Source organism: Diceros bicornis, chromosome 26 (genome assembly GCF_020826845.1).
Source record: "Diceros bicornis minor isolate mBicDic1 chromosome 26, mDicBic1.mat.cur, whole genome shotgun sequence".
NCBI classification, from domain to species: Eukaryota; Metazoa; Chordata; class Mammalia; order Perissodactyla; family Rhinocerotidae; genus Diceros; species Diceros bicornis.
The window spans coordinates 44,550,752-44,838,402 of NC_080765.1; the positions used below are offsets into that span (position 1 = coordinate 44,550,752).

A 287,651-nucleotide genomic window follows, 5' to 3' on the forward strand; every position below is an offset into this window, starting at 1 on the left:
TTTCGGGGAGCCATTTTTAGGCCTAATAGTCAGCTAACAGGGTTAATAGCAATGATTGATTTCAAATGTTAAACAAATCTGGCATTCTTGGGGTAAACCCCCTACTTGATTGTGATGTATTAAATTTGTTTTTTGTGTCCTTGTTCATTGGGAATATTGAGCTGCAGGTTTTTTGTAACCTTTCTCTGATTTTGGTGTAGAGGAATGTAGGCCTCATAAAATGAAATGGTTGTGTTCCCTCCTCTTCTGTTTTCTGGAAAACCTTGCATAGAATTAGTTTTACTTTTTTCTTTAAATGTTTGGTCAAATCATGGATGTGGAGTGTTCTTTGTTGGAAGATTTTTAAGTACAAATGTATTATCTTTAATAGACATAGAAATTCAATCTATTTCTTCTTGAGTGAGCTTTGGTAATTTGTGTCAAGGAATTCATCCATTTCATTGAAGTTTTTGGATTTGTTGGCATAAAATTGTTCATAATATTCTTTTATTATCCCTCCCACCAGGGTATGCATGGTTTCTATTCTTTCTTTCCTGATACTGGAAATTTTAATCTTTTTTTCTAGAAGTTTATCAATTTTGTCGATATTTTCAAAGAACCAGCTTTTGGTGTCATTGATTTTCTCTGTTGTTTTTCTGTTTGTTTTTCATTGATTTCCACTCATATTTATTTTATTTCCTTCTTTCTGTTTATTTTGGTATTAATTTTTTCTTTCATTTCTAGTTTCTAAACATGTAAACTTACATCATTGATTTGAGACCTTTTTTCTTTTTTTTTTTAATATAAGCCTTTAATGCTAAAAATTTCCTCCTAAGCACCACTTTAGGTACATCCCACACATTCTGATATGTTGTAGTTTTATTTTTATTCAGAGCAAAGTATTTTCCAATGTCCTTGTTGTTTCTTCTTTGAACAATAGGTAGTTTAGAATTGTGTTATTTAATTTCCAAACACTTGGTTATTCTCCAGATATCTTTCTGTTATTTATTTTTAGTTTCCATTATGGTCAGGAAACATACTTTATATGATTTAAATCCTCTGATATTTATTCAGACTTGTTTTATGACCCAGAATATGGCCTATCTTGGTGAACGTTTCATGGGTGTTTTAAAACAATGTGTATTGTACAGTTGTTGGGTACAGTGTTCTATAAATGCCAGTTTAGTCAAATTGGTTGACCCTGTTATTTACGTCTATATCCTCAATGAGTGTCTGTCTACTTGTTCTGTCAATTATTGAGACAGGAATGTTGAAATCTCCAACTCTGTGGATTTTTCTATTTATTCCTTCAGTTCTATTAATTTTTGCTTTATATGTTTTGAAGCTCTGCTATTAGGTACATATACTTTTTGTTTTATTATGTACTTTTAATTGATTGACCTCTTTGTCAGTATAAAATATTCCTCTGTATCTCTGGTAATATTCCTCGTTCCGAAAACAACTTTGTCTGATATTAATAGTCACACTAGCTTCCTTTTCATTAGTGTTGCATGATCTTTTTCTTTTCTTTTTAACTATCTGTGTCTTTATAACTAAAGTATAATTAGAAATAAGAAAGAAATTAGAAATTAAAATTTCTTATAGATAGCATATAGATATATTGTGCTTTTTCATCCAATATGACAATTTCTTCCTTTTAATTGGGGTGTTCATGCCATTTATATTGATATAGTTATTAATATGGAACAGGAACTAATGAAATAGAAAACAAAGAACCAATAAAGTGGATGAACAAAAATAAAAGTTGGATTTATAAAAAGAAAAAGAAACTAGACAAAACTCTAGTAAGAATGATAGACCAACAAAAAATAGAGAAAACACAAATAATATAGCTGCAGATATAGCGGGTGTTTTTAAAATAAGAGATTTCTGTGAACAATTTCTTACCAATACTTTTTTTTCCAAAGGTATTGTGACATTGATATGAAGCTTCACTTGATTATCCCCACATTTTCTCCTGGCCCCTTTCATATTCCCTCTTGTTTGAAGAGTTGCTTATGTAATCGTGTGCCAGCTACACCGGCCCCTTTTTTTCAGGAAGATTAGCCCTGAGCTAACACCCGTTGCCAATCTTCCTTTTTCTTTTTTCTCCCCAAGGCCCAGTACATAGTCGGATATCCTAGCTGTAGGTCCTGCTAGTTCTTCCATGTGCAACGCCTCCTCAGCATGGCCTGATGAGCGACGAGTAGGTTTGCGCCCGGGATCTGAACTGGCGAACCAAGGGCCATGAAGCAGAACATGCAAACCTAGCCGCTACGCCCCTGGGCCAGCCCCTGACCAATATTTTTAAACACAGAAAAAAATAGGCAATTTTGAAAAATGATTTAATATGTGCATTAACTCATAACCATAAAAATGTTTGATTCAGTAGTTAAAATTCTATCCATATAAGAGAAAAAAATCAAATACAACAGCAACACACACACACACAAAGTTTGTCTTATAGGTAAGTTCTACTGAACATCAAGGAATGATTATATCCTATTCCATACAAACGATTCCAGAAAATAAAATTTTAAAAAAATGAAGGAAAACAATTCACCTAGTTCTATAAGACAAGGACAATTTGAATAGAGGAAATTACAAGCCAATCTCCCTTATGAAACTAGATGCAAAAGTCCTAAATAAATATTAACAAACCAAATCCAGCAATATATTCAAAATGATAACAACAGGAAAACAAACAAACTCACAATCAAATTATGAACCTGTAAGATTTATCCCAGGAATAGAATGAAAGTTTAACATTAGAAAATCTACTAATGTATTTCACAACATTAACAGATTAAAGGAGAAAATATATAGATTCATCTTAAATTCAGAAAAGTTATCTGATAAAATTGAACACTCTTTCTGATAACTCTCAGTAAACAAAGACGAGAAGGGTAACCTCCTTAACCTGAAAAAATGTGTCTACCAAGACCTAGATTGATATGTTGAGATCTGATTCCCAACATTCTCTCCCCAAACTGCTTTACCTTCAGCCCTCTCCATCTCGGTTAACAGCAACTCCAATCCTCCAGTTGCTCAGAATAAAATTTGGAGTCATCTTTTACCCCTCTCTTTTTCACTCAACCCACGCCAATTCATCTGGAAATCTGGTTGGTCCTACCTTCAAAATACGTCTAGAATCCAACCATTTTCTTTTCACCATCTTTTCACCATTACTTTTCACCATCTCCACTGTTAGCACTAGTCCAAGCCACTACCACCTAGCTTAAGGTGTTATCCTCCTTCCTGGAAGTCTTGCTTCTGACTCTGCCCCCCATATCTACTCTCAATGCAGCATACAAAGGGATCCTTTTCTTTTTTAACAGCTTTTTTGAGATATAATTCACTTATTATACAATTCACCCATTTAAAGTGTGAGATGTGCATCTATTACCACATCAATTTTAGAAAATTTTCATTACCCGAAAAGAAGTCCTGCACCACTAAGTCAATAACCACCAATTCCCTCATCCCCTGCAACCTTAGGCAACTACTGATCTGCTTTCTGTCTCTGTAGATTTCCCTATTCTGGACATTTAATATAAATAGACTCATACAATATGTGGTCCTGTGTGACTGGCTTCTTTCACTTAGCGTGTTGTTTTCAAGGTTGATCCATGTTGTAGCATGCATCAGTACTTCATTCCTTTTATTGCTGAAAAATATTACATTGTATGAATATACCACATGTTGTTTATCCATTCATCAGTTGGTGGACATTTAGGTTGTTTCACTTTTTGGCTATTACAAATAACGATGCTATGAACATTCATACACAAGTTTTTGTGTGGATGTAGGCTTTCATTTCTCTTGGGATATATCTGGGAGTGGAATTGGTGGGTCAAATGATAACTCTATGTTTATCATTTTGAAAAAGTGCCAGACTGTTCCAAAGGGGCTGTATCATTTTACATTTCCACCAGCAGTGTATGAGGGTTCCAATCTCTCCACATCCTTGCCGACACTTGTATGTTCTGTGTTTTTGGTTATACCCATGCTAGTGGGTGTGGAGTGGTACCTCACTGTGGTTTGAGTTGTGTTTCCCTGCTGGCTAATGATGCTGAGCATCTTTTTATGTGCTTATGGGCCATTTGTATATGCTCATTGAAGAACTGTCTATTGAAATCCTCCACCCATTTTTAAATTGGGTCATTTATCTTTTAATATGGAGTTGTAATAGTTCTTTATGTATTCCAGAAACAAGTCATTTATCCAATATACTATTTGCAACTAAAAGGATTCTTTTAAGACTTAATTCATATCACATCATTCCTCTGTTTTGGAATCTTCCAATGGCTCCCATCTCACTCAGAGTAAAAGACAAAGTCCTTGTAATGCCCTACACCATTATGTCTCCAACCTCACCTTCTACCACTCTCTCTCTGACTCACTCCTTCCCAACTGTCTGTCTCCTTGCTTTTCTAGAACGTGTCTTGTCTGTTGCTGTCTTTGACCTTTATTTCTCTGCTCGCTCTGCCTGGGGGTCCGCTCCTCCAGGAGTCCTCATAGCTCACCTCCTCCTGGTCTCTGCTCAGATACCACTTTCTCAATGAGGTCTTACTGTGACAAGCTGATTTAAAGCTTACCCTGGCCTCCACATCCCCAATCTTGTTTTCACCCTGCTGTATATCTTTTCTCAGCGGCCACTTATCCTCTTCTAACACACTGGAGAATTTATTTGTGGTGTTTATTATGTGTTAGCTGTCTCCCTCCTCTAGCATCTCTCTATGAGGGTGGGGACTTTTTTACTGTTTTGTTCATTGATGTATTGCAAGTTCCTAGAACAGTGCCTGGCTCATAGACGGCTCACAATAAATATTTTTTAAATAAATGAATGAGCGGTTGTAAGAATGGGGGAGCCGTGGATAGTTTTGAGCAGAGGAATGTCATGGTCTGATTTATATTTTCAAAAAAATCATTGTGAACACTGTGTTGATATAGTAGGATAGGGTAGAAACAGAAGACCAGTTAGGAGGGTGTTGCAATGATCTGGACGAGAGATAGTGGTGATTTGAACCAGAGAAGTAGCAGCAAAGTGAGGGAGAGGGGTTGGGTTTTGGATATATTTCTGAAGTAGAGCCCAGAGGATTTTTTTTTTTTAATGAATTGGATGTGGGGTGAGAAAAATAGAAGAATCAAGAATGAATCCAAGTTTTTTGGCATAAGTAACTGGAAAAACTGGGTTGCAATCAACCAGGAAGAAGGAGACATTGGGTGGAACAGGTAGTGTGGAAGGACCCTCAGGCCGTCAGTTCGGGGAGATGTTAATTTTGAGATCTCGATTTGACCTCTATCTGGAGTTCAGGAGAGAGGTCCGGGATAGAAATATCAATTTGAAAATCATGGGCATTGAGGTGGTATTTAAAGCCATGAGACCAGATGAAACTACCAAGAGAATGAGTGACGACAGAGAGGAAGACAAAGGAAAAGACTGAGCCCTATGGCATTCCGACATCCAGAACTCAGAGGAGGGGGAACCGGGAAAGGAGACTGAGGAGGAGCGACTAGTAAACCTAGGAAGAAAACTGAGAGTGTGGTATCCTGGGGGCTAAGGAAAGAAAGTAGATCAGGCAAGAGGGAGTCATTAGCTGTGTTTGTGCTGCTCATAGGCCAAGAGATGAGAATTGAGGATTAACTATTGCATTTGGCAACTTTGAGGTCACTGATGTCCTTGGCAAGTGCAGTTTTCAGTGGAATGGTGGAGGTGCAAACCTATCTGGAATGGATTTAAGAAAAAATGGAGAGCTTCTGCTTCCTGCCATGATGAAGTAAATGTTTACTGGACTAGCCCTGCAAACACAACTGACAGTGAAAGTGGAGAAATATAGGAGGCTACTGTTTCAGGCATTGGACATCAGGCGGTGCCAGACCATGATCCCCAAGAGAAGGCAAATTCATGTGTGAGCCCCACAACTGCCCAGCTCTCTGCCTCAGGGCCATTTCTCAAGCCAGTCAAAGAGCGGGACTCTGAAAGAGCATAGTGGCCACACTAAGAGGAGGAGGTGGAAATTAGGGGTCAGCAAACCTAAAGTAGCTGAAATCTGTGGGGTGAGACATTGGAGAGGAGGAAGCTCTGGAGAGAGGGGCCCCATAAGCATTGCGGGGGACCCCCATTAGTCCATGCCTGAGGGCTGGGCTGTACATGTGCAGGGTGACACTACTCCAGGCCTTCCAGAGGGTGGCTGCTCCAAACAAGATGGTTAGGCAGAAGTGGAGGAAGAGCAGTGCTGGCAGTGCTGGAGTTCCGGCCCTGCTAGGGGAGAACGACCTCATTAACATCTCATCAAGACTCCTGGCATCCAGGGGCCGGCCTGGTGGCGTAGCGGTTAAGTGCTCACGCTCCGCTGCGGCGGCCCAGGGTTCAGATCCTGGGCGCACACCAACGCACCGCTTGTAAAGCCATGCTGTGGTCGCATCCCATATAAAGTGGAGGAAGATGGGCATGAATGTTAGGTCAGGGCCAGTCTTCCTCAGCAAAAAGAGGAGGAGGATTGGCGACAGATGTTAGTTCAGGGCTAATCTTCCTCACAAAAAAAGAAAAAAAAGGACTCCTGGCATCCAGCTGAGACATGGGCTTTAGGAGTAAAGACCAGGCCCTAGAGCAGGTGCCAGCCAACTTTCTCTGAAATGGGTCGGATAGTAAACATTTTTTTTTTTTTTGCTTTTTTTCCTAGCTTTATTGAGATATAATTGACATATAACATTGTGTAAGTTTAAAGTGTACAATGTGATGATTTGATAAATGTATATATAGCAAAATGTTTACCAAATAAGGTTAGTTAACACATCCTTCACCTCACATAATTACCACTTTGTTGTTATGGTGAGAACATTAAAGCTGTACTCTCATAGCAACTTTTAAGTATACAACACAATATTGTTAACTACAGTCACCATGCTGTAAGTTAGGTCCCCAGAACTTATTCGTCTTATAACTGGAAGTTTGTACCCTTCAATCAACATCTCCCCATTTCCCCCACAGCTCAGCACCTGGCAACCACCATTCTACCCTCTGTTTCTATGAGTTTGATGTTTTTATTTTTTATTTATTTTTTAATTTTTTGTTTATTGCAGTAACATTGGTTTATAACATTGTAAAAATTTCAGGTGTACATCATTGTACTTCTATTTCTGCATAGATTCCATCATGTTCACCACCAAAATACTAATTACAACCCATCACCACACACATGTACCGAATTATCCCTTTCACCCTCCTCCCTCCCCCCTTCCCCTCTGCTAACCACCAATCCAATCTCTGTCCCTATGTGTTTGTTTATTGTTGTTATTATCTACTACTTAATGAAGGAAATCATACGGTATTTGACCTTCTCCCTCTGACTTATTTCACTTTGCATTATACCCTCAATGTCCATCCATGTTGTCACAAATGGCTGGATTTCATCGTTTCTTATGGCTGAGTAGTATTCCATTGCGTATATATACCACAGCTTCTTTATCCATTCGTCCCTTGATGGGCACTTAGGTTGCTTCCAAGTCTTGGCTATTGTGAATAATGCTGCAATGAACACAGGGGTGCATGTACCTTTGCAAATTGGTGTTTTCAAGTTCTTTGGATAAATACCCAACAGTGGAATAGCTGGATCATATGGCAGTTCTATCCTTGATTTTTTGAGGAATCTCCATACTGTTTTCCATAGTGGCTGGACCAGTTTGCACTCCCACCAGCAATGTATGAGAGTTCCCTTCTCTCCACATCCTCTCCAACACATGTTGTTTCCTGTCTTGTTAATTATAGCCATTCTGACGGGCGTGAGGTGATATCTCATTGTAGTTTTGATTTGCATTTCCCTGATAGTTAGTGATTTTGAACATCTTTTCATGTGTCTGTTGGCCATCTGTATATCTTCTTTGGAGAAATGTCTGTTCAGGTCTTTCACCCATTTTTTAATTGGGTTGTTAGTTTTTTTGTTGTTGAGATGCATGAGTTCTTTATATATTTTGGAGATTAAGCCCTTATCAGATGTATGGTTTGCAAATATCTTCTCCCAATTGTTAGGTTGTCTTTTCGTTTTGTTGATCGTTTCCTTTGCTGTGCAGAAGCTTTTTAGTTTGATGTAGTCCCATTTGTTTATTTTTTCTATTGTTTCTCTTGCCCGGTCAGATGTGGTGTTTGAAAAGATGTTGCTAAGACCGATGTCGAAGAGCGTACTGCCTATGTTTTCTTCTAGAATTTTCATAGTTTCAGGTCTTACATTCAAGTCTTTAATCCATTTGGAGTTAATTTTTGTGTATGGTGTAAGGTAAGGGTCTACTTTCATTTTTTTGCATGTGGCTATCCAGTTTTCCCAACACCATTTGTTGAAGAAACTTTCTTTTCCCCATTGTATGTTCTTGGCTCTTTTGTCAAAGATTAGCTGTCCATAGACGTGTGGGTTTATTTCTGGGCTTTCGATTCTATTCCATTGATCTGTGTGTCTGTTTTTGTGCCAGTACCATGCTGTTTTGGTTACTATAGCTTTGTAGTATATTTTGAAATCAGGGAGTGTGATACCTCCAGCTTTGTTCTTTTTTCTCAGGATTCCTTTAGCTATTCGGGGTCTTTTGTTGTTCCACATAAATTTTAGGATTCTTTGTTCTATTTCTGTGAAAAATGTTGTTGGAACTTTGATAGGGATTGCATTGAATCTATAGATTGCTTTAGGAAGCATGGACATCTTAACTGTGTTAATTCTTCCAATCCAAGAGCACGGAATATCGGATATTAAACATTTTAAGCTTTGTGTCTCTCTGATCTCTGCCACAACTCAACTCTGCTGTTGTAGTGTGAAAGCAGCCATAGACACACACAATGAGCAGATATGGTTGTGTTCCAATAAAATCTAATTTACAAAAAACAGATGATGGGAGGATTTGGCCCACAGGTTGTAGTTTGCCAAACCCTGCTCTAGAATAAAATGTATTCTAGACTCACTCTAATGAAGTCTAACATCAAACCACAAAAAGATCCACAACAGAGGTGGAGTTTGAAGGTTGAATCTTGCCAAGTCAGACGGGCTGGAGAAAATCCTGGGTTTTTACAGATTTATACTAACGAGTGTGAAAACAAGCCTATAGAAGTTCAAGGTGATCAGCCAGAAGTAGAACTGTCTGCTAGAATAAAAATCGATACTTTTCAGAGGAACATAACAGAATCCATCATCTCTACAATGTGTTAATCATAAAATCTATCATTCATGCAAAAATCGCTATGGGGCCAGCCTGGTGGCATAGTGGTTAAGTTCTCCCACTCTGCTTCGGCAGCCCGGGGTTCGCAGGTTGAGATCCCAGATGAAGACCTACATACCGCTCATCAAGCCGTGCTGTGGTGGCGTCCCACATATAAAATAGAGGAAGATTGGCACAGATGTTAGCTCAGAGCCAATCTTTCTCACAAGAAAAAAAAAATCACTAGACATACAGAGAAACAGGAAAATGTGATCCAAAGTCAAGAAAAAAAGCAGTCAATAGAAACTGAACAAAAGATGGCCCAGATGTTGGACTCAGCAGATAAATATTTTAAAGTGGCTATTATACATATATTATTAAAGCAAAATATGTTCAATGAATTGAAAGAAAATATAATCTTAAAGAGTGAGTCAACAGAGAATTTCAGCAGAGAAATTGAAAATATAAAAGAGAACTAAATGCAAATTCTAGAACTGAAAAGTAAAATAACTCAAGTAAAAAAAAAAAAATCACTAGGTGGCCTTACCAGTAGACTGGAGATGGCAGAAGAATCAGTGAACTTGAAGACAGTAGAAATTATTCACTCTGAAGAAGAGAGAGAAGATTGAAGAAAAATGAACAAAGCTTCAGGGACAATATCAGGTAACTGGACATCTGTATAATTGGAATCCCAGAAAGAGAACAGAGTCATATTGAGGCAGAAAAAAATTAAGAAAATAATGGCAGAAAATTTCCCATGTTGATGAAAAATACCAGTTTACAGGGATAAACTTACATTTATCTCAAGCAGGAATAAATGAAAGGAGAACCACATCATAGCACATCATAGTCACACTGCTGAACACCACAGATAAAGAAAAAAATCTTGAAAGCATCCGGGAAACAAGACACATTACGTATTTAGAAACAGACTCTGAATGCCTGCTGACTGACTGAGTAACAATAACGAAGGCCAGAGAGCCATGCAAGACTCTGCACAGACATCTTTAAAAAGCTGATAGAAAAACACTCATCAGCCCCAAATTTTATATCCATGACAATGTCCTTCAAAAATTGAGGGTGAAATAAATTCATTTTCAGATAATCAAAAGCTGAGAGAATTTGTTGCCAATAGACCTGCAATGTTAAGAAATGTTAAAGGATATCCTTCAGGCTGAGGGAAAATGATTCTCAATGGGAACCCAGGAAGAAATGAAGAGCATTGGGAACAGGATATAAGTGGGTAAACATAAACCATCTTGTTTCTTCTTTTGATTTACTTAAAAACAATTGACTATTTAGATAATAAAAATAATGACATTGTTGGATGAGGTCTATCGATGCATGCTGAAGTAAAAGACATGGCAATTACATAGGAAAGAGGATGGGCAAATGGAATTTTTAAAAAAAGAAAATTGGAGGAAAGAAATAGGAGACTACATGACAGACACCTCTTAAGAGGAATAAATGTAGCATTTTGCAGCAAAATGGAGCTGCGACATGGGGTAGTAACCGACAGGAGAAATGGGATCAAGAGAAAGATTTTTTCTTTCTTTTATAAGATGGGAGAAGTAAGAGTATGTATATATGCTGAAGAGAATGATCTAGTAGAGAGGAGAAAATTGATGACATAGGTCAGAGAGTTCTTGGAGATATGTGCTTGAGCAGGCAAGGAGGAAGGGGGATCTCCGAGTCGGGAGGTGTAGAGATTGGTTTTAGGCACCAGCACTAGCAAGACTGCAATCAGATACTCAGCCCCCGTGCAAATTCATGGGTGGATGTGTTTCAGGGAGTGTGTAGAAGTTTTCTGGGGATGGGTTCAATTTCTCAGCAAAGTAGGAAGAAGTCTTCAGAAGAGTGAGGATGGGGGAGGAGGTGTTGGAGTTTTGAGGAGGGAAAGTGGGAGAGCCGACTACTGTGGAATTACGGTATGATCGCCCAGCGGCAATAAGTATCCCTTCGAGGTTTGTGATCATTAATTAAAGTGAAACCAGTCAGTGTGGTCACATGCTTTTTTCCCAGCCACGGTCAGCTCTCGGGTGCAAAGAAAAATAGGTAGAGAATTGGATTTAATCCTGGTTTTGTCAAACAAGTACAATAATGCAAGCGGGGAAAAGAGAGCCGTGTGTGCAGTGCAGTGTTTGTGACAGTGGACCATGGAATTTAAGCTGGGTAAGAAGAGACAAGAGGAGCCTCAGGGAGTGAAGAACAATGAAAAGGGACAGTATTCACGGACTGAAGGTCCCCAGAGTGTGTTAGCATTGTTGAAGTCAGGATGCTACAGAGATGAGCTAAACCAAAAATAGGAGGAGGTACAAGAAGGGAGTCAACAGCTCCACGTAGGCTCCCACACTCGTCTGTTTCCTCTGTAATCTCACCTCCCTCTACCCCAGCCCGCCCCAGCCCGCCCCAGCCTTCCAGCCTGGCTCCTTTCTCGTCTTCAAACAGCCCAGGGCTTCCCTGCAGCAGGGCTGTAAGCTGACTGTGCCCTGGGTCTGGAGACCACTTCCCGGATATTTGCACACTCACTCCTTTCCTCCTTCAAGTCTTTGCTCCAACATCATTTTCTCAGCGAGGCCTGACTCCATCACCTCATCTAAAATCGCACCTGTCTCCACGCTGACACTCTGGATCCTCCATAACCTACTCTATTTCTTTTCTGTATAGGACTTATCACCTTCTCACATATACTGTAGATTTACCCATTAATTATGTTCATCCTTTCCCTCTGCCTGCTAGAATGGAAGGTCTGCGAGGGCAGGGACCTTCATTTTATTTACTATTGTATAGTACAGTACAGTGCCTGGCATATATGAGGTGCTCAATGAACATTTGTGCAATAAACCCACAAAATCCATCATTCTTACTCAAGTCAGTGACAAGACATAGCTGCATCCATTACTATCTGTAGTCAACATTATTCTGGAGGTTCTAGCCAGCAGTGTATAACAAGACAAAGAAATGGAAGTTATGAGTGTTGGACAGGAGAAACAAAATTTTGTTGTTTTCTTTTTTAACATATGATCTGATGGCCTACATAGAAAATCCAAGAGATTCTAGAAAAAAATTATTAGCAAATTTGCTGGATCAGCCAAAGACGTGCAGGGCCTTATGGAAAAAGTTATAAAACTTTATTGCAAGACAGAAAATTTAAATAAGCGAACAGCTATATCATGTTTGTGGATGGAAAGACTCAATATTTCAATATTTTAGAAGCTTTTTATTATGGAAAATTTCAAAATACATGAAAGTGTGCAGAATCATATCATGAATCCTCATGTGCCCATCACTCAAGTTCCATAACTATCAATCCCTGGCCAATCTTATTTCATCTCTTTCCCCACCTACTCTTCCCAAGCATCATGTTATCCCATCTATAAATATTTCAGTCTATGCCTCTAAAGTATAAAGACTGTTAAAAAATATATAATCACAATATCATTGTCACAACCAATAAAATTAACAGTAATTTCTTAGTATCATTCCATACCAGTCAGTGTTTCAATTTCCAATTGTCTCATGATTTTAATTTGTTAGAATCAGGGTCCGTACAACATCCACATGCAATTGGTTGTTATGCTGTTTAAGTCTCTTATTCTGTAGATTCTCCCTTCATCTGCTTTGTGTTTTTTCTTTGAAATTTATTTGTTAAAGAAAACCAAGTTGTGTTTCTTACCAAACTTCCCAGAGTTAGGATTTTGCAGATTACATCCTATAGTGTTGTGTGACATATTCTTCTGTCCTCGGTTTTGCCTGCTAATTGGTAGGAAGACTTACTATATTTAAAATGGCAATTCTTCTCAAATTAATCTACAAATCCAATGCAATTTGAATAATTTCTTTTTTTTTTTCATGGTCCTTGACAAACTGACCCTAAAATTCATATGGAAGAGTAAAGGACCAAAACAGTGAAGATAACTTTGAAAAAGAAGAAGAGGTGGTGGTACTCTCCTTACCAGATATCAGGAGTTACTCTAAATTTAAAATATTTGAAACATTGTGCTATTGGTGCAGGGGAACACAAATAGACCTATTGAATAGAATAAAGAGGAGCTTGGAATAAGACAAGAGTTGACATTACAAATCAAAGAGAAAAGGATGCAGTATTCTATAAATAAAACTGGTTATCTGTAAAGAAATAGAAGTAGATCATTACCTCAAACCACACACAAACTGAAACGTGAAAAAGCAAAACTATAAACACTTTAGAAGAAAATCATAGGAGACTCTCTTGATGACTTAAGGATAGGGAAAGATATCATACTATGAAGGGCAAGACTAGTTAATTTGAAGAGACAAAAATGTAAAACTTCTGTATGACAAAAGACACTAAAAGTGCAAAGATAAGCCACAGACAGAAAAAAAGATCTTCAATCTATTTTATTTTTGGAGAGTTAGCATTTAAAATGTAAAAAGAACCCCCTACTAATGAATAAGAGAAAGATGAACAACCCAATAGCAAATGAGCAAAGGATATATAAGGCAATTCATATTTGCAATATTATATGCAATAGCATATAAAACCCCAAGCAACTAATAAGTATATAAAAATACTCAGCCTCATTCATCATTAGGGAAATGATAATGAGACACCATTTCATCCCCAAAGACTGGAAAAACTTATTAAGTCTGATAAATAGCCAGTGTTGGCAAAGATGCGGGTATGTGGATCACAATGCCTTGCCACTGGGCATGTAAATTGATGAAATCATTTTGGAAAGCAAATTGGAGATTTCTACTACAATTGAGGACAGGTATACCGTGTGTGCCAGACGCCTTCCATATGCCCCTCCAGTTGATCCTCTTCACCCTTCCCCACCTAGCCCTATGCCTCAGCCTTGACAGGCTGCCATGCACTTGGGCTTAGGTTCACCAGTGGGCAGCCTGACAGGAGATCAGAGAGAAGGAGAGAGTGGTTGGGGTATTTGGACACTGCAAGCCAGCTGAATCGGCTAAGATTACTCCTCTGAAGACGGCCATCTCTACGCAGTTTCTTTCTTTCCCAGTTCTAGCAAGCGTTCCCTTTTCACATCCCTTTGGGCCTCGTGCTGGTAACAGCTCAGCTGCCACTAGTCCCTGGTCGCTGTCCTAACCCTTATGGTTTCCTTGCAAACTGGGCTGACTTTATAAGTCCGGGCAGAGTTTCGCTCTGCTGTACGCAGTGCTGCTAGGAGTTGGAATCGCAGCACTAAAAACAACAACAAAAACAGTCAAGTATTGGCATATGGTTCAACTTAATAAAAATCCACATCTTTCATGGTAATGATATACATCGATTTCAGGAAAGTGGTGACTTTGGGGGAGGGAGGCAGGAAAAGAGGAGTGGCTTCAGCTCTATCTCTGACATGTTATTTCTTAAATAAATAAGTAAAATAAAGATCTGAAGCTGACGTGGCAAAACGTTGACATTGCCTGCTTTAATGATGTAGACATGAGCGTCCACGTGTTATTTTCTGTAACTTGTTTGAAATTTTTCATGAACAAAAATAAAAACTGTGAATGGGAGAAGAGGAAGCAAGTTGGGCCAGTATAGACAAGTGGGTCAAGCAACTTGGCTGGGAATGGAGGAGATGGGCAGTGTTGGGATTAACTGTGGCGACTGTGTGTTTATTGAGAGGAGTCCCTGGGGGCAGGAGGTAAGAGATTAAAGGTTCAGGAGAGGGGAGGGCCGGCTCCGTGGCTTGGCGGTTGAGTGCGCGCGCTCTGATGCTGGTGGCCCGGGTTCGGATCCTGGGCACGCCCCAAGGCACCACTTCTCCGACCAACCTGAGGCCGAGTCCCACGTACAGTGACTAGAGGGATGTGAACCTATGACATACAACTATCTACTGGGGCTTTGGGGGGAAAAAAATGAATAAATAAAATCTTTAAAAAAAAAAAAAAAAGGTTCAGGAGAGGGGAGATAGGAGTTCCACAGAAGAGAGGTGGGGGCGGTCCTGGGATGGGGAGCACGTGAGGAGGAGCTGGTGGTGAGAAGGTTGTGACCTCTGTCTGGGGCCCACTAAGTATGAAGCATCCCCTGGGGTCCAGGCAGGAGGCAGCTGGATGTGCAACTAGAGCTTGTGGGAAAAGTCTCTCCCTCCTCGATTTCCTTTCTTTCCAGTTCAGCCTGTGAATCTCTGTCTCTGTTTTCTGGGTGCCAGTTCATCCTTCAGCGCCCAGTTGGGAAAATCCCAATCACACCAGATACAACCCCCCAGGACCCTTACTCTTGGTGCCACCAAGCAGATCCTTTGTCTTTCCTCCAGCTGGACCCCTGACTTGTTTCCTTCTGCTGCGAGCGCCTGCCTCCCTCTGTCATTCCTTGTCTCTCTTCCTGCTTTCCTAATCCACATGTTAAAAACCAGCTTTATTGAGATATAATTCACATACCATACAATTCACTTATTCAAAGTGTAGATTTCCAAGGTTTTTAGTATGTTCAGAGTTGTGCAACCATCATCACCATCAATTTAGAACATCTCATCACCCCAAATAGAAACCCTATATCCTTTGGCTACCATCCACTATCTCCACCCCCGTCACCCCTCCCGCCCCGGCAACCACTCATCTGGTTTCTGTCTCTGTGGATTTGCCTCTTCTGGACATTTTCTAGAAATGGAATCACACAATATGTGGTCTTGGATGGCTGTTTTCCTTCAGTGAGCATCACATTTTTAAGGTTCATCCATGTCATAGCATGTACTTCATTCCTTGTATGGCTGAATAATATTCCATTGTGTGGATATAACACGTCTATCCATTCATCAGCTGATGGATTCAAATGGACTTCTCTCAGGAAATCTTTCCTGATTTATCTCCACCTCTTGCTCCTCTGCTGGTCCCTCCTCGCCTCATTCTCTCGGCCCCCGAGCATTCTGTAAATGGGGATTCATTGATCTGAGACTAGAGACTAGAAAGAGCAGGCAGCCTTAGGTTTGCAACCCAGGTGAGCCTCTTAGTGACTGAGCGACTTGCCCTCCTCTGGGCCTCATTTCCTCATCTATAAAATGAGGACAATATTTCCTTCCAGGATTGTGGGAAATGCAGATCCAAGTGTGGCAGAGTGTCCTGGCACACAGAAGGCACTCAACAGTGCCAGGTCCCTTTCATCTGTTTTGACCCTGATCCTCAGCTAAGAGTGTGCGGGCAGGAATCATCCTTCCTTTCTTGCTATTCCCCCATCAATGTCTGAGCACAGCGTTCTTGGATGAGAGTCACACCAAGGGGAGAAGAAACAGGAAAGAAAAAGCAGATATCAGGAAATACCAGCAGAACTGATCAAAATGATACAAATGAGACAGAAAAGGGACAGCAGAGCAGGTATGTTTTAGGGTTGAGCAGGAAGAACATGAGGTTTCGAGTTTGTAGACCTGTGTTTCAGGCCTGGCCCTGACATGTCCAGGTCATTTACCTCTGAGTCATTGGGACTGGGTCTCCTCAGTTTCTCCCTTTGTAAAAGTGGACATGACATGTGCCATAGCTGCCCACTGATGGGGGATGGTGTGAGCTCATGTGCACATGGCTGTGTAAACCATTTACCGAGGGACCCCGAGGGCCAGGTGGTGACCCAAGGCAGGCTTCGGTGACCTGACACATCGTCCTCTCTGTGGGAGTGGCATGGAGCTGCCTTAGGCTGGAACTCACCCTTCTCAGTGACCTGGAGGCCTCTAGGACTTAGGGAGACCTGACATTGTTCATTCACTCATTGATTCATCAAATTTTACAAACCTACTTCTTTTTTTGTTGTGAGGAGGACTAGCCCTGAGCTAACATCCGATGCCAATCTTCCCCTTTTTTCTTGAGGAAGATTGGCCCTGAGCTAACATCTGTGCCCATCTTCCTCTACTTTATATGGGACGCCGCCACAGCATGGCCCGACAAGTGGTGCGTTGGTGCGCGCCCGGGATCCGAACCTGTGAACCCCAGGCAGCGGAAGTGGAGCGTGCGCTCCCAACCACTTGCGCTCCCAACTGCTTGCGCCAACAGGCTGGCCCCAAACCTACTTCTTGAGGGGCACTGTACTATGTCTAAGATATGGCCCTTGCCCTCAAGGGGCCCACAGACTGGTGGTGACAGGGACACACACGGCACATTCAGATACAAGGTGCTGCCAGCCCTGTGTTACTCTATGACTTGATACATTTCCCGCCTTCCTGTGCAAACTGGCTTCTTGAATACTTCTGTTTATGATTTCCAGGGCTTGCCATTTGGCCTCCTTGAATATACAGGGATTTCTTTCTTTATTCTTTGCCCTCAGGAGATTCTCAAGGGATATTTGATGGATAAATAAAAACATGAATGGATTGAAAAAAAAGTGACAAAGTGTGAGGTGTGCCCTCACAGAGGTCTGTCCAGAATGCTGTGGGAGTCCTGAAGTGGGCTAGGAGGGCTTCCTGCAGTAGGTGACATTTGAACTGGGTCCTGGAGGATGAGTCAGAGTTTTCCAGGCATATGTATTCTCAGTACAGGGAACAGCATTTGCAAAAGCATAAAAAGGCCTGAATGATAAGAACTTCCCAGTGGCTGAGTGGTTGTGGAGGAGTGATGGTGGAGTGAGGGATGGAAAGTGGAAGAGACAGATGCTGGGAAGGAGGGGTGGGCAGTACAAGATTTTGAACAATATAGATAAATACAAAAAAGTAGAAAGATCACTCAGTCTTGACACTTGAAGACAATCACTCTTTTGGTATATAAACAGACTATACATATGGTTTTTTTTTTTAAACAGACTATATATATATAGTCTTTTTTTCCCCATGTGTAGGAGCTATTTGTTTTAAACAGAGTTCTTTCTCTCTTTTTCCAGGAAGTTAACTCTGGTGCTGCATGGGGAGAAACGTGGAGCGCAAGGGACACTGAAGTTGGAAGCTGCCACCGTAGCCACCCGGGCGATGCCGGACGACTCGGGTGTAGTGGGATGGGGAGGAAGGGCCGTTTCCCAGGTAGAGGACGTGGGGAGCCTGGGTGCGAGGTGATGGAGGGAGGGAGGAGTCCGCACTCCCGTACAGGTTTCTTGCTTAGGAACCGGGTTGCTGGTGATACCTTTCAGATAAGGACTTAGGGATGAAGCTCCGGCACGCTTTGAGGAGCAGATAACAAGCTGAGATGTGAACATCTTAGAGTTTTGTGGAACCGTCTTGCGGGGAGTGGCCATGCGAGCCGATCTCCCCGGGACCCACACCTGTCTGGGGCACCTGCGGGGGGCGGAGCAGGAGCGCGCGCAGGCCAGCGAGGCCCTCCGCGCTGACGTAAGGGGCCCTCTAGGCCCGGCGCAGGTGACCGCGCCCCAGCCCGGGGGGCAGCGCTCGCCCCTTCCCCTTGCAGGAGAGGGTGTCGGGCCTGGGGGCCCCATCGCATGGGGCTGGTGAACAGGGGCTCAGGAGTCCTGCGTCCCCTACACTTCACTTGAGGGGGAGTATTCGAATCCCGGCCCTGCCACTTCCTGCCTCAGTTTCCCCATCTCCACACGCTCGCAGGCGGACCCGAGGGCGGTCTGTGACCTGCAGAGGACACGACACGTCGCTGGCCTCCGGCGAGGGGAAGTGGCCAGGCCGGGCCCGGGTCGCCTCCGACGTCGCTAGCAGGGACATGAGGAGCTGGGACCGGGCAGAGTCGCCCCCGAGGGACGGGGGGGCCCAGCCGGCACCGACTCCGCGCCTGGAGCCCGGCCCCCGGCCAGGCCGCCGCCCATGGCCCTCGCCGGGCCCCGCAGCCCAGTCGCCGTCAGAACAAAAGTGACGGCCGGGTTGGGCGCTCAGGGTCTCGCAGGCCGGGCTACCGCCCGGCCGCCCCACGCACAGCGGTCGCGCCTTCGGCCCTTTCCGCCCGAGCGCGCTCGGCTCTTTCCGCCGCGGCCGGCGCAGGTGGAGGGGGCGGGGCGGGGGCCGTGCGTGGTGACGCCGCGGGGGGGTGACGCACCGGCGTGCCCCGCCCCCTCCCCCTCCCCGTTCAGGCTCTGGAAAGAGAAGAAAAAAAACTTTCTTTTTTTTTTAATTGAGGAATCAACAGCCGCCATCTTGTCGCGGACCCGACCGGGGCTTCGAGCGCGATCTACTCGGCCCCGCCGGTCCCGGGCCCCACAACCGCCCGCGCACCCCGCTCCGCCCGGCCGGCCCGCTCCGCCCGGCCCTCGGCGCCCGCTCCGGCGGCCCCGCTCGCCTCTCGGCTCGGCCTCCCGGAGCCGCGGCGGCGGCGGCGGCGGCGGCGGCGGCAGCGGCGGCGGCGGAACGGGGGGTGGGGGGGCCGCGGCGGCGGCGCCCCCGCTTCGCGCATTGTTTTTCCTCGCGGCGGCGGCGGCGGCGGCGGCGGCGGGCCGCGGGCGGGGAGCGGAGCCCGGAGCCCCCGGGTCGTCGGGCCGCGAGCGAATTAATTAAGTGGGGCGCGGGGGGGGAGCGAGGCGGCGGCGCGGCGGCGGCACCATGTTCCCGGGAACTGCCTGAGCCGCCCGGCCGGGCGCCGTCGCTGCCAGCCGGGCCCGGGGCGGCGGCCGGGCCGCCAGGGCGCCCCCGCCGCGGAGTGTCGCGCTCGGGAGGCGGGCAGGGGATGAGGGGGCCGCGGCCGGCGGCGGCGGCGGCGGCGGCGGCCGGGGGCGGGCGGTGAGCGCTGCGGGGCGCTGTTGCTGTGGCTGAGATTTGGCCGCCGCCTCCCCCACCCGGCCCTGCGCCCTCCCTCTCCCTCGGCGCTCGCTGGCTCGCGGCTCGCGGCTCCAGGCTCGCGCTCGCTGCTCTCCCCTCGCAGCCGGCCGGGGCCGGCGCCGACCCCCGCCCCGGAGCCTCGCCGGCCCCGCCGCCCGCGCTCGGGGCTGTTTTCGCGAGCAGGTGAAAATGGCCGAGAACTTGCTGGACGGACCGCCCAACCCCAAACGAGCCAAACTCAGCTCGCCCGGCTTCTCGGCGAATGACAGCACAGGTGAGGAGGAGGCCGGGCGGGGGGCAGGGGCCCCGGGGGTCGCTGTCGGCCCCCCGGGAGGGGAGTGCCTGCGGAGACCCGAACTCGGCGGCGGGCGTGCGGAACCCCCGAAGCGGAGGCCGGCGCAGCCCCTTCCCGGGACCCCCGCCTGAGAGGGGGAAGTTTGCGGGGAGACTGTCGTGGGGCCCGAGTGGGGCGGCACATGCCCGGTGCACTCGGATTTCTTGGAGAGCCTCGCGGGGAGACCGAGTGGTACTTGCAGGGAGAAAAGTAAAGTGGAGCGTGGCGATTCCATCCGCCTCCTTCTGCCGCCGTGTGTCGACACACGCGTGGCCGGGCGTCTGGAGGGATGACAGCGGAGGGTACGTTTGATGGTTAGAGACAGAAAGTGCAGCCGAAAGGGGACCCGAAGGGTTTTCTGAATTGGTAACACATCCACTACGCGGCGGCCAGAAGACACTCAGAGCAGCAGCCCGCCTGTGAGTTACGACTTAGAAGTTTCTTGGAATGTTCTCCTTGGAAAAATGCTTAGTAGCTAATTGAAAGGCTCTTGTTGTTTGGTCACCTAAGTCATGCCATTTTTCACCACCCCAAACTTTGTTAGCAAGATGTCATAAGAGTGGCTGTAGTGTGTGTAATTTCACGTGTATAACTTGAAAAGAAAGTTAAATAGATTCGTTTGGGTTGCAGTCGCCGTTTGAGCTCCTGTTGCTTTTACAGTGTAGGTGTACAAAAAATTATGTTAAGGAATGTAGTGATTACGAGTTTTCAAAAAAAAATTTAGCAGGATAGTGAATGTCATCCTTTTCTTCATTAAACAGTTTCCCTGAAAACTTTCTTAGGTAATCATATCAGTTGCCTAAGAGAAATATTTTAGTTTTCTATTCATTTAGTAATTCTGGCTTCTTCTGGGCTGGTTCATGGTAGCATTATGAACAAGTTGTATTTCCTCTTTTAGAGCTCTCCTTTGCAGTAAAAACTTGTGCGCTGCTGCGAACAATTCGGTCTCCAGCGCAGCTTGCATTTCTTCAGTACAGTCTTGTAGTAGCAGCATCTGAAAATTTAATGAATGGGCCCAAATTGAATTATATTCCTGCAGCAGTGCCTTCAGATTTGTAGTAGACACAGCTGTTCAGCTCGTGCAAATATTTGTATGACTGACCACTAGCGTACTCCTATGAGTAGTCTAAAAATGTTTCTACTGTTGAAACAAAACTTGAATTTTTTGACTTAAGTTTTAATACAGTTCCTTGAATATTAATGTAGAAGTGAGAGAAACTTTTTTTTTTACAAATCGATCATAAAGAGATTCTTGTCTAGTTAAAATAAAGTTTGTTAAACGGGGGAGGAGTAAATAAAGCTCATGATATATGAAAGTCACTAATACTCTTTTTTTGAAAACTAATGGAGTTGAGTTTGTTAATTTGGTAAAATCAACTTATCTGAAGTGAGAAATATGGAAACAACCATGATGTAAATGTCCTCTTACTGCAGAACAGATCTCCATTGCTTCGTTAATCTTGCCATGTTTGAGTGAAAAGTCTTTAATCAAATGAAACATAGATCATACCAGGCAAGTTCAGCTTTGAAACCTGTCCTCTGAACTGGTCACTTTTGAATGGCTTTGCAGTTTGCTCTTGTTGAGTGAGGTTACTGTAGCTTTTGAAAGAGGGACAAATTAGTAACACAGACTTAACGCAAAGGCTTGTCCAGCTGTATATCCAACTGTTTCCAAGATGGAGCCCAAAGGATGGCCTTTGGGTAGTTCTGTTATTGGATGGTCAGATATTTACTTAATGTGCTGCTAATCGCAACCAAGTTTATCAGAAAGGATTTTCCACCCTTGACCATTTTTTTCCCTTCCTTTACGATTTTAACCCTCGTAAGGCATGGGGGCTCTTTTACTTTTCCAAATGTGGAACAGAAAAGTCAGTTTTTAATAGTTCTGATTTAAATAATCCAAAGAATAAAATTCACGATCATATTTATGTCCCGTACTTGATTACATGTTCATCAACAACATGAGAGGGTTATTGTGAAAGGGTCTGTTAGTGTCTGTTAGGTCTGTTAGCAAAGAAAGGATCATGGTCGAGCACATTAAATAAGGTACAGCCTTGTCTCACGTAACTACTAGTCTAAGACAGAGATCTTAAGCGTGTATATTAAGCAAATAAAGAACTAAAGGATTAAATTTCATACAGTCAAAGGAGTGAAGGCATTTGGTTGTATGGGAAGGTAAGGAAAGACCTGGGAATAAAGTTCTTAAGAGACTCAGCTTTGTTTTACTGAGGGAATGTGTGTTTGAGGCTTCGAGGAGAAAATTGGGCCAGGTGGCACAAGGTGTGTTCCCTGCTCATGTGATAAAATTTGAGGGAGGGGAGCTCCGTGCATGGGAAGAGCTGAGGGGTGAGGAGGAGGAGGCCTTGCTGGCCTGATAAACAAGAGTGACTTGGACTGCCACTATGCGGTACACATCTGTGGGGACTGGCCTGTGGAGCCATGGGTGTCATTTAGATGAGGCTAGGGAGGCTGGTAGTGGGCGGAGAGGAGAACCTGACGTTGGGGAGCTTACCAGCCAGGGTGCTGCCTACAGGGCACTTGCAGTCTAGCTGGCTGGGGGAGTGTGGATGTGCATAAAATACTCCAGTGAGACAAGGTGGCATCTCCAAGTGATAAATGCCATTGCCACCTATGACAGATGGGAGAGGTCACTGAAGGCTGGGAAGGTCAGGGAAGGCTTGTGAGGAGAGCATGCAGAGGACATGTGGAAGTAGGGAATGCACCCCACAGGAAGGAAGAGAGAGGAAGAAGGAAAAAGAGTACTTTATACCCCACCCAAACCTCAGCTTTGGAGTGGCACAGAATTTGGTGGGATCAGCTGTTGTTGAAGTAGCATTTTCTTGTTTTACATTGAAGGCTTAAGCGCTTTCTCACAAATGTAGTCTTCCTTTACTTGGCACCCTTTATAAGAAGTAGGTCTTTGGTTACCAGTATGTAGTTAGTTGTGTGTTTTGGAAACTTCTTTAATATGTCCAAATTAAAACGACATATTAGTGTCTTTCAACAGCAGGGATTCATGACTTAACAGTGTGGAAGAAATAAATATCCAGGCAAGCAGTTGACCAAATTTTTTTGTCAGCTTTATTGAGGCCAATTTTACATACAACAAATGGACTATTTATGAAAAAGTTTTTTAAGACTGCCTTCGGAAAATTGAACATAGGTATATTTCATCCTGTGTTGTATAAGTGTGCCTAAGCAGTTGTGATTACATTTTGTAACGTGAGTCTCGAAGTGCAGTAGAAAACCACATTTAAAGAAAGCTTAGGGTAAGTACAGTTACCAAATACCTTTTACAACAAAATGGTGATGTTTTCTGTATGTGCAGTGCTTTGCATATCAGAGGGCTTTTCTCCCGTCACTTCAGTTTGGTCCTCACTGCAGTCTGTGAGGTAGGAAGGGAAGGTACTATCCTGCCATTTCCTAGGTGAGAAACCACACTGGACAGAGGCGATCTGCCCGAAGTGATATGAAGGGTCAAAACCAGAACCAAACCTAGATCATTAAAGTAAATAGTTCTCTATATTCATTTTACAAAGCAACATCTGTCAACGTGGGATTTGTTTGAATCACAGACCCAAGAGACTGCAAAACTTGGCAAGTTCCAATAGCATACTTCCAGCAAGTGAGTGAAATCCCTATGGGGAAAGTTTGTAACCATCTGTGAGGGGAGCAGGCAGTGGCTCCCCGCTTCCCTCTGGTTCTGGTGCAGCAGGGTGTTAGCCAAGGCCTAAACTGTGTGGTCTCACCTTCCTGTTTATTGCAGTGGATAATTGAGAACCGGTCATTTCATCTTTTCACCAAGTTCTGGCTAAATAGGAAATGTAAGTTTTTATGGAGACTTCTGGGGCTCTTCCTGACTTGGCTTTTACTTGTTGGAAAAGTAGGGACTTTTTGAATAACTGCGAGAGGGGCAGGAACACTGTGGCTCCTTTGGAAGTTCCTCAGGAATGGTGGCGGGTAAGTATGAATCCCACCAAGGGTGCTTTCAAAGTAGATCAAAAGATTGAGCATCACTCCTGTTTAACATTTGAATTTGATTCTGTAATTCTCAAACATAATTAAAAATGACTTATAAAGGGACTGAGGCTTAATCCTACAGTTGGAAGTTGATGCTTAGATTCTTAGCCTGTGTTTTTACAACTTCTAACTTATGCCGTTGTAGTTGTGTGACAAAGTATGTGATTACTTGGGGCTCCGTAAGTGCCGACTTTGTATTTTTAGTGTATTTGAAGACAAAATAGTTAAAAATGATTTTGCCAAAGTATGCCTTCCCTTGTTAAGATGAAATGTACCTTATTGTGAGTTGTGCAAAATTAGGAAAGCTTGGGGCCAGCTGGGTGGCACAGGCGGTTAAGTGCATGTGCTCTGCTGCAGCGGCCCGGGGTTCGCTGGTTTGGATCCAGGGCGCGCACCTTCGCACCGCTTGGCAAGCCATGCTGTGGCGGCATCCCATATAAAGTGGAGGAAGATGGGCACAGATGTTAGCCCAGGGCCAGTCTTCCTCAGCAAAAAAAGAGGAGGATTGGCAGATGTTAGCACAGGGCTAAACTCACACACGCAAAAAAAAAAATTAGGAAAGCTTGCTTTAAGCCAGTTTAGGTCTTGGAGTAACATTAGTCAGGACACCACCTGTTTATCTTATTCAAACCAGCACTTCGAGTATAATCCAAGAAACTAGAGGGCATGGGAAGAGGTGTTTCTCAAAAAAGGTTTTGCACTCAAATGAGGTTGGGAATAGCCAAGGAACTTTACTACAGGCCTTCCTAGAGCCTTAGTGTGCTGGTGGGCTGTGAGTCTTGGAGAGAGGGCTATAGTTTGCACCATTCCCAAACCTTTTTTATGTAATACATGAGTTGGCAAACTTTTTCTGTAAAGGGCCAGAGGACATACTTTCAGCGTCGTGGGCCGTATTGTCTCTGTCGCAGCTACTCAGTGCTGCTGTTTTAGGGTGAAAGTGGCCCTGGACAATGCGCACAGAATGGACGCGGCTGTGTGCCAGTAAAACTAGTAAAACTTTTGTTACAAAAACCAGCAGCCAGGGGATTTGGCCCTGGTCTGTGGGGTGGGACCCTTACGTAATGTGGGACTAATGCTCTGAGGATCCATTTGGGAACCCCAGGCTGCCGTGGTTGCTTCGGTCTGGGCCATCTCTGAAGGCTTTAAGGAAAAGAGCAGTCAAACAGCAGTAGCACAGGTTTTCTGAGCACCTACTGTGTGCTGGCCTCGCTGCTGACCCAGAAGCATGGGGAACAGGTGATAAGCCCTTGAGCCCAAGTGAGAGAGCAGAGTCTGGGAACACTTCAGAGCTCATAGAAGCCTCTCTTTCTGTCTTTTTTGTTCCTCTGTAACAGCTTTATGTACTTCTTAATTTAAAATCATGTAAGTTGGGGGGAAAAAAACCCAGTTAACTTAATTAAGGTGATTATTTTATTCTTTTGCTTGTTATTTTGCTTTTCATTGGCCCCAGTGGCCCACAAGCATTTCCTTCTTACATTGTCATCGTATGCCCTCCATGTCCACACCTTCCTGTGAAACTTGAAGGTGTGTGTCTCCATGAGAGCTTGTAAGAGCTTTTCACAGCATGTTCCCATGGCTGGGAGCAGCGCCCAGCACAGACTCAGCCATCCAGAGATGGCTGAGGGAATGGGTGAAAGAATGCAGTATATATCCTTCATAGTTCTCATTGCTTTTCTCCTAAGATTGTGCTTTTAAGCTAATTGCCACAAATCTTAGAGTCTGTTCTTCCTAATCCCGAGTTCCCTTAAGATACAGCTATGCACCTTTGTCTTCTCACCTGTGGACCAGCCTGGCTGGCCTTAGGAATGCTCGGGCCAGGGTGTGTTTGGGGCCGTCACAGGCTGCTTGGGCAACCCTTGGTGGTGGCAGCACAAGCTGTGGTGTTGATGGACAGCTTGGGGAGTGAGAGCACCAGCTTTGGAGCCAGGCAGAGTGGATGCAATTTCCCTTCCCCTCTTGCTAGCATCGTGACCCTGGTCAAGTTACATTGGCTCTCTGAGCGTCGGTTTCCTCATGTGTAAAATAGAGACAATAAGCATTCCCATCTCAGAGGCTGGTTATGAGGGTAGAATGAGATGATGTGTGAAAAGTGCTTGATCTGGAGTAAATGCTCAGTGCATGGCAGCGGGCACTGCCCTTACCAGGGAAAAGTGGCTGTGCCCTATAGTCCAGACTCTCTGGGCAGGCGGATCTGTTGTAGTCTAGCCCACTCAGTGAGTATACAGCTAAGAATTCTATAATCAATACTATTGACTTTTGCCTCCATACTCAATTGTATTTTTTTCTTAACAGAAACATGATGGCCATGAAATTTTAAAATTGAAGACACTTAAGTGTTGTCATGTGTTCTGAAAATTCTTGCTAATTTTGAAGCATATTTTGTGGACTGCTTAAGCAGCAAATAAATATGTGATTCTGTTTCTCTATTGTGTGTATTACGATTCAATCGGAGGTACTCATTAGGCAATAGCAGGGTACACAGGATTCTGATCGATGCCTTCGAGTAGCTTAGAACTGCGTTGACAAGACTTAGAGGCAAAACTTGAGAAAAGAATGCAAAATGCAATCAAGTGCCAAAATGCACGAGTCAGAAAGGGCAATCGGAAGAGGGCTTCATTTATTCACCTGCTGTTTACTGAATGCCCTTGTGTGCAGAAGCCCAGGGCTGGGTGTCCGAGTGGGGGATTGCACCTGAGAGCCTTAGGGATGGATGAGGGGGCCTTGGCTAAGGGAAGCACACACCAGGATTATCCTGGTGGGCCCTTGGTGCCTCCTGGGCCTCTCCTGCTGAGCCAGAGTGAGGAGCCAGGCAACTGGGGAAGCCTGCTGGTTTTCCGGGCCTTCTGTATTGTTGGTAAGAATACTCGGCCGCTCAAGCAGTTTTGTCTGCATTGGTGTGATCATGGCCCGGGGCTCTCATATGAGTCCTCTGGTTGTCCCAGACAGTCTCTGATAAGCTCTCCAACCCCTGGCCATGCCCAGTGGTTTCAACGCATGTGCCTGCTGTTCCCTCAGCTCACTCTGAGCCCTTTTCCGATCCGTGTATCCCTCCTCAGAATACTGTCCCATGCCTGAGGGGCTCCTCGGGTCTGGCGTGGTTGTCCACAGCTCCTGCAAGGGGAAGGGATGCCACACTCGCCCAATTCAGTCCTAAGCTTACCTTTCAGGAAAATTCTCACATTGCAGCAGATCATTGATTCAGAAATGTAAGGCCTTGTGCCAGTGCCTGTTGGGTGGCTTCTGCACATTCGACTTTACATGGGGGCTGTGATGCACTGACAGGAGTGTTGGCGTAGAGCCATGTGCAGGGTCCTGCGGGAGCAGAGCAGAGGTTGCCAGCTCGAGCTTTGACTTGAAGAGACGGGAATCACTCAGGTTTAGAGGAGAGCTCTTTAGACACAGGAAAGGCATAGAAGTAAACAAAAGTGGCTCTTTTTTCCCCCCAGATTCTTAGATAATATAGAGAATGGCTATTGCCGTGTTTGAAAAACTGCCTTTAGGGTGTTTTCTGGTTCTCAATTTGGGAAGCAAGTCTATTTTTGAGCTCTATGTCTAAAAGTCGAATTCCTTTCTTTTAAAACCTTACCCATAGAAAGATGTGGATATCATCCAGTGTGACATTTTCCCCCGTGTTTCATTTCCATTAATCAAGAGAATGTTTAGTTGAACCATCACTACGAATAGTAAAATCTGATGGTGAAAAAAATTTCACTTGATTAAATCTGACTTTCCTATTTCTAGGTGTCCCGTCTGCTCCTGTTTGAAAACATCTTGATTTGCCAGTCTTTCTAATATACCTGTGCCTTACTGTATACTGTAGGTGTTTCTTAATAGTTGCAGCTGTTTAATGGGGTTGTACCATTCTGTAAAGCAAATTCCTTTTATAATTCAAAAGCTTCCTTTTGCACTGCCCCCCCGGAATGTTTTGGATTTTTCTTATCAAAACTGTACCACCTATACATGTTTGAACTTTGTAGTTAGAATAACCAATGAAATAGCAAGAAAAATAAGCTCCTGTTTTTTACGATAGCCTGTAGAGAGAAGCTTGTGCAATATTTAAATAAAGCAGATTTTGTTATTTGACTACAAACTGAATGATGACACTTGGGAACTATAGAAATCTATCAAATAATTAGAGTTTGCTTTGACAATTATGGCTATAAGAGCTTGACCCAATTCCTTTGGATTAAAATATTTTGAGTATTTATCACCTGATTAAAAGTAGAACCTTCTAACCATGACTCAGAGTTGAAGGAAATGTCAGAGCTTTTTATACCGGGAGGCGGGCAGAGTAGTAGTAAGGAAGGAGCCCTGGCCTCCACTCAGACAGGACGCTGAATCTTGGCGCCTAGCTCATCAGCTCTGTGACTTGGGCCAGTGACTTTACTTTTGAGCTGGGTCTTATCTCTTAAGGTTTTTTTTCCCCCTAGAATTTTCCATTTCTTCTCACTTGATTAGCTTTGTATATTGGGCTACTGTGGTTCCTGGCATGTAGCAGGTTGCGGCAGCTATTATTGTTTAATTGTGTGGGGAAATATTAGATGTCACTTACCTCTCGGGCTAGTGAGGATTGGGATGATGTAGGTTAGGGGTCTGACCCAGAACCAGATCCATGGAAGTTTCTTGCTGAATAAATGGGAAGATGCCGCCCCTGCCTGTTTCCTTCCAGCAACAGAGCTAGTATAGTCTCGGTACCAGCTTGCAAAAGAGTGAGTTAGAAGCTTAATCTATTATAAAACAGGTAATAGTTTGACACACTTTACTCAGTCTGTGAAGGTAACTGTTCTTTATTGGAAAATTGAACTCTGAGTGGAACATTTTTCTAGTATTGTTTCAGAACAAGGACATGATTTAGTTTGGGACTTAGAGAAAAAGGAAAAGTGAGTATGGAGAAATTATAAAAATAGTCTTTCTTTTTTAGAAAAAAGAGTTAGGGGAGAAAATGGCCTTGGGATCACTATCCAGTTTAGTCAGGGTGATTAATTGAAAGAATTGTCAATAAAATTTAATTTCCTCTTGGGTTCAGCTACCACTGATCTTGAAAGGAATGGATTCAGCCCCTCACTGTATTTTGGGGATTTTCTCTTCCTACAGATTCTATAATAGGAAGTTATTTTAATGAAGTTTACTGTTTTTCTATTCTCCTAGATATTTTATGTGTGGTGATTTATGGTTCTGCTAGTGAAAATTGTCCCGTGTCAAAGAATTTTTTCCCCCAATTTGTGGGTATCTTTACATTACATCTTATTTACATTTTATTTAGTAAATAACTTTTATTGAAACTAACAAAAAGGCATAAAGTATTGATAGATCTTCTGTGTCGTTTTGGTTGTGCCTCTACTACTATTGGGATTGGTTTTTGTTTGAAGAGCACAACCTGCTGAGAATTGGACTTCTCTTAAAAAAATCTCTGAGGGAATCATTCCAATTATCGAGAGATAATTGATTGTTTTAGCTCACACCGGTGACTTTCTCAGTCTTTGAAAGTTTAAGGAAAAGCTGATCCTTCCCACCAGTATGAGTGGATTTGGACATTTCCTTTGTTTGAAATGCCAGTGTTCTCATGATAATCTCTAAGTTAGCCCTGTCCAGTAGAACTTCCTGTGGTGATGAACGTGTTCTGTGTCTGCACTGTGCAGTGCTGGAACCACTAGCTGCTGTGGCTGTTGAGCACTCGCACTGTTACTAATGTGACTCAGGAACTAAATTTTAAATTTTATTTAATTTTAATTAATGTAAATGTTAATAGCCACGACGTGACTGTTGGCTACTACTGTATTGTCCAGCACAGCCCTAAGTACACTTACTTATCCCATTGTCGAGAGTTTTAAGATATTTATGACCTAAAGGCCAAAGTTCCTTTAAAGGGACCATCTTTTAAAGATGGAAGACTTTCAAAAATAGTCGTTGCTGGGCTGGCCCCGTGGCTTAGCGGTTAAGTGCTCGCGCTCCGCTGCTGGCGGCCTGGGTTTGGATCCCGGGCGCGCACCGGGATCTGGCCATGCTGAGGCCGCGTCCCACATACAGCAACTAGAAGGATGTGCAGCTATGACATACAACTATCTACTGGGACTTTGGGGGAAAATAAATAAATAAAATTATTTAAAAAAAATTCAAAAATAGTCATTGCTTTAGATTCAGGATTATTCATTCATTTAGAAAAATTTGTTACACCGTGGGGTCGGCCCTGGAGATCTAGTCGGGACACAACAGGTCTAGTGTCTGCCTTCATGGGAGACAACCGTAGTCAGGTGTGACTGAGGAAGTCGAAGGGGAAGTGCCGCGCATGATTGGGGCACAGGACAGAGTCTGTTCTGAAGGGTGTTGAAAGGCCTCCTTGGGGAAGTGATGTTAGCACTTCCACCTGAGGATGAATAGGAGATGGGGGGCCGTGGTAGTGTTCCAGGCGTGGAGACAGCATAAATAGCAGGTGTGAAGATCTGGAGGTATAGACTCCTGAGCCTGTAATAGATTTTGCAAAAGCCAGTTTTGTTTTTGGTTTATGTTTAGTGCACTATCTTTTAGAGGTCGTGTGGTCTTGCTTCTGAGAGGTGGAGACTGCTGGTGTGGGCCTCCTCTGGGGAGTCAGGTGGGCCTGGGCTCCAGTCTCAGCTCTGCCACTTCGTTCTTCTTTTATTCAACAAATATTTAAATGCTCATATAGTTCAAATTAATTATATGTACTTATTACGTGTGAGACACTGCTAGGTTATGGTGATAACAGTGGTGGCTCCATCCTCTTGCAACTCAGAGTGTAGTGGTGTGGGCAGGAATCCCTCAGTCCCACCAATGCCAGTGTATTGGCAGACGGAGATGAGTGTTGTGACCGGCAGGACCCAGATGCTTCTGGCTGGGTGGTCAGGGAAACTTCATAGAGGAAGGACCTGGAGCTCAATGCAGGATGAACTATGTTGGGGGTGGGGGGTCCAGCTGGGCATCTGAAGGCAAGGTAAGATCGTGGAGAGCCTCCAGTATCAGACTGAGGAGTCCAGATCATCCTTTTAGGGCTTAAGAAACAGTGCAAAATTTTAGAAAACCACTGCTGTCAGGGTAATTAGAGGAAGCGGCTGTGATTTGTTCTCCAGCCGTCTAGATCACCTTTTTCGAAGGTGTATTTTTCCATCCCAGTTCATATATGCAAGGGAGTTGACAACTGCCTTCTTTGTCCCCAATCTGATTTGTGGGAGGAAAAAGGCCCCGTGAAAAGCAGCTTAAAAATCAGAACTAGTGTTCTTATTTAAGATGTTAGGAAATTTTTGTACGAACAGAAGGATTTTCTTTAAAAAGTTTTTTTTTTCCATTATTTTGAATGGGTAACATATTCATAGGGTTCAAAATTCCAAAAAGCACAACAGAATGTTTAATGGAAAGCCTCCCTCTCCTGTCTGTTTCCGGAGTCACCCAGTTCCCCTCCCCACAGACAGCCAGTGTCAGCCCTTCCTTGTGTGTCATTCTAGAGATGTGCTGTGCGCATATACACGTATGCTTGCTCTTCTTACTCTTTCTCCCCGAGGTGGCGTGTTCTACGTGTTGTTCCATTATAAGTTCATTTCGGACTGATAAATATCTCAGAGCTGTAGGAAATATTAGTATTTGAAGAACAGGCGTCGTTCTAAAAATCTTTTTTTTAATGGTAAAATGTTTCAATGCTATGCTTAAATAACACAAATGATTTTAGTGTTTTCACTGTACTATATAAATAGGAAGAATTGAAGTCTTAAATTAATTTCATGTCATCTTGAAGAATACTAGAGGTTTTGTTACTGTGTCATGTTGTACTTTGTGCAACCAGTTCACACCAAAGTTCTGTTTATAGTTTCCCAGTTTCTGGAAGAGATTCTTAAAACCTATGGTTTTTATTACCTACCTTATTAGTATCTGTAGCTTAATGACATACTTCTTCACCAAGAAGATAAAGTGAAAATCTGTGTCTTGCTTGGTAGGACTTCTAAGAATATTCACATTAACTCCAGACCTTTTCATTAATCTAGTTAATTAATCTAGAGGTTGCAAAACACTAAGGTGACCAGAAGTCCTTCAGAAGAGGAGTAGCTGAGTCCTCTGCCATTGCAGATTAGGGGGAGGGAGAGTGATGGGTACTCAGAGGTAAGATAAGTTTGAGAATCATTAAATAAAAAGTCAAGGTGGAGAACAAAAATGATAATTAGATGCTTTTTAGGGGTAAAAAGATATATATTAATGTGTGCATCGGAGATTTCCAGAAGGAAATCTCTAGAAATTGTTGTTCTTGTGAGTGGGGGAGTAGGGATGGTTTGGGGGACTCTTTACTTTTCACTTTATTTTCTTCTGAATGCTTTAAAAAACGTAAACATATTATTTTTATAACAAAAATCTAGTTAAAAAGTCAATCAAATCCAAAGCCAAACATCTTTAGTATTTGTGGTTAGAAGAATCTGTTAAATGGTGAGAAGTGGAATTTTGGTTAATCCCTGTTGCAAAACCTTTAGACTTCTAGCGAGAATGATTTGAACAAAGCGTAAATTAACTAAGAGGTGCCATCCAAAGATATGAAAATGTGATTGTGTGTTAGTGTGATGTCCAGTCATCACTTCCTTTGTCACAAGCTCTATTTTAATAGAATCCTTTTATTAGAGGTTTCTTCATTGATGTGCGTACAAGACTTGACAGCCAACTAATGTTTCTTTGAGTATTTTGAAATAATGTCAGCTTTCCTGAGGTGTGCAACACTTATCTTACTACTACTTTGGGTACAAAATGTTATATGTAGATTGTCACATTCCTTTAGGAAAAAAAAATAGTACTTTTGAAAAAGTCCTTCTTTAAAGTGCCTTTTCTTTTCCTGCCTTTTAAGCTCACTTGAGCACTAAAAATATTTTAAACTAATATTGAACCCATTTCAGATTTCATCCTCAAACTGTAAACACTCCAACTGGAACCAGGAGTGCTTGGAAGCATTCCAGGTGTCGTCACCTGGGCCAAAGCTAATCTCCTGGGCCTGGACATCCCATGGGGCTGCTTTTAAAAAATCAATTTCTTTAATTACTTAAAAGGGTAGTTCACTCTTTTGGGTGGTTCAGAAATCAGAGAAGGACACAAAGCTGTAGAGTGAGAGCCTTCCTCTACCGCGTCCCCCAGGTAACTGCTATGAGTAGATTGTGTTCTCCACGGTTTCTCTCTTGAAGCAGACACTGTCTGTTCTTAGCTCCTTTGCCCTCTTCCTGCCTTTTTCTTACTCGAGGTAGTGTACTAGACACGTTGTTGCATACCTGTGCATAGCGCATGGAGAGCTTCCTCATTGTCTCTTTCTGTAGTTGCTGGTATTCCATATATGAGATGTGCCATAATTGATTTAATCTGCTCCCCACTGATAGACGTTGAGGTTATTTCCAATCTTGTCCTCTCACAAACAGTGCTTTAATGACTAGCCTTGCACAGTTATGTATATATCTATAGAACAGATTCCTAAAATGGAATTAATGGTTAAAAGGAATATGCATTTGTAATTTTGATCATATCATCAAATTGTCCTCTAAGAGTTTGTATGTTGGTGGATTCTTAAAGCATTAAAAGTGGCACACTTATATCCAGCATAGACAGCACTAGATATTTTGTGTGTGTTAGTTATTAATATAGTCTAGTTGATGAATACTCAGGTTATTCTTCAGCTTGTGATTCTCCATCATTTTGTGCCTCTCAGTCGCTTGTAATTTATATATAATTTTATGGTATGCTTTTTTTCCTGTAAGACTTTATTTTTTAGGGCAGTTTCAGGTTCACAGCAAAATTAAAAGGAAGGTACAGAGATTTCCCATATACCTGCCCTACCCCTGCACATACACAACCTCCCCCATTATCAACATTCCCCGCTAGAGTAGTATATCTATTACAACTGATGAACCTACACGGACACGTCATAATCACTCCGAGCCCATAGTTTACCTTAGGGTCCACTCTTGGTGTTGTACGTTCTTTATGTTTGGACAAATGTATACTGACATGTGTCCATCATTATAATATCATACAGAGTATTTTCACTGCCCTAAAAATCCTCTGGGCTCCATCTGTTCATCCCCCACCCCCCACCCCCCCCAACTCCTGGCAATCTTTTTACTGTCTCCATAGTTTTGCCTTTTCCAGAATGTCATACAGTTGGAATCATATAGTACATAATTTTTTCAGATTGGCTTCTTTCACTTAGTAATATGTATTTAAGGTTCCTCCATGTCTTTTCATGGCCTAATTACTCGTTTCTTTTAGCACTGAATAATATTCCATTGTCTGGATGTTAGTGTACTTTTTGTACTTAGTGCATTCATTTCCTGTTCTGGACTCTCCTATAGCCCACACACTTCTATATGCTGTATACTGACCCCTCTAAGTCCAAAGTATGGTCTTTCCTCCTTTCTCCTGACTTAACGTTGCTGCCTGCCAGCCACAGCTCTCAGCATTTGGGCCAGAGGACCTGATCTCTCAGTGTCCTGCTTGCTGGAATTTACACTGTGGCCAGGTAGTCTGAGGTGGCCTAGCACCTGGGGTTAGGGGTTGCTTCTGCAGAGGTTGGATCCCAGCTCAGCCCTCAAATTCCTTCTCCTCCAGGACTTTTAATTGAGTTGCAGGGTGCATAGATAGCTGATTACAGCACCTTACCCGGGTCCTGGTGCCCCTCTCAGCCGTGGTGGTAGAGAACAGTGAACCCTTTTCTGTTCCCTCTGCTCCAAACCATCTGATTACCGTTTAGGGGCTGCTGGTGATTTATGGTTGGTCTGCTGGTGGCTTGCTGCTGTGATAGCACCTTCTGTTCCACCTTTGTCCCATGAAGGCTTTTCTGTACCCTTCAGGGCTGAGGGAGGCAGCACACAAACCACATTTAAGAAACTTAAAATTGTCCTATCTGGGAATGGCCCTTCCCCGGAACTCCTAAATGCATCAAATGAAGATAGGCGGCTGGCTGCCGTTCTAGGACTCTGATGGTTTAGGGTCCAGTGTGACAAAGCACCTTGAATCAGGACTGTCCTGGGTTCTTTAAGTGGGAGGTAAATATTAGCAAACATTCAATGAAGTAAGATTTCTTGATTCCTGATGCAGAGTAACCATGAAGTGCATTTGGTAATGAAAAAATGCTCAAGTTTTAATAGTAAATTATCACATAAAGTAGATTTTACCTTTCCTAGATAGACTTTTTCTTGAAAAATTATTTAAAGTGTATTTTTATAAATCAGATATTTCCCCTCTGGTTTACATGATAGTTTCTAAGACTATAGTTTTATTTCAATTAGTTTCGTCTGATATACTAGCTGAATTTCTTTCCCCTCACTTCAGACAGTATAGTTCATGGAGTTTAAACATTTAAATGTACTTATTATGTAGGTTTCCATCTAAAAGAGCCTCCCTGGATGAATCCTTTTGTAACATGAATATTTGTCCCATAAATGAGCTATAAATTTGGATTTAATAAATTGAGTTGTCTTACAACCCTCAACACAACACTTATACTGGAGGGTAGAATTTGGGTTTTATTATTTTTCTGTCGTATGCTCTGCTTTGTATGATGAACGATTATTTAAATGGGCATTAACAGTGATCTTCCCCAGGAAGTCCATTCCTTGTTTAGAGCATTCTAGTGGGGTCCTTCCCACTGAATCAAATTTACATACCTACAGAGAGAATCCTGCCATCTTGGAGTTCTTTTTCTTGAAACTCACCACAGCTCAGAGTTTGCCTCTTATGTGAAGCCTTTCCTGCTTCTGTTCACTCTCTTATTCCACTTGGCTGTAAAATCCGATATATATGTGTTATCAATTTCAGTTTGTGGCTTGATGTCCATGGCCTGTCTTCCTCAATTAGATTATAATCCTGGGTGGGGGTGGGGGTGGGGGTGAAGCAGACATTTATTCCAGTTTCCAGCCCAATCAGCCCTGTGCAGAGCAGAAGCCTGAGAGTGGGGACTTGCTCCCCACTGTAGGAAGGCCAGGAGGAGCGGATTGCCCAGCCAAGCCCTCTGGCTCACCAGCTGATAGTGGTTCCAAAGAAGGGCAGGACTTTTTGCTCAGTGTAAGATCACTGTTTGGAATAAACTAAAACCTCATTATTCTGTACTAATTAGGGGGTGGTATGTCTGCATAAAAGAAGCCTGAATCACAGATTTTAGAAGGAATTTGCTTTAATTATTTCCTAATAGTCATTGTAAAAAAAAATAAAGGTTAGATGTCTTTTGGGAACTTGTTTAAATGCCTAGATAAAAATTACTTGTGATGGCATAAATGCTAATAAAACAGCGTGCTTTTTTTCTTTCCCTTTTCAAAAAATTTTTTATTTTAATTCTCTGTTGTTTGAGAGTTGTTCCATTATTTATTTGCACAATCCCCCAAAATTTTCAAAGCAAAATAAGCTTTAATTCTGCTAGAATTGTCATAGATTATTAGGGCTTTACCATAGAGAAATGACGGTAGTTGAGCGTGAACCCTGTACCAGGCATGGGGTGCCAGGTCCTTGACGTGCATGTGTCACTCAGTCCTCGTAGCAACCTTGCAAGATGGGGTTTTGACAGTGGTAATAACGCCTAATATTTATTGAGCCCTTCCTGCATGCCAGGCTAAGTGCTATATACACCTTGTATGGTTAAATTCTTTCATCAGTGATCCTAGAGGCGGGTGCCATTTTCATTTCCATTTTAGAGCTGAGGAAGCACACATAGGGAGGTAGTGATAGTAAGGGACAGAGCTGGACCTGAATCAAGGCCTTGCTGGGTACTTTTCTCATTACACCAGACTGTGCTTCCTGTGTTGTCAGTGTCTAATTGGTAATATATCAATAAATGCACTGAGCCAGCCATGATGGCCTAGTGGTTGAAGTTCGGTGCTCTCACCACTTCAACACCTCGGGTTCGTTTCCCAGTTGCAGAACCACACCACCCATCTGTCAGTTGCCATGCTGTGGTGGTGGCTCACATAGAAGAACTAGAAGGACTTACAACTAGGATATACAACCATGCACTGGGGCTTTGGGGAGGGAAAAAATAAAATAATAAATAAATACACCAAGGAGGGCTAAAATGGTTTCCAAGTCATCTAAGAATAATAACCCTGTGAAAGTGTGCCATTCTGTGGGTTCCTCATCTTTAGATGGGAGCTTTTTCAGGACGTATTGCCCTTGTTGGATCAATTTTTTGTATCCAGTTTGACTTAGGAATTAAAAATTCTTCTTGTAAATTTTTCCAGGGTGGATGAAAGATTTAAGAGAAACATTTTAGTCGTCAGAGTTATAATACAAGTAATGCTAAAAAAAAATCTAAAGAAATTATGAGAAAAATTTAAAGAAAGCAGCCTTTTTGACAGGGAACAAGGGCTGTGGAGAGAAATAAGGAGTGGGTAGGGAAGAGAAGATGTCTGTGGGAGGGAAGTATCATGCTTGGAGGTAGAAAACATGAACACAAAGCATCATCTAAACTCGTATGTAATTTATTTCTCATGCTGTCATTTCTCACTCTATGTTATGCTGTGTAATCTTCACATCAACCATAGCATAGAGGATCATTGAGACTGAGGTGTAGCCAGAGAGTGAAGTAGACCTGACTGGGCCCCTAGAAGATAGAGAGGCAGCGGACCAGGTTTAAAGAGAAGGATGAGTAGGACAATGTAACATTTCAAGAGAGTCCATTATTGAATTTTGTTCTCTTTGTTTCTATTTTAAGAAAGTAGTAATAAATGTTGAGATTACTACTTTATATCTTTGGCTGGACAAGTAACTTGTTAACATTGATATTGTGTGTCCTCTGTAACTCAGCATGCAGATGTTTGCTGAGGGCTTGTGTGTGCTGAGCATTTGATGCTAGGCTCTGGCTAGCTGGATCCCTGCGCTCAGGGTGCCTCAGCCTCATGAGTTGTAACAGGAAGTTGATGTATGATTGAAAGGTTCATTCATTATGTCTCTTGGGTATAGAAGAGTTCATATTGCTGGCCAATAGAAGGTGTGATAAACTGGTTTGTACATGTTTAACAGAAAAATCAGCTCTGCCTGTACAGAGAATTTGGGGTTCCAAATGCTGTTCAAAGGAAAAAATTAGGTATTATGACAGAAAGAGGACACTTTAGAAAACCTGAGGAAAGCTGTGTTTTGTGGATGATTTGTTTAGCTGATGCATTTAAAACTTTTTTCAAACAAAACTTTTTTTTTTTTTTTTTTTTTGGTGAGGAAGATTAGCCCTGAGCTAACATCCGTTGCCAGTCCTCCTCTTTTTGCTGAGAAAGATTGGCCCTGAGCTAACATCTGTGCCAGTCTTCCTCTACTTTACATGTGGGATGCCTGCCACAGTATGGCTTGATACGGTGCATGGGCCCATGCCCAGGATCTGAAACTGCCAACCCCAGGCCACCAAAGCGGAGAGTGCAAACTTAACCACTACACCACCAGGCTGGCCCATCAAACAAAACTATTTTTAAATGTTATTGGCTAGACAGATGGATTCAGCCACTTACTTGGTATTTGATTCTGTAAAATGAAAAGCTTTTTTCAGAGTACCTGATACTTCATTGCTTGTTTAAGGTGAAATACTGATTTCTGATAATGATGAGTAAGAATGGATCTTAGAAGGTGTGTGGGATGCCACTTGTCTTTTAGTGTGTAGAAGTGATTGTCCCTGGAACGAAGTTTCTGTGTGCAGTTAGAAGTGAAACTTCCCTTGTTACTGTGCTTGGTGAAGACCTTCTGTCCCCCGAGGCAGGCTGAGTTTGGTTGTGACTTTCTCCTTCCTAAGCCACTGTGTGGGTGCCCCAGCCTTGTATGAGTGTGATTGAGACTGGGAAGCTTGTAGCCTCTCTTCTCTCAGATTGGCTGAATGAAAGGGGTGAACTCTGGGTTGGTGACCAGCAAGCCCCAAAGGCGAGAAAATTTCTGTCCCTGGCCGTGGAAGAGTGACAGGCTGTGTTTGCTATTTGCTGTGTGATGGGGAAGTTTCCTGCTAAGGTGAAGCCCTGGAAAGCACGGTGCCCATGAATCTCATTTGCTCTCTCTCGGGTCCCCTGGTGACTTGGTGGAGAGAAGGGGACTTACCTGGGGTTGGAAGTGGGAGTGCTCAGTCTTGAATCTTAGGAACTTCGGTGATTCAGGTTGCTATTGCTCAACGTGTGTGTGGGGACACTTTGGTGTGTAGAAAGCATAGCTGTATTATACTGCAATATCCTGGCTTTCCTTCTTCACTCTCCTTTGTCAATTTTTTGAACTAGGGAAAAGTGGTGATAGTAATGATGAGAAGAAGGGTAATGGTGTGGGTATGGATGTGCCTTCCACAAACCCTGCACTACCTGTATTGTCTTTTAAAAAAGCCACACGTTGTATATTTGGTTGTGTACATGTTCATATGTGTTTGGATGGGTAGGTGAGGATGTAAGTAGAGTTGGTCAACCCTTTCTGCACCCAAACAGCTGTGAGATGTGTTTGGACTGAAACAGGATAAGAAAAAGTGGTCAAGGTGGACAAAATGTGGCAGATCAATAAAAAACCAAAACCAAAAAATGAGCACAAGACATAATGCTCTGCTCCAACTGTAAAAGTCGTGGATGCATTTGGACTAGAACTAGAATAAACCGTAAAAGAAAACTGGTAAATTTGAGAATGGGAGGAGGGTGGGTGAGTTTTTTAAAGGTAAGAAATTTTAGAGTGAAGTTTGTGTGCAAGATGGAATAAAATAACCAATATCAGTGGCACAGAGTGCTCCTGTCCAGCTTTCACCGTGGAACCCTGGGATGTTGTTGTCCCTGTTTCACAGACGAGGGAATTGAGATACAGAGATGAAGCAGTTTGCCCAACCCAGGATTTGAACTCAGGTGTTCCACGTTCTCGTGTTCTTTTTTAATTTCCATTTCTAATTCCTATACAGAACCAGGGCCCCTGAGGCTGACCCTGCTGTATTTTACTGTTCTTTTGGGTTTGCCTGGCCTGGCTGCCTTCTCCTAGAAAAAGTGCAGAGGGACGCTCAGAAGAGCCAGTTGGGAGCTTCGCAGGTGGTTCCAAACTTTAAATGTAGGCTCTTTGGAGCTCAGTTTCCCTCTGGTTTACAGTGCTTGGAACCGGCTCTTCATCCTCACCCTCTCCCCACAAATGGGAAGGAAACCTGATCTCTGTCAAAATGGCTCCCACTTTCTGGTTTAAAGGAAGTTTCATTTTCGTGTTCATAGATGAAGGAGTACTGCATTAAAAAGAACACACATTGATTTTTGTAAAGAGTACTGAGTAAAAATGTGTGTGCATGTGGACAAAACCTGGAAGGCAACAAACAAAATGTTAGTTATGTTGGAGGGTTGTTTCGTTTTTACTTTATTTTGTGTGATCTTTGTCTCTGGAGACCTTAGTGAATCTCCAGATTCAGGACAACACAATAGCATAAAAGCTATGGAATGGAACCCACAAAACCACATTGAGACGCAGAAGCTGGGTAATGGCCAGCAGCAAGCCCTGGTCACTGGTTCTCTCTCAGACTGTCTGCTGTATCCAGGAGTCAACTCCTGTTGTCTCTTCGTAATTGTGTGTCCCATAACCATGAGGAAGCAACCAGAAATTGAGGGACATTCTACAAAACAACTGGCCTGTTCTCTTCAAAAATGCCAGAGCAGGGCCAGCCCGGTGGCATAGTGGTTAAGTTTGTGTGCTCCACTTCAGCAGCCCGGGGATAGCAGTGTAGGATCCCGGGCATGGACCTGCACACCGCTTGTCAAGCCATGCTGTGGCGGCATCCCATATACAAAGTAGAGGAAGATTGGCGCAGATGTTAGCTCAGGGCCAATCTTCCTCACCAAAAAAAAAAAGTCAGCATTATGAAAGACAGAGTCTGAGGAACCTTTCTAGATGGAAGGAGAAGACAAAGACGTGGCAACTAAGTGCGCTCAGGTCCTGAATTGGGTCTTAGACCAGGAGAATAAATGTGATAAAGGGCATTATTGGGACAACTGGCCAAATTAGAGTAAGGGCAATCAATATATATTAATTATATTATATGTATACAGTATATCTTTATACATTGTGTAAGTATTGTATCAATGTTAAATTTCCTGAATTTGATAAAGGTACTTTGCTTACAGAAAAGAGTGTTCTTAGGAGACGCGTAGTGAAGTACTTGGGAGGAAAGGCTCATGTTTGCAGCTCACTCGCAGGGCTTCTGCAGAAACTGTGTGTGTACGTGTGTGCACTTGCAAGTAATATTTAATTCCTCACAGCCAGGTAGGAAGAAATAGGTGTGTGTTAGAGGTGGTGTTTACTAGGTGTGTATGTACCGAGAACTTTGGAGGCTGAAAAGAGGGACTGGTGAGTTCTGCAGGAGACTTAGAAGACTAAAGAGTCTTCATAGTCACATGTTTAATCCGAGTGAGGGCCGAGGGTGGGGTTTTCTAGATTGAGAGAGAGAGAGCATCCAGAAGGAAGATGGCTGACTCACCTGACAGCTCACTGTGTTGTGACTGGAAGGTAGGGTGCGTCAGGAGGGCGGGTAGAGTGGACTGAGAAGTGGGGAGGGCCACTTCCTGATGGCCTCGTGTGCCATGTGAAGGAGTTTGAACTTCATCCATAGACATAAGGGAGATATCAAGATGCCTTCAGCTACAAGTTACATTAAACTCCAGCTAGAAGGGCTTAAATGATAGGAAATGTGTTTTCTCATGTTGCAAGAAGTCTGAAGGTAGGGATGTTCCACACTTGGATAATTCAACTCAGAGATGGCTTCACCAAGCCAGGTGTTTGTAGTGTTGGCTGCAGCCATCCTTAGTGTGTAAGTGAAGTCTCCTCTCCTGGTTGAAGACCGTTCCATGATGAAGTCTGGTGAAGAATAGGGAGATCTCTTTCTGAGCGTCCCTTACAATTAGGAAGGAAAACCTTTTCCAGAACTGTCTTGGCTGATTTGCCTTCAATGTCCTTAGCTGGGGTTGTGTCACCACAAAGGGAAGGTGATTGTGGAGGTGGGCTTCTCTGGTCAGTCTTACCCTTGTGGCCAGGAAGATGTTGCCCTTCCGTAGAGGAACCTCCAAGCACCCACCCTAGGGAGTTGTTGGGTAAGCAGTCATTAGGGTCTGCACCATGGAGAACAGTTTTCAATTTTCTAAAAGTGGATAGTGGGAGGAGGAGTGGCTGTGTTAAATTAAAAAAAAAAAGCCACGTGCTGTCATCACCTCACTTTACCAGTTCAACTCTTTCTTTTTGGAGTGTTACTTTCCAGCCACTGCCCACATGCGCTTACTTTAGTTCTAGTCTTACTCTATGTGCCATTTTGCATACAGTTTCCATTTACATGTTTTTATATAACATACAGACATTTTCCTACATTTCTGTAGTCTTCATAAGTGTTTTAATAGATGAATAATGTTTTATAATGTTATATAGCAATTTATTAAACCTTCTATCATTGGATAATAGTAATAATAATAGCTAATACTGAGCACTTCCCCCCACAGGCACTGTTTACGTGCTTTACATTCATTAATCCATTTAGTCCTCACAATAGCCCTGTGAGATTTAGTGGCCATTATTACCCCCAGTTTCCAGATGAGGAAACTGAGACACAGACAGTCTAAGTAACTTACCCAAGGTCACACAGCTAGTAAGTGGGGAGCTAGACGCAGAGCTGGGGTTCTCATGCAGGCAGTCTGGGGCTTGAGTCTGTAACCACTAGGCTACACTGCCTCTGGGTGTTGTTTGCACTTGTTCTGCTGTTACAGATAATACTACGATGAATGTATTTTTACATATCTTGTCCTTGGCACATGCACGTAAAGCCAGGTTGTTATGGGTTGAATAATGCGTTGTTGGTGAGAGGCTAGAGATGACATATATAGACCACATGTTAGAGAAATGTTATTTTGAGAGGAACCAGAAAAAAGGAGTTGCCTTAATTTTCATGTTTGATCACCAGGAAAGATGATCTCTTTTGTTTACTGTTTTATCTTCCTTTGTGATACATATCTGCTTATGTCTTTTGTGCATTTATACTTGGGAGTCAGTATGCTTCTCATCTTTCTGTATGATTGACATTAACCCCTTTCGTATGATATAGGTATTTTTTAAGCTTCTATTTTCTTTTACTTTTAACTGTTTTTAGTTTCTATATGTCTTTGTAATTATTTTCTGCAGCTTCAACACTTGGAGAAATCTCATTTTCTGTTCAGGCTAGTTTTTTTGATAATTTATCTTTTAAATATGTAATCACTTAAGGTTAGGCTTTACCTTCATTTCCCCAAATTTGCTGTTCATCTAACCTGATGCCCAATTGCTTTTTTTTTTTTTTACACACATTTCTTAAAAGCATTTTAACATTACAATTCATCAAATTTTTTAACTTCTCATTGTTTTCCTTTAATTTATACATCTGCCTTTATCCATACACCACACTATTTAATTATTGTTTTAGAATGTGTGATAAAATCAAGAAGGGCTAGCCCTCCTCTTGTCTCTGTTTAACTCTTCCTTCTTCAGAATTTGAAAAATATTCTTCCTTGTTTTATTTTCCAAAATGAACTTTCAAGTCATTTCTTTCTTTCTTTCTTTTTTTTGTTTTTGAGGAAGATTGGCCCTGAGCTAACATCTGTTGCCAATTTTCCTCTTTTTCTTTTTTCCCCCCAAAGCCCCAGTACGTAGTTGTATATCCTGGTTGTAGGTCCTTCTGGTTCTTCTATGTGGGACGCCGCCTCAGCATGGCTTGATGAGCAGTGAGTATGTCCGCCCCCAGGATTTGAACTGCCAAACCCCGGACTGCCAAAGTGGAGCGTGCGAACTTAACTGCTACGCCACCAGGCTGGCCCCGTCAAGTCATTTTGACATTATTCTTAAGACATGCTAGTGTCCATGTTAGATCCCCTTTACGTTAAGATCATAGTAATGTGACAGTTGGAGAGCTAGTCTGACTGCTTAGTTTCTCATTTCCATTTCTGTTTAATTTCTAGATTTTGGATCATTGTTTGACTTGGAAAATGATCTTCCCGATGAGCTGATCCCCAATGGAGGAGAATTAAGCCTTTTAAACAGTGGGAACCTTGTTCCAGATGCTGCTTCCAAACATAAACAACTGTCGGAGCTTCTGCGTGGAGGCAGTGGCTCTAGTATCAACCCAGGAATAGGAAATGTGAGCGCCAGCAGCCCCGTGCAGCAGGGCCTCGGTGGCCAGGCTCAAGGGCAGCCGAACAGTGGGAATATGGCCAGCCTAGGTGCCATGGGCAAGAGCCCTCTGAACCAGGGAGATTCTTCCGCCCCCAGCCTGCCCAAACAGGCAGCCAGCACCTCTGGGCCCACTCCCCCTGCTTCCCAAGCACTGAATCCGCAAGCACAAAAGCAAGTGGGGCTGGTGACCAGCAGCCCTGCCACATCGCAGACGGGACCTGGGATCTGCATGAATGCTAACTTTAACCAGGCCCACCCAGGCCTCCTCAGTAGTAACTCTGGCCATAGTTTAATGAACCAGGCCCAGCAAGGGCAGGCGCAAGTCATGAATGGATCTCTTGGGGCTGCTGGCAGAGGAAGGGGAGCTGGAATGCCGTACCCTGCTCCGGCTATGCAGGGTGCCACGAGCAGCGTGCTAGCCGAGACGTTAACGCAGGTTTCACCCCAAATGGCCAGTCATGCGGGACTGAACACGGCGCAGGCGGGAGGCATGACCAAGGTAAGTGAGCTTCAGTACTTTGAATGCTTCCTGCTAACCCGGGGCACTCAGGCTTTCCTCCTGCCTCTCTCGCTTGGAATAGACAGATTTGGTATCTGGAGCCCTTCTTTGTGGGTAAAGATCTGTGTCCCATGTCTTTAAAGTGGGAATTCTTAAGCCCACAGTAGAATAGCCTGCAGGTCAGACAGTTGAAAACATAGGGAATATGTTTGGGCTTATTGCCAGTTTTCAACCTCTGAGGAAAATGTGTGGAAATAGGACCACCTGGTTGAAAGAGGCACCTGCTGCTGGGAATCAGCTTTTTGTTGCATCAGTGAATCTGGTAAAGGCTGCTTGACTTCCACTTTACCTCACTGAGCAGGTTCTTACTCTATATTCCCTTTCCTCTTTACAACCACCTGGTGAAATGTCTGTTGTCACGGTCTCCATTTTACCAATGAAGAAACGTGTTCAAAGCTGGTCAGCTACCTGCCATGGATAGCAGGGAAGAGGTGGCATGGCAGAGCTAGGGGGCAGCATGAGCCCTCAGGTCCCAGAGGAAACTCCAGAGCAGTGGTTCTCAAAGTAAGGTCCCTGGGCCAGCAGCATCAGCATCACCCAAGAGCGTGTTAGAAGTGCAGAGCTACTGAATCAGAAACTGGGAGTGGGGCCCAGCATGGTGGGCTTTAAGAAGCCTCCAGGTCCTTGTGAGGTGTGCTCAAGGTTGAGAGCCCTGCTCTATGGAAAGGCCTGGGCTGGGGTTTGCAACCGCCAGCCGTGCATCTGGTATGTAGAGTAGGAACTGAACTTGGAGAGCAGGGAAGGCAAATGCCAAGATGGATCGGAGACAACTGGAAAAGATGAAAACTGACAAGGGAAGAAGAGTGCAGGCTGATTCCCACTGAAGTAACGAACACCACAGAGGCTCTGAGAAAGGGCTTCTAAACTGCAGCCACCAGGGCATCTATTTCAGGTAGTATTTGGTATAGCAAATTCCAGAACGGTAAAACAGTTTGGGCTCTTCTCTGGATTTGGTTAGTCCCAGGTAAGAGAAAGGGAGAAGTAAGAGGAGAACACAGTTTTCCCCCAGGATTGATTGTGAGCTTTAGGTGGCGGATACGGAGCCCAGTGACTGTCTTAGGTGAGGAGAGGATTTTTTTTAAACTTAAGAAAGAAAAGGGAAGTAACTTCCAAAATTAAAATTGCATTTATCTCTTGAAACAGTAGCGAAGGGCAATGTGAACTTAAATTTGAGTTGTCCCTGGCCTTTGAAGAGGGGTCTGTGTATGCATGTGCCTTTTAGAGTTGGGTGGAGAAGGGGTTTCTAATGGGTTAGGGTTCCTGCATAGATTGATGTTTGTTCCTTCCTAATTCACTCATCACTCCACTCCATGCTACCCAGTCACAAAAAAAAAAAACACCTTTTTAGTTTGGAGAATTTAATCATATACAAATACTTTTAAATCATATACATATATTTTCGTAGACATAATAGCATAATGCAAGGCTTCTCAAACTTTTTGATCTTGGGACTCCTAGATAATCTTAAAAATTATTAAAGGCCCTAAGGAGATTTCTTTAAAATGTGGATTTTATCTATCAATATTTGCCACATTAGATATGAAAACAGAGACTTTTAAAACACAGCACACATTCCATTTGCTGTTAAGCACAATAACATCACATGTCACAGAGCCTCTGGAAAACTCCTCTGTGTTCTTATGAGAGAATAGGAGTGAAAAGGGCAAAGAATGTCTTAGTATTTTATGAAAATAGTTTTGGGCCCTTGACCATACTTGGAGAGCCATTGATAATATGTATCCCTAGAAGTTAGACTTGGTATACCAAAACACAGTGCTGTTCTACATGTAAATAGATGGACAGTTCTTCATGTCATCAGATGTCCACTAAATATTCAAATGTTCAGTCGTCTTATGTGTCATAATTTGTTTTTACAGATTATTTTTCAAAATCTGAATAACCCAAATTTTAATTAATTGATATGGCTCTTAAGAATCTGTTAATCTCTAGGCCCCTTACAATTTATGTGTTGAAGAATCTGGTGGTTTTGTGTGTTGTTTTTTTGTTGTGGGGAGTTTCCCACAGTCTTTGCTTTGCTGATTCCATCTCGATCACTCCATGTTCCTCCATCTGCCCAGGTTTTTCATTTCTTTGTACAGAGCAATCTTTCTTTCAAACAACACTTTGTGAGTGTTCACTGTGTGGAAAGTGAGCTGCATTAGTGTTGTGGGGCAGTCACCACTGTTCCCTGTAGGTATCCCGCAGAGGCCTACAGCGAAGGAGGGGTGGGGACTGGGGGGTTGTCATGGCCTTAGTGGGACAAAAGAACAAATAATAGTGGTGGGCAAATAGTAAGAGCAAGAGACGTTCATTTTAAGCCATTCTTCTCTCTGACGATAGGGAGCCAAATAAGACTTTAAAATGCATACGGGAAAAGAAACTTTTTAAAGGTAATTTTGTTTTAAAAATTGTCATTACACAGGAAATGCATATTTCCTAAAAAATAAAAAATTTTTTAATAATAAAAAAAGAGCAGCCCCTCACACCTTACAGATAACCACTTCTGTATAGATATATTTGTTAACACACACATCCTTTTTAAATACCAAATGGAACCAAACTACATAAGCACCTTGCTGTTTTACCTAACAGTATACTCTAGATGCCTTGCCATATCAGTGCACACGGAGTTTTATTTGTCTCCTCTGATGACAAACGTTGGGATTGTTTCCGACTTCTGATGAGTACAAACAGTGCTGCAGTGAGTATGTCCTTGTGTAGGCATATCCACAGGCATCATGGAATAGATTCTGAAAAGCGAGATTACTGGGTCCGAGACCCAGTTAAAACTTTTCTTTTTAGAAAGTAATCATGCACATGGTTTAAAAACAAACAACCAAAAAAAAAAAAATAGCACTAAGGGTAAGAACTGAAAAGTCAGTCTCCCTTAATTCTTGACTTTTGGTTCTCCCAAATTCTCTCACCAAAGGGAACTACTATTTCTTATCTATTCTGCCAGGGATGGTCTGTGCATATAAAGGCATAGAGAGAGGTGTGTGTGTGTATGTGTGTGTGTAGATGTCTCCCCTAAACATAAAGAGGAGTATAATGTAACCTCTCTCTCTCTGGATGTGTGTATGCATGTATGGGGCACCTCCTTCCTGCCACTTTAACAATGAAGGTTGGAAGTGGTTCCTTGTTGGATAGAGCCCTCAGTCCTTCTTACTAGGTATGGGACAGCAGTAGTCCCTGATGTGGGTTTATCTTCATTTATAAGACTGGTGTCCTATTGGCTGGACACTTAGGTTGTTTGCAGCATTTTGCTTTATAACAGTTTTGATTTGTATATTCATCTTTGTGCAGCTCAGTGACTGTATCTGCTGGATAAATACTTGAAAGTGAAATTCCTGGATTGAAAGATATTGACATTTTTAATAAGCATAGATATTGCCAAATCCTCTCCAACAACATTGTGCAGATTATACCCTCACCAACACTGAAAATCATTCTTTTACTGATTTGTTGTTCTGTTAGGCAGATTGTCTCGTAAGCAAAATGTCTTTTCGTAAGTTCATGGGCATTTGTACTGTCCGTTTTTCTGATGTGTTGTTTCCCATTTTTTCATGTTGGTTTGTATTTTTAATATTCTTTGTATTAAAGGTTTATGTCTTTTAATAAATGTAAATTTTTCCCTCTTTTTTTATTTGCTGAAGTCTGTTTTACTAGGAATATGGCCACATAGGTCTACAATATGATAGTTTTGTGTTTTTACCAAATGGATGTTTTTAGCTTTTTTAGAAACAAATTTATCCATTTTTTTCCTTTATGGCATGGGTTTTATGTCATGTTTAGAAATGCTTTCTCTATTCCAAAATTATGAAATACTCTCCTTTATTTTTTCCCCTTATACTTTGGATCTTTAACTCAGAATTTATTTTGGCTTGAGTGAGTTATAGAGATCTAGCTGTATATTTTTTTCCAAATTATAGTCATCTCAGTACCATTTATTTAGATACTGCTAACCCAGCTTTTTTTCCCACTAATGGGAAAGACCATTTTTGGTATGTTTTGTTCAGTTTTCACATATATAGGGTTTGGGTCTAATTCTGGCCTCTTTCTTTTCGTTGGTCTTTGCTTATCCTATGTCAGCAACTTATTATCCTAGCTGTATAATGAATTTTAATATATGATGGAGCTGGTTGCCTTTTCAAGAATCCGGTATTTTCTTTGCCATTGTTATAAGATACTCTTCCAGACATGTGGTTCTCAGCCCTGTCTACACATCAGAATTATCTGGGGAGTTTTAGAAAAATATGATGCCTGAATCCCACTACAAACCAATTAAGTTAGAATCTCTGGGGTATGCATGAGCATTAATATTGTTTATAGTTCCTCACATGATTTGCATGGCAGTCAGGGTTGAGAACCACTGTTTAAGATAAACTTTAGGACTATTTTTCAAATTCTTAAAAACAAATGAAAATCTTGGGATTTGATTGGGGTTGTAGTAAACTTTATAAATCATTTAAGGAGGAATTTGACATTTTAGCAGTTTTGTGGCTTCCTGAGTCATCTCATGTTATACATACAAGTTATGCCTTTTTATGGAGTCTTAAGTTGTTCAGGAGCATAGTATAGTTTTCTCTATATAGGTAATACACTTTTCTTATTGTTTATTTTTGAATATGTTAATGGGTTTATTGTTGCTAATGGGGATAAGTTCTATTTCATTACCTAACTATTGTTTTAATATAGGAAAGATGTTGACATACATATGTCACTTTGGTAATTTGGCCACTTTATGGAATTCTCTTATTTCTTCTAATACTTTTTCAGGTGGTTCTCTTGGGTTTTCCTAGTAGACAGTCATCTTATGCATTATTGATACTTTTGTCTTCTCCTTGCCAGTACAGTGGTCCCTTGTTATTTATGGGGGATTGGTTCCAGGACCCTCCGAGGATACCAAAATCTGCAGATGCTCGAGTTTCTTACATAAAGTGGTGTAGTATTTGCATATAACCTACGCACATCCTCCCATATACAGTCAGCCCTCCATATTTGCGGGTTTTGTGTCTGTGGATACAGAGGGCTGACTGTATTCATTGTACTGTGCCATTTTATGTAAAGGACTTGAGTATCTGCAGATCTTGGTATCCACAGAGTTCCTGGAACCAATTCCCCATGGATATCGAGGGACAACTATACTTTAAATCATCTCTAGATTACTTATAATACTTAATGCAATGTAAATGCTGTGTAAATAGTTGTTTTACTGTATTGTTTAGGGAATAATGACAAGAAAGAAAAGTCTGTACATGTTTAGTATGGACGCAACCATCATAGGCCTTTCAGTCTGTGGTTGGTTGAACCCGCAGGTGGGGAACCCACAGATACGCAGGGCCAATAGTGTTTCTACCAATGTTTGTGCTCTTGGGCATCCCTGTCTTGTGTCTGACTTAAGTAGAGATGTGTCCAGTGTTTTATTATTAAGTAAGTGAGCTTTGATTTGCAGTCATTTTAAATTGGAACATAGTCTGTTCCTCATTGATTAGATGTTGGATTTTGTGAAATTCATTTTCCACGTCTATGGCGATTACCCTGTGATTTTTTTTCTCTTTTGTTACATTTAGGTGACATACTATCTTAGTACATTTCCTGATATCAAATTGAACCATCTCTGTAATTATGAAATTAAAAGTTAATGTATTGGGCCGGCCCCGTGGCTTAGCGGTTAAGTGCGCGCGCTCCACTACTGGCGCCCGGGTTCAGATCCCGGGTGCACAGGGACGCACCGCTTCTCCGGCCATGCTGAGGCCACGTCCCACATACAGCAACTAGAAGGATGTGCGACTATGACATACAACTATCTACTGGGGCTTTGGGGGAAAAAAGGAGGAGGATTGGCAATAGATGTTACCTCAGAGCTGGTCTTCCTCAGCAAAAAGAGGAGGATTAGCATGGATGTTAGCTCAGGGCTGATCTTCCTCACAAAAAAAAAAAAAAGTTAATGTATTGCTGAATTTCATTTGCTACTGTTTCATTTAGAATTTTTGCTTCTCACTAATCGATAGTGAGATTGATCCGTAGTTCTTGTTTGTGTTTTGTCAGGTTTTGATAGCAGTGTTATGTTGACTTGGTCAAAAAGAGTTTGGAAGCCTTTCACATTTGTTCTCTGGAATGGCTTACCATTTGAATGATCTGTTCCTTGAAGAATTCAGAGACTTCACCTGTGTGGGCCTGAACCTTTTTCTCCTTGGGGGTAACTTAAGATCTTTGGCAACACTTTTGCTATTTTCTGTAGATACTGGCCGTTTTAGACTTTTCATCTCTTGGTCAATATATTTTTCTTTTAGAAAAGTCTAAATTTACTTTGATTTTGAGAAAAACTCAAAATATTTAACTCTTTTACTCCTCATTAAAAGATATAAAGTGGGTGCTATGTGGGTACTATGTTCTATTCCCATGTTACAGATTAAGAAATGGAGGCACACATACATATGTGCCCCTTTACCCCTTTCACCCTCCCTCCACCCCCTTCCCCTCTGGTAACCACCAGTCTGTTCTCCTTATCTGTGTGTGTGTTTGTTTCTTCTGCGTATGAGTGAAATATGTGTGTGGTGATGGGTGGAAACTAGACTTTTGGTGGTGAACACGATGCAGTCTATATAGAAGCTAAAATATAATAATGTACACGTGAAACTGACACAATGTTATAAACCAACGTGACCTCAATATAATAAAACAAAATAAAAAGAAGAAATGGAGGCACCCAGAATGGAGGAAACGAAGGAAAGTTGAATAACTTTCCACAATCACAGAGCCAGTAGGTGGCAGCAGGATTGGATCCCACGTGGTGTGGCTAAGGGTCTCTTAATTGCTAGCCTGTGCAGCCTGTTCTTGGGTCAGTTTTACAATTTATTTATTTACTTATTTTTTATTTTTTTTTTGGTGAGGAAGATTGGCCCTGAACTAACATCTGTTGCCAGCCTTCCTCTGTTTTGTATGTGGGACGCTGCCAAAGCATGGCTTGATGAGCAGTGCATAGGTCCACACCTGGGATCCGAACCTGCGAACCCCAGGCCCCCAAAGCGGAGTGCATGCCACCAGGCCGGCGCCTATAATTTATATTTTAGTAGAAATTCTTTTCATCCAGTTAAGATTCATTAACTTAGAGTTGTGCAGAAATTCTTATCATTTTAGATTTTCTCAGTGTTTGTGATTATTTCCCCCTTCTCATTACTAATTTTGTGTGACTCTTAAAGAGAGAATTTAAAATAGAGAACATAAACCATTTCAACAACATGGCAGTAATATTAACAAGGCATGATATGATTAAAAAAAAACAAAATGAAACAATTTCTTCATTTCAGTAGTAGCAAAACTTGATATGTTATCTTTTTTTGGTAGCATATTCTAGTTTTATACTGGAAATAGCCCAAACACTTGTCTTTTAGAAGGCAAGCAAAAAGATAAATTTAAGTGGGCTTTAGAATCCATACAAACACTCAAGTTATTTTCCTGGTTACAGATGTTGATAGATGTTACTCTGCACAGAGAAGGTGGCAGAGGGAAACCAGAAACTGGTAAAAGGAAGAAGGTGGTGTGATGTATCTGTCCAAGGAATCCAGAATCTTTCTAATTCTAAGGTTGATAAAAATGCGCTTTTGTGGCCTTAGAAATCCTTTAGTCCTTTCTTATGAAAGTCACAAATCTGAAAAGGGACCAAAATAGTTGGTAAGGTAAGCCTTCTTCACAGGGAGTGAGACTAGGGCTTATTTTTTGATAAGGTTTTTGAAATCTTTTTTAGAAAGTGGTCAGAAAACATAGAGTTTTGCTTTTGCCTAGAGCTCTCCCTAAGAGGTAAACGTTTTGATTTAGATCCAGACCCTCTGGACCCAGTCACCCAACATTGTGGTCAGAGAGGATAAAGCAGTGGCTCTGAGACTGGAGTGTCCAGCAGAATCACTGCAGGCTTGTTAACTCAGAATCCTGGGCCCCTCCCCAGAGTTCCTGATTCAGCAGATTTGAGGTGGGGCCTGAGAATTTTCCTTTCTTGCCAGCTGCCAGATAACCCTAGTTGTGCTGGTCAGGGACCACGCTCTGAGCACCTGTGTGCTCAAGGAATTGATTAGCAGAGTATAGTCAGTAAAGAATTAGTAGAACCAGGATGGCTATTAAAGTAATGAATGACTCATCCCCCTTCTCTATTTTGGAACAATAATTGGAAATTTCTACTATTTAATACCAAGAGAAATAATACTGTACATTTGTGTGATGCTTTTCTCTTTTTCATGTAATATCATCTGATCTTTAAAATAATGCAAAGAAAATAAGGGAATTTTATATTAAGTAAATCCTATTTTGGCCTTTTATAAAAGATCTATGAGAACTTCTGTACAAACCTTATGGTAATCACAAAAAAAAGTTCAAAGCAGAGACATGAAACATAAAAAAACCTAAAAAACTGAGAAAATATCACTGAAACTGACCAAACTGAAATGGCAGACAGAAACACAAGGGAAGAAAAATAATAGAAATATAGAGAAATCAGAAAACAAAAGATAAAATGGCAATATTAAGCCCTCATATATCAAATCATTGTAAATGCAATGAATATAAATGGTCACTTTATAGAATGAAAAGACTGAAAGCTTTGAATTAATACAGTGTGCTGTGGGATGTATATAGCTGCTGTAGGGACAGGTCTTGGGTAGAAATATTAAGCATTCTTGTTACCCACTTAGTAGTCTTATCGTGACTTTAATGGAAGATGATCATAGTTGTCCTGTGATTCAGAATGTGCTAACTTCCCTGATCGTTATCCATGAATTTATTTCTTTTAAAATCTTTTTAATTAGATGAGATTGTGTATGTATATGAAGTGTCTTGACCACAGTAAGTTCTTGATATGTTTATTGTTGTTAGCAGCAGCAGCAACCTGACTGCCTTCCCCAGGTGCAGTCCAGCTTGGTGCTTAGAAGCAGAGCATGGGCTCTGGAGTAGCTGCCTCAGTTCAAGTCCAGGCTCCGCTAATTATTAGCCGTGAGAAAATTACAAAGCCGTTCTGGGTCTTAGATTTTTTGGCTTTTAGATAAGGGTAATAGTAGTACCTGCCTTTGAGAATTGTGTAGATTAAAATGGGATAATAATAATCTCTCTCATGGAATTGTACTCATTAAATGAGATTGTGCATGTATAATTCTTAGCACAGTGCCTGGGTTCGCTGAAAAACTTTCAGAGAAAGTGGGTTAGTTAGCTGGCTGGGTGCTTTCTTACATAAAGGATTTGAGATAACCACAAAACATTTCAAGTGGTAATGAGACTGCTTTTCCAATGTTTTCAAAGAATATTTTCCAGTAATAAAAATAGTTGACGTTTATTATACAAGATTTGAAAGTCTAGAGAAGAAAACATTGGCCATAATCCTATCATCCAGTTCATAATTACTGTTAATTTTTTTATGTTTTCCCTACCAGTCTTTTATGTGTAATTATGTGTCTCTTTTTAAAGTCACAGTTGGAGTCATATTTCTTTTTTCCAGTTAACTTTGTAACTGATTATTTTCTGTAACACAGACTGAATGAATGTTTTGTATAATAGCAACATTGAATACTTGGATAGGTCTCCTGGTGGCTACTTTGAAGAGTAATACTTATAAGAAAAACCAGTCAACCTTGTTACTTTCCAACTAAAGATCAACCATTAGGATCTGGAGTTAAAGACCTGCATGTATTAATTTTTAAAATACTTTATTGTTTTACTTTTGGAGGTGTAATTTATGTAGAGTGAAATGCACAGATCTTAAGGGTTATAGTTTAATGTGTTTGTCAAAACTCATGTAACCCACACCGCTATCAAGATACAGGGCATTTCCATTACCCCAGAAAATTCCTTTGTATTCCTCACTTTTCCTGCCCCTCCACCCCGACGTTCACTAGTGATTTCTTTCACCATGGATGAGTTTTGCCTGTTCTCAGACTTCCTATAAATGGAATCATACAGTATGTACTTTTTTTTTGCAGTGCTACTTTTGCTCATGGTGTGTTTTTGACATTCATCCATGTTGTTGCCTGAATCAGTAGTTCTTTTTGTTGCTAAATAGTATTCTGTTGTATGAATGTACCATGATTTGCTCATCCAGTCTCCTATTCATGGACATTATGGTGGTTTCCAGTTTGGAGCTATTGAGAATAAAGCTCTGTGATCGTTTTTGTACAGGTCTTTGTGTAGACATATAAATTTTCCTTTCTCTTGGATAAATAACTAGGAATGGAATTGACTGCATAAGTAGAGGTCTGTTTCTGGCATCTCCAGTCTAGTCCAGGCAGGAGTCAGCAGACTGAAGCCCATGGGCCAGAGCTGTTTTTACACAGCCCACAACTTAGGAGTGGTTTTTATATTTTTAAAGGATTGAGGGGTGGAAACCATAGGTTGCCGGCTAAGACTAAAATATTTACTAACTGGCCCTTTACAGAAAAAGTCTGCCACACCTTTGTAGTCTATTCTGTTGGTCTATCTGGCCATTTCTTTAGCTTTATAGTAAGTATTAAAATCAAGTTATTTAGTTGCTCATTTTCATTTCTGTTTAATTTCTAGATTTTGTATCGTTGTTTGACTTGTTTGTTGCTAATATGGAGAAATATAATTGATTTTTCTGTATTAACATTATGTCCTGTAATAACCTTGCTAAACTCACTTATTCTGTTAGTTATTTGATAGATGCCTTAGAATTGTCTAGGTCATGTTGTCTTTCAATAAAGACAGTTTTACTTCCTTCTAATCTATATGCCTTTTATTTTGCTGAGTTTTCTGCTCTGTCTGAGACCTACGGTACAATGTTTGGTAAAAGTGAGAGCGTGCATCCCTTGTCTTGTTCCTGATGTGTAGAGGAAAGCATTCAGTCGTTTATTATTAAGTATGGTGTTAGTTTTAGGCTTTTTAACATATCCTTCATCAGGTTGAGGAAGGCTCCTACTGTTTCTAGGGGCTTTTTTGCTGGGTCTTTTGATCATAAATGATTGCTGAATTTCATCAAATACTTTTTCTGCATCTATTGAGATGATCATAGGTCTTTTCTTTATTCTGTTAATGTGGTGAAGTACATCTTTCTGCATGTTGAACCAACGTTACATTCCTGGGTTAAGTGCTGCATTATCTTTTCATAGATTACTGGATCTGGGTTATTAAAGTATTGTTCATGATTTGCACATCTGTATTCATGAGGGATAGGGGTCTGTATTTTCTTTCCTTCATGTCCTTATTTGGTTTTGATATAAAGAATATACTGGCTTCATAAAATTACTTGAGAATTGCTCCCTCTTTCCTTCTTTTCTGAAAGAGTTTGTGTAAGATTACTAATATTTATTCCTTAAATGTTTGATAAAATTCACCAGTGAAACTATCTGGGTCTAGAGTTTTCCTTAGGGGAAGGTTTTTAATTATGATTCAGTCAGTTTAATAGGTACAGGCTATTCAAATTTTTCATTTCTTCTTGTGTTAATTTTGGTAATTTGTGTCTTTCAAGGAATTTATCCATTTCTTCTAAGTTCTTGGATTTATGTGGCATAAAGATGTTCATAATAGTCCCCTCATTTCCTTTTAATGCCTGCAGGATCTTTAATAATGTCCAGTGCCCCCCTTTTCAATCTGATATTTACAATTTGTGTTTCTCTCTTTTGTTTTTCTCTGATCAACTTGGGTAGGAGTTTGTCAAGTTTACTGATATTTTCAAACAACCAACTTTTGATTTGTTGATTTTCTCTTTGTTTTCTATAGAATTGATTCTCTTTGTTATTTTCTTTCTTCTGCTTACTTTGAGTTTTCTTTTCTTTTTTTTTTTTGTGAGGAAGATCAGCCCTGAGCTAACATCCATGCTAATCCTCCTCTTTTTGCTGAGGAAGACCGGCTCTGAGCTAACATTTGTTGCCAATCCTCCTCCTTTTTTTCCCCAAAGCCCCAGTAGATAGTTGTATGTCATAGTTGCACATCCTTCTAGTTGCTGTATGTGGGACGTGGCCTCAGCATGGCCGGACAAGCGGTGTGTCAGTGCGTGCCCGGGGTCCGAACCCCAGGCCGCCAGTAGCGGAGCACGTGCACTTAACCACTAAGCCACGGGGCCGGCCCCTACTTTGGGTTTTCTTTACTCTTTCTGGCTTCTTGGTGTAGGCACTTAGATCATTGATTTTAGACTTTTCCAATGTTAACATATGAGCAATAAATTCTAGCCTAAATATTGCTCTACACTGCAACCCATAAATTTTGACATGTTTTGTTTTTGTTATCATTTAGTTCAAAATATTTTTATATTTTACTTGTAATTTCTTCTTTGACTCATGTTTTTATGTGGAAGTGTGTTGCTTAATTTTCAGATATTTTGGAATTTTGCAGATATTATTTTGTTATTGATTTCTAATTCCATTGTGGTCAGAAAACTTGCTCTATATGATTTTGTCCTTTGAAATTTATTGAAATTTGTTTTATGGCCCAACATATTGTCTGTCTTGATGAATGTTTTACCTATGCTTGAAAAAAAAATGTTTATCCTACAGCTGTAGGTTGTAAATGTCAATTAGAGTTAAGTTGGTTGATTGTGTTCGAGTCAGTTATATCCTTACTGATTTTTTTGTCTCTTCTATCAGAGAGGAGTATTAAAATATCCAACCATAATTATAGATTTGTCTGTTTTTCCTTTAGTTAGAATAAAATCTGACTACTTATTTTATGTATTTTGAAGCTCTTTCATTAAGTGAATATACATTTTGGATTATTTTGTCTTCGTGATGAATTGAGCCTTTTGTCATCCTAAAATGTTCCTCTTTATTTCTGTTATTTTTGGCTTGAAATCTACTTTGTCTCATTTACATAGCTGCTCCTAGTTTCTTGTGATTAATATTTGCAAAGTATATCTTTTTTACCCTTTTGAAGTGTGTCTCTTATAAAGAGCATATAGTTGGAACTTGTTTTTAATTCATTCTGACAATCTCAGTCTTTTAATGGAGTGTTCAGTTTATTTATATTCAGTGTTGATTTAGTTGGATTGAGGTCTCCCATCTTGCTGTTTGTTTTATGTTTGTCCCGTCTTTGTTTTGTTCTTTCCCTGCCCTTCTCTTAAAGTCTGATTCCAATATCTCTGTCATCTTTGTGTTGGTTTCATTTGTGATCTTTTGTTTGTTTAAATATATAATTTTGGTTACGAGTCATATTTTCCTGCGTCTTGGCATGTTCAGTAATTTTTTACTATGTAGTGGACATTGTGAGTATGTTGCTGAACATGAGTTTAGTTGTCTTCCTTTAGAGAGTGTTGGGTTTTGTTCTGGCAAACATTTGACTCACAGATCAGTTTGATCCTTTCAAGGCTTGTTTTTAAACTTTCTCAAGGCAGTTCTTGAGGAGCCCTGCTCCTTAGACATGGTCTTTTTGGGGTCTTAGTTCAATTCCTAGCATGTTCAGCAAGATCTTGAACCTCTGGCTGGTCAGAACTTCTGTGTCTCCAGCACTGGGCTTCTCTGGAATCTGTTCAGTGCACAATTCCTTAGTAGTAGCTGACCACAGGCTCTCTTAAGCCTCTCCTCAAACTCTTCCCTGGGCCTACTCTCTGTTGCCTGTGGATCTCTGTATTTTGTTGTTTGTTGCCTGTGGTTTCTTAGTTGGGAAACTTGCCTGATCTGAATGAACAAATAGAATTTCTGGAGGGGGTCTGAAGCTGTGAGCCTGACCCTCAGGCCAGCCCCCACTGTGGCAAGCTCAGCAGCTTGAGAGATGGGCTAAAGGGACAGGCTTCCCCAGGTGTGGCAGGAGACAGCAGCGGATTACGAGGAAGTTTGGAAACATCATCGCATCTAAGCTTTAAAGTTACCCTGTAATTACTTAATAGGTGAAAAGTTTGAAGCACAGAAATCAGATATTTTACGTAGGATCACAGTTGGGAGATGGTGGCCTGGTATTCAAACCCAGGGTCTTTCTGAAGCCTCTGCTCTTTGTATTCCTCTCCGGTGCTTTTCCACTAGTACAGACATTTTTAGGAATCGTTCTCAAACCCAGCCATTAACCTATCTCTCAGACTTGAGCAAAGATTAGGGTAGTGATTCCTAAACTTTAATGATTTACGGATCACCTGGGGATCTTGTTAAGATGCAAATTCTGATTTGGGAAGTCTTGGGGGTGGGGCGCTGTGCCTTGTTTTTCTAATCAGCTCTGGGAGGGGCTGGTGCTCTGGCTGTGCTCTCCAGGCACTGTGATCTGCCCTCTGTCTTCATGATGTGAGCTTACGTTAGGGTATATCATGGGTGCCCATTGGTGATTGGATGCGTCACACTTCAAAAGTTATGTCTGTTATTTCCTTCCTTGTTCAGTATAGAAAGGTGGGAAGTGCTAAACCTAACATTCTTTATGTAAATGGGTTCAAAGCATGACTTCAAGGATCGACTTCTCCAAAATGTTTCTGCAATAATTTGGAAAGAGTTAGTTTACTGTAGACAGTAATTTGCTGTCCATCTGTCACCAAGTTAAAACATTTAGGGTTTTTATGTTGATTACCCTGTAATACTTCTGGCATTTTTCAGAATTATATAATGACTATAACATAAAATTTCAATATGGTCCTGTTATGAACAAGGATAACAGTTACTGTATTTACTCTTCCTGAGTTATAGTAAGAGAAGAGCAAGCAAATGTCACTCCTCCTAGGGAGTGACGTTTCTCAGGTGCCCATTGTGTTGCTGGGCTCTGTGTTGGGTGCTTTGCAACATGGTCTTGCTTTATCTCATGTTTAATAATCCTGTGAGGTAGGTGCCATATCTGTTTTACACATGAAATAAAATATTCTGAGCCACTGTCCTGCCTCCCAGGAAATTATTCAAGATGACACATGTTAGAAAGTGGCAGACTTTGACTTACAATCCAATCCGCCTGTGTCTGACTCCGAAGTCTCTATTTTTTCTACTACCATTTTGTCTGTAATATAGCAGAATTCAAAATGTGGTGGGCAAGTGCGTAGGGCCTAATTTTCCTGTGTGTGGATCAGGTTTTCCCCCCATCTACAAAATGTATAGGAGAGATAACTTGGAGAGTGAGTCTAATTTCCCAGGAGTATGTTTTGTCGTACAAAAGGATTTACTGCTTACACCTTCCTAGAAACACACCCATGTATACTGTGAGCCCTGCCTGTGGTCTGATTGATTGGGCTGTGGCGCTCAATCTGAAATATTAATTCAGCTAAGCAGGTTTTGCAAGACCCATAAAGAAGTTGACTTTTCTGACTAGTGAAAAATGTGTGTTTACTTCATGTGGAGGAGGCCAACGTAATTATAATTTCTTTAAACATGATTTTAGAAAATGATCTTGCCTCTTAAATATTTTTGTTACGTTACTATAGCAAAAAAAAAAGGTTTTATTTGTGACTTTCTGGGTGTTTTATTTTCAAAATCCACAAAAGAACAAAGAATAATATAATCAACACCCATGTTTCCATTAGTCAGAGTTAACACATGTTGATATTTACTAGATTTTTTAAATAGTTTTTTCCACTTTTAAAGCATACTTTTGTTTTTTAGAACAATTTTAGATTTACAGAAAAATTGGAACAGAGGATTCCTATATCTCTCCCCTTACCTCCCCCCAATTACACAGTTTCCCCTAATATTAACATCTTATATTAGTATGGTACATTTGTCACAATTAATGAACCAATATTGATACATTATTATTAACTGAAATCCATACAAATTTCCTTAATTTTTCTCTAATGTCTTCCTTCTGTTTTAGGATTCCATCCAGGATACCACATTACATTTAATTGTCCTGTCTCCTTAGGCTCCTCTTGGCTGTGACATTTTCTCAGACTTGCCTAGTATTTGATGACCTTGACAGTTTTGAGGAGGACTAGTCAGGTATATTTAGGATGCCCCTTTATTGGAATTTTTCTGATGTTTTTCTCGTGACAAGACTGGGGTTATGTGCTTACGAGGTTATGGAAGGAAGATCATAAAGTGCCATTTTTATCACATTGTGTCAAGGGTGCATACTACCGGCATGACTTACTGCCGCGGTTGATGTTGCCCTTGATCACCTGGCTGAGGTAGTGTCAGTTGGCTGTCTCTGCTGTAGCGTGCCTCCTTCTTCCCCCTCTGTCCTGTCCTCTGTGGAAGGAAATCACTTTGCGCAGCCCACACTCGGGGGTGAGGGTTGTGCTCTACTCCTTTACTGTGGAGTGTGTACTTAATTTATTTGGAATGCTTCTGCATGGAAGATTTATCTTCATATTTTTTTAATAAATAAACTTTAACAGACTAAAAATATAAATGTCTTATACATGATATACATATTCATCTCACTGTTTAAAAAAACTTGGTTTTATTAAAATTAATACATATAGATTTGATTCATTTATTTTTAACTTCTATTCCTATGACTTTTTAAATTCTTCATTGTATTTTTTCATTTACAGTTTTTCTCTATTGTTTGTGCAAACTTTTTTTTTTTTTTTTTTTTTTGTGAGGAGATCAGCCCTGTGCTAACATCTGCCAATCCTCCTCTTTTTGCTGAGGAAGACTGGCCCTGAGCTAACATCCATGCCCATCTTCCTCCACTTTATATGGGATGCTGCCACAGCATGGCCTGTCAAGCAGTGTGTCAGTGCACGCCCGGGATCCGAACTGGCGCACCCTGGGCCGCCGCAGCAGAGCGCACGCACTTAACCGCTTGCGCCACCGGGCCGGCCCCTGTTTGTGCAAATTTTTGAAAGTACACTTGACACTCTAAAAACTTAGAAGAGGTTCAAATAGTGGGTGTGACTGAATCTCAGAAACAAGAGGTTTTGTCTTAGTAATTTTTTAAATAAAGATGTACTCGCAAATACAGTTTCCCCGAAGCATCTTTGATCGTCTTTGATTTGCTTGGTAAAATGCATTGTGTGCACAAAAATTCCTTTTTTTTTTTTTGGTTGCCTGCTGAGGAGTTAGCACCTTTCCTGAATGTTCTAATGAGGCAAGTGACCAGAGTGCTCTAAACAGTACCTGAGCAGAGCTGTGAATTGAATGTTGATGATATTTCCTATTCAGGAGTTACAAATAATTATCAGTGGATTGTAATTCCAAGGCTATAGTTCTCTGTGTGTGTGTGTGTGTATACACACACACACACACACACACATCTGTGCATATTATTATGTATTTTAGGATAAGAATGTGGCACTTGAGTTTGTGGCTTTTGAAAAATGGCGCATGATCTGAAGTTATGTGTTTGTGTTGGTTGCTTTGTTATGTACCAAGTGGAAACTTCATGCCCTCAGTAATGAACTGTATTATTCATTTCGTGTTCTTCTGCCAAGTGTATGAAGAATGAACTGGAAAACAAGCCAGCTTAAATCCTTTTTAAAACAAGGCAAGAGATAGATAATACTGGGAAATGCCAACTTCAAACATAGTCTTGGAATTATTGACTTTCTCAATTGTTACAGTTAGGATGCATGCCTGTTTTCAGTATTGTAGAAAATCTCTTCGCTTTAGAGAATCCTGTCTGATGTTACAGATTTTCTGTGCTCTATTTTTGGAAAGAAATCTTAAAGCCACCTCAAGATTGCACAGTACTTTGTGGTTTTCAGAGCATTTTGCTATGTGCTATTTCATTGAAGTCAGACACAGACCAGTCAGAGCAGCCCTGTGTGCATGGCGTCCAGGGTGTCTGATCTCAGCAGGGAGCAACCGTTCTGATAGGGGTCTGGGGGAAGCCCTGGGGCATAGAGATAAGGGACAGGCCAAGGGGAGGTTACCGAGCAGAGCGTGTTTTCTCCCCTGAAAACCTGGCACGTTTGCCTTAGAGGTTTACTGTGGAGCGGGAGGTGCTGGCCTGCTTGGCAGTTGTACTCTCAAAGTTGTTGGAGTGTGGCTGCGCCTAGGTGTGCTCCTGCTGCATGTGGATTCATTGGAGGAAAGATGTGCAGAGGTGGGAGCGGCTGCAAGACAGGAGGCTGTGACTCTCCGATCCAGTCTGTCGGGATCTGATTGGAGAGCTCGTAGCAGCTTTTGTTCCTGTCTGTTGATGTTGCGAATGATGCTCTTCTGACACAGTACTTACCTTTTATGAGTTATCATCAGCATTAATAACCAGCTTACTCCTGCTCTTTTCAGTCTTGATGTTCATTTTAATTAATACCTTAGATCTGTCAGTTAACTTCCAGCCACATAGCTGATCATCTTGTCCTATTGTTGTGGATATTTGAGTAGATATAGACTTTGAAACTGCAAGAATAATTTCTCTAGGCCTAGTGGATACCCACACCCCTTCCTGAGGGGTCTTACCGTCTTCTCATTCATGGTGATGATGCAGAACTGCAGCCGCTGCAACTGAATATTACTGTTACTATTTAGCCTCCTTCTCAAGGCCCAGCTCAAGTTTGAGCCTCTTGAGCCATTTGTCTGCCCCCTGAACTAGGACCCCTCTCCATCTTCAGACTCTGTTTAGCAGTCGGTGTTCATGCCACCTGCTGAAAGAGCATATCTGGTTTCCTTGTAGCTTGTGTCTCTTACCTTGGGCTTTGGAGGAGGACATGGCCCTGCATGCTGTGCGCCTCCACCACCCCAGAGTATCTCCCTCCTGGAAGATGCTTAATAGATATCACTCACATGGTTGATAAGCATGTGTATTGCCATAGGCTTTTCAACTTCCACTATCCCCAAGATTAGAGCATCATTGCTAAGAGCTGAGAGAGAGCTAGAAGGCAGGTGGGTGTTAGTGAGAGTTGGGCAGAAATGATAGCTACCGGATCCTCTCCTTGCCAAGAAAGGTCTACTCCTTAAATAGATACTTTCCAATTATAAACACACCCCCCTGTCTAAACCTGGGAGCTAAACATATTCTGGTAAATCTCTCAGGATCCAGTCTCTTGCCTCTTGCTCTCCAAAGCTCGGGTAGCAGATAGATTTGGATGAAGTGGTATCCCTCGCTGCTTGAACTATGAATCAGAGCACAGACAGGATAATTGTGCCTTTGTTATACCAGGAGTCAGCCATAGAATTTCCAAGTTAATAAACATAAGTTATTAGTGCGATATACAGCTTTTTATATCCGGATTGGCTGTTGACTACGTTTGCCTCTGTTTTCCCTCCTTCCAGCCTTCTTTGCAAATAGTGGTCATAGATGTCTGAGTGACTGAGCCTCGTTCAGGCTTTCTTCTGGTCATATGTATAATACATTAGAGCAAAGTGTGACAACTTATAGCCATGTTATAACCAGGGTGAGTTTGATTTAAATTACCACCCAGGAGTAGTCTCTGACGGTCATAATCAGCTTGATCTACCTAGTTTTATTCAATGTCTGATGACAGCTTAAATTAATATTTTAAGTACAGCTGTGCAGCCAAACAGTGGGTCATCTTGTCATCATGGGCAGTCAGAATGAGTAGAGAATGGCTTTAAAATACAAATCTTCCTACTTACAATAAAATAATGCTTTGTTTAGAGAATTTGAATAATTTAGAAAATATAAAAAAGGAAAATAAAAATCACCTGTAAACCCTCTACAGTTATCACTATTAAATATGCTTGGTGTTCTCGTGTGTGTGTGTGTGTGTGTGTCTGTGTGTGCATGCACTTGCACAGGTGTTATGGGGATTATACATTTTGTATCCTTTTTTTAAAACTTAATGTGCAAGGAACATTTTTCCCTTGTCCGTAATGAGTGCGTTTTTATAGTAAAGTAACTGTTTTAATACCACCACACTACTGCCGTACGTCAATTTTGTACTTCCTTTTCCAAGTGCTTTCACGTACGTTATCTTTAGGAATGAAGTGTAGAGTCTGCAGAGTGTTAGGGTAGCTCTGGGTCTCCTCAAAGTCTTGTCCCTGCTCTGTCTCCTCACCATCACCAGTGGGGATGACTAAGAACATTTTACTCTATCAAGTATATTTTTGTTAGGACTTCACACAACTCAGTTTTTAGTTAGAAGTAGAGCCACATATGTTTGAAACTGATATGTCTTTGAGTGTGTTTTACGGTTTGAGATTTATGGCATTTAATAAGCTGGGCAGGACTTTATCCCTTCCGGTTCTCTTCTTATGGCCGAGGCCCAGGAGATTGGCTAGGAGGAGGCCCCAGAAGCCCCATTGTGTCCTCACGCCTCCCTCCTGGGGCTGGCGAGGTGCTGGTCCTCCTGCCCCTCCTGGCAGTGAAGCTGACAGCCTGTCTGTTTCAAAAACTTGTTCAGTTTTCCTGCGCCAGCATAGAGGAGGAACACAGTTCTCTAAACTGTCAGCTTTCTTTCTCCTTTGAATTTTACCAGAAATAATCATAGGCCCTCTTCCCTAAAGCCTTTTTTGCAAGTTCAGTCCCATCTTTACCTCTTTCCCCTGAATTCCTACATTACCTGCATGGACATTACTTTGTTCCTCTGTTGCCTCCTCTGTCTGCTCTGTTTCGTCTTTTTTCAAGTGGATTGCAGATCGTGGAGGAGGCTACTTAGCCTAACAAGAGAGCTCTCCCTGCAGAGGGTTGGGGTTAAGGTTTAGTTCGAGGGTTGGGGTTAAGGTTTAGTTCGTCAAGTGACTTATGAAAAGCTGGGATCTCTATTCCGTTGGGCCATAGCTGAGCTGCAGTGTAAATTAAAATTCATTTTTATAAAGATTCACTCTTTATGAAATGAAATGCCTTTTTCTTGTCTTTTTCCCTTTCTCTCCTATTCTTTCATTATCTTTTCCTCTTTCCTCCTCTTTCTCCATGGCCACTGTGGGCTTGGCTTGCAAGGAGCACTCAATCCTAAAGCAGCTGCTTTTCTACCTAAAAAGATATTAGGACTTGGAAGCGTTAGGGGAAGTAATTGATTTAAGTTTCATTGCCCTCACCTTGGATTATTTTGCCTTGGCTTAGCTGCACTTTCTATAGCATTCCCTGGGAAATGGTGTGGAGGATGCAGAGCTGCGGAAAGCCTGGGCCCTGTGCGTTGTAGGTGGCAGGGTGTGCCCTATGAAATCCCCATCTCCTGAACAGGCCGCTGGCCACCCCATAGGGTCTCCACAAGGAGCATTGCTTTGGTGAGGTCCTCCTGGTCCAGGGGCCAGCACTTTGCTGTGTCTCTCACTGTGAGTAGCTGGGCCTTCCAGGAGTACAGACCTCATGTGAGTCAAGCACTGATTGTTTAAAACCAAGAGTCATCAGATTTAGGGTTACAAGGAACTTTAAAGATCACTTAGTGGTCATCTAAATACTTCATGTTTTACAGCTGAGGAGATCTAAGACTTAGAGGGGGCAAGAGATTTGTCCCAATCATGCAGCTCATTAGTGGCAGAACCGGGATTACAGTTTCCCTACTGACCTTGGCCTGGTGCTTTTGCTTGTGAGTTAATGCAGACTGCATCCTGGAGAGCAGAATGTGTGTCTGACTGTCGTGACCTGCTGAGGTGTACCAAGAGTGTTAGCTTACCATTTTTGTTGCTGGAAGTTTCTAGAGCAATTGGGTGAATATAAATAAGGCCCCAGGCCTGAGGCCTCGGTGTTGTGATCTGCTGTCTTGTCACCTTCCCTTTAGGAGTTTCCACCATTCTTTCTAAGTCACATTCTGATCATGTGTCATCCAAGTGAAATACCATGAGAGTTGCTAAGTACTTTTTACCCATCTTCCAGTTGCGATTTATCAGTCTCAGGGAAGTGTTCACACTTGGGGGCTGTGTATTTCCCTGAATGCTTTCAAAGTTGGCGGGATTGTAAGGATTGAGTCTAGTGGGGTGGGCTACTCACATGCCCAGAGTCTCCAGCCCAGTTCTCTTACTCCAGGTGACACTGACAGCCAGGCGATGTCTTTGACGGCCAGGCGATGTCTTTGGCATTGCGATCTGTTGTGTGTTTCTTCTTACTCTTTATTTGCCAAGATGAGGTGCTGGAAGGATTCCAAGAGCAAGCGGGTGATAGCAGACAACTGAATACAACCATGTCTTTTCATGAGAACTGCTTTTCTTGGCTTTCTCCCAACAATGGTAGGTTGCCAAGAGAAAATGCTTTTGGCTTTACAAATGATATGGCCATACTCTGGGTTAGTTCTGGTTCTTTATGTCATTGAGAAGAATAAATGTTCTGGCTCTTAAATTATTTAGCAAACTTTTGCTCATGGTGTACTTAAATTGTGTTGTTTTTACACACTTGATATGAATTGTGGCTTTACATGTATAGCAGTATGTGAAGAAAGATGCTGAAAACTTCAGGTTAATAAACATGTTGGGTTAGGTCGAAGTCATGTCAAATGGAGCATTCGTTCCTGTGTCGTGGCTGGCTTGCAAGTGGAAATTGGGTCAATTTCTTTTTTTGTGGGTATGTTCTTTCTTGTTCAATTTTTCTGTTTTTATTTATCTTTCAACCCAGGAAGGTTAGGCAAGGGTATTTTGATAATGTATTGTTACTACTTCAATTTATTTTAAGTTTGAAATGAACATTCTGAGTATTTTTTTTAAAACTGGAAAACAGTCTAGAGTGAAAACTGGGAATGTTTGTGATTTACTAGGACAATTTGAACATAATTGTCTATTAAAAGTCTTTCTTTCTTTTTTTCTTTCTTTTGTGTGTGTGTGTATGTGAGGAAGATCAGCCCTGAGCTAACATCCATGCCAATCCTCCTCTTTTTGCTGAGGAAGACTGGCCGTGAGCTAACATCTGTGCCCATCTTCCTCCACTTTATATGGGATGCCGCCACAGCATGGCTTGACAAGCGGTGTGTCGGTGCACGCCTGGGATCCGAACCCGAGCCACCAGCAGTGGGGCGTGCTCACTTAACCACTACGCCACGGGGCTGGCCCCTAAAAGTATTTCTAAGACTAGTAAATGTGCAAGATTGTTTCTGTCACAAATTTATTTCGTATTTCTCTGAAAACGTCTCATAATCAAATGCTGGTAATTCCAGCTCACCTCTCCCTCTGGCCGTGCTTGAACCACTCCCCACCATCACACAATCTCTGAAAAATGCTCATTTATTTTGTTATTACTGTAAACATACTTATGAAAGGAATTACATCTCATGTAAAATGATTCCTCTCGAAACCAAATAACAGTAACTCACTGGCCAATGCTTGTAGTGCTTACTGTATGTCAGTTACTCTCTTAGTGCTTCTTGTATGTGGATTTGATTAATCCTCACACCACCCTAAGAGGAAGTGCTATTATCTCCATTTTACAGGTGATAAAACCAAGGCACAGAGAGGTTTAAACTGCCCAGGGTCACACAGCTAGCAAAGTGTCAGGGCCACCCTCAGACCAGGTAAATGTCGGCAGAGTTTACATACTTAACCATGGCTTACTGCCTCTTTGAATGAAATCATGTCTGTGGCCGTGTTCCAATGAACATGGCACCAGCAGTATCAAGCACCATGCGTGTGCAAATCCGGGTCTGCCTGGAGGAGACCCGGTTCTACTTCAGCAAGGAGGTGACAAGCTTCATGGCGAGGTGCAAGACCTCTAGACTGGGGATGGGGAGAGCCTCATGAGTTCAGCAGCTGATTTGCTGGGTTCCTAAGCTTTCCGGGCCACCATGAGGTGTAAGTTTTAACCAGATACTCTTTGAGGCCCTTCCACCTGGAAATTTTAACCTGTCCAGTTGTGCTTACTAAGCTTACTGCTGAAGGCTGCATTTTGTTACTTTTCTGTATGTTTTCTGACCAGCATCAGTACCCCAACCCCCACCCCCTGGCAGTACTTCCTCTGATTGCTGTGCTGTGTAGTGTGGTTTTAAGTTTATGTTAAGGTGTGAGGAAAACTGCTGAAGAATTCAGCTTTTGAAAAAACAATGTGTTTAGTGGTCTCATTGAAACCACATCAAACTCAGCGTTTGTTGCCACTTAAAGCATTTCTGAAGGCCTGGCCGACTCTTAAGTAAAATCATGAAGTGGAAGCGCGTTTCTGACTGTCCTCCTCCGGTCCTCTACATCCTCCCTCTTCCCTCCTGTTCCAGGTATTCTCAGCTGGTCGCACAGTGTGTCCCCATCAGGCTTTTAGCTCATAAATGGTTGTGATCTGATCCTTCTTGTGAGCGTCTGTTTCAAGAGGACATTTGACGATGAAAATCAGGGAGAGTTCATTTGTGAGGGTGGTTGTTTACATGAGTGGTGGCCATCTTTGGGCAAGAGACTGTCTGCTGGAAAAGGCCTGTGTGTGGCAGGGGTGTATGAGATCTGGGGAGAGCTTGCCCTTCGCTGAGAGTTGTGAGGGGCAGGCGGGAGGGAGTTTTCTTCCTCAAGGACCGGCTTCCTTAATCTTTAGGGAATCTTAGGACCCCCTTTGAGAGTGTAGTAATGGACCTTTTCTCTCAAAAATGCACATCACACAAAATTTGTACGGGCCTGACTGCTCAAACTCTCCCCTCCCCCATGGACTGCCCAGGCGGTCCTTGGCTCACTGCCTCATCCCAGGGGAGTGTGGGCTGCTGATAATGGGAGAGCAGCTACAACCTGTGGTTGCCCTAACTGCGGAGAAAGCATTTCTCCATCTCTCTTTCCTACAAAGGAACAAGAAAATGGATACTTGGCTTGCTTCTAATGTAGAAACCTATTCTGGGGAGAAATTTCCATTATCAGTGTTATTTCTCCTTAAACCCACTGGTTAGCTCTTTGGTTTTCAATTTACTACTTTATTTGATTAGATGAGTTAGGTGAGTAGTAGAGAGTTAGGTGAGTAGTAGAGATATTCTCCGGGTTAGTGTAGTGGAGAGAATCTTCCTGTTCTTTGGGAGCCCAGAGCTTGTTTTCTTATTAATATATTGATAGTTGTCATATCGTGACACAAGTAAAAAGTGAAAGTATTTGTCCCACATGCTGAGGTCAGCAGAGAAGGCTGTTTGCAGCCAGATGTGACCACTGAGGCTGATGGATCAGTGTTTCAGTGCACCAGTGGGAAGCTCTGGGTTGGGGCATGGCTGGGGCCTTGCACCAAAGCCAAGGGTTTGCTGGCCCAGCATGTAGCACAGAGGACCTCTTTTACGGCCACGCTGGACTCCTGTTTATGCTGTGATGGGACACAAAACTGTCATCATCCTATAAAACCAACTCTGAGGGCATATTCTCATTGTGGTCAACTTTTCAGCATGGGCAAATGGACTGCCTGTCCATTGCAGTTAGTAGCTGAGATCCTCATGGTGGATATTTAGAAGATAGAAAGGAGACTGGTACTTCCGCATCTTCCAGTGTCTTCTGCCGCTGATGGGGGACCCTCATTGGTGCCTGGCTTTGGTGACTGGCTTGCAGTTCTTTGATCACCTCTGCCCTCAGGGCTGACATTGGGGTTTCTGTTGATCCAAGGTGTGATAGTTGCTTGGAGTGTTCATTTTTTTGGTTCTTTCCTCAAATATTAATTAAGCACCCACCATGTGCTACGGCCTGAGGACACAGGAGACGTATGTTCCAGGAAGGCCAAAAGTTTTATCCGAAGATAAAGTGGGAATGGATTGTCATGTATATTATTATGACAAAAAGTGTCCTAGAGTCGTGTAGTGTTTTGTAGCATATCTGTAGTACATGTCTGTCAGAGTAGAAAGAGAAGCGTCGTCTACCCTGTCCCTTTTCTTTGGGTGGCTATCACTCACCTACTTGCCAGCCAGCTCAGGACTTCAGCAATTTGTGATTGATGGCCAGGCCCCGTCACCAGAATTTGCTGCAGACACTATCTTTGTTTCAGTGATAAAGGCTGGTGTAGGTATTGTTCAGCATTTTTGAACTAAACTCGAAAGAGAGGTTTCCTCATTAGATCTCTTGCTTTAGAGTCATGCTAAAGCTAATTCTTAGTCTCCTTCCTGGGCGGGTAGGGAAGGCTCAGGATCTGGCACTAGTATTTTTTTTTTCCTTCCTATCTAGTTTGTTCTTTTTTTTGTACACAGGGACTGTAGCTTACATATCTTTATTCTTAATTGAAGTGATAGACACAGACAACAGCGTAAGTAGGTTCTCAAATGACTGATTGATACACTTGGTCACAAGAATGCTTTTTCCTGGGAAAACTTGGTAGACCTGTAAAGCATTATTTAATTTAGATTTCATTATGGGAGAGCTTGTCCTTTTTTTAGATACTAACTATAGTTAACTTTTCCGATTTTCTGAGATTGAACTTGAATTAAATGCTTAGAGGGGCTCTGAAAGAAGAGAGTAAAAGGAAATGTTAACATGTATGGGCTGTTGCAACTGAACAGTTGCCTATTTCTGCTGTTCTGCTTTTTGAATTTTATTGAAAAGAAACTAAATCCTGATAAACTTCGGTTGAAAATAAAGACAAGTTTACTAAATTGGTACCAAGTAACTATCAGGAAATTAGAAGAAATATGTAGATTTTATTAATTGGAGTTAGACAAACATCTTGATTATACTATTTAATTATGAACATTAATGCTAAAAATAGGTGTGTTAGCCTCGACTTGGGAATTTTCAATCTGACCACAGGAGAATAGATATAGAACAGGAATTCAGAAGTCTAGAAATCTCTAGAAGCAAAAGGCTTTTACCCAAAACTGCAGGCTAGGATTGGAGAACAGCCTTCCAACTCTACCAGGCTCTGCCTGGAGATGGTTGCGGCAGCGAGAGGAGGCTACTTGGGAAATAGGTGGCGGTGGCCCGTTGGAGGACTGTCCTTTGGTCGCCTCCCCGTTAGCTCTGACTGATTAAGGAGAGGCTGGGGCTGGCCCTGGACCGAGGGAGCCAAGCCCTGACCTTAAAGGCTGACCTTCCGCAGGGGGCCTGGACTCACTTTGGTTCATCTTTGGAATTTTGTTTGTTGTCATAGGCTGAGGATGGGATTTTTTCCTATTTTTAAAATGTATAGTCCCCTACAAGCTGAATGTTCCTTACCTGCTGTCTGTGATCTTTGACTTTGACTTAACTTTGGTTCTTGCCCCTTGAGGATCAAAACCACATTGAGATGGTTTCCTTCACTATTGAGTGGCCGAGAAGAAAAGGTGAAAACAAATTTCCTGATGAAATCTCTCAGAGTGCTCCAGAGCACTCGGAAACACTTTGGAGCAGCCAGTTAGAAAGTGCTTTGTCCCAGAGGCTCACCAGGCAAGTTTACCCAACTGACCAGACCACAACCACCCCATTTCACCCTGGCAAGATGATCGTATGAATGTTATCAAAATATTTGCAAAGTTTTAGAAGTAGATTTTTCTAAATAGGTCGGGTGATCTTTGAGACCACAGGACCCCTTTGGGAGCTTGTTGGCCTCTTGGTGTTTAATCCCCTCTCTGCACCAAAGGAATGAATACCTCGGGCAGTTGGTGTGAGTGGAAGGATGGTTACCTCTCCTTCTCCACCCCCTAGCTGCTGTCCACTTTGGTTCATTGATGCTAGAAACTTTCAAAATGACATTGGTTTTCTTGTTTGTCAAATTGGTGGTTATAAGGAGCAAGCTCTGTGCCAAGTAGGAAAATTGCATCTCGTGTGCTCAGAACCGGGCTCCGCTCATAGCAGGCGCTCAGTAAATACTGTCTGACTGTGAGGGCAGATTCATGGAGGGGTGAATGGATGCGTGTGTCCTAAGTAGAAAGATTTAAATGAGATTTCAGAAATGGAAATTGTAACTGTTTTTTTTTTTTTCCAGATTCTTGGGCCTTTAAGAACAGTGTTTGATTTTATCCAGTAAAACAGAAATTCTGCGAGAAGTAATTGTTACATTAGTTAATTTAGTGTAATACTTTCTGAAAATACAAATTCTTAGGTTCTTCTGAATTTTGGGTAACAACTGAAGGAAGCTAGTTGAGAATCAGAAATGCCATTTATAGTAAAAGTGTACTGAGTTCCTGTCTCACCTTAAGTCTGTGAAGAATTTGTTTTTGCTTCAGTTTGAATTTCAGTTAAATTTAAATTTGTTTAGTTTACTCAAGTAAAGCAAATAGGATGCAAGCAGCAGCTAAAATATAAACACTTCCAAAAGGTAAGAAATGTCGACTGTGGGGGCTACACGTGGGAACTTATGAAAACGCGCAGGACAGGGTCTTTCTAGTTACACTCGTTTGGTTTAATTTGTGTTTCTGTACGGACATTTCAGCAGAAAAGGGTCAATTGTGTTGAGCATTGGTTTGTTTGCAACCTAGAATTTTAGAGCTGAAAGGCATAATGCAATGCGCCTTGTTGAAGACACTCGTCTTACAAGTGAAATCAAAGTCCATAGAAGGAATGTAAGTTACCCAGTGTGGATGGATGGGAGCCGCAGTCACTGTGAGGCTAGTGGAGAGAACTGAGCCATGATTTCTTAAATGGGAACTCTCTCCCCTAAGAGGTCTTCCCTTGGGGGACCCCTTCCTCCCAGTTTCCAAATAACAAATGCACCAAGACACCAGGAAAATAGAGCGAGCAGTAGGCACAGATGGAAAGTTACAGTTTTGTGAAAGAGCAAAGGCAGGTGGACTAGAAAAGCTAGTCTCTTCATGATTAGTCTCTGTTGCTCCAGAAGGGGCAGGTGAGCAGCATGATATCACTGGGGATTCCCAAATCCACTCCTGTGGAGGTTGGAGCTGAGGGGTCCACAGGGAACCTGGCCCGGGTCTGTTGCCTAGAGGGAAACCCTGACTCAAGTGGTTGGTTGTAGGCCCTCGCTGACGCATAGGTGGGGATTCTTCCTTCCCATTCTTGCTTTTATCTACTATTCATTTTATTTTATTTCACTTTAATTAAAAAAAATCTTTATTGTGGAAAATGTCAAATGTATAATATTAGAGAGGATAATGTAACAACCCCCATGTATACACCTGTTGCCTGGTTAGGAGTAAACAACATAGGGCCAGTTGTTTTTCATCTAGCTCCTTTCCTGGCACTACCCCTTGCCTGACTAGATTATTTTAAAGCAAGTCTCAGGGCCAGGCCCGTGGCTTAGCGGTTAAGAGCGCGCGCTCCGCTGCTGGTGGCCCGGGTTCGGATCCCGGGCGCACACCGACACACCGCTTCTCGGGCCATGCTGAGGCTGCGTCCCACATACAGCAACTAGAAGGATGTGCAGCTATGACATACAACTATCTACTGGGGCTTTGGGGGGAAAAATAAATAAATAAATAAAATCTTTAAAAAAAAAAAAGCAAGTCTCAGACATTATTTCATTTCTTTGTCAATATTTCTACTGTGCATTTTGAACTAATGGAAACTTAGTTTAAATCTGATGGAGGAATCTGAAAGAAACTAATTACTTTTATAAAGTAATTAAGGATTAAACTGAAGGAGCTCCCCTTTGTTAGTTGTTCTGGAAGGGTTTGTTTTCCAAATGATTTTCTTATGTGTTGGTGCCACTGTCAGGATAGGGGGAATTAGGGTGAGGAGGGTAGCTGAGGGGAAGGTGGGAAAGCCTGGGCTCTTGGATGATATTTAGGAGCAGGGGACAGATGGAACTATTGGGAGAAGCTTCATTAGTCTTCTGCTTTGGTGTGTAGCTGTTTGAGCAAGTTGCTCTGTTCATAATCCTAGCTGTGAACCGCAAGAATGAGCCTTTAATTTATAATTGAAGTGCGAGTTTCAAAGAAAAGAATGATTTTTGCTTCAGTAGGTCAAAGTGAGCATTTCTGAGGCCCTTCCTTTTATATGTGATTGCGTTCTCACAGCTGATGTTGCCTCTTTTTGTTTCAGATGGGAATGACTGGTAACACAAGTCCATTTGGACAGCCCTTTAGTCAAACTGGAGGGCAACAGATTGGAGCCCCTGGAGTGAACCCCCAGTTATCCAACAAACAGAGCATGGTCAATAGTTTGCCTCCCTTCTCTACAGACATCAAGAATGCTTCAGTCACCAACGTGCCAAACATGGTAAGTTGCCCTTGGCTCTCAGAGCCGTGGGTCTCCAGTGGGTGCCTTGGTGTGTGGATTCTGTCGTGCTGACAGTGACGACCTGCAACTAAAAGTATGTCATGGGTGATAGGAAGATAACTCGTATTTCTTATGAGTAGCTCTCTCTCAGTGAGTTGAACTCTCTGGGATGAGGTGCCAACAGGAGGGCTAGGTACATAGGATTCAGCCAGTCATCCCCCATGGCTCCTGTGTGGAGGGAGAGGATCCATGTCCGTGAATCACTTTACCTTTCTCTTCAGAGCGACCCTCTGTTTTTTTGTGAGGAAGATCAGCCCTGAGCTAACATCCATGCCAATCCTCCTCTTTTTGCTGAGGAAGACTGGCCCTGGGCTAACATCTGTGCCCATCTTCCTCCACTTTATGTGGGACACCACCACAGCACGACCTGACAAGCCGTGCCTTGGTGCACGCCCGGGACCCGAACCTGGGCCGCCAGCAGCGGAGCACGCGCACTTAACCACTACACTCTGGGGCCGGCCCCAGAGTGACCCTCTTGATTCAGTAGTAGAGCCGAGAGAATTAGAGAGAGATGGACTATTCTCACACCTCCTGTCTGTTAGTGGTTGAAGCTGTCAGTAGAAGCCCATTGATCTGTGTTACAGTCAGATGAAGGACGTTCATCCTCGGAGGACTGTAACATGTCTGTGAGATGCAGGTTCACGTCTGACTTGAAAGATAGTTTCACGCGTCTTCCTTCTCCCTGAGATTTCCCACCTGTAAAATAGAAACTATCCTTGGAACCTCTCAACCCAATTAACCAAGATGTTAATGGGAAAATAGCTTCCTTTGTGCCGCAAAATACCATCTCTTTTCATTCCAAACACTAGGGAGAAGTGCATTCTTTTGTCAGAAGACCTCACTGTGCACATCAACTGCTGAATATCTGATGGGCCTTTGGTGGTCAGTCAAGGCTGGGAACAGCCAACCCTCTTCTTCCCTGGGCTTGTTGCTGGGAATCTGCCCTTCCAAGTTTGTCATCCACATAGTTGTGCAGTAGCAATTTGGGAGAGCTCAGGAGAAAGCCAGGGAATTGTGTTCAGGAAAAGTTATGTTTTGTCTTTTGATTTTTTAAAACTTCTTATTTTGAAGTATTTGTTGTAAAAATACAACAGAGGGGGCCGGCCCCATGGCGCAAGCGGTTAAATGCGCGTGCTCCGCTGCGGCGGCCCGGGGTTCGCCGGTTCGGATCCCAGGCGCACACCGACGCACCACTTGTCAAGCCATGCTGTGGCGGCGTCCCATATAAAGTAGAGGAAGATGGGCATGGATGTTAGCCCAGGGCCAGTCTTCCTCAGCAAAAAAAGAGGAAGATTGGCAGATGTTAGCTCAGGACTGATCTTCCTCACACACACAAAAATACAACAGAGAATTCCTATATATCCATCACCCAGCTTCCCCTGATATTAACATCTTATGTAACCTTGGACCATTTGTCAAAACTAAGAAATTGACATGGCTTACAGTACGTAGAAGTTTTGAGACTGTTGGAAGCAGAGAGAGTTAGAGCTCTGTCTCTGTTTGTGATGAAATCAGAAAATGGGGTGATAGCGCGGTGTCCTTCTCAGGTGCTATTTCTGTTTGCTACATTCTTCCTTCTTTCTTGTTGCTGGGAAAGATTTGCCCTGAGCTAACATCTGTTGCCAATTTTCCTCTCTTTTTTTCTCTTCCCCAAAGCCACAGTACATAGTTGTATATTCTAGTTGTAGGTCCTTCTAGCTCTTCTGTGTGAGCTGCCGCCACAGCATGGCTACTGACAGACGGGTGGTGTGGTTCCGTGCCCGGGAACTGAACCCGGGCCACCAAAGCAGAGTGCACCAAACTTTAACCACTAGGCCATCAGGGCTGGCTCACATTGTTCCTTCTTAAAAAAAAAAAAGGGCGGGGGACATGAGTAATAAAATTGGTTCTCAAACTACTTAAAGTTTTTCTACTTCTTTATTTCTTCTTCTGATCATCTCCCTGTAACGTTCCTGGATTTACTTCTCTCCTAGTAACTTTGTGTTGCCAGGATTGTCCTGTTCCCAGGCGTACAGATCCGGAACCTAAAACAAAGTCCCCTCACTGCTCCCTTTGCCTGGCCGCTCCAGGTTCAGGGGGAGCAGGCAGGGACCTGGCACCCATGTTCTTCCAGGTCTTGCTAGCTGTTCCTTTCCCACTCATCACTGGGAGGACAGTAGCACAGACTCCAGTGCTGATGATCATTACCTGAGCTTGCTCAGTGACCTGGAGCACATTTTGGCTTCAGAGTAAGAAGAGCATTTGATTTTTCACAAAGGTCCTGTATTTTGTAGTCTGGGAAACCGTGACCTAACATTTTCCTCCCTTTTCTCTCTTCAAATCTTCTCCAGCCCCGGTTCCCCATCCTCTCTCCTTTACCCAAAACTTAGTGTCAGAATCCCTTCACTCCGGGTTCCTGTGCCTGCCTCTGCTGCCTCAGGGGACTGAGTTCCTGAGAGTGGTGTGCTTGTCAAGCAAGGGCAGGTTCAGTTTGAACTGGACTGGAAAGAGGCTTCTGGTTCCCTTCGCCTGCATCAGGGCTGGTGGGGACAGCGCTTTTGTCTGGGGCAGGGCTTCTCTCTCCTTCAGCACTGTTGACATTGGGGGCTGGATCATTCTCTCCTGTGGGGGCCGCCTTGTGTATTGTGGGATGTTTAGCAGCATCCCTGGTCTCCACCCACTAAATGCTCATAGCGCTCTCCCCCTCCTTGTCCTCCCTCCCCACAGTTGCCCCCAGTTGAGAACCCCTGCTCTGGGGAATGGTTAGGGGCTCTGGGGGATGGTTAGGGTCGGTAGTAGCAATAGTATCTCATCCTTGTGTCTGTCTTCATGACATCTAACAGAAGTTAAACCAATTCTCTCCCTCCCTGTCTCTCCCTCTTTCTCCGTCTCTCTCCCTCCTTCTCCCTCCCTGTCTCTCTCTGTCTCTCACTTATCAGGATATCATAGTAAACTAAGGAAGTGTTTTGGTCTGTGGAGCTGACCACCACTTCCCCACAGGGGCACGTGTGGACTTTGTGAGAGATCCATAGCAGATGCCTTTGGAGGGCAAACTTGGAGTGACATCCTCGGACATTGACCTGGAGGACACAGGGCAGGCTCTGCCAGCATGTGTGTCTGTGAGGCAGCATGACCCAGTCACAGCCTTCGTGCTGTTGGGGTAGGAATGAGAGGGGACTGGCAGAGAAGAGGGACAGCCAGCACACGAAGTTGAGCTAACTTCTTTCTAAGTGCTTTCACGCCCTGTGTTTTATTCTTGCAACAGCCTCTTGAAAGACGTCATTACATGTCCTGTTTCACAGATGAGGAAATTGAGGGTCTAAGGGGTTTTGATTTGTTTGAGGCTGTGTAGCTTCCTGTCAGCCAAGCTCAGAGCTCTTTTTCATTATGCCTGGTGTCATGTTTCAGCAGCCCCAAGTCTGCTGGGAGTGCTTCACTAGCCTGTGCTTACATTGCTTATTTGCAATTCCTCAAACATGTTTTGTGGTCTTCCTTGAATTTTCTAAACTACATCTGGCCCCTCGGAATCTGTAGATTTTTGCACAGTGAGGGAAAGCAGTTACCGATAATCTAGGTATCTTTAATGAATAAAAGAAAAATATGAAGCCTTGATCTTATTTGCATTTTTTGTCATGCTTTGGGGAATAATCTTTTGAAGCCCAACTAAATTTGGTGTACCAAACAATTCGGCTCAGGACTCCGATGTCCAATCGCCTGGTGCTCTGGTTGAACTCTTCATGGAATGATTTAAGCCACTCAGTCATTGGCCAAGGGATTCTACTTTTCTCCTCTCCTAGTTTCTGGAAGATCCCGGTATCACTGGGCAGTGCTGAGAAAGAGAGGGGATATGGCCATCCCTTTAATTTGCCGCAGTAGTTGAACACCTTTTCTGGGCCCAGGTGCGCCTAGAATGCAGATGTGAGTGATGTAGAGCTCGCCCTTCTTTGTGAAATTGCAGGGAGATGGTGATGGAAGACAATTACAAAGCACAACTGCCCCAGCAGGTCAAGTAGCATGCAGTGGTTGGGGTTGACACAGAGACCTCCTTAGATGGAGCCCTCAGAGAAGGCCGCACCAAGAAGGGAGATTTAAGGGTAAGATCGGAAGGATGAGCAGAAGCCATGGAGACCCCAGAGCACTGGGAGAACATTGGCTTGTGTAGGAACTGGCAGAAGGCCAGTGGGAAAGGTGACTCTTGAGTGAGGGAAGAGCAGTGTGCCTGGATGTTAGGGGCTGAACAGGACCAGCTCAGGGAGGACTTGGGGTGGCAGAGAGGCCGTGGATGGCAGAGACCACTGCAGCGGTCTAGACTAGAGGAGACGGTGGCCTGTAGGTGGTTGATCACAGTGGGGACAGGAGACTAGATGAGGTTTGCCACTACAGTGGATGTGTGGGGTCACCATGTGAGGCAACTTGGTGGGTGGTGGAACCATTTACAGAGCTGGAGGAGGAGAAGACTTCGAGAGGGATGAGGAAGGAGTGATGAAGGGGAGAGCATTAGTAATCCACTTTAGATGTGTTTGTTTTGAAATACTTGTGAGATGTCTAGGTAGGAGTGTCAGGCAGGTGAGTGGGCCCACAAGTAGGGCAGCCGCCATCCATCTGAGAGCTGGTGCTAACTATTCTGCAGCAAGGGCTGTGGAGTGAGTGAGATCACTCAGCGAGAGCACAGGAAGAGAGACCAGGTGGAGGAGGAGCTGGCAAAGGGGACAACAAGGGAATGATGTCCCTAGAGCTGAGCGAGGAGGACGTTTGGACAGGAGGAAATGGTGGCTTTGGAGATGGTGAGTAAGATGAGGGCAGAAGAGCATCACAGGAATGTACAGGTAAACCTATGGGCCAATCTTTTTTCTTTTAAGTCAAGTAGTCCTAGAGACCTGCAAGTCATCGTGCTCTGTTGTTACCCTCCAGCATTCCCAGCTGTTGTTACCTCTGGGATGTGCTGTGGAAGCTCCAAACGATTCAGAACCCCTGTTGCAGACAGGGTCATTGTTGAGGGTGTGTGTATTCTCAGTACAATATTCAAAAGCAAATACCACATTTTCCTAAATTTCCAGATGTATCTCATTGCAGCTTTCTTTGGCCATTTTATTTGTACTTTAGAACTTTTCTATAGGCTTTTGAAGTTTGTTAGAGATTTCACCATATTATTTATTGTATTTTGCGATTCTAAGATGCACATTTTTTTCACGTTGCAGCATCTCTGAAATCTGGATGTATTTTTTTGTTTGTTTTGCTTTTTTTTTTGGTCTTTTTTTATTTCATTATAAGAGCTGTCCCATCTTATCCGATTTTCTCCTTCCTCATTAAAAACAAAAAAGCATATTACCTTCCTAGATGGTAAGAGTTAATGCTGTACTCTTTTCTCAGTAATTACAGGCTTTAAGACGTCTTTTTAAATGGGAGAATGGACATGTCATGCAGTTAGCCAATAAATGCAATCCCTGATTAAAATGTGAGTTCTAAAAGTTTGGAAACTTCTAACTATTTCTTCAGTGCATTTTTAATTTCGGAGCTCTGAATCTGGCTTCTCTTTAAGTTTTTTTCCTTGGTCCTCTCTCGCTATTGCTAGTGCTAGAGCTAGTGCTACATGTCTTTTAAATTCACCAATCACACCTTCACAAACTTAAGTCAACAACTATATGTTCAAAAATCTTTGTTTTCCCTTTGAAACTGGACGCAAAAAAGAAATCTCTCCTGTCAGTGGAGACAGCTGTGAAGGAACGAGGTGCTTGCACATAAATTTCCTTAAATTTTTTGAAGAGCTGCTTCTCTTTATCCCACTGGTAGATCTGGGAGAATGTATAGTCACTCCCCAGGGCCAGGTAGTGATTCTCTTTAAAAGAAAAGGGCTGTAAGGTCATGGCTCCTCGGGACGGAAGAGCCTGGATCTCCACAAACTGCTTACTGTTCCACCGCATGACCCTGGAGTCCCCGATGAAGCGGGTGAGCGAGAGGTAGAGGGCATTCTGCATTCTAAAGCTCTTCACGGCCAGCACGTCCTCCATGTTGGGGATATTGCTGTGGGGGACAAACTTCTTAGAGCTTTTATTCCACCGGAGGATGATGGGCACCTGGGAGCGGCTGGACAGGATCAGATGCGATTTTCCGTCTATATCGACAAACTCCGCATCTGTGTCCCTGAACCACTCGTGTAGAGACTGGTACGAGTAGAATCCTTTGCTGTTCCATTTATAAACTGTTGACAGACCAGCTTTAGAGCTGTCTGCAATGACAAAGAACGTCTCGTCCTCGATCTGAAACAGCTCAATGTCGTTGGGCTTGGAAATGCGAGAGACTTCTATGTCTTGGAATTTGACAGACTTGGTCCAGCTCTCATCGTATCTGTAAATGTGAGAGCCGCCAAAGAGCTGGGCCACCACCACAAAGACCTGCTCGTCGATGAGGATGGCCTTACAGCCCACGATGGACTGACCTGTAATGTTGTCATAGCTCCGGAAATTCATTTTGATGTGGTCCCACTCCAGCACCATGCAGTTCTCCATGCTGGGCTGAGCGATGGCCATGTACACGTCATTCTTGGAGTTGAACGTATCCACCGAAACCGACTGGTAGGGCAAAGTCTGATGAACAAAATCTGTAATTGTGCATTTGTAGTCAAAGCTGGTCACATCATTTAGCTTCTTTTCCTGATATTCTGGTGAACCAATACAGAGCACATCAGAAACGGTGGAATTTGTCATCTTCAACCACAGATACAACCACTTGGCTTTGCAGTCACATTCAAATTTATTGCCCCTTAAATCTAGTTCAATCAGGGAGTCTAAATCACTGAAGACATCCCGTGGGAGGGCTTTGATGTGGTTATTGGCCAAAGAGAGTTGAGTCAGGTCACGGAGGCCACGAAAGGCATTTCTTGAAATGGTTTCTATTTTGTTCCCTTCAATGAACCAGGTACTCGAGATGAAAAAGTCCAGCAAAAGCATCATCCCGGATGGCTGTAAATGAGTTAGAATTCAGCAATAGCAGCTGCAGGGAAGGCAGATGGGAAAACATTCGGTCCTTGATTTCCGAAAACGTTCCATTTACCAGGCTCAGGGAGCTGATGTCGCCTGGCACGGTCCTGGGCACCCAGGCAGAGCCCACGCAGATGATGGACTCCTTGGTACAGCTGCAAGTGGCGGGGCAGCGCGCCAGCCGCCTCACCTGCGTGCTCGGCGGGATGAGGCACGCGGCGCTCAGCAGCAGCAGCAGCCCCAGCGCCCGCCGCCGCGCCGCGCGCTCGGACCCTGCGCCGCCGCTGGCGAGGACAAGGGCGCCACGGGTGTGGGAGGCCGAGCCGCAGCCGAGCAGCATGCTGGCCGGCGCCCCCCGACCCGCGCCCGGGCTGCTGGGCGGCCGCCGCACTTGCGCCCGCCTGACATCAGCACTCGCGCCCGCAGCCCGCTCTGGCCAATGACTCAGGATGTGTTTTAGAAGAATCGAGCTTTAGATCTAATAAAATACAGTATATGTGCTATTTTACATATTCATAACTTGAAATAATGAATGACATAACTATTAAATATATATATTCACTATACAGTTTTCCAGGACAGCTTACGTAGATGTAAGAATTTTTAAATTATTTAAAATTTTACTGACAAAGGAACAGGAGCAGGTTTTAAGGGGGAAGAGGTTGGGTCATCTTTCTGTGGACTGGAATTGAGGTCTGCGTGGGCCATCTTGAAAGAGGGGTGTGCACAAGAGTGTGTGGGGAGGGAGAGATGTTCCAGGACAGTCCTGGTGACATTGTCCTTCTTGCTTAAGCTTTGGATTGGGCTTTCTGCCATTTTCACCTAAAAAAGTCATAACACACAGAGTGAGGGAGCGTTTGCAGGAAGGAGGGAAACTCAGATGTCAGCTGAGACCAGATTTGTCAATTAGGTCATTGCTGACCTTCACAACAGTTCCGGGATTGTTTGTTTTGTTTTTTGGTGAGGAAGATTAGCCCTGAGCTAACATCTGTGCCCATCTTGCTCTAGTTTATGTGGGACACTGCCACAGCATGGCTTGATAAGTGGTGTATAGGTCCACGCACGGGATCCAAACCTGCAAACCAGGCCGGCCCCTGGGGATTGTTTTTAAAGGAGCATTGTTTAGAAGTGGGACACATCTTGGGCTTATCTAATCTGAGAAAAGTTTGGTGACCAAAGGGGCCTCATCAGCAGGTTCTCCCATGGAGTCTCCTATGGGGCTCCCTGACGTGGACTCCTGCAAGGGTTATCTCTAATAGGAAGTTCATATGTGATTTTTTTTTTTTGAGAAAAACTAAGGACTACATGTGGAGACTTCATTCTTAAAGTTGTGAGCAGGAGATTCATCAGGAGTGCTGCTTATTTACAGTTGCTCATGAGAGTGGTGTGAGGATTCCTGTCAGTCGTGTGTCAGAATTTTGAAATGGAAGCTTTGGATGAGGCCCCCAGGCAGCTGCTGATGCAGGTCTCTAAACGGAAGGAAAGTATGGCTGTTGGAGGACTGTTCCTGTGGGCGAGGGTTGTGGAATTGTCCTCTCTGTCCTGCCGGAATAACAGCTAAGACAGTGCCGTTGGCAGCATGTGGGTGGTGAGCCAGCGGCCGTGGACCTTGCAGGACTTGCTGTGTGTCTTGGAGTTAGTTCTGGCCACATCAGAGTCACTGGTTTCCTGTCCCCCCGCCCCCCAACCCCCACCCCACCCCTGCCATCCTCCTGGTTCAGAATCTCTTAGAGGAAGGATGAGGAATCTGTTTTTGTGGTCACTATTATTTGTGAAAATTCAGTTTTTCTCTTTTTCAGTTTTCCAGTGTGTGCCACCTAATTCCCTCTAAGGCAGTTCAGGATAGTTGCCAACTAGATGGGCTTGTTGTTCTTTCTCGTACATTGGCATCTGCAGTTGTAAACAAGCTCCCCCAAGTGACTCTGATGTAAAATAAAGTTTTCAAGAGCGACTGTGCACTGCAGAGTCAGTGACCTGGTTCCCAGCTGTCCCGCTGTGGAGTGGGTTCACTTTGTTGGTCTTTGTGTCCACCTCAGTACGGCAGAAGGCTTTCATATCCCCTCCCCCATTTGTCTTACTTTCTCATAATTTTCTGTCCCCTGTATCCAGTTTCTGATCGCTGAGGGATCAAGACTTCAACTGACTGAGCAGGGTTAAGCCTCATGCACCCGAGGGGTTCCCTGCAGAGATGCTCATGTTCCCATAACATTGTACACTAGCTCCTTGTCCTTCACAAGCAGGAATTTAAAATCACCGGTTGTCTACTATTTCCTCTACCCTAGGAGTAAGGAGAGCACTTCTGTCATTCTTATGGGAACGAGTGAGTAGTCATGTCAGCTCTTCACCACGAGAGCAGTTTCTGTAGGAAGTCACTCCAGGGCTATGAATTATGCCTCAATAAGTGAATTGGAAAACATGGGGAAAAGCTGGGAAGTAAGCGTTTGTCTCTAATCATTAGTAATCCAAGTGTTGGTGTATTTTTAGGAGTTTACATCTGTTACTCTACTCTTATGCCTCCACCTGTGTCTTGAGGACCTCTGAGAAAATTTGTATGTGGGGCCTTCGAAGAATAACTTTTAGTCTGAAATTCTTATCAGTAGCTATATAAATCCTTTCTACTGTTGAAACTCATCCTCTTTTGTTTTGGTAATAAATATCAGCTGGGAAACATAGCCTAAGCACAAAGTATGATATGTTGCAAGTATCAGGAAACTATAAATTGAGAAAAATTAACAAAGTCCTTTGATATCAGGTGTAACCGTAGGTTTGGCAAGTACTCAGTCAGGGTCATTTAACTTGCCAGTATGGGTTTTCATTAACCAAGAGTGTGTTTTCTAGGGCCGGCCCCGTGGCTTAGCGGTTAAGTGCGTGTGCTCCGCTACTGGCAGCCCGGGTTCGGATCCCGGGCGCACACCGACGCACCGCTTCTCCGGCCATGCTGAGGCCACGTCCCACATAGAACAACTAGAAGGATGTGCAGCTGTGACATACAACTATCTACTGGGGCTTTGGGGGGCGGGAAAAAGGAGGAGGATTGGCAATAGATGTTAGCTCAGAGCTGGTCTTCCTCAGCGAAATGAGGAGGATTAGCACAGATGTTAGCTCAGGGCTGATCTTCCTCACACACAAAAAAAGAGTGTGTTTTCTAGAGTCCAGTTGGTATAGCCCTTTCTTCAATGAAACCTTCTAGGCGGAAGCATCAATTATTTCCAGAGACATTCCGCTCTTTCACTTCATGTAAAGTACAGACTGAGTAGAAAGATTCTTCATGTCTCAACAAGCTGTGCTGCATACCTACTAACAAATTGCGGTGAGACTTCTGCCCGCCTGTTAGCAGCAAATAATCCTGGGGATATTTACCAGGCATTTGTGAGAAATGACGTGACCGTTAGAAGACCTCAGTAGATAGCACATTTAATGGTCTGGATGGGGACAGATGTGAATACAGTACTTGACCGCATTTGAAGAGTCATGAACACAGCCGTAATCACCAAACTTCCTTTTACCTTTTCCACAGTCATATGAAATGGCCCTAAGGCTCAAGCCACCAAAAACCAATTTGTCGGTCAGATGATTAATTTGCCAAGTTATCAAAAACTTACTGTAATAAATATCCTTGAAGAATATGTTTATATATATTGACAGTATTCAAGAAGAATATTCCTTAAAGTTTTTAGTAAATTGGTAATTCTTGTGAACTGGTCATTTGGTGAATGGGCCTGATGCCGTTCAAAGTCCCTTAACTCAGTTGAGACCTGCTGGTCTGGTCAGCCTGTCGCCTTGGCTGTCAGAATCGATCCAGGACCTTCTACCTTTAAGGGTGTCCTTGTGCAGGTAGCCACTCCCTCCTTGGCAGACTGACTCTGCATTTTGGAAAGAGTGACCTTGGGGCAGGGGAGAGAGTAGAGGGTCTGTCCAGTTGTCAGTCCTGGCTTTCTTTGTCCTCTGGCTCGTCCATTGACTTAGCCATTTGTTTTCTGCTGTAAAATCACAGTGTTTCTGATTTGCAAGATTACTTAGAAATCATTTGGGCCCAGCATGCTCATTTTAAATTATTTTCCTCTTGACTTTAAATCTTATATTGTAAAGTAATCTTTATGTTTTTTTAAATCAGTAAACACCAAGGAAAAAGAAGAAAACACATGAAACCTGATTCAATCTATCTAAACAGCTATGTTCTGTTTCTTGCCAGTTGATCTTGATCATCTCAAAGGTGATTATCACTTCTTCCCAGTTTGATAGCTGTGTGCATTTAATGAGCATTTTCTTTATTTTATGACTTCAAAGCTTTGCGTACCCAGCTGTTCTAGGGTCCTTCTGGGAGAATCAAAACAAGCAAATATTGCAGAGCAATCCCTTGTCCCACCTGTTCACCTTGGTGTTATTTTCTGACTTCAAGTGGATGTTGGGGAGAAGTAAAGTTTCCAGGTGGGCCAGGGCAAGGATGTCAGAGGAGTGTGGGTCTAGACCCCCATCGGTGATGTGAAAGGTTTGGGCCAGGTTGATCTGAAGGTCCATCTCCAGGAATCCCAGCCCGACGTGCATTTGGAGCAGTGGTTGTGTGGTGGGAGGAAGCACTTTCATCCTCTGTTCTGTCTTGGTCAGTTTCTGCTTCTTACTGTTTGCACTACAGAGTCCTTTGCAGACTTCATAACCTATTCTTGGACACTTAATGAAAAATGACTTATTTTTCTAGGAAGAATGCCAGGATAAACTTTATTATATGTACTTCTTGTGCACATCTGTGATTATATCCTTAGGCTAGAAATATGGGGCATATAGAAAAATGCAGTTGGTGCTGATTAGTCAAATCTACATAACAATAACAATCCAAGTAAAAATACATGTTAGAGTTCCTAAAAAAGTTAAGAAATACCGGAGTAAATGTGGAAGGTTTGCCTTTCAAGGTGTTTTGATGGGCAGAGGTGTAAATGATGATTGAGTTATGGTGACAAGTGATACATGCAAAGAGCATGTGGCCAAATCTAGCAAAGACTGGAGTTGAGGGAGCAGGCTGTACTGCCCATAGCTGCTGGGTCCATGCGTTTTGTGCTCACTGCTGTTACTCGTGGCTCAAAATGTTAACATGTCACGCGAGGGTGTTCATGATTGAACCACTGTGACTCCCACACCATGCTAACCTCCTCCTTCTGTGATTAGGAATTGCATGTGAGCTGATTCGAGTTCCAGAAATGCATATTGCATATATTTTAAGGCTTTTGGTGGATACTGTTATATTGCCTTGCAACAAAAGCCACATACCAGGTCATCAGTATTAAATGATGCTCCCAAGGCTGGGGGTTATCATTCTGTCCTTTGGTAGGAGAAAATGGTATCTCATTATATTGATTTTCATTTCTTTGATTACTGGTAAGAATTAAAGTACTTATGTTTAGAGGCATACGCATTTCTTTTTTGAGTCATTTAGTTCCGGTCCTTTGCCAGTTTTTCTGTCAGCTTCTCTTATAACACTTTATAAAGCAAGGTGGTCAGCCCTCTGTTAAGGTAGGCGGCAGAGAGGTTAAGGGTGGGACTTTATTGCTAGACCACCCAATTTACCACCACTGAGCGTGCCACCTGGGCGAGGTGCACCTCTCTGGGCCTCAGTTACTTCCCCTGTAAGGCGGGCTGCCCCGAGCTAGTTCCTCCCTTGGGGATTGGGTCTTAAGTGAGCTGCTGCTTGTTGGGCACTGAACACAGAACCTGGCATGAAGGACTTGAGAAATAAAGACTGGTGAAGAGGAGGAGAAGAAATGATACCTGCATTATTATTTGCTTTGTCCTTTGTGTTTCAAATATTTTTTCCTAGTTTGTTGATTGCTTATACATTTGTTCCTAGCGGTTTTGGTCCTGGAGAGATTATAAGTTGTTCTGTGGGCTGTCCTCTCATGCTAACTTTTATGGCACGGCCCACCACTGCCTCAGAATCACCTGAGGGCCTTTTTCTCTTAAATGTTTTGTTTTATTCTCACTGTAAAAGTATATACACATTCATTTTGGAGAATCTGGAAAAAATATAAAGGTAAAAATAATAAAGCACCCCCTATGGAACTTTAACAAATAGAAATGCTTCTGGCTCTGCCCCAGATTTGTGAGTCCTAGTCTCTGGGAGGAGGAATGAGGAATCTGTATTGAAGCGGTTTTCCTGGGGATCTTAGGAACCACTGCTTTATATTTTCTTCAAGGAATGCTATTTACCACCTTTATGTTACAAAACATCATAATTACCTTCTAGTACCTTTACAGTTTTATTTTTTATAGTTAATTCTTTATCATTTTCTACTGATTCTTCTGATATCTTTTTTCCCCAAAGTGGAATGTTTTTTGGTTATAAAAATAGTAGATGTGTGTTGTAAAACATTCAAACAGTTATAAACATAATCCCACCCCTGCCTAGAGATAACTACCTACCAGATAATCTTCACAAGGTTTTTCTAAGAACAGGTACAAACATATAAAGTTAATAAGGAAAAACTGAGTGACCTTACGGTGCTATTCTATAACTTTATTTTTTAGCTTAATATGTTGTAGGCAACTTTTCATGAAAGCATAAAGGTCTATATTATTGTTATTATTATTATTATTACTATTAGCCTCAAATAACAGTCACTTTATTATATCGCAGTTTTTTGCGGGTCAAGAATTTGGGCTGGACTCAGCTGGGCCATTCTTCTGCTTCACGTGGCTTTGACTGGGGTCGCTTGAGGTCTGCTTTATTTTTCATGACTACATATTATTTCATTAGGTCTGAAGCCATAATTTGCTTAATTAGTTCACCTTTGATGGGCATTCAGGAGTTTCTGGGTTTGATAATTTAATCAAGGTGTGATGCTTGTCTTTGCATATACATTTTATCATAAGCACTAGTCCAGTTAGTTCTCTAATAATAAATTATAAGAAGTGGAACTACTAGATGAAAAGAAATGCACGTTTTTCTTTTTGATACATGTTGCCTTCCAAAGTCATACTAAATTGCATTATCACCAAAGTGCCTGAGAATTGCTGTTTCTCTACACCCTCATCAATACCAGTTGTTATATTTTTATCTTGGTCATATTGATAGGTGAAAAGTGCCTCTTTGTTTTAATTTCATTTCTTTGATGATTAGTGAGATAGAACTTTTTTTTTAAATTTTTTTAACAAATCCAGTTTTATTTATTTACTTTTCAATAAGTTTAAATCCTTGAAGGGTATGGCATCACATGGATTCTGTGTCCAATGGCCTTAGCAGGAAGGTTGCCTTTGAATTTGGCACGAACCATGCCGCTGTTTCCATGAGCACAAGTTACCTTTCCCCACATTACTCTGGTTTTGTTAGGTTTGCCACCAGGAGTCACTATGTTGTTCTTTGCTTTGTACACATGAGCACATCTCTTACCTAGATAGAATTCAGTTTCATCTCGAGCATAAACACCTTCAATTTTAAGAAGGGCTGTGTGCTTTCTATAGTTCCGGAGACCCTGCTTATAGCCGGCAAAAATGGCCTTGGACCACGGCCTTCCAGACATACTCGTCGTTTTAGAAGTCCTGTCTCCAGCAGGTGGGAACACCCGTGCTCCGGGCGTCAGGGTACCAGCACCATCAGTCCCACATCTCCTTCATCCTATTCTCTCTGTTGCTGGAATCCATAGAAAAAACTGACTGGCAGAGCCTCCGATCTGCACCAGTGCCTAGCCGAGGCATATGGTTGAGCCCATCCCAGTTATTTGCCCCCAAAGTTCAGCAGTAGGAGCTTCCGTTGAGATAGAACTTTTTTTAAAACAGCTTGATTGAGATATAATTCGTATACCATACAAGTCCCCTCTTTAAAATGCACAATTCGGGCCGGCCCCGTGGCTTAGCGGTTAAGTGCGCGCGCACTGATGCACCGCTTCTCCGGCCATGCTGAGGCCGCGTCCCACATACAGCAACTAGAAGGATGTGCAGCTATGACATACAACTATCTACTGGGGCTTTGGGGGGAAAAAAAAAAGGAGGAGGATTGGCAATAGATGTTAGCTCAGAGCCGGTCTTCCTCAGCAAAAACAGGAGGATGTTAGCTCAGGGCTGATCTTCCTCACAAAAAAATAAATAAATAAAAATAATAAAATGCACAATTCATGGTATTTAGTATATTGTGCAACCATCACCAGACAATTTTAGAACATTTTCATCATCCCAGAAAACAAACCCTGTACCAATAGCAGTATTCCCCATTTCTCCTGAACCCTCAGCTGGAGACAGCCGCTAATCTGTTTTCTGCCCCTATGGATTTACCTATTCTGGACATTTCATAGAAATGGAATTATACAATATGTGGTCTTTTGTGATTGAATGTTTTCACTTAGCATAATGTTTTCAAAGTTAATCCATATTGTAGCATGTATCAGTACTTCCTTTTTATGACTGAATAATATTCCATTTTGGATCTATCGTGTTTGTTCATCCATTTATCAGTTGATGGGCATTTGAGTTGTTTCCGCTTTTTGGCAATTATGAATAATGCTGCTGTGAACATTTGTGTATACGTTTTTGTGTGAACATATGTTTTCAGTTCTCTTGGGAATATACTTACGAGTGGAATTGCTGGGTCATATGGTAACTTTAGGTTTAACCTTTTGAGGAACCGCCAGACTGTTTTCCGAAGTGGCTGCACCATTTGGCATATTCCCACCAGTAGCGTATGAGGAGTCCAATTTTTCCACATGCTCACCAACACTTGTTGCTGTCTGGGTTTTTTTTTTGTTTTATTATTGTAGCCCTCCTGGTGGGTGTGAAATAGTGTCTCATTGTGGTTCAGATTTGCATTTCCCTAATGGCTAATGGTGTTGAGCATCTTTTCATGTGCTTATTGATCATTTGTATATCTTCTTTGGGAAAATGTCTGTTCAGATCCTTTGCCCATTTTTAAATTAGGTTGTCTTTTTATCATTGAGCTGTAAGAGTTCTTCATATGTTTTAGATACAAGTCCCTTATTGCATCTGTGATTTGTAAACATTTTCTCCCATTCTTTGGGTTGTCTTTCACTTTCTTGATGATGTCCTTTGAAGCATAACAGTTTTTAATTTTAATAAAGTCAAATTTATCTTTTTTGTTATTGCTGTTTGTACTTTTGGTGACATATCTAAGAAGCCATTGCCTAATCCAAGGTCACAAAGGTTTACTTCTATGATTTTTTTCCAAAGAGTTTATAGTTTTAGCTCTCACATTTAGGTCTTTGATTCATTTTGAGCAATTTTTTGAGTATGACATGGAGAAGGGGTCCACCTTCATTCTTTTGCATATGGATATCTAGTTGTCCTATCCTTTTCATTGCCGTTAGTTAAAAAGACTATTCTTCCTCCATTGAGTTGTCTTGGCACCGAGGTATAGAACATTTTTAATGTTTGTTGTTTATTTGTATTCTTTTCTGTGGTATTTCTACCGTTTTTGCCCGACTTTTTAGTGGAGTAGTATCTTTTATTATTGTTTTTTCCCCTAAGAACTCTTTGTTAATAAGAAGTGCCACAACCTTTTTGGAAAACAACTTGGCAACATATATTAGGAGCTTGAAGAATGGTCCTATCTTTTGACTCAGTATTTCTTCTCAAAAACAACCATTTTTCTCTGTTTTTCACTTTTTAAACTTGACTCTTATGTCTTTATGTTAAGAAGTTTGTCTTATCCTCATTCTGAAAATATTATTTTTTTCTAGTATTTTTATCCATTTAATCTATTTTTATTCACTTTAATTCATCTGGAATTTATTTTTATATTTTAAGGTGTTAGAGGGATCAAAGATTGTCACCACTACCCTCCAATTTGAAACACCACCTTGATGATACACTAATTTAGTATGTACATGTGTCTTTTTCTGGACTTGTGTCAAGAAATCTATAGCTTTATAGTTTTGGTATCTGGCAAGATAGATACCCCTTTTATTCTTACTGTTTTTCAGAATTTTCTTGGCTTCTTGCAAAAAGAAAATTGCACAAAATTTATACATTACTTTTGGGGGAATTTACAACACTACAGTTTTTGTTCCGTATGTTTAAAGGGAGGTTCTTGTCTAAGCACTTTTCTTCTATTCTCGGTGCCTGCCTGGGCAGTGGAGACTGAGCAGGGAAGTTGGTAGAGTCTGAAGGGTGCTTCTCACATAAATTTCAGGCCCTTTCATCTCATTGAATACCAATCTGGGAGAGGAGGAAGTTAAATGCCCCCTGAGTCTGTAAGCACTTTGCACACTGGACTAGCCCTGTACAAGTAAATGGATTACGTGGAGAGGGCCAAGCACAGGGACATGAGACAGACATGTTCTGTTCCATTTTGCCGTTGACTCAGCTTTACCCTCCAGTTTGCTTTTGAGCACATGTAAACAAATGTGTAGAGCTCATTAAGTGTCTACAGATAGACAAATAATAGACCAGGTTTTAAGTGTGCCGTGTTGTTTCCAGCCACACTATTTCTGCATGTGGAGGTTTCGACATGTGGTCAAGTATAGTTCCAAAGGTGCTATTAAGAACATCCCAAATGAGAAGCAGTGTGTTAATTTTCAGTAACTTAAAGACAGTCAGTTTATAATAGTTGTAAGGTTAGGATTTTTACGTGATTTATTTTTTTGTATGTAGCATTTCTGTACTTTAAGAAGCAGCAGGACAGGGCCGGCCCCGTGGCTTAGCGGTTAAGTGCGCGCGCTCCGCTGCTGGTGGCCTGGGTTCGGATCCCGGGCGTGCACCCGCGCGCCGCTTCTCCGGCCATGCTGAGGCCACGTCCCACATACAGCGACTGGAGGGATGTGCAGCTATGACACACAACTATCTACTGGGGCTTTGGGGGAAAAAAAATAAATAACTAAAATAAAAAAAAAAAAAGCAGCGGCAGGACGACAGCTGGCTTGGTGTCTTTGACAAGTCAGTGTCATGAGAAAATAAAGGGGGATGGTGGCAGTAAGTGAAGAACCTTAAAAGCAACAACCAAATGTGGGATGTGGGCCTCAGTTGGGTCCTAATTTCTTCAAACCAGCTCTAAAAGACAGTTTTTGGACAACTAGAGAAATGTGTATATGGACTAGGTATTAACGGATATTAAAGAATTATCGTTCATTTTGTTAGGTGTGACAATGGTGTCCTTTCCTCTCTGCTCTTCTGTGTTTGAAATTTTCGTATAGGCAAAAGAAAGAGACCTAAACAAGGGTCATCTTACATTTCTCATGTTCTTCCATATCTCCATTCCTGTTGATTTCTGGTTGGACTTTCTAGTCCGTGGGAATAAGCTGATTCAGGAGGAGACTTTTAACGTGGATACTTGAATGCTCCTGGGGGCATAGTCAAAGGCTGTTTGTTTATTGAAGCTTTGTTTTAAATTGCAAGAAAAGGGGAGATATAGTGTATGCCAGCAATGGGGGACTGGATAAATGAATGTACAGCCACACCTTCATTACAAATCCTGCTGTCACGCTGTCTGAGACAACTGATGGTATGGGACAGACCCTGGAGTAAATACCAGGATGTGATAGAAGACTAGTGATTACAGTTCGTACGTATGCGTATACATAGAGAAGAAGACTGAAAGAAGAAAAACCTATCAACGCTTTAATAGTGGACTCCTAGATATTGGGATTTCAGGTGTTAGTTATTTCTTAGTAGTTTTGTTGCTTTCCAAATTTTCTACAGCATGCATGTATTACTTTTATAATCAGGAAAAGGCAATGTAAGGAGAAGAGGCTGTTGTCTCCTAGGATTTCAGTACTTCTCCAGTCAGGATGCTCTGCCTCTCACTGAGAACTTTGCTTTTGCTTCCAGGAGTTGTACTCCTGAGTGAAGCCATGCAGCTTTTCTGCACACTTATTTTCTAAGTTCTCATAGAGATAAAACCAAAACAGAAAACCTTTTAACTTTTTAAAAATGAGCTTTAGCTCATTAAGAAGTATTTTTATACTTTTCTCCTAATCGCAAGTACAGTTTTGATTCTTAATTTGAAGAAGCAGAGCGGTGGTAAACTTTAGAGGAGGCAGTGAGTGTGGTGAAATGAAGCTGGGAGTATTCGAGTGTTGGAGCATTAGAGAAGATTAGAAATCTCTGAACCATGGATTTTATTATTGCACATTAGGAACATTACATTTCTCTTATTTCATAAGTTTCTTTAGTAAGTTTGTCTGAAGAATGTTGGTGGTTTGTAAAGAAGAAGAAGACTCCACAGGTCATCTTTTCCATTTTCTTTGCAATTGAGAGGTATAGTTGGTCTGGCTTGTTATTTTGAAAAAGCGAAAGCAACTAAACTCTATTTCTGTATCTTTAGCAGATAATGAAATACTTTTTGAAAAAAATTGTCAGATATCTGACTGGAAGTTTTAATGGGAGGGAAAGCATTTCATAAGCATTAACAATTGTACTGGATGGTCGTAGTAAAGATAAGTGTCATATTGTTCTTTCAGGAGAGATAATGAATGCTGTGAGTATTGTCCTCCTGGTCACAATGAAATCCAAAGGGTGGCTCCGATTCTCCTGCCGCATCGGATATTTGCAGTGGGTTGTGATTGGGCAGGTCTCAGCAGTCTTTTTAATTAGGTTGAATCATATGAAATTGCCAGTGTTGGGCCATTTGGACCTACAAAAACAACAGTTTCATATGGTTCAACCTAATATAATACACAGCTTTTCCTGCACTTGTATATATTGTAGAGTTGGGTTTTGGTTACTATAGCTAACAATAAGTGTCATTTTCTTACTCCAAGATAACCATACACTAGTGGACTTTAATCAGCCTTGCTTCTGAGTTGGTTTATTTCTGCCCTTCTGGATCTTCCTGAAAGTCCCTGGTAAATTAAAGAGAACCACACCAGCTGCCTTCTCTCTGTGGTCAATATTATCTGTCAGCTTTAACCTTAGTTTGAAAAATAATTAATGAACATGAATTGGAACTCTGCAAGCTTATTAAAATATTTTTGTTAATTTGTTTTATTTTAGTCTCAGATGCAAACATCAGTGGGAATTGTACCCACACAAGCAATTGCGACGGGCCCCACTGCAGATCCTGAAAAACGCAAACTGATACAGCAGCAGCTGGTTCTACTGCTTCACGCTCATAAATGTCAGAGACGAGAACAAGCAAACGGAGAGGTTCGGGCCTGCTCTCTCCCACATTGTCGAACCATGAAAAATGTTCTGAATCACATGACACATTGTCAGGCTGGGAAAGCCTGTCAAGGTAAGTGCCATTTTCTGAAATCCCAGTGGCAGAGCTTAGGATAGAATTTGTCTTTGTTATTCTTAGGCAGATCTTTTAATTAATAAGGTTAATTAATAAGGTTAATAAGGTTTCTGCAACCTACATGCCCACATAATGACCAGTCAAATGCCACTGGAACACTTACCTGCTGAGGAGAAAGGCAATGTGGTTTTATAATATTCTGTGCACTTCTACTGGATAAGGCTGTGCCCTGCATTTCTTCTTTTCCTCCTTCCTCTGTCACGGAAGACATTTGTCACTTCTTGAGCACTGTCTTCATCGTAAGTGTCTGGATCATGGTTTTCTTTTGGGCAATGTAGCACAAGCAGATGCACGCCCACGCCCTGCCCTAAACCTAGAGTGTCTTCCTTGTAGTCGTTTCATGCGTTCAAGTGGCCAGGGGCCCGCTGTCTTTCCTCCACCCTTTCATCTTGAGGCTCATCAGAGCACCAGCCAAGTTGTCCTGGGCGACTGTCCGTGCGCACTGTCTCATCCATGCCTCCTCCATCCTTCCCCTCGAGGAGGGGGTGAATCAGGCACATCATGTGCCACCCTTGCCCCTCTTCTATGGCAGGCACCTCGATTCTGCTGAAGAAAGTGTTTCTTCTAACAACTGGACTGTCCTTTAATGTTTATCCTCTTTCCTTCTCTTCTTACTTGTGCTTCTAAACCTTGGAGAGACTCTCTCCCTGATCTCCCTCTCTCCCTTTGTGACATTTGTGAGTCCCCAGCGTAACCCTGCGCCTGATGGAGAAGCAGAAGCAAAGCAACAATCACATGACACGTTGTTGGGCTTTAGACCTTTAGAAAGAAATCACCATGCCTTAGGATGGAAGTGAAGATAAAGACTGAGAGTAGCTAGGTTCAAGTACACTCGCAAGTCCTTTGAAAAGTGCCTGGAGTCCCCTTCAGAATTTCACAGACTTCTCATTTGCTTCTTTATCTGTATTTCTTCAACTATACTATTTAGATGGTTTCATCCTTAAACATAATGTAAAATTTTTATTTTAAATAGTGACATTATGGCGTTATTATTATACCTTTCATTCCAGTTGTTTAGTATTTTAGGTCAAATAGTTTTTGTTTTGTGGGCTGAACCTTAATCACCATCATTCATAACATTGCTTCTACGGGAAGTTTTTGTTTGGAATTCTCAACAGTCGACTTACAAACTTTTTGGAAAATAGCCTGTTTGTAAGTTGAGGACTGCCTGTACTGTTTTATGGTTACACTTGTTACCATTTTCTTATGGAATCTGGCATTATAATTTAGGTGTAATTGAAAGTGTGACGATTTGGATAGAAAAATAACATCTTGTTGTTTTTCTGGTCATAGTTGCCCATTGTGCATCTTCACGACAAATCATCTCTCATTGGAAGAACTGCACACGACATGACTGTCCTGTTTGCCTCCCTTTGAAAAATGCCAGTGACAAGCGAAACCAACAAAGTAAGTGAGCACTGGGGGTAGAGAAGCTCGGAGATAAGAAAATAAGCTGTTTCTAAAGAGGATACAGAAGAGTAGGTAGGAAGCAGGGCAGAAATTACTAACCACGAAGTCGAGTGGCAAGCAGATAGGAAGGTGGAGGTGTGCAGTGACACGAGGAGGAAGCTAAGCTTAGCCAGTTGACAGATTCTCGGTGTGCTCAGTAGACATGATCATTTTGGAATTTCATTCCCCACTGTCCTGCACACATGCACTAGAATTGGCAGCAGCAAAGCAGTGCAAAAGAGAAGGGTTGCTTTGATCAAAGAGCTGGCATGACGACTCTTCATATTTCTTGACATATTCAGTCTCTGAGTGTATGTTGCGTCACTATAATGGTCGCGACTTCAAAGCGGGCAGGGGAAAGAGAGGGCACACTTCTTTTGGAGTTAGAAACCCCTCATCCTAAAGTAAGTTTTGAGGACTCCATGTTATAGAAGAGTCAGTCCAGGTCAGTATAAAATCACACAGGTAGACATTTGGGAGGTTTTCCCTCCTCCATGGAGATGGCAGTTCCCAAACCTATTTTGCATAACTAACAATTTATTCAGAACAGATTGAGAGTCTCTGCCCCAGGACTGGCCACATCCTGATCATTCCCATTGTTTTGTGTCTTCAAGTCATCTGTGTAGCCCTTAGCTGATCAGTTAAGCAGTGATCTCTGCTCAAGAGGCCTGTGTGTGGCTGCCGGGGTCTCCCTGTAGTCAGCAGTGAAAAGATGAACATCTCTTCCCAATTTTAAGTCCTTTCCTGTCGTTTCAGAGGTAAAACTGTGGTCTTTGGGTGTGACCCTCAGTTTGGACAGATAGGACGTGCCCTTCAACCTCATGTCACCCCTCTGGCTGGAGCTGCTCCCTGTGACTTTCAGCACAGCACAGTCTTCCTCATCTTCCTCCATCTTGTCTGTGCCATCTTGCCACCCTCCCCTGTTTGTGGTTACGTGTTCATTACTCTCATTCTTCTTGATCATCTTCCTCAAGACCCCACTGCTGTCTGGAGAACATGTGCTGCTTTTCTTTCTGGTTGTTTCCGAGTGGCAGGGAAAGATGGAAAAGCACGTTGTTCCTAAGAGTGTCATGGAGTGAAGCGCCAGTGCTGGCTCACGTGCTTTTCCTTTAAGAACAGCTCACCTCCCTCCTGAGAGGGCACCTAGCGAGCCGACTCCACACAGCAGAGTGTCCACGTCACATAGGAGACATTATGGGGTCATGGGCCTGTTATCCTCCCTCCCTCCCTAAAGGAGTCCTACTAAGTTTCCTTTAAAAGTCACTTTCCTTAGTAAGTTAAATTATTCTTTGGTTGACCAAAATTTGAATTAATACAATTTTCCAGGACATCTCTTATATAAAGTGAAGTTCTAGGAATTTTTGGGACGGTAGTTCTAGTGGAATGCAGTCTGTTTTCCTCCAAGTTAGTGTAAAACTTTTAACTAGTATATTTTGATGGTTACAATCTCTTGTGTTTTAGGATGCATTTCAGTAATAGGCTTTTAAGTGCCAAAATATTCATTGTCAAGTTTGTAGTTGTACGGTATTCTATCAGTAATGAGTTAAGACTTCATTCTGAACTTTTAATTTGGGGGTGTGGCTTTTCTGGGACCTTTTGGTTTTGGTGTGTATTGCCATGACAATTGTAAACTTTTGTGATTTATCTTTTTAAGAAACACGTATGTGGTTTTTGTTTAAAAAAAAAAAATAGAAGAAACGTATGTGGTTTTTCTTTTTTTTAAACATCCTTATAACTGCGTAACTGTTGTGACAATCGACCAAGTGCGTGCTCTCTGAAGTGGTAAACCGCAGTGTTTCTACTAGTCATAATGTAAGGTGTTACCAGGGTGAATTTATAATATAAAGTCACGGGGAATGTTTAGGTTAACTTTGTGCAAGGTTTTGGTAATTTTTCATGAAAGAAATGAAAGCACTTATTTAAAACTTTTTTATATACTTCTCAAATTAGGTTTCACCTTTGAGTATAGTCTTTTGGCTCTAGCATTGTAGTTTTGTGAATGTAGAGGAGTTTTGATATGATGAGTGGGAAAATTTCAGCAATATCTTTTCTGTAAATGTTTGTTGATGTTTCTCCTCTCCTAAAGCAAATTGTGCTTATCATGTGTGAACACCAGGGTCAGGCAATAGAGAGGAAATGTGCATCCAACCCTCCAGTAGCTTCAGGTCAGGTTCCAGAGTCAGAATATCTGCATTAAAAATGATGTGACAATGGGGCCGGCCCAGTGGCGTAGCGGTTAAGTTCACTCATTCTGCTTCGGCAGCCCGGGTTCACTGGTTTGGATCCTGGGTGCGGACCTACTCACCACTCATCAAGCCACGCTGAGGCGGCGTCCCACATAGAAGAACTAGAAGGACCTACAGCTAGGATATACAACTATGTATTGGGACTTTGGGGAGAAAAAGAAAAAAAAAAAGAGGAAGATTGGCAACAGATGTTAGCTCAGGGCCAATCTTCCTCAAAAAAAAAAAAAAGTGATGTGACAGTGGAATCATTCGAAGGAAAGAGGTGGAGACAAGTCAGTAGTATCGGCAATCCCTAAGGGGAGGATCAGTGTGTGCTGGAGGGTGGGGCTTGATGGAGCCCAATTTCAATAAAGTAACAATGGAAGAACATTGTAGACAGCACGAACAGTGTCAGCACAGCTGACATGCCTGCGAGGACACAGATCTGACAGAACTCAGAGTTCCTGTGCAAGCGAGGTGGTTCAGAGAGAGGGGGACTGTTTGCACCGAGGTGATGAGGACCCCTGGGGCCTGTCTGAAACCTACCTGCTCGGGGAGCGTGTGCCCCCTACCTACCAAGGCTGAGCTTTCTGGGCAGGGTTTCCCACAGATGCTCACCTTACCTGGTGCACACATTCCACTGTCAAACTTCTCTCATTGGTGTCTGTTGAAGGAACCTGCTGGAATCACCTGTTGAGCTAACCTAATGGTCTTTGAAATGAAACCCAGACCGTTGGTTACCTTTTTGGCCTATGATGAGATTTTGTTTGATTTTTCTTTGAGTTGTTTTCTAGAGATTCTGTAATCACTGATGTCAAGCTATCCATTGTTATAGAGATATTCAGATTTTATTGAATAATTAGGACATTTCACGGTATATATCTAAATGTCAGTCGTGGCATCTGACTCCCAGTAAATTCCAGTGCACAGGGTGGCACAGAAGACTGGAGCTCTGTGGACCTGTGACTGAATTTTCTGAACTCCTGTTGCCTCATCAGTGAGGTTCTTGCTACTCAAACCGTAGTCCTCAGACCAGCTGCACAGACAGTCCCAGGTTGCTTGTTAGAAAATCAGAAACTTGGGTCCCATCCCAGACTTGCTGTATTACAATCTACGTTTTAACAAATTCCCAGGTGGTTGGTATGCACATTAATGAATGAGATGCGCTGCTCTGGATGCCTTGAAGGGCCAGGTGTCTGTCCTGGAACTGTTAAGCTTTGAGTCATTCTCTGGGGGAAACCTTGGGTTTCCCAGCTCAGAATCCCACAAGGACTGTCAAGACGCAATGCTACAGGGTCAGTCCCAGAGCCGAGCTGAACCCACTCACTGCCCATGGCAGCCTTGGACCTGAGCTGAGCTGTATGTAGTGCGAGCCCATTCACAGTGTCTCAGTCAGTAGTTCTCCAGCCTCTTGCTTGAATACCTCCGCTGGCTTGGCGCTTACCACCTGGCTTGGCTATTTGTTCCAATTTTAGGCACCTCTGATTGTTTGAAACGCCTTCCTTCATGATAATTGAGTCCAGATCTGCCTCCTTAAAACTTCTTCTCATAGAGTAGCCTGCATAGGTGCTTGGTAAGTGTTTGTTGAACAGGCCCTTGTTCCTCCTGAGAGCTCTTCAGAGATTCTCAGACACCTCTTTTGACAGACTATGGTTGAGGTGGGGAGCAGATGGGGAAATGGAACCTAAATGGCTGTAGGGACAGAGTGGTGGGCTTGTTTGCCTGATTTAAGTACCAAACAGTTATTGGTGGTGTAGTTCATTGGAATAGCTTTGTCCTTGCTCTTCTGGATAACACAGTGTTGCCCCCTCCTAAGTCGTCTGAAGACGTTTTCTGAAGAAAACCTATTGGAGGGCTTGTGCATTCTTCTTGCTCAGTGGTAGCTGTGATGGGAGGCCTGGCACCAGGGCTTCTGTGTTCCCCTTTGTTGTCATGCCCTGCACTGTGCACGTGAAGATGCTGGAAAGGAATATGGTCTGGCACACAAAGCACCTGTGAGGCATTGTGGTGTGGGAGCAACTCTGCACATCTGAGTAAATTGCAGCATGACTTTTTCGGTAGAAATCTAAGCGGTGACTAGATAGTAGCTGCTCTGCGTTCTTCGTGGTGTGTCTCCCAATACCCTGATAAATCTTTGAAGTTTAATTTACATCAGTTTCATTGGATTTCCAAATTGAGTCCAGTTTTATTGAGAATGATTGGGGACTGAAGTTTCTGGTGAATTGAGTGTTGCAAGTTTGCGGTGTATAGGGCCGGCCTGGTGGCGTAGCAGTTAAGTTTGCACGCTCCGCTTCGGTGGCCCCGGGGTTAACAGGTTCGGATCCCGGGCACGGACTGATGCACCGCTTATCAAGCCATGCTGTGGTGGCATCCCATATAAAGTAGAGGAAGATGGTCATGGATGTTAGTCCAGGGCTAATCTTCCTCACACAAAAAAAAAGCTTGTGGTGTATACTATACATGGATTAGTAGAACATCTTTGTGCTCACTGGGGAAGGACTGCCTTGGACCTAAATGAAAAGTGACAGGTGAGTTTTGGAAAGAGCCCACTATACACTTGGCCTTTTATTTCCTAGGTCATGGGCTCCTGATTAAGCTGTAACAGAAGGGGAGTGGTGGGGCAGCAGAGGTGTTGGGGGGTGATTTGAAGATGTGCTGGTAGCAGAAATGCCAACTGATACACAAAGAGGATGACGCCACACTGACACTGTGATGTGACAGTCGACTGATTGTGTATGAAACATAGCGTTAAGCCCCAAGAAAGGAAAGAAGATATAAAAATGGTAAAAAGAGCAAGAGGTTTTGACATTTAAAGAGGTAAACATCAATAATGTGTGAAATTGATTCACAGAGAGGCCTCCTTCTCAATGATGCAGATAAAGGAAGCACTGCTGTTTTTAGCACTCCTTTAATTTTTGTCCAGTCCAAAGCACTCAGTGCTGCAGTGTGGGGAGGGCCTTAGCAATGCCTGTTGCTCTGGTAGACTGCTACAGCTTGCTTGAACACTGCAAGGGACTTGGCGAGGCCCTGTGGTAGGCGCCTCGACAGGTAAAGAATTGACATGAGTCACACGTTGGTCCCACCTTCAAGGAATGTACAGGGAAGGTGAGATGAGGCCTGCTTTTCTCTGATACAGGGTCCAGAGCTGCAGGTTTATATTCATTAGGTAATTATTAGATTAATCCATTGTCTATCCCAACAGACCATATGCTCCATGAGTGCAGACTTTGTGCTCACACCGTGTCCTGGAGCCTAGGAGAGTGCCCAACACACAGCCTGCACTCACTGACTCTGTGGAGTGAGCAGGTGAAGATGTAACGTGTAAATGCCCAAAGAGAAGCAGAGAGCCCGTGGGCACTTTGGGAATTCAGGGAAGAATGCCCGCAGCCCCAGAGATCAGGAGAATGCTCTCGGAGGGGTGGGAGCGTCTTGAGCTCTCAAGACCGAGTTCATGGTGACTTTTACCTTGTAACTCCCTTTTCCATCAGCGTCACTCCTAGTAAATGCCTGCGTCTCCTTACCTGTATGATCTGATAGCATCATTTAGACTCCAGTTGGGCCACACTTAAATATCAGAGACCTTTTTTGTTTGTACTTTGTTTTCCTTGCCTCTGAATTGTTAAGAGATGTCAAGTTCCAAATGCTTGTCTTCTGATATATTTTCTTTTAAAATAAAAAATATAGTATTGTTTTACATTTAGGAAATAAATGCTTTTAACACAAACCCAAAATACAGTGACCATGTCAGCAGCTTCTATGGGAGGCTCTGGCTACCCCATGAATGGCCTTGGGCTTGGGAATGGCATTCGCCCTAAGATAGGACATTTTGCCTAAAAGGATGGCATTTGGGAAAGTGTGGACGAAAGTGGAATATAACGGGAAGAAGTCGTTATTAAAGCCCAACTATTGCATCTTCACCCAGAAATGGAAGGCCACAGAGATACCTTGTTTCTTTAAATTCCTCTCCACAGTTGATCACTCTGTGTATCAAAAGTAGTCTGGGTCTGTTCTTTCCTATACAGCAAGGTGATAGAAAAATAAATCATCCTACCATTATTACTTTTCTTTTTACATCATAGTACTTTTAGGAAATTTAGCATGTCAGTTTCAGGAGTACAATGGACACGTGTTTAAAGTTTTGGGGAGTAGTAACTATTAGAAAAAATACTTTTATAGGTATTGTACATGACTTATTTCAGCTACACACTTGTCATAAAGTGTACCTTGGGAATTGCTTTTCATTTATAATAATGAGGTGCTTGGTATGTGTAATTGTGTCTAATGAGTGTTAATGAGTTTGAGATCTGTATATCTTATTAGAAAAGTTAATAGTATGGAATGTGTAATTACCAAGATTTTTTTTTTTTTTTTTTACACATTTTGGTTTAATTAAGTTACTCTGATAAGTATTTGAGTTGTTTATGTTATATTTGCACTGATGGTTGAATGCGAGAATATTGCTGTTGCACTTAATGGTCTGAATTTGAAAGAAGCGCTTAATGATAGTATTTTATGTATCAAAGAGCTTATGTTTTATTATCAATTTTATAAGCAGCTATTTATAATATGACCCTAAAGTTTGGGGAAAGTTGGGAAGAAGGGAATTCTTAAGAATGAGAACAAATAGTATGATATAAAACTTATGTTGTAAGTGCTTACCAAATGAGAACATATGGATGGATTGACAGACAGATTGACGGATGAATAAGTTGAACTTGGGGTCATCTCTCAGTTAATTTTGAAGTCCTTGAGAATTGAGTTCTTTATGTTGCCACAGATTTTCCTTTAGTCTCCTGGGTTTAGCCAGATGTGTGGGGCGGCTGGAGGGAGTACTCGGCAAGCCACCAGTAGGCTGGGTAGTGGAAGCTGAGGATGGCTGCGTGAGAGCAGAGCCAGTTCCTGAACATCGGTGGTAGTTAGGGTGACACCTGGGTAAATGCAAATTGTTGCAGAATTGCCAAGCCTCCTTCCATTCATTATTTCCACTGGATCAGTCAGTCAATCAATCATGATATTTCTTGAATAGCTTTCCATAGCCGAAGAGCTCAGCATGGTGACCTCCTGCATAGGAAGCTATAGGAAAGAAAGGTGTGTTATTAATGTGGTCGTTGTGTGCTTTTCCAAGGAATTGTGATTTTGTTATTTGGAAGATCACATCATAGATTTATTAGTAAGTAACAAAACTGACTGACTAAGTATCACCTCTGCTCCTTCTATGAATCCTTCTGTACTTGTGCAGGTGAACAGTGAAGGACTTGGGGGGAGCAGCAGCAGGAGGGGAGTGCCTTAGTTCACCTCAGTGATGGCTGGCGACCCCCAAAGAATCAAAACACTTTCCATTACCATGTGTTTGCCACTCCCCTGGAACTGAGTTCTTATGAGTCTCTAGGTTTTAATACATATTAATATTTTTTAAGTGGTCTCCGATTTTGTGGTCTGTTGCTTTCTAAGACAGAAGGTTGAATTTTCTTGAGCTTTTTTCTCCTGAGCTATGCCATGCAGAATGGATGAATAGAATAGGATCCTTCTCCGCACAGTGCCTTTCGCAGTAGCCTTGTTCTAATGCCTTATGACATACAGGGATAGTTTTTTGATAAAATTTTGCTTGCTTCTCAGTAGTTTTTAAACCATTTCACTTACCTTTTTGTTTGTCTGTCTGTTTGTTGTTATAGCCATCCTGGGGTCTCCAGCTAGTGGAATTCAAAATACAGTTGGTTCTGTTGGCACAGGCCAACAGAATGCCACTTCTTTAAGTAACCCAAATCCCATAGACCCCAGCTCCATGCAACGAGCATATGCTGCTCTTGGACTCCCCTACCTGAACCAGCCCCAGACGCAGCTGCAGCCTCAGGTTCCTGGCCAGCAACCAGCACAGCCTCAAACTCACCAGCAGATGAGGACTCTCAACCCCCTGGGTAGGTGAAGGAACTCTCGAGAACTTTGTCCAAATGCAGTGATGGGAATGACAAGTCTTCCTGGAACCCAAGGCTGTTTTCAGTTATTGTTTTTACTTTAAATTCAAATTAATATACGTATATATTATGGTGATAATATCTTTTAAATGATTGCAGTAAAAGAACTTCCAGGAAAAGGCTGAAGTGTCCGATACGAGGAAGATGTTACAGGCTTATAAAAAGAATAGCAATTGCAAATGAACCAACATTTTTGTTGCTTGCTGTGCCACTTCTGTCTGGACAGTTTTCATAAAGGGCATCTCATATGGCTCAAAATGCAAAATCTCGCAAGTTAGAATTATGGTTGTACTACTTGCATTGACTCTCAGTGAACCGTTTATCTGATGGAGAACTTGTAGGTGGTCTGCCAATTCCTAGCATGTCTTGGTTATGGGCTACCCTACACAGCTGGAGGTGACCAGCCTGGACCATGGGCAGGTTAGCAGGAGTCTCAGAAAATCTCTCCTGTCTCAGCCTTCTCCACGTATCAGTATTTCTTATTGTCATCTCAACTCATTGTTTGCCAGTGTTTGGTCATTTGCTCACATAGCTCCACAATTTTTGCATATTGTTTCCATCTCTGCGTAATGTTTCCTTAATATTTTTCTTTAAATTGACACATCCCTTTCGACTTAGGCTTAAGCCAAGCAGTTATGTCAGTCAAGTTAAATCAAGGTTGTTGTGCTAGTTCTCTCCTTTCCCTAATGAAGTATTTTAACCTTAAAAATGACCAATTAAAAGCATCTCATTTGTTGCTTTTTGGAAAACAACTGCCCTAATGCATGTTTAGCTTCTGCTGGCCAGGAAACTGGATTGGAGTCCTACAACTTGAGTTCTAATCTAACTTGACTCCTATCGATGGTATAATTTGGGACAAGACTATTGACCTCTCTGAGTCTCAACTTTTTCTTACTTTAAAATGAATACTGTAGACAAATTGACATTTTATAAAAGTTTTTCACTTGCGCCTAACTTCTATGATTTTATTTTCTGAAATGCAAAAAAAAGCCAGAAACAAAAGATGACGCAAATATATGTGACAAGTCAGTTTAGTTGTTTAGGGCATGGTGTTTAATGAATTGAGAATCAAAATCTGAAGCTGCAAATGGATCATTTCTAATTTTTTCCACAGCCATAGTGTACACAGTACACTTACGATACTAGCTAGCCTCCATAAACACAACTCCCAGAGTTCCTGCCATACTGTTAATTGTTGTAACTCATAAGAATCACTTATGGTGACTTGTTATCTGCTATCAGAACTTTGAAGTGTATACTATGATTTAGGAGTTGGTTGATTTCTTTTCTTTCTGTCTTTAAAGGAAATAACCCAATGAACATTCCAGCAGGAGGAATAACAACAGATCAGCAGCCACCAAATTTGATTTCAGAATCAGCTCTTCCAACTTCCCTTGGGGCCACAAAGTAAGACCCATGTTTTAGTCAGCTCCTATCTGAGTAACAGTCGCATGTGAAAGTGGGCTGGGAATCACACAAAACTGCAGTTCTCTCTAAACTTGTGGCGGAGAAAATGGTTTAAACAGGCAGTGGGGGTAATATTATTTTTCTTTTCTTTTCCTTTTTTTAATTATAAATGTAGAGCAGATAACAGATGAAACATGGTTGCAATTTTGTTGTCTACACATCACCTGGCTCTCCTAACTCAGACTTTTTCAGTCGTGTGTGGTTGAAGAACCTGAAGTAAAGCACTTTTGAGTCACTTTAGGAGATGGATAAAGTGTTCTTGTTCTTCCCTCAGCCCACTGATGAATGACGGCTCAAACTCTGGAAACATTGGAACCCTCAGCACCATACCTACAGCGGCACCTCCTTCCAGCACTGGTGTTCGGAAAGGCTGGCACGAACATGTCACTCAGGACCTGCGGAGCCATCTAGTGCATAAACTGTACGTGCCCACCTCATCCATTACTCATGCGTGATGGAAACATTTTGTGGCTGATGGCAGTTTGACAGTTTTGCAGTTTCATCCCTGTCTGATTGAATTCCTGAGTGGTCCCCTGAGCCCCAAGTGACAGTGCTCTAGCAGCTGAAGAAGGTCATGTGCTTGTTTAGGGAGTTACAGCCACTGCTAGCAGGCCAGAGAATCCTAGATCCTGTGTCCCCAGTGTGGGGTGTCAGAGCATCTGTGGCTCTGCCTTGCAGAGGGGCATGAACTAACCCATGTCACAGAGGCCAAGACTCCTAGTATGGCCAGACCTTCTGTCCTCTAAGCTCTAGGATGCATAAGGAGGCTGGGATTAGCTCAGAAGCTTTGCCTTATTTTATGGCTCAATGTTATAGTTGTGGAGATCCCTGAAAATTAGGGGAATTGGGGCTTGGTGAAGATAGTTGGCATGTCAGTACCACCATACAGTCAGTTAACATATGGGAAGTTAATAGTTATCTTTATTGAGCTAGTTAAGTTAAATGAAAGCTGAAGTTAATCAATTCAATTACCTTGAAATTATTTTTTGCATTATTTTAATCGAAATTTTTTGTAATAAAGAGTTTAAAACTTAAGAATTAGAAATCGTATTGTTCTTGAGATGACCCAGCACTTAGAGTATTCCCCCCTTATCTGTGGTTTTGCTTTCTGTGATTTCAGTTACCCATGGTTAGCTGTGGTCCGAAAATATTAAATGGAAAATTCCAGAAGTAAAGACTTAATAAGTTTTAAATTGCATGCTGTTCTGAGTAGCCTGATGAAATCTCACGCCACCCGCCCTGTCCCATCCTGGACGTGAATCATCCCTTTATTCAACATACCCACACTGTACACGCTACCAGCTCGTTAGGTCACTTAGTAGCCATCTCACTTATCAGATCGATTGTTGCAGTGTCGCAGTGCTTGTGTTCAAGTAACCCTTGTATTTTACTCAATAATGGCCCCAAAGCACAAGAGTAGTGATGCTGACAATTCGGATATGCCAAAGAGAGTGTATGTATGGAGAAAATGTAGTATATATAGGGTTTGGTACTCCCTGAGGTTTCAGGCATCCACTAAGGGTCTGGGAATGTATCCCCCTTGGATAAGGGGGGACTACTGTATTGTTAATAGCAAAATATTGGTGTGTTTGAATTGCAGATAAATTGACAGGTCAGTATTGTCTTCAGAGAGTGACTTCATTTGTGTATTCTTACTAGATGAGAGAGATTTGGGATTCTTCTCAACAGTATATTGCCTCTCTAAGTAGATGATCTTCTTTTTCCATGTCATGTATAAAATGGCAGGATACTGATGTTGTATTGAAGGTAGGTTGATACAGTGTGTTGTCCTTTCAGCGTCCAAGCCATCTTCCCGACACCTGACCCTGCAGCCCTGAAGGATCGCCGCATGGAGAACCTGGTGGCCTACGCTAAGAAAGTGGAAGGGGACATGTATGAGTCTGCCAACAGCAGGGTACGTTGCCATACATGTTCCAGCCCACCCGATACCTACAGTAGATACAGCTGCATCTGTCTGGCTTGTTGTCTGGAAATGGGGACATCTGTTAGTCGGGTAGACTCATCACCTTGAGGACGCTGACCAGGGAGACTTCCCTGATAAGACGTGAGATTCCTGCACAACTCTCTTGGTCAACTACATATGTCACCACTACAGTGGTAAATGAGGTATATAAAACTGCATTTTATCCGTGGATGTACTTTATAGTTGGTACTGTGTTACTGCCAGCATCAGTGAATATCCAAGAAGAGGTTCAGCTGTGGAATGAAATGTAACATGTGTTCAGTACCTACAGTCAGATAAGTCCTATAACGTCACTAGGAGTTCAACAAGAGTTGGGCTTTTGGTTTATCGGTTAGAAGTGTTGAATACTTTCCTTTGCCAATGTACTTAATTAAGAAGTTCATTAGTTAGTTAGAACAGACAAAACAGGCACTTTTTTTTTTTTTTTTTTTGCAGTTTTGACTGCCTAATATTGAATTTTACTGCTTTTTAGGATGAATACTATCACTTATTGGCAGAGAAAATCTACAAGATACAAAAAGAACTAGAAGAAAAACGGAGGTCACGTTTACACAAACAAGGCATCTTGGGTAACCAGCCAGCCTTACCAGCCCCTGGGGCGCAGCCCCCTGGGATCCCACAGACACAACCTGTGAGACCTCCAAGTAAGGACTTATTTCCTTCTACCAACTGCCAGTCTATTTGCTTGTTTTTCCTTCTGTGTTTGGGGTGTATTTCTAAATATATATGTTCTCAGGAAGCCCACACTTTGGAGACTATGATAGTGGCCATGACCTTCTGCATTGGTCTGTGTTTGGACATTGAGTCACTCTTGTGGAGGGACCCTTTAAAGGGGGCGCTGGCATCAGAATGCGCTGTGCTTTGGGACCTGTTGACTGATTTTCCCTTTAAGTTTGAAGTCCTCAAGATAAAATTCCTTATTCCTAAATCAAGGATTAATTCAAATAACCAATTGTTTTTCTGCCATTATAGATGGGCCCATGCCCCTGCCAGTGAATCGAATGCAGGTTTCTCAAGGTATTTAACTATTGTTGTGACACATTTTGGTTTAACATTCAATAGCCGCAAATTTTTTTGGCTTTTTTCCTCTTCCCCTCTGATTTCTTTGTAGCTCCTTCTCTTATTCCTTCCATTCCTTTTTGCTGATGAGCAGAATTCAGTTCCACAGGCACTGTGAATATCCGTTGTATTTGGAAGTTAGGAAATCTTTGGAAAGATCTCCAAGGAGACAAGAAGTGAGATTTAGCCTTTTTTTTTTTTTAATGGACAAGAGAGGATATTACTCTTAGGAAGAGTCTCCCAAGACAGTGTTGTAGGTGGGGGAAGGACACATTTCTGAATTCATGAAAGGAAAGCATCCAATCAGTCCTGGGGCAGGCCATACTCTGGGGGATGAGGTAGGGAAAGAGTAGCTCTGGGCCTCGTGAGTGCAGGTGACCAGGCCCAGCCAGTGTTGGCTGAGGGGGGTTGTACTCAGAGATTCTGCATCAGGCTGGGGTTCTGGCAGCTGGTCTGACCAACTTTTAAAGGTTCTTTCTCAAGTTGAGATTCTGTGGTTTTTTTTGCTTGGTTGAACTGTCATTTTAGTTTGGGAGTTTGGGATCGAGGGGCATTTCAAAGCTTTCACAGCTCTTGTCAAATTGAGACTTGAACAGTAGCACATTTTTACAGGTTGTGCAATAATTTGGTGACATTGTCCAGAAGATTCTAAAGCAAGGCCTTACTGCTGTGTGTAGAGTAGTTTGGGAGAGGAGAAGAGGTCATTTATAAAGTTGTGGTAATCTTATTGCATACTGAAAAAGACATGGTAGGTAAACTGGTATAATGTAGGAAATGTTTCAGGGACTTGTTTTGATGGACTAGATACAAGAGAAATTGAGCCTTAGGAAGGTGGCTGAATGCTGTGTTGGGGATGACGTGGAAGAGTCTGCTGGTTTGGATCTGATGGGGTAGCTGTTGAGCAGCATACTGAAAGAGGTGTTGGATAGCGGAGCGCTCGCAGGCCTCCCTCACTGGCACGTCTAGGTCGGTGTAAAGAGGGCTTCTTTATGTTACTATTTCTTAGTACATCTTATCTTATTTAAAGTAAAATCCTCAAGGAGAGGGGAAAACTTGTATATTGTAAGCTTCCTGGAAAGTCCTGGGCCTGCGCTGGCCCTCAGTTATTTAGGATGATGTTTCTAGTTAGTCACTGAAGGTCGTGCTGAAGGAGGCACATGTTCTTTGAGACCCTTTCACGGCTACACCAGTGTTAAGGCAGCACCTCAAGGATTCTGTTAGATTGAAGAGTTGGTCCTAAGACGTACTTGAACCAGCATTTATGTATAGCTCGGAATTTACAGAGTATTGTGGGAAATTACGAAGAACGAGTTGCAATGGTCTGGAGATACTTAGCAGCTAGTGAAGTGTCTTTCATGGTGTGACATTCCTGCAGACTGTGGGCACCCTAGGGACGGCAGAGGTAGCCGTGGATGTGAGATCTTTCCAGTCTGTACAAAGGAGGCTGAGGCTGAGAACTGCTAAACGCTTAACATGCTGGCAAAATTAAAACCATGGTTTGAGTCTTATCCCAGATTCTAACAATAAATGTCAACCTAGCCGAAGAGCTAGAAGGCCTGCGGTGATGGGAACGGGCTTCCTGCAGGAGAGGAGGTGGGAGCCAGGTGCTCCAGAAAGCATTAAGAGAGGTTGGCTCAGATGGGTGCCCTGGCCTGAGTTAACACGTCCTCTGTAGATGGTGGGAGTGCCTTCCTGGCGCTGCCTTGTCTCTATTGTTGCTTCAATGCTTTCATGCAGAGTACTGCTGCCCTAATCAGTGCTGCCCTGGCCTCTTCTGTTTGTGGTTTACCTGACTTTCTACCTGCATCTCATGCTGTTTTGCTCCCCAACCCCACCATACCACCCTCACCACCACCACTTTGGTGCCATTTTTCCCGGATATGAAAAGTCTGTTACTTACCTGTCTTTTCTGATTATCTGGGTGATTTCCTTTCAGTTACACGTGTTGTGTTTGTGTTCCATCTTATTTTGCTTAGAGTTTATTTGGCGAGTTGTAATTCTGTTTTCCTGTGGGTGTTTTTCCTAATGAACCATTGTGGGTACGTTTACAGGGATGAATTCATTTAACCCGATGCCCTTGGGGAATGTACAGTTGCCACAAGCTCCCATGGGACCACGCGCGGCATCCCCCATGAACCACTCTGTCCCGATGAACAGCATGGGCTCCGTTCCAGGGGTAAGTGCTTCGGCTTGCCTTAGCTGTGCTGAGAAGGCCTTGCTGGAATAAGCGAAATTCTCTAAGCAGTGAAATTGTAGATTGTCTGAGAATCCTGTGGTACCCGTGCCTTTGGATTTGGGTTATGCTTTATTTCCTTCATCTCTCTTTCTTTTGGTCGTTGTTACCACAGTGAGAATTACTTGACCACTATTTTTATTGGAATGACAGATTCATGGGAACTTGTGACTCGGTGAGAAGATGGGAGTTCTGAGGATGGAGTAGGCAGCCTCAGACTTGTGGCTGAGAGGGACTTGTCAGCCTCTGTTGACTCCTAGAGTTTACTCTCCTGAGGCTGCTTTCTAAACACTTCAGAGAACTCATAAAAGGCATATTTTGAACTTTAAAGTATAGCATGCTATTGATTTCTATTCAGAGGACAATTTGAAGCTGGCTCATTAGAGACCTTGCATGAGAAAGCACTCAAAGTGCCTGGGAGCCCAAAGGCTCCCTAAATGGTGGTTCTCTTTCTGTGAGGGAGAGAGGATTTGAAGATTTCTGTCTCTTCTGGTTTATCTTGGAGACTCTGGCCCTCATCCTCCAAACTCTAGATAATGCTTGTTGTCTTTTAGATGGCCATTTCTCCTTCCCGAATGCCTCAGCCTCCGAACATGATGGGTGCGCATGCCAACAACATGATGGCCCAGGCGCCTGCGCAGAACCAGTTCCTGCCACAGAACCAGTTCCCGTCACCCAGTGGGGCGCTGAGTGTGAACAATGTAGGCATGGGGCAGCCAGCGGCCCAGACAGGCGTGTCACAGGTACCCTTCACCCTTGGAACTATGGGCTGCCCACAGTGATACAGCCCCAGCTTCCTACTAACCTAGCACGTCTTGTTTGATGAGAATTAGAACTCTACACTGCACATTTTATTTTCGTGTACCAGCATCTCTTGATTTTTCCCCATTTTGTCCTGTTGTTTTTCCCTTGTTTGTAATTACTTTTTATCACGTCAGGTGAACTTCATGCTAAAGTGGAATGGATGGTGGTTTTTTGGTTTGTATGCTTTTGTGCTTTGATTTGGGGGGTTTTAGTTGTTTTCTTGGTTCTTATTTGTGTATTTTAAATTCTGAGTTTCACATGTGATCCTGGGAGACGTTGCATTTTAAAGAGGGCAAGAGGGAAGGGCCCATGAATTCACTCCTGATGGTTTGGTTTGTGTATCCTGTTGCCTGCCTGTCTGAACTGCCAGGTGAAGTCAGGCTAACTGGATCGTTGAGCAGTTCTCTTCTTGTTGAATGTGTTTTTAATTATTCAGTCTAAAGCTGAAGAGAACTAGTTTCCCTTCATTTTACTGCCTTTTTCCCTCTTTTGTTAATTGTAGTGCCTGAGATTGTTGCTGTATACAGATGTACGTGTATTTAAAACAGGCCAAATCTTCCCCCAAAAGATAACCCACTGGCATAGTGGTTAGGTTCGCACACTCCGCTTTGGCAGCCTGGGGTTTGCGGGCTTGGATCCTGGGCCTGGACCTAGGCACTGCTTATCAACCCATGCTGTGGCAGGTGTCCCACATATAAAGTAGAGGAAGATGGGCACGGATGTTAGCCCAGGGCCAATCTTCCTCAGCAAAAAGAGGAGGATTGGCAACAGATGTTAGCTCAGGGCTAATCTTCCTCGCCCAAAAAAAAAAAAAAAGTCATTGACTACACTAGATTCGTTACTACATACTTACTCATTAATTCTTAATTTCCATAGTATGTCATTGCTCTAGAACAGGGGTCAGCAAACTTTCCCTGTAAATATTTTCGACTTTGTAGGCCATAGAGTCTTTTTTTAACTACTCAGCTCTGCTGTTGTGCAGAAGCTGCCATAGACATATTCATTCATTCATAAGTGAATGGGTATGGCTATTTTCCAATAAAACTTTATTGCAGAAACAAGCAGCTAACTGGATTTGACCAAGGGTATTAGTTTGCAGACCCCACCCAGCTCTAGACCAGTGATTAGGAATCACTTTTTAAAAGGTCCACAAATAGTTCTGAAACATGTCCCTAGTTGAGAACCACTGCTCTGAAACATTTCAGTGTTTTGATAACTCATTTTTTAAAAAAAGAGAAATACTTTTCCCAGTGGTCTAAGCTGTGGGTGGGTGTCGTGGAGCACGAAGCAAGTGAGCGAAGTATATGTGTGTTTGTTTAAGCCAGAGGTTTTGACGGTTATGTAAATCAAAGTAGGAAAAGCATTCATAGCGTTAATTTTATTGGAAAGTGCACATTACTCTAAGTGTACAGCGGGGTGTGAATTTTTAGAAATGGAACATTCCCATGAAACCAGCAGACCTCATCAAGAAACCATGATTAGATTTTCATACATTTAATTCTTCAAATCTGTTGCTGCATTTTCAAGTGGTGGAAATGATTTTATCGTACTCTGTTCCCTCTGTTAGGGACAGGTGCCTGGTGCTGCTCTTCCTAACCCTCTGAACATGCTTGGGCCCCAGGCCAGCCAGCTGCCTTGCCCACCAGTGACACAGTCACCGTTGCACCAGACACCACCTCCTGCTTCCACAGCTGCTGGCATGCCGTCTCTCCAGCATCCGACAGCACCTGGGATGACTCCTCCCCAGCCAGCAGCTCCCACCCAGCCATCGACTCCTGTGTCATCTTCCGGGCAGACTCCCACCCCGACTCCTGGCTCAGTGCCCAGTGCTAGCCAAACTCAGAGCACCCCCACGGTCCAGGCAGCAGCCCAGGCCCAGGTGACCCCACAGCCTCAGACCCCAGTCCAGCCCCCGTCCGTAGCCACCCCTCAGTCATCGCAGCAGCAACCGACACCTGTGCACGCCCAGCCTCCTGGCACTCCGGTGAGCCTCTTGGTCTGTCGTCTTCGGGCTGAAACTCTTAGACAAGAATGTTCCCATAAAAAATTCTGTCATATAGTTGCTGCAGCGTCTTGGTGCAGCTCTGAAAAGTATCTGCACCCACATGGAATCGTAGTGAGCTGTGTTTTGTTTCCGGTATTGGCTCCAAAGGCTATGTTTGGCAGGACGTGACTTATGATTATCTTCCCTAATTAAATGAGTTTGCAGAAATCATCAATTATAAAGAAATCATATGTGGACCCTCTGTAGAGATTTTAAACTCTCTATATACAGGAGCAATATGTTTCCCATTATCTGTCCTAGATTGAAGTCTTCTGAGCTTCAGTAATTTTTCCCCTAACCTCATGAGGATTTGGTAAAATCATATTCCTAATTGTGTATACTTTGACCTTGCTTATCAGCCTTGTTTTCAGACTGGAAGCCTTTTCTTTTTCATGATTAAATAGCAGACCCAGGTTAGTATTTCATGTTGCTTAGTTCTGCTCAGTCCTCTGTGGAGGTGAAAATGGCGGGATCGCACTACATCCTGTGTCCCATGTCCCTTGCTCTAGTGGCAATGCCTGGTCCTGTGCTCTCCTAGGCTGCCTCCACTGACCCAGGGGCCCGAGGCTGCTCTCATCACCTCCCCCAGTTATCACTGAAATCTTAGTATCTGCTTTCTCAGTCTAACTTAGAAGCCCCCTTCCCCCTGAAATATATTAACTTTATTCTTGGGGACTGAGGATATTTACTTATAAAATGTAAAAGTTAATCCCAACAACAACCCCAAGATGACATTACTGTTTGTGTTTCTCTATGGGAAGTGTACTTATTTATCCTTATTTTATATTATCTCTAAATAATTTTGTAATTTTATGTTTTCTTTTGTTTGTTCACTTAAAACTCCATTTGGTAAGACTTCAAAAATTTAGAATTCTTTCAGTGGCTCCTTCTCTTAATGTTTGTTTACTCCTCTACCACCAATACCACCACTGTTCCTGCAGTTAACAGGCTAATTATATGTTCTCGTGTCGTATAGGCACCTTATGCCCCATTCTACAATGTGTATAGTTATATAGTTATAATTCAGCCTTTTACCATAAACATTAGTGACCTTATTGGAGAGAATTAAATTTAAAATAGGAGGTTCGGTAGTTCAGGTAGAAAACACCCAGAAAATACTTTTATAGCAAATTATGGAAAAAGCTCTGCTCTTCCATCTCTGCATTCTTGGCAAGAAGTCAGTTGAGTTTCTGTCTGATGTTGACTTCCACTAGGACTCTTATTTTAACTTCTGTTCTTCAATCTTTTCAAATAGGAGTGCCTAGTAGGTTGGTACTGAAAAATGTTAACACAGAACTGTATATTGGGTGAGCAACAGTGTTTTAGATTATTTGTTTTATCTTGTTTGCAGAGATAAATGGTTTTGGTTTCTCCACAGCTTTCCCAGGCAGCAGCCAGCATTGATAACAGAGTCCCCACTCCATCCTCGGTGGCCAGCGCCGAAACCAACTCCCAGCAGCCGGGACCCGAAGTACCAATGCTGGAAATGAAGGCTGAGGTCAAGACTGAGGACACCGAACCTGATGCCAGTGAATCCAAAGGGGAGCCTGGGTCTGCGGTATGCGCCGTTCCTGGGCGTGATTAGATGCGCTGTGCCCAGAAACATCACTAGAATGTCCTCAAGGGAGGCACCAGGGGTCCACCGTGGATGTCCCTGCTTTTTGTTTTAATATCCTGTTTGACTATGGGTTCAAGTAGGAAATATATTAAAAACAGATTGGTTAGGGCTGGCCCCGTGGCTTAGCGGTTAAGTGCGCGCGCTCCGCTACTGGTGGCCGGGGTTTGGATCCCGGGCGTGCACCGACGCACTGCTTCTCCGGCCATGCTGAGGCCGCGTCCCACATACAGCAACTAGAAGGATGTGCAACTACGACATACAACTATCTACTGGGGCTTTGGGGGAAAAATACATTAATTAAAAAAAAAAAAAAAAAAAAAAAGATTGGTTATTTATATTGGTTATTTATTTTTAGATATTGGGTATGGGTTCATTTTATTTTGCCAGAAATGAAGAGCACTGGCTTATATTTTAAATGTTTGAATCACCCAGCAACTTTTTCATTGCCATTCTTTATTTGTTTATAATTCTGCAGAGTTAGCCTGCACAAGGGGTGTATTTGTTTACTAATTACCTGTGGCGGAAGTTGAAAACTGGCAGTCCGTGGGCTGAATCCAGCCTATAAATGTGTTTTGTTTGGCACACACAATATTTTAAAAATGAGAAATTATAAATAGAACTCTAGATTTCTGGCTTTTTTTTTTGAAAAAATGAGAAGCTCTGTCAGTATTGTGCTTGCATTCCTATGTAGCAGCAGTCTGGATGGGAGCACCATCGGTGGCCTTTAGATGGAGCATGGGCTCTCCAGTTTGCCATAGTCTCCACTACTCCCTGCTGTCTCACACCACACCTCCTGCTTGCTTTCATTTACTTCACCTCCCTGGCCCTCTGAGCAATTTGATTTTTGATCCCTACCCCAATTTTCAAGGGGATTCTTGTTCCTAACTAGAAATATCTATATGTAAAACTACTGAGCAGGTGATGGTGACGATGTGTGTATGCAATTTTTTTTAAGCACTCTAGCATGTAAAAATGTTTAAATTAGGATTGTACTTGCACTGGTACTGTATTAAAGTGACTCAACTGACATCAAATGCTCCATTTCTTCTTGTGGAAGAGAAAGGAATGATGAATGCAGCCACTGAGTAGGGGAAGGTTTTCACAAGCCTATATATATTTTTAAGAGCCTTCCAATATGGCTGAGTTAGAAGAAAGTCCTTTGGTATTCATGTCATTATCTGTAACTTTGTTTTTCTCAAGATGATGGAGGAGGATTTGCAAGGATCTTCTCAAGTTAAAGAAGAAACAGACACAGTAGAGCAGAAATCTGAACCAATGGAAGTGGATGAAAAGAAACCAGAAGTGAAAGTAGAAGCTAAAGAGGAGGAGGAGAGTAGTACCAATGGAGTGGCCTCTCAGTCCACATCTCCTTCGCAGCCCCGCAGAAAGAGTAGGTCCTGTTTTCTTGAGCCTTTGAACAGTGCTGCTTTTCCATCGTGTTATGATTCCACACTGTGGATTAAAAGCTAAAGCAGAAAAAGAATTCCATCTCCCCTTTTATCTTTCTTGCCTGTCATTCCCCAAGTTTTACCTAGGAATGGTGACAATGAGCTGGATTCTAGCCTGAGAACCCTCAGGGTTCATGGTAGGAATGAGAAATGAGCTGCAGCTCTGAGGGGCAACCCAAGAGCAGAGCTGTCTTCTGAGCTGTAGCTGGCTGGGAAGCCGGGGCCAAAATTGCATCTGAGTCCTTGAGCAGGCCAAGGAGCTTGGGCTTCACTGGGCAAGGTGTGAACCACCATTGATGGATTCGAGCTCCATGATGTGAGGGAAATTAACACCATGGCAGCACACGTGTGCACTGGAGCTTGTAGATTTCTCCTGCTGTAGCTAGGAAACTAAGTGCCCAAAGTAAGAGGGCAGTGGAGTAGGACCCAGGGGCCTAGAGCAGCAGGAACGGGGGGCGGGTAAGTGAAGATACTTTGAGTTCCAAGGTGTGCGGGGTGAGCCAGCCTTGCAGTGGAAGTTGGATGGAATCTTTTGAGATGTCTCCAAAGTAAGGAGGTAATAGGGTGTTAGAAAATTGTCAGGTGACTCTTGGAAATGGGAGATGGGGCTCAGGAAGTTCAGGGCTGCAGGTGATGCATTTGGGAAAGATGGCAGAGAAATGTTGGAGGCTGATACTGTATAGTTTTGTTGCTAGAAGGGATCCTGGAGATCATAGAGTACAGCAGTTCTCAAATTTTTGGTCTCAGACCTCTGAATACCTCCTAAAAATTGAGGACCCCAGAGAGTTTTTGTTTGTGTGGGTTATCTATCACTATTTACTCTATTAAAATTTTTTTTAATATTTAATTCATTTAAAGATAACAAATCTGCTACATGGCACCCATAAATAACACATGTTTATGAAAAATAACTTTTCCAAAACATACATAATTAGTGAGAGTAGTGACATTGTTCTCTACAATTTCACGACTACGGGAGTTAAGTGAACACAGCTGGATTCTCATATCTGCCTCTGCCTTCACTATGTTGTTTGGTTGAAGTACATGAAGAAAATCCAGCACCACTCGGATAGGTAGTCGATAGTGGAAAGAGTAATAGCCTTTTCAGATAATTGTGGATGTTCTTTTTTGATACTACACCAAAACTCAACAGTGGAAGTTTCTTAAAGGTTAGTTGCAGTGTGAAATCTGAATCCATAGCACTAAATTTTTCGTATTCTGTGACATTGGAATCCACTTGTCTGTCTCATACTTTGAGTGGATCTTTTGCCCTTGCGTGCTTTTCTTTTACAACATGATCCTTTGGTCAGCTGGGAATTTGGCTTACTGAGTTTTTCAGATCTTCCAAATGTTGGCATACTTCACTATAAATATTTTTAAAAATACTTTCATTAATATCACTATGAGTCTCTTCAAAAAAGTCGTGTAAATTTTGAGATGCTGTCAAGTTCATGTAGAAGATACAAGTTTTTCAGAGTTCTAATTTTTGATGAAAGTTCGAATTTTATCCTGGGCAACAAATACTGTCAGTTGTCCTTGAAGTATCTGTCCTACTTTGTTCATTTTTGAGAAAATGTCTACCACTTACCAAGATCTGAATAAGTATAGCTTGTCTATTAGTCATTCTCTCTAGTTGTATGTGTCCCACGAGGAAAGCAGGCACTTCAGCTCTCAACCCAATGCTCACACAGGTGCTTTCTCTCAGGACAACCACTGCAGCAGAGGTGTGTATGCCAGCGTCCCATGCTGTCACACACAACAAGAGCCGTGTAGCCAAGGTTGAGATTTAATGAAAGTAATAATTTTTACTACTTCGTCAAGGATGTTCTTAAGTGCAGCTGGCATTTTATCCTGTGTGTGCACAGCAGCAGCAAAGAACGAAGTGACTTGTCGGTGGAGTTGGGTGCTGCTGCCTGCGTTGTGCTGCTCGCTGGTGATTTTACTCACCGTTGCTTTTGCCCTGTCTGTGTGAATGCCAACACAGTGCAAAAGGCAAATGACAACTTTGTGTTATCATGAAAATCGCTTTATATTATGGAAGTAAATTTGATTTCACAGACCCCTAGAAAGGGCCTAGGACAATGCTAGAACTTTCTGTGACAATGGAAATGTTCTGTGCTCTCTGGTAATTAGCAGCCACATGGGGCTCCTGAGCACGTGAAATGTGACAAGTGTGATTGAGGAAGTGAATTTTTAGTTTTATTAAATATGAATTCATTTAGATCTAAGTAGCCACATATAGCTGGGAGCTACCATATTAGACAGCATGAGGGTCTCTAAGGCGTCCATGGACCTTGCTTCAAGAACTCCCAGTATGGTGCACCATCCTGACTGGATTGAGGCCAGAGAAGTAGAGTGACTGCTCAAAGTGCACCACACTGATCAGTAGCAGAGAACTTGTTTGGTATACCACTCAGACTTCCAATTCCATCATTTATAGTCTTACTACATCAATGTGGTGGTTAAAGACAGGAGTTTGAAAATGGTTTTTTCTTGGCATAGGTATTAAACAAATGTTTAACGAATAAATCACGGATCGACCAAAATGAGACACATGTAAGGCCATATCACTTTTGATTACCATTAGGGAGATGATAAGATCTGGAGCATGGGTCAGGAAACTTTTGCTAAAAAGAGCCAGATAGTAAATATTTGGGCTTTGCATTTCATAAGGTCTCTGTTGCAACTACTCAGCTCTAGTGTGAAAGCAGCTGTAGACAGTATGTAAGCAAATGAGCATGGCAGTGTTGTAATAAAGCTTTGTTTTTGGAGACTAAAATTTGATTTCATGTAATTTTCACGTATTATGAAGTAGTAGTCTTTTCTTTTTTTTCCAACCATTAAAAACGGTAAAAACCATTCTTAGCTCACAGACTGTACAAAGGCAGGCGGCTGCCCAGATTTGACCTGTGGGTCAGAGTTTGCTGACCCCTGGTGTAGAAGAATAAAAAAGCTTATTGATTAACTAAAGAATTGTTTTCTTATAAAGAGTTATTCAAAGAAAACCAAATGCTACTTCGTCTCTGTAAAATAGAAGAAAAGGAGTTAACTGAAAGCAGGATGTGTGTGTTTCACAAGGCTCCTGCAGGGCACGTCTGCTCACTATACCAGGCCTTTGTGCCTGGAGGGGAATGTCTGCTGGGGAGGGCTTCACATGCTCGCTGGCCTCCAGCAGCAGTCCCAGGTCTAAAGCATCCAGGTGTCCTGGAGAGGAGGTTCCCTTTTCCACAGGAGGTCAGTCAGGACACCTGGGTGGTCCCTGGCTCTGATGGCAATAAACTCTTGGGAAACTGTTTCCATCTCTCAATATACTTGATGCCACTTCCCAGCTGGAATTTTATGGTATTTTAATCTGCTTTTTAAATTACGGTTTACCCCCTATCTGTTGTAGAAAATCTTTTCAAAACACAAAAAACACAAAGAGGAAACCTTGCATCACTCACGCCGTCAGTCAGCAGAACTCCCCTGCCACATAGTCAAAGGAGTGTATAGTGTATAGCCCCTCTGGTCATTTCTCTATGTGCAGGAGCGCATGTGAGCGCCGTGGGGTGGTGACACACTCCCTGCTGACTAACCTGCCTCTCGCCTTCATAAGTTGTATGCACGTTTTCCCATGTCATTAGAACTCATTTGGGTTTTGTATGAATGTACTGTCCTGAATGTATTTGGCAGCCAGTGTTTATCCTTGGATTGGTGACAACAGAAAGTTTGGTAGGAAATGGGATGGCTAAGCGTTTGGAGAAATGGGCATTGGTGAATGTGAGAGGGAAGAGTACAGAACTTTTGGGGAAAATACTTGTTTTTGTAGCTCTGTTATTGTATACATTTGTTTGTGAGGTTGTAATACAAAACCATTTGTCTCAGGTGGTCTGAGTTTACTTCAGCCAAGGACAGGAAAGTTTTATCAGAGGAGGAAAGGTCCCTTCCAGTGAAGTGGCTTAATTACCACCCGTTTGATCAATAAAGCAGATTTGCGAGTTGGCTTCATTTTCTATTCCAACGGTGTTAACATTGGAAACCATTTCATTGAAGAAGCAAACTTGTCAACGTGGTATTTTGCCTCATGACCTGGATGCAGTTTTTAGAAACCCTAACATTATTGTGTTCTTAGAAGTCCTGAATTGTAGCTTCTGAATGTCCATGGACTGTATGGTGAATGAGAGCCCTTGGAAGCTTCTCAGCTGGGAGGGAGATGATTCGGACCCTTTCAGAAGCAGCAGGCTTCCGTTTGAAATGTGATAGGTCTGAGAGCCTTTTAAATCATGTCATTTCCTGATGTTTTTTAACTGTAGTCTTTAAGCCGGAGGAGTTACGCCAGGCTCTTATGCCAACCCTAGAAGCACTGTATCGACAGGATCCAGAGTCCTTACCTTTTCGGCAGCCTGTAGATCCTCAGCTCCTAGGAATTCCAGTAAGTTAATATAGAAAAAATATAACCTTACCAGTGTAACTCATGAGTATCCATTGTTTTTGTCTCTTAAAATTGGGTAATGAAATAACCTCCTTGTTTTGAAGATTTTTCTCCAAATATAAAAAAAACATGTTTTCTGTCAAAACAAGAATATACCTTTGTCTTACTGATTGAAATGTATATTTCCCACCTGTTCTGTTAACCCCAGGATCTGAGGAGAGGTGCACTGAGGTGGGGGGAGCACACCCTGAGGTGCGTGGCCTCTGTAGCCTTGCTTTATAGTTGGCCTTTGTGTAAGACTTTGTCTAAAAGAGTTAATTTAAAGAGTTGGTGAAGATCGGTTATAAAATACAGTTATAGACACATATAACAATTATAAAACACTGAGTGGGCCTCTCACTTTGATATCCCTGGATAGTTTTGCAAAGACCATAGTGACCCAGCAGATTCTATTAAGCGGTGCTATTATTTTTGTTTCTGTTTTTGTACCTATCTTTGAATTTCATTTTTGCTTGCTAGGACCAAGAGTGAATCTTTAGAAAAACATATTGTCTGATAAATTTGGTCACCATTTTAATTCAGTGGATTAAAATCCTTGTTTTAAAAATCTTATATTAGGGGCCGGCCCCGTGGCTTAGCGGTTAAGTGCTCGTGCTCTGCTACTGGTGGCCCGGGTTCGGGTCCCGGGCGCGCACCGACACACCGCTTGTCCGGCCATGCTGAGGCGGCGTCCCACATACAGCAACTAGGAGGATGTGCAACTATGACATACAACTATCTACTGGGGCTATGGGAAGAAAAGGGGGTGGAATCTTATATTAAAAAACATCTTTTATTAAACAATTCTTTTTTTTTTTTTAATAATTTTATTTATTTATTTATTTTTCCCCCCAAAGCCCCAGTAGATAGTTGAATGTCATAGTTGCACATCCTTCTAGTTTCTGTATGTGGGACGCGGCATGGCCGGAGAAGCGGTACGTCGGTGCGCGCCCAGGATCCGAACCTGGGCCGCCAGCAGCGGAGTGCGAGCACTTAACTGCTAAGCCACGGGGCCGGCCCTAAACAATTTTTTTAATATTATTTTTCTTTAACTTTGCCTTTGAAGTTAATATTAATTACAGTTTTAGATTAGTTACAATTACATTAATTATATTAACTAATAGAATTAATTAATGTAATAATTAATTGTAATACATAAATTACAATTATAGATAGTAAAATCAGAGGAAGATTGAGGTTATTTGCTTTTCAATTCTCGTTTTTTGCTATTGGAAATGGAAGTTGTTCTGGTACTATCTATTTTATTTTAAGATAAAGCTGCCGGATAAGGCTGGCGTTTGGAATTTGGGGGATCTACTAGACTGAGACCATTTTGTCTTTAAGGATTATTTTGACATTGTGAAGAATCCAATGGACCTTTCTACTATCAAGCGGAAGTTGGATACAGGGCAGTACCAAGAACCCTGGCAGTATGTGGATGATGTCTGGCTCATGTTCAACAATGCCTGGCTCTATAATCGTAAGACATCCCGGGTCTATAAGTTCTGCAGTAAACTCGCAGAGGTCTTTGAGCAAGAAATTGACCCTGTAATGCAGTCCCTTGGATATTGCTGTGGACGCAAGGTACAGTTTAAACTTCTTCTGGAAAATGAACTTCCCTGGTAAATCTCTCCAAAAAAGAGTATTATGATAGACTCAACATTTTGGTCACACCTGTGTGCTGGGAAGTGCCCAGATGCAGTCTGGTCTTTTGTAAAACAATTGACTGCCTGAAGCGATGTAATGGATGATCAAAGCTAGAGGGGCTTATTGGGGAGGCCTTGAGTTTGGCCTTTCTGGCTGCCCCTGTGTCCATTCATTTGTCTGTAATAAATATCTCTTAGATACTAACTCTGTTGCACTGTATCTAAAAATGTCTTTAAATAGCTATGAAAAGTGTTAGAATACTATTCAGTGTACCAACAGAAAAAATTGACCAGCTGAATCTAACTCTCCGTAGTGGGCTAAAATGTTGCATGACAATAAATGGGATGTATTTTTAGTATTTTCTCCTTTGTTTTTGCAGTATGAGTTTTCCCCACAGACTTTATGCTGCTATGGGAAGCAGCTGTGTACAATTCCTCGAGATGCTGCATACTACAGCTATCAGAATAGGTAAGCATCGAATAGTTTCATGGATTATGGGGAAAAAAGGAAGGTCTTAGGGCAAGACATGCTGTCCTGACTGTAGCCCACGGACATTATGTCTTTCTTGACGTTCCAGTAAAAAGGGCCACAATTTCAGTGCTTCTCAGTCACTCAGAGAGGCGCCCACGGTCTCTTAATTGTAAAGCATGCTTATACAGTATAAAAATTTAAGCTCAAAACTGCTTGCTATACTTGGATCAGGTACGTGCTTTAAGCCATCATCTCTCTAAAATGTAACCATGTAAGAAAGAGTCTGGAATTGAGAGTAACTCTAATAAAGGATGGCATGCCTTTTTCAAGATATTAATAAAGTGGAAATATTTATTTTACTATTTCCTGTGTAAATATTTGCCTAGATAATTTGGCCTGGACAGTGTGATGGAAAGACTTATATCAATGCTAATTCATTAAAAAAATAGAAACCATAGACTTTTTTTTTTTTAATTAGTAGTGCAATACAGAATGAGATCTGGTGTTTTTATTGAGTTCAGGAATAACTCCTCTGTTATAAGACGGCTGTTTCAGGGTTTTTCGAGTGGTAGGTATGCTTGAGAAATATTTACTATTCTCTTGAAATCTGGAGAATAGATCTCCTATCTTAAGTAGAGGGAGAGTGAAAATAATAGTTTTTGTTGTTGATTCCCCAACAAAATTTTTTTTGTTGTTGTATTTAAAAATACAGCTTCAATAGTTTTGGGGTTGTTTTGAAATTTAAGCTTATTTGTATCCCTTGCTTTAAGCGACCACATGTTGCTATAGCATGAGGACATCACGCCTTGAAGCACAGGTTGTAAATCTTGGTCCAACTCAATTACATTGCCTCCGTTTTATGAATCAGCAACTAGATTCTTTACGTAACCAAGATGGAGAAGCTTTGTGCCTGTTCTTTGTCTTTAGGTTCAGGTATTAAATGTCACATTAGGGTTTGATATGTTGATTATTTTGATCTTGTTTGCTTATAGTAATTACATATGTTCTCATATTTCAAAGAAGATAAGTAGAGGACTTTTAGTTATTTGTTCAAAGGTACATGATCAGGCCTGAATGATTTGGAATTTTGAAATTATTTTTCTTCCAATTATATATTTTTTAATTTTAAAAAAATATCCAACCATATTAAGATAATAACTCCCGTCAGAATCCTATTTTCTTAAAAAAAAAAACTTTTGACCTAAAAATGTCTCAAGGAAAGGTTTTTAAGCCTTGCCCAGCTCACCTATCCTAGTACTGTTCGCTATAGTGAAGTACGGGTGTGAGGGGAAAAGATGGACGTCCCCAGAAAGACATTCTGCTGGAAGTGCAGCCTGTACAATTGTCCTGCTGAAAATATTTTAACATTTGGAGTTTAATTTCTCTCTTCGCTTGCCCTTCTATCAGTAGAAGCATTTTAAGATCAAGTTTGAACGTTATTGATTCCATTGATACCATTGATATCATTGATACCATTATACCTTCATAATGGAATCTCTCCCATAATGACAAGTGTTGTTCTAGAAGTTCTGGCCCCTCCATTTACAGTTTTAGCCCCATGACCTTCAGAGCATCTCATGATGTATCAAGCTTAACCTTCCTGTCCATGATATGGACCCAGTAATACCTTACCTAACAGCCTCGGTTATCGGTCTCCGATGAGATAATGAATAGGAATTCACTTTGGAAACTGATCTGTGCCAAGCAAAATAAAGTTACGAAATCTTAAGAGAATAGGTTAAAATTGAAAAACACCCCTGTTCCTGGGTGCCCAACATGGTTCTTCTAGAAGGAAGGACAGACAGCAGATTGCTTGCCACTGTCTCTAGAGTGTGGAGGCCTTTTCATTGGTACTTTCACTGTTCCTGGGTACTTTGGGACCTTGCTTTTGCTGATTTGCACAGGTTTTGGCCATATTTAAGTTGAGAGCAATTAAAGTTCAGTAGAACTGAGAGCATCAGGCTACAGGACTGTCCCCTTGGAGGAGGTTGTTGATGGAGTGCAGACACAGGATAGTTTTGAAAGTTCTGAAATGTCTGATTTTATTTCTATGTAAAACTTCATTTTTACTAAACAACATAACGTATTCTTTTAAGAGTAGAAGCATAAATAAAGGAGTTCTGTTTTATTAGTAATACATTTTAAAAGTAGGCATCCTGCTCCTTGGCTGAATCTCACAAGGTGTGCTTTCTAGAATACTGAACTGAAGAGGTTAACATGTTGTAATTCTAAGAAAGCATTGGCCTAATTCTACGATGGACATGTTATCTACTGACATTTTTGTTCTCAACTTGGACTATTTATGAACACTGTGGTGTTCTTTTGAATAACTGTTTTGGCGCTTATAGTCCTAAACCGTTTGGGCACTTAGAACAATAGAAAATCCTGCAGACCATTTAAACAAGTGACACTAACGTGTAAACCAGCGCATGGTTATATTTTCACTTGTTTCCATACTTTGAAAATTTGAAGTAACTCATGTTGGGAAAACTGCTCTAGAGATTTTTCAGTTATTATCTATAGATAAGATAGGTATTATCTATAGATATCCCAGTTATTTTTATATACTTATATGGTACTTAAAACAATCTGCATTTGAAAATTTACTCCATACATTAAATTACCCTTACAGATAAACTATGCAGTTACATTGTGCTAACTTGAGGTACCCAGATGTACCTCATCGTAGGATTATGTGAAGTGTTTCTCCTTTGCAATTCCATATTCATCAAATGGCTTCCTTCACACAAGGCAGAATGTCAGCTAGGCTTTTAACAGTTGAAAAGTGAACTTCTGAACCATTTGTATTTCCAGTGTGAATAAAGTTTGGACTAGGTAATAAGATAGGGATAATCTGGCATTAACATCTGTCACCCAGTGATTGCCAGGATGGTTTCAGCCGATTTGGCTAGATGGGTGACCGTGCCCTCTCCTGTGGGTCGTCATCTCTCAGAAGGGTACTGAAGTGAGGCGCTGGGCCCCCGCCCTCTCCCCTTCTTAAACCTGAACAGATTTGACTCTCCGATGTCTCTGGCATTGCTTTAGGACAGGCATTAGAGTGTATTAACTATCTGTTCCTCCAGTTTCTGACCCTGAGGTTCTTCAGGGATGGAAGTTAGTTACACACAGAGCGTAGGTTTCTGTGGCCACTCCAGGGCTGCTGTTCAGCCGTTAGTGCTTCATTCTGGGCCAGTTTCCTCCACTGGAAAATGCTGAATTTATGATTCTTGTTTCCTGGAGGTTGCTGGAGTTAATGTCCTGCTTGAATAAAAGCTAAGAATTTGCCCAGGATTTTAAAACTGTTTACGCTCACGTAATTATCATGGAAATTCCATTTCAGAATGTGTTCAGGGTCCTCTTGGCTATCTTGCAGTGGCTGATGTGTGATCTTAAAATGAACTGGAACACTCAATTCCAAGTTTTATTTTTAGAAGGGAACTATTTGGCATTGAGGGGATATCTTTTTTGCATATTCTTCTGGTTGCCACTGAGGTAGTTTATCGTGCCTCTACTTTAGTTCTTTCTTGCTGCTGCTTATCGTGCCCTCCTGCACATGGAAATTCTTCTTACTATGTGATTTCAAGGCTCCATAAGAATATATACAAAATAATGAATATTATTGCTCTAGTTCATTCAGAAAAAAAGATAGTTTTTTTTAAAAAAACAGCAATGTTGATTTGTTTGTTCTGGTCAGAGTATTTAATCTTGGCAGAATTCATTGATTGAATTAGTCCTAAATAAACTGGTCCCAGCAAGAAATGTTCATTAATCCAGTTGCTACTCACAGTGAATCTGTCATGTTCCTCATCAACAAACTGAAAAATTGGGTAATCTTGAGATGTGTGCATGCTGTAAAGTTTTATGCTTTTAATTTACTGTATGTGTTTAGTTAGTGGAATATAGCAGACAGAATGCTCAATGTGTTTAGTTAAGATTAGAAGTAGAAACTTGTGGGGGATCTATTTTAGTGGTAATGAAGACAAACTGGCCAGGCGGTGGCCTAACCCTCAGCCGTTTGTCGCCGTGTGTGCGTGAGTGAGTGAGACCGCCAGCTGCTGCGTCTCCTTCTGCACTTGTTGGTTCAGTGTGGTGCTCTGAGTCTCGTCACAGTGTCTGTAACACTAATCCTCTTGGCATCTTGTAGATGCAGTTTCGAGCACTAAAACCGCATTTTATTGTGCTGCCGTCCGCTACCTTATACTCATCCTTTTTGCTTGTATAATTCACCTCCATTCAGCTTGTTTATTTTTACAGTATTCTTGTGTGCCCATCTTGTTTTATGCAGCATCAGTCTGCATTTTTGTTTATTTCTCATTCGTGTCCTTTCCAAACATTTAATAGTTTTTATTTTAATTGTTTTTATTTGATAGCTTGAGCCCAGGCTCTATATTATCGTATAAGAAATTGGGGTAATGGATAATTTCTCAAATGCAGATTGTGCTTTAAAGATTAACTCTCTAAATTTGCTTAACTTGGATTGTCACCAAGTCAGAGCAGTCAATCACTGAGTATCTCAGATTGATGAATGATTGGTCCCAGTACCAAAAAGTTTAAATCAAAGCTTAGAATTCAATTTTAAAAGTCTTTAAGATTGGTCATGGATTTCCATATATTGTATTGCTTATACAATATATCACATTTTTTTCTCTGTATATTCTTATTGATAAATGGCTGGAAAGTGTTTGACCCCAACTACATTTCTGTTAAATGTTTGTCTAGAGTATGGATTTGGTTTCATTTGTATTGTAACCCAATTAACCAAGTGATTAACGTGAGAAAAATTACAGGAAAAATTAAAACCAGTTCTGAGTGCTCAACATTTTTGTATCTTTAAAGATCTGGCTTAATACTGGAAATAAAATCTCTGAATTGCTGTCAAGCATAAATTTTCTGTTTTGAAAAATAAAGCTATTTCAGTTTAAATTGCTTTTTTAAGGCCTTTTGTTAGACTGTTTTGTTCAAAGTAAATTTTTTCCATCTCAAACCCTGGAGTTATATTTGATTTTCTCTAAGTAATAACAAAATTCAAACTCCTAAATTTAGCTCCTTGCAATTTTAGTATTAACAATTCCTTGAAAACATTTGCATCTTGGAGCTGGCCCCAGCCCAGTCGTTGTTAGTGATGATGGCCTGTGATGTGTACAATGAGACCGAATGCTAATCAATGCTTTGCCTTGGCTTTCTGCTCTGTGTTGTCTTGGTGTTTGCGTCTTACCTCCATGTCTGTGCTGTGTTCCCTTCCCTGTTCTCTAATCCTGCCCCTCCCCACCTGCCCCTCTTCCTTCCATTGTCCTCACTGACCCATCAATCAACCAACAACGCCCCCCCTTCGTCGTGGTGATCTGCCCTGCTCTGATTGGTGGCTTCGTTGCTTGGGTGGCTGTGTGTTATGATGGACCAGTTCACCCAAGTATGGCCTTCTTGCTGACAGGTATCATTTCTGTGAGAAGTGTTTCACAGAGATCCAGGGGGAGAATGTTACCCTGGGTGACGACCCTTCACAACCCCAGACGTAAGTATCATCCTGTCATTTTTCTCGGGGGTGACTCTTAATTGTTTTTTTCTTCTTGTCCATGATTAAAAGGGAAGTACCACTGCCTTTTTGACTTTTGTGTAGTATATTTTTTCCTGTTAGCTATGCCCATGTTCATGCTTTAAACTGTAGCTATTTTAACTGAACACTCTTCAAGACTATGATCCACTAGCCCCCACTGCAGTTCACTAGTCTCTCTCCACCTTGCTCTGTCTCTTCTTTTAAAACACTTGCTTTTTCCTGGTAGCTCTCAACCTCCATTGGGGGAAATTGTAAATTTTCATTTACACCTAAAAAACCAGGTAACCCTATTCACAAAACTGGCAGTAGCAAAAAATGAGTCTTCTGTGCATTCCCTATCTTGAGCATTTAGTCAATCTCCCTCTGAAACCCCCATCCTTTAAGTTGTGGAGGTAGTAGAAGGCAGATGATGAGATCCCAAAGTGTAAATGTGTCTCCTTCCTCCTGGAGGCTTGACTCTTGGTCACTGGCTCCAACACGGACAGACATGAGTTGGTTCATTCCTTTCTTCACTGAGTTCACCTTTTCCTCCCTGAGGCTTATCCTCTGATGGAGTTACTTTTGAGTGGCCAGACTGTCAGAATGTGGCAAGAAAAAGCACATCCACAGATTGGGTGGTCAACTCATTTATATGCTTGAGATACCTAAAAACCTGCCAGCCAATATATCTGCCCAGGACTGCCAGCGTTTTGTGGTTCTCTTTTCTTCTGACTCTGCCATGATTACTGCCACCCTGGGAAGTCTACTAGTGTGGCTGTCCCCCATGGAAGCAGTTTGCAGCAGTGTTGGACACTTATTCTGCACCTCAGATTTACTTCATTCATATGCAGAACAAACCATAGCCACTTGTAAGACATACACACCAAAACGACAGAAATTCTACATATTCCATTTATTTTTATATCCCTTGTCTTAATTCTTTGGTCCAATTGTGTGATTAATAACTGGATTGTATAATACCATGAATCAGAAATAATTCACATATACACTGATCATAACAAAAAGACCGTAGAAACCAAATACTTAGCGCTTTAAGAATAAGTAAAATATCCCCAAGTAGATGGTGACCTTGTGTCATTGAGGGAATATTGTAATTACAAGAATTGGTTATACCAATATTGGTCAAATTCTGTAGCTGTTCACCATGTAGATTTGATTGAAAACTAACAGGTTAGAATCTCAACACAATTTTACCATCATATTGTAACTAGTCTTAATGAAATCTTGTAATAAGTGCTGATGATAGTTGGGAGGAAATATTCCAAGGAAGAGAGAAAAATAAATGGTAGTGCTTTCTGTGGAAGTCAGTTTTCTATGTTCATGCCATCATTACATCTACTTAAGATTTCAGCTGACCATCATTTACTTTTTATTTGAAGAACTAGTCACAGAATAATATCCCAGAGACCCTATAGCTTATACTCAACAGATAAATTTAGTTAAGTGACTTTTTTTTCTTTATTTTTTTTTCAAACAAGAACAATTTCAAAGGATCAGTTTGAAAAGAAGAAAAATGATACCTTAGATCCTGAACCGTGAGTATATGGCTATTTCTTTCTGACTTTTAGTTTCAGATCAGCAAAGTTCCTCCTTCTGATTGGATTGTGGGAGAAGACATTGAAAATACGTTGCCCTGGGTGGAATTTATTCTGTGAAGTTATTTCAGATATGGATTCTTTTTTTTTACTCACACAAAATATGTATGTCTCTGTAGCATGCTTTCTGGTTACTGAATTCTGACAATGATAAGATTAGAAGGAGGTTTTGGTTCTGTTAGAATCCCTCTAATAACTTGGTCATCCATGTCTTTAAGAAGCCATTTAGGGCCAGCCCCATGGCTTAGCGCTTAAGTGCGCGCGCTCCGCTGCTGGCGAGCTGGGTTTGGATCCCGGGCGCGCACCGACGCACTGCTTCTCCGGCCATGCTGAGGCCGCGTCCCACATACAGCAACTAGAAGGATGTGCAGCTATGACATACAACTATGTACTGGTGCTTTGGGGGAAAAGTAAATAAATTAAAAAAATTAAAAAAAAAAAAAAAGCCATTTAGTGTGAATCTTCAGAGACCAAAGGTAGGAATATTTGGTGGAGTAGTGCTAGTATCCGTTAAAGGGAAATTTCAGAAGGAAAACCTCTCAGAAACCACTTTCTAAAAATAAACAATGGGAAGCTTGTTGTATGTTCTTGCCTCTGTCACTGGTGCGGTATATTTTCAAAGGCTGTTGTCAAGTACTTTACTTTCCTCCAGTGATCGGTGAGAATGCTGTATTTGCAAAGTTTGCTTTGTGATAGCCCCTAAAGAGGCTCCAGAGTTCCTTCAGTCTGGTGGCCCCTCCCAGGTCCCCAAAGCCGAGTCCTGGGGGCACCCCAGTATGTGGAGACGCCACTGTGTTCTGTCACTGTAGTGAATGCCCACACAGGGCTGCATGGTGAGCGCAGGCTCCAGCACCACTGGGTGTTGGGGAGTTGTGAGTGTGGTGCGTCCAGAGCTGAGAAACAGGTCCTTGCCTCCTGGGCCCCGACCCCTCAGCTCCAGGGAGGCCAGTCGCCGCAGTGGAAGACACAGACTTTCCATCTAGGCCTCATTTTGAAACTTCACTTTCCTGTTGAGAGCTCAGTCTCTCCTACTAACAGTGCCAAGTGGAGGCACGTTGGTTACTAGAGCCCAAGCCTCAGTAGAGTGCCTGGTGCATGGGGAAGTGCCCCCGTGTCTTTAACAACCAGTGGGTTGTTTGTCCTGGTCATCTGTGTCCCTGTTCACATCATGTCCTCCCCTGGACAGTTTTTCAGTTTCACTGCGATTTATGTTCACTTTTTGATTTCAAAATACATTACATTGAAATACTAGGTGCCAGGCAGTGGGGAATACAGGGATGAATAAGGGAGGGGTGGCTCCATCCTTCAGTTATTCTTCTTCCAGGAGAAGAGACAGATGGATCATAGCGCAGAGAGCAGGAGGCAGTAAGGTGGTCCAGAAATGAAGGGCCCCGGCCTGGGCAGAGCGGCGTCCTAGAGAAAGTGACACTTATCTGGAAACAGGTGTTGGGGGAGGGGCAGAGTATCACAAAGGAAAGAAAGAACACAGAATGTTCAACGACACTACAGTACCGACACTACAGGTGAGCGCCAGTAGTCGGCAGGTAGGGAGTGTGGACGGAGCCCCACAAAATGAGGAGGCATAGGGCACTCGGTTCTTTGACATGTAGATTTCCTCCTGTACGTGCTGCAGTGGTTTGAAGGACGTCATTAGTTTCTGTTCTGGAAAGAGCCCCCTGGATCTGTGAGGTGGATTCATCAGGAGAGGGAAGGACTTTGCTCCCTAACAGGGAGACTAGTTAGGAGACTTAGAGGGGCAACTGGGCAGGAGGTGGAAGCCTGACCTAAAGGAGGACCTGGGGGAGAAGAGGCCACACCGTAGGGTGAGGGAAGGGCCCGTCTAAGTGGTGGCTTAGGTAAGTGCATGAACAGGAAACACAGGAAGAGGAGGCAGGCCATTGGTTAATAATAGGAGTGAGGAGAGCTCGAAATTCAAAGTTGATAGAATAGGGTCTAGAACTTAAGTATATCATATTTTTTTTTATTTTCCTCTTCCCTGATGTGGGAGGGCAGAGTTGAGAATGGGTATCTTTGGAGCAGGCACAGAAACTGAGGGAGTTGTTGCCTGCTGACCTTTTAACTTCTTAACCCAGGGGATGAGCTCAATTGCTGAGATTTCAGAGAAGGCGCTGATTGAGGGTGATGCAGCACTTGAGGAAGGAGCGAAGGTTGGGAACAGCCATTGTAGAGAAGGGCGGGGTACGACAGCACAGGGCTGGAGAATACTGGAGGACAACCAATTAGTGGTGCTGCTGTTTTGCACGGTTTTGTGTGTGTGTGTGTGTGTGTCCTTTTTTTCCTTCAACGGAACAGGTACAGGAGAGCTGGGTTCACTCGATTCATGGTTGAAGGCTTGCTCAGCAAGGGCAGTGGAAGGATCAGGGGCCAGGGACTCTATGGACAGTAGGCCAGAGCATACATCAGGTTCCAGGGCTCGTCATGTAGGCTGATAGGAAGAGCCTGAACCCTGGAGAGTTTGGGGCTTCCACAAGGTGTAAGTTTTAGTGGCGGTAAGAGAGTGGCTGAAAAAAGAGGTCTTGACCTTCAAGCATGTTGGCAATTAAGATTCCCAGATGAGGTAACAGCCCAGTTGAGCCACCTTGGGGGCTGTGGCGGAGGACGGGCTGTGCAGTGCGCCCCCTTGCTTCCCTGGCTTTCCTCGAATAAAGGCTGTCATTTCCCAGTCAGCTTGGCACTTCCCACCTTTGTCACTGACTCAGAGCAGACGCTTCCATGCCTAGGCTTAAGAGCAAGTGTTTATAACGCTGTTAAGTATTGTTCTCTGTTATTTCGGTCAGTTTAGGCATATGCTGTCACCTAGAGCAAGCATTGGTCTTGAAAATGTGTAGTAATATCAGAAATACTGACCTATAAAATATGCCTTTATCATAGAAATTTTTAAAAGTAAAGTTTCATTTCTGGTTGTAAAGGAGATTGGGAGAAAAAAGGAGTGAGACATTTGTACAAAGAAGGACAGCAGTCACCTTTTCCTATAGAAAATTTCATACTGATGCATTTTTAAAATACAGCTGAGTCAATCAACAGGTCATTAATGCCACAGATAATCGACGTAATCAGGAGGAGGCGGTGTGAGCACAGTGCACAGGCTCCTGCAGACTACTACGCTGTGGGTTCCGTGTATGTTACAGCGTGCTTTCTTTGTCTTCCAGTTTTGTTGATTGCAAGGAGTGTGGCCGGAAGATGCATCAGATTTGTGTTTTACACTATGATATCATTTGGCCTTCAGGGTGAGTAATTTCCTGTGAGCTTGGAAAGGGGAAACCAGCTCTGCACAGAGTGGACTCCTGCTGCTGCTACTGCTGCTGCGTTTCATTCATTGTTGTCAGCCTGAATCAGCAATTAAGATGGATGGCAGTTGGTTCTAAATTTAAGTTTTAAGTGTTTGCCCGCTGTAGGAATTGTAAACTCAAAGCAGTCTGCCTCTTCGCTGTTGTATAATGATGCGATTTAAACTGCCAATGATGTATTTTAGTGCTACATTTCACTGGTTTGGCAACATATACTGTTTTATATAATCTGATCACACCCATTATTTGTTTGCAGCTTTGTGTGCGACAACTGCTTGAAGAAAACTGGCAGAACTCGAAAAGAAAACAAATTCAGTGCTAAGAGTAAGTTGTGGAAGGATTTCTGTTTTGTGCTGTGTCTATTGTAGAAACTTATATAAATTTTCCCAGTCTTCCTTTGGTTCCTCTCAACACCTGGCTTTAGAGCTCACTTGTTCAAGGTTTTTATCTGTGAGTTTGTTTTCTAATACTTTGTGTTTTTCTTGTCTTACCCTTAAAGAAAATCATTTGGCTTGATCTTTATATGAAAGTCAACTTTATGATCAGTCTGTGTTTTAGATGGAAGTTTAGAAAGCTTAGGTATATAGTAAACTTTGTTACTTCTGAGAGAGAAAATTTGTCAGCAGGTACTTCTCAAGTAGCTTAGAAATAACCCCTCCTCCCCCCACAACACAACACCCATACTGACGTCCTGTTGTGACCAGCACACTAAGCCGTGGGCCCATGTACAGGTGGCCATTTGCCTGTCAGGAGGTGTGGACCCTGCTGTTGTGAGGCAGCAACCCTCTCGGGCCGGCTGGGAATCGGCCACTGTCCACCCAGGACTGGCGGAGCCTGGTGTGCATGAAGACTTGGACATGTCGCTCCTGTGTTTAGAGCAGCTGCTGTTGTCCATACATAAGTAAGGGAGCAATCTTTTGCTCCTAGAAGTGACTTTTCATAGGTGGTCTTGATGTTTTTAGAGGTAGCATTCTTTTCAAAAGTGTATAATATGTAATCTTTGTCAACTCAGCTCTCAAGTGCTGGGGACCACCTTCTGCAGCGTGTCGTTGGCGGACTGTCCTTCTGCAGAGTTAACAGTAGACCTGAATAAGAGTAAGAAAGCTGCCTGCAGTGGTGCCTCCAAAGCTCACTTACGTAGTTCTCTCTGCAGCTCCTGCTTTTCTCCGGCAGGACAGGTGACAAGCACACTGCTCAGGGCATCCCCAACAAGAGCCAGGCCGTCTGAAGAGCTGAGAGTGGAAGAGATGGGATGGAGGGAGAGGTCATGTACTGGGGGGAAGGAGGGCAGGGAAGCAGGCAAGGAGGAAGCCACTCTGTAGGCTTCCAAGTCAGTGTTAATTCAAGTTCCAACTCTGTCGTTACCAAAATCCACAGTTATCCTGTCACTTAAACTCACTCTTGTAAGACCTTTTGAAATATTGGTGAACGCACTGACTATTGTAATATTTCTCTTTAGATTAGGGTTTCTCAACTGAGCCACTGTTGACATTGGGGCCAGATAATTCTTTGTTACGAGGGCTGTCCTGTACTTTGTAGCATTTTAGCAGCATCCCTGGCCACTGTCCACTAATGCCAGTAACACTACCCCCACCCCCCATGAGTGGTGGCCATCAGAAATATCTCTCCAAACATTGCCAAATGTTCCCTGGAGGACGCAGTTGCCCCAAGTAAGAAACCCTGCTTTAGAGGATCCATTCTGAGGGACATCACTAAAGCAGTCAGCAACTGAGAAACAGTTCTCTTGGCCAAAGCTTCAGTGACCAAAACAGAATTGCCCGAAGAGCTAGGCCTCAATAGAAGTGTCCTTGTGGCTGGAAGGGACAGAGATGGAGGTGTGGGGGCTGGTGCAAGAGCCCAAGAGCTGGCCCAGCCCCACCCCCACCCTGTGTCCAGAGCATGGTGGGGAAAGACATGTGGACCTTTGTTAGATGAGCTTTAAAGATCTAGAGGATTCACTTACAGAGAAGAACCTTAGAAGCCTAGTGGTTCAAACAAAAAACACTCATTTTTTGTTTGATCATGTATTAGCACAGTCGTTGCAAGTGTCCACAGGGCACTAAGGAAAGGTTACTTCATTCGTACTTGCACTGACTTAGAGTTGACAGTACCTTCCAGCTGTTGGTCAGTGAATGAATCTCAGTGACTGACCATCTACCCAAACCCCCACCACCACCACATACCACACACAACTCAACTCAGGTGGTTAAAGGGGAAAAGGAAACAACTACAAATGCATTCGAGATTGAGTAAGACAGTGTTTCTACTGTGCTATGTTATGAAAAGTCTTCCTAAAAAAGATACAGCCGGAGGTCAGAAAGCAAAAGGCTGAAGGATTTGATCACATAAAGAGAAATAAAAGACCTCCATCACACAACTGGGTGAAAATGTACACTGAATGCCTGGGGGGTATGGTTTAAAGTGTTCATTTTAGACTCAGCAGTTCCACTTCTATGCATGTGTCCTACAAAGATCTTTGCAATTCGTGTAAAGGCGCGTACAGGACGTACACTGCAGCACGGTGTGGGGTGATGTGATGGGAAGGTGGAAACGAGTGGCTGAAAGGATACAGCTGCTCTATGGGCAACTGGGAAGCGGTGTAAGAATGAGGCAGAGCTGTGTGTGCTGAATGGAAAGAGATCTGAGACCTGACATCCAGGGCAAGGGCCTGCTGCATAGATATCCGTGTGGCCTGAAACACACGTTCACGTGCTCGCCACACAGATGAGAATAGCCCTTCTTTAATACATGTCCACGTGCCACACGGATGAGAATAATCCCCCAGGAAAAACTGCATCCCCAGTGTTCATATCTCTAAGCACCTGCTGGCTGCTCTCCACATTTTCACTGTGACTTCCTACTCACAGGGGACATGGGGGAGTGCCTCTCCAGCCCTCTTAACATCTTCACAGTGCTCAATTTGATGCCTCTAATGAGATTGTGAAAAACTGTCTCCTTTAAATGTCTGCTTTTTAGTACAGATAATTCAGGTGATTTGAAGAAAAAAGTAAAGAGCTAATTTTAAAGGTTTCTTTATGCCCCTTGCGATTTGAAAATCATAGTGTGTGGGGTCATATTTTCACAAGGGAAGGGGAATTCCCTGCAAGGTGGCCCTTCTTAGCTGTGTCCTCCCTTTCTGAATTGGAAGCTACCTCATGAGGGAACAAAACTTGCTCAGCAGTGGTGCACATGGGGCCAAGAATGTGTGAGAATTTTCTTGAGGGGCTTCACAAAGAATAGATGAGATGGCCTGTGAGTCCTTTTGCACCTAATTCTGTATTTTTTAGGATGGTTGTCTCAGCAATGTGGAGTGTGAAATATAAGGGGATTCAGAGCGTGACTGCACAGCTGTGTAAAGTGTACATCTTCATCAACGTGTGAAAAAAATCGTAAATCCACTCCCCCTCATTTTTGTAGCTTTTCAAGTTTGTTTTTTTTGTTGGTTTTCTTTTTGGTGAGGAAGATCAGCCCTGAGCTAACATCCGTGCCAACCCTCTTTTTGCTGAGGAAGACTGACTCTGAGCTAACATCCATGCCGATCTTCCTCCACTTTATGTGGGACGCCACCACAGCATGGCCTGACAAGCGATGTGTCAGTGTGCACCCGGGATCCAAACCCAGGCCACCAGCAGTGGAGCGTGCTCACTTAACTGCTATGCCATGGGGCCGGCCCTCAAGTTTTTATTTTTCTAAGGGGTTTTTATTTTATTACCATTTATTTTATTACCACTGTAGTGTTTTCTTTTAAAATCACTTCAAGGGGCCAGCCCCGTGATGTAGTGGTTAAGTTCGCGCACTCTGCTTCGGCGGCCCGGGGTTCATGGTTTCGGATCCCAGATGCGGACCTACGCACTGCTTATCAAGCCATGCTGTGGCGGCATCCCATATAAAGTAGAGGAAGATGGGCATGGATGTTAGCTCAGGGACAGTCTTCCTCAGCAAAAAGAGGAGGATTGGCAACAGATGTTAGCTCAGGGCTAACCTTCCTCACCAAAAAAATAATAATAATAATAAATAAATAAAATTTTAAAAATAATAATAAAATCACTTTTGAGGTATAACTTACAAAAAAAGCTCCACCATTTGTATGTTTATTGCAGAAAAATGAAATTTAGAAAGTCTCAATTATCCAGATATTTCTTGACCTCAGTAAGGAATCTTCTAAAGTCCCAAATAGCTTTTTTAAAAATTTCTAATTAATGCAGTAAATATTAAAAAATCAATAAATATAAAGTTATTTCTAATTAATGCAGTAAATATTAAAAAATCAATAAATATAAAGAAGAAAACTTCTTTAAAATCCCATCATGTGTGAGTACTCACTGTTGACCTTGTGCAGCTTTCCCTTCCAGTCTTTTCCCCACATGCTGTGACTAAGGTTTTACCTCTGGGTAGCCTGCCGTGTGATCCTGTCACAGTGGTCATGCCTGAGGCCATCCCTGGGAGAGGGAGGGTGCAGAGGTGTGAGGAGCCCGCCCCGGAATGGTATACAGTGTCGCGCTCCTGCCATGATTGGAACAGCACTCACAGGGGGCCGTAGCTCTTGGCTGCGTGCTTGCTTAGTTGGTGGTGGAATGTGTCCTGTCTTGATTCTGCGGCAAGACTCTCCTCAGAGCTGGGCAGAAAGGAGAGAGCGGGTCACAGAACGCATTTGTACCGTCTGTCCCCGAGGCTATGCCGGCTGTGCCCTCCAGGGAAAGCAGTGGCAGGCTCCCCGTTTCCATTAGTTTCTCAAGTGTGGATTCCGGCGCAGGGCACAGCTGTGGCACTGAGCGGCCACATGGGAGTGCCCAGAGCCAGATTCCTGCCTCGCCGGGGCCTGGGTGTGGGGGGCAGAGGCTGGATGGGCACCTGCTTTACGCCACAGCCTGTCTTTCAGATTTGGGTCCGCCTTCACGGCTCTTCTTCCTCTTAGGGTTAGAAAAGGATGGAAATATCTGGGCACTTGACAGCAGTTTTCAGAGTGTGGAGGGAGTGCTTGAGATTCCAAGTCCCTGTTTCCCTCATGAAACGCCCACCTCATGGACAGACTAGCTCCCTTCTGGGTTTGGGGAATGTTAATCCTTAAACTAGCAGAGTGCCCTCAAAGAAGAAGGGGGCTTCTGTGGCTCAGCCATCTCCTCCACAGCCTTTCTGGAGCCCTCTCACCTGTCCTTCTGGACTTTCCAGGATTGCAGACCACGCGATTGGGAAACCACTTAGAAGACCGAGTCAACAAGTATTTGCGGAGACAGAATCATCCTGAAGCTGGTGAGGTGTTTGTCCGAGTGGTGGCCAGCTCAGACAAGACCGTGGAGGTCAAGCCCGGGATGAAGTCACGGTTTGTGTGCAGACGTTGTGCTGTTTTCTAGAACGTTGTCCCAGTGACCACCCCCCCAGGTTAACAAAAGCCTGGCTTTCTGGCGAGCCTTGAGAGTTTGCATACTTTAAAGGCTTTTCAGCAGTTAACGTGTAGCCAGCCCTTCGCTCAGTATCCCAGATTCATCAAGGGAGGTAAAATTCCCGACCAAGTGGAACAGTGGCACAAAGAATGGGATTGTAGCTTCGAGCTGCCTGGACTCGTGGGAAGAGGTCTGGGCCAGTAGTCAGAAGAGGTGACCAGGCCTTTAGCTCTTCTGCACAGAGCAGATTTAGACCAGCAGGTCTCGTTTGTAAAGCGCCTTGTGAACAGTGACACGTGCAAACATCAGGCTCTTTTATTTCAGGTTTGTTGATTCTGGGGAAATGTCTGAATCTTTCCCATATCGAACCAAAGCACTCTTTGCTTTTGAGGAAATTGATGGAGTGGACGTGTGCTTCTTTGGGATGCATGTGCAAGAATATGGCTCTGACTGCCCCCCTCCAAACACAAGGTAGGCCTCCACCTTCTTTGAGGGTGTCTCACTTGACGTGCTGTGCTACAACAGACTGAGGCTCTAAGTGTCTTAGAGAACCCGTGTGCTTTAGAGCTGGGTTTAAATAAAATGAGCCACGCTTAACCAACTGAACTAGTTAGTTTAGTTTTCCGCTAAGCCAGTGGGAAGTGAAGGGTTTTGATGACTGTCAAGCATGTTTTGTGTTGGGAGTACACGCAGGCCCCCGTCCTGGTCTTGCTGTTGTCCTAGTCTTACCTGGGGCAGGCAAACCTACAGAGGACGGGGTGAGGACCGCCTCATGGGCCCAGGCATTCTTTGATGCACTTGTGAAAATGAAGTACCTCTGCCAAGAGTTATTCCTGTTCAGTTAAGAATCTAGGTAAGAGGGAATTGAAAGTGGCTTTCCTTAGTTTGCCCTGATCTTTCCGTGGTTCTCCATGGTGAGTGGTGCCACTGCTGCCTAGTTCAGCAGTGAAATTGAGTTCCATTCTGTGGGTTGATGGCGGCGGATGGTGATGGCAGTTTTCGCATGTCCTTTTTGTGGCCAGTGTAAATGCCATCACAACAGAATTTATTTCTGCGGCTTTTTTTGGATGCTAGGGTTTGGTTTCGAGTTTGGGGATAGCCTGAACTTTCAGTAAATTCCTCCTTCCCTCCCCCAGGCGTGTGTACATATCTTACCTGGACAGTATTCATTTCTTCCGGCCCCGATGCCTCCGGACAGCCGTTTACCATGAGATCCTTATTGGATATTTAGAATATGTGAAGAAATTAGGGTGAGTTTCATTCAGATTTTTCAGAACTAATAAAAACTCCATTTTTAATTTTCACTGCATATTTATTTTGTGAAACAACAAGTATTTTTTAAAGTTTTATATGTTTTTATTTTAACATCCTCAGAAGGATTCAGAAGTCTCCAAAGCCCCCCTTTCCAGCTGCTTTCTTAGGCCGTGCTGACTGGGGCATCTCAGCACAGTGCATGCACTTCCCTGCTTTCTACTTTCTCTTCATTCTTTTTCCTTCCTAGTCTTTTTTTTTTTTTAACTTTATTGAGGCATATTTTATGTATCATAAAATTCAGTTATTTCAGGTGTACACTTCGGTGATTTTTAGTAGCTGTACCAAGTGGTGCAGCCATCACCATACATCAGTTCTGGCACATTAGCATCCCCCCAGTAAGACCCCCATGCCCATTTGCTGTTAATCCCTGTCCCACCCCTGCCCCCAGCAACCACTAATCTACTTTCTGTCTCCATAAATTTGTCTTTTCTGAACATTTTGTATAAGTGGAATCCTACAAGATGTGGTCTCATGCATCTGGCTTCTTTCTCTATCTCTATTTTTATGTTCTAGATCTGTCACATTGCTTTCCCAAATTTGAAAAAGTGAGAGGTATTTGATTGAAGTGTCTTGAACAGAATGAATGAGATTTATTTTGACTTGAACCCCTTAGAGAGAAATACCCAGCTGCCTTTCCAATGCATGGGGAAAGTAGATGGGAGATTCAGTGCCTCCCTGGGTATAAGCCATTCGATGCACCTAAGGAGTCACTGTCTTCCCAGGCTCCCTCCTGTGCTTACAGGTTCCCTTGCAGCCTCGGCCCCTGCTCGACGTGCACGGCCCTGAGAGGGCCGATTTCCAGGCGTGCCTTATCTTAGGGCCGATTTCCAGGCGTGCATTTGCACGCTGTAGAGATTCAGCCTTACTCACGCACCTGCCCCCCAATACCCTGGCCTGGAACCTCTCTAAGCCTCTTACACATTCTGCCGCAAGCATTGTGGTAATTTCTCTATTTTCTTTATAATTATTTCCATCCTTGCTCTGGTCCCTGTTCCTCAGCTGTTACTCCTTGAAGGCAGGGATGATTTCACTCACCACTTTAGTCTCAATTGTGTGTCTGTCCTGCAGGTATGTAACAGGACACATCTGGGCCTGTCCCCCAAGTGAAGGAGATGACTACATTTTCCATTGCCACCCGCCTGATCAAAAAATCCCGAAACCGAAGCGCCTGCAGGAGTGGTACAAAAAGATGCTGGACAAGGCATTTGCAGAGCGGATCATTCATGACTATAAGGTACCCGGTGCTGAAGGAGGGCGTGTGCTAGCTTCATCACCACCGATTCAGCTTCATGTACCTTCCTCTCGCACTCACATCACATATGGTAGAATTATATTCACTCATGAGGATTAGAAAGCAAAAAAAAAATAAAAACATAAAATAAAAATGTAGAAGCATCTTGTCTGTGGTCTATCAAGATTTTTGTTGGCAATCTGAAAGCAGTACCGTCGCGGTGCCTGTTGAAATCGGCTGACCTCAGCCGACCATGCACCGTGGAAACACGCACCATATCCTTCCTCTCCAGCATTGTGGCCCTGGCACCGCCCCCTTATCTCACTGCTCTGTTTTGTTCACTCTCCAGGATATTTTCAAACAAGCAACTGAGGACAGACTCACCAGTGCCAAGGAACTGCCCTATTTCGAGGGTGACTTCTGGCCCAATGTGTTGGAGGAGAGTATTAAGGAGCTGGAACAAGAAGAAGAAGAGAGGAAGAAGGAAGAGAGCACCGCGGCCAGTGAGACCACGGAGGTAAAGCTTACCCCCATCCATCCCGCGACCAGCCCTTGCTGGAGAGCCCAGTGGCCCAGCCGTGTGCGCTGAAGGCCACGTTCTGGCAGGTTGGGGAATGAACCTGTGCTGTTGGGTTCACAGGACGTGGCCTCCTTTGTCTGTGGTGGTATTTTTGTACATAGCCTCACCTCGTTACCGTCCACTGCAGTTCGAGACTGGGGTCTGGGGCTACAGCCCACACTGAGTGCTGGGCGTGCAGAGATGTAGGCTCTGGAGACACGTTACCTAGGAGAAGTGGACGGGAGGTGCTTGCTTTGGCATCTCTGGGCAGAACGGTCAGGGCTGAGACACAGAAAGCTGAGAGAGGAGGGCATCCTGCCAGGGAGCCCAGAACAGACGGAGATGGGTGCATCAAGGTCACAAACCAATCAGTTGATTTAAAATTATTTGAGGAGGAGACTCTTGGTTGCTAGGCCTTGTTCATTTGTGCTGTTAGTAACGAACCCCACCCCCCGCAGCTCTTCATGTGGCATTTGTGCATTTGGGCACTCACTCTGTTTACTAAGTCCCTGTTGGGCGCAGGCACCATCCTAAGCAATGCAGTGGAGAACAAAACAAAACCCATCCCTGCCCTCAAGGAGCGTCTATTCTAGTAGGAGAAACAAGAAAAATAAATGCATGCATGGTAGACTCTGAGATAGTGCTAGGAGCTGTGAAGAAAAGGAAGCACAGCAAAGAGGATGGATGAAGGGGCGTCCAAGAGGGCCTGTCTGGAGAGGTGGCCTCTGAGCAGACTGACCTGGTGAGAAGGAACCCAGAAGATCCAGGAGAAGGACTTTGCAGCAGTGGGAGGAGAAATGTAAGAGTCTGAGCTGGGAGCAAGTGTCCTGGTTTTGGGATGTCCCAAGTAAGAGATGATGGTGGTTTAAATTTGGTTGGTAGCTGTAGAGGCAGTGAAAAGTGTGTAGTATATTTTGAGAGTAGCAACCCCAGAACTTGGGCAGATCTTTGTGGTATGTGAGGGAAATCCTGAATCAAGGCTGCCTGCTCTGTCTGGGGCCTGAGCAGCTGAGTCAGTATTGCTACCCCTACAGGGGAGGCAGAGGGGAGAGGAAGAGAAGAGAGCATATTTGGGGGAAGAGGTCAAGAACTGGCTGTGGACATATTAATATTGAGATGTCTGTATTATCCAAGAGGAGTTGCGTACGACTGGGGCCCTCAGAGGAGTGCTCAAGGGGCTGTGTGTGGTGCTGGCGCTCAGAGCCAGGGGTCTGGAGTGTTGAGTGTCTGCACCACTGCTGCTGCCGCGTACACACCCGCTTGGCACACGTGTGATTTGCTAAGTGGCTGCTGTGTGCTAGGCAGTGCGCTTAGAGTGCATCGTTTTGCAAGACAGCATCCTAGCCCCTGCCAGAACGGAGAAAGCGTAGACGAGGATGTGACAGGTATTCTCGTCACAGGTGAGTCCCAAGAAGAGCTCGAGGGCTGGCGTTGTTTTCTGACTTCTGTTTGCTTGGGCCTCTCTGGAGGCAGGATCCAGCGTTGGGTGGTTGACGGCTTGAGAAGGTCCTCCTCAAGAGAATTCAGGAGGACATCTGGAGATCCTGCTTTTGAGCCAACCTTTGAAGGAGAGAGGGACCAGAGCTGTTGTGTGAACCCTGAGGTCCCTCTGTGTGTCTACCACTGCCAAACACCTAGTGATGGGAAGTGGCCTTGGCCTGAGTTGGAACTGCACATCCAGGGCTTGTGGAGGGCGGTGGGAGGATTGCGGCAAAGAGAGGAGACTGGACCCAGGTTGGAGGGTCTGTGCCCTGACCTCGGGGCTCCTGGTAGCGTGGCCCCTACTCCCATAGAGAGGGAGGGGCTCTGAGGGGGGATCGCAGGCCCCAGCTGTGTGCCCATCTGAGGAGGAATGCCTGCCTCTGGGGCTTTCTGAAGATAGAGAGAGACACAGGCTCACGCCTGAGCCAACCTTTACTGTACCGTGGACTTGCATGTGATGGAAAGAGCAGGATGCCTAGGTGGAGGATAGAGTCTCTGTTCTGTGTATCCAGTTCACAGAGACAGTGGGCGGGTCCTCCCCTTCCCCAGGGACACCTCAGTACCTCACCGCTCAATTACGGACAGCACTTGGGATGGAATACTACTTTGCCATTAAAAATAGTCTTCAACGGGGGGGCAATGGGGAAATACTTGGCAATAGTGTTCATTGGGGAAGAAACAGGATGCACCATTACGTGAGTAATCTCAGCTTTGTGAAGAAAAATCACATACACAAAGCAAATGTGCATAGGTGCAATTCCAAGAAGAAAAAACCAAAATGCTGTTGCTCTGGGTGGCAGAAAGTTTATTTTTCTCATTTAGATATATTTTCTAAATTTCGTGCAGTGAATTTATTTCTTTTATAACTTTCAAAATATAGACTGTTTTTTAGAACAGTTTAAAGGCTTACACCCTTGAGCAGATGGTATAGATTTTCTCTACTCCAGCACCATTCTCTCCTGCTCACATCTTACTTAGTGGGCTACATTCATTACAGTCGATGAACCAGCGCTGATAACATCTTTATTAACCAGAGTCCAAAGTTCAGAGTCCTTAGTCTTTACCAGTGTCCTTTTCTGATCTGGGCCCGTGCTGCATCACTTGTCAGGGCTTCTCGGCCTCTTCCTGGCTATTTCTCAGACTTCCCACGGTGGAGGGGGTGCAGCCCATCTTCCCCTAGAGTGAGCTCCTCTCGGCACACAGAGTCTCTTGGTAAAAACGAAGTTGTTTGGACCAGACCTGGTGAACGTTTCCACCTTGAAGCCTGAATGACTAAGAGCCTGAGTTCTTCCCAGAGTAGGAGCATTTTAACTGAAGAGTGGCACCCCCTTAGACTTAAGCCAGTTGAAGTGATAATGATGGGTTTCAGGCCTGCAAGGGCCTGGCGAATGGGAACAGGGGTGGGGAGACGTCCTATCCAGGCAGTGCCTTCTCCATTGACACCTTTCTTTTGTCGCCCCTGAGCACTCATGCACTGTGGATGTTTGGAGCCTTTCGCAAGGCAAAGCAGCAGCTGCTGAGCGTGTAGGATGTGGCACGGCGTTGCAGGTGTCCAGTAGAATAAAGGGGAACAATGAAAAATGGCTGCCACTTCCTTATTTGTTAGATTCCAAACTAGCATCCTGGGTATGTTCTTGCTCGAGAGGTGACATGATGTATGGCTGGCTTGGCACCAGCAGCACTTGCTTTAGGTTTCTGTGTTGCTTCGGTTCCCATTTGGTCCTGGCTGGTACAGGCCCTGCTTCTGTTCTCCTTACTTTTTCCTCAGTGGTCCCCTCCATTTACAGCCCATGTGCAGGCAGGGCTCTGCCTGGTGGGCTCCTGCCTTAGGCTGGGCTTCCTTGAGCCCCCACGCCTGGGAGCAGGGCATCACAACTCGATGCCGGGCGTGGGAGAGGAGGCTGGGCTTGTCTGACCGCTTCACTTGTTGTTGCAGGGCAGCCAGGGCGACAGCAAGAATGCCAAGAAAAAGAACAACAAGAAAACAAACAAGAATAAAAGCAGCATCAGCCGAGCCAACAAGAAGAAGCCCAGCATGCCCAACGTGTCCAACGACTTGTCCCAGAAGCTCTACGCCACCATGGAGAAGCACAAAGAGGTAGAGACGCAGGGCGGACGGGGGATCTGGTCCTCAGGGCCCCAGTGTTTATGCCCCTCCGGGGCTTCGAGATAAAGGGGGAGGAATTGCTGAGAAGCTGCAACTCTGCCCCTGGCCAAGAGGTGGGAGAAGGCGTGGTGGTGCTCCATTGGGTGCTCCTCATGGGTTTTGTGAGAGGACCAGCCCCAAGAAGGCAGAGCTAGCCAGTTGAGTAGCACCACACAGCATGTCACCAACTCAGTTCAACCCCCAGCGAGCCGGGAGCTCGACACACACCTGGGCCAACAGGTGTCGGGCTCAGCTGCAGTCTCAATTCTGTGGGCTAGGGTAGCCCTGGGCCTGCCGGGAGCGGCCCCTCCTCAGTGCCACGCCTTCTCTCGTGGGGCTGATGCCACCGATCTTCCCCTGCAGGTCTTCTTTGTGATCCATCTCCACGCCGGGCCAGTCATCAACACGCTCCCCCCCATCGTAGACCCCGACCCCTTGCTCAGCTGCGACCTCATGGACGGGCGCGACGCCTTCCTCACCCTCGCCAGAGACAAGCACTGGGAGTTCTCCTCCTTGCGCCGGTCCAAGTGGTCCACACTGTGCATGCTGGTGGAGCTGCACACCCAGGGCCAGGACCGCTTTGTCTATACCTGCAATGAGTGCAAGCACCACGTGGAGACCCGCTGGCACTGCACCGTGTGTGAGGTAGGCCTGCACCTCCCGCCCTGCTTGCCTGCAGGGGTGTCTGCATGCTGACCCCCCAGGCCAGGGGTTCCCTTGGCCACTCCCCAGACCTCTCCAGTCTGTGTATTTGCATCTCAGGTTGAACTATTAGATGGTTGGTGTTTTTTCAGGGCGAGGGGGGCATGATCAAATGAGAAAAGTTTATCTATCCACTGGTCCTCTTGGGGTGCTGGTTATGAGATTGGTGTTTCTGAGTTCACTCATGAGAGAATCCAACTCAACGTTGGCTGGGTTTGTGCTGCGTGTCCACCCCATGCTCAGCACTGGACGTCCAGGTGGGAAGTCAGTCTCCCTTCACAGAGCCTGGTCTAATCCTGTCCAAACTGAGCATTCCAGTGTAGCCATCGATGTGTGTCCAGGGTGCACTCGGCCCCTTGGCAGTAGGGGCTGGTGCTGCGGGGAGGTAGGGAGCATCAACAAGCTTCGTGGGGGAAATAGTGTTTGCGCTGACTTTTCCAGGACGAGTAGGTGATCATGAGGCACTTTATTTTATTCCCTGTGTTTCGTCAACACTGGCTCTGTGCCAGGCATATCCACAGGCCTCAAGGTGCCAGGGTAAGAGCGTAGAGAGTGTGAGGGGGGTGCTGGGATTCTGGCTGGTTTCCTCTTCTCAGGCCCCCAGTTCTAGCCTTGCTGACAGGTTGGGAAAGCTCTGCCCTGCTGTCAGGCTGAGCATTTGGTCCTGGTGGACCTCATGTTCATGCTACACTGGCTTTCTGCGGGGCCTTGGTCCCTGTGTGAAGGCATGTGGGCTGTCTCTTGCACAGACAGGTCCCTCACGTCGGGTGAGTCAGGTTGTTGTGGGCCCTCCGCCTCCCTCCCGCAGATGGTCACAGACTCATCTTCCCACCCAGTCCTCGCCCTGCCCCTGTCAGCGTCTGGGATGGGCCCCATAGTCATGGGCCCACAGGAGCAGCTCTGTGATCTCTGGGGGACAGGGAAGGGCCTCCATGACACTCTCTTCTCTGTTCCCCACTTTCTTCAACCTCCTTTTTTCCTCTCTCTCATTTCCTACTGCTGGGATTTTCCTGTCTTTTCTATAGAAAGGGTCATCAGTCCTGGTCATAGGGCTCCATTCTCCAGATCTAGCGGTTCAGTGTCTCAGTCTCCAGGTGTAAGCAGCTTTTAGAAACCTGGGGAGGGGGTATTTGGTCTCTGTGATTTCAGCCCAAGGCCTTCTTCCTGGTGAAGGCCTCAGCCCGGTGCCCCGCTGGGCTGCCCTGTAGAGCTCTGAGGACGCACTGAGGGCACCCAGTAGTGGTGGGGTGGGAGAGTGGGGGCCCCATCTCTAGACGCTCAGATCTGTGTGTGGGACTCCAGCACCCTCAGGTGGTGCTTGGGAAGAAATGGACGTGGCCTCAGCCATTCCTTCACTGTCAGGCTTCCCAGGCCAGGCGAGCGAGCAGGATGCAGCAGGTCTGAGTGCCATACCCAGAGGGCAGAGGATAGAAGAGAAGGGGGAGCAGCGTCCACCAATGCACTCGAGAGCCTTGGGTGGACGCGGAGCCCTGCCGTGTGTATGTGTGAGCCTGTGCGGCTGCACACAGTGTGAGACGGCAGGTCGGGAAAGGGCAGATGGGCCCCTGGAAGATAGTGAGTGAGGGTGAGCAGATGGATCTGGTGGTCTTTGGAGCCTTCTGAGCTGCAGAGTGTTCCCAAGAGTGAAGGTTCCACGGGGCAGATATGTTTGGCGTTTGTTAGCCTCTCCCAGGACGCAGATCCAGCCCCGGGGATGGCCAGGGTATCTGGTCATGCTGGGCCACATGCTCACGCTGGCTTGTTCCCTCTCCTTGTGTGCAGGACTACGACCTTTGCATCAACTGCTACAACACAAAGAGCCACACCCACAAGATGGTGAAGTGGGGGCTGGGCTTGGACGACGAGGGCAGCAGCCAGGGCGAGCCGCAGTCCAAGAGCCCCCAGGAGTCGCGGCGCCTGAGCATCCAGCGCTGCATCCAGTCCCTGGTGCACGCCTGCCAGTGCCGCAATGCCAACTGCTCGCTGCCGTCCTGCCAGAAGATGAAGCGGGTCGTGCAGCACACCAAAGGCTGCAAGCGCAAGACCAACGGGGGCTGCCCGGTGTGCAAGCAGCTCATCGCCCTCTGCTGCTACCATGCCAAACACTGCCAAGAAAACAAATGCCCCGTGCCCTTCTGCCTCAACATCAAACACAAGCTCCGCCAGCAGCAGATCCAGCACCGCCTGCAGCAAGCCCAGCTCATGCGCCGGCGGATGGCCACCATGAACACCCGCAATGTGCCTCAGCAGAGTCTGCCTTCCCCTACCTCAGCACCGCCTGGGACCCCCACGCAACAGCCCAGCACGCCCCAGACGCCGCAGCCCCCAGCCCAGCCCCAGCCCTCGCCTGTGAGCATGTCACCAGCCGGCTTCCCCAATGTGGCCCGGACTCAGCCCCCCACCACAGTGTCCACTGGGAAGCCCACCAACCAGGTGCCGGCGCCACCACCTCCTGCCCAACCCCCACCCGCGGCGGTAGAAGCAGCCCGGCAGATTGAGCGCGAGGCCCAGCAGCAGCAACACCTGTACCGGGTGAACATCAACAACGGCATGCCCCCAGGGCGCACGGGCATGGTGACCCCGGTGAGCCAGATGGCCCCCGTGGGCCTGAATGTGCCCCGACCCAACCAGGTTAGTGGGCCCGTCATGCCCAACCTGCCCCCAGGGCAGTGGCAGCAGGCGGCCATCCCCCAGCAGCAGCCAATGCCAGGCATGCCCAGGCCCGTGATGTCCATGCAGGCCCAGCCAGCTGTGGCCGGGTCACGAATGCCCAGTGTGCAGCCACCTCGGAGCATCTCACCCGGCGCCCTGCAGGACCTGCTGCGGACCCTGAAGTCACCCAGCTCCCCACAGCAGCAGCAGCAGGTGCTTAACATCCTCAAATCAAACCCTCAGCTGATGGCAGCTTTCATCAAGCAGCGCACAGCCAAGTACGTGGCCAGTCAGCCTGGCCTGCAGCCCCAGCCTGGCCTCCAGGCCCAGCCTGGCCTGCAGTCCCAGCCTGGCCTACATCAGCAGCCCGGCCTGCAGAACCTGAACGCCATGCAAGCCAGTGGGCCGCGGCCTGGCGTGCCTCCACAGCAGCAGGCACTGGGAGGCCTGAACCCCCAGGGCCAGGCCCTGAACATCATGAACCCGGGGCACAACCCCAGCATGGCGAGTATGAACCCACAGTACAGAGAGATGCTGCGGAGGCAGCTGCTACAGCAGCAGCAGCAGCAGCAGCAGCAACAACAGCAGCAGCAGCAGCAGGGCAGCACTGGCATGGCCGGGGGCATGGCAGGGCACAGCCAGTTCCAGCAGCCTCAAGGACCCGGAGGCTACCCTCCTGCCATGCAGCAGCAGCGGATGCAGCAGCACCTCCCCATCCAGGGCAGCTCCATGGGCCAGATGGCGGCTCAGATGGGACAGCTTGGCCAGATAGGGCAGCCTGGGCTGGGCGCAGACAGCACCCCCAACATCCAGCAGGCCCTGCAGCAGCGGATTCTGCAGCAGCAGCAGATGAAGCAGCAGATTGGGTCCCCAGGCCAGCCGAACCCCATGAGCCCCCAGCAACACATGCTCTCAGGACAGCCACAGGCCTCGCACCTCCCTGGCCAGCAGATGGCCACGTCCCTTAGTAGCCAGGTGCGGTCTCCGGCCCCTGTCCAGTCTCCGCGGCCCCAGTCCCAGCCTCCACATTCCAGCCCATCGCCACGGATACAGCCCCAGCCTTCGCCACACCACGTCTCGCCCCAGACTGGTTCCCCCCACCCAGGACTCGCAGTCACCATGGCCAGCTCCATAGATCAGGGACACTTGGGGAACCCCGAACAGAGTGCAATGCTCCCACAGCTGAACACCCCCAACAGGAGTGCGTTGTCCAGTGAGCTGTCCCTGGTCGGCGACGCCACAGGAGACACCCTAGAAAAGTTTGTGGAGGGTTTGTAGCATTGTGAGAGCATCACTTTTTTTTCCCTTTCATGTTCTTGGACCTTTTGTACTGAAATCCAGACGTCTAGGCTCTTTTTATTCCTAGATGGAACTGCTACTTCCAAGCCATGGAAGGGTAGATTGCTGTTTAAAAGAAACAATACAAAGAATATATTTTTTTGTTAAAAACCAGTTGATTTAAATATCTGGTCTCTCTCTCTCTTTTTGTTTTTTTGTTTTTGTTTTTTTGTTTTGGGGGGAGGGGGGTTTTGTTTGGGTTCTTTTTGTCGTCATTGCTGGTGACTCATGCCTTTTTTTAATGAGAAAAACAAGTTCATTATATTCATATTTTTTATTTGTATTTTCAAGACTTTAAACATTTATGTTTAAAAGTGAGAAGAAAAATAATATTCAGAAACTGATTCCTGAAATAATGCAAGCTTATAATGTATCCCGATAACTCTGACGTTGCGGGAAGATTTTTTCTATAGTGAACTCTGTGGGCGTTCTCCAAGTATTACCCCTGGACGATAGGAATTGGCTCCTGCGTGCACACACGTACACACCCACACACATCTATCTATACATACTGGCTTAAGCCAAACTCTTGTCTTGCAGATGTAGAAATTGTTGCTTTGTTTCTCTGATAAAACTGGTTTTAGACAAAAAATAGGGATGATCACTCTCTTAGACCATGCTAATGTTAATAGAGAAGAAGCATTCTTTTCTTTCTTCTATGTGAAACTTGAAACGAGGAAAAGCAATTCTAGTGTAAATCATGCAAGCGCTATAATTACTATAAATAAGAAAATTCAAGAAGATTCAATCACTGTATAGAATGGTAAAGTACCAACTCATTTCTTATATCATATTGTTAAATAAACTGTGTGCAACAGACAAAAGGGTGGTCCTTCTTGAATTCATGTACACGGTGTTAACACTTAGTGTTCGGGGTTTTTTTGTTATGAAAATGCTGTTTTCAACATTGTATTTGGACTATGCATGTGTTTTTTCCCCATTGTATATAAAGTACCGCTTAAAATTGATATAAATTACTGAAGTTTTTAACATGTATTCTGTTCTTTAAGATCCCTGTAAGAATGTTGAAGGTTTTTATTTATTTATATATATTTTTGGAGTCTGTTCTTTGTAAGACATGATTCTGGTTGTTTGCTCTTAGAGGAGAGGTGGGGGCAGTGGTCCTGGTGGCCATGCGGGGGGCAGGTGGGCTCAGCTGAGGCATGGAAAGTTCTCTTTCCAGCGACCGAGGCAGTCAGCTCAGTGATGGCTCCACACATTTGATTCTCACAAGGGAACTTCACCCACAGAGTTAGGGACACAAATGGGTCTGAAACAGCACTTTGCCTCCTGTCTGCCTCCCCATCTTAGCCAACACCCCATCCTGTTCCTATATACAAATCCCAGAATTAATGCAAAGGGTGCTCCAGGGACGGGAGTTGGATCCTGGCCTCCCCCGAAATCCTGGGTTCAGTAGGGGAGGATGCCGCCATGCAGTATGTCCTGCCACGGCCTCTAACACTGGCCTGGGCAGACGCAGCTCTGGCCCTTCGTCTCCACGCTCCAGAAAACACAGAGAAGTGCTGCCCTGGAGGCTGCTGAGCGGAGACAGCTGGAGCTCTGGGCTCCAGCCCTACTGCGTGGGAAGAGGCCTCCAGCTTCAAGGGACACTTGCTCTCAGCCACGTGGTCCCACCCCTCCTTCTGGGTCCAGTGTCAGGGGCCCTTACTGAGGGGGTGGCACTTGAGTTCCTGAATGCTGTATGCATTCCGTCTGAGGGGAGGACCACCACCGGGAGAGCCAGAGTTAGTCCTCTCGACTGCATGCCCCCCAACCAGAGGGTGGTCGAGATCAGAGGGTGTGGTGTTCAATTTAGAAATCATGGCCCAAATAGCTTCCGTTTTGACCTGTGTTCACAGAGATACTTTCAAAATACTTGATTTGGGAATCTAAATTTGAGGAAACTTTCTAAGATATTAGTTTTAGCACAGAGCTTGGAATCTTGAGTTTTAATGTAGATTAAACCAGGTAAGAATGAGACCACCATCTTGCACCACCAACCCCCTTCTCCACCCAATCCAACAAGGGGAAGCAAGGCTACCGCCCTCTAGTGTCCGTCCGGCCATCCTTGCTCAGCCTGCTCACTTCTCGCATCCTTGACACTCTTCCGAAACACCACCACTAGGGCTCTTGTCTGAGCCCGTGTTCAGACAAGAAGGTTTGAGCCATCTGGGGCCCTGGAGGAGCAGCTCCCAGCCGACACATGGGATGTGCAGCCCTTTAACACAGTCGGTGGGGGCATCCTTTTCAGGTCATCCTGGAATCCAAAACTTTGTGTACCTACTCATCCTCCTGGAGTCTGCGTCCCGTGCAATCCTGATGCCAAAGGATGCGGCCGAGGGTGTGGTCTGTGGATGCTAACCCTGCACTTGGCATAAGGAAATATCTGCAAGAGAGCTGGAAAGCCCCGACGCTGTCTCATGCTGTAAACTTAAGAGTAGAAGAAAAAAGTCCTATATTTGTGATCAAAAAGAGGAAACTTGAAATGTGCTGGTGTTTATAATAAAAGCTGGTAAAACTGCCTGGTTCGAAGATGGTTCCAGTTGGCTCATGACCCTCAGAATTAGCTTAGCAGCCAATCATAAGATCGAAGGGGCTCAGTTGAGTTTGTCTAGTGCATGTGTTTATGTTTTGGGGAATTTAGCATGTTAAAAACGAATGGAATGCTACTTATGGATAACACGAGGTGGAGAGGCTTCTGCTACTAAGATCTCAGGCTGAAGACAGGTAACTTTATTCTTTTGATTGCTGTAAGATGTAACCGAGGGTTTCATTTGAGCCAAAATGCGGTTTTAGCACTGCATGGGAAAATAAGCTACTCGAAAAAGGAAAGTGACCTTTCCTGAGGGGCTGATTGTAGGTGGGTAGCCAGTGTGCCACCAGGAAGTACTTCACCCAAGAGCAGTGCTGGGAAGTAGACGCTACAGCTGTGCTACCTTGGCAAGTAGATGCACAGGAGCACGTAAGAATGGGGACAAAGTCCACCTGGGACCATAAAGCCATATTGCCCCTTCCCAGGATGTCCCGTGTTCATTCCACTGCATTACTTGGGTATGATTTCATGGTGCAAAGTCAAGAGTAAGGAAACAGGTCACTTACGAGAGATTAAGTGACTGTGGCAGCCACGGTCACAAAGACAAGACTGGGGAGCTTTGATGAGTAGATGAGAAGGCAAACGGTGCTTCCCACATGCTCGCACCTTTCTATAGAGGATTTCCTAGGACCTGTGGACTATGATATCACTGTGAAATTACTTCAGTAAACTGAAAAATTGCAAGGGCGCTGACGGCTTAGAACGCCTTGATTAAGGAAGTGGTGCTGGGGGCCAGCCTGGTGGTGTAGTCGTTAAGTTCTCACGCTCCGCTTTGGCGGCCCGGGGTTCACAGGTTCGGATCCCGGGTGCGGACCGACGCACCGCTTGTCAAGCCACGCTGTGGCAGTGTCCCATATAAAGTAGAGGAAGATGGGCACGAATGTTAGCCCAGGGCCAGTCTTCCGTGACAAAAATGGAGGATTAGCATCAGATGTTAGCTCAGGGGTGATCTTCCTCACCGAAAAAAGCAAAAAAAAAGGGAAGTGGTGCAGATGCTGAAGGGGATTAGGAAGAGACGGCGGAGTGAGAGACCAGGTCATAGAAAGCGAGGGCCTGAGGCATCTGTGAGGCCGAGGGATCAAGAATCGGTACCGACGTGCGGCAGCAACTGGGCATCAGGGCCTCGGGCTCAGCCTTGAGCGAGCTCCCTAGACTCTGCTTTCCTGTCTGAGTAGAAAATAACAACACTTTGTACCAAGTGCTGTTTATTTTTTTTATTATTATTTTTTTGTGAGGACAATCAGCCCTGAGCTAACATCCATGCTAACCCTCCTCTTTTTGCTGAGGAAGACCGGCTCTGAGCTAACGTCTATTGCCAACCCTCCTCCTTTTTTTTTTTCCCCCAAAGCCCCAGTAGATAGTTGTATGTCACAGCTGCACATCTTTCTAGCTGCTGTGTGTGGGACGTGGCCTCAGCATGGCCGGAGAAGCGGTGCCTCGGTGCACGCCCGGGATCCGAACCTGGGCCGCCAGTAGCGGAGCAAGCGCAACAAGTGCTGTTTAAATGAAGTATTAACTCCTTTGCTCTGGCCATAAGGTAGGAGGCAATGACTTGCCTGAGTTCATGAGCAGGGGGGGCAGATGTGGGCCACCCGGCCCTGAGCCACATTCTACCCCCATGCTTGAAAGGAGCTTTTCCTCACAGCCTTGAAAACTGTTGTACAAGCCCCCCTCACTTCCTTACTCCACCTTGAACCCACTTTGGGGGTACTTTGGGGGAAGTGGGGGCATTACAGTACATCGTAATGCCTCAGACATCGCAGACAGTAAGTAATAACTAGCTCCTTACAAAGGACTGTGTGGGACTCAGTCTGCTTGTGCCTGGTGCCCACTAGTTCCCTTTGGCATCAGAGAAAAAGAAATGTTGACAGCATCGGTCAGCCCGAGTGTCCACAGCTTTAAACTCCCAGTGTAGATAACTCTAACCCACTTCCCTCCCAGCGCCTGGAGAGGGCTCAGTGACAAGCTTTATTGCCTGATCGTGGGTCCCCAGGGCTCCAGGCCAGCAAGAAGGAAACCTTTTATAAACTGAATTTTTAAATAATTATATAGACATATCAATGAAGTTCAGACTAAAAGATCCTCAAGGGAGGTAGTGATGTTTAGGGAATGTTCCAAGTGAGAGTGAGGACCACAAGTCTTTCAGGAAAATGTCCGGAGAGGACGTCCTTGGAAAGGACCCAAGGGGTGTGTGCCCGGGCTCCGTGCAGCTGAGACCCTTCCTTGTCTTCTCTGACTCCACCTAGGACCCCTCACGTCTGGACGCAGGTTTGGGGCCCGCAGAAGAGGAAGGGTTGTTTCATGTGGTGCTGCACAGGGAGTGGCATGGGTCTACTGATGGAGGGCAGAGACTTGGGAGAAGCTTACATCATGGCCGTGCACCCAAAGCTGGGAGATGTAGAGAAAGGGGTGGGAAGCGAGAGAGGCCAGGGGTCCATGCAGGAGGCATTCAGAGTAGACAGGTGTTCAGCAGCCATAACTGGTGTCACCAGTGAAAGCTAGACCACCACAGGCAAGAGCACAGAGGACTCTCCGACCTTCGCAGGAGGCCAATTCTCATTGTTCCCAACCCTCTAGAGACCCTCGAGTTTCCTGGGCAGGGGGAAGGGGTCCTCCTGTGGGGAAAGGGCAGCAAGTGTCAGAAATAGCAGGAAAGATGTGAGTGGGCACTGAGCCAAGGCCCCTTTCCCTCCAGAACAGGCAACTCCAGGAATCCCCTCCTGACACACGCCTGCTGCTTCTAGTTGACGTTAAAATAAGTAGATTTTCTCGAAGCACAGAGTTTGTTCATTTGGCAGGTATTTATTCAGCGGCTCCTAGGCACTGAGATACAGCCCCCGGAGAACTCAATTGAAAGAGACAAACCACTCTTGGAGGAAGGTGCTAGATGGTGCTAGGGCTCCAAGTCAGGACACCGAACCCAGTTTGTTCTGGAAACAAGGAAGATGTCTCTTCTTCAGGGCCAGTCATTGCACAGTGCTCCATAGTTTAGGAAGCGTGCATTCTTCTTGACGCTGCCACGTGTTCCTTAGGACAGCGCTTCTCCAGCTCTAATGTGCATGTGGAGTATCTGGGATCTTGCTAAAATCCAGGTTCAGTAGGTCTGGGGGCCAGGGGCAGGGGCGCAGAGTGTCCGAGTTTCTAACAAGCTCCCAGGTGAGGCTGCTGCTTCTGGCTCTCATACACTTTGAGTCTCGAGGCCGTCAGGGACCAAGAACAAACCATCGTGACTTTGAAACTGCCTTAGTCTTAATGTTCCTGATACATGCGGGTATAGGGAGGGTGTTATCACACAAAGGGCATGATCTGCTCGCTGCGAGACAAAAGCCGATCATCAAGAGGCAAGATAGTGGCAGAGAAAGGGCATTTTATTACAGCTTGCTAGCAAGGGAGAAGATGGATGACTAATGTCCAAAACAACCATCTTAAGGGGGCACAAAATCTTACAGCAGTTATATAGGCTGGTGGGTTATAGGGGAGGGGGTTAGGATTATTGACCCTCGGGTGTTACAGACTGGGAGTTGCCACACCAGATCTTCCAGTTTGCATTGATGATGGCTATCAGCATAGACTCTCTGTTCAGGGGTCATCACATTCCTAAGGAACTCAAAAGAAACAAAGTTATCATCTTATCACAGCTGGGAGTGATATATGCACAAGCTATATACACAAGCAAGGGTTATAGAATCTACAGAGCAGTTAGATCTCCTGGAGGGTGCATACCCAGCTGGGTTATTTAGTCAGAGGTCATTCAAAGTTACAATAGGGTTTATTTTCTACAATATGGCTTCCCTTATGTCAACCTTGTCTTGAACCAGTATCAAAAAGGGGTTTGGTCAAGTGGTTCTTTGGCCTCAGAGCATTCATTCTGAGCTGGAACTTGCTGTCCCCTTTTGTCCTTGTGGGCCTCCCGCCTTCCTCAAATCCCTGAATAAGAACGTGGCAGGACCACTGGCAGCCTGAGGTCCTCTGGATGGGACAGGAATCGGGGAGGACCCAAGCTGCAAATAGCCCCAGTGGGCTTAACACCCTGAGTTACCTGTTTTGTTTGCCCCAGGGACAAAGAGGTGCAGGGAGTCCTGACTGTGAAGTGCATTTGTAAAAAAGGCAGATTGTGAGGAAAATAAAGAAGGGAGTCATGTCATGCTTGCTTTTCCAAACAGTAGGAGGGGAGCCTGGCCAGCCTCCCAGGCCACGTGAAACCTGCTTGTGCACATTCTTCGGCACCCTGTGGAGTGAGTGCCGGCTCAGTCCAGTCCTTCCCATTTCCTGAACTGCAGGCTCTGCACCCATCACTCAGAAGAGACCCGGTGACGCTGATGGACCATGGCCCCCTCTGCCCTGTGCCTGGGGGGCGTCGGCACCTTCAGAAAACACCCGAGGGTCTGCATTTCCACCCTGTCCTCCCATACCCCGATGGACCAGAGACTCCTGACTGAAGGGACCCTCTTCACACCTGAGGAGATGCAGTCTGGAGGAGGGGAACTCTGCGAAAGCCACCCACCTGCTGGGGCCTGACACCAGGTGCTGCTCAGGATACCACCTGGGCAGGGATTCTGTCTGGAGTAGAGGCCCATGGCGCCCAGGCGAAGGGCCAGTCCTTGAGGGAGGCAGGGCCTCGCTGCACGGAGCAGGCCTTTGAGGGAAGGGGCCCAGCAGCCACCAGGAAGCCATGCCGTGCAGAGAAAGGGGTCTGTCAGCAGGCAAAGCCTCCCGAGACAGCCTCTCTGCTCCCTCCAAGCGTTGGGGAAAAATGGTGGCTCTAGAGTCACAGGGCCATTGGCTTGGCCGAAATGCACACATGCACTTGCATGCAAGCACGTGTAGAACACAGTTGCTTTTTCACCCTGTAGAGTCTCCCAGACCAAATTAATTCTCATTTGTCCTCTTTCTCATAAGCAAGAGACGGAGTAGACTTAAGATCTGGTGGACATTTTTTATTCCAATGCCTAAAATGACATCATCCACAGCTGGGAAAAAATTGTCATCTGAGCTCTTTGCCAGGACAGAGGGCATCTTTCAAAACATGCCCTCAAGGCTAGTTCACGCAGTGGTATCTCCTAGCGGAAATTTCCGGGAAGAAATGCAGGGAGAGAGGTTGCAACCTCCTCCACTCTGCCTTCCCCAGAGCCAGAATCACTCAGAGAAGGCCCCTCCAGTGATATTTCACAGTTGTCCAGACTCAGCTCTGTCTTACATTTATCATGCTGGACAGGGAGGCTGGGAGCCCACTACGGTGGCCCCTCCTGCCCCTCCTGCAGGGAGCACAGACGGTGTTCATGGTGGAAGGGCCCCAAGAGGAGAAGAGGTTGCCAAGGGCCACCTGGCTAGTGGGTGGCCAGGGAGCCCCCTGGAAGGGCCTGGACTGAGTACTGATGCTAAGGGATGAAAAGAGAGAAAGGCTTCAAGTCCATTCACCCCTCAAAATGTGGGGATCTTTGGAATCAACTTGTGACATCCCCAGTGTCCTTGATGGTGGAATTAAAAGTGGCCACTGGCAAAGCAGAATGAGCCGTTTGGAGAAAAAGCCTCAGAGTCATCAAGTGAAATTAGAAGTGTTCTAGTAAGTTCCAGGCCAGGTCCTGCTAAGTGGCTGCACTTGCCTCCATGAAGGGCCATTAAATTGGGAAAAAATCCCATTATCCCTGGGACCTCTCCAGGTCAAGAAGTATCCTTCAGCCACAAGCCTTTCCTCCTCTGGGAACTCCTAGGACGTTGCCCGATGAGGGGAGAAGCTCACCCAGAAATTGGTGCCATGAACAAAGAAATGAAGAAAAAGGAGGCAGTTGAATTTGGTTTTTCTTTGCAGTGGGCATTTTAAAAAATGTGGTAAAATATACATAACATAAAATTTACCATCCTAATCGTTTTTAAGTGTAGAGTTCAGTGGTATTAAATACATTCATATTGTTGTGCAACCCTCACCACCATCCTCTCCAGACTTTATTCATCTTGCAAAACTGAAACTCTGTCCCCATTAAACACTAACACCCCATTCCCCCTCCCCTAGCTCCTGGCAACCACCTTCTACTTTCTGTCTCTGTGAGTTTGACGACTCTAGGGCCCTCATATAAATGGAATCATGCAGTATTTGTCTCTTTGTGACTGGCTGATATCACTGATCATAATGTCCTCAAGGTTCATCCATGTTGTAGTATGTGTCAGAATTTCCCTCCTTTCCAAGTCTGAGTAATAACACATCGTAGGTATATAAAACATTTTGTTTATCCATTCATCCATTGATGGACACTTGGGTTGCTTCTCCCTTCTGGCTGTTGTGAATAAAGCAGCAAGCATTTTTCACAGCCCTCAGCTCACCTCAGGGGAAGGCAGTGATTTCTGGAGAAGGAATGGGCAGCCTGGTAGTGGTTGGGAGACTCAGGGGGGTCTCCCCCTCCCCTCCCCTCTTCTGCTTCTCTTTCTGCTCTCCCCAAGCAGCTCTCTGCCAGTCTCCATCAATTCAACTCAGGTACATCTGCATCTAATCATTTTTTCCTTCTTCCAATTTCCTTGTCTGCCTAGGGTCTGAAATCTGCCCATGTTCCTTTCAAGACTTCTCTTGCATCCCTCAGCACCTTAAAAAGCCACAGTTCCCTGGGCTGCCAGAGGACCCAGTATCACAAAGATCTGTGGCTGAGGGTATGTCTCTGAAGGCCACAGACCAACAGAGGACAGAAGGGCCTGGGAGATATGTCTGGAACCTGGTAGGTTTGCCCTCCACGGAGCCTGGGTCCTGCCTGTCTGGGCAGAGGCCCCCCCATCCTTAACTGAAGCCTAGGTTTCCCTCTTGCCTTTGTCAAGTACCACTTCACTTCCTGAAATAAAAGGGCTCTGCAAGCTAGATCTATTGCCTCATAGACCAACGTGTCAGCTCTTACAAAAGAGATGGTTTCCTGTGTGGAGTGAACAACAAATGAAATATGAGGCAGAGCCCCTTCAATTCCCCCAGAGCAGCTGCAGGGACATCCTGGGAACAGCTCTGCCTGTGACAGGCTCGGTATGTCTGGAGTGTGGTGAGGGAGGGAAAGAGGCAGGGCTCAGCTTGTGCAAGGCCTGCAGGCCAAGGCAGAAGGGGTTTGGAACTGATTATAAGTGTGCAGGGAAACCACTGGAGGACCCTGACTGAGGAGTGTTATGATCCAGCTGCATGTGGAGAATAGGGGGCCGGTCAGGAGGCTGCCGGAGTCTCCCAGGTGAGAGAACCCCTGCTCTTCCATCCAAATCTGCCCACCTCTTTTACTTACCCCTTCTCAGTTGCTTAAGCCTGGAACTTGGGGGTCATCCTGACACCTTCCGCCTGGAAGCGTTCCCTGGCGTGCCCCCTCCCAAGGCCACAGCGATATCCAGGCCCCAAGGGGGACACTCTCCTGGCTCCTGTACTTTGCAGCTCCTGTCACAATCGCGAGTAACTCATTTTTTGTGCAATTATTTGATGGTGGCAGCAGTGTGCCTCAGAATCATCTGGGGAGCCGCCTGGGCCTCACTTCAGGCTGTGCCATAGAATCTGCATTTTCCGTGGTTTGGAACTCTCTGTGAGAAACGGAGCTGACGGTCTGAATCCCACTAGACCCTCATCTCTAGCAGGGCGAGGGAACTGGAATGAATGAATAAGCCCAGTTTTGCAGGTGGGGTTGGCTCCTGAGTTCACGTTTTGGTGTAGACAAGGCAAGCCCGAAATTCTCCCTTTCACACTTTTTAGCTCTTTGTCCTGTCTTGGTTGGAAGAGACTGACTTCCAGCGGTCTGGACAGGGGCCGGTGACTGACTTAGCCCCAGAGCTATTAACTGCTTCTGCCTGGGCGCAGCCCTTTCACACCCTCCGGCTGGGTGCGAACATCTGCCCCATTTTAGGGATGCATCAACTGAGGCCCAGCCGGCGGGCGAGCGCCCCGGCCGGCTCCGTGCGCACGGCCCGTCGCCCTTGACAACACGACACAAGGTCACAGAGGTCCCGCCCCCAGGACCGACTGTCCCCGCGCGAGCCGACGGGTCCCGCGCCACGCAGGCCCCCGCCCACCCGCCGGCGCAGGCAGCGGAGCGGGCAGCCCGGCGCGTGCCGTGACGTCACCGCGTCGCGCCCGAGGAAGGCCCCGCCCCGGCCCCGCCCCCGCCGCGCGTGGCTGAGGTGGGCGCTCGGGAGGACGGACATGGCGCGTGAGCTGCGGGCGGTGCTGGTCTGGGGCCGCTGCCTGCGGGCGCCGGCGCTCGCGGCCGCCGCGAGAGGTGAGGGAGGCGGGGCGGGGGGTGGAGACGCGCTGGGCCCCCGGAGGCCTCGAGCCCGTTCCTTCTCCGTGGGAGGCGCGGGGACGGTGTCCCCTCGCGCGGCGTGGGAGATTGTGAGATTTGTGCGCCAGGCGAGCGGCGACCGCGGAGCAGTCAGTGTGTCCTGGTTTCACCTGGCTCTGCCGCGTGCGGGACTGTCCGGGTCCCCCTCCAGGTAACACGGTTGCGCCCCGGCCCGCGGGACTTCAGCAGGAGCTTCTCTCGATCTCCTGGGGCCGGGGTGAGGCGGAGGGGCCGCGGGCTTCTCGCTGCTGGAGCTTCGCGAAGGCAGTTTCGGGGCGTGAATTCGGAAGGCGCGTGGTCGCTGGCAACGGACTTCACCTGGGTGGTCGCTTTAGTCTCTTAGCTGTGCTTTCATTACTCCCCGCCCCTAAGTCGTTTTGTACACGAGTATGCATAAGCCACTTGCTCTCTTGTTTATTCGGCACAAACCCGAGTGCGCACTCCGCCCGCCCGGCACACGGCAGCAACCACACTGAGAACCGGCACCCCGGGCCCTCGTGCAGCCGTGGACTCTGGGTTGTTGACCGCCTTATCCCCGGGGCCTGGAATTGGTAGGTGCTTAAATAAATGTTGAAAAAAAACAATGACCGTAATGCTTTCTCACTCCGCACTCGGAAGTAACCACGAGTGAACGAACGTCTTGGCCTTCCTTCCAGGCTCTGCGCATTCAGTTACACACACATATAAATAGACACGTCTAACTATTTTTACGTAAAAAGGTCTAAACCATTTATGTTGTGCTACGGAATTTTTAAAGCTCCCAGCGTGGCTTACATATCTTTTGGTGTCAGTATGCACCTGTCTGTGGCTTTCTGATGGCTGCTTAGTGCTCTATATTATGGACGCATCACCATTACTTAACATTGTCCTGTTAACGGATGTAATGAGGATTATTTCTGTTTTTTTTTTTTATTACAATGCCGTGTAGAGTGGGCAAGTGTTTAAATCTTTGCGCACGTGTATGGCATTTCTTTAGAATTACAGAATTAGAGTTTTAGAATTGACGGTTCAGAGCCTGCGCATATTTGAAATGTTAGCTGATATTGCCAAATTGCTGTCCAAAAAGGCTTTATCTGTTTTTGTTCCCATAAGCAGGGAATGAGACTACCTATATCAAGGCATCTTCTCCAACACTGGATATTACATTTTTTCCAAACAGATAGTTTATAAACTATATCTTGTTTAATTTATATTTGCATGTATACTAATGAATAAGAATGTTTTCATTTGTTTAATGGCCATTTGTGGTGGCCGGCCGGTGGTTTAGCCGTTAAGTGCGCGTGCTCAGCTACTGGCGGCCGGGGTTGGGATCCGCTGCCTGGCCCGCACCCACGCACCGCTTCTCCGGCCATGCTGAGGCCGCGTCCCACAAACAGCAACTAGGAGAAGGTGCAGCTATGACATACAGCTATCTACTGGGGCTTTGGGGGGAAAAAATGGCCATTTGTGTATCTTCTATGAATTTCCTCTTCATATCTTCCATACTTTTTTCTGTTACCTGAGTTTTAAATTTTGATGTAGTCTTCTTTTTAAACAATGATTTTTTTAAAAATCAGATGCATTAACAAATAAGACAACTATATGTTTTGTTACTGTTGCTTGTATCCAACATTTTCCTTCTTTTTTGGATTTATTTCCTGTTTTACCAGAGTATGCCCTTGTGTTCATTTTGCAGAAAAATTCTGTGGGTTGTAAATTTTCTAAGCCCTACTGTGTCTTAGGAGATTTTTATTTTGCCCTCATACTTGTGTAGTAGTTTGGCTGGGTATTGCATTGCAGGTCAAAATAATTTCCCTTCGAAGAGTAACGATACTGCTCTGTTGTCTTGTAGCACGCTTGTTGCAGGTGAGCGGTCATAACAATTTGATTTTTTTTTTTTTTTGTGAGGAAGATCAGCACTGAGCTAACATCTGATGCCAATCCTCCTCTTTTTGCTGAGGAAGATTGGCCCTGAGCTAACATCCGTGCCCATCTTCCTCTACTTTATATGGGACCCCCGCCACAGCATGGCTCTACAAGCACTGCATTGGTGCGCGCCCCGGATCCGAACCAGCGAACCCCGGGCCGCCACGGCGGAGCATGCACACTTAACCGCTTGTGCCACTGGGCTGGCCCTCATTCTTGTTTCTTTTGTAGCTGACTTTTTTCCCCCTCTCTGGAGGTTGATTTTTTTGTCTTTATTGTTAATGTTCTAAGATGTTCCGAGGGTGTGTTTGTAATTCCTTCTTTTTTTTTTTTGTGAGGAAGGTCAGCCCTGAGCTAACATCCATGCCAATCCTCTTTTTTGAGGAGGAAGACCAGCCCTGAGCTAACATCTATTGCCAGTCCTCCTCCTTTTTCTCCCCAAAGCCCCAGTAGATAGTTGTATGTCATAGCTGCACATCGTTCTAGTTGCTGTATGTGGGATGTGGCTTCAGCGTGGCCGGAGAGGCGGTGGGTCGGTGCGTGCCCGGGATCCGAACCCGGGCGGTCAGTAGCAGAGCTCGAGCACTTAACCGCTAAGCCACGGGGCCGGCCCCTGTAATTCATTCTTTTACCACATAGTGTCACTTCCATCGTGAAGATGTGTCAGTTTTCAGCCCAGCCAATTTTTGTTCTGTTTTTTAATCTTTTTCCCTTAGTCTGTGCCCTCTCCTTCTGCAACTTCTGTTGCAATGGTTCAAGGATTCTTTTACTTGAGTCCAAGATACACGTCTGTTCTTGGAAGCCTTCTATATTGCAGATGCCCTTGACATTGTCACCTGTGTGGGTAAATGTGAAGGTACAGTTGTTTGGATGGATTGAGTGATCAGTGAATTTAGCCAAGAAAATATATGTCTTATACAGTGTGGTGGAGAATGTGGTTATGAGAGAATTCACCTAAACAGAAAATTCAGAATCCTCTTGTATTTTTTTCTCTTTTCCTGGGAAAGTATTGCCAAATTTTAACATGTGCTTGGCCTCACATCCAGGACTCCGACCTTATGTCACCATGATTCCAGTCCTTCTCACCCTTAGAATATGTCTGTGAGGTGTGGGATAGAGTCTCTGCTTGTGGACTTTTTATTTTTCATTTTTGCTCATTACTTAGTTTATTCAACAAATATGCTTTGAATGCCCTCTGGGATTTCAAAGATGATGTGACCCTGCTGTTGGGGTCATAGGTTAGTGGGAACACATGGCTGCCAGGCAGTGTACTGGACCGCTTTGGAGGCATGTGTGGCGTATCAGGAGCGTAGAAACAGGTGGTTGCCTGCTTGTGTAAGTTTCACAGACGAGAGGCTATATGGGCTGAGTCCGAGTCCTGAAAACATTAGGTGCAGGGTAAGGAGGCCTCTGAATAATTTGGTTTGACAAGAAACTAGGAGTATGTGGGAGTGAGGGTGAATGAGGCTAAAAATTATGTCCTTTCTCTTCTGGTGCATGTAAACTCGTGGGTAGGGACCATGTCTTTTTGCAGTCATTGGGATAGTCACAGTGCCGGACCTGGGCCAGTAGTTGGAGGACCCAGCAGCAGTCACTCTGAGGTCCACACACACTTGACTTTCTTTTTTTTTTTTCTTAAATAATTATTTATTTATTTATTTTCCCCCAAAGCCCCAGTAGATAGTTGTATGTCATAGCTGCACATCCTTCTAGTTGCTGTATATGGGACGCAGCCTCAGCATGGCCAGAGAAGCGGTGCATTGGTGCACGCCCGGGATCCGAACCCCGGGCCGCCAGCAGCGGAGCGCGCACACTCAACCGCTAAGCCACGGGGCCGGCCCTCACACTTGACTTTTTGTACGCCCTCGGCACTAGATGGTTGGTTACAAATAATTTCATCTCTCTTGAATCTTAAGTTGATAGTTGGGAACCAACAGTATTTCAACCAACAAGTAGTTCTTTGCTATGGTAAAATGTAGTTAGTCATTATAGCAGTGAGGGATGTCAGAACCTGGGTAATCTGGAAAATGTAATGTTAATAATAAAAATGTAAACTGCCATCAGACCTTTTCACCAGAGCTCCAGCAAGTGTCCTAAGTAACTGATTTGCCTGTAGTGAAATGAGAAAGCTGCCTCCCAAAGAAGAGATCAGAACCTGAGAAATCAACAACAGCCTTGCTCTCCATAAGCAAATGTAATTGTGTTGTAAGGCAGATAGGGTAGCGGGTTGGTCATTTCACATGGCTTGGTAACTGCTGTGACCACCACAGTCCCTGAGTCCTGTTTCCTGATTGTGCTGGATGCCCTTGTTCTTGCCGTTGACGTTGCCAGAATAAGATGAGGCAGCCGTGGTAGGACTGGCTGGTGCTCAAGTTAACATCTTAATGCCTTTGTCTAACGTTCTTTGTAAGCTGGAGCCTTTGCTGGAATCTTCTGCCTTGGAAATGTGAGTTGTAAGGAGTGGGGAGTCTGCTGCAAGCACCAGAAAGGTCAGAAGGGCAGGGTTCCACTCTTTCTTGTAGGGTCAAGCATTGCAAATTTGTTTGATTTCCCTAAACAAACCTCACCTGGTCTTGTCCAGCCACAACTTCCCATTTACTGCTTTTATTCTTTTTGTTGATTTTTTTCTTTTTTTTGTGAGGAAGATTAGCCCTGAGCTAACATCTGTTGCCAATCCTCCTCTTTCTTCTGAGGAAGATTGGCCCTGGGCTAACATCCGTGCCCGTCTTCCTCTACTTTATATGTGGGACGCCTGCCACAGCATGGTGTGATAAGCGGTGCGTAGGTCTGTGCCCGGGATCCAAACCTGCGAACTCTGGGCCACCGAAGTGGAGCGTGCGAACTTAACCACTATGCCAGCCTTGCTGGCCCCATCTTTTCTTGCTTTATTTTGCTTTCTCCCTCTGCTCTCACTTTGGGTACCATGCTGTTTAATTTCTACCCTTAACACCTCTTGTGCTGTGACTTTCACAAGAATTCAGGCAAATTTCTGGTGTTCCGAGGCTGTTCTTTTCGGGATGAGAGGAGTAGCACTTGCTAGTCAGATTTCAGTCTCAGTCAAACAGCTTTTTATGTTGTTAACAACGTGACGATATAGGTTGCGATCCTTAACTGCTTACACTCTGAATGGCATTGGTTTCTATATAAACCATGGTGCTGGAGCTTAGGGCCAGCACCAGCGAAGCACATAGGCCAAGGAAGGATGTGTGGCAAGGCTTCCCAAGAGAAAGCAGGTGGGCCGAGGGCATGAGGGCATGAGAGTTTGGATAGGACCGGGGGCCTGAGATGGCCGTCTGTAAAAGATCAAACCAACCCAAATGTAATAGATTAGCAAAAGTAATAGTTGGCCAGAACTAAGACAAAAGAAAAATCTCTGAGTGTTTTGCTACCCCTGGGCAAGAAGAGAGGGAATGCAGCTTGAAGGAAGAGGGAGGGAGGTCAGGTTAATAAGAAAACTGTAGGATGGGGCCAGCCCAGTGGTGCAGCAGTTAAGTGTGCGCACTCCACTTCAGCAGCCTGGGGTTCGCAGGTTTGGATCCTGGGCGTGCACCGACGCACCGCTTGTTAAGCCATGCTGTGGCGGCGTCCCATATAAAGTAGAGGAAGATGGGCACAGATGTTAGCCCAGGGCCAATCTTCCTCAGCAAAAAAGAGGAGGATTTGCATCAGATGTTAGCTCAGAGCTAGTCCTCCTCACAAAAGAAAAAAAAAAAAGAAAACTGTACGAAAATAAACATTTCTTACCCCCCAAATGTCAAATACCAGGTCATAACATGGCAAAGGTGATTTCTGTGAAGGAGCCTTACTGAGGCCAGTGGTGGTGGTTGCTGTGTCAAACCAAAATACTGACTCAAGATCAGTGAAACGTATCCAGTTCACACTCAAGTGAAATACTGTAGGTTTGAGGCTGGCCCAGTGGCGCAAGCCGTTAAGTGCTCGTGCTCTGCTGTGGCAGCCCAGGGTTCACTGGTTCGGATCCCAGATGCGTGCCAACGCATTGCTTGTTAAGCCATGCTGTGGCGGCATCCCATATAAAGTGGAGGAAGATGGGCACGGATATTAGCCCAGGGCCAGTCTTCCTCAGCAAAAAAAAAAAAAAAAAAAGAGGAGGATTGGCAGATGTTAGCCCAGAGCTGATCTTCCTCACAAAAAAAAAAAAAAGGGCCGGCCCCATGGCTTAGTGGTTAAGTGCGCAAGCTCCGCTATTGGCGGCCTGGGTTCAGATCCCAGGCACGCACCCATGCACCGCTTCTCTGGCCATGCTGAGGCCGCGTCCCACATACAGCAACTAGGAGGATGTGCAACTATGACATACAACTATCTACTGGGGCTTTGGGGGGGGAAAAAAAAGGAGGAGGATTGGCAATAGATATTAGCTCAGAGCCAGTCTTCCTCAGCAAAAAGAGGAGGATTGGCATGAATGTTAGCTCAGGGCTGATCTTCCTCACAAAAAATAAATAAATAAATAAAACTGTTAAAAAAAAAAAGAAATACTGTAGGTTCAAAGCCAGAGATGTTCTTGAATTGTGTTTTTAGTGCCCTCAATGTAGCCAGCTAGAATTTTTTTAAACACCATCCTGCTCATTCTTGATACAGAACACTTAGCTTTTACTAGGAAGCTGGTGTTTGCTTAGTCCACAGAGAAGTTCTGTAGCATTTAGTAAAGGTAGGTTTCAGGGTGTTTATTTCTGGTATGGTTGGTTATTTCTGCTAAAGCCACTTGGAATTACAGACCATGCAAGTTGTAGCTTGGAGAACCAGTGTGTAGTAAGGGGCATCATCTCTACCCTCTTTTTAACCAGGTGAATGCTCACAGGTCAGGTAAGTTGAATGCAGGTGTAGCTGAGTCATGGGTGTAACTAATTTTTTTTGTATGTGTGTGAGGAAGATCAGCCCTGAGCTAACATCCGATGCCAATCCTCCTCTATTTTGCTGAGGACGATCGGCCCTGGGCTAGCATCTGTGCCCATCTTCCTCTACTTTATGCGGGACACCACCACAGCATGGCTTGACAAGCGGTGCGTCGGTGTGCGCCGGGATCTGAACCTGCGAACCCTGCGCCACCACTGCAGCGGAGCACGAGCACTTAACCCCTGTGGCACTGGGCCCGCCCCAGGGTGTAACTAATTTTAAAAGAATGGCTCTGTTACTTAGCAGCCATAGACTCAAGAAATGTGATTAGAATATAAAAAATTAATTTTGAGATAGCCAAAATGAATATCATATTAAAAGAGCAGAAGACTATATAGCAGTACTATTAAGAACAAATAGAAAGGTGGAAGTCTTTCTAGTGGACCTGGATGTATCAGGGAGCTGATGTGGTGCTGTGAAGGAGAAATTTTCGGAGAGCGCATCACCATTGTAGTTCACACACACCAATATTCTGGCATTTACGGGGAATGGAAGTGCCTGAGGGAACTTTCCAAGAAGCTTAATTTTAAAGTAGTAAAACATTTCATTTTTACCATTATGATCAGAAGTCTTTCTGAAGCACTTTATTGTTAGAACCTAACTGAACCTTTCTTAGATGTTTTCAGGGTCATTATTGTGAATATTAATTTACAGTCTTCTGTGGTAAGACACAGGCCCGTGCAGGGCCACTGGGATGTGACGACTCCTTTGTCTGTAAGATGTCCCCACTCTGAAACTGCATTTTGAGTGTTTTTGTGTTTTCAGCCTCTGTTACTCTTGTTTAACTTGCCAGGCCTCCCTCGGGCTGTGTTCCCTCCTCTTCTCCTGGTTTTCAGATGTGGGCTGGGAAACAAGATCATAGGACGATTGTGAGTGGGGACAGGAGTAGTCTTGTTTGAGTGCAGCTCGGGGTGTGGATTTTATGGCCTACATTTTGACTGTTCCCTTCTTGTCATGTTTCTTTGTGTTCAGGGAGCTGATGTTTCTTTTTTTTTGTGAGGAAGATCAGCCCTCAGCTAACATCCGATGCCAATCCTCCTCTTTTTTTTTTTTTTTGGCTGAGGAAGACTGGCCCTGAGCTAACATCCGTGCCCATCTTCCTCTACTTTCTATGGGATGCTGCCACAGCATGGTTTGACAAGCGTTGTTTTTTTTTTTTTTTTTTTAATTTTATTTATTTATTTATTTTTTTCCCCCAAAGCACCAGTAGATAGTTGCATGTCACAGCTGCACATCCTTCCAGCCGCTGTATGCGGGACACGGTCTCAGCATGGCCGGACAAGCAGCGTGCCGGTGCGCGCCCAGGATCCGAACCCAGGCCGCCAGCAGCGGAGCGCGCGCAACCAACTGCTAAGCCACGGGGCGGCCCATTGACAAGCGTTTTTTGATGGAGTGTCAGTATAGCTTAGTAGAGAATGATTAGAACACGCCCTGAAGCATAGGCGGGTTTAAGAAACAGTGAAATTGTTGAGGAATGCCAGAAGTAAGAAGTTAAAGATATTTTTTTTCGGTGAGGAAGACCAGCCATGAGCTAACATCTGCCAATCCCCCTCTTTTTGCTGAGGACGATTGGCCCTGGGCTAACATCCATGCCCATCTTCCTCCACTTTATATGGGACGCCGCCACAACATGGCCTGACAAGCGGTGCGTTGGTTCATACCTGGGATCCAAACCGGCAAACCGCATGCTGCCGCAGCTGAGTGCACACACTTAACTGCTTGTGCCCCCTGGCCAACCCCAAGAACTTAAAGATTTTTAAGGGAATACAAGTCTTTATTTCATACATAAGTAGAAAGTGAAGAGCTTTCTGTTTAGAGTATTGATATACTTAAATCTTACCTGAAGTAATTACAGAACTTAGGAAACAAAATGTTTGGAGAAATTTCAGATGTGAATAGCTAACCTGTGGTATCTGGTGAAAATTGAAAATAATGAAAAAAATTGACTGTCTGAGTTGATTTAATGAAAAGCAGAGAATTTCATGCTTACAAGCATAAAACTATGGTAAGATAATTGGAGGTATTCTGGGGAAAAAAGCTAGAGGCTATATTTCAAGCTACTACAGTTTTTTCAGTATGGTATTTCCACTTTGTTGGAGAGCATTAATTCTGCTTTTCACTGATCTGGAAGTACCTTTAGTTTACAGAATTTTCAACTTGCAAAGTAAATTTATTTTTTAAAAAATATTTTGCAATGGGGCCGCCCCGTGGCGTAGCGGTTTAGTGCGCGCGCTCTGCTACTGGCTGCCTGGGTTCGGATCCAGGGCGCACACCGAGGCATCGCTTGTCAGGCCATGCTGTGGCGGCGTCCCATATGAAGTGGAGGAAGATGGGCACGAATGTTAGCCCAGGGCCAGTCTTCCTCAGCAAAATAGAGGAGGATTGGCATGAATGTTAGCTCAGGGCTGATCTTCCTCTCAAAAAAAAAAAAGAAAAGAAAAAAAAATATTTTGCAAAACCCGAAGCTTTAAACTTAGAAATGTTTCCGCTGAAATTAGATGAGTGAATTTCAAACTTTTTTTGTCATGAGCTTCCTGTAAGAAATGCATTCACATCGTGACCTGCTACACAAGTATACATATACTATCCAGACATATGTACATACTTAGCTGAAAGTTTTGTAGATACCCTTATTATGCTATGCATTCTTTTACTTTCCATTTGATTTTTTAAAAAAATTCTGGTTTAACCCACTGAATTGATTTCATTTCCAGTGAGTCGCTGATCTTGACCTGTGGTCTGTGAAACACTTTGTGCTGTGTGGCTGTACCTTCTGAGAAAAGAACCATGTGTCTATCAAGGGCCTGCTCTGACTCTAGCATTATCATGGGAAGCATAAAGACAGGAGACAGTCACAGGTTTAGCCCACTGGAACATCTCCTACATAGTGTAGTGAGCAATATCAGTTCATTAAACAAACACCTGTGGTGCCTACTGGGCGCCTAGCACTGCTCTGGGTGTTGTGGGATGCCCAGGGGACAAAATAGACAAGAATCTTGGCCCTCAGTGGCGCTGGGGTGGAGTGGGGTCGGATGCAGACAGTCAATGCTATATGGATGTTAGGTGATCAGCTCTATGAGGAAACCAGAGCAGGAAGGGGATCCCCATAGAAATGGGGTGGTCACTGAAGACCTCTTGGGGAAGGTGGCGTTTAAGCAAAGCCTGGAAAGAGGTGAAGGTGTCAGGGGAAGGGCATTTCAAGGAGAGGGAGCAGCTTGTGCCAGGGTCCTGAGGCAGGAATCGGCTGGCATATTGGAGGGACAGTAAGGAAGCTGGGACCAGCGCCGGGGGCGCCCTTGAGAGGAGTTAAGAGTAGTGTGCCACTATATCTAAGTGTCTGTGACTTCACAGATTGAGATTTGGGCGATGGGTAAGACTAGGTATTGAGTTAGAGTTCAAGCTAACTTTATAGGTGTTTTCTGAGAAAAATCCTTTCTACATTTTTATTAATGAGAAAATAGTGCTGTGCTGTTTTCCTGAACAAACTGGTACAGTGAAAAAAATCTCCTTCCACCCTGACTCAGTGCACTGCCCAGCGGTACCAGAAAAAGCTTCCGCAGCGCTGTGCATGTACACACCCACGTTCCCTTAGCAAGAGGAGAAACTAAACTATACTGGGCATGTACTACACTGAGTCTTCTTACACTTCTCGTGTGATCTGTTGTGGGGTTTATTCCACGTCGATGCCCGGAGCTCCAGTGTCCCAGTGTGGGTGCCCCTCCACTTGTTTAATTCTCTCCTGATGGACATTTAGGTTGTTTCCAGGCTTTTGTTTTTTTTAAATCACAGCTGGCACTGCCAACAGTTTTTCACACCTTCACCAGCGCTAGCATAGCAGGATTTTAAAAATCTTTGTCTGATTTTGATAGTGAAAATGCTATCTTGTTTTAAAATGCATTTCTTTAGTTATGAATTTGGTAGAGCATCTTTTGTCGTGATTCAGAGCCATTGATGTTTATCCTTTTTGTGAGTTACTGTGTTTCTCTTGCACTGTTGGCCTTTTTCTTACAGATCTGTCAGCCATCTTGCTCTATTAAGGAAACTAGCCCTCTGCCACGTGTTTCAGATTTTTTTTCCTAGTGTGTTTGCCTATGGACTTTAGTATTTTTGGTAGTAAGTTGTTGGTTGTGTTTATTTTTAAAAATTAAGAAATATTTTTTGAGATATAAATGACTTATTAGTTTCAGGTGTACAACATAATGATTCCATGTTTGTATATATTGCAAGATGATCACCACAGTAAGTGTAGTTAACATCCATCACCTCACATAGTTACAAATTTTTTTTCTTGTGATGAGAACTTTAAAGTTTCTGTTATATTTACTTTACTTTTTATGTGGTCCATAAATTTATAGTTCTTGGGTTATGTGTCTTGTTTAGAAAGAGTTTCCTCACTCTTATTAAAGACAAAGATCTCAAGATGGTCAACATCACTAGCTTAGGTAGGGAAATGCAGATCAAGACCATAATGAGATACCACTTCACATGGACTCGGGTGGCTGTAATAAAAAACGTAGGCAATAACAGGCATTGATGAGGATGTGGAGAAATCAGAACACTCATACACTGACGGGAATGTAAAATGGTGCAGCACTTTGGAACGCAGTCTGGCAGTTCCTCAAATAGTTAAACATAGGGTTATGATTTGACCCAGCAATTCCACTCATTGAAAACATTTAAATTTAAATATGTCCATAATTAAATTTAAAACATAGGTCCATGCAGAAACTTGTACACCAATATTTATAGCAGCATTATTCATAATATCCAAAAAGTGGAAACAACCCAATTGTCCATCAACTGATGAATGGATAGGAAAGTACTTCAACATAATAAAGGCTATATATGACAAACCCACAGCTAATATCATCCTCAATGGTGAAAAACTGAAAGCTATCCCTCTAAGAACAGGAACCAGACAAGGATGCCCACTGTCACCACTTCTATTTAACATAGTACTGGAAGTCCTAGCCAGAGCAATCAGGCAAGAGAAAGAAATAAAAGGAATCCAAATTGGAAAGGAAGAAGTGAAACTGTCACTATTTGCAGATGACGTGATTTTATATATAGAAAACCCTAAAGAATCCACCAGAAAACTTTTAGAAGTGATAAACGAATATGGTAAAGTTGCAGGATACAAAATCAACATACAAAAATCAGTTGCATTTCTATACACTAACAACGAAGTAGCAGAAAGAGAAGTTAAGAATACTATCCCATTTACAATTGCAACAAAAAGAATAAAATACCTCGGAATAAACTTAACCAAAGAGGTGAAAGATCTGTACACCGAAAACTAGAAAACGTTGCTGAAAGAAATTGAAGAAGACACAAAGAAATGGAAAGATATTCCGTGCTCTTGGATTGGAAGAATTAACATAGTTAAGATGTCCATACTTCCTAAAGCAATCTATAGATTCAGTGCAATCCCTATCAAAGTTCCAACATTTTTCACAGAAATAGAACAAAGAATCCTAAAATTTATATGGAACAACAAAAGACCCTGAATAGCTAAAGGAATCCTGAGAAAAAAGAACAAAGCTGGAGGTATCACACTCCCTGATTTCAAAATATACTACAAAGCTATAGTAACCAAAACAGCATGGTACTGGCACAAAAACAGACACACAGATCAATGGAATAGAATTGAAAGCCCAGAAATAAACCGACACATCTATGGACAGCTAATCTTTGACAAAGGAGCCAAGAACATACAATGGAGAAAAGAAAGTCTCTTCAACAAATGGTGTTGGGAAAACTGGATAGCCACATGCAAAAAAATGAAAGTAGACCCTTACCTTACACCATACACAAAAATTAACTCCAAATGGATTAAAGACTTGAATGTAAGACCTGAAACTATGAAACTTCTAGAAGAAAACATAGGCAGTACGCTCTTTGACATCGGTCTTAGCAACATATTTTCAAGCACCATGTCTGACCGGGCAAGAGAAACAATAGAAAAAATAGACAAATGGGACTACATCAAACTAAAAAGCTTCTGCACAGCAAAGGAAACCATCAACAAAATGAAAAGACAACCTAACAATTGGGAGAAGATATTTGCAAACCATACATCTGATAAGGGGTTAATCTCCAAAATATATAAAGAACTCATGCATCTCAACAACAAAAAAACTACCAACCGAATTAAAAAATGGGCAAAAGACCTGAACAGACATTTCTCCAAAGAAGATATACAGATGACCAACAGACACATGAAAAGATGTTCAAAATCATTAACTATCAGGGAAATGCAAATCAAAACTACAATGAGATATCACCTCACGCCCGTCAGAATGGCTATAATTAACAAGACAGGAAACAACATGTGTTGGAGAGGATGTGGAGAGAAGGGAACTCGCATACACTGCTGGTGGGAGTGCAAACTGGTGCAGCCACTATGGAAAACAGTATGGAGATTCCTCAAAAAATCAAGGATAGAACTACCATCTGATCCAGCTATTCCACTGCTGCGGATTTATCCAATGAACTTGAAAACACCAATGTGTAAAGATACATGCACCCCTGTGTTCATTGCAGCGTTATTCACAATAGCCAAGAGTTGGAAGCAACCTAAGTGCCCATCAAGGGACCAATGGATAAAGAAGATGTGGTATATATACACAATGGAATACTACTCAGCCATAAGAAATGATGAAATCCAGCTATTTGTTACAACATGGATGGACATTGAGGGTATTATGCAAAGTGAAATAAGTCAGAGGGAGAAGGTCAAATACCATATGATTTCCTTCATTAAGTAGTAGATAATAACAACAATAAACAAACACATAGGGACAGAGATTGGATTGGTGGTTACCAGAGGGGAAGGGGGGAGGGAGGAGGGCAAAAGGGATAATTCTGCACATGTGTGTGGTGATGGGTTGTAATTAGTATTTGGGTGGTGAACATGATGTAATCTATGCAGAAATAGAAGTATAATGATGTACACCTGAAATTTATACAGTGTTATAAACCAATGTTACTGCAATAAACAAAAAATTAAAAAAAAATATTAACAGATAAAAAAACAAAAAAAAAACTGATGAATGGATAAACAACATGTGGTCTATCCATATCATGGAATATTATTCAGCCATAAAAAGGAATGAGGTATGATATGTGCTACAGTGTGGATGAACCTTGAAAACATTACATTAAGTGGAAGAAGCCAGACACAAAAGACCACGTATAGTACAATTCCATTTATGTGAAATGTCCAGAACAGGCAAATCCATAGGGACAGAAAGTAGTTGCCAGGAGCTGGGGGGCAGGCGGAATGGGGAGTGACTATTAATGGGTCTGGGATTTCTCTCTGGGGTGATAAAAATGTTCTGGAATTAGATAGTGGTGATGGTTACACTACTTTGTGAATATACTAAAAACCATTGAATTGTGGACTTCAGCTGGGTGAATTATATCTCAGTAAAGCTGTTTTTAAAATATCTCATGTTTTCTTTCAGTACTTGTAGCTTTTATTTTCACTTTTATAGCCTGTCTGGAATTTTTGTTTCAATAAGTGAGGGAGGAAATTAATTTTAATGCCGTAACTGTAAATTAATGTGCTTTTCATATTTGATAATAGTATTTCCTCACGTTTTTCAAAAATTTCCTGCCTATTTATGCACTTTTTTTTCCATATGAATTTTAGAATTAGCTTGAATAGTTAAAAAATCCTGTTTGAGTTTTCATTGGGATCATGTTAAAAATATAGAGTAATTTAGAGAATTGACTTTTTTTTTTTTTTTGGTGGAAAATTAGCCCTGAGCTAACATCTGTTGACAATCCTCCTCTTTTTGCTAAGGAAGATCGGCCCTGGGCTGACATCCATGCCCATCTTCCTCTACTTTATATATGAGACGCCTGCCATGGCATGGGTAGGTCCGCGCCCGGGATCCGAACCTGCGAACCCTGGGCTGCTGAAGCGGAGCGTGAGAAGTTAACCACTACACCACTGGGCCAGACCCAGAGAATTGACATTTTTAAATATTTACTCTTCCTGTTCAAGGACATTTCCCCAAGCTTTTTATATCCCTTTGTAACTATGTTTTATGTCCCTAGTAAATTTTTTTAGTGTGTTTTGTAATTGGGTAATTTTTATAAATGGTTTTATAAATAGGTTATTTGGTAAGTAGGTTGTTGTTATATACACAGCACAAAATTCAAAAGACAGAAAGGTATGTGCAGGGAAAAGCACAGCTCTGTCACTGCTGCCCACAGACACCAGTCCACCTCCCGGTGGGAACCCCCTTAGGCAGTTTTTTGGGTCTTCGCAGAGGTATGTTGGCTAATGGGAATGATAAGCATGTGCGTGCCCACACACGTGTGTGTATTTAAACACCATGGTAGCGTATGCAATCACTATTTTGGGCCAGGTGTTTTTCTTAATATGTCTTAGAGATAATTCATCATCAGAACACTTTACACACAGAGTTGCTTCATTTTTCTGTTTCAGAATATTCCATTATATTTATGTAATTTATTTACTAATCTTCTACTGATGACCCTCAACCTGGTCATTGGCCCCTGACTCCTGGGGAGCCTCTACACTGGATCCTTATCTGGGGTGTCTATATGGGTTTTCTCGTGACCCTGACATTGACAGTCAGTGGCAAGGGGTTAGTCCTTTTGTGACAGCCACTTTTTTTGTAGAGTTTAATTATTGTTTTGAGTAATTAAGTATTTGATTGAAAAGGTATCTATTGAGAAGTCTTGCTCTCAGCTTGGTCCCCCTCCTCTATTCCCCTCTCCCTGCCATCATAGGTCATCACAGTCATTAGTTGCTTGTGTATCCTGCCAGTGTTTATATGAAAACCATACGTACGGATATACATCTTTCTTCTACAAGGATAGATGTTTTTCTGTATTCTGTTATTCACATAATAGATCTTGGAGAGCTGGCTGTATCAGCGTGTAGAGAGTTTCCTCGTTCTTTTTTTTTTAGCCACATGGTGGTAGTAGTAGTAGTAGCATGTCTACGGGCATCATGGTTTATTTACTGTCCTCTGTAGATGGACATTTAGGTGGTTTCTAGGCATTTGCTGTTATATACAGTGTTATAATGTGTGGCCTTTCATCTCTGTCTTTATATATAGGTTCAGGTGTATCCAGAGAGTAAAGTCCCTAAATGGAACTGCCAGATTAGAGGGTACATGCATTTGTAATGTTGACTGATGTGGCCAAATCGCCTTCCACTGGGCTCAGGCCATTGCCCGTTGCCCTGAGCTGTTTCCCCACAGGGTTACCAGAAGTACTGTCTGAAAGTTGCTCCTGAAAGTCATTCAGTGCAGTTCTGTTTGCATCTCTCCCTTCATCTGAGCTGGTGAAGATCAGCTGTGGTTTGAACTGGAGCACAGTGTGAAAGGGGGGGCCTCCAATCAGGGAATATTGATTGAGTGAGTTGTGCTGGGCCTGCCAGGCCGTCCGCTTTCCTTTTCCTGTAGCTGCATTCCCTTCATACGTGCAGACTGGGCTCCAGCTCCTGCTCACACCACTCCAAGTGGGCTTCAGGGAGATCCAGCCCTCGTTACCCCTATATTGTGTCCCACAGGCGACACCATGGGAAGCTCCTCTGCTTATGTCAGGCCAGGTTCCAAGAGGCTGTGTGTACATCTCTTTATTCGCAAGTTCCAAGTGACCCAGAGGGGTCGAAGCTGGTGGCCAGTCCTCCGAAGCTTGCTTTTCTTTTGTTCTTTTTTCTCCTATTTTTTTTGGTGAAATACATTCTGTCTGAAAAGGAATGCATATGATATGTATGTGCAGTTTTAAAAAGAAACATAAAATGAATACCCATTACCCAGTTTAAGAAATAGAAGTTACCAGTCCCTTGAAGGCCCTGTGTGTCCCTCCCTGATGCATCCCTTTCTCTCTCCCAGAGGTGACTGCTGACCCGAATTTTCTAGTTTTTATTCCTTTGCTTTTCTTTGTTTTTCTGCGCATATGCGTGTATATATACACACATACATATGCGCATTTATATACACACAATTTATTCAAATCATGTTGTGTATATTCTGCTAGGACTTTGCTTTTTTGGGTCAACATTATGTTTTCTTAATGGTGTAGTTCGTTATTTTTCCCTGCTTATTCCGTTGTGTTAATGTCCCTTCATTTCTTTATGAATAATTCCTGATATATACCTAAGTGGAATTGTTGGATCATTTGGTATGCTTCAACTTAGTAAGTAATGCAGAATTATTTCCCAAGAAGAGGTGTATCACCGTATACTCCACCAGCAGTGTCTGAAAGTCCACTTCGTTCCACACATATCCAGTGCTTGGCATTTTCAGACTTTTTAATCTTTGCAAGTCGGTGAGTGTTAAATGGTATCTTGTGTCTGTGTATGTTTGTAAGGTATGTATCAGAAAGTACATAAACTAAGTGTTTAGTTCAATGCAATAGTATCATCTGTAAGATTTATCCGTGCCATTGTTCTATAATATTCCATTGTATGAAAATACTGCAGCTTATTTCTCCATCCCAAACACAGACGGTTGGGTTATTTCTTTTGGGGCTTTTATAGGCGAGTGGGCTGAGTGCTTCATTGTGTAGGAATCCTGCCTCACAGAGGCACACATTTCCCCAGGATATGTAGCTAGGAGGGGAATTGCTGGGGTTAGGTTATGCCTTTTTTTTTTTTTTGGTTAGCCCTGAGCTAACATCTGTTGCCAGTCCTCCTCTTTTTGCTGAGGAAGATTGGCCCTGGGCTAACATCTCTGCCAATCTCCCTCTACTTTGTATGTGGGACACGCTGCCACAGCGTGGCTTGATAAGCAGTGTGTTGGTCCGTGCCTGGGATCCGAACCTGTGAACTGTGGGCTGCTGAAATGGAGCACTTGAACGTAACCACTACACCTCCAGGCTGGCCCCTAGGGTATGCCTTTTTACTACATAATTGTGACTGTTTTCTAGTGTGGGTCCTGATTTACATTCCACCAACTATGTGCGTGAGTTCCCGCTGTGCTACATTCTCACCGCCGCTTGGGATTTTCAGATGTTTTAAATGTTTGTTAATTTGATGGTTACAAAATGATGTTTCGGTTGTGATTTTAATTGCATTTTAATGGATTACTAATGAAGTTGAGCATCTTTTTTCTGTAGTTTATTGACTTTTTGTTTCTTTTTCTGTGAAATGCTATTCATGTCTTTTGCTTCCATTTTTTCTTCTGGATTGGTTGACTTTTTCTTATTATGTATTTTTGTATGTATTCTTTTTTTTTGTTTTCTCTTTTTCTTCTTTTTTTTTTTTTTGTGAGGAGGACTAGCCCTGAGCTAACATCCGATGCCAATCCTCCTCTTTTTACTTGAGGAAGATTGGCCCTGACCTAACATCTGTGCCCATCTGCCTCTACTTTATATGGAATGCCACCATAGCATGGCTTGACAAGCAGTGCATCGGTGCGTGCCTGGGATCCGAACCTGCGAACCCTGGGCCGCCAAAGCCGAGTGCGTGCCCTTAACCGCTTGCGCCACCGAGCTGGCCCCTGTGTGTATTCTTTATGGGTACTAATCTTCTATCAATTAATCCTTTGTCAATTAATAATAATTGTTGCAAATATGTTCTCCCAGTTTGTTTTGCTCTCATCTTGGTGTCTTTTTTTTTTTTTTAATTTTTTTCTTAACTTTATTTATTTATTTTTTTCCCCCCAAAGCCCCAGTAGATAGTTGTATGTCATAGCTGCACATCCTTCTAGTTGCTGTATGTGGGACGCGGCCTCAGCATGGCCGGAGAAGCTGTGCGTCGGTACGCGCCCGGGATCCGAACCCCAGGCAGCAGCGGAGCGCGCGCACTTAACTGCTAAGCCACGGAGCCGGCCCTGTTTTTTTTTTGATAACACAAATTCTTAATTTTAATTTAGTCAAATCTATCAATCTTCTCCTTTGTGGTTTATTCCAGGGTTCTGTAAACTAAGGGCTGTGGGTCAAATCAGGCTCATGGCCTGTTTCTGTAAATAAAGTTTTGTTGGGACACAGACACACCCATTCTTTCACTGCTGTCTGTGACCACTTTCCTGCTACAGCAGCAGAGTTGAGCAGCTGCAAGCGAGTTCACAGGGCTAGTAGGAAAGCCTAAAATATTCACTGTCTGCCCTTTACAGAAAATGTTTGCTAACCCCTATTTGTCCCAGGGTCATAAGATCATCTGCTTTGCTGTAAAAGTTGTCCCCTGATAAATTTCTACCAAACAGGAATGTGAGCCTCCTCTTTGCAGCTTTACTCTTTTTCTCTTTGCTGCTAAACTTTCTCATGGGCATCATTTTCCAGATTAGAAGAGAATGGCAAACTGGCAACCACAGCTAATTCTGACTATAAATAAATTGGTCCAAACATCTTAAAGAATTAGTTGCAAACATTTAAAGTCAGATTTCACATAAATATTCGAGTTTCTTATTTCTTTTGAAAAATTCAAAGTTCTGAGAGTCTTAGCCTACATTCCACAATGGCAACCCTCTCTTTGAATATAGGAGCAGTTACAGCCTCCTACAGATGGGCCTGCCCTCTACAGTTTGCTGTAGTACCCATACTCTCAATTGCTCCTCATTCTGAGCCTTTTAGTGTCATTTCTTTTGCTGTTATTTTTTGGTATAGTAGAGTTCATTGTATTGGTTGATTGTCTAGTGCTAAACCAATCTTGCATCCCTGAGATAAACCTGCTTGGTTATGGTGTAGTGTCATTTTTACATATTGCTGGATTTGATTTGCTAATATTTATTAAGGACTTCTGTGTCTGTGTTCATGAGGGATATTGCTCTATTATTTTTATTGTGTGTGTGTAATATCTTTGTTGGGTTTTGATATTAGAGTTATGATGTCCTCAAAACTTATAGGGAAATATTTCCTCTTTTTCTATTTTGTGAAAGAGTTTGTGTAAAATTGATGTTATTTCTTCCTCATATGTTTGGTAGAATTGACCAGTAAAAATTCTGGGCCTAGAATTTTATTTGTGGAAATATTTTTAGAAACAAATTCAATTTCTTTATCAGATATAAAGCAATTCAGAAATTCTGTCTCATCTTCTGTCACTTTGGATAAGTTTCATTTTTTCAAGGAATTTGTCCCTTTCATCTGACTTGTCAAATTTCTTGGCATAAATTTGTTCATGTTTCATTATTGTCCTTTTAAAGTCTGTAGAATTTGTAATGATAATTCCACCTTCATTCCTGATGTTGGTAATTGGTGTTCTCTCTTTTCTTCTTGATCAGTCTCACTAGAGGTTTATCAATTTGGTTGATCTTTTTCAAGAATCAACTTTGGCTTTGTTAATTTTCTCTATTGTTTGTTCATTTTGTATTTCATTGTTTTCTGCTCTTTGTTTTTTCCTCCCTTCTACTTTATTTGGTGTGACTTTGTACCTCTTTTTTCTAAGGTGAAACCTTAGGACATTAATTTTAGACTTCTTTTCTAACATAAGCACTTATTTATTTATTTATTTATTTTGTGAGGAAGATTAGCCCTGAGCTAACATCCGTCGCCAATCCTCTTTTTTTTTTTTTTCTTCCTGTGAGGAAGATCAGTCCTGAGCTAACATCCATGTCAATCCTCCTCTTTTTGCTGAGGAAGACTGGCCCTGGGCTAACATCTGTGTCTGTCTTCCTCCACTTTATATGGGATGCTGCCACAGCGTTTCCTGACACGGTGCGCACCCGGGATCCGAACCCAGGCCACCAGCAGCAGAGCGTGCGCACTTAACTGCTACGCCATGGGGCCAGCCCTCAGCAGTTTGACTATGCTGTGCCTAGACATTTCTCTTTGAAATTATCCTGCTAGTGGTTTATTGAGCTTTTTGAATCTGTAAATTATGTCTGTGACCAACTTTGGGGCAAATTTTCAGTCATTTCTTCACACATTTTTCCTACCCCATTCTCTTTTTCCTCTCCTAGGATTCCAATTACATGTATGTTAAACTTTTTTCATTGTCTCACATATACCTGAGACAATGTTTGTTTGTTTTTAACCTTTTTTTCTGTTTCACATTGAATTTCCGTTGACATGTTTTCGAGTTCATAGACTTTCCTCTGGTATCTCCATTTAGTTATTAAGCCTTCCAGTTAATTTTTAAATTTCAATACTGTATTTTTTGCATCTACAATTTTCATTTGGTTCTTCTATTATAGTTTATGTCCCTGAGATTTCCCGTCTTTGCTTTCATCTTGAGCATATTTCACTGTATGTCGTATAGCATTGTTATAATGGCTGTTTTAAAACCCTTGCTTTCTTTTTTTTTTTTAATTTTTTTTTTTCCCCCAAAGCCCCAGTAGATAGTTGTACATCATAGTTGCACATCCTTCTAGTTGCTGTATGTGGGACACAGCCTCAGCATGGCTGGAGAAGCAGTGCATCAGTGCGCGCCCGGGATCCAAACCCGGGCCGCCATTAGCGGAGCGCGTGCACTTAACCTCTAAGCCACAAGGCCAGCCCAACCCTTGCTTTCTGATTCCAACATCAGGATCTTCTTAGCACCAGTTTCCATTGACTGACATTTGTCTTGAGCGGGGGTCACATTTTCCTGTTTCTTTCTACGCCAGGTAACTTTTGATTGTATCTTGGACGTTGTGAATGTTGTCTTGTGGAGTCTCTGGATTTTGTTATATTCCTCTGAAGAGTTGTTGTTGTATTTAAGTGGGCTGTTAACCTGGTTGGACCCCAACTGCAAGTACTTTCTCTTAGGCAACAGTTAAATTCTTTTATCCTTAGCGGGGCTGCTTGTAGTTTGCCCCACGTATACGTGGTTCAAGGGGTTAGCTAGAAACTTAGAAGAATTTATTCACAGAATTTGAGGCTCTCTTTCTCTGGCTTTCTCCTTTATGAGATTCCCCCTTACTTTTCAGCTTTTTTATGGTTACCCCAATCTCTCTTCTGGTTCTTCAGGCCAGAAAAAGTGCACATTGTATATGTTTTCTTTTGGAGTTGTAGCCATGCTTCATTGAACCTGCCTTCATTATGTGCTGTTCCCTTCTTCCCAGTGTTGACTCTCCTCCGGAATCTGTCTGCTTTTGTTGATTCTCCAGAGCCTTCAGGTAGTCTTTTTGTTGTTGTTCCAAAGTTCGTGGTTGTTATCCTCAGAAGGTTTGGTTGGTAGGATTCACCTCAGCCATACAGAAAGTGGCCTCTGTGTAGTAGAGCTAAGACGAGAAGTGAAATACTTCTCATCTGTATCACGCTTGGTAAAATGGGAGATTGTCTGATTGGGATATGTAATTCCAGAGAATAATCAGCATACTTCTCACAGCTTAAAACAGTAAGTGTGCCTGTATCTAAAGTGCATAACTTGAGATGCAATTATGAAGCAAAACCATAGTAAGAACTATGGCTGATATATGGGAAAGATGGATGATTAAAAAAAAAAGCAAAAGAACATACCCAGTGTGTTTTGACACATTTGCCTTACTTGGTGGCCCCTGTAGGCAGTGGTATTTTTAATTCCTGCTTACTAGTCAAAAATGGCCTGGTTAGGACCGCTAATGCCATCCGTTGGCTGACCACTATGCTGCAGCTTGAGCATAGTCATGTTTATGCTGATACAAAGTTTCATGATTGTAAAAAGAGCTGCTGCCCCACTAGATGCTTTGGCATACCAAGAAATATGAATGTTCTTGCCTTCAAAGAGTTTAATACTGAGAAATATTAGCCTGTTCCTGCCCTAATTTGATGAGATAAGTTATACGTTAAACAAAAGTTAATAGTAGAAGAAATACCACAAGCTGGCTTATAACAGCAGTTTTAAATGAGCAGCATAGAATATAAATGCTCTGAATTCATCGTAGGAAGAGATTATTGTGAACTGCGGGGAACGGGGAGGCCTGATGGAAGAGAGGGCTTCACGATGGGTCCTGAAGCATTCAGGTAGAAAGAAGGGATGTGGTTGCAGGTAGAGGAAGGAGCGTGAGCACTGGTGTGTGTGTGTGTGTATGTGTGTGGTGTCAGATTCAAACTATCAGTGCTTCCCATTTTGTGTGACCCCAAACCGCCAAATAGATTAACACTACGACATTGTAGCCTGACACTGAGGTTTGTGGTTTTTCCCATAGGGTATAGGGGGAAACATGAAGACAGATACTGTGCAGATAGTGTGTTTGTATCTGGTTCAGGCAGATTTATTGCACTATTGGTTTATTTTTAAAGTCCTTATAGAAAGTTCAGTTAGCTTGAAATCAGATGTACTCTTAATAGTGCTGTTGATTAATCTTGGAATTATGATGGAAAGTCTTAAAGTCCTGGTTGGAAATATGGATTGCTTATTTTTTCCCTTTTCCTGACTGTGAGGACTTAGATTACTCTCATCATAGACAATATATTAAATCCTTTGAAAAGTATTCTGAGTATTAAGTGGGGAAAAGACAAAAGGAATAGGAAAAATAAAACATGGGAAAATTGTGTTTAATCTTGGAGTGAAGAAGGCCTTTACAAACAAGAGACTAATTTCCTTAACATATAAAGAGCTCTTACAAATCCATGAGAAAACGATGGAAAATGTAGTAGAAAAATGATCAGAGGATATCAACAGTCCATTAACAAAAAGGGAAATAGAAAATATTTTAAAATATTGATAGATGCTCCATCTTGCTCATAATAAGATAAATATAAATGAACACTACAGTAAAATTTTTACCTGATCAATAGGCAGAGATCCAAAAGTTTCATAACAGCACTGTCTTGGTCTTGGCAGGAGTGTTGGGTGATCCACACTCTCTTATGTTGCTGATGGGAATGTAAACTGACACAGTTTCTCTAGAGGGTGACTTGACAGCATCAACTACAATTTAAACTGGACATAACCTTGGACTGGGTGATTCCACTTCTAGATGTACATTAGGATGTATACTCGTGGGTAAATGAAATGACTTAAGAACAAGAATATTCCTTAGAGTACTGTTTTTTACTTTGAAACATTTTATTTTGAAATAATTTCGTTCTTTACAGAGATGTTATAAAAATAGTACACAAGGTTCCCTTCCCCTTTACCTGATTTCCCCTCCTATTAATATCTTACATAACCATGGTACAATTTCCCCCCCACCCCCAAATCCCCAGTAGATAGTTGTATGTCATAGCTGCACATCCTTCTAGTTGCTGTATGTGGGACGCGGCCTCAGCATGGCCGAACAAGCGGTGTGCCAGTGTGCGCCCGAGATCCGAACCCGGGCCGCCAGCAGCGGAGCGCGCGCACTTAACCGCCAAGCCACGGGGCCGGCCTATGGTACAATTATTGAAAACTGAAATAACGTTGATACAGTACTGTTAAGTATTCTGCCAATCTTATTTGAGTTTAGCCAGTTTCCCATTGATGTTCTTTTTCTGGTCCAGGACCCTACACTGCACGCAGTTGTGTCTCCTCCATTCAGTGATGGCTCCTCAGTCTGTGTTTGTCTTTCAGGACCTTGAAGCTTTTGAAGAGTACTGACCAGTTATTTTATATGATGTCCTTTAATTAAAGTTTGTCTGACGTTTTCTTATGATTAGGTTGAGATGCATTTTTGGCAAGAATACAACAGAAGGAGGCCCTGCCCTCTCACTGCACCAGGAGTTGCAGGATGTTGACATGTCTCATTCTTGAGGATGGTGACTGTGGTCACTTAGTTAAAGGGTATCTGCCACTTTCTCCATGGTAAACTACTCTTTTTCTCTTTAAAATCAATAAGTATCTTGTAGGGGATACTTTGAGATTATGCAAATATTCTGTTTCTGGTGGACGTTCAAACGTCCATCAACGATTTATACCTGTCACAATTATTTTTGTGCTTGCCTGATGGTGATTGTCTATTTCCATCATTCTTTATACATTTGTAAACTGTAATTCTACTGTAAGGAAGAAGTCCTTCTTTCTCCCCACTTATTTATTATTTATTTAAGTAGGGACTAATAGATACTTATTTTATTCACTGGTTTACAGTCTGTTACTGTCATTATTACAATATAGTTAATTGCTCAGCAATTACAATACAATCTTATTGCTCAGATTGTCCTGGATTTTACCATTGGGAGCACTTTCCGGTTGGAGCCTGTACTCTTGGTGCCCCCATCCTTTCTGAGTCCGTCATCGCTGTCTGGCACCACAAGGAATCCAGGCTCATCTTGTAACTTCTCCAGCAGCCCTGGTTCCTTTCATTGGAGAATGATGTTTAGAAACCAAGGTCTAGGTGCCAAGGAGGGGGACCACCCACCCCAGTTTGCCCAGGACAAAGGTGTCCCCTGGAACGTGGGACTTTCAAGTGGACAGTTCCGGGATGGTCACCCTCCCTGGTGCCAGGCGTGCTCAGTGCTCCTGCCGTGTCATTGCTTCTAGGCTTGTCAGCGGACAGTGTGTACTCACGCACACATATTCACGCCTCGATATTTGTTTTTGCGTTCGATCTGTATAGATCTGAAAAATCTCTAGTTCGCACTGATGCCTCCGATTCCAGTGCAGCACCAGAGGGTTCATCCTGCCTCCCACTTTCCTTATTTGTAACTCCTTTCTCCTAACTCACGATTCACAGTGTACTTACTTGCTTGATCTTAGGTATACATAAAGCGGTGTCAGAGTTGCTCACAATTCTGCTACAATAATTGTATGCAGTTCTTTTGGAGGTTAGCTTTACAATATACAGTCAAAAGACCGTTTTCTGAAGTTAGGTTAGTTCTTGTCATCTTTCAGGTGCTCGTGTTGTTTGTGATACAGTTATGCACATTAGTTGCTGTTTGTATTTCATTTTACATTTCTTTTTTTTTTTAATTTTTAAAAATTTTTTTCGGGGCCGGCCCGGTGGCGCAAGCGGTTAAGTGCGCGCGCTCCGCTGCGGCGGCCCGGGGTTCGCTGGTTCGGATCCCGGGCGCGCACCGAAGTACTGCTTGGTAAGCCACGCTGTGGCGGCGTCCCATATAAAGTGGAGGAAGATAGGCACCGATGTTAGCCCAGGGCCGTCTTCCTCAGCAAAAAAAAAAAAAAGAGGAGGATTGGCGGATGTTAGCTCAGGGCTGATCTCCTCACAAAAAAAAAAAAAAAAAAAATTTTTCCCCCCCAAAGCCCCAGTAGATAGATAGTTGTATGTCATAGTTGCACAGCCTTCTAGTTGCTGTACGTGGGACGCGGTCTCAGCATGGCCAGAGAAGCGGTGCGTCGGTGCGCGCCCGGGATCTGAACCCGGGCCGCCAGCAGCAGAGCGCGCGCACTCAACCGCCAAGCCACGGGGCCGGCCCCATCATTTTACATTTCTGACACACCCTGGTTTCTCTTAATTATTTACTTTTTGGGTATGTGAAATGTTACCACGGTTCTCAGAGTCAGATTTGCAAAAAGGTGTACTCAGAAATGTCACATTCCCCTCAACTCTGCCACCCCATTCCCAAGCCCTGATTATTTCCGCTGTTCCCACACACTTGTTACGGGTTGAATTGTGTCCTCCGAAAGATGTTGAAATCCTAACCCACAGCACCCATGATATGACCTTATTTGGAAATAGGGTCTTTGCAGATGATCAAGTTAAGGTGAGGACATTAGAGTGGACCCTAATCCAGTATGACTGGGTCCTTATAAAAGGGGAAATTTGGACACAGAGACAGACCCGAACAGAGGGAAGACGTGAAGACACAGGGAGAAAACGGTCGTATACAAGCCAAGGAACACCTGAGGCTGCAGAAGCTGGGAGAGAGGAATAGAACAGATTCTCCCTCACAGCCTCAAAAGGAACTAGCCCTCCTGACACTTTGTTCTTGGACTTCTAGCCTCCAGAACCGTGAGATGCTACATTTTTGTTGTTTAAGCAGCCCAGTCTGTGGTACTTGGCCATGACAGCCCCAGGAAACTAACACACACCCCTTGTAGGCAACCAATTTCTTATGGTTTGAATTGTGTGCCCCGAAAAGATAGGTCTGAGTCCTATCTCCCGGTACCTGTGAATGTGACTTATTTGGAAATAGAGCCTTGCAGACGTAATAAGTTAAGATGAGGTCATGTTGGATTAGAGTGAGTCCCAAATCCAGTATAACTGGTGTCTTAAAAGAAGAGGGAAATTTGGACACAGAGGAGACGCACACGCGGAAGAGAAGGTGGTGTGATGACAGAGGCCTAGATTGGAGTGAGGCAGCTACAAGCCAAGGAACACCAAGGATTGCTGGCAACACCAGAAGCCAGGAGGGAGGCTTGGACAGACTCCCTCAGAGCCTCCAGAAGGAACCAGCCCTGCCAACACCTTGATTTTGGACTTCTGGCCCTCACAACTGTGAGAGAGTAAATTTCTGTTGTTTGCAGCCACCCCATTTGTGGTCCTTTGTTATAGTAGCCCTAGGAAACGAATACACAATCTTATTAGTTTCTGGTTTATACTTCCTGTGTTTCTTTTGCACAAATGAGTGGAAACATGGATATTTTCCTGTACCCCCCGTCTTTATTCATGAAGGTATCATGCAGTAGATAACTCTTTAGCACTTTGGGGCATTATTTTTAACAGCACAACTGCACTGGAAGCAGTTTAAACATCCATCAATTGAGCACTAGTTAAATACTTAGCCATTACAGTGGAATATTATGAGTTTGTTAGAAAGAATAAGCAGCTCTGTATGTGCTAATTTGGAATGATCTCTAAGATGTGTTCTTTTTTTTTTTAATTTATTTTTTTGTTTATTGTGGTAACTGGTTTATAACATTGTATGAATTTCAGGCGTACATCGTTATATTTCTATTTCTGCATGGATTACATCATGTTCTCATGTTTACCGGCCAAATACTAATTACAGTCCATCACCACACACGTGTGCCTAATTATCCCTTTCGCCCCCCCCTTCCCCTCTGGTAACCACCAGTCCAATCTCTATGTGTTTGTTTGTTGTTGTTATTATCTACTACTTAATGAGTGAGATCATATGGTATTTGACCTTCTCCCTCTGACTTATTTCACTTTGCATAATACCCTCAGTGTCCATCCATGTTGTCACAAATGGCTGGATTTCATGGTTTCTTATGGCTGAATAGTATTCCATTGTGTATATATACCACATAAGATGTGTTCTTGATTAAAATACTTATACATGGAAGACTGGAAATAAAAAAGTATGCTGGCCATAAATCAGATGCCCCCCCCCCCGCGCCCCACATCTGGGGGCAGGTTTAGAAAAGGTAGTTTATGGGGGTCTTAAAATACTGAGAGCTGTTAGCCTCTGAGTTTTTCGATTCGCATGATTTCTGGTTTTCTTTGGGGTAGGGATGGTTTCTAGCTGAGCGAAGCAATGAGGGGATGCAACCTGTTCTTTTCTGAGGGCTCAAAAGACAGATGGCAAGGAAAGGACTCTGTCAGCAGAGCAAGGGTGGGACAGGAAGTGAGGACAGACGATCACTTCAGTACATTCTGCTGCTTTTGTGCAAATGGAGTGGATCAAGACTACTTTACTCCAAATAAAATTCATCAGTGAGGAAGACCAGCATCTCTTCTTGAGGGTGTGATGTGTTATCTGATGTTTTGGGGGCGTGTGAACAGGAACTTACGAAGCGCTCCCTCTGTGCCAAGATTGAGCTTGATGGTGTAGGGAGAGAGGGGCAGAGACACCCCAGTGTTTGTGACCATACAGGTGGGGGTGTGAGGGGCCTGAGGGGCGTCAGCAAACCTGCTGGGGTGGGGCCAAAGGAAGTATGATTCTGGACATTTAGGGGGCTGTTTGGTGGAGGGCTAGGAGTCCCAGCCAAAGGAAGCATTTAGAGTTGATGAGGTTGTATTCAGGAGTAAGTCCTCTGAAATCGGGGAAACAACAAGATGGAATTGGTGTCGGAAGATTAATGTGTAGAAATTTAAAGGACGGATCAGAGGAAACAGCGCTGCAGCAAGGAGACCAGCTCAAAGGTGCACGAGGACAAGGGACTCGACAGAAGAGTGGAGGGAGACCCTCGTGGCTGGAGGTGGGTCAGGGACCATGGTAAGTGCTACCTGCATGTCACTGCTGGAAGAGGACTCTGAAAGACCACACCCCTGTCCTTTCCTGTGGCTGGGGAGTAGGGAGTGGTTGCTGAGTGAAACATGGTAAGAGGAATATTAGATGTGAGAACTTCTTAAATGCTGTCCATGTTTGCGGAGTCTGCTCGCATGGAGACGTGGTCAAGAACACTGCCGATCTGTGATTACTGGGCTTTCTACTCATCTCTATTCTGGAGGAACTCCTTCATCGCTCCTAAATCTAGTGGCCAAACACTTATACTCCTGTCAGTAGTGTACGATGAGTCCATGATGATCTGGAGTCATCATGTTCCACGTAGAGCTTAATCCGTCCTGAGGCTGAACTCGGGTGTTACCACCCTCAAACATCTCTCCTTTTTCCGGTCTCACTGGTGTCCTCCCTAAAGCCCAGCAGTACTTTAAAGCAGAGGGTCCCCAACTTTTGTGGGGAACCTGCTTATGTCTCTGAATGTGTCTGTGAGCGCTCTCCCTGGGTGGGGAGGCAGTGTGGGAGCTCACCCACAGTCTGTTGGTCAAGTTCCCTCCCATGGTCGCTCTCTGCCTGGGGTGGGAGGCTGGCTGGGAGCACGGGACTTCAGCACCCCTAGCCTGATGCAGACTATTTGTTAAACCCCTTAACCAAATGTCATTGAATTCCAGAAGAAATATCCCAGGTTTTGCTTTTTTGTTTTTAGTTGTATGGATAAAGTGAACAGTGCAATTAGGTCCAGAGAATTAAACATTTAGACTTTTTGGAAACTGAATATTTTCTGAATTGGGTAGATGTTTTTCAGATATTCTCCATAGAAGTAAAGGCTAATATCATCTTATTTATAAATCCAGAAATAAGCTTAAAGAAATGGCAATTTTCTATACCTTGTAGGAATGTGAAGTCAATATGTTGATTTTTAAAACCTTCAAGTTATTTCTGGACATTCTAGATCATTCCTTTCTGTCCGTTCCACATGTGTAATACTTAACAGGCAGGTGCAGCTCATTAATGTCTAGACTTTCACACGGAGTGTCTTGCATGTCTGACCTGTATCCTTGAAAGCATCAGGCATGAAGCAGCTACTGACCGACACCAGTCCCCAGGTTGGTGATCTTGGAGTCGGGTGAGTGGCGCTGTCCTGAGGGCCTGCTAGTAAGGATTGCTTCCTGCTGGTTAGAGTGGAGGTTTCTGCATGTGTTTCTGTAGCGTCTGAAGGCAGAGGATGCATCTGTCAATCACACCAGGCTGGGGACAGTAGTGTCACATGGTTAGGTTTCCCTTCTGCCCTTGCAGTGGTTCCTCGGTCCACTGTGCTGAGAGGAGGTTACAGAAAACCAACATGAGAGACAGTGTGAGGCCCTTTCTTGGTTACAGGGTAGAGAGATCATTCACTGGTTTTCAGTTTTTAAATACACTAATTTTTAAAAACACTTTGACAGTTTTGGACAAAAAAGGAAAAGAAAAGAAGCAACAAAGATTCTTTAGAAGATGAGGAGGGGCCGGGCCCTGTGGCCCAGTGGCTAAAGTTCTGTGCACTCTGCTTCGCTGGCCTAGGTTTGCGGATTTGGGTCCCAGACGTGGACCTACTCTGCTCATCAGCCATGCTGTGGAGGTACCTCCCATACGAAACAGAGGAGGGTTGGCACGAATGTTAGCTCAGGGCTGATCTTCCTCAAGCAAAAAAAAAAAAAAAAGAGCAAGATCGCCAACAGATATTAGCTCAGGGTGACTCTTCCTCACCAAAAAAAAAAAGATGATGATGAGACTATTTCAGAATATTAACGTTTAAAAATTTGGATCCCTTTTACAGGGTATTTTTTCTCCGTCTTTCATGACAGTTACACAGTAAGGAAGGCTGGTCTAGCGTTATTCAGGCTCCTATAGGGGCTTGAGCATCGAGGCATGTTTTGAGTTTGGGGGGTTTGTGCAAGATCTTACCAGGGAACATACATGGGAAGTGGTGTCAGAAGCCCCTGCCTGCCTCCCACAGCTCCGCCCCTGAGTTCTCGTACTTTCTTGGTATTTGATCTAGTGAGGATTTGTTACCAAAACTTCATGCTGAAACATTAGCCTGCTGCACAGTGTTCAGTCACTTCTGATTTCTTCTGGGTAACACTGGGTCTTTTGAGCAACAGCCTGCCTTAGAGAATTCCAGGGTGGTGTCTGTGAGACTGACCGTTAGTGAAAAAATTAGGATATTCTGTTTCTGATGTCCTATTCACTCTCGTTCTTTCTGCTTGTTTGTCTTTTCAGGAAAACCAGTTCTGTGTCCTTGGAGGAGCCCTGCACAGTTCAGGAGCCCCAGACTCAACCTGGCTTCGAGCTTCCACGTTGGACGGCTGTTCAGCTCACAAGCTGCTGAGGACCGGGAGGAGGAGCCCCTGCACTCCATCATTAGCAGCACAGAGACCGTGGAGGGTACCGTATTCAGCCACTTTGGGGTCTGGGAAATCTTAGCTCGTTGCTGGCTCATGGGGGCCAGTTTTTGAGGTAGAAGCAGTGATTGATAGAGCCACCCACTTGGTTCAAACGAAGGAAGGTCTTGGTTGGAGGGAGGGTCCCCCAAAACAATGCATCCTCCGTTTCCGTCTTCACGAGGAACTTCTGACCTCCATTGTGGTGTTTCATGCTCCCTCTGGTGGTCACCCGAGAGTTTGCTACGGGGCACCTTCTCAGTGGTGATTCACGGCACATCTGCTAATAATCATGGAGCGGGATGTAAACTCAGTATTGGCCCTGGCACTGCAGGACTGCTTTGTGAAGTTGTCCTTTCGTTCCTAAGAACTACAGAGAAGCAGTCTTCGGAGCCAGTCCTGAAGTGGGTCTGTTTCTGGCTTTCAAATGAGACAACAGAACCTTTGGTGTTGAGGTTAAGAAGAGAAGTGAGGTTTTCTTGTTATTTTTCTTTCTGAGTAATTAATTTGGAAACCACTGTTTGGAAGAATAGAATCCAGGGTCTGGTTATTGAAGCCCCGGTTCTCACGACCAGACACTTTGGGACCTGCCAACCTCCACAGTCCGTCGAGGCACCCCAGACCCAAGACGTGCAGGCCTCAGCAGTGGGAGGTAGGGGAGGTTCCCCTTCACCCTTTCTGTGGAGAGAGAGGGGACCCGCTTGGTTTGTTCTGCCCCTGAGACCTCCTGCCTGAGGGCCCCAGAGACTTGGTTTCTTTCTTTCTTTTTTGTTCACTCTTGGAAAATGTTTAAAACTCATTACCTTAAACATTCTTCTGAATGTTACATAGTGTATTCTTCCACGAAAATAGAAATGAAACTTTATTGGTGTGTCTCTGATTCATTACTAGGTTCCGTTTCCAAACATGAATTCCAGGCTGAGACAAAGAAGCTTCTGGACATTGTTGCCCGTTCCTTGTACTCAGAAAAAGAGGTGCGGTACCTGTTAATCACTCCCAGCATTAGCAAGGTTTCTTTTGGCAAAACTATTTTTATACTATTCTGGGGAAATGCCAGATAGTATATTAGCTGTGAGAATGCATTAAGTTTGGATAAGTCCCAATCCTAGCTACCAGCGAGAGTATTTTTACCAAAATTTGTTTGGGTTTCATGGACAAATATATCCAGATGATTCTTTGAGCCAGATTGACTCTGGGAATTAATGAATTTTGCTGTAATTTAAAAGTCCCCCAGGTATTGGCATGGGGGCCCTCTGAGATCTATTTCTGTGCTGTTGTCAATATATTTCTTGAGGCCCTATGTTTACTCACCTTGTCACCTGGCCCCGTCACCTGGCATAACCACTCAGGGTCTAGTGGGGGCGCTGGGGCTGGAGGAGGAAGATCGCCTGGCCCTGTGTGGAGGAGAGCAGGTAGAAGCTACCAGGGACCTTTTTGAGGAGATTAAAATTCATCTAGGGGTGACAGACCATGGAAAAAGTAGAGTACAAATAGGCCATCATCGTTTCCGTGCTCATTATTGCTAGAGTGCAAAGAAGAATTTTGAAGAAGGGCAAAGCACAAAATTCCAGAGTTAAAGGGACTTTTCAGGAAATATTTCCAGGTCTTGTGCTGTTAAATACCATACTAGGTGTCCCTGTGACGTCCAGCTTCTGTTCTGTTGGAGTCAGATCACCCCACCCCTTCCCCTCACCTGTGTGCTGCATCTCACTGTGAGCAGAAGGTCTCTTTGAGGTAACAGTGCTTTTCAGACACTGGTTGGTAATTGGGCCTGTGGCCGTATTTTCTTCTGAACGTGTAGGTCTGGTCTTGGATAATCCCCACTAGATTAAAGGAAGCCAGAGACTCTTTCTTCATGGAGTAGGAGAAACAGATGTTTGAGGGGTCTTTTGTCATCTCTGGGCAAGAGTTGGGAAAGAAGTGGTCTCTCAGAGAGTTCTTAAAGTTTGAGTTACAGATTGACACTTAAGTTCAGGCTTGATTTTCATGAAGGAGCAGTGGAGTCTACTCCATAAAGCTGTGTCAGGGAGAAGCGATCCGCTTTTAATCATTTTGTGACCTGCCTTGGAGAGACTACCTTTGAATAAAGCAGAAAGTCTTTGTGGTTAAAAAACTGAATATTCTGTGGCGCTTTCCCCCCCACTTCTTTTTCTTTTTGTGAGAAAGATCAGCCCTGAGCTAATGTCCATGCCAATTCTCCTCTTTTTGCTGACTAAGACTGGCCCTAGGCTAACATCCATGCCCATCTTCCTCTACTTTATATGGGACGCCGCCACAGCATGGCCTGACAAGCGGTGCATCCGTGCGCACCCGGGACCCGAACCCCGGGCCGCCGGTAGCGGAGTGCGCGCACTTAACTGCTACGCCACGGGGCTGGCCCTTTCCCCCCGACTTTTAACAGTTGCTGCAAACGCTGCTAACCAAATAGATCCTTCAGTTAACATCTTATTTCCATTCCTGTAGGTGTTTATACGGGAGCTAATCTCCAACGCTAGCGATGCCTTGGAAAAACTGCGTCACAAGCTGGTGTCTGAAGGCCAAACGCTGTCAGAAATGGAGATTCACTTGCAGACTGACTCGGAGAAAGGCACCATCACGATCCAGGTACCTCCTCCTAAGTGTCCTGACGTGTGGCACGCCTCCTTGCCTCTTGTGCTGGTGCCAGCGCTAGTCGCAGAGGTGACTGGGAAAGGCCTGTAGGCAGCAGCCCTCTTCACACACTGGGACAGAGGAGAATGACCTGCCTTTTTGTTATGTCTCTAGGCCCCAGGTGATGTGCTGACCATCTTTACTGTTACAGTAACTCTTTTTCTTTCTTGTTGTAATTTACTGTAAAAATAACACTGATTCAATATAGAAAATTTGGAAAACACAGGTAAGTAGAAAAGAAGAAAATTTAAAATCACCCCATCATTCAAAGATACTGTTGACATTTTTTTTCCTGAGGAAGGTTGGCCCTGAGGTAACATCTTTTGCCAGTCTTCCTCTTTTTTTGCTTGAGGAGGATTAGCCCTGAGCTAACGTCTGTGCCAGTCTTCCTCCACTTTATATGTGGATCACCGTCACAGCATGGCTGATGAGTGGTGTAGGTCCACGCCCAGGACCTGAACCTGTGAACCCAGGCTGCCAAAGCAGAGCATACAAACTTAACCACTACACCACAGGGCCGGCCCCGTACTGTTGACATTTTAGCATATGTCCATTTAGGTTTTTGGTGTCTATGCATTTATGTACATATCTAAACTTATTTTTAACTGTACTTTTCCCTTTGTTACGTATAATTCCCCATGTTATTAAATGTCCTGTGGTGCCTTTTTTTTTTTTTTTTTTGGTGAGGAAGATTAGCCCTGAGCTAACATCTGTTGCCAATCCTCTTGTTGCTGAGGAAGATTAGCCCTGGGCTAACATCTGTGTCCATCTTCCTCTATTTTATATGTGGGACGCCTGCCACAGCATGGCTTGATAAGCAGTGAGTAGGTCTGTGCCTGGGATCTGAACCTGTGAACCCCAGGCTGCCAAAGCGGAGCGCACAAACTTAATCACTACACCACCAGGCCCACCGCCTGTGGTACTATTTTTAATCTCATCCCACTGTTTGGTTTAACAGTCTTGCCTTAGAGAAAGCAGTACTTTTGGTTGCTATTGTAATCTTTTGAAAATTTTAAGGTCAAAAAGTTAGAAAGGCAAAAGGGGATTAATGAGGCAGCGGCCCCGAGAGACATTATGTTCCCGAGACAACTGCTTCAGGGCCTATCGTCCCAGGGACATGAGTAGAATTTTGGGGTGTGCGTCTCTGTGGAAGAGGAAGAAGCGCCTCAGTGGGCTCTGAGGGCATTTTTCCTTTGGGCTTCCTGCCTCTACCAAGTAAGCTGGTTCACTGCTCAAGACTTTGCTATAGGGTGTCTCTTGTGCTCTCTGTTCATTCATTCTCTCTGGTCTGGGTGTGTGTGTGCCTTTCTTTGTTGCTGTTGTTGTTTTAATAAGCTTTACTAAAGTATGATTTACATACAACAAAATTCACCAAGTTCAGGTGTACAATTTCAATGAGTTTTAACCAATGTGCACATTCATGTAACCACCTATACTATCATGATGTCATCACCCCCAGTGTTCCCTCCCCCCTTACCAGCCCCTAGCAACCACTGATCTGTTTTCTGTCATCATGGTTTTGTATTTTCTAGAAGTTCATATGAACAGAATTGCATGGTTGATAGTCTTCTGAGTCTGACTTCTTTCACTTAACATAATGCTTCTGAGATTCATCCGTGGTGCTCTGTGTATCTGTAGTTTGTTCCTTTTTATCACTGAAAAGAATTCTGTTGGGTGGAGGTATCACAATTTGTTTATCCATTCATGAGTTGATGAGCATTTGGATTGTTTTCAGTTTGGGGATGTTCAGAATAAAGCTGCTGTGAGCATTTGAATTAAAGTCTTTGTGTGGACGTATGTGTTTGTTTTTCTTGAATAAATACCTAGGAGTGGGATTGCTGGGTCATAAGGTGAGTGTCTATTTAACTTTATAAGAAAACTGTCAAACTTTTCCAAAGTGGGTGTCCCATTTTGCACTCCTTTTGGCAGCATACGAGAATTCCAGTTGCTGCACATCCTTAGCAACACTTGTTATTGTCAATCTTTTTAATTTTAGCCATTGTAGTGGGTGAGCAGTGAATCTTGTTGTGGTTTGAATTTGCATTTCCCTAATGATTAATGGTATTGAACATCTTTTCACGTGTGTTTTTTTTTTTTTTTTTGCCATTTATATATCTTCTTTGTGAAATGTCCAGAGTTTTTACCCATTTTTAATCAGGTTCTTTGTTTTTTTATTGAGTTCTAAGAGTTCTTTATATATTCTAGATATAAGTCCTATATCAAATATATGTTTTGTAAATATTTTCTCCCAGTCTGTAGCTTGCTTTTTTTTTTTTTTTGGTGAGGAAGATTAGCCCTGAGCTAACATCTGTGCCCATCTTCCTCTATTTTATGTGTGGGATGCCGCCACACATGGCTTGATCAGTGGTGCATAGGTCTACGCCCGGGATTTGAGCCTGTGAACCCCTGGCCACTGAAGCGGAGTGCGCAAACTTAACCACTATGCCACCAGGCCTGCCCCTGTGGCTTGCCTTTTGATTTTCTTGGTGGTGCCTTTTGAAAAGCAGAAGTTTTTAATTTTAATGAAGTCCAGTTTATCACTTTTTTCTTTTATGCTTTGTCCTTTTAGTGACCTAAGAAATTTCTGTCTATTCCAAAGTCATAAAGATTTTCTCCTACATTTTCTTCTAAAAGTTTTATAGTCTTAGCTCTTACATTTAGGTGTGTAATTCAGTTTTGTGTCTGGTGTAAGGCAAGGTTGAGATTGTTTATTGCATGAGGCTCTCTGGATGTTTCAGCACATTTGTTTTTCCTTTCCTCACTGAATTATCTTGGAACCTTTGTCAAAAATCAAGTGACACTATCTGTGCCTCTCTATTTCTGGACTCTGTTTTGTCTCTTTGATCTGTGTGTCTGTCCTCTAGTGAGGCCTGGTTGATAGGACTAGAATTAGTCTTTTCTGATGACCCTGTGGGCCCTGCCTGGCAAGTGTAGTTGATGCCACTTGCACCCAGGGGCTGTCATCCCAGCTTCTCAGGTGCCAGTGCTTAGTGTGCCTCTCTCCTCAGGACACAGGCATCGGGATGACACAAGAAGAGTTGGTGTCCAACCTGGGAACAATCGCCAGGTCCGGGTCAAAGGTGAGTCCTCCACAGCCCCTTCCTCGGCTGCGAGGATCTCTCCTTGAAAGGCAGCTGTGACTGGAGAGAGTAGGTTCCAGCACGCTCTGGATGCCAGCTTCATTCAATAGGAATGTTCTCAGGTGCAAGCTCTGTGTTGGCACTGTGGGAAGGCTGTATGACATGACTTCATTATATCATCACAGGGACCTCTGAGGTAGTTTCCGTTATTTTATAGATGAGGAGCCTGACATGAGTACCTCATCCACATCTAGAAATTGGCTGACCCTAGTTCAGAGTCCATCAGTTGGAGTCTGGAATATGCCATTCTGCCTCCATTCTCCTTGGAGAATATGCCATTCTCCAAGTCATTTCTCAGTGATTCCTTGAGCTGCATAGGTTTGAGGCAGAGAAGAATGTCCTTCCTCCTTTCAGACAGCATAATTCACAAGAATAAGCTTGGCCTGTGATGTCTGCAGGCTGGATGGTTCTTGTCACAACCCCTCTGTGGAGATGAAGCGGCCATGAGGGTTGGTTGCTGGTGTGACCTGAAGCCTATGGAGAGGAGATAAGCGTTGGTGGTCAGGTGTCCTCCTCCAGCGGTGTCTGTACCAGCCCAAGACTAAGGCCAATGGCCCTCGGCTGCCTTTGCCTCTGCTGGTGACCACCTGCTTTTTGTTTGGTTGTTTTTGTGGGCCTGAGTGGTGCCTAAAATGGCATTTGCACCAAGGGCTTGAAAATAGTCTACTTGTTGGTCTAAAGTGATTCACAGGAATTTCTACTTTCAAAAAACTGCTTTACCATTAACTGTTATTTTTTTTCCCCACGTTACATTTTTAGTTGTATTTCTGTCGAGAAAAGTCTGTGCTGTCTCATAGTGGCTGTTTGAATTTAAATTAATTAAATTTAAAATTTAGTTCCTCGGTTGCACTAGCCACAGTTCAAGTGCCAAATAGCCAAATGTGGTCAGCAGCTATGGTATTGGACCATATGGAACATTTCCATCATTGCAGAATGTTCTGTGGGACAGTGTTCATAGCATTGAGTATGTGCATTTTACTTCATTTTTAATCTTAGGAGCTTTGATAATATGAGTTATAATAATTAAGTGCCTTGTGATCCTATACAAAAGCATGTACTTAGTATGTCCCGTTTTCCTATGAAGCTTAGAATCTAGGAGACACACAGAAGTCACATTTAGGAGTCTCCTCCCTTCACCTGCTGAGCTTCACAGGCCGCCCCAGCCGAAAAGCTGTCGCTCCACTCCTTTCTGCAGGGTGGATGTGTGAACTCACTCAGGCTGTCGCTTCCCCACGCCCGGATGTGTGACAGGCAGGGTTACGGGCTCGAGTCACATGTAGACCCAGTCTCACTGCTGCCCAGCTGGGGGTCTTCGGGCAAATCACTTCACCGCTCTTTGAAGTTCTCCGTGTGTAAAATGGGTGAAAAAGTACTTAGTGTGGTTGTCTTGAGGATTAATTGAGAACTTAGCTTGTGCTAGAGGAACGAACACAGGGAGTCACAAATGTCAGTTCTCTCTGGGGAAGAGGACACCTTCCCTCTGACCAGCCTTCGCCACCGCAGGCCTTTCTGGATGCGCTGCAGAGCCAGGCCGAGGCCAGCAGCAAGATCATCGGCCAGTTCGGAGTGGGTTTCTACTCAGCTTTCATGGTGGCCGACAGAGTCGAGGTCTATTCCCGTTCGGTGGGCCCAGACAGCCGTGGTTACCAGTGGCTTTCAGACGGGTAAGTGAGAGCAAGGCCCCTACTTCACATACAGAGTGTGTCCCTGTGCCCTGGGGCCACCACAGCCAAGTGTCAGAGTGGGATTCAGCTGAAGCATTACCACTTCTTTTGGAAAGTTAGCCTCTTCTCAGAAAATGCCTACAGGCTCCCCTGGGCTTTTTATGTGAAGCCTGTGAAGCCTGAACCTCACGCTCTAGGAAGCCAGTTACTCTTCTGCTCCCAATGGCCCTGCTGTCTCTGTAGGTCCCCTTTCGTTGGGTTCTAGTAGTTGTGCTCTGGAGTGTGGCCCGTCCCAGGCGGGGCTCTTTCGTCAATGGTTTGGCTTCAGGACCATCTGTTCACTGGGTGCCCCCTTGCGCGGGGCAGCTTCCCTGGACTTTGTTCTGTGGAGTTCATTCCTGAGTTCTCCCGACCCTGAAGTTTCTGCCCCCACCTCCCCTGCCAGCTGGCCGAGGAGCTTCCTCTCAAAGACCTTGTTTTGTTCTCACCTGCCCTGGGGGCTGTGTCTCACAGGGTGGTCAGGTGGATGTTCCAGGAAAATCCTGAGACTGTATTTGAGGAGAATGGTACCTTAGCCAAATTTAAGACCTTATTTCACTAGGCCCCAAAGCTTCATTTCTTTTTTTTCTTTTTGTGAGGAAGATCAGCCCTGAGCTAACATCCATGCTAATCCTCCCCTTTTTGCTGAGGAAGACCGCCTCTGAGCTAACATCTATTGCCAATCCTCCTCCTTTTTCTCCCCAAAGCCCCAGTAGATAGTTGTATGTCATAGTTGCACATCCTTCTAGTTGCTGTATGTGGGACGCAGCCTCAGCATGGCCAGAGAAGCGGTCCGTCGGTGCGCGCCCGGGATCTGAACCTGGGCCGCCAGTAGTGGAGCGTGCGCACTTAACCGCTAAGCCACGGGGCCGGCCCCAAAAAGCTTCATTTCTGAATCCTGCTTTCCCGGCCAAGTCTCCTGTCTGCCTCTGCGGTTCTAGCAGCTCATGGGGAGAGGAGGCCTGGCTGGAGCACAGCTCATCTCCCTTGGTCAAAACTAAAGTTTCTCTTTTACTCCATGAAAGCAGTGCTCGGAATAAACTTGAGCTGAGATACCGACAAGGCCCCTGTTGGGGGTGCGTCCTCTCCTCTTGTACTTCTGAAATGGTTTCTCTGCTCTTGTAAGGAGGAACCTGGCCCCTGCCAGAGGTTCAGAAACGCATGGAGTTAACACGGGAGTTAGGGGCGGTCTCTGTGCCTCTGCCTGTTTCCTCCCAGTATCTGGTGCAGCACCCTGGCCTGCTTTAGGGGAATAGAAAGGCTGAGAGGTTGTGCTCGTGAGCGGGAGGGGACAACCTGAGGGAGCAGGAGAGCCCTGACCCCACCACAGTAGCCACTGTCCTTGATGGAGATTTGGTGGCCTGGGAGCTCGGCTGGGTTCAGAAATGGTGGCACTCTGGCTTCCCACTCTCTGCATTGGTTTGGGCTCTGCTTGTGAAAATCCCAAGGAACAGTGAATGCATCTGCCGTGTGGGGTCTGTCAGCAGCGATGTGTGGCACTGGCTTTCTTTTTCCCCTGCATCTTAGTTCTGGGGTGTTTGAAATCGCTGAAGCCTCAGGAGTTAGAACCGGAACCAAGATCATCATCCACCTCAAGTCAGAGAGCAGAGAGTTTGCCAGCGAGGCCCGGGTTCGAGGTGAGTGGAGCCTAGGCCTCTGGGGACTTTTGTGTGGTGGCACCAGATTAGTGAGGCTTCTCCTGCTGTCTGGGTGTGGGGGCATGTGGAGGATGCAGGGGCAGAGTGGGGGGGGTGCTGGGCAGCTCCAGGACCGCAGGCTGGAATAGAGTGGGATGGGCGGGGCTTCCTGGGGTTGGCTGCCCAGGCCCACCTAGCATAGAATCCCTGCTGACTCCGTGTGTGGCACCAAGTGGCGAGACTTGGCCTCCCAACTGCTGGCGTAGTCAGGCTGTGTTCTCTTTTCCTCTCTTGGGACGCTGCCTTGTCTTCAGTGCACTTGGTGCTTGTACACAGTCCTTTCCTCGTCCTGCCTATATTGTGAGATGTCGCTGGCTCACCTGCCTAGCCAGCCTGAGCCCAGGCTTCACCAAGACCCAGAGCGGGCACATCTATGTGGTGGTTTTCTCTGTCTTAGTAAGTGCTTTCTCAGTCTTAGTAAGTGCTTATCAAAAGTGCTCTCCAGGGTTCACTGTTAGCTCATAAAACCTTATTTATGCCACTAAGAAGGCATGTGGTCTCACGGTGACCTGGGCCTCAAGACATCTGGTTCTGATGTGAGTTCTGCTCATTGTGTGCCAGACAGGCCGGTATCCCTGCTGTGCCCTGGCTTCCGACCTGTGACACAGGCACAGCACTGACGAGCCCTCCCTTAGTGTGCTGTGTTGCCCCGCATCAGCTTCCAGCACTTTCATTTCGAGAAGTTTCCTGTATTCATTGTTGTTTTTCTTTTATCTCTTCCAGATGTGGTAACAAAGTACAGTAACTTTGTCAGCTTCCCCTTGTACCTTAATGGAAGGCGCCTTAATACTTTGCAGGTGAGACCCTCAGCTGCCTGAAGGGCTCAGGCAGCCACGGAGACCAGTCTGTACTTTTTGGGGCTGGACAGGCAGAGGTGGGACTGGGCGATGCTGTCAAGATCCCAGCACAAGGTGTTCTTTGTGGAGAGGTGAGATCTGTGGGTACAGGCAGGGTCCACTTCTGCACCCCGTCCACATGCCCCAGGTGTAATTCACATACCATATAGTTCACCCTTTTACAGCATACAGTTCAGTGTATTCACAGAGTCATGCAGCCATCACCACAGTCAATTCTAGAACATTTTCATCATTCCAAAAAGAAACCCTGCACCTGTTAGGAGTCACTCCCCAAACCCCTCCCCTCAGTCCCTGGCAACCACTCATCTACTTTTTGTCTCTATAGACTTGCCTGTTCTGGACATTTCATATAAATGGAATCATATACTATGTGGCCTTTTGTGTCTGGCTTCTTTTTTTTTTTTTTTTGTGAGGAAGATCAGCCCTGAGCTAACATCTGCCAATCCTCCTCTTTTCTCTGAGGAAGACTGGCCCTGGGCTAACATCCGTGCCCATCTTCCTCCACTTTACGTGGGATGCCACCACAGCATGGCTTGACAAGGAGTGTGTCAGTGTGCGCCCGGGATCTGAACCGGCGAACCCCAGGCCACTGCAGCGGAGCGTGCGCACCCAACTGCTAGCGCCACTGGGCCAACCCCTGGCTTCTTATCATAATGTTTTTGAGGTTCATCCACATTGTAACATGTATCAGTGCTCCATTCCTTTTTATGGCTGAGTAATATTCCATCATACGGCTAAACCACGTTTCTTTATCCATTCACCTGTTGATGGTAGTGTTCATGGTCTGTACAGGCACATCCAAATCCTGCCTGCTGGTTGGCCCTTCCTGACATATGTACTGGGGAGGGGGCACTTGTTTCCAGAGCTTTTTGTGTATCTCTCTTTGTGGGGGGGCTCTCTCATTCATCCATTCTGAGACCTCCCACCCCTTAGCACTGGAGTGGGTGGGACTGGAGGTGGAGGGAGGGGCTTGCACCTGAGACCACTGCCCTGTCTGTCCCAAGAGGCCTCGAGTTGTCCTGAGAGCACAGTTAGCAGCACCCAGGTGCCATGAGCTCCACCAGCTCCACTTCGCACAGTTGTTAGGAGGACGAATCTTAAACATAATATCCACCATTAATCTCCATTTCCAGGCCATCTGGATGATGGACCCCAAGGCTGTGGGCGAGTGGCAGCAAGAGGAGTTCTACCGCTACATTGCTCAGGCCCATGACAAGCCCCGCTACACCCTGCACTACAGGACAGACGCACCTCTCAACATCCGCAGCGTCTTCTATGTGCCGGAAACGGTGAGCCCTGCCGCAGACCCAGTGGGCCCTCAGCGTGCTGGGGCTACAAGTGGCTTGTCCGCTGCTTCTTGGACAGGGGGCTTCCCCCATGGTGACAGCATTTTCCAGCACCAGTGACAGTTCAGCACATATATCACAAAAATTAACTTGGTATCATCAGAGAAAAAGAAAATCCTATGCCTCTGGATGGGTGAACACAGTTTTAAAGTGAGAGTGTTTTACGTACCATCTCTTGGGGTGGAACAGAGACGTTTAGCTATGTGAGCCTGGGCTTTTGTGGACCAGGGTGCTGGTTCAGGGTACCTGCTGGGAGGGCCCCCAGAGCAGCCCACTGTGCCTCCTGTGTCTGCAGGCAGCATGTTCCCAAGCTGTGTGCTGGAACAGGGTTCTGCAGTGCTCAGATAAGTGGGTGCACTCTCCATACCTCTGCTGTCCTCTCAGACTTCCTGGCTCACAGGAGCACAGCAAAGGCTCTGCTGGATCCCACAACAGAGAAACCTGTTCCTGGCTTTATTTGGCTGGAGTCCTCTTAACGCCCCACATCTATTGATATGCATTTTGGAAAGAGCTATTCTAGACCCTCCCTGCTGAGTGTGCTCTGCAGACCAGCAGCACCAGTGTCTTTTGGAACTTGTTAGGAAAGCAGAATCTTGGGCCCCTGCCCCTGGACCTCCTGAATCAGAGTCTGCATCTTGACAAGATCTCCATGTGATGTATTTGCAAACCGCAGTTTGCAAAGCACTGGTTTAGAGCAGAGATTGGCAGGCGTTTCTGTGCAGGGCCAAATAGCGACTCGTTAGGGCTTGGCAGGCCATGTACAACCACAGAACTTTGCCATCGTAGTGTGACTGCACTGTAGATGGCACCTAACCCAACAAGCCTGGCTGTGTTCCAGGAAACTTTATGGACACTGGAATTTGGATTTCATGTATTTTTCACCTATCATGAAATATTCTTATTTTGCTTTTTTTTCTCAACTATTTAAAAAATGGAAAAGCCATCCTAGGCTGCGTAAAACAGGCAGTGAGCTGGATGTGGCCTGTGGGCTGTAGTTTGCTGACCCCTGACCCCTAGCAGGTTTGTTCATGGGGACATACAAGACTTCCTTTTTTATATGCTCCAGGGGAGCAGAATAGGGAGGGTGGCAGCTGCCCAGAGAAGGCCCCCTCCCTCCGTCCCCACAGAGGTGTTGTGTGGGGGTCCTTCCTGGGCTTTGGGTTTCTGAACAGACAGATATGGGCAGAGCATGGTCTCCTCTGGCCTCCCTCTTCCTCTGGGTCACCACACGTGCAGCCCGCAACTGCAAGTCCGGCGCCAGCCTGGGGAAGGGTGGTTCTCAGAATCGTTGTCAAAGCTTCCCCATGACCTTGCAGGTTCTGCCTCCTTGCAGCTGATGTGGGTTTCTGTGTTGCCACCTGCCATTGCTCTTTCCTTGTCCCCAGAAACCATCCATGTTTGATGTGAGCCGGGAGCTGGGCTCCAGTGTTGCACTGTACAGCCGAAAAGTCCTCATCCAGACCAAGGCCACTGATGTCCTGCCCAAGTGGCTGCGCTTCATTCGAGGTATAGTGCCGATGCCGGCGCTCAACTGCGTGGGCTGAAGCGCTGTAGCCCCGGGACTGTGAGCAGCTCCCTGCACGCAGCCTGGCGTGCTGACCGCGTTAGTAAGAGCTCATCTTTAACTAGAGTATGGGGTCAGGGCGAGCAGCCACAGTTGCTGGCTGGGTAAGCAGGATGTACCCACAGAGTGGCCGAAGGAAGCAGCTCAGAGCCTTCAGGGAAGTTTCCTGCCTCCAAACGCTAGTGTTGGTTGATTTGGGGTTGATGGGGGGTCGTTTAAATTGAGTTTTTTTAATGTTTAAGGATATCACGTGAGTTTAAGGTTTATACATGAATTGCCTTGAATTTGAGTGAGATTATAGTTTAATAGAGATTTCAGCATTTAAACGTTGATCATTTTAGCACACAAAGGTGTAAAATATCCACGATATATTTATGATTTTGAACGTAAAATCCAGGAAGTGGTTTTCAGAATGTTGAACTGATGCTGAAATCTTAGAAGCTGTTCCCTGGAAAGGCTCGCCAGCCTTGTCTGCTTTTCTTCCAGTCGTGTTTTATGTCCTAGACTGTGTACATTCTAGGACACCAGCAGGACTTAGAGGGAGTTCAGGAGGTGTGGCCCCACTGAGTTTCCTCCCCTTGCCCTTCTCCGCTTCCCTCTTACCCACACGTTGTCTGATTTCATGTCGTCGTCTGATTTCATGTTGGACTGCAAAGAAGAATGTGGAGGCCTGGCGGGGAGGGGGACGGCTGCGGGCACGGTGGGGTTTCTGACGACCCTGTGTCTCTCTAAGGTGTGGTGGACAGCGAAGACATCCCTCTGAACCTCAGCCGGGAGCTCCTCCAGGAGAGTGCTCTAATCAGGTAAGCTGCCAAGGAAGGGATGGGATTTGGGCCCCTGCTGAAGACAAGGCCCAGGCGGGCTGGAAGGAGCCAAGAGCAAAAAGAAAGAATCTGAAAGAATCATAAATTTACAGAAACGGTGGAAACACGATATCAAGTACATTTTTCCCCCTGAACCCTTTGAGAGTATGTCGTCTTCCTGATGCCCCATCTTCCCCAAATATCTTAGGATGTATTTGCAATGAACAAGGACATTCTCCTCCCTAGCTCCAGTACAGCCATCCAGATCAGGGAGTTGACGTGGTGCAGCACTGCCACCATCTAATCCTCAGACGCATTCACGTCCCGCCATGTTCTTGGGAGTAAGAAGGTCCGGTCCAGAGTCACACATGCCTTTAGTTGTCGTGTCTCTTTAGCCTCCTTCAGGCTGGCCGAGTTCCACAGTCGGTTCCTGACTTTCATGACTTGGGTGCTTCTGTAGACTTCAGGCCAGTGATTTTATAGAACGTCCCTCATGGGTTATGTCTGACGCTCTTCATGGTTAGGTGCAGGAATAGCATGAAGTGACTGCATCCCGTCAGGTGGGGCCTGACCATGAGCTGTCCTGTTACTGGTGATGTTCACATTGGTACTTGAGTAAGGAGGTGTCTGCGGGCGTTCTCTGTGTGAAGTTACTGTTTTCCTCTTTGTAATTAATACTTTGTACGTGGGGTGGTATTTTGCAGCTAGTTCTTCATCAAACTTTGAATGTATTCATTTATCTACTTATAATATATATATATATATATATTTTGTGTGTGTGTGTAAGGAAGATCGGCCCTGAGCTAACATCTGCCAGTCTTTTTTTGCTGAGGAAGACTGGCCCTGGGCTAACATCCATGCCCATGTTCCTCCACTTTATATGGGACGCCGCCACAGCATGCTTGACAGGCAGTGCATCGGTGCGTGCCTGGGATCCGAACCGGCGAACCCTGGGCCACTGCAGCAGAGCGCGTGCACTTAACCACTTGCGCCACCAGGCCGGCCCCAATATCTGTATTTTTAATCTTTATAATTTATTTGTAAGAACTGACTTCTGAATTTCTTGAATGAATAACTGTTTTGTTCAGTGGATTGTAATGTTACTGTCGTTATATTGATGCCCAGACTGTCCCTGATTTAGCCAGCGGGGCCCAGTCAGGGGTCATGTCCCCGTCATGCTTTTGGCTTCCTCACTTCTGGCACATGATGTTCCAGGCTCACCTTGTATTTTGCCTACATCTTTTCTTAAGCCTGAAATTACTCATTCCTCCAAGGACCCCTGGTTCCTTTGAATGGAGAGTGGTATTTAAGAGCCAAGATCTGGGACCAGGGATGCCATTGCTGTTGGGCTGTTGCTTCTCCCAGGCTCTCTTAGGAGACAGAGCTAAGGGAGATGTGAATGTGTGTGTATGTTGATGTGTGGGTGTCTTTCTGCATCCATACTTGTTTCTGTAACCCTTGAGTTCCCCCAATCCCTCCAGTACCAGCCGGCACCACCAGGACATGCTAGTCTTGCCTTTTCCGTGTTTGCTTCCTTTGACAGTGAGAAATCTGCCTCTCATGGTCCTTAATATGTTTGCCTTTGACGAGTTCCCTCCATGTAACTAGTCTGCCATTGCTGCTGCCCTCCCTCCACATGGGTATCCCCTTCACCCGCTTGGGCTCTGACTTCACACAGTGGGCTGCCCACTACCCCCAGCTTAGATGTCCTTCTGTGGGGCCCTTGGGCTCTGACACTCCACACCAGGTGCCCCCCAACCCCAGCCCTGCCTGGACTCCCTCCTGGGGCTCTGTGTCCTGTCCTAGCTGCTTTGGGTCCCCCGACACAGGTGCCAGTGCTGCCCTGTTCCTGAAGGACTGAGTTGCTCGGGATGGGAATGGAAGAGGAAAAACTTAAATGAATGTTAAACATTATTGCTTTCCTGTCCTGGATTATTGAGGAAATACGTGGTTATTTCACTTTTTTAAAGGAAAGGCAAAATATTAAGAAGGAAGTACAAAATCCTGAATCTCACCAATAAAGTTGCCCATAATTTTATGCCCTCATGTAATGCTGCAGTAAGCACACTCATCCACAAAACCCCAATTTTGTAACATTGTAGTGTGCATATAGTATATTTAGTATAAACCCAAGTTATAGTGTACATACTGTGTATACGATATTGATCCTACTCGTGAAAGATTATAACATACAGGAAGTAGTATATATAGTCTTTGCACACATGTATACTGTATGTCCACTGTAATTTATCCATATTAAGATTTCTTTGGTTTTTCTTTCAACACAAGCATTTTTTCATGTCATTAAGGATCTTTAGAGAATGTGATTTTTAATGGTCATGCAGTATTCCATCGTTCATCTCAGCGTATTCTCCTGTTGAACACCGAGGTTGTTCATACCTGTTTTCTATTTTATGTGCTACAGTGAAATCCTGGACTGTAAATCTTAGTGACTCGTGATATTTCCTAAGGTGTAATCTCTGTGATTGGGACAGTCAAGGCTGGGCTCTTTGTTACTTTCCACAGAGGGGGTGTCGATTCACATTCTCGCCCCTAGGGAGCATGTCCCTCCTAACTGATGTTTGCCAAGGGTCACTCTTTCTGCTTCATCTTTTTTAGTTTGGCCAAAATGGTATGTTGTTGTTTTCTTTCTTTGATTATTAGTTGGGCTGAATGTTTTTTCATATCCTTCTGGCCATTGGTATTTCATAAAAGTGGCCTGTTCATGACAAATGCATTTCTGTTCTGTAGGAAACTCCGAGACGTTCTACAGCAGAGACTAATAAAATTCTTCATTGACCAGAGTAAAAAAGATGCTGAGAAATATGCCAAGTTTTTTGAAGATTACGGCTTGTTCATGAGGGAGGGCATTGTGACCACCGCTGAGCAGGAGGTCAAGGTAGGGTCTGGTTTTCTGGGCCTTTCTCTGGGCTGCCTTGGCCCTAAGGCTGTGGAGGAAGCTGGTGGAGGCCAGAAACCTGAGCTTCCCGAGACATGATGATGGCACAGCCAGGCACCCCAGCCACTGCTGCCTGGGGATCATAAATTTGACATTTGGCCTCTGGACCTGTGCTGGTGGACGCAGCAGGTCTGGCACTATGCTCAGGAGTGTCCTTATCTTATCCTTCATCTCCCTCCAGTCCTCTAGCCCTGAGGCTGGAAGGAGGTAGGCATGCACTCTATCTCTTCCCACAAGGGTTCAGGGGGCTTGGGAAATCACAGAAGGCAGGGGACAGGGTGAGGTACCTGGTTCACAGGAGTGGAGAAGGGCAGGCAGTGTGTGTAGTCAGAGTACGTTCATTGTATGATTGGTAGAAATCCTTTAACACTGTGCCACTGCGCCTGGAGTTCAGTTAATTGCCCAGTTAATTACTTAAAAACGATGTGATCATTCCATAAATATTTTTTGGTTGTTTTAAAATTGTGACATAATTCACATACCATAAAATTCACCCTTTTAAAGTGAACAGTTCAGTAGCACTTTGTACATTCGCAAGTTGTGCAACCACCGCCATGTAGTTCAGAACATTTTCATCACCCCAAAAAGGCACCCATCCCCATTGAGCAGTCTCTGCCAGGGCTGAGATTTCATCTTTTGCTCCAGAACCGCAGCAGGGAGGGAGGGTGACCCAACATCTGGGCTTGTTCTTCAGGCAGTGGGAGAGGGTGGGACTGGGGTGCCAGGCGTGCCAAGGCTTCAGGTTGACTCTTCCCTGGGCTCTCCTCCCTCCTGGTGGTCGGCAGGCAACCTCCAGCAGCTCCTCGTGCGGCCCGCATGAACTCTCCACTCATTCTCATTTATTGTGTTTTTGGTCAACAGCACTAGGTGGTATTTGCTACATGCTGGAGCCTTTTCTAAGTGCTTTATAAAATATTAACTCACTTAGTGTATTCATGATTGTTAATGAGGATCCATAATATGTACATGAGCACAAGCTTAGCGTCTGAATCTAGAACGTGCCTCACCAGGTGCGCTCCCAGATCCTTGTTTTGCCTCTGTTTGTCCGTCTTCTGTCCGATTTATATCTCCATCATGTCACTCTTTCATTTGGACCTAGCCCTCTGGGTACCTTCCCCAGCCCTTCCTCGTGTCCCCACTGCTTGTCTGTGCTGTGATTGTCGGAGATTAATCAGCGGCGTAGACGAGGCAGAGTTTATACCTCAGGACACGTCCAGGCTGGTGGTGTCAGGGACCCAGGCCCCCAGCTTGTTGCTGCTCCTCTGTCCTTAACCACACAGCTCCCACATGGAGTCAAGGTGGCTCCAGCAGTCATATGGCATATTAGCTGACAGGAGGGAGAAGGGCACACCCCTCCTTTAAGGGCCCATTCTTTAAGTCAAACGCCTCACTTTCACTTGTACCCCGTTGGGCAGGACTTGTTCCCTGGTTGTGAGGAGAGCTGGGAAATGTGGACTTCATACCCATGTCCACATCCCTGCCGAGAGGCAGGGTCTGACTAGGGATAGAGCAAGGACACTGGGTCCAGGAGCGGTCTCTGCCACCGACAGGGTCTGGCTGCTCCTAGGACACCATGTGTACTGCTTGCCCGGAAAGCCCCTCTCCAAGAGGCCCTGTGCCACTTGGGGTGGTATGTGTTCTCTGAGGTCCCCTGAACTTTTAATGTGGGGCCTTCTGGACACCACTAGAGTCCACAATCACCAGGGGCCGAGCCAGTCCAGAGAGCCATCTCTGGGCCAGGCTTCCAGGAGAACTGCCTTGGCTGTAGAAGATGGTGGGGTCCACCAGCTAAGGGTGAGGCCAGCCGGAGCCCTTCCTCGCTGTGGCCCGAGGCTTCCAAAGTCTATACCCAGCTGATTGGGAGGCTTTTAGAGCAAGGACCTGTAACAGTCAGTGCCTTGCCCTTTGTCTGTCTTCAGGAGGATATTGCGAAACTGCTGCGATATGAGTCCTCCGCCCTGCCTGCTGGGCAGCTGACCAGTCTCCAGGACTATGCCAGCCGCATGCGGGCCGGCACCCGCAACATCTACTACCTGTGTGCCCCCAACCGGCATCTGGCTGAGCATTCGCCCTACTATGAGGCCATGAAGCAGAAAAACACAGAGGTGAGTGAGCCACAGGGTGGGCTCAGCCCCAACCAGGCCTCCCTACACTTGTCCTTTCCCATGGGGCCAGGTCAGAGGACAAGGTGGGGTCTGAGCAACCTGAAGGAGGGTCTCTGTGCTTAGTGAAAAATGTCTGAATGTACCTCAGATCCCAGAGAGCCAAGCGGCGTGAGTCAGCGTGCCGAGGCACAGGGGCTGGGGCCTAAGTTTGCCATCTAGTTTCAGGAATTTCTCTATAAATAGAATCACTGTTTCTACTGCTCAGACATAGCCAGAGCCTCCCTCAGCACCATCTGGTAAACCGACCTTCTCAGTAAGACCTAGGAGGCCCCAGCATCCCCAGTGTGGCTCTTCCAGGATGCAGGGCCCAGCCTGCAGCCTTCAGCCCTCAATCTCATGTCCTCTCCTCTCTCATTGGCGGAGACCTCTCCAGGCCTGATGGAACATTCTTGGGCCCTCACAGGTTCTCTTCTGCTACGAGCAGTTTGATGAGCTGACCTTGCTCCACCTTCGTGAGTTTGACAAGAAGAAGCTGATCTCTGTGGAAACGGACATTGTCGTGGATCACTACAAGGAGGAGAAGTTTGAGGACGGGTCCCCAGGTTGGCTTGCTTCCTTTCTCCCTGGACACAGGGCCAGCGTGGGCCAGTGTTTGGGTGGTGGCCTATGAGGTGCCAGCAAAGGTGGGGCTGGCCTGGGGGCTGACACTGTTTGCTGGAAGGCCTCTTCCGTCCTGCAACAGTGGGTTTATATGGGGTTTTCTTTTCTCATTTGTATCTGGGGTCCCCAGCCTGTAGAAAGGAAGCTTTGGGAACATCTTAACGACTAATGGAAAATGTTTCCCTGTTTAGATCCAGTCTCTCCAATGCTCCTTCCAACTTGGCTTCTTAAGACTGATCAAGCTTTCTAAGAGAATCAGAAGTTGTCTTTTTAAAGTCCTAACAGAATTATATGGGCCTCAGGCAACCAACCAAAAGTGTCCTTTTTGAGGTCCAATTCTATCTGCTTAGTTTTAGATGAAAAGCATCTTTGGTAGCTTCTGTCTTTGTGCCAGTGGCCAGCAAGGGGTGGAGATAGGCTGCTTGAAACTCGGTGTTGGGCCGTCCACATTTCAGGCCCCCAGTGGAGCATGTGGGGTGAGAGTTGTGGAGAACAGCCTCTGAGCTCACTCCCTTCTTTTCTCCTGAAGCTGGTGACCGCCTATCAGAGAAGGAGACAGAGGACCTGATGGCCTGGATGAGAAATGCACTGGGGCCGCGTGTCACCAATGTGAAGGTGAGGCCTTCCAGGAGATGGGCCACCACCTGGCCGCTGTGGCCCTCAGTGACCATACAGCTGGCCAGCCTGCCAGGTCCTGAGTTGCCGGCCTGGTGGGCATTCTCCCAATGGCGGTTGAAGCCATGATATGATATGGAGACCAGGGGTGTCACTGCCACTCCTGCGTGTGCATACACACACACACACACGCACAAACGTGTGTAGCCACATGTGCCCAGGGGTGTTGCTGAGGCAAAGCAGGCAGGCTTGGCTGGCCTGTTTCTTCCATTTTACAGAGCAGATGGGAACCAGGACAGGAAAGTGAAAGGTAAGCAGCTGAGGACCTGGGGACAGGTAGAAGCAGAGAAGAGGGGTCCTCAGCTGGCTGCCCCAGAGCTGTCTTGGTCCAGGCACCAGAGGAGCAGCAGTGGCTGAGGACATAAGGGTTCAACCCCAGGCCTTGGATTCTTAGTTGGGGGTGGGCTTCAGAGAGCTAGGAACCACCTGATCCAGCTCAGAGCTGCAAGAGAAAGACACAGTCACCAGAGAACAGGTGAGGGGTGGATGGGATTGAGGGAAGGGACTGCAGACAGACCTGTAGGGAGGCTGGGGCCAGTGTGGGGCCTGGGGAGATGGAGCGGCCAGTCCTAGAGGGTCTTAGACAGTTGCTGTGTGACTTGGCAGTGGCCCCCATGGAGGAGAGAGGTACAGATAACACCAGGCAAGATAGTCCTTGGATAGTAACTGATACATTACAAAACTGGTGCCTTTGAGGGGTAGAAGAGGAAGGAGTCCCTAAACAGGGTCTTCATGTGGGGCAGCAGTTCAGGCTCCCTTCTCATTTCCCATTAGTGGATGATTGGGAGGGAGAGGGGGCATCGCTGGTGGAGGTCTGTGAGGGTATGTCCCTGGAGACCTGTGTTCTTCTGCCTTGTCATCTGGGGAAGCGTCAACCAACCTACCAACCCAGGGTCCCCCACCCCTGGGTCCCTCTCTCACCCCAGGCCTCTTCCCTCACCCCTGGTCTCTGGCCTTGCTTGTTAGGTGACTCTTCGACTGGACACCCACCCTGCTATGATCACTGTGCTGGAGATGGGGGCCGCCCGGCACTTCCTGCGCATGCAGCAGCTGGCCAAGACCCAGGAGGAGCGGGCTCAGCTTCTGCAGCCCACGCTGGAGATCAACCCCAGGTAAGGCTGCCAGCTGCTGGCCCCTCAGCCCCAGGGCCCTCGATGCCCATGGAACGAGCATGCGTGTTTCTGACTTCCTTTAAAATTGTATGTGAGTATGTGTTCTTCTTTTATTTATAACACATAGGAAAAGTGCATAAAGCTTAAGTACAGTTTGATGAATATCTATAAAGACAGTACCTGTATAGTTAAACTGTATTCAGTTTACATGGGTATAGTTTCAAGTTTAAAAAACTGAACTTGCTGGCTCCAGCCGCTCCCCCTTTTCTCCCAGCTGGAATTCTGCCCCTCTCCTTAGGGAACCACAGTCTGACTTTTGTGATAGTCATTTCCTTGCTTTGCTTTATGGTTTTATCATCTATTTGTGCATCCTTAAACAACAGTGTCAGTTTTACCTGTTTTTGAACTTATATGTGAATGGAATCCCTGTGCACATGTTCTCTCTGAAGTCTCTCTCTTCACTTAGCATGTGGGAGACTGTCCATGTGGAGGGTGGCTGTAGTTTATTTTCATAGCTGAGTAATATTCATGGTATGAATCTGTCTCAGCACAGTTGTCCTATTTTGATGGACATTCGTGTAGTTTCCATTTGGGGGCTGTTGGGAACAGGTTGCTGTGAACGTTCTTGTCCCCAGGTCTGGCCCATGTGAAAGTTTCTCCAAGGTGTGCGCCCAGGTGTGAAGCCACCGTATCCTCAGCTGGGCTGCGTGATGCCCAAATGTTTCCAGAGTGCTGGCGCCAGCTCCCCCAGCACAGCATGAGAACTGCTGGGTCCCTACATTTCCTTGCCTTGGGCTTCGCTTTGGCTTTCTCATGACATGTCTTTTAAGACTCTGTTCTTTTCCCTGTTGGGTTCTCTCTCTCTTTTTTTCTTTTGTTGAGAAAGATTCACCCTAAGCTAACTTCCATTGCCAGTCTTCCTTTTTTTTTTTTTTTGCTTGAGGAAGATTAGGCCTGAGCTAACATCTGTGCCAATCTTCCTCCATTTATGTATGTGGGATGCCTCCACAGCATGGCCGACAAGTGGGGTAGGTCCGCACCCGGGATCTGAACCTGCAAACCTGGGCCACTGAAGCAGAGCGCAGAACTTGAATCACTCAGCCACAGGGCCGGCCCTGCTTTTTTTTTTTTTTTCCCAGTTGATTTTTAATTCTTTGTATTGGTTGTCTAGTGGTTAAGATTCGGCACTCGCACTGCCATGGCCCAGGTTCGTTTCCTGGTCAGGGAACCACACCACCCATCTGTCAGTTGTTACACTGTGGTGGCTATGTGTTACTGTGATGCTGTAAGCTATGCCACTGGTATTTCAAATACTATCAGGGTCACCCATAGTGGACAGGTTTCAGTGGAGCTTCCAGACTAGACAGACTAGGAAGAAGGACCCGGCCACCCACTTGCAAAAAAATTGTCCCTGAAAACCCTATGAATAGCAGCGGATATAGTGCCAGAAGGTGAGAGGATGGCACAGAAAGACTGGGCAGGGTTCCGCTCTGCTGTACACAGAGTCGCTAGGAGTCGGAATTCACTTGACAGCACAAATAAAGTTCTTTATCAGTTGCAAATATTTCTTCTCACTCTGTCTTTTCACCTGCCTTAAGATATTTTTTGATGAGAAGTTCTTAATTTTAATATAATCAAATTTATAAATCTTTGTTAGGTGCTTTTTTGGTCTTGTTTAAGAAAGCTTTGTCTATCACCGGAGTCATAAATTTATTCTCCTATATTTCTTTCCAAAAGCATTATAGTTTGGGCCTTTTGTGTTGGATTTCAGCCCATCTCTAATTAGTTTGTCTGTGGGGAAGGTCCAGTTTCACCTTATCCCATGTGGATACCCAATCACCCCCCACCAATGGATTGCGTCAGTCTGTCCTCTCCTGGCTGATCCGTGTTGCCTTCTCTGTTGTCAAGTATCAGGAGTCCATACAGGCGTGTCTGTTCTGTTGGTCTGTCTGTTTTTGCCAGTACTGCACTGTCTTAACCATTCAGCTTTCCCACAAGTCTTCATATTCAGAAGGTGAGTTTTTCTCTTCTTTTTCTTCAAGAATGTCTTGGCTGTTCTAGGTCCTCACTTGTATATATTTTTTAATTAGCCTGACAAGTTCCATACATACTCACACACACACAAACTGTTTGGCTTTTGATTAAGATTGTATTGATTCCCTAAATCAATTCCGAATGAATTGGTGTCTTTACAATATCACTTCTTTCCATCCATGAATGTAATATATCTCTCCATTTATTTAGGTCTTATTATATCTTTTTTTTTTTTTTTTTTTGTGAGGAAGATCAGCCCTGAGCCAGCATCCATGCCAATCCTCCTCTTTTTTTTGCTGAGGAAGACCGGCCCTGGGCTAACATCCGTGCCCACCTTCCTCTACTTTATATGGGACGCCACCACAGCATGGCCTGACAAGCAGTGCATCGGTGTGCACCCCGGATCCGAACCCAGGCCGCCAACAGCGGAGCACGTGGTTAACTGCTACGCCACGGGGCCGGCCACAGGTCTTATTTAATATCTTTTGGTAACTTATGTTTTCTGTAAAGTTTTTGTACTTTTTTTATGGAGTTATTCTTTAATGTGCTTTATGTATTGGATATTTTAATATACAAGCTGCCAAAGTGAGCAGTTTATTGGATATTTTGAAATTTCTTTTTTTTGTGTGAGGAAGATTGTTCCTGAGCTAACATCTGTGCCAATCTTCCTCTATTTTGTGTGTGTGGAATGCCACCACAGCATGGCTTGATGAGCGGTGTGTAGGTCCGTGCCTGGGATCTGACCCCGTGAACCCTGGGCCACCGACGCAGGGTGTGTGCACTTAACCACTATGCCACCAGGCCGGCCCCCTGAAATTTCATTTTCTACCTGTTGAAGACAGTTGTTTTGGAAATTGCTTTTGTATATAGCAATAATTTTTAAAATGAAATTACATAAACAAGTTACCAAAAATGTTAAAAACAAAGTCCGTAGTCTCATTCCCCAATTACTATTGCCTGTTTGGTATATTTTCTTTTGGACTTTCATCTTAAATTTTTGTGGTTTTGGGATTTTTTTATATAGTACATGTCTAATTTTTTAATTCATTACTTTATTATAAGTATTTTTCCATGTTGCTTTATAATCATAAATTTTCTTTATTATAAACTACTGGGGAGTGAGAGAGGTTCTTTTTCCATTTTCTGATCCCAATTACTAGACATGGAATTACTGGGTGAAAAATCTGAAATGGCTTATGGCTAGTAATACAGAGTGTCAGACACCTTTCCAAAAGAGCTATACCAGTTTGCATAACCTGTGTGCCTCCATCCCTGGGCAGGCATGTGGTTTCCAGCTGTGAGTCCCTGATGGAGATGGATGCTCATGCTGACTGGACGCCCAGTGGCTTTAACTAGTTCTGGCACAAAAGTAGTTTTATAAGATGACTGTGTGGAAGTGCTCATTTCTATTGCCAGAGGCTTTATTTTATTTATTTTTTTATTTGTGAGGAAGATCAGCCCTGAGCTAACATTGCATGCTAATCCTCCTGTTTTTTTTTTTTTTTCCGCTGAGGAAGATTGGCCCTGGGCTAACATCTGTGCCCATCTTCCTCCACTTTATATGGGACGCCGCCACAGCATGGCTTGACAAGTGGTGCGTCGGTGCGCGCCCGGGATCCGAACTGGCGAACCCCGGGCCACCGCAGCGGAGTGCGCACACTTAACCGCTGCACCACCGGGCTGGCCTCCCAAAGGCTTTATTTTTTAAATGTTATTTGCCTTTAAAATTGGTAATATACTCACATGGCTCAGAGTTCAAAAGAACCAAAGGAGTTTGTTGTGAAAGTTCCCTCCTTCCCTTGTCCTCAGTGCAGCCCGCGTTAGGTTTCTTATGTATCTTTCCAGAGAGGCTGTGTGTGTGCAGGCACAGCCGTCTGGGGCTTCCCCTGTTCCACAAGTGGCGACTTGCTGTGCAGCCGTCCTCACCTTGCTTTTCAGAAGTTTCCTGTTATAAACAGCGCCGTGAGGAACGGGAACTGCTGAGTCTCAGAGCATCGTGCATGTTGAACTTGTACAGACTCCAGTTGTCTTCTGTAGCAGTTAGACACGTTTATATTTCCCCAGTGCCTTGTTTTATCAAGCTTCTTAATTTTTGCCATTCTTATAAGTGAAAAATTATAATTTTGATGTATGTCTCTTATTACAAGTAAGGTTAGACACTCTATCTATGCTATTTTTCCCTATGCAGAAAAAGTTTCAGTTTCTCTAGTCAGTTATCATTCTTTTCTTTCTGACATGTGGGTTTGTATTTTGCTTGGAAAGGCTTTCTTCCTTCTGAGATTGTAAAACATTTCTTCCAGTATTATAATTTTACGCTCTTTAATCTTTCATCCCTTTGGAATTTATTTGGTCTAAGGAATCCAGCTTGTCTTCTGGTGAACTGGCCAGTTATCCTGTCTTGTCTGCTCTCGTGCGAGGTTGTGTTTATGGGCATTAACGAAATTCCCAGATGTGTACAGTGCGCTATTTGTGCACTTGGTTTCCATCTTCTGGAACTAAACTGGCCAATTACTGACACTTTATCGAATGTCTTAACATCTGGGAGTTCCTTCCCCAGCTTCTCCTGGCTATTCTTCCGTGTTTACTTTTCTTGTTGAATTAAAAGAAATCTTTTAATATAATCTATTGATATAAAGGAAACATATTAAATGTATGGATTAATTTAGGGAAAGTTTCACCTTTATGGTCTACGTATCCAAGAACCAACGTATGCCTTTTTATACACTAAACTCTTCTTTCTTTCCCTTAGTTGTGTACAGTTTATATTAATTTTGGTACTTACTACATTTTCTAATATCAAAACCCATGAATGATTCTCTTGGGTAATAATGACATTATCTATAAAGGAGCGTTTACATCTCCTTTCTCATTTTTATGTGCCTTACGTTTTTATACTGGGCCGTCCTGTTATGCTTTTTTGAGTGTTCTGATAACCGCACCATCTCAGAAGGGTCACTGGAACATGAAGTTAGAGGCCCTTGTGGTAGTTGTGTGGCACCAAGCGGTGAGCTAACTTCTGGTGGTTTCTCTGTTGCAGGCACACGCTGATCAAGAAGCTCAGTCAGCTGAGAGAGCATGAGCCTGACCTGGCTCAGCTGCTCGTCGATCAGGTGAGTCTCTCGGAGGCAGGCAAAGAGAACTGAGGTGCTAGGCTACCTGTCTGTGAGCCTGCTTCTTCGTTTGAGGCGGGACAGCTAAGTTTCTTCTAAAACCCTGTTTTAAAAAGGAACAGCTCTCTCTTCCCTTCTTCTCTCTGCATTTTGGGTCCCTGAGTTGGAGCTAGGACAGGGCGTTGCCCTCCCGCTAACGAGGTTACTGCCCTGCCTTTCAGATCTATGAGAACGCCATGATCGCAGCCGGGCTTGTTGATGACCCCAGAGCCATGGTGGGCCGCCTGAACACCCTGCTCGTCAAGGCCCTGGAGCGACACTGACAGCTGAGGGGCCCGGTCCTGGAGTGCAGGACAGCGGCCTATGAAAGCCCCAGGTCTTCCCTGCAGTGTTAGGGCTCCAGCAGAGATGACGACTAGAACCGTGTGCTTCTGCTGTGGGACGAGGCAGCCTGAGACCAGCCGGAGAAGGAAGGACTGGATGCCACTGATGAGAACACCCCTTTTCGAGCTTTATTTACTTAAATTAAAAGCTATTTCTTAATGTAAGTGTTAGACTTTTTGTCCAGACTCTGAGAAGGTAGAGTGCTCTAGTGACACAACCCCATGCTCAGGATGGAAACAGGGACAGTGAGAAAAAGCGTTCCTCACTCTCCAGCTGCCGTGGTGGTTGGGTGGGGACAGTGGGGAGAGAGTGCTGCCCTGTGCTCGGGGAACTCTGTTCCCAGTACTTGAATGTGATGACAGGATCAGCCGTCTCTGTCAGTTCTTTGTGCAGGTCCCCAGGAGCAGTGACAGGTAAGCTGCAGAGGCCTCCAGCCAGGGACCCTGCTCACATCAGCGTCACCTCCACCGGGTAATGGTCGCTGATGGCTTCGGCCTGGGGGGAAATGCGCAGTGAGCACAGGGATGCCCAGTGTGTTAGTACTCTGCAAACAGTACTCTTTGAGGGCCGGGTCCTGATTTGGACCCAGGTATTTTGTTCTGTCACATCTGCCTGGGAAGAAGAGACCAGGAGGCTCCCAGGGCCAAGGACAAGTGGCTCTTGGAAGTCGATGAAAAAAGCAGCGATTGCCAGAAGTCGCATGGGCTAGATCTTACTATGCTCCTGCATCCCAGACCCCCATTAGAGCTGCAGCACAAAAAGCACAGACACTTACGGTCTGGTCGCTCAGGTCGTACGCAGCTTGGAAGTCAAAGGGAGCAGCCGAGTCGGAAACGACAGCATTTTGGAGCAGAGTTCCAGCCACCACAATCCTGCAGCACCGGACACAAGAGAAGCTCATCTCTTGGTCTGGTAAATGTCACACACTTCTGTTGTGCCTGTGGAGCCAGGCCCAGCTCAGCCCTCGCCCACCCCAGGCACTTGGGCATCTCACCTTCCTGGCAGCAGCTCTGAGCGAGAAGCCTGCGGGAGCTGGCTCGTGCCTCGCTGGCTGCAGCCCTTGGGTGCCCGAGGAAGGGGCCCTCAGGGCTGGCCTCGTACCTGGTCAGACTCAGGTCTGGGTGTGCCCAAACTGTGTACACTGACTGACCTGTATACCTGAGACTGCACAGAGGAGAAAAACTAGCATCATCTTATCCCTAAATGTGCTTTTCCAAGAACTAAGAAGTGTTCCCTTTATTCTGTTTCCTTAGTGGGTTGACGAAAGCTCAGGAGGGTGTGTGTCACAGGTCTTGAGAACCTTTTCTGAAGCTGGACCTAGAAGTCAGGCCGCTCCCCGAGGCACCCTCGTCCCTGCCTGCCCTGAGCCTGCAGAACCCACCCAGGGGGTGTGGTGACGGGCCCAGGTCCTGCTCACCTGTCGTAGGCGCAATGCGTGGATTTCACGGTGGTGTCGGCGGTGTCAGGAATCAGCCACTGGAAGGCTGGGTTTGTGCGCAGGCGGATTGATGGCCATTGCGAAGGGGTCACATAGCTGCAGCCAGCGTTGAAATCGCCCATCAACATGATGTCCTACCAGGAGACACCAGCCAGTTGGCCCAGGGACAGAATGGGGGCCTCCACAGCCCAATGCAAGGGGGACCTCACCTCCATGTTCCACTTCTGCTGGACGTCCAGGTAGACATCATAGAGAGAGTCAATCTCAGCCACTGCATCCGATGGGGCAGCGTGCAGGGGAACAATGGCAAACTCCTTGACCTCTGTGGAGACAGTTGTCGTGCTAAGCCCAGTGGGAGAGAGTGGGCAGGCCTGGTCCCAGCGCACATGGGGCCAGGCTCAGTCATCCCAGGGCTGGGATGGAGGACACACGAGAGTCCCTGAGGAGGTGGACGTTTTCCTAAGTAACTTCAACGTAGGACCAAAGCGCTGGGGCTGGGAAGGCAGCATGTGACATTGGCTTTCAAGGTGTTTTAGGAAGGGACAAGTGGGTCCCCTCAGCACAGCAGGGAGGGGAGCCACTGAAGCAGCAGCACTCACGGGTGAACGGGGAGAAGAACTTGACAATGGCTGGCTCTCGGCTGAAGGTGTCGTTCCCGCAGGGCTCGCAACCGTCGTCGTACTGGTAGCTGTCCAGCAGGGACAGCTGGTCAGGTCTGCGGAAGGCCGGGCGGGAGGGTGCTTAACCTGGGGCTGGAGACGCTGCCTCATCTCACTGAAGCCGCCTGCTGCTGTGTCCAGGTGGGCAGGGGCCCAGAGCTCCCACACACATCTTTCTGCCTCTGCACAGGCAGTGAGGCGTTGGGGCACAGCAGGCATCTGGGGTGGGTGGCCCAACTCGGACCCTGCTCTGTGGCCTCCAGTTCTTGCCCCGTAGGAAAGACTGCTGCCCCACACCTGGAGGAGAGGGGTTCTCTGGACCACCCTCCACCTTCTGTCGGTGCCCTCTGAGGAGGTGGCCCGCTTTTCCTGGCGCCAGGGGCTTTACCTGAATACGAAGAGGTAGCGCTCCTTGTAGCTGCTGCGTCCCAGTGGCTCACTGACCACAAAGTGATAAGTGTTTGGCTCATCCCTGGATTGAGGAAACAAACATCCCAGTCAGGGGGCCCAAAGAGGACACTCCTGGGGCCTGGCTGAAGTGGTGCCGTGCCCTGGAAAGGATGGTCACCATCCCCCTGTGCCTCCCCAGGACCCTACCGCTGTCACCCACTGATTGAGTATGTCCAGCAGCTTCCCCACGGCTGTCAAGTAGCTGTCTCTGACCTCCTGGATGAGGGCGATGTCATAGCGATTCAGGATCTGGGGGAGGGGGCCACAGTGCTGAGCCGGGGCGGGCTGGGTGGACACTTGGGTGTCGGGGCTCTGCCTGCTCCAGGTCCCTGCAGGCGCCAAGCTGCTACTCCCTGGGGTGCTTTCATGTCACGGTTTGGCCTGCAGCCTGATGCTTTTCCCTGGGACTTTGCTGCCAGCTATGGGTGGCATGACAGTGACAATGACCCTGCTCCCCCTGACTGGGGGGCCGAGAAGAGAGGCTCTTGACACCTCCTTGGTCCAACGTGTGTGGCCACTCTCAGGACTAACCACTGATGCAGTGTCCCCAGGGCCTGTTACAGTCCCCTACGCCCCTCCCAGGAGTTCCTCAGGGACAGGCCAGCCTGGATTTACCTGCACGATGTAGTTGGAGAGGGTGGCATTGGACATCTTGTTTTCCCCAAAAGTCTGGATGTTGAAGGCTGCTATTTTCAGGGACAGGGCCACCTGCAGCAGGCCAGCCAGGGTGAGCAGGCCCCCCATCAGCCTGGCACTCTTCATTCTGGAGCAGGAGAGATGTTCGTGTGTGGGTCTGGGGGTAGTGGAGACAGCGCCCTGTCCTCCCCCACAGCCCAGCTGGGCAGAGCTGGTGGACCCCAAGGTTGAGTAAATCCTGTCTTCGTAGGCTGTGCTGAGCAGGCCAAGGCGAGCCTCAGCCCTCTCACCAGTGTCCCAAGAGCCAGACACCTAGTGCCGAGTTAAGGACCCCGGGGGCTTCTCCCTCTTCCACCTGCCGGACAAGCCCCTGTGAGGGTCACCAGCCTGAGGAGGCCCCCAGTGCTCTGTTGGTGGGACACCAGCTCACGGCCCTCCCTGCTCCAGGCACCCACCCAGCCAGGATTGGCCGGGGCTCTTCCCAGAGTGGCCACAGTCCTACCCAGAGGGACCCTGTGGGTTCTCTGGGCCTCGTGCCCACCCTCCACAGGCCACACGTCACACAGCCCTTGGGGCACCAGACACACTCACCTGAAACGCAACTTCCACAGACGACGGGAATTCTTCCAAGAATCAGGAATTGATATTCTCTGATATCAGTTTTCTCCTTTTGCTGCTTTAAGAAGGAAAAGTAATTTATGAAGAGAATTCTATTAAGAACACAGCTGAAAGGCCCAGGCAGAGCTGCTGCACTCCGGATCCCTGCACAGGGAATGCTTGTCCTGCCTGGGGTTTTAAAGGTTTAGGCAGCTGTGACCTTTCCCAGGGCGTCACCTGGAGGACACAGAACCACGTCGCTGCTTTGCACACAGGTGGCTGGCTGGCATCTGCTCACATCAACAGGCACAGGTTCCTGCTACTGTAAAAGGAGCACGTGGTAATATTTGCACTTGGTTTTAAAGACTTATTTATTTATTTTCCCCCCAAAGCCCCAGTATATAGTATGTCATAGTTGCACAGCCTTCTAGTTGCCGTATGTGGGACACGGCCTCAGCGTGGCCGGAGAAGCGGTGCGTCGGTGTGCGCCCGGGATCCGAACCCGGGCCGCCAGCATCAGAGAGCACGCACTTAACCGCTAAGCCACAGGGCCGGCCCCATGCACTTGGTTTTAAAAAGTCTAATAATAGGACCAAAGGCTCCTGTGTCCTTAGCACATACTGCTTTTCTAGGGATGGGGAGCAGGTGTGTGCTGGAGAGTGGGGCCTGGTGGCACTCCCGTCTGCAGGAGCCAGCCCCCAAAGCCAGACGTCCTGTGTTGCATGTTGCAAATAGAGCCCGTGGTGGCCATTCTGTGGCTCAAGACCTGTCTCCTACCAACCCCAACCCGTGCCTCTTAATCCATCAGCCATGAGAGCTGCAGGCAACTTGGCTAGAAGTCGGGGTGCACATGTGATGGGGCATTGGGGGCTGCAGGGCTGTGGGCGCCAGGAAGGGCCGAGGACTGCAGGGCCCACCTCAGTTGCCAGCAAGGCAGTGGAGAGCCTTGAGGTGGACGAGTGGCTGTGCATTCCAGGCACAGGTGACCCAAGTGACCAGGTCACAGGACACTGTCAGGCAGCAGGTGAGGATCTGTGCCAGGCCTTGGGTCCAGTCATTTCTTTTTGGAATCCTTGACTTTCCCATTTGTATTCGTTTCCTGAGGCTATTGTAACAAGTCACCACAAACTTGGCTTAAAATGACAGAAATTTATTCTCTTAACAGCTTTAGAGGCCAAAGTCTGAAATCTATTTCACTGAGCTGAAATCAAGGTGCCACAGGGCCGTGCTCCCTCTGGAGACTCTAGGGGAGGATCCTTTCTGCCTCTTCAGCTTCTGGGGGCTCCTGGTGTTCCTTGGCTTGTGGCCACATCACTCCAGTCTCTGGCTCCATTGTCACATTGCCTTCTCTTCTGTCACTTCTCTGCCTCCCTCTTATAAAGATGTAGGTGATTGAATTTAAGGTCCTTCAGATAATCCAGGACCATCTCCCCATCTCAAGATCCTTAATCATGTCTGCAAAGTCCACTTTTGCTGTATAAGGTAGCACCCACAGTTCCAGGGATTAGGACGTGCATATTCAGCCCACCACCCCATCCAAGGGGGCTCCGCCCCATTTGGGAGGAGCTGTGGTCTTTAAGGAGAGCCCTGGAAGTGGGAGGGCCAGGTCCTTCCCTGGGATGGAAGGGTCTCCCAGTGTGAAGGTGGGTGCAGGGCTGTGGAGAACTGGAGGTCGGAGCAGGGGTGGCCTGAGGGCAGCAGTCAGCAGGGACCAAGGTCAAAAGAAAGTGCTACAGATCTGCCAGCTGGTAGTGAAGCAGGAGGACGCAGAGATTAAAAGCAGTTCAGAAGGTAAATCAACAAGACCAGAACCCCCTGAAGTAATGAAAACACGCTGACGGATGGCTCTGGCTGTCGGCATGAATGCTAATCAGCTCATGTGTCCCTTGATGTGGAGTCTGCAAGATGGGGTCATGTGGCCGGCCCTCAAGCTGCCAGGAGCCCCATCGTAGGCTTTTGCAAAGGTTTGATTGCTGATTCTTTCATTTTCAATCTCTGAGGCTGGGACAGCTTCAAGCATGTCAAAAATCCAGACCCCCAACCACCAAGGCAACACCATCGGCATATTCAACGCAGGTCCTTAGACCCCTTTCTTCTGTGGGTTTCCTTCCTGGACACACACTTGCCAGACCTTTCCAGAGGAGCATGGGAGCAAACCTAGAGGGAAGCCACTGGTCCAGCTTCTGGCCAGACACAGGATGCCTTCCACAAGTGGCACAGCCATGGCTCCTGCTGCGGGTGACTGGCCCCTCCAGTTCTCAGCACAAGACACCCGTCTGTTGGCACCTCTGCCCTCTTGTTAATCAAATGCTGCCCCTTCTGCTCTGGGGAGCTCCCAGCCACAGTCCCTGCCCTCCCTCCCTGGGCCACCAGAAGAAAGGGCCCTACCACGGCCCCACGTGTCCAAAGTGCTGAGCTGTTGCCATGTTGGCCGCCCTCAGAGTCGGGCCTGAACGAGAGGCCGCACAGCCAGGGGAAGCACCTGGCCCAGGAGTCAGGGATTTGGGGCCCAGACTAGGCTCATCCATGCACCTTCAACCACTTTGAGCCTTAGTATCTTCATCTATAAAATGAGGATAAAACCATCACTGCCTTCCTTTTAGGTCTGTCTTAGGAATCATCAATGGATATAACATTCCACAGAAGAATCACTGCCTCTCTCCTTAAAAATTCATCTTATCCCTAAGAACAATAACCTTGCTCAGACGTTATATTTCCGTCACTCTTTTACCTTTCCCTCATGGGCCTCTTTTCCATTTGTATAAGTCAGCTGTTGCCGTGTACAACAATATGCATTTTTTCTTATGCTCACAGGTCTGCAGGTCAGCTAGGAGGACTCTGCTCCCTAGGCCTCTTTCTGGGGCCAGGCTGGAGGGACTGCGGCTACCCAGGGCATGCTCTTCTAGTGTGGCGGAAGGTGGAAACTTCCAGAGGGGTGAACAGAAATACACCATGCCTCCAGAAGTCTAGACTTGGAATTTGCCCGTGGCCACTTTGGCCCACGTTCTCTTGGCCTTAGCAAGCAACAGGGCCAAGCCCAACACCAAGGGCAGGGAGTCGGGAGTTGAGGACTGAGGAGCCAGTCCTCCTGTGCCAGCCCCCACTGGAGATACAGAATGGTTGTCAGGGAAGGGGAGGGAGCCCAGCACTTCCGGCATTTTTCAAAGTCATGTTAGCAGGGAAATGGGCAAATACAGGGAAATGACAGCAAACCACTTTCTCTGATCAGGCTGAGCTGTTTTTACATCAACCCTGAGAGTCTACCACCCTCTTTGGTTAAACCAAACCTGTTCCAGATCACAACGAAGTTGGAGCCAGGTCTTGAGCTGTGATGTGGCTGAAATCAAAGGATAAAGAAAAAGTCCTTTAAGCACTGAGGCTGAGAACAAATGGCCTCGGGAACACCCAGCATGTGCAGGCTGTCAGGCTGCATGCAATGCCAAGGCCATGAGACCCCGCGACCTGTCCCTTAGAGCTGTGGGGGGGCGGTGACTAACCGCACACCAACGTGTGGCCCGGGGCAGAGGACTTCCACAGATCCAGAGGGAAAAGGGAAGGGCATAGAGCTGTGGTTCCCAAACCATGCGCTGAGGCACCCTGGCCCCACAGTAAACTCACAGGGCACGGGAGGATGCTTTTGAGAGGAACCGTGATACTCAGCATCTTTGGACGCTGTGCTCAGGGCAGTTCACGGTTTCCACATTATATCTTCCATGTTCCTTTCCATGATTTCATGTCTCTGCAAGGCTAGGTTTCTGGCAGTTATTGAAAAAGCAGTTACTGTGTGAAAGTCAACATGGAACAGGCAACAAGGGCGGCAGTGTCCAGTCTGATTCCAAGATTTCAGAAGTGCCCGCCAGGCGTTCAAATTCATTCATAATAATTGTTGTTACTTAAAAATGCAATGAAAAATTTTTTTCTTTAAATTTCTGTGTATTACTCTTCCAAATGTCTACTCTAAGTTGCTAGGACATACATACTTAAGTTGTTTGGACTTGTCTATTTAATAAATGAAACTGTTAGGTATTTCTTTTGGCTCAGGGGTCTGTTAAAATAATTACTGAACCTTAACTAGGGGTGCTCTGAACTGAGAATGTTTGGGAACCTCTGGATCTAACATACATAAGAGGTACGCCTGAGTTACCAGGGTATATATCTTACTATATTGAATGTACCTTCTTTTCTGGCTGTCATCATTTACAAAAGACTGAATATCTAGTCACAAAGAAATTCTCAAGTGTACAAACTGCTTATGAGACAAATAATTGCAATGGATTAAACATCTCGAGGCCAGCCCCATGGCATAGCGGTTAAGTGCACTCACTCCACTGCTGGCGGCCCAGGTTCGGATCCCGGGCGCGCACCGACGCACCACTTGTCCGGCCATGCTGTGGCGGCGTCCCATATAAAGTGGAGGAAGATGGGCATAGATGTTAGCCCAGCGCCACTCTTCCTCAGCAAAAAGAGGAAGATTGGCATGGATGTTAGCTCAGGGCTGATCTTCCTCACAAAATAAACAAAAACAGAAACATCTCTATTGTGTTTATTTATTTTTTTTATAATTTTATTTTATTTATTTATTTTTCCCCCAAAGCCCCAGTAGATAGTTGTATGTCATAGTTTCACATCTTTCCAGTTGCTGTATGTGGAACACGGCCCCAGCATGGCCGGACAAGCGGTGCGTCGGTGTGCGCCCGGGATCCAAACCCGGGGCCGCCAGCAGCGGAGCGCTCGCACTTAATGGCTAAGCCACGGGGCCGGCCCTCGATTGTGTTTAAATGCATGAGTTCATACTGATGTAAAAAATTCATCAGTCACCTTTGGGAGATGTTAGGGAGCCAATCTGTTATGCTGCAAACTGGCAAAGTTAAACGATCAAGAACTTACCCTGCCCTTCCTATGTAAATGGTACCGCTGAGTCACCCAATGGTTAGTGAGACAAAATCTCTCTATATAGGAGTATCCCAGTTAAGCAATGAGGAAGGACTGCTGGAATTTGACTCAGCAATTTACAACCCCTAACCTAGGCGCTGATCATCAATGGCTACTAACTCACAAAGGACCACCAGCCATCCATGCCTCCGCATCAGAGAACACAACAGCACCGAGGAAGAAGCTCGCCAAGACTATCTCGAATCTGATCAAACCCCTAGATCTAAATACCAACTTAAAACAAATACAAGGGACAGAGGCTCAGGTCACCAGCACCCTGGGGACACAGCACAATCCAGACTGGGAAACCAGAGGCCAAAGAATGGTCTCGTCAATAAATTTCAAGAAAAAAAGAGTGAAAAAGAGGAGGAACTTACAGATTAAAAAGAAACTTGAGATATATCTCCACATGCAATATGCGATCCTCATTAGGATCCTGTAAAACAATATATAATCATTTAAACAAACATTTGTTTAACAAATCATTTAAGAGGCAATTGGGGAAATTAGAACACTGCTTGGGTGACTGATGACATCACTAGATCTTTAGGTTTGATAATGCCATTGTGCTTATGCTGTCAGTGATCCTTAGAATTCAAAGTCACATTGAAATCTTTAAGGATGAAATGATAGGATGTCTGGGATTTGCTTGAAAATGTTGGAAGCTGGGTGATGGGTACATGAAAGTTCATTATACTAGTCTCTACTTTTGAATATGTTGAAATTTTCCATGGTTAATTTTTAAAAATCCTATAAATAAAAAAATTTCCAAGCCACACAGCTGAACACAATGTATATCTAAAAATGAGGTAACAAGAAGTTAATATTAAAAACGAAATCCGTCAAAAAACTTCTAAATGCCTAGGTTGCATGTTAGAAAGAGCCTCTGCTCACTGTGAGGCGTAGGGCTGGGCTGACGAGGAGGGAAGAGGAGCAGGTTGGTTCCGGGTGAAGGGACAAGGTTGGCCAGAGCAGAAGGGATGCCAAGGTGGGGAGAGAGCTGCAGCCTTAGGACAAGACTTGGTGACAAATTTGATGTGGAGGGTACAAAAGAAGAAGGGTTTCAAATTGTCAAAAATTATAGGTTAGTCGACAATGATTAGTTGTCAAGTCCTGAGCGTCAGGTGGCCCTGTGGCCTTCAGAGGGATGGTGCTTTCCCACCTGCTCTGGAAACACTCCTGACTCTGTCCTCTGAGGTGGGAGCCTTGTCCCAGATTCTAGCTGCGGCTGGGATGTCTCCACTTGATGTTTGATGGGCTTCGTAAACTCGCCATGGCGGAACCAGAGTGCAGACTGCGCCCCTGGTCTCCCACTACAGCCCTACCTCCATCCAGACGCTCAGATACCTAAGACTCCTCTGGGTCCCTGCTTTCCCTCAGCCCCACCCCAAATGCATCCTGCGGCTGCACTCCCCTCTGGTTCTGCAGCCGCTACACTGGTCCTCTCGTGAGCAAACGCAAAGCCTCCCAGTGGTCTCCCTGCTTCCGGAAACCCACCCCCACAATCCAAGTCTCTACACAGCACCCAGCACATCTTGTGAATGTGTAATCTGATCGCATTATTCTCCTGCTTAAAATCTGTCATCGGTTTCTCATTGTGCTTAAGATGAAAGCCAGTGCCTACCAAGACCTGTGCAATTCTAGCTCAGGGCCTTCTACTCTGCCTGCAGAGCCAGGGCCGCCTTGTCATTCTGGTTTCAGCTCAATGTCACCTCTTTAAGGAGGTCATCCTCTCACCGCCCGCTCCCTACCACCAGCGTTCTCTCAGTGTCACCTTGTTCATGATCCTTATACTTGTTGTCTTTGTTTTAATATGTTTGCTCTTACTTGTTTATACTTGTCTAGGGCCGGCCCCTGCACTAGGACACAACCCCTAGTACAGAGACCTCGTCTATCTTGTCCGTGAAACTGCCCTGTGCCTAAAACAGTGCGTGGGATGCAGGGGGCGCTTCATAGACAAAGGCTGAACACAGCGGGGCTGGTGCTCATCTCCTGCTCCCCGCCTCCCTGGGTGGCCCTCCTGGCTGTGAGAGAACTTCGCTTCCTCATGGGCCCTCCAAAGAGAATCCAGCACAGTCTCCTGTCCTGAGGCGATGGGGGACAACTGTGGTGCATCCAGGTGGCCTCTGGGCACTCAGCTTGAGCTGACCAGAGGCTCCCACGAGCTGGTGGCTGTTGCAGCCCCACAGGCATGCCTCCCCTCAGCCAGGCTTCACCCAGGATTCTTCCTCTCCCCTCAGGAGGGGTGTTTGCTGGCCCCACAGACAGCATTTTAGAGAACAAAGGAGCTTCTATCCTTTACTTTAGATAAAAGGCCAATGTCTTTGCCATGACATTGCTTTAATTCATGTCAAGAAGTCTGTGGAGGGCAACAGTCATCTCTCAGCTCAACGTGCTGGCCGTGGCCCGTGACCTAGCCTCAGCTCACCATCCCTCATGAATTTATTTTGGCTCATTATTAACAAACCATTAACCCAGGATGGAAAATTTCTTAGAACATCACTTGTGTGAATTGCTGCCATCCCCAACAGCTTCACGGTCGCGCTCAGCAGCAGCTGTGGCCCCAGTTTCCCCAGCCCCGGCCCTGCCCGTGCCCATTACGTGGGTAGAACAGGCACACTTGAGTTCCGTGATATGTGGAGCCTGTACAGCAGCATATGTGCCCGCTTTGCAAGTCGCAGAGGGGCCTCCATTGGCTCCCGATCCCCCTGGCTCCTCAGTCCTACCTATCTGCACTCTGTGTTCAGGAGAGAAGCAAATGAAAAGATGACTGTTTCAAAAGGCATTTTCTAAGGTGAATGTTGGAGAGATTAGCAGACCTTTAGCCCGAGCCCATGAATATAAGCACGCTCGTGTTCCTGATGATGAACCTGAGGCCCCTAAAGATTTCATTAGAGTCGCAGAACGCTGCTAACTGGGCTCCCAACGTGCTAGTAATGTTTCCAACAAGGTTGCAATGGAAAAAGCCCCCTCAGTCTCTCCTAAACACAAAGAGCCTTCTGGGCTCATCCCCTCCCCATCCAAGGCTGGGGGTCTACAGAAGGGATGAGCAGGGCTCTGAGGGTCCAGGATGAGGAAGCTCATGGGGATAGTGTGAGGCGGTTGCAGTGGTGTCTGCAGGAGATGTTTTTCTGTTGATACGTCTTTCAGTTCACTAACCATCTCTTCAGCTGACTCTAGGTGGCTGTTAAATCCACCTACTGAATTTTAAGTATCAGTTATTGTACTTTTCTGTTTTAGAATTTTCATTTTGTGTGTGTGTGTGTGAGGAAGATCGGCCCTGAGCTAACGTTCAGTTGCCAGTCTTCCTCTTTTTGCCGAGGAAGATTAGCCCTGAGCTAACATCTGTGCCCATCTTCCTCTACTTTATATGTGGGACGCTGCCGCAGCATGGCTGGATGAGTGGTGTGTAGGTCTGCACCCAGGATCTGAACCTGTCAACCCCATGCCGCCGAAGCGGAGCACGAGAACTTAACCACTATGCCACCGGGCGGGCCCCCTGGAATGTCCCTTTTATCATTATATACTGCCCCTCTTTGTCTCTCATTGTCTTTTTTATCTTGAAGTCTGCTTTGTCTGATATAAGTATGGCAACATCTGCTTTCTTTTGCTTGCCATTTGCTTGGAGTCTTCCATCCCTTCACTCTGAGCCTATGTTTGTCTTTAGAGCTGACGTGTTTCCTGGAGGCAGTGCATTGTTGGGTCTTGTTTTTTTAATCCATCCCGCCACTCTGCGTCTTTTGATTGGAGAATTCAGTCCATTTGCATTTAGAGTGATTATTGATATATGAGGGCTTAATACTGCCATTTTATCTCTTGTTTTTCAGTTGTTCTATATTTCTATTGTTTCTTTTTGCTTGTATTTCTGTTTGCCATTTGTATTTCCCTCACGATTTCAGTTTGGTGGTTTTCTGTGATGGTTTTCTCAGTTTTCTCTCTATTTATTATTTGTGGCTCTGCTCTGATTTTTTGTTTAGTGGTTACCATGAGGTTTGCATATAAGATTTTATAGATGAGATAGTCCATTTTCTGATAGCCCCTAATCTCCATTAGCCTAAGCAGGTTCCATCCCTTTCCTCTTCCTCTTCTGAGTTATTGTAAAATTGTTCTTTTCTGTGTCGTAAGTTTGTGACTGAATTGAAGTGTTTATAGTTATTTTTGATGCTTTCCTTTTCTTTATCTTTTATGTTATAATTAAGTGTTTACTAACCTATTCTGATATATGGCTGCAATTTTCTGATTCTCTCTGGCTATTTATCTCCTTGCTTGAGGTTCTGCAAACCTTTGCTTTTTAATTTCAGATGGGAGTGCTCCTTTCAACTTTTCTTATAAGGCAGGCCTAGTGGCGATGAACTCCTTTAGCTTTTGTTTTCTGGGAAAGCTTTTATTTCTCCATCCTATCTGAAGGATAGTTTCACTGGATAGAGTATTCTTGGCTGAATGTTTTTGCCTTTCAGTATTTTGAATATATCTTTCCATTCTCTCTTAGCCCATAATGTTTCTGCTAAGAAATCTGCTGAAAACCTTTGTAGGTTATTTTCTTCTGCCTTGCTGCCCTTAATATTTTTTCTTTGTCGTTGACTTTTGCCAGGTTTAATATTATATGCCTTGGAGAAAGTCGTTTTGCGTTGATGTAATTAGGAGTTCTATTGGCTTCATGTACTTGTAAGACCAGCTCCTTGCCCAGGTTTGGGAAGTTCTCAGCTATTATTTCTCTGAGCAAGGTCTCTTCTCCTTTCTCCTTCTCTTCTCCCTCTGGACTATAATCCTTATGTTGCTTTTCCTAATTGAGTTGGATATTTCTCAAAGAATTTCATTTTTAAAAAATCTTAGTTCTCTCTCCTCTTCCACCTGAAGTATTTATATGTTTCTATCTTCTAAATCACTTATTCTGTCCTCCACAACATCTGCTCTATTTTTCATGGATGCTAGATTATTTTTTATCTCATTAATTGTGTTCTTCACATCCAGAATTTCTGTTTGGTTTTTTTTGTTTTTTTTTTAGAGCTTCTCTTTGGTGAAGTATGCTTTCTGCTAATTAGTTTTATTCCTGAGCTCATTGAACTGTCTTTCTGAGTTTTCTTGTAACTCCTTGAGTTTCTTTCTGACAACTATTTTGAATTCTCTGTCATTTAGATTGTAAATTTCTATGACTTTAGGATTGGTTTCTGTACACACCATTTTTCTTCTGCTCTGAAGTGTTACTGTAGTTCTTCATGGTGTTTGATGAATTGATCCTTTGCTGGCGCATTTGTGGTAGTCTCAGGTCACAGATTCCACCTGCCACCGCTGGGGGGTGGGCAGGAGCTGTTTTCTGACCCCACCCTGTCTGCTGGAAGTTGTGCTGGCAGGGCTGCTCTGCAGTCATGCACACGCCTGCAGGCAGGGCCTCTGTGCTCTGCTGGTGGGTCGCTCTCATGTGGGTGGGACCGCTGCACTTGGCAGGTGACCACTGGCCAAGCTGCTGCTCTAGGTGGGAGAGGAGGGGTGCTTCTTTTCCACACAGGCCAGCTCTGCACTCATGGGTGGCTTGGCTGAGTTGCTGAGCTTGGTAGGCAGGGCTCCTTCCTAGGGGCTGAGCCAATGCCACTTGGCGGGGAGTGTTCCCATGTGTGGGGCCACCACAGCACGGTGGGTGCTCCGTGGGGTAGGCCACCACTCCAAAAGCATTCACGTGCAGGCCAGGCAGCCCCTGGCTCTTCTTACAGTTGAGCCAGGTGCTGTGTGAGGACCTGCAACCTGGATCACTGCCACTGGGGAGGGGGAGGGGTCTGCTCACCCAGTTCCACCACATCTCGGGGATCCAGTCCACCCACCTTCAGATGTATGGCTGCATGGATCTCTCTGGCATCCAGTTGTGTTGTGTAGGGAATCCTCTGTTGGTTAATGAATGTCCAGTTAGTTGTAACTTAGAGGGGAGAGACAAAGGGAACAACTCACTCTGCCATGATGCTGATGTCAACCCTCATTTAATTTTTTATGAATTCCAATTCTCTGTGAAACTCTCCATCTTATCTATTTTCTATAATATATATATTATATATAAAATAACTGATATATAGATCAGTTATTTTAAAGTATATGTCTGATAACTCCAATATCTTAATCTCCAGTGGGTCTATCACCTTTTCCCCCCGATCCTGTTTCTCGTATTCTTAGTAACTTGATGGAGTGTCAGGCACTGTGAATCACAGAATGGCAGAGGGTCTGGATGGTGCCTCCCTCCAGGGTGGGCAGCAGAGGGGTAGGCTGCTACAGGCCAGTCAGGGGCTCAGCTGATGCTGAGCTCATCTGCAGTCCTTGTAAAGTCCAATCTACCTGTGGATTGCCCCTACTCCCAGAGTGTCCCAGCTGAGATCCTGGGGTGTTCCTGAGGGCCATTCCTCCTTGACAGGCCCTGAACTCTTCCCTTGCACCATAAAACTGCCAAAAATCCTGCTCTGCTTTTCAGCTACTTTCTGCTTCTCTTCATCAAGCAGAGTCCTCAACAAATACTTTGAGAGGAAACTGCTGCTGAGTGTCAACTTGACTTCTCTGGCCTCCTTCCTCTCAGGGATCTTGGCTCTCAGGTCCTGCTGCCTCAGCAGGCCCAAACCCCCATCTCAGTCTCCCCAGCTCCACGAGACTGTGTGGAGCTCCTCTGGCTTCTCTGCCTCTTAGCAACCACCCCTGCCCAGCCAGTGCCCCAAGGGGAAAAGCCAGTGCAGGCAGTAGGCTCATCTCCTCAAGCTTCTGTCTGGGTTATAGTTGCCAGGGTGGCTCTGCAGTCCTTCAAGTGGATGCCTTCTGAATTATGGCCCATTCCTTGAGTCCTTGGCAGGCACTGGTCTACTGCGAGCTACTCCATGGCTAGAAGCAGTCTGTGATCATTAGCTGGAATGAGTCACTGAACTGCAGAGTTGGGAGAGGATGTGGGTTGATAACTAGGCAAGCTGGTCTCACTATCATAGGCTGTGTGGACATCCAGCTATAAATGTCCTGTGCAGAGGTATGCCAGCCAATGAGAGACAGCCAGAAGGAACACAGGCCATTCCCCTCTGCCCAACCAAGAGTCTCTAGGACTTAATCCCTCTCTGATAAATGCATGAAGGAACAGGCTTCGGCCACTGGGTGGCCTTCAGGCCAAATCCTGGTGGGATGGAGGCATGTAACCAAGGGTAATAAGGGAGCACCAAAGTTATGGCTCCTAATTGGAGGGGAGGGCGGCCCCCTGTGGGCTAAGGAGTGTCAAGAGTGGTACTCAGGTAAAGCATGGCCAGAAAGCAGAGAGCTCAGAACCGCTATGCACTGTCATCGAGGTCCCAGGCAAAGGCTGAGGATTGTCGGACAGCAGACCCCAGAAAGGAGCTCGCATGGGCCCATCTCTGTGGAGAGGAGAGGGCTACCCATGCCCAAGCCATCAGGAGCCTCACATCGGCCAGTGCCCCTGGGGACCGATGCCTGTGTAATGGTGCAGAACCTCCAACGCAGTAGCTGCCACAGTTCTCACCACAGACCCTCAGGCCTGAGTCCCAAGCAATGGTGTATCTTTTCGCATTCTGCACACTCCTCCCTGGATGGGCCAGCTGGGGAAGGTGGTCCCATGTTTTCCCCACCTCCCGTGGTCACTGTGCCCATTAGCCTCCACCCTCTGCTCACCTTCCATTCTCTGAGCATTGCTGAACCTCAGTGTGTAGGACATTGAGACAATGTGGCCCCACCAGTGGGAAGGAAATCACAGTCCCCTAGGTGCTTCTCCCCCAACCACCACATGAAGCCGTGAGCTGTAACATTCCTATAACTGAACTCTTCTCTTGGGAGTGGGGACACATGCAGTGAGAGCCAGTGGGGCTCACGTGTGTGAAGAGAAAGGCTCCTGCTGAACCATCCTCCCTCAGCACTTTGGCCTTCCCCCTAACTGGCCTCTAGGACAGACACATTGTCAGGCCTGCCATGAGTGAAAGCCTGCTATGAGTTGTCCTGCGCCAGTCCCCACACCAGCCATGGGGGCTCCCCAGAGGGCCTGCCTGTGCTGGGTCCCCAAATGTGGGCTGATACAGGGCCTTGCCCCCATTCTCCACCCAGTGGTCTGGGCACTGCCCCAGGGAAGGGGCCTGAGGCATGTAGAGTCCTGGCTGTGAGAACAGGGAGGCACTCCCACGAGGAGAACAGGAAAGGCAGCTGCAGAGACCTCTGCCTCCTCAGGAATCACAGGGCTCCAGGTTACGGGGAGCAGCATTGGTTCTCACCCACTTCTACACCAGCTTAGAAAACTTGCCCACTCACCTTGCCAGGCAGGCTTTCCAGACGCCCTCCCCTACAGCCCTGTGGCAGCACAGCTGCCTGGTGGGGGTCGCCACCCTTCCCCCAGCATAGGCATGCAGCAGGCATCACTGGCCACCAACAGCCACCTTGACCCAGAAGTAGCCATGGACAGGGCCTCAGGCAGGGCAGAGATGGCCCCGGGATGCCAGGGATGAGTCCACCCCAGTGCCCTCCCATCTGGTTCCCTGGCCAAGGCCAGAGTGGCCAGAGGTAGGTGGCCCTCTCAGTCAGCTCCCTGTTGCCCAAAGACTATTGGAGTCATGGTGGATCATGGAGGCAGGATGGGGGCTCTGCCTGTGTGAATTCATGGGTGATCCTCACATGGGCTCCTGTGTGAAGGCACTGATCCTTATAGGTGCCTTAGCCCACAGTTGACACAGTCGTGGGAAGCTGATAAAATGCGAGCTTGCTGGGGGGTCCGACACCAGGCTGCCACCATATCACTGCCTCACAGCCTGTGCCATCTTGCTGTTCCCATTCACACTATGACTGATTAATAAAAGCAGAAAAAGGGGAGTGTTAATAATGTCAGTCAGATTAGCCAGGGGGCACCACCTGTTCTGAAACTTCATCAAGCTCCTGCCAGGCTGTTTCATTTGTTTGTTCATATACTCATTTGAGATAGAGTAACAGGGGCCCCTGAACAATAAGAAAACTGGATAAGAGATGATGTGACGGTTTTCAGTCACTGGACAACAGTGCAGGACAGTGATCCGAGACAGAAGGGAAACCAAGAGACTGAGCCCTATGACTGCACCAGCCATGGCTGAGGTGGCTTCCAGGCTACAGTGCAGGGAAGGAGAACTCAGGCAGACCCAGCTGTCTCCTTGAGTGGAGGAGACAGAGTTAGGTGGTCAGGGAGGCCCAGGTGGCTACAGTGTGCAGGAGAGGGGGCTGCACAGAGAACAGAGTTCCAGGATCTGCAGGGGTTCCTCTCAAGTCTTCAGCTGAGGACAAATCTGTACCTGAGATCTGTGAGAAAAACTATGCAAGAAGTTCAGGGCAAGAATCCCTGGAAAGGAGCAGAACAATTCCCAGAGCTTATACAGGGATAGGAATATTTTGTGTTCCCACAAGCCACCATAGAAAGACCTCCTAATTCACAGGGTATTGGGTAATATCCTCAGAAGGGCATCACCCTTAGTAATGGGGCTAAATTAGCCATAGACCAAAGGCAGCTCTGGACTGACCCTAACAAGGCTCAGAAACAAGCTTCTAAAGGCTCAGATGATGTCAAGGAACCTAACCGTATGCTGGACCAAGAGTAACACTATTTGAAGGAGTACAACAAAACCCAGCAACCAACAACATAAATTCACAATGTCCAGTATCCAATAAAGAAATGGCTAAGTCTATCACTTGGGGTCCAGCCAGGAGACAGAAACCACATGGTATTTTAAACAAGGGAAGTTTAGTATAAAAGATTATTAACTATAGGGAATTAACTAAATGGAAACAAAAGAGAACTCTACAGAATGCCCTAGGGTGAAAGGAGCTACCCAAGGGAAGGATTCTGACCTGGGAGATAGATAGTCACTGCCCACTGGATGTGTTCACTGGGTTCTCCCAGTCCAAGGCTGGGGGCTGACAACCACCTGTGAGGACGCCAACAAAATAGCTGGAAAGTTGTCTGCAGAGAGTGCTGGGAAGCCACCAGGGTGGAGGTGCCAATGAACTCACCAGAAAGTTGCCAGGAGGCCAGCTGGAGTACCTATGGAACTTGTCTAGCAGTGCCTGCCCCCTTCCAAATATATAAAGAACCTCACTGCTGGCACCCGTGGGAGTGCTGCTGAATTTGTAGCTAGGAAGCTGCTTGAGAAGGTGCCATGGAAACTCATTGGGAGTGAGTGCCCTACGTGTCCCACATGTCAGCCTGTGTCACAGAACAGGAGTAGGCAAAGCACACGGAACCAGGAAGAGAGGCCCTTTTTCCTCCACTGCCCTCCACTGACAAAGATTAGCATCAGGCTAGCTGGCAAGGGAGAAATGTTTCAGTATCATGAGCAGGCAATGAAGGGTGGATTGATAATTGCTAAATCAGGCATGCTTTCAAAAAAGAGGAAAATATGACCTATGACCATAAGAAAATTCAATCAATAGAAACTGACCTAGAAATGACAGTAATAAAGGAACTAGCAGACAAGAAAAATAAAACAGATATTATAAACATGCTTCATATATTGAGGAAGGTAGAGGGAAAAATGAGCTTGGTGAGGAGATAAACGGAAGATGTAAGAAGACCCAAATGGAACTTCTAGAGATGGTAAAACAATACCTGAAATGACAAAATACACAATATGAAATTAATATCAGATAAACACTCAAAAAGAAAAGATCAGAGAACTCAAAGACATAGTAAGTGAAGTGACTCAAATAAAGCACAGAAAGAAAAAAAAACAGCATACAAATGGAGAAAGGAAAGTCTCTTCAATAAATGGTGTTGGGAAAACTGGACATCCACATGCAAAAGAATGAAAGTGGACCATGTGCTATCGCCATTCACAAAAATTAACTCAAAATGGATCAAAGACCTGAAGGTGAGACCTGAAACTATAAAACTCATAGAAGAAAATATAGGCAACACACTATTTGACATTGGGTTTAAAGGAATCTTTTCGGATGACATGCCTACCCAGACTAGGGAAACTAAAGAAAAAATAAACAAGTGGGACTTTATCAGACTAAAGAGCTTTTATAAGACAAATGAAATCAGAATCAAGATGAACAAACAACCAACCAGCTGGGAGAGAATATTTGCAAAACATACATCTGACAAGGGGTTGATCTCCATAATATATAAAGAACTCACACAATTGAACAACAAAAAAACAAACAACCCGATCAAAAAATGGGCAGAGGAAATGAACAGACACTTCTCCAAGGAAGATATACAGATGGCCAATAGGCACATGAAAAGATGCTCAACATCACTAATCATCAGGGAAATGCAAATCAAAACAACACTAAGATACCACCTCACGCCCGTTAGAATGGCTATAATCACCAAGACAAAAAACAACAAATGTTGGAGAGGATGTGGAGAAACAGGAACCCTCATACACAGCTGGTGGGAATGCAAATTGGTGCAGCCTCTATGGAAAACGGTATGGAGATTCCTCAAAGAATTAAAAATAGAGATGCCCTATGATCCAGCCATCCCACTACTGGGAATCTATCCAACGCACCTGAAATCAACAATCCAAAGAGGCTTATGCACCCCTATGTTCATTGCAGCATTATTCACCATAGCCAAGAAGTGGAAGCAACCTAAGTGTCCCTCGACTGACGATTGGATTAAGAAAATGTGGTATATATATACAATGGAATACTACTCAGCCATAAAAAAAGACAAAATCGTCCCATTTGCAACAACATGGATGGGCCTGGAGCGTATTATGTTAAGTGAAATAAGCCAGAAAGAGAAAGACAAGCACTGTATGATCTCACTCATATGTGGAATATAAACCAACACATGGACAGAGAAAACTGGACTGTGGTTACCCGGGAAGTGGGGGTGGGGGGTGGGCACAAGGGGTGAAGGGAGTCATATATGGGGTGATGGACAAACAAAAATGTACAACCCAAAATTTCACAATGTTAGAAACCATTAAAATATCAATAAAAATCAAAAAAAACCAAAAACAAAACAAAACAAAAAAAAACAGCATACACTACAAGTAGTCCAATGTGCACGGAAATGCAGTCCCAGAAAAAGAAAAGTGAGAAGGAGACAGACATAATGTCTGAGGAAATAATAAGCAAAGTTTCCCAAATATGATGGAAACTATACATTCACAGATCCAAGAAACTCAATAAAAATAAACCTCAAGAAAACAACAGCAAGGCACATCATAATCAAGTTGTTGAAAACCAGTGTTAAAGAAAAAAATCTTAAAAGCAGCCAGGCTAAAAAAGCACATTATGTACAGAAAAATAAAGAATGACAAGAGACTTATGCTGTAAGCCAGAGGACAACAGAATGACATCTTTAAAGTACTGAAAGAAAAAAAGAAAGATGTCAACTGGAATTCTTTTTTTTTTTTTGCTGAGGAAGATTCACCCTGAGCTGACATATGTTGACAATCTTCTTCTTTTTGCTTGGAGAAGATTCCCTCTGAGCTAACATCTGTGCCAATACACCTCTGTTTTGTATGTGGATCGCTGCCACAGCATGGCCGCCTACGAGTGGTGTAGGTCTGCACCAGGGAACTGAACTCAGGTCACTGAAGTGGAGCACGCTGAACTTAACTGCTAGGCCATGGGGCTAGCCCCTCAACTGGAATTCTTTTTATCTACCAAAAATATCTTTCAAAAATGAAGGCAAAGGACTTCTGTTTTCCAGTCTGCCATGCAAGGAGCTTGGAAGTTGTGACTACCATCCTTACAATAAGAAAAAAGATGACCAAACTGAAAAACAACAACTCTTTTTAGACCCAGAGAATTGAGGTCACAGGACAAAACACTGCTCAAACAGTTGGAGAAACAGAGAGGCAGATACAGAGAATCACAGCTTACTGGAGTAGATGCCCAGGGCAAAAAGTGGGCCAGGAAAAATCAAAGTATAACTGATGAATTTGTGGACAACTTTGAGAGTTAAGAAAACTTCAGGAGGGTCCATTCTTAGGGACACTCACACACTTTTGTGAGTTTTACCTCCAGGAGCCCTACCAAGTTCTTACAGTGAAGGTCAGAGATAAAAACCCTCACACTTCTCGCAGGGGGCCGGAAAAAGCAGCCATATTGAGATGTGCCCTGAGCATTCTGTTCTTAACAAGGCCTGTCCTCAAGGGACTATATTTTACCAGAGCCAAACTTACTGAGGTTTTGACCAACCTGGGGGAAGGGAAATGCCCAACTTCACCCCCTCTGCCTTCTGTTTCAACTAAGGGAGGGGAAAAACAAAATAAAAAGTGCTTGTGAAGGTCGCAGGCCAGGAGCACAGGTTCACGAAAACACCGAGACCTAATCACAGAACTGTAGAATGCTTCTCTTCATTACCACCACATCAGCAGGGCTCCTGTTTAATAACAGAGGAATATAACTGAAAAAACTGTACTTCTCAGACCTTATTTACAAAATACCTAGGAAAACCCGAATAAAACAGAAGAGACAAAAACAAAGAAACAAGAGAAAAATTTAGCTCTGACACCTACAGCTACAGCAAACAGTAAACACAGCCTAACTCCTAGCCAGATAAACATAAAACCTCACACTAAAGGCCTACTTTCCTCAGTTCTATTTATCCAGTACATCACATCTAGCTTTCAAGAAATCCAGAATCATGCTAAAAGAAAAAACACAGACTTTGAAGATATAGAGAAAGCATCAGAACAAGACTCAGATATGGCAGAGATGTTAGAATTATCAGATCAGAAATTTAAAGCAACTATGATTAATATGTTAAGGTCTCTAATGGAAAAAGTGGACAACATGCAAGATCAGATGGATAATGTAAGCAGAGAGAGAGAAATTTTAAGAAATAATCAAAAGGAAATGCTAGCAACCAAAAACATTGTAACAGAAATGAAAAACACTTTTGATGGGTTCATCAACAGACTGGACACAGCCAAGAAATGAATCAATGAGCTTGAAGAAATGTCAATAGCAACTTACAAAACTGAAATGCAATAAAAAAAATAATGAAAAAGACGGAACAGAATATCTAAGAACTGTGGGACAGTTACAAAAAGTATAATATATGTGCAGTGGGAATATCAGAAGGAAAAGAAATAGAGAAAAGAACAGAAGAAATACTTGAAGCAATAATGACTAAGACTTTTCCAAAATTATTGGCAGACACCAAATCATAGATCCAGGAAGCTCACAGAACACCAAGCAGGATAAATATATAAAAAAAAAAATCTACACCTAGGCATATCATATTCAAAGTGCAGAAAATTAAAGACAGAGAAAATCATGAAAGAGGGAGGAAAACCTTAGCTATAGAGGAGCAAGAATAAGAATTATGTTAGACTTCTCATCAGAAACCATTCAAGCAAAAAGAGAGTGGAAGAAATATTTACTATGTTGAAAGGAAAAAAACACCAACCTAGAATTCTAAAGAGAAATAAAGATTTCTTCAGACAAATAAAAATTAAGGCAATTTGGGGGGTTGGCCCCGTGGCTTAGCAGTTAAGTGCATGTGCTCCGCTGCTGGCGGCCCAGGTTCGGATCCCAGGTGTGCACCGATGCACCGCTTGTCCAGCCATGCTGAGGCGGCATCCCACATACAGCAACTAGAAGGATGTGCAACTATGACATACAACTATCTACTGGGGCTTTGGGAAGAAAAAGAGGAAAAAAAGGAGGAGGATTGGCAACAGATGTTAGCTCAGGGCCGGTCTTCCTCAGCAAAAAAAGAGGAGGATTGGCATGGATGTTAACTCACCAAAAAAAAAAAAAAAAAAAAAAAAATTAAGGAAATTTGTCTGATAGACTTACTTTGCAAAAAGTGTTAAAAGAGGTTCTTGGGCCAGCCCTGTGGCTTAGCAGTTAAGTGCGTGCACTCCGATGCTGGCAGCCCAGGTTCGGATCCCGGGCGTGCGCCGACGCACCGCTTCTCTGGCCATGCTGAGGCTGCGTCCCACGTACAGCAACTAGAAGGATGTGCAACTATGACATGCAACTATCTACTGGGGCTTTGGGGGAAAAAATAAATAAAATTATATATATATAAAAAGAAGTTCTTAAGAAAGAAGGAAAATGATCTATGTCAGAAACATAGATCTTCATAAAGAAAAGTGTTAGGGAAGTAATAAATGAAGGTAAAATATTTTATTTTTCTTATTCTTAATTGACCTAATAGATAATAGTTCGTTCAAAACAATAATAGTAACAATGTATGCAGTGATTGTAGCTTCTGTATAAGTAAAATTAATGAAAGCAATGTCCTAAAGGACGGGAAGGAGGAATTGGGAATACTCTGTTGTAAGGTATTGGCACTACCCATGAAGTGGTACAGTGTTATTTGAAAGTGGACTTGGAATAGCTATAAATGTATATTGCAAATTCTGGGGCAAACACTTTTAAAAAGTTTTTAAAAAGTATAACTGATATGATAAGAGAGTGGAAAAATGTAATCATATAAAATTTTCAATTTAAGCCAGAGGAAGCAGAAAAAGTGTGGAATGCAAAAATGAAAAACAAAAATGGCAATGCATATAAAATGGTAAAAAATATGGTAGCTATTAATCCAGCTATATCAATAATCTCTTTAAATGTCAATGGTCTAAATATACCATTTAAACGACAGAGATTGTCAGAGTGTATCAAAAAACAAGACCCAACTATATGGTGTCCTCAAGAAATCCACTTTAAATATAGAGATACATATAGATTAAAAGTAAAGGGATGGATAAATACATATCATGTTAACACTGATCAAAAGAAAGCTAGAGTAGCTATATTAATTTCAGACAGAACAGACTTCAGGGCAATAAAAATTATCAGGAATAAAGAGGGGTGTTACATAATGATAAAGGGGTCAATTCTTCAAAAAGACATAATAACCTTTAATGTATATACACCTAACAACAGAGCTTTAAAACACATGAGGCAAAAACTGATAAAACAGAAAGGAAAGATAGATAAATTCACTATTATAGTTGCAGACTTCAACACCCCTCTATCAGAAATGGACAGATCCAACAGACAGAAAATCCATCAATAAGGACATAGCTGAACTCAACAACATCATTGATCAACTGGATATAATAGACATCTCTAGACTATTTCATCCAACAGCAGCAGGATATGCATTCTTCTCAAGCTCACACGGAACATTCATCAACATAGATCATATTCTGGGCCATAAAACACATCTTAACAAATGTAAAAGAATAGGAATCATACAATGTATGCTGTCAATCCACAATAGAATTAAACCATAAATCAATAACAGAAAAATAACTGGAAAATTCCAAAATACTTGGAGACTAAACAACACACTTCCAAATAACAAATAGATCAAAGAAGAAACCTCAAGAGAAATTGAGAAATATTTTGAACTAAATGAAAAAGAACATACAACTTATCAAAATTTGTGAGATGCTACAAAAGCAGTGTTTAGAGGGAAAGTTATAGCATTGAATGCATGCATTAGAAAAGAAGAAATATCTAAAATCAATAATCTAAGCTCCCACTTTAGAAAAACAGAAAAAGAAGGGCAAATTAATTCCAAAGTAAGCAGAAGAAAACAAATAATAAAAGTTAGAGCAGAAATCAATTAAACTGAAAACAGGAAATCAATAGAGAAAATCAAGAAACCAAAGCTGGTCCTTTGAAAAGATAAATAAAACTGATAAACCTCTAGCCGGGCTAACTAAGAAAAAAAGAGAGATGACACATATTACTAATATCTGAAATGAAAGAGAGGATGTGACTACAGATCCCAGGGACATTAACAGAATAATAAAGGAATACTATGAACAACTCTATGCACACAAATTTGATAACTTAGAGGAAATTGACCAATTCCTTGAAAGCACAATCTGCCAAAAGTCACAAAAACAGAAACAGATAACCTGAGTAGGTCTATATCTACTAAAGAAATTAAATAAACAATAACCTTCCAAAACAGAAAGCACCAGGCCCAGATTGGTTCACTGGTGAATTATAGCAAACACTTAAGAAGAAATTACACCAATTCTCTACACTCTCTTTCAGAAGATAGAAGCAGAGGGAATACTTCCTAATCCATTCTGTGAGGTCAGCATTACCTTAATACAAAAACTAGACAAAGAAATTACAAGAAAAGAAAACTACAGACTAATATCTCTCATGAACACAGATACAAAAATCCCCAGCGAAATATAAACAATTCAAATTCAAACAATGTATAAAGAGAATTATACATCACAACCAAGAGGATTTTATTCCAGGTATAAAAGGCTGGTTCAACATTCAATAATCAATTAAGATAAATCATTGCATCAACAGGCCAAAGAAGAAAAATCATGTTAATATTAATAGGTGCAGGAAAAGCATTTCACAAAATTTGACACCCATTCAATACTTAAAAAAAAAAAATCAGCAAACTAGGACTAGAGAGGAACTTTCTCAACATGATAAAAACCATCTACAAAAAAACCTTCAGATAAAGAGTGACATCAACAAAATGGAGGACTAGGAGGCTCCAAGCACTTGTTCCCACGGAGACCACAAAGAACAACCAGAAACTGGCTGAACTAACCTTACAGGAGATCTGGAAAACAGTCAAACATCTATAGTAGCCAAGTGAATGTCCAATTAATGTCCACCCTCCTTAGCATGGCACTGTCTTGGTCTAGAGGAGGTAGCAGTCTAGTTTCCAGTTCCCTCCCTCAAACCAGAGGGAGCAGAGCAGACCTAATTTGCAATGTTCTCACCAGTCTTGGAGCTGTCTGAAAGGCTGATCTCTGTCCCATCTAACTTGGATCTCAGGCAGAGGAAAGCAGCAGGCACTAATCATGAAATCTACAGTGAGATTAAAGACTCTCAGCCACCTGGAATAAGAACTTATAAGTGGAGACATATAATAGACAATCTAAGTCCACAAAGAGAAGTTGGAGATGATACTCTTTGGGAAGTTATGACATTCAAAAACAGCCATGTATATGGAGGAATTGAAAAAGCCACACATGAACCCAGGCAAAACACATCCTCAGAAAAGACCAGAGAAGACTTTAAGCTTTCACCTGTGGCTGATCCCTGGGCTCAGAACAGGTCCTGAAAATCAGTGAAGGACTCCTCAGGCACAGAGCCAGTCTGCAAGGACAAGGAGAGGTGGTTATTTTTTCAAATACCTAATTTTCAATAACAACAACAAAAGGCATACCAAAAAAAAAAAAAAAAAAAAAGAAAGAAAGAAAACATGGCCCATTCAAAGGAACAATATAAATTGACAAAAACCATCCCTGAGGAAGCGAAAACATCAGAGTTACTAGACAAAGACTTTAAAACAGCTGTCTTAAATATGTTCAAAGAGCTAAAGGAAAACATGAACAGAGAATGAAAGCAAATCAGGCAAATGATATATGAACAAAATGAAAATATCAACAAAGAGAAATTACTAAAAGATACCAAACAGAATCCTGGAGCTGAAAAATACAATAACAGAGTTAGAAAATTCACTAGAGAAGTTCAACATCAGGTATGAGCAGACAGAAGAAAGAATTGGATAACTTGAAGACGTTTAAAATTATCGAGTCTGAGTATCAGAAAGAAAAAAGAAGAAAGAAAAGTGAATAGAGCCTAAGTGACTTGTGGGACACCATTAAGTAGGCCAATGTATAGATTATGGTAGTCCCCAAAAGAGGGAAAGATAGGGGCAGAGAGATTATTTGAAGAAATAATGGCTGGAATCTTCCCAAATATGATGGAAGACATGAATCTACAAATTCCAGAAGCTCAATGAACTATGAGTAGGACAATCTCAAAGCAACCCACACTGAGACACAGTATAATCAAATTGTCAAAAGACAAACAGAGAATCTTGGAAGCAAAAAGAGAGAAGTGACTCATCATGTACAAGGGATCCTCAATAAGATTATCAGCCTATATCCCAACAGAAACCTTGGAGGCCACAAGGCAGTGTGGTTATATATTTAAAGTGCTGAAACAAAAAAACTGTCAACTGAGAATTCTATATCTGGACATATTGTCCTTCAAAAATGAGGGAGAAATTAATACATTCCCAAATAAACAAAAGCTGAGGGAGTCTGTTACCATTAGGCTTGCCCTGAAAGAAATGCTAAAGGGAGTCCTTCAGGTTGAAAGGAGAGTGTGCTAGACAGTGACTTGCAGCTACATAAAGATATAGCTAAAGGTAAAGGTAAATACATGGACAAATGTAAACACCAGTATTATTATGATTTTGGTTTGTAACTCCACTTTTTATATTCTACAGGATTTAAAAAACAAGTGCATAAAAAATAATTATAACTCTACGTTAGTGGGTACACAATGGGTAAGTATGTAATTTGTGACATCAATAACATAAAGTGGGGAGGGGGACAGAGCTATATAGAAGTAGAGTTTTTGTGTGCAATTGAAGTTAATTTAATATCAATACAATTTAGATTGTTAAACTTTAGGATGTTATCTGTAATCTCCATGGTAACCACAGAGAAAATATATAGAGAATATACACAAAAGGAAGTGAGAAAGGAATCAAAATGTGTCACTACAAAAAATCAACTAAACACAAAAGAAGGCAGTAGTGGAGAAATTAAGGGACAAAAAAGCTATAAGAAATACAGAAAACAAATAACAAAATGCAAAAGTCAGTCCTTCCTTATCAGTAATTACTTTAATGTAAATGGATTAATCTCCCCAGTCAAAAGGCATAGACTGGCAGAATGGATTTAAAAAAAATATGTTCCAAGTGTATGCTGTTGACAAGAAATGCACTTTAGATCTAAAGTCACAAGTAGGTTGCAAGTGAAATGATGGGAAAAAATATTCGACACAAATCATAACTAAAAGAGAGCTGGAGTGGTTATACTAATATCAGACAGGATAGACTTTAAGTAAAAAACTGTTACAAAAGACAAGGAAGGATATTATATAATGATAAAAGGGTCAATTCACCAAGAAGATATAACAATTATAAATATAGATGCACCTGAGCCGGCCCCGTGGCTTAGCGGTTAAGTGCACGTGCTCTGCTGCTGGCGGCCCGGGTTCGGATCCCGGGCGCACACCGACGCACTGCTTCTCCGGCCATGCTGAGGCCGTGTCCCACATACAGCAACTAAAAGGATATGCAACTATGACATACAAGTATCTACTGGGGCTTTGGGGCAAAAAAAGGAGGAGGATTGGCAATAGATGTTAGCTCAGAGCCGGTCTTCCTCAGCAAAAAAAAGAAGAGGATTAGCACGGATGTTAGCTCAGGGCTGATCTTGCTCACAAAAAAATAAAATAAAATAAATATATATGCACCAAACATCAGAGGTCCTAAATATATGAAGCCAACATTGAGAGAATTGAAGGGAAAAATAGCAGCTCTAGAATAATAGTAGGAGATTTCAATATCCCACTTTCAATAATGGACAGAACAATCAGACAGAAGCTCAATAAGGAAACAGAGTGCTAGAACAACACTAAAGACAATTGGACCTAGCATGCATATACAGAACACTCCACCCAAGAACAGTAGAATACACATTTTTCTCAAGTACACATGGAACATTCTCCAGGACAGACTATATGTTAGACCATGAGAAGTCTTAATATATATAAAAAGATTGAATTAATAGAAAGTATCATCTTTTCTAATCACAATGAAATGAAACTAGAAATAAAAGGCAGAAGAAAACTGGAAAATCCGCAAGTTTGTGGATGTTAAACAACATGCTCTCAAACAATCAATGGGTCAAAGAAGAAATCACAAGGATAATTAGAAAATACCTTGAGACAAATGAAAATGAAAATACAACACACCAAAACTTTGAGAGGCTGCAAAAGCAGTGCTAGGAGAGAAATTTATAGCTGTAAATGTTTACATTAAAAAAGAAGAAAGCTCTCAAGTCAATAGTCTAGCTTTACACCTTAAGGAAATAAAAGGAAAAAACCAAACTAAACCCAAAGCTAACAGGAGGAAGGAAATAATAATGATAGTGATAAATAGAGAATAGAAAAACAATAGTGATCAGTTGCATTTTTATAAATAATGAACAATCCTAACAGGAAAGTAAGAAAACAATTTCATTTACAATAGCATCAAAAAGATTAAAATACTTGGGAATAAACTTAACCAAGGAGGTGAGAGATTATACACTGAAAAGTACAAATCAATGCTGAGGAATTAAAGAAGTCATAAATAAATGGAAAGACACCTCATCTTCATGGATTGGAAGACTTAATGTTGTTAAGATGTTAGAACTATCCAAAATGATCTACAGATTCATGTAATCCCTACCAAAATATCAATGACTTTTTTTGCAGAAATAGAAAAACCTATCTCAAAATTCATATGGAATCTCAAGGGACCCCTAAATATCCTAAACAATTTTGAAAAAGAGGGACTAGTTGGAAGTATTACATTTCCTGATTTCAAAACTTAGTACAAAGCTACAGTAATCAAAACATAAAGACATATAGCATAAAGACAGACATATAGACCAATGGAATAGAATAGAGAGCCCAGAAATAAACCCTTGCATATAAAGTCAAATGATTTTTGACAACAGTGTCAAGACCATTCAACAGGGAAAGGCCAGTCTTTTCAACAAATAGTACTGGCAAAACTAGATATCCACATGCTAAAGAATGAAGTTAGACTCTTGCCTCATTCTATAACAAAAATTAACTCAAAATGGACAAAGACCCAAATGTAAGAGCTAAAACTATAAAACTCTTAGAAGCAAACATAGGGGAAAACTGCACAACATTGGATTTGGCAGTGATTTCCTGGATATGACACCAAAATCACCGACAAAAGAAAATATAGATAAATTGGACTTCTTCAAAGTTAAAAACTTATATGCATCAAAGGATACCATCAGAAACTGAAAAGACAACCCACAGAGTGGGAGAAAATATATGAAAATCATTTATCTGATTAGGGTCTTGTATTCAGAATATATAAAGAACTCCTACAACTCAACTACAAAAAACAAACAACCCAATTAAAAAATACTCAAAGGATATGCAAATGGCCAAGCACATGAAAAATGCTCACCATCATCAATCAGTAGGGAAATGCAAGTCAAAATTACAATGAGCTACCTACCACTACATACCCATTAGAATGGCTATTATAAAAAAAAAAATTACAAGTGTTTATGAGGCTGTGGAAAAATTGGAACCCTTGTGCACTGCCAATAGGGATGCAAAATGGTGCAGCCACAGTAGAAAACAATATGGAGATTCATCAAAAAATTAAACATAGAATTACCATATGATCCAGCAACTCCACTTCTACATACGTACCCAAAAGAATTGAAAGCAGGCACTCAAACAGATATTTGTACACTCATGTTCATAGCAGCATTATTCACAAGAGATAAAATGTGAAAGCAACCAAAATATCCATCGAAGGATGAATGGATAAACAAAATGTGGTATACACATACAATGGAATGTTATTTTGCCTTAAAAAGGAATGAAAATTTGACCCATGCTACAACATGGATGAACCTTGAAGACATTATGCTAAGTGAAGTAAGCCTGATATAAAAGGACAAATATTGTATGGTTCTACTTATATGGGTACCTGGAATCATCAAATTCATAGAGACAGAAAGTAGCATGGTGGTTGCCAGAGCTTGGGGGCGGGGGAAATGGGGAGTTGTTGTTTAAAGGGTATGATGTTTCAGCTTGGAATGATGAAAAAGAAAAAGTTGTGGAGATGGATAGCGTGTGGATAGTGGTGATGGTTGCACAACAATGCTAATGCATTCAATGCCACTGAATTGTACACTTAAAAATGGTTAAAATGGCAAATTTTATATTATGTATATTTTACCACAATTCAAAAACGATACAGCTAACAATGTTGGGAGATTGAGTTAAAGCCTCCTATGAAAAATGACTGGCCTGAGAAAGAACTGGATCTAGCTATCCATTAGCTGATTTCTATGCTAATTAGTTCTGCACAAGTTTATCATAAAGTACAAATAGCAAAAATTCAACACAAAGTCTGCTTTGTTTTTAGTTCTTCCGTAAGCCAGATCACTCAACCTTTGCACAAACACAGGGGTTCCATGAATGCATGCTGGCCTGAACAAACATAAAGAAAAACACCTTCCTTTCCTTAAACCGTTTGTTACAAAAGGTGTTCTCAATCAAAGAACAACTAAACACAGCTGGCAAATACCCTAAACGTTTTAAGTGTTCTGTTACCCTCTACTCTGTTCTGTGTGCCTAAGGGACAGCTTGACATTCTCTGAGCACAAACGGGAGTCTTAGCCAAACCAAAGCAACAGTTTTGGTGAAAGAGCCTTCTTTGATCGAAGAGCATTGTAATTAGCCTGCTGACAACTTCTTGCCTGGTATATTTCACTTAAAGGGTGTGTTTATCCTTATTGCCATTTAATGAAGCAAATGCTTAGATTAGGAGTTCTGGGTGAAGAGTACCACATCCAGGATTGCTTCCTGTGGCCTGGGTACCACAGAGGGATAGCCGAAGCCATCGCTAACGGTGGCACTTGACTACTCCTAAATCACACCTTTCTTTGGGACTCCTTTCTTTGTTTCGCTTCTCATCTACTCTTTCCTCCCTTCTGTCTTCCATGTTACACTTAATAGGGACCCTGCTTAGCCCAACTGGTGTCACAAAAATAGTCACTACTACCTGCTGTACAATCTTATATGGGGCACCTAGCCAGATTCCTCAATGGCAGACTGTCAGCGACTGACTAGGTGCCTCAAGAAACTCAAAGGTGGGTTTGGAAGCAATTAACTGTTTTTCCAAGTTGTTTCTTTTCCTTTTGTATGTTAACCACTAGCCATCCTGAAAGAGACTAAGCCTTACCACAAGAGCCATGCCCATGACCTTTGCCTTATTTTTAATGCAAAGATTTCTCCAGGAGGAGCTTAGGCCTCATTATGTGGAAGGGTGTTCTCCAACTGAGCCTGTGCAAGGGAATACCCGCCTCTCCCTTTCGAATATTCATTCCCCAACTGAAATAAAATTCCTGCTTCCCTTTGTTCAGGGACGCTATGACTTTGGAAATGATTCCTCATGATTCCTATTTGCTGCAAATACACTTTACTCTATGAGACAACTTCCACTAGTGTAGAGTTTTATTTAACTCACCAGGAGGCAAGCCCACTTGGTTTGGTAACAAGATGACAGCTCCAGACATCTCTAGGGGCAGAAGTGGTGAATCTTGCAGAAGATGTCAGTGGCAAAAATTCATTTCAGCACTCCAGGATACTGAGAGATACTACATTTCTTCTCAGGGGTGTCCAATTCCCCTGCATGTTGGGGATAATGGTGGCAGTTAGAGGAGATTCCTGATCTCTACTTCTAGGCAGCAGAAGGTATGGGGAGTTGAGAACACTGGAATCTCTCCAAATTCAAATGAGCTGCATCAATAGGCTCTGAATTAGTTGTAGTTATGCTTGTCAGAGATGGTCAGCTCCTCAGCAGGACAGTACTCACACTCTCCACACTTGAATATACATCACTCACCACCAGGTGCCTTTCAAGAAGCAAGGCTAGAGTCAGAAGAGCCACCTGGATCCTCCAGCTCTGCTCTCCGAGCAAGTGGGCAACAGCCCATGAGTGTATAACAATTCCACTGGCCCATGTGAACCAGGAGGCAGATGCAAGGATGTTCACCGCAGTGGTTTTTTTTTGGTGAGGGAAATTAGCCTTGAGCTAACATCTGTTGCCAATCTTCCTCTTTCTGCTGAATGAGATTGGCCCTGGGCTAACATCTGTGCCCATCTTCCTCTACTTTACATGTGGGATGCCTGCCAAAGCATGGCTTGATAAGTGGTGCATAGGTCTGCACCTGGGATCCAAACCTGCAAACCCTGGGTCACCGAAGCAGAGCACACAAACTTAACCACTACGCCACTGCGCTGGCCCCACTGCGGTGTTTTTTATAATAGCAGAAAAGAAAAACACACACACCTAAGTACCACCTACACAGACTGAGGGTAGAACCAAGGCCTGGAACTACCTTGGGCCCACTCCCGGCCAGCCCAGACACACAGCCACTCACCACATTCACAGAGGGACAGCAGCAGGAGGCTCTGCTTGATGACCACCAGGAAGGAGGTTGCTGGCTAACCTCTCCCCTGCTGCCAGCCTCCCTTCCATCACTCCATATTATCACCCCAAGGTATTTATGAAACAACAAACTGTGGATGATGCTGGGCTCTGTATAAAGCAAGTTCTACTCTCCCATAAGACACGTAGTTGGAAAAATAAAAGCATTATAAAATGAACAATCACTTCTATTACATAAGATCAAAGCTAAATGTATTTTTGGAAAAGGCAAAAACAGTATTTAACTGAGGCATATGTAAAGGGAAGTAATGTGGAGAATCCTGTAAGCAGATTGCATAAAGAGAACTAGATTTCAGTCTGCAGGATGAAGGAACAGTGTTAGAGGATCTGAATGTGGAGAGAGAGCCTGATTATTGGCTGGTGGAGGTGGGTGCTAAATGCCTCAATGAGATTTAGAAAGGCTAAATAAACCAATTACTATATAGGAAATGCAAAAAGGTAGATGAAGATCTACCCTAAAAGAGGCACCAAACTGACAGAGTTTTAATGAGAAAGTTCTGTGAAACTTTCAAGGAACAGATTATTCTCACTGATCCACAGTATAGAAATGATAGAAAAACATACAAATCATTCTACAAAGTTATTATAACCCTGAAATCAACACTATTAGTAAGTAACACAAAATAGAAAGCTATAGGCCAAACTCAGTTAACATAGATGCAAAACATTCCGTTAAAAATTACACGTGCAACTTGAACCAGCAGTGCATTACCAGATCAATACATGGGCTCTGAACATAGCTGCAGTGGCAGCACAAATGCCAGATCTTCTCAAATCCCCACATAACAGAGAGCAGCAGACTTCAAAAACAAATGCTCATGAAATAACATTTGCAACAAAACTAGATGACAAAATATCTGCAAGACCCCCAAAGACCCAAAAATACAGGTAGATTATTTTGTTCACCTACAATACAAGTAGGTATATAGACATAACACTTGTGTGTTATGAATGCCTATGTGAGAGAAAGTAGAGGGAAGTAACAGGGTGTCACACCTGAGATGATGAAAAACCCAAATAACAAACATATATTCACTTGAAAGCACAGTGAGCCATTTTGAGAATAGCTGCTGAAACTGAGAAAGATTTTGCCTACTCTAATAGCAAGTATGTGCAAGAGGCCAGCGAAAAGGCCCGGAAGGGTCTAGCCTCAATGAATCCTCAAAATTGATCCACCAGAGCTTCTGTCCAGGAAGGGCCCCACACTGAGAAGAAACTGCTGGTACTGGAATAAAAATTGAGCAGGAAAGAGACAACAAAGATGAAAAAAAGAGAGGTTCCAGATAAAAGTGGGAGAGGAAAACAGAGCCAGGAAATCTCAGAAAGCCACTCAGCATATTTAACACTGCATGAACACAACAGAAGAAGGAGCTCTGAAAAGATAGAACAGCTATCTGAACCAAGCTTCCTCCTAACAGTTTAGGAAAACTAAATTCATGAAAAAATGAGCAAGAGAAAAGTATCATGAAGTGAAATACCATATAATGTTATTATAAGAAAAAAGAAAATGAAGAGCAAAATAACATTCCTACAAACAATAATAGCATACCAGGAAGACATGCTCAAAAAAATAGATCAAAATTGTAATATGCTATTTCAAAACAAGCTTAAAAACAGTAAGAACATTATACACGGCATGAAAGGCCATAACTCAAAATTTTAAAAGTTCTGAAATGAGGAGACAATTTAAGAATTAGAAATAAAATAAAAAATCATTTCAGTAGTGAACACTAAAGTAGAAGGAACATGAGAGCAAATAAACACAATAAATACTACTTCAAGAGAAATAGCAGGTATAAAAGGAAAACTTTAACAAAAAACAAAAATAAGTGAAGAAAGAGAAAAACAACTTGAGAGAAAGTGACAATTGTTGAAGATAGGCAAAGAAGATACAACATACAGACAACAGAGTTTCTGGAGAGAACCAAAGCTAGGACTAGAATAAATGCTAAAAACTGAAAATAAGCATGTGATTTAAAAGAAAAAGAAAATTATCTCTACATATTTTAAAGATTTTATTTATTTATTTTTTCCCCCAAAGCCCCAGCAGATAGTTGTATGTCATAGCTGCACATCCTTCTAGTTGCTGTATGTGGGACGCGGCCTCAGCATGGCCGGAGAAGCGGTGCGTCGGTGCACGCCCGGGATCCGAACCCGGGCCGCCAGCAGCGGAGCGCATGCACTTAACCGTTAAGCCACCGGGCCGGCCCTCTACATATTTTAAATAATTAATTTCCATCAGACTTTTTGACAGCAACACTTGGTGCCAGAAGAAAATGAAGTCATAGATTTAAGATACTCAAGTAAAAATAATGTAATCCAAGGATTTTCTATCCAGCAAAATTGACCTTCAAGCATATAGGGCACCAATTGTTACCAGCCTGCAAAAACTCTGGGAATAGTGTTCTCACGAGTCCTAAGTAAAGAATATACTAGAGAATGAGCTGGAGTGACTAAAAGACATCAACATAAGGAACTGATGATGAGTGAAATATAGTTACTTGTAGAACTACAACTAAATGAGGGTTAAAAAGAAGAGATAACATTATATAATGGCTATATGATCTGACAATGTAGAGTACATTGTAAAAAAAAAAAAGTGAGAGACTAGAAATAGCATGTGAAAAAATGTTTTTTAATGTTTTCAATAATCATAACCAGTTGTGATAGCATTTTATATATAGACTGCTGAATGTGTAACATGGGATAAAACAAATGAGTAATTCTAGAACATTCTCTGTCTATCCTCCCCTTTGTCCTTGAAAATCAGGATCCTTGATATGGAATAAAGGAGATACATACGTCATATAGAAGTCCTTAAGGAAAAAACCCTGTAGTTCCGAATCTAAATAGAAATAGTATGAACGCATGAGGTTTTTTATCTAAAATGTCTATACTTCCTAGCTCTGACCACTGAAAAAAGCCTGGAAACAGCCAACCTGGTACCAATGAGCATTCCTAGTACCAAGATTGTGGTCTTGAAATACCACTTACCACTAAAACAAACCAAGGTTTCTTGAAGAAATAGATGATTCTAAGTCTGGGGGCAGGAAATGTATAAGATGAGCCCAAAACATCTTGACATACCAGTGGAGGCATTTGTTATGAGAGGTTCTGGGATTTGATCGGAGACGTAAAAGAAACTTTCTACTCCAAACAAATGGACTGAAGGTATATTTTATTACATAGAGGATAGTAAAGGCGATAGTCCGCAAACAGATCCGAATAGGTCAAATAATAAGAGGGAAAAAACACCAGCTCGACTGGAAGGGAAAACATCCACATCGGCTGAGATAGCAGCAGATCCGAATAGGTCATATAATAAGAGGGAAAAACATCAGATCGATCAGAAAGGGAAACACCAGATCCACTGAAGGGAAATGACACAAATCAACCGGAAAGAGAAACACCAGGTTGACCGAAAAGAGAACACATCAGATCAATTACTTCACAGTAAATCAATTACTCACAACATCCACGCCCCACTGCCAGGAGAGTCCTGTCAATCTACACGGCTGGGCGGGAATCATACGTCCTGGGCAAGGCGTCCCTTCCACAGGTGGAACTCTCACCGGGTCTCAGTCTCCAGCAGTTTATATAAGCAGTTACAGAGTTTACAGAGCAAGCATCTAGTGTTCCCATGCACAAATGGTTATCAGTGGCGTATGTGCATTGAGCCCCTTGGCTAACGTCCCAGCCCAGTAACTGCGTACGTGCATTGTTCTCTTTGGTTATCGTCTTAGCCCGGCACAGATGGCCAGTCCATCCCGTGCTACGACGCTCCAAGAGCCTTGAAATGTTACAACTTGCAACTCTCTCCATGGGAGAAGGGCCAGTTACCACCACGCAGAAAGCAGCTTTTATATTTCTTTTTGTGCTGGTGGCTGTAGGTCAATGGAGCGGTCAAACATGGCTGTACTCATGTCAAGACAGCATTCAGAACATATCACCTCAAAAGAAAACTAACTGGTCAACTTCTGAGGATGATGGAGAACCAATTCGTTATTTTAAAAACTGGATAAAGGAAAGAATCAAAGATTTATCCTGCTTTTCCTATATGAACAATACCACAGAGTAACCAAATAGTAGATAAGGGGAAGGCTTTCCTTATAAAATTATTCCTGCTAATATATGAAAACAAAGTTATAATTAGAATATCACTATCATGCAATCTCCAATAAAGTAATAGATCTAGGCACTGAGCATCAATGGCTGCTATTATTAAAAAAAGACCAAAACCCAGATATTATATGCCTCCTGATAAATGAACATAACACTATCTATAGCCTTGCCAAAGAGATTAAATCGTAGTCTGATAAAGCCTCTGGATCCAGTTGTAAATGTGTAGGAATTATAGAGGACAGAGGAGCATGTCAAACTGTACTACAAATATGGGATTAAGCAAAATCCAAGCTGTGGAAAACTCTACAAATCAACCTAATACCCTGCAGCGGATACATTATAGGGAAAATAAAGGACCAAGGGGAAGCACATAGATCAAGAGACTTAAAAGGCATGTCAATTTTTTTTTAAATGGACAAGACAAAACTAAGGGGCCTAAGGTAGGGTACTGGTAAGAATATTACAGGCACCATGGCCCACAATCTGTGTACGGATGTGGGGAAGAGAAGACAAAGGGGTCAATGGACTAGAAGTTCCTATTAAAGTTAAGAGAAAAGATGAAGTAGTAGCCAATCCCCAGAATGTAAACGCCAGATTCCCTGGGACTCGGGGAAGGAGGATAATTTGGTGAGGTGATCAATTTGTATTTAGACAGATCTGGGCTGAGTCCTGGATCTGCTTTATTAGCTTTGTGACCTTGGGCAAATTATTGATCCTGAGCCAATTTCCTCCTGTATAAATGAGTACAGTATTTATCTCATAGGGCTTTTCAGAGGATTAAGGGAGATACTGGATGGAAAAAGCCAAAGAAATTGCCTAGGACATAAGTCATAAATTTTTTCTTCCTGAGGTAAAACTCAGTATTTATTTGGAGTCAGCTCAGGTTCAAAATTAAAAGGTTCCTATATTAACTACAGTCACACATTGCTTTACAACGAGAATACTTTCTTAGAGATGCATTGTTAGGTGATTTCATCATTGTGCAAACATCGCAGAGTGTACTCTCACAAGCCCAGATAGCATAGCCTGCTACACTCCTAGGCTATATGGTACCAATTTTATGGGACAACCGATGTTTATGTGGTCCGTTGTTGACTGAAACGTCATTATGCAGCACATAACTGTATATAGAGCTTTTCAGTCTCTGAAAATGTTTGTTACCTAATCATATGAATGTGACTAAATGATGTAATAAATGATATGACTAAATGAATGTGACATGATGTGATAAATATGACGTGAACTTTTTGAAAGGAAAGCCATACTCATAAATTTTCCTTATATTTATAGCCAATCTACTGACCCAATGAAATACTTAGTGGGGCAGTAAATGGAAATTAGGATTTAAAAATACTGAGGGTAATGCTCTATTTCTTAGGTTGGATGGTAGGTACACTTGTGTTTATCAGTATTCTTTAAACTACTTATGTTCTTTGGTATACAATGTTTCACAATATTTTTAAATTGAAGAACCAGCTTTCAGTCATTAGTGTTTTCTCCTAAGAACTGAGAGTAGACTCTGATTGCATCAAAGAACTGGCAAACTTTTAAAAATAAAAGACTCATTAGTATAATCATTAAAAATAAACAAACCTATATTGTAACATGTATTCCATTGTATATATCACATTTTGTTTATCCATTCATCCACTGATGGGCATTTGGATTGTTTCTACCTTTTGGCTACTGTTAGCAACAGTACAAGTTTTTGTTTAAACACCTTTTAAAAAATTCTTTTGGGCATGGGCCGGCCCCGTGGCTTAGCGGTTAAGTGCGCGCGCTCCGCTACTGCGGGCCCCGGTTTGGATCCCAGCCGCGCACCGACGCACCGCGTCTCTGGCCATGCTGAGGCTGCATCCCACATACAGCAACTAGAAGGATGTGCAGCTATGACATACAACTATCTACTGGGGCTTTGGGGCAAAAAAAGGAGGAGGATTGGCAATAAATGTTAGCTCAGAGCCGGTCTTCCTCAGCAAAAAAAGAGGAGGATTAGCATGGATGTTAGCTCAGGGCTGATCTTCCTCACACACACACAAAAAATTCTTTTGGGCAAATACCTAGGAATAGAACTACTGAGCCACATTGTAATTCCATGTTTAACCTATTGAGGAACCACCAAACTGTTTTTCATAGCAGCTGCACCATTATGAACCTCTACCACATATGAGGGTTCCAATTTCTCTACATCTTCTCATTTTTTGTTTTTTGGGTTTTTTTTTAATGGCTGTCCTAGTGGGTGTGAAATGGTATCTCATTATGGTTTTTTTGTGTGTGTGTGGGAAAGATTAGCCCTGAGCTAACATCTGCCAATCCTCTTTTTTTGCTGAGGAAGACTGGCCCTGGGCTAACATCCGTGCCCATCTTCCTCCACTTTATATGGGATGCTGCCACAGCACGGCCTGACAAGCAGTGAGTCGGTGTGCGCCGGGATCAGAACCCAGGCCACCAGCAGTGGAGTACGCGCACTAAACCACTTTGCCACAGGGCCGGCATCCTCATTGTGGTTTTGCTTTGCCACAGGGCCGGCATCCTCATTGTGGTTTTGATTTGCATTTCTCTAGTGACTAATGATGTTGAGCATCTTTTTTTTTTTGAGCATCTTTTTATGTGCTTATTAGCCATTTGTTTTGGAGAAATGTCTGTTAAGTCCTTTTCTAATTGGGTTGTTTGTCTTTTTGTTGTTGAGTTGTAAGATTTCTTTGAATATTGTGGATACTAGACCCTTATCAGATATAAGATTTTCAAATATTTTCTCCCATTCTGTGGGTTGTCTTTCCCCTCTCTTGTTAGTGTCCTTTGATGCACAAAAGTTTTAAATTTTGAAGAAGTCCAATTTATCTATCTTTTCTTTTGTTGCTTGCTTGTGCTTTTGGTGTCATATCTAGAATCCTTTGTCAAATCCAAGGTCATGAAGATTTATCCGTTTTCTTCTAAGAGTTTTACGGTTTTGCACTTACATTTAGGTCTTTGATCCATTTTGAGTTAATTTTTGTATATGGTACATGGTAAGGATCCAACTTGCATTCTTTTGCATATGGATATTCTGTTGTCTCAGCACCATTTGTGCAAGAGATTAATCCTTCTCCATTGAATGGTCTTGGCATTCTTGTAAAAAATCAATTGCCCATGAATGTATGGGTTTATTTCTGAACTCTCAATTCTATCCCACTGATCTATATGTTTACTCTTAGGCCAGTAGCACGCAGTCTTGATTACTGTAGCTTTGTAGTAAGTTTTGAAATCAGAAGTGTGCATCCTCCAACTTTGTTATTTTTCAAGATAGTTTTGGCTATTTAGGGTCCCCTGGAATCCCATATGAATTTTAAGATCAGTTTTTCCATTTCTGCAAAACAGAGCTATTGGGATGTTGACAGGCATTACAATGAATCTGTAGATCACCTGGGAGAGTATTGCCATCTTAATATCAAGTGGAAGAAGACTTAATTTTTTTTTTAAAGATTTTATTTATTTATTTTTTCCCCCCAAAGCCCCAGTAGTTGTATGTCATAGCTGCACATCCTTCTAGTTGCTGTATGTGGGACACGGCCTCAGCATGGCCGGAGAAGCGGTGCGTCGGTGCATGCCCGGGATCCGAACCTGGGCTGCCAGCAGCGGAGCGCACGCACTTAACCACTAAGCCACGGGGCCGGCCCAAGAAGACTTAATTTTAACATCAAAATTATGAGTGCCATTATCAATTTTATTAGGGAAAATGTTGTTTTCCTAATAATGTACAGTTGAGGGCAGTACATCTACATGGAATTTCCCCTTAAACTCATCTAGCAAAATTAATAGAACTACATCACACAAAAGGTAGCAGTGGTAGACAGAAATGCAGCATAACCTAGAATGACTTCTTTTTACACTTTGACACGTAAAATTTATTTCTCCTCCTGATTTTAACAACTTTGATAGTGTAGAAAACGGGATTATACAACAGTAAATAAAAGTTTATATGACCAAAGAACTGAAAAGACAGACAACTCTTCCTTTGTTCAATCTGCCATCTCCCCAACCCCTGCCAAGATAAATGAGAGAGAGCTGAGCAGGTTTTGGTTTGGTGATTTATAACCAAACCACAGACCTGGAACAAGGGCCTTTCACTTCTTCCACAGAAGTGTTTAACACATTAACTCAGTGCAAGATGCCAAAAGTCTCCAAAAAGTAAATATTCCAGGAGGGTAAGGAAGTGATAATCATAGCATATTCAACCTTTGCCTATTTCTCCTGCACCCAAAAATGATCTCTTCCTATGGGCTTGGAAAACAGAGCCTCTACTTGGAATGACACTCCTTACATTGTGTCTTAATTTTTCCACACACTTCTGCATCCATTTCTCTTTTTGATAAGCCTTGCAACGTTTATCAAACATAAGGACAATCATGACCTTTTAATATATTAAATGTTCCTTCATGTCCCTGGGTTGTTTTGGCAGTGCAGCTCTGTCACAAATACTGGCAAGGAACATGTAGTATTCCCATTGAAATAACATGGACCTAATAACATTGTTTCTGGACATTGTCCCTCAGCTTAGACACATTGGGTGACTCTTGCCTAATTCCAGTGGAAGAGTGTGAGCCTCAGAGCTTCTGCTGGAGATAAGTCACAATAGAATCCAGGTCAAGGGGGGGGTCCCATGATTCACCTTGGGCCAATGAGAAAGCTGCCCCAGGACTTTATTCCTTGAAGGGAGGAATCATGTCTAACTCTAAATCCCAATCACCCCTCACCCAGCTTTTGGCATCTCTTTTATACTTAGCCTACAGGATTTGCTCAGTAGGTATTGCTTAAATGTAGTGACCATCAGTCTCCAATCTAGAGACCATCAAAATCATCTGTGAAACTTTCCAAAGATACAGGCTGGAAACTCTGCCCAAAATTTATTCAGCATGCCTAAGAGTCATGTCCAAGTATTTCAGTTTAAAATATTCCACAGGTAATTCAGTTGAGAATCTAAGGTTTAAGTAACATTCCCTTCTCTAAACTACACTCGACTAACTCATTTTGCTTAAAAAAATAATATGGCCAGATTATTTTTTTAGTGGGGGAGAGGGGAGAGTTTTCTTCCTTGAGCTTCTAAGAGATTTAGGTCCTAAACTGGACTCAGGCCCTTCATTTTCAATCTGACTGGAGAAAAATAAGCACCACCTTTACAGCTGTCCTTCACAGCACAGTATATACCTGTGCCTTCACAGTTATGCACCATGTCCCCATGCATTAATTTTTTTAAATTTTCTGTATTTTATGATGTTTTGACATCTTAAAAATCTTGCTAGTGGGGAGAGATTGCCCTTCTCAGGGTTAGCTAATTCCTAAAGATAGTAATCAATTTACTTGGGAGCCGACTCTTGTATGCAAGCCAATCAACTCCTTTATTTAACTCTCACAGACCAAGACAATATTGCCCCCTGCCCTAAATAATTCCAGGGCCACGTATCAGGCAACTAGAGACCATCCCTATAGCCCAAAGCCCAGGAGAATTATTCAAACAAGCCAGTCATAAACTGTTTACCCTGCACTGCCTTGCCTTTCTCAGGAAACAAAGGCTCTGACCTAGGCTTTCCCCTCACTCCTGCTTCTGCTTCCTGACCAAAACCTTCCCTGTGTGGGGTGGCATGCCCTCTTCTCTCCAGAAATGTTTCAACTGCCTCTTTCAAAAGGCCTCTGCTTGTTATCACCCAGTTACCTTTATAAATTAAAATCCTGCCAGTACAAATGAGATACCTCACCCCACCCATGACTCTGTGCTGCCTACCACCGTGCTACTTAACTAATCCAACTGGAAATCATATTATAAACCATATTTCCAAAACCAGAGAGCAAGTACCACCTCCTAACTCCACACACAAAAAGCTCTTGGAAGTTCTATTAGCATTTGAATCTCAGCACTCAGAACTAAATGTAGTATGACTCAGAAACTACACTCCTAGGTATATAATCCAAGAGAACTAAAAACACAAAACTTGTACATGAATGTTCACAGCAGTGTTATTTATAACAGCCAAAAGCAGAAACAGCCCAAATGTCCGTCAACTGATAAGTGGATAAACAAAATGTTGTATATCCATACAAAGGAATATTATTCAGCCATTAAAAGAAATGAAGAACTGATTCATACTACAACATGGATGAACCTTAAAAACATTATGCTAAGTAAAAGCCAGACAGAAAAGGCCACATATTGTATGATACCATTTATATAAAAGGTACAGAATAGGAAAACCCATAGAAATAGAAAATAGATTAGCTATTGCCAGGGGATGGAGTAGTGGGAAATGGGGAGTGACTGCTAATGGGTACACAGATTTCTACTTGGGGTTATAACATCTTCTGGAATTAGATAGTGATGACGGTTGCGCAACCTTGTGAATGAACTAAAACCCATTGAATTGTACACTTTAAAATTGTACACTTCATATGTGAATTATATCCTTTAAAAAAAAACTGGGCCGGCCCTGTGGCTTAGCGGTTAAGTGCGTGCGCTCCGCTACTGGCGGCCCAGGTTGGGATCCTGGGCGCGCACTGATGCACCGCTTCTCCGGCCATGCTGAGGCCGTTTCCCACATATAGCAACTAGAAGGATGTGCAACTATGACATACAACTATCTACTGGGCCTTTGGGGGAAAAACAGGAGGAGGATTGGCAATAGATGTTAGCTCCGAGCTGATCTTCCTCAGCAAAAAGAGGAGGATTAGCATGGATGTTAGCTCAGGGCTGATCTTCCTAAAAAACAAAAACAAAAAAAAAACTGTATGTACTATCTTCCCTCCAAAGTTACTCCTTTTCCTGTGTTCATTATTTCAGTGCTTGGGACCACATTCTACTCAGGTACTCAGGCCAGAAACCTACAAATCATAGCAAATAATTTGGTCACGACAATTCAAACACCTTAATATTTCTCCACTCTCTTGATAAATAAATGGCAAGAAATAGGATATATTGGAGTATATGAGGAAGACATTCGGTGTAAAACTAATTCAGCCTGACCTCGTTTTTCCAAAAGGGCCTGATGTGGCCTTTGAACATGCATTGTATATATGCTTTAAGCATTTACCATGTCCCAAGGACAAGAACAAATGCCCCTAAGGCTGCAACTTCACTCACATTGGCATTTCCTTAAGGATAAGCATTTCTCCCTAGGCTAAGATTTGATTGCTGCACTCATCCTGTGACCACCCAACTCGAGACAACACATCTGCCACTTCTTGTGCCTTCTGAGACCGCAGACCTGATACCTGCTGTGTCCATCAATTGCTGTGCTAACAGGGCAATCTCGTGACTATTGTAAAAGGGCCATTGCAATCACATGTGATACATGCCCTTTGACAGTATATAACCCATCTGTATACCCCCACTTCCTTGGAGTGCTCTTTTCCTTTGTGAAAGGACTCTCCTGGGCTACATGGTCCTCAAATTTGGCTCACAATAAACTCACCTCAATTTTGATTTATAAATTGGTTATGGATTATTTGCATCAACATTTCTTGGTGTAATCATGGCAAGATTTCAGAGAAACCCACCGGAGACCACCTGGAATCTATACTGAACTGGCATTCGGTACCAATAGGGACCCATTGAGCCCCCCAGGATCACTGCATTCTTCAGGTGACCCCGGTGAGTTCTTCTGAAACCCAGATCTCCTTATTTTAAGTCGATGGTCCAGAGTTTATATGAGCTGTTTCAAGCCTTACGATAAGGTGTCTTAAGGGGGTACTGGTACATACCCCAGGTAAGAGGAACCTAGCGGGGAACTCCTAGGAAAGAGAAACCTAGGGGGAATTTCCTAGGCCAGGGGAGCCTAGGGGGAAATTTTGGAGTGAATGGGGCAGGCTGACCTTTTTGATTTGGCTTTAAATTGGAAAGAATTGTGTTTATAAAGTCTGAACAAACCGCTTGAAAGAAATGAGAGATTGAATGTGTTCAGCTCCAAAGAAAAGGGACATTGCTCCTCCCAGCTGAAAGGTGTTCTCAGATGACTGAGAACCTCAGCAAGAGTGTCAAAGGGGATCCTCACAATGTGTAGCAGTCCCATAGGGAACTCCATTATGGTTCATGTTAATTAATTAAAGGCTCATCTGGGAAAGTGCTTATAAGGATTGGTCACCCACGTGCTCCAAGCCCCCACGGCAGTCAGACGGCCAGCAGTAGAAACCGAGGCACGTAAGAGAGTGATTACAACCTTTTTTTAGGGAGTAACACTCACAAGCAGCACACTTCTGACCCGCTACACTGTCCCTAGAAATTGTTCAGACTTTATAGCAAAACAAAACTAAAAGAAAAGCGGGAAATCGAGCTTCTAAAAAGCCTGACCAGCCCCCAACTGAGCGGCCTCCTCCTCTGAACTCCAGTTGGCTTCATGCTAAGATTTGTGCAAGTGCTTAACAAAAGGGGCCTGAGACTGAAAGAAAGAAAAAAAAAGGAAAAGAAGCTTTTGCAGACGCAAACTGCTAAAAATTTTAAAACAGAGGCTACAACATCTTTGTTGCGTCTGTCTGCTGTTTAAGTGTGTGTCTATATGTATGTTACATGTGTGTGATATTTTACCTCTGGGTGGCATGGCTAAAATTAAGAGCTCTGTTTAATTGGCTTAAAGTATGTGCTTACAAAAATGATTTATAAGATAAAATATTAGACATTAATTACAAGTTTATCTACTTTTGGTTTCTTATTACAGAGAAACTAAAAGGTGTTTTGGGTCTATTGGTAAACATGTTTTGTTTTTTTTTTTAAAAGATTGTACTATGGAGTAACATATTTTTAAAAATTATGAAAGGTATTTATAAATTTGCCAAGCCATGAAATGCTAATGTAAAAGAAAGTTTATAATTGCTTACTTAGTTTTTGCTTAGAAATTAAGTTTTCTGGGGCAGCCTGGTGGTGCAGTGGTTAAGTTCATGCATTCCAATTCAGCAGCCCAGGGCTCACCAGTTTGAATCCTGGGCGTGGACCTACTCACTGCTCATCAAGCCATGCTGAGGCGGCGTCCCACATAGAAGAACCAGAAGGACCTACAACCAGGATATACAACTATGTACTGGGAGCTTTGGGGGGAAAAAGACAAAAAAAAAGAGGAAGACTGGCAACAGATGTTAGCTCAGGGCCAATCTTCCTCAAAAAAAAAAAAAAGAAATTAAGGTTTCTAAGGGTTAAAAATTCTAAAATGTGACTAAAGCTACTAAAAATTAATAAGGGAAACATCTTTGTATTCAAGGAAAGTAAGATGTGTGTTTTCAGTAAAGCAGATAAAAAAATGGAAATACTTCTATTTTTTTGGTTAAGAAAGATAAATTTGTCTCAAAGTACTAGGAGGAAAAGGAAAGGCATGAGACAAATTCTAAATGTAAAAAAGAAAGTTATAGAAAGTTTGTTGAAGAGGGATCCTGAGGAAAAAGTTTTATACATGGTCAAGTTGGCTAAGATTAAAATAAATTTAATTAAGGGAATAAGTTTTAATATCAGAAGCTGGTACAAAAATTAAATTTTATTTTCTCTTGCTCTTAAAAGGATAATGTTCTTAATCTCTTAGTCTGCTCTTGATAGAGGTTATTATGTAAAAAGGTTTTTCTTTACATTTGAGTAAATTTACCTAAAAGACAGAGATCTAGTTTTGTTAAGGTAACTTCCTGTGTTCAAAAGACTGAGGTCTCGGGCCGGCCCCGTGGCTTAGCGGTTAAGTGCGTGCGCTCCGCTACTGGCGGCCAGGGTTTGGATCCCGGGCGCGCACCTATACACCACTTCTCCGGCCATGCTGAGGCCGTGCCCCACATACAGCAACTAGAAGGATGTGCAGCTATGACATACAACCATCTACTGGGGCTTTGTGGGAAAAAAGGAGGAGGATTGGCAATAGATGTTAGCTCAGAGCTGGTCTTCCTCAGCAAAAATGAGGAGGATTAGCACGGATGTTAGCTCAGGGCTGATCTTCCTCACACACACACAAAAAAACAAAAAACTGAGGTCTCTTTATTAAGGCTTTTTTTTTTTTTTTTTTACTGTTTTATGCTCTGTTTGCCCCTGTTTCTGTTGTCACTTTGTTTGAATGGATAACTAAACATTGTTTCACAGCGACAAGATCAACAACCCGTTGATCTTGTCTGACCAAATGTTTTAAAACCTTTTGATATTTTTGACAAGCTCCTCAAAATCCATATCCTAAATAAAGTTTTCTTTTGATCTTTTTCTTTGAGAATTTTCAAAGGGCTCTGGGACTTCTCAAAGAAATTTATTTTCTCTTTCTATAAAGAGGGAGATACTAAACTAATTAGGCTTGTTTGGTATGCTAAATTGCATGGGAAGCATTGTCAAGTAAATGATAAACCTTCTTAGGTTAAATTGTGTAGGTAAATATTCATATTTTAATCCTGCCACCTTGATTCCAGCATCACAAGAGGAAAAGACCACGGCTGCATTCTATTTAATTTGGTTTACAGATGGGTCTTACTTAAATGATAAGCAAGACATTATCAAGCTGGATGTGCTGTCCAGCCTTGAGAATGCCTGCTACTTCCTATTAACTCTGCTAACCCAGTAAAAGACTTCCTTCTACAGGCTCAAGAAATCACCATGGAAGAAAAGAAACAGATATGGCAGTCAAAAGGGGGAATTTTTGACATCCTCTCATGGATATGCTTTCGGTGCAATAAAAACACAAACAAATACAAAAACCATAGTACCTATTGGAGCACAATTGCCACTGCTCCAGAATATACACCAATTAACCCATTGGGCACCTGGAAAGATAATTTTGTGGGGAAAGTAATACTTTTGGAAACTTTCTCCCACAATGGCTCATAAAGCCTAATACTCGTTGTGTTATATGCCCAAAATATAATCCAGGGAAACTATTTCATGAATCACAAGGCCACTTTCTCCTTCCTAAGGGACCCTTTGAGGTATGGCAATTGGACTTTTTCCAAATGCCACTGTGGGAGATCAAAATTGGCCACCTCAAAATATGTCTCCTTACCTTGATTATTTTCTCTGAAGGACATCTGAGCTTCCCCTCCCAAACTACCTAAAGAATTTAACATAGAAGTCCTGTTCCAGGAAGGTGCCACTACCATATGACAGCTGTAGTATAATATAACATAGATGCAACAAGTCCATCTGATCAAAAATTCTGTCTCTTCAGCCACATTCTCTATAGTGGTGGCCCTGTAAAGACTCGTCTGACAAACATTGCATTTCCATCTCCATGTGAATTGTCTTCTTCCTGTCTGAAATCCCAAACCACTACCCTCCAACACCCTCCTCGCCTTTAGCTGAAAATACTTAAGTGAGCAGCTTAATCAGAATGACGAGTTGCTCAGTTCTCTCTCTGAGTTTCTCCCATGTATACATGTTATTAAACTTTGTTTGATTTTCTCCTGCTATTTGGTCTCATGTCAATTTAATTTGTAGCCCAGCCAGAAAGGACCCAGAGTGGGTGGAGGATACTCTTCCTCCCCTGCACCACCATCTCAAGGATATAAATATATCTTGTAATGATCTGTGCATTCTCACATCAGGTGAAGGCCTTTCCTTGCAGAAGAGTGATGGCTTTAGACAAATTATTATTGGAGAGAACAATTCCTGTTTGGGGAATTCCTACTGAGTTACATAGGGACCAGGGAACTCATTTCACTGGACAAATAATTAAATCTATTTGTAATATTTGGCCAATAATGCAGCATTTCCACTGCGCTTACCATCCCCAATCCTCAGGATTGGTGGAAAGAACTAATGGTGCAATCAAAACTCAATTGGCAAAGATTTCAGAAGCATTTAATCTCTTGTGGCCAAGAGCTCTTCTGCTAGTGCTCTTCAATCTTAGATCTACACTCTTACATCAAACATCGGCTGTGTCCTTTCGAGATAATAACTGGACGGCCTATGCAATTAGACAAAGAAATGTGTGAATCAACTTTGCTTAAAGGAAATATCTTAATTATTGTCAAGGTCTCATTGAGATACTTAAAAAAAAAAAGAGAGAGAGAGAGAGAGAGAGGTTGGTAACTGATTCTTTTCACAGAGAGCTCCCAGACCTTAAGGATCATGGACTATAACCTGGAAAATTATTTATCAGAAGAGGCATCAAATAAAAAGCTCTTTGCAGCCCTGTTCGAAAGGACCCTTCCAGGTGCTTTTAACCAATTCATGTGCTGCAAAATCACAAGGCGTAGACTCATGGATTCACATTTCTCATTTTAAAAAGGGCTTCTCCACCTGAGTGGGTTTCAGTCCTATTTCTGATACCTGACTTCAACTGACCAATGCAAATATCTCCAAATCAGGATGAGAAGAAGATGGCATCTGTTGTAGACAGCTGTCTCAAGACTCTGGACCTGGCTTGTATTCCCAACCTTATATCTCCTCATTTAAACTTTTGTTATGCTTTAAACTGTATACCTGTTTTATAATCGTTCCACTTAAGGTTTTCAAAATACTATCATACTTAAGGTAATTGATTTGGAACAGACTGGTCTCAAAGGCCAGGCATCTATCAGGCAGCTCCTAAAGGAACTCAGTGGTTATGTGGAACAAATCTCTGCCTTGGCTAATGCCTGGATGGCTAAAACACTGCACCCTGAGTTTCCCTTGGATGCAGGGAAGGATTCACACTGAACTAACACCTGTTGCCCAACCTTCCTCTCTTTAAGTCCTGGTGGGCTCATTCAGTGTTCCACTGATATGACCACCAAGCAGCTAGCTATATTTGTTCCTCCTTTGGGGCTAGAAGACGTCACTATCACATACAAAAGCCCTGACTGAATTTACTCAACAAGCCCTTAATGACAGTCAAGCAGGAATAGCTTTATTAAATACTGAAATGTCTTTAATGAGAAAGGCTGTCCTTCAAAATAGAATGGCCTTTGATATTCTTACAGCATCCCAAGGTGGCACATGCGTGATCATTCAAACCAAATGCTGTGTTTTTATACCTGCTGAGTCTTCCAATGTATCATCTCTGCTAAAGCACATGAAAAAGTAGGTGAATGACTTAAGCGATCCTACACCTGGTCTTGTTTGTTTGGTTGGCTCCCTTCCGGTATAGTTCCCTTTTTCGATCCGGATTGCAATTCCTATTTCTATTACTTCTTGGAATTCTTGTACTAGTCATAATATTCAAACTAATTGCTGTTTTCTTTACTTGGTGTTGTAAGACTGGCATGAAAGCTGGAGTAATGATTGCTTGGAGACTTGAGATGGTCAATTGATCTTATAACCCTGGACTAATTTCCTTTTCTAATAAGGACTATGCCTAAGAACTCATTTTAAACTAATCTTTTCAAAAATATTAAATTATTATCATGGTTACCATACTTGTTCTATAATTGTGAACAATGTAAACATAAGGAGTCATAGAAAAGCACACATACAATGTTTGTGCAACAACCTAAAATTAATCTAAAACCTATGAAATGCTTCCTCTGATAATATATATACCTCTATGCTTGTCCACTATATCCGATTAATTCCCCCCAACGTGGACAACTGGGCAAATAAATGAGATAAAAGCCTGGCACCAAGGTACATGATGGACCCAGGGCAGGCAGCAACTACCCTGGTGGCGATGGACAATATTTTGACCATCAATGCTTTCTAACGAAAGATTATAGATCAAAAGGGGGAAATGATAAATAAATGGCAAGCAATAGGATATATTGGAGTATACGAGGTAGCCATTTGGTGTAAAACTAATTCGGCCTGATCTTGTTTTTCCAAAAGGGCCTGATGTGGCCTTTGAACATGTATTGTATATCTGCTTTAAGCATTTACCACAGACACTCCCCACTCCAACTCCTAATTCAGGCCACCCTCATTTCTCACCTAGATTATAGCAGCCTCCTAACGGGCTTCTCAGTCTCCAGTCTTGCCTCTCCAGATCAATTTTTACACTGCAACTAGAACTTCCTTTAAAAACAGTATTTTCAATCATTCCCAATGATCCCCAGGTTGAAGTTCAAACCCTTAATACTATTACCAGGCAAGGGCTTGGCTCCCCATGTGCACAGAAGCCAACACCACAGCACACTGGCTTTTGAGAAGTGAAAAGCTTTATCTCAAGGTCGACAGGCAAGGAGACAGAAGGCCACGCTCTCAAATCTGTCTCTCTCGTGGAAGGTGTGGGGTAGAGTTTAAGAGATTAGGGAGGGCCAGCTGGTATGCAAGGGCTGGCAGGATGAGTTTCTATTGGCAGGTCAAAATTTTCTCTTCTTCACATGCTCCTGCCTGGCCCACCGCCCCTGAAAACCAGCTTTAACATTCTGTTGTTAAGATAGGGTCAGTTATGGGAGGTTACTGGGAAAAGTACAGTAAACAAGGGTAAAGTTGTTATGCAGATTTAAGTCATTGCCTTCTCCATTGATAAGAGTTTCTAGAGATTTACAGTCACCCTCTTCTTCCTGACACAGAGAGGGAGACATCCTTACAAAGGATATTTCTCTTATAAACGTAAATTTCCCTTACAAAAAGGTAACTTCTACTAGGTTTTCAGAGCTTTTCCTGTGTTTGCTGTTTCTTAATAATCAGCTGAAAACAGCCCATATGCCAAAGAGGCATATTTTGGGGTGGCAAATTCTGTTCCTGGTCCTGTGGTTGCAATACGATTTACAAAGTCCCTCAAGTTTCAGCTCTAGGCAAACCCCTCCAGCTGCACGCTTCCCTCAACCCCCTGACAACGTGTACCAGCCAGGCCGGAGAGGGTGGGTATCACCTTAGCCTGGGCACGCGCTGGATGACCCTTCCTCAGGCAGCTCACGCCACCAGACTTCCAGGCCTCAACCTGTTCGCTCCCATCTCCGGGAAGGAAGCCCTCCTGGCCCGACGGGCCGCAACTGGTGCGTTTCCAGAACCCCTCCTTCCGTTTACTCCTCGGCTCCTTAGGCAGGTGCGCTCCCAGATGGGAGTGCCATGGAATCCGCGAACATTAACTGTGTGAACTGTGGTGGACCCAAACTTCATCTTAAAACTGCGACGGTGCCCTGAACTCACCCTGACTATTCCTCAACCCTTAACAGACTTTCCCCGGGCACAGCGCGGAGAAGCAGCCACAGCCCAGACCTGCCGCCACAAGGCCTGCGGTCGCCGCGCCCCGCCTCTCACCGTCCGGAAAAGCTCCCTGCCGCTCGCCCCGGCCGCGGAGGAGGATGGGAAGCGAGCCTCCTGGGCCACTCTGCGCCGGCGCAGACGCAATTCTCCGCGGGGGTGCCGGGCGGCGCATGCGCAGACGCAAGACTCTCCGTTGAGAAGGGGCCGCGGCGGCCCCGGAGGTAGGAGGAGCCGAGCTTTGGGGCTGAGAATTTGTACCCGGGAGAGGAGATCCAGCTACCTCGGGCCTCGGTCTCCCGAGGGAGAAGAGCGTTTCTCGCCCGCTTCAGCCGTGGTGCAGAGGCAGGAGACGTCCGGAGCCGCCTGAAGGGAGGAGAGGTGGAGGGATCCGGATACCCACAGGATCCCGGCTCGGGGGTCAGTCTGGCGATCGGAATTCGTCTTTAGAGTCCTTGACAGCCCTTCTCCAGATCGAGTCCCCTGCCCGCTTCCCTTGTGTCACCGGGTTGGGGGTAGCAGGAGGGTCCGCCCCACACCTGCCCATTCATTCATCCCGCCTCTGCTGTGAGCCCGGCTCCCCGGTAGGTACAAAGCTGAGGAAGCACAAGTCGCCAGCCCTCTGGAAACTTGCAGTCTCGTAGGACCCGCTACTTCCTTCAGCAAATATTGCTTGAGGGCGTATGGGAGATGACTATTGTAAGACTAATAGCAGCAGAGATGTGGAGACAGCGCAGAGTGGAGGGTGGAATTTGCTCTAGCTCCCCACATCCAACAGGATAAGACTCAGTTTGCTTAACCTGACGTTGCAGGCGCTTGGACACTGATCTCTGTTTCTCTCTGCAGCCTTCTCTCCCACCATCACTTTCTTTTCGCCCGGATTGTACCATACTCTTTGCAGTTAATTAATTCAACAAATAATTGTGGAGCATTTTTTACAAGTCAGGCGCCTTATCAGCCAAAGAGAATACGAAGTAAAATAGATGAGTCTGCCCTCCTGAAGTTTTGAGATTAGTAGGGGACAGATAGTAAGTAAATAAATAAAAATAGAAAAGCTAATGCCCTGGAACCGCACTGCCTGGGTTTGATTCCAGCCCTGCCACTTCAAAAGCTATGTGAACTTGAGCCAGTTCTTCATTGTTGTGCCTGATTCCTTACTATAAAGAAGAGATGACAATAGATTCTACAGAACAGGATTGTTGTAAGGATTAGATGAGTTAGACTTGTAAGCAATTGGACCAATTCCTGGCATTCAGTAAGCATTCGATAAATGTTACCTGTTACATATGATTATAACTTGTGATAAATGCCATTGTGAAAACAGTGTGTGATGATAGAAAATAATGGGGGTGGAGAGAGTCCACTTAGATAAAGGATGAGGGGAAGCTTCTCTGAGGAAGTGACATGGAAGTTGAGAATGAGCCAGCCATGCAAAGTAGACTCTAGGCATGTGTGTCTGCCCAGCTCTGGAACACTAGATGATTAATGAGATTACTTGGACAGTGGAGATTGCATTATTGTATTTGAAATGAACTGTCTGCCATTTGGTCATTCAGTTTTGATTTTTGAACCCCACTGAACTGTGCAAATGTAAATAATTGTGCCCATAAGGCCCAGCCTTTGCATATGGGCGCATTCTAGTCACCTGAGTTTGGAGAGCTCTTGCTGGGGTGAGAGGATGGTGAAAAGTGGCCTTTTTTTGATTTGGGAAAATTGGTTGGATCAATGAAGGATGAGCTTCCTGTGTTCCTATCTTTTGTTTCTTCCTGAGTGTTCAAGCGCATATTCCCTCTCTCTCTCTCTCTCTCATTACATTGCCTGCTGATAGAGCCTTTAATAGCTGGAGGCCTTGGACCAGCATAGGCTTATGAGATAGTTTTTCTGGATTCGAGGGTCATCGTGTTTCTATGGTGTCTCCCCTTCATGGGATTCATTCCCCAGATTTCAGTAAAAACAATACTCTTCCAAGATGCACACGTGTTTCTGCCTGTGGAAAAACATGCTTTGACAGGTTTCTAGATCCCTTCTCCCTGTTGGGTTGTGATATCCTGTAGGATGATGAGGCTGTGTTAACCAGGCTGTACCTGAGTATTTGACAGGGGTAATGTTACTCTGAAGACTTTTCCCATATACCACATGTTCTTCCTTCCTGGAATAAAATGGCATAAAATGACAATATCTATCTAATTACACTTAGATGCTTTTGGTTTTCCACAGATGTGAAATTAAATGAACCAAATGTACTTTATCACCATGGAGATCTTAGAGAATCACCTGAGCACCAAGTTCATATCTGTTCTATCTTGGAGGCATCTACTGGACAATAAAACCTCTCAAATGTGAACTTTAACAGAGGGAAGCTTTAAACGTGCTGTTTGACAGAGGCTTGATTTGAAGAAAGACATTTTAAATCATTAAGGAGGGGAAAACTGTACTTTTTGCTCAATTGTGCAAACTCTCCAGGTATCTCAGTGAGAAGTAGAGAAGAATCCTAATGAAGCTGCAGGTCTGAATGAGGCCTGCCTGGGCTCATCCTCAGGCCCCCAGATTGACCCTCACTCCTCTGAAGACCAGCCTGAAAGCCCTAAAACCAGTCAGATGATGGATGACTCAGACGATGATTTTAAGGAACTCTGCGCCAGCTTTTTCCAAAGGGTGAAGAAGAACGGCACCAAAGAAGTGTCAGGGGAAAGGAAGACGCAAAAGGCCTCAGAAAGCACTCAGATAAGCAAACTGAAAAGGACCAAACCAACTGCTACCAAGAGCAAAACCCTTCAAGGCCCTGGGGAGAGGAAAACTCGGTCTGGCAGCCAGGCTCCTAGGACTAAAAAGCAAGGGGCACGCAAGTGGCAGGAGAGTGAACTGGCTCCCCCTGAGAACGGGGAGGGAGGCATGCATGCTTCTGCTGTGCTGCGAGAGAATGCGCAGAGCACCCAGACAGGTAAGGGGTCAGAACCACTGCCAAGAGGAAACCAGAGGAGATTTGTACTATTTTAAACCAGGAGTAGGAGAATTTTCTAAAAAGGGCCAGGTAGTAAATTTTTTTTGGCTTTGCAGGCCATAAGGTCTCTGTCGCAGCTCCTCAACTCCCTGGACCATATGTAAGTGAGTGGGCTGTGTTCCAACAAAACTTCATTTACAAAAGCAGGCAGCTAGCCGGAGGACCATAGTTTCCTGACTCCTGTTTTAAACAATAGTCATAAAAAATATAACCCCTGTGTGAATTTTCTACATGATCATGTTTGGGGCCCTCTGTTCTTTCAGAGTTTCCTGTTAATATTTACATTATGTAGTTGACATGAGTTACACGAACATGAAAATAATGCTGCTGCTTTCATTTTCTCAAACTCATTCCAAAGTGGGTAAGTTGCAATGGGCCAGCTAATTTGGTTAGGCTGCTGAGAAGGTTTAGGTCCCAGGAGAATCTTGAGGTTCTTCCTTTCTCCTCTAAACACGTTTTATTCTTTCCGTTTCCTTTTTTTTTTTTGGTTCGTTTAAAGCAGCTTTCTTACCCTGCTGCCCTTGGTGTACTAAACCACATGCTTAGCATACAGTCTTCATACAGAACAGAAAACCAGCCTTGCGTATATAATACAGCACAAGATCTTTGGGCTCCTGAGTTCTGTTTCTAAATTTTTCTCGCCTTCACTTCCTGATCTTAATATTTTTTACCTAGTATGGTCAGCATGACCTCCCAGTGGAGTGGTGATAAAGATTAAGCTGCAGAGACTGTTGTAAGGCTTCATTAATGTTGCTGAAACGTTATTGGTCCTTCATGCTCCCTTTGAGAGTCTAGTGAAAGCTATGCAGGATTCCCTCAGAAAACTGCACCCATGCACCCCTATGAAATTGACATATAACTACAGGGGCTTCCTCGATCTGCACTGGAGGCCATCTGTGGACACCAAGTTAAAGGAGAGCTTCTGACGTAGGAACATATAAATGTTTGTCATTAATATTTCTTTAGGGGGCCGGCCCCATGGCTTAGCGGTTAAGTGCTCATGCTCCGCTACTGGCGGCCCGGGTTCGGATCCAGGCCCGCACCGACTCACCTCTTGTCCCGCCATGGTGAGGCTGTGTCCCACATACAGCAACTAGCAGGATGTGCACTATGACATACAACTATCTACTGGGGCTTTGGGGAGAAAAAGGGAAAAAAAAAAAGGAGAGAGATTGGCAATAGATGTTAGCTCAGGGCCGGTCTTCCTCAGCAAAAAGAGGAGGATTGGCATGGATGTTAGCTCAAGGCTGATCTTCCTCACCAAAAAAAAAAAAAAAAAAAAAATTTCTTTAATAACAGCTTTTTAGAGGTATAATTCACATTCTATAAAATTCACCCTTCTAAACTGTATAGTTCAGTGGTTTTAGTATATTCACAGAGTTGTGCAACCATCACCACTACCTAATTTTAGAACATTTTCATTGCCCCCAAAATAAACCCCGTGTTTATTAGCAGTCACTCCCCATTCCCCCTCCTGTCACAGGTATTTATGACAGGCATATTTATATTACCACAAACAGTGAGGTTACCAACAATCAGTTCTATTCACACTTGAGAGTTAAACCTAAACTAGTTGGTAAAGAACCCCTTTGAAATTTGGGCCTAACCTGTATCTAGTGGAACAGTATTTTGTTTCTCCAGCTAGAACAGATTCCTGTGAATATTTTTTGCCAGAGGCTGCTCCTGATAGCAACTCCCAGCTGCCTCCTTCCTGTCTGACTGTGACCATGCCAAGCCCCTCCAAACCCCGGACGGCAGAGCTGGTCTTACAGCGAATGCAGCAGTTCAAGAGAGCAGACCCAGAGCGTTTGAAACGTGCTTCAGGAGGATGTTCCCTCAAGGCTGCACTTGAAGAAGACATCCCAATGGGCCTTGAAGAAGAGATGATGGCAGGAAACGGTATGATGGGAGTTTTCTGTCTTCCCAACAGGGATAAGTTCTAACCTTGGAGGAAGGGAGGAAAGAAGGAACCAGCGTTCATTGTGTTTCTACTGGCGGTGGGCTCTCTGCCTGATGGTCTGCCTTTGCCACATCATTGTATGAAGCCAGAGAACAAAGGGTCCCTTGGGTTATTTCTTATTTAGCTTCTTTGACAAGGTACCTCTTCCTTTTTTCTTTATTTTGACTTTTTATTATGAAGTTTTTCCCATACAGAAAAGTCAAAAAAATATATTACAGTGAACCCCCTATACCCTCAACCTTGATTTAACAGTTGTTAAAATTTTTCACATATTTTTTATGTCTCTATAAAGATACATATATTTCTTTTATACCAGTTGAAAGTAGGTTGTAGACCTCATGATGCTTTGCCCCTGGATTCTGCTACATAATCACACCACCATTATCACACCTAATTCCATAATATTGCCTGGTATCTAGTTCATATGAGAATTTCCCCAATTGTCCCAAGGATAGCTTTTGTAGCTGTTTCTTTTTTTTTCTGAACAAGGATTCATCAGAACTATAGGTTCATACACAGCATATGGCTATACTTCAGTAGTCTCTTAAGGTCTAGAACAGTCTACTTGTCTTTTTTTTTTTTTTTTCATGATACTAACTTTTTGAAGAGTCCAGGACAATTGCCTTTTAAAATTTCCCACTTTCTGGATTTGTTTGATCGTTTCCTCATGGTATCATTTAACCCCTTCCTGCAACCCTGCGTTGTATTACACTATGAGTAAATTAGGGGTCTGAGTGGCTCCAGGTTAAACAGTTGGGCAATAACACTTAGCAGCTGTGCACTGCATACTGCACCACCCCAAGAGGCACATAATGTCAGGTGGGTCTATTCTTTATCCCCTAAACAGTATGAATCCTCATGTCTGATGAAAATATACCAAAGGAAAAGAAATAGGAAGAAAATATATTGATGAACCTACAGCTGATAAATATGTAGTCTCTTGGTATCGCATTTGCAGATTTCACCTTAGGAGCACTGAGGAGTCTCAGGCTATCCCACAGGTCCACACAGGTAGTGATGTGACATCTGCCATGGCATCAGTCCTCATGGCAACCAAGGGGTGCAGAGGAGTCGCTCAGCCAGTGCTTGAGCCCAGCACCTGCCCTACATGTGACTCAGTTGTTTCCGTATAGCTTCACATCATACCCAATAATGCTCAGGAGAGAGAAACCATTTCTTTGTCAAAAAAAAAAATAGGGCACCAAAATGAAGTTTAATGCTTTCTAGCTTTGGTGGGAAGAGTAATTGGCCATAGTAATATTCAAGAACTGGGGATTTATGAAGTTCTCAGGGCATATTCTTCGTGAGTGCCGAGGGTCTGCTCCAGCAATTTCAGATGTGACAGAGGGCTGCAGCGGTGGGCACAGCCACCTTGGGAGCCATCTCCACACCAGAATCAGTTCATCCTTTGGTCTGATGCTGAGAAAGAGACTCTGCCTTTTAACCAAGAAAGGCATTTCACTCTGACCTGGTTCTTCTGATGGGCCACAAAAGGTCATAGCAGTAGGGAGATTAGAGCTTTGAAGAGAAAACTTAGATTTGTTGGAATAGAAAGGAGCCTTGTAAACCTGGAATGCCGAGGTAGCTGACTTCAGCAGGAATGGAAAAATGAAAGGCAAGTTCTCTAGGACCTTGATACTCAAAAGAGTGGTCCTGGACCACCAGCATCGACCTCACCTGGGCATTGTTAGAAATGCAGAATCTCAGGCTCCACCTAGACCTCCAGGATGTGAATCTACATTTTAACAAGCTTCCTGAGTGAGTCTCATGCGTATTAAAGTTTGAGAAGTACTGTTCTAGGAGCCCCATTTAGTGTCCAGTTTCACTGGATGGTGCTGGGCATGAGGCAGAGTGGTGCCGGGTCTGGATCCTCCATGCTCCAACCCAGTGTCTGTGCTCCGTGAGATCTGACAGAGGTCTGAGGATGAGCTTGTCCTCATGGATCTTCGTGCCTCTCCACAGTTTCTGGGCCTGGGCTCCCTGCCACAGAGAGCGACGTTGCAGTGGCCTTGGCCCTGCAGCAGGAGTTTGGGCAGGAACGAGCATCTGCACATGATGTCAGCCTGGAGGAGAAGGGTTTGTTCTTCTGCCAGATCTGTCAAAAGAACCTCTCAGCTATGAACGTGACACGAAGGGAGCAGCATGTGAACCGGTAGGAGCAGCTCAGCTGTCACCTCCCCATGATCACCTCTCCCATGGGTGTGACCAGATCCAGGGGCTCCCTGTGGCAGTAGTGGGAATCTTGAGACACCTTATTGTCATGATAATACCTCAGTGTTGGTGTCAACCTGTCCTTACTTTTTTTTTTAACAGCTTTATTGAGATATAGTTCACATACCATACAATTTACCCATTTAAAGTGAACAGTTCAATAGCTTTTATTTAGCGTATTCACAGTTGTGCAACCGTCACCACAATCACATTTAGAACATTTTCATCAACCTGAAAAGAGGACTCATACCCGTTAGCACTCACTCCCCCTTCCCCCTTCCCCGGCCCCTGGCAACCACTAATCTACTTTCTGTCTCTATGGATTTGCCTATTCTGGACATAAGTGGAATCACACACTATGTGGCCTTTTGTGTCTGGCATCCTTCACTCAGTATCATGTTTTCAAGGTGCATCCATGTTGTAGTGTGTGTCAATGCCTCATTCCTTTTTAGGGCCGAATAATATTCCACTGTATGGCTAGAGCACATCTTGTTTATCCCTCCATCCGTTGATGGACATCTGGATTATTTGTACCTTTTAAGTGTTGTGAATAGAGCTGCTGTGAACATGCATTTAATTAATGTATTTGCTTAAGTATCTGTTTTTAGTTCTTTTGGGTATATACTTAGGAGTGGAATTGCTGGGTCATATGGTGACTCTGTTTAATCTATCCTTGCTTTCTTTAGCCACCTTTGCTAACAGATGCCTAAATTCAGTATCTGGAGGCTGGCTACAGGCTGTGTGGAGGGATTGGCTTTGGGGGAGCAAGCTTTGGCCCACAGCTTGTCCATTTTGACATAGATCCACATCTGCTACAATCCAATTACCAGGGAGGGTGGTTCTCCTATGTTTACTGTCTTCCACCAGGTGCTTGGATGAGGCTGAAAAGGCACTGAGACCTTCCGCGCCTCAGATCCCTGAATGCCCAATTTGTGGCAAGCTATTTCTTACCCCAAAGAGCAGAATCAGTCACTTGAAACAGTGTGCAGTGAAGATGGAGGTTGGCCCCCAGCTTCTGCTCCAGGCTGTGCGGCTGCAGACAGCTCAGGCTGAGGGGTCTTGCAGCACACCAGCATCAAGGTGAGTCAAATGAGAGGGAAGAAAATCAAAGAAGTACTCTGATTTGTTAAAAAAAAAAAAAAAAAAAGCCTTGGGGGCCGGCCGAATGGCGTAGCGGTTAAGCGCGCGCGCTCTGCTTCAGCGGCCCAGGGTGCACAGGTTTGGATCCCGGGTGCGCACCGACACACCGCTTGTCAAGCCTTGCTGTGGCGGCGTCCCACATAAAGTGGAGGAAGATGGGCACGGATGTTAGCCCAGGGCCAGTCTTCCTCAGCAAAAAGAGGAGGATTGGCATCGGATGTTACTTAGCTCAGGGGTAATCTTCCTCACACACACACACAAAAAAGCCTTTTATAGTATTGGAGGACAATAGAGCCCTCTTTGATTCTGGAAACGAAACATTTGAGGAGGAAATTTGGCAGTCTCCACAGTTAATGAAGAGGAGACAGATTCTGCATCCTTGAAGGCTTTGAAATGCTCCATGCAGCTGTATTTGCAGAAGGGACCAGTTGGACTGGTTTCCTGGAGGTCCTTCCTGGGATTTTTCCATTCCCACGATCCTGCGGTCAGTGCCCTCTAGAGCAGCTAAGAATTTGGTAATTCACTTTACCACATCTATTTCATTTGTGGTACAGCATGGCTTCCATCTCAGTGTAGTCCGATTTTCATACTTTTAATGTAAGATTACTCAGCATAGTTCAAAGAGTTGGTGAGACAGAACCACAGGCCTTTTAAAAAAAAATTTGCATGAATTAAATGCTTAAGTGTCAAATAGGAGGCCCTGCTGATAGCCAGAAACAAGTCCTCGCGTGCAAACCACAGGCACACAAGTGGTAGAGGGTCAGCTCTCCTCCACATTGCCCCTGCCACTCTGGATGCCAGAGGAGACCTCAACATTATAGAGAAAGAAAGAAAGGCAGTGTAGGCCCTGGAATTCTTTCCTTCGAAGCTGTCAAGAGCAAAGGGAAGGCCAAGGGCCGTGGCTCTGTTTGTCCTAGCCACTGCCTTACACCCAGGTTAGAGGCACCTGAGCTGGACCAGTGCTGAGACTGGGGAGGGCAGAAGTGGAGTCTTAGCCAGCAGGCTGTCTATATTTTAGCACATCAACATTAGCGTTCTAGACTCGGAAGCCTTAAGGCCTTAGAATAGACATTATCTAAGCCATTGCTTGCCTTTTGGCAGGACTGCACTGAAACCATCTACTCAGATAAAATATATCTGCTTTTTAAATACCTTCAAGAAGTGAAACAAAATGTGTGGGTCCTTCTAGAACGTTTTAGAGTAGAAAGCTACAACAAATTGACACCCTCGCTGAGCCTCACCTGCCCTAAGGCCAAGGCTGGGGCATTTGGAACTCTGGGGTAGTGAGAACTCCCCCGGCCAGGGCACATGTGCTGGTCAGAGCACCCCACTCACTCCTGCACCCCTCACATGCTCTCACGTCAGCCCAGACCCTGCCTGCTGGGGCTGGAGGTGCAGCCTGCAGCATCTGCCATGCTCCTGGAGGCAGGGGCCTCAAGATGTTGGGGGGCTCCTTTCCCTCTTGGAGGCTGTGGTTCTCATGCAGGATTCCCAGGAAGTTGGAACTGAATTAGGGCTCGCTTAGATCTTCTGAGGGGATCCCTGGCCTAGTAGTAAGCATGAGCTTTTGTGAAAGCCAGAGGTGCTTCCCAGCATGGCCCTACAGCTGCAGGTCACGTGGTCCTGGGCTCGTGCTCCCAGTTTCTTTTTCCCCTTCACCCTCCTACTTCTTTCCCAGCCTGTTGGGATTCAGTGGGCAGTCTAGGTTCTCTCCAGCCAGAAAATCCTTTAAGTGAGTCTCCTCCAAGCCAAAAGAGCTGCTACACATTGGCCTCCAAGCCAGCTGACCATGTTGGCAGGCTAAGCTGCGAGGCCTTTCTTTCAGGCCTTGGGCAGAGGCCCTGCCCTGGGGCCCCTGCAGAAGGGAAGGGATCTTTTTCGTGGCCAATGTGGCCAGGGCCATCTAAGGGGCATCTGAAGTATCAGTGGGCAAAAGTTGGTAGAATCCGGGGAGCTGCCTCAGAGCCATTGAGTATTGACTCCACCGGAAGGGTTTGGCCACATCTAGGGTGTGCAGGTACCACTGATGGCTTTTTAGTATGTCCACCAAGAACCCTGCTGGGCAGCATCTCACAGAAGAGCCCAGACCCGCCCAGGTCTGGACCCTGATAAACTTTTGGCCCAGAAGCACGTGAGCTTACATGAGGCAGTAGAATGAGCACAGTGAACACCTGAAGCAGTTGATGCTTCTGTCTGATGGGTCCACATTTATCCCTTTTCTCTCCCCCTGGACAGAGAAGAAGGGGTCCAGCCCTCTCTGGTCCAGTGGAGACCACCTCAGAACAGGAAGTGCTTGCACCTCTGGCCCTCACTAACCTTTCTGTTTGGCTGCCGTTTAAGCTTCAGCAGTCACGTTGGAGGTCTGAAGCGGAAGGGAGCCACCAACAAGAAGGAGCCGAAGAAGAGGCGGAAGGTCAAGGAGCCTGAGGCGCCGTCCGAGGACCTGCTGGTGGCCATGGCTCTGTCCCGGTCTGAGATGGAGCAGGAGGCTGTGCCAGCGGCTCTCAGACTGGGAAGCGCTTTTTCTGAGAGGATAAGACCAGGAGCAGGTACATGGCTGAGAGTGTTGGCCCTGTGTTTGGGGGGCACCTCACTGCACTGCTGCTGGCCGAAGCTATACTGCTGGTGCGCCTCAGGGTGAGTGGATGACTCCTTTATTGACCATGTTGCTTCTTTTTCTCTCTAGAGAAGAAGAGTCGCAAGAAGAAAGCTCCTGTTTCCACCCCCCAGTTGTTAGTCCAGGACTCGGAGACCACAGGGAGACAGATAGAAGATCGCGTGGCCCAGCTATTTGCAGAGGAAGTGGAGTTGTCCAGCACGCCACCACTTCCTGGGAGCAGAATTTTAAAGGAAGAGCTGGAAAAGGCCAGCTGGTGTCTGCAACCACCTGAGGGGAAGCAGAACTTTCTCTGGGAGCGCAGTGCCTTGACGGGGGCCTGGGTGCTGGAATCCTTCTACACAGCAAGACTGGTCCCTCCCATGGTGCCCCAGTGCCCCGCCAAGGTGAGCCATCCCCTCCAGGCACACGCAGTGGACTCTGGGGAGAGGTCGGCAGCTCCAGGATTGCAGCACTGGGTATCAACAGCTGGGGGATGGGATGTTCGAGGTTGGGAGGCAAAGGGAGAAAACCAAGGGGTGTCTGTTCTAGTGTGTTTCACTTTGCAGCAACTTGATGTCTCTCCAGGTGAGAATAGGGAGGACCATTGGTTCCCAAATGTATCTTGTTCTTGGAGAGCTTGTTTGAAATGCAGAGACCCTGGCCCCACCCCAGGGGGCTGGCATAATCTGCCTGTGATGGGGCCCGGGAGCAGCTAAGCCTGATGCAGGTGGTCTTGGAGTCAGTGCTCACCCTTTTGAGGCCATTTAGATGCCATTAGGAGGACGGGGGCCCAGGGGACCTTTCTGCAGACGTGGATGCCACAGTCATGGCTTTTGCCGTGACAGAGAAGCCTGTTGACAAACAAGTTGTGGAGAAAAGCTTCCCAGGGTTGCTCTGGGCTGTGGCTGGCACCTTTGGGGACCCTCTGTGTGGTGGCTGCTGCAGTGGCCACGGGGTCACTCCAGCGTCTGACTTCTTTCAGGATCTCTCACGAGACCCCATGCTGCCACCGGGGCTACCTGACCAGCCAGAGCCAGGCATGCGAACGACACCTGCTTTCCACAGCACCTATCCTGCAGGCCGAAGCCCCAGGCACCTGTCACCCTCTGCCAGCCAGAGGGAGCACCAGGCCCTACAAGACCTCGTGGACCTGGCAGGAGAGGGGCTGAGCGCCAGCCCGTGGCCCTGCAGTGGGGCGCTGGATGGCTTGGGAGGGGCTGCAGGTGAGACACTGGATGGGACTCTTGGGCCAGCCCCGCCCTCCGGGACCCTCCCCTCCACGTGGCTCTGGCCATGACAGACTAGTCCATGTGGTGCTGTGACGGCCGCTCACATCTGAGGTTCCCTGTCTCCTGCCTGTACGATGGGGAGAACGCAGTCACTGTAGGTGCTTTCATTTTTTCCTCAAAGGTGGATGTGACATAGGTAAGTCTGTCACAGTTTTCCTTAAACTTTAACCAAGAACAGAGCTGTCTGCCCAGAGTGATTGTGTGGGCTAATTTTGTCTACTTTACTACCATGTACCTCTCTGTTGGGAGGAGGTGGTGGTGGTAAAAGTTGTTTATGGGCGGTTTACTTTCAGTGAAGAAGTCCTCGGATAACAAGCGCCTCCACGGCGCCTCTGGGGTCAGCTCAGCCGACCGCTGATGCTCTTTCCCTGGTGCCGGGAGGTGATCTTTTAACCTGCAGATCCTTCTCTTAGGGATGGACTTATCACCTGGTGGCCTTCCACTGTCTGGGTTTGTCCTGCCACCCAAGGAGAAGCACCTGGAGAGAGGCGGCCAGGCTTCGGTAAGGACAGGGGCTTCTCCATGCGGTCTCACCCTGCCCCTGGCTCTGCGGACTTCCCTCCCATGTTAGTGTGTTCAGTGCAGTTGGCTCACTGCTGGCCTGCAGGCCCTGGCACAAGGCCACCGGTCCCCTTGACCCCTTTGAGCTGAGCCAGGTGAGAGCCCACAGGAGCCTCCCGTCCCCATCTCGGGGCTCTGCCATGAGGCTTTTGTCCCTTTTGTTGTTGAACTCTGGGGTACCTCAGTAGCCAAGCCCCAGGAGCTTGCTCTGTCCTAGGAGCCCAGAGGGATTGCCATTGCTCTGTGGGGTTGCCTCATTCAGCCCACTGCTCTGTGCGCTTGTTTCTCAAAGTTTCATTCATTCATTCAGGACTTCCTGTGCCCCTCCTATGTGTGGGTCCTGGGCTGGCCTCCAACTAACAGTTCATGTTCTGTGTTGGTGACAAATCGGGTTAGAAGTTGGGTTTTCCTTAGAGTGGGTGTCATCCCATTAGTATAGTGTTATCAGCCAAACACTTTACACAAGGGTCTCCCTGGTGACCGTGGTACACAGAGTATGGACTTAGGGCTCTTCTTGGCCAGATCCCTGAACTGCTTGGATTCGGGTTCCTGGTCTGTACATGGGGCTGGTAGATTTCCTTGAAGAAACTCTTAGCCTGGCACACACACAGCGCTCAGCAGCTGCTACTGCTGCAACCACAGCTTCATTATAACCGTCCTGCCTCTCCACTTGCTGGTCCCTCCCATGTTACGTCAGGGAATTCAGTGTAATAGAGAATTTGAGAAAGAAGCTAGTGTTCTGCTGTTCTCTATCGCTGAGTGCCTTAAGGTAACTTAAAGGTGGAACCCAGCATAGGAACCCTTGTGGAGAGGAGCACAAGGGCCCTGACTCGCTGCCCTGGCACCACGTTGTTTGGGGAACTTGTACAATTAGAGGCAAGCAGTAGATGGAAGTGATGCTCTCCTCTCGTTTTAGCTCTCCCTCAGTTTGCTGGTGGCTGACTTCAGTGCCATGGTCAATAACCCACACCTGAGTGATATCCAGTTTCAGACAGACAGCGGGGAGGTGCTTTATGCCCACAAGTTTGTCCTTTATGCCCGATGCCCACTTCTCATTCAGTATGTAAGTACACGGCAAACGAGCTGTGCTTCCGTGCAGCCACCTCACCTCTGTCCCCCTCGAGCCTCCTCACCTCCTCCTCCTCCTTCTTCCTTTCCCCTCCTCCTCTCCCTTTTCTCTCTCCCTTTCCCTTCCCCTCTCCCTCTCCTGTCATGTTCCTCTTCACTCTCTGCCCAGGCTCTACCTCTGTCTTCTGCCCCCTTAGCTCCCCACTCCTGAGCCCCATCACTTCCACTCGCCCCATGCTCTCACCCGTCTCCCTCCCTGCTCTCCTCCCACTGCCCCAGAGCCTTTTTCTTCCCTGTTGCCGTAAAGGTTAAGCTTCCGTGGAGAAGACACATTTGAGGTTAGGAAGTGGTTTGAGGAGATGACCTCAGGATTGGGAAACATTCTTGTTCCGTTGAATAAAAATCCTTTTTTTCCCCAGAATTGTTTCCTTTTCCTCTATTTGCATAATTATAAAGTCTTATAATTGACCTCTGTAATGTTGGGCTACTGACAGACACGTCTGCACTGACACAGGCCGACATGCGTTTGACTTGAATATTGTGTTGCAGGAATCCAGGCAACTGCTGTCAGTCTCTTTCAGAAAGTTCTAGTGCCTTTGATATATCTGTCGAGAGGGAACTAGCTGGGTTCTTGAAGATCTATCCCTGATTTGGTTTTGAAAACAGAAGTTTGATGGCCTAACCTGCAGAATTCCTGGCCAACAGAATGAAGTGACACTGACTAGCGCTCATCCTGGGGATAAGGCTGTTTGTGAGATTAGAGACTCACGGGGCCTCTCAGACCATCTGTTTCCCCCCAAGTCATGACTGTCTGGTTGATAAACCTTCTGTATTTTATTTCACCCTCAGGTAAACAGTGAAGGCTTCTTCGCTGTAGAAGATGGTGATCTGAGAACCCAGCGTGTCCTGCTGAGTGACGTGAGCGCTGAGGCCACCCGTGCGTTCCTACATTATCTCTACACAGCGGACACTGGCCTGCCTCCCCAGCTGGCCACTGACCTGAGTTCCCTGGCCCACAGGTCCGGATTGTTCTTTCCATTTACTTCATCGCTTTTGATATTAACTGACAAGGATTATCAGTTGATGGCTCATGGGAGGGTCAGGGCTCAGTCCTTCCTATACCTTTTAATCCCAAGTTTATGTTCAGTGGTGACCTTGAACAGGGCGTATTGATTGGAAGTCTGGCCAGAATGGACGTTTGCAGGAGAGCCAAGTGCTGTTGAGGAGGGCCTCTGTTGGCTTTTAGCTCCCTGGGTGTTATGAGAGAGT

At 44.4% G+C, this 287,651-nt stretch overlaps 6 protein-coding genes across 9 annotated transcripts in view; 3 read left to right on the top strand and 3 right to left on the bottom strand.

The window, feature by feature from the left end:
• Positions 1–19,749: 19,749 nt before the first annotated feature.
• CREBBP (CREB binding protein) lies at positions 19,750–151,906 on the top strand. Of its 3 annotated transcripts, none has more exons than XM_058570167.1 (31): positions 19,750–20,049; positions 44,031–44,743; positions 74,305–74,481; positions 94,422–94,662; positions 96,019–96,132; positions 104,072–104,314; positions 105,676–105,778; positions 106,113–106,259; positions 107,636–107,753; positions 108,295–108,466; positions 108,795–108,839; positions 110,933–111,057; positions 111,669–111,857; positions 113,486–113,902; positions 115,341–115,520; positions 116,781–116,970; positions 121,321–121,439; positions 122,823–123,062; positions 123,505–123,593; positions 128,998–129,108; positions 130,629–130,685; positions 133,916–133,993; positions 134,310–134,377; positions 139,223–139,373; positions 139,759–139,905; positions 140,571–140,684; positions 141,817–141,982; positions 142,329–142,496; positions 145,957–146,118; positions 146,530–146,811; positions 148,651–151,906. In XM_058570167.1, the coding sequence occupies exons 1-31, from the start codon at positions 19,965–19,967 to the stop codon at positions 150,796–150,798; spliced, it is 7,359 nt and encodes a 2,452-aa protein (XP_058426150.1). In that variant the 5' UTR covers positions 19,750–19,964; the 3' UTR covers positions 150,799–151,906. The 3 variants fall into 3 exon arrangements, with proteins under 3 accessions (XP_058426150.1, XP_058426151.1, XP_058426149.1); XM_058570168.1 differs by having other exon boundaries at positions 129,028–129,108; XM_058570166.1 differs by lacking the exon at positions 104,072–104,314 and having other exon boundaries at positions 19,836–20,049.
• Positions 80,103–81,837, bottom strand: LOC131422887 (leucine-rich repeat LGI family member 2-like). The gene is given in 2 exon segments (XM_058570526.1): positions 80,103–81,431; positions 81,433–81,837. Coding segments are annotated over 2 exon segments (1,698 nt in total). The 3' UTR covers positions 80,103–80,138.
• Positions 88,642–89,060, bottom strand: LOC131422711 (large ribosomal subunit protein eL33-like). Its single transcript, XM_058570169.1, has one exon. It carries the CDS (start codon positions 89,003–89,005, stop codon positions 88,673–88,675), a length of 333 nt encoding a protein of 110 aa, XP_058426152.1. The 5' UTR covers positions 89,006–89,060; the 3' UTR covers positions 88,642–88,672.
• A 9,676-nt stretch (positions 151,907–161,582) lies between the features above and the next one.
• TRAP1 (TNF receptor associated protein 1) lies at positions 161,583–219,822 on the top strand. The gene is made up of 18 exons (XM_058570170.1): positions 161,583–161,673; positions 192,700–192,864; positions 193,752–193,834; positions 195,324–195,464; positions 198,518–198,589; positions 200,153–200,313; positions 201,880–201,989; positions 202,773–202,846; positions 204,040–204,195; positions 205,638–205,758; positions 206,550–206,619; positions 209,371–209,518; positions 211,498–211,683; positions 212,147–212,285; positions 212,873–212,958; positions 213,985–214,130; positions 219,202–219,274; positions 219,496–219,822. The coding sequence occupies exons 1-18, from the start codon at positions 161,598–161,600 to the stop codon at positions 219,595–219,597; spliced, it is 2,109 nt and encodes a 702-aa protein (XP_058426153.1). The 5' UTR covers positions 161,583–161,597; the 3' UTR covers positions 219,598–219,822.
• Positions 219,779–223,790, bottom strand: DNASE1 (deoxyribonuclease 1). The gene is made up of 9 exons (XM_058570171.1): positions 223,433–223,790; positions 222,821–222,968; positions 222,366–222,454; positions 222,144–222,227; positions 221,696–221,811; positions 221,306–221,418; positions 221,076–221,230; positions 220,434–220,530; positions 219,779–220,153 (listed from the first exon to the last, which is right to left on the bottom strand). Exons 2-9 carry the CDS (start codon positions 222,965–222,967, stop codon positions 220,106–220,108), a joined length of 849 nt encoding a protein of 282 aa, XP_058426154.1. The 5' UTR covers position 222,968; positions 223,433–223,790; the 3' UTR covers positions 219,779–220,105.
• Positions 223,791–272,767: 48,977 nt separating this feature from the next.
• Positions 272,768–287,651, top strand: part of SLX4 (SLX4 structure-specific endonuclease subunit) — a 22,930-nt gene continuing 8,046 nt past the window's right edge. Inside the window, exons 1-11 of one of the 2 annotated variants that reach the window (XM_058570172.1) lie at positions 272,768–272,973; positions 274,771–275,494; positions 277,229–277,453; positions 279,477–279,666; positions 280,593–280,805; positions 283,206–283,414; positions 283,552–283,868; positions 284,447–284,687; positions 285,167–285,255; positions 286,231–286,377; positions 287,232–287,401. In XM_058570172.1, the coding sequence (XP_058426155.1) occupies positions 275,152–275,494; positions 277,229–277,453; positions 279,477–279,666; positions 280,593–280,805; positions 283,206–283,414; positions 283,552–283,868; positions 284,447–284,687; positions 285,167–285,255; positions 286,231–286,377; positions 287,232–287,401 (2,144 nt within the window). In that variant the 5' untranslated portion in view covers positions 272,768–272,973; positions 274,771–275,151. The other variant, XM_058570173.1, reaches the window with a different exon arrangement.

Excerpts from the sequence above, each read along its gene's own strand:
- CREBBP (XM_058570167.1), top strand. The coding sequence starts at position 19,965 with ATGGCCGAGAACTTGCTGGACGGACCGCCCAACCCCAAACGAGCCAAA. Across the intron at positions 116,971-121,320 it reads TTCGCAGCCCCGCAGAAAGA|TCTTTAAGCCGGAGGAGTTA; the intron begins GTAGGTCCTGTT and ends TTTTAACTGTAG. Across the intron at positions 123,063-123,504 it reads GATATTGCTGTGGACGCAAG|TATGAGTTTTCCCCACAGAC; the intron begins GTACAGTTTAAA and ends TTGTTTTTGCAG.
- LOC131422711 (XM_058570169.1), bottom strand. The coding sequence starts at position 89,005 with ATGTCTGGAAGGCCGTGGTCCAAGGCCATTTTTGCCGGCTATAAGCAG.
- TRAP1 (XM_058570170.1), top strand. The coding sequence starts at position 161,598 with ATGGCGCGTGAGCTGCGGGCGGTGCTGGTCTGGGGCCGCTGCCTGCGG. Across the intron at positions 195,465-198,517 it reads AAGGCACCATCACGATCCAG|GACACAGGCATCGGGATGAC; the intron begins GTACCTCCTCCT and ends CTCTCTCCTCAG. Across the intron at positions 198,590-200,152 it reads TCGCCAGGTCCGGGTCAAAG|GCCTTTCTGGATGCGCTGCA; the intron begins GTGAGTCCTCCA and ends TCGCCACCGCAG.
- DNASE1 (XM_058570171.1), bottom strand. The coding sequence starts at position 222,967 with ATGAAGAGTGCCAGGCTGATGGGGGGCCTGCTCACCCTGGCTGGCCTG. Across the intron at positions 222,455-222,820 it reads TCTCCAACTACATCGTGCAG|ATCCTGAATCGCTATGACAT; the intron begins GTAAATCCAGGC and ends CCCCTCCCCCAG. Across the intron at positions 221,419-221,695 it reads GTTCTTCTCCCCGTTCACCC|AGGTCAAGGAGTTTGCCATT; the intron begins GTGAGTGCTGCT and ends CTGTCTCCACAG.